We start from the raw sequence: 288358 nt of genomic DNA, 5'->3' as shown, positions 1-288358 counted from the left end.
TAGACAATTGTAAACATTTAACTAGTTTACAGGGAATCTGATATGGGTCTTTTTTTGCTTTCATAATTTCCAGTCAGTAAAATCACATTTCACTATATTAGTGATACCCACTTGAGCTGATTCAAAGACTACTTTCACACTGCTTCAAAAATGTTAAAAATAGTATATTCAATGCTCTTTTTATGGGCCACCAATAAGTGCAAGACACTGTGCATACTAGACAATGCAATCTACACAGCTCAGGAGTAGAGTGAAGCAGCACTCAAGTTATACCTGCCCTGACTCCAAAGAACCAGAACTGCATGTTAATGCACATGCTGTCTTTGAATCGCATATATCAAGGCTACTTTGAAAAACCAAAATCTATGACAGAGCCAATTATTAATAAGGTGAAAAAGAAAGATACACACCATCATGAACAAACAATGCAAGTCCAGTTTGATACAATGAGGCCATATATAAAATGTAGGATCCTGTATTTTGTGGATGCCAGATAACCATTGCAGCCAAGATTGATTTTCTTTGTTTAGCCAATTGAATTTTCCAGCATCTTATTTAAAAGTTTATTTATTAGTGTCACAAGTAGGCTTACATAACAGTGCAATGAAGTTACTGTGAAAATCCCCTAGTTGCCAGTTCGGGTACACTGAGGGAGAATTTAGCATGACTAATCCACCTAACCAGCACATCTTTGGACTGTGGGAGGAAACTGGAGCGCCCAGAGGAAACCCACGCAAGCACAGGGAGAGCGTGCAAATTCCACACAAGTTTTAGTTATGCTCAGATTATAAAGTCACTTCTATAAGTGGCCTGCAACATGAACTGAAACAGTTGAATTGTCAGATTAGCGCATACTCAATGTTAGAAATAGCATCACCTTTAGTACTGTTGTGCAATATACAAGCCACTGTGAAGGCAACCGTCCATGGATGGAACAGAAATCAGATAGAAAGTTTATAACAATACTAGCTTATTATCCTTCTACCTTCAGGGCAATATTAATCATTTGATACATAATTATTACACACATAGGCACACACCTATTAGTCAGTTTGATGTAAGACTGAAAATGGCAGAAACACTGCACTCAAAAAAAAAATAGCCAACTACAGCACACCATTTAACATACACTGCACACTCTTTCATACCCTTAACTGCCACAGTCACAACCTGTCCTTTCACCGACAGTGAGTGAGGTGGGGTACCTCTAGCTGAAGTGACACTAACTGAGGGTCGAGAGACAAGGATCTGCAATTGTTAGCAAAAAGGAAAAACCTGAACAAGAAATTAAGTTTTACAGAATCACAAGACTGTTACTACATGAAAGGAGGCTATTCAGATTGTCATGTAAAGAGCAACTCATTTAGACTCACACACATCCCTGCCTTATTCTCCCACAGCCCTGCATTTTTTCCTCTTCAGATAATCATGCAGTTTCCCTTTGAAAGCCATGATTAAATCTGCCTCCACAACATCCAGGCAGTGCTTTCCAGATCCTACCTATTCGCTGCGCAAGAAATTTTCACATGTGACCTGTGTTTCTTTTGCAATTCACCTCAAATAAATGTTCCTGGTTCTCAACCCTTCTCCCAAAGGAAACAGATTTTCTTTATTTATTCTGTCCAGACTCATTTTTAAAAACTCACTTAAATTGCCTTTAAATCTTCTATAAAGAGAACAATCCCAGCATCACCATCTACGTGTCTCTTGACACCGCACTCCAATGTCTTCACATCCTAAGAGTGTGGTGCAACCCCCAGAATTGGACACAATACCCTATACAACAATGGCTCAAAAGGTTCACCATAACTTCCTTGCTTTTGTATTCTTAAGCTCCTATTATAGAAGGCCGGGTTCCTATCTGCCTTATTAACTGCTTTCTCAACCTGCCATAACACTTTCAACAATTCGTGCATCTTTACTCAGATTCATCTGCTCCTGCACCCTTTCATTTGCCACTTGTCTGCTGATTTCACAAGCCTGGCCAGGTCCCCTTAAAATCTACTACTGCCCCCTTACAGTTCACAATTCTTCCACGTTTGTGTCATTTGGAAACTTCCTAATTGTGGCTTGTGCAGCCAAGTTTATGTGAAGGCCATTTGGCACAGCAAGTCCACACCGACCGCAATTCCACCCAGGCCCTGTCCCCATACGTTTACCCAACATAGTCCCCCTGACACTAAGGGACAATTAGCATGGCCAATCCACCTAATCTGCATATCTTTGGACTGTAGGAGGAAACCAGAGTACCCAGAGGAAATCCACGCAGACACAGGGAGAACGTGCAGACTCCACACAGACAGTGACCCAAGCTGGGGATCAAAGCCGGGTCCCTGGCGCCGTGAGGCAGCAGTGCTAACCACTGTGCCACCCTGTTGAATATAGCTGAAGAAAAGTAGTGATCCTAATAGCGATCCATGGAGAACTTCATTATTTGCATCATCCTCCAGCCCACAAAACAATCATTGACCAGTATTCTGTTCATAGCCACTCAGCCAACTGTGCATCTATGCTGCATTCCATGGGCTCCAACTCTGCTGATAAAATCTGTAATGTGGCAGTTTATCAAACACCTTTTGGAAGTCCATGCAGACCACATTGAAGATTAATTACCCCTCATTAATTAAATCAGTTAAATACAATCTGCCCTTAATTCACTTTTTTAAAAAATATAAAACTTTTTAAAGAGTGCACATCGCATTCAAAATGTACCTCATCAGGTTTTGTTTCACCATTTTCAGCAGGTGCAACTTCTTCCTTAGCTACTTTCTTCTCCTTCCCTCTCGGCTGTTTCTTGGGCTTTGGTGAAAGCTTCTACAATTTAAAGAGATCAAATGGTCCTGAAAGTCTGTTTTTCAAATAACATGAAACCAAGAATTTCACTGTATAGAGAATTTATTGGTTATGGACATCAAGTTACATATCACCCATGCACAAGTAGTTCAGGATATGCTGCAGTTTCTGATGCTTCCAACAGTTCAAGTTGCACATCACAGTATAATAGTAAATTTACTGACCAATATCACAATTGACTAGGTAGATATATTACACACCATACTGACACTGAAGTGAAAAGTGATGAGGCTAATGCAATAAATCTCAGAATCATGAGCCAAATGGTGTTAGGATGCCACACAGGAAAAGTATTTATTTGAGGATACTGTTTACAGGTTCCTTCTGCACAATATATGGCAGCAGTAAAGAAACTTAGGATCTGGAGTAGAATTATAAAATCACAGCATTCGTATTGAGCCTTACAGAGCATACTTTGCTCAAGGGCAACCAGTGTAAAATTTTGGCCAGGATATACAAAGACATCCTAGCCATGGAAAATATGCCCTGGGTCTCTTTAGTATAAGGGGAGACAAAATAAGCAGTTTATATACACTGATGAAAACCAATAGGGCATTGTCTGCCCAATGGCCTTTCTAGACTTGCAGGGGTGGACTGTATAAAAGGAAATAGAAAGCTCCAGAAGCATACAAGTTTATCAGTGACCTTTATTAAACTCCGTCACTGGGAAGGGAAAAAGGAAGTGCTTTGTATGTGGTATAAAATTGCTGGGTCAATGACAACAGGATTTCTGTTGTACTCTATACCCTAAACTCTTTTAAGATTTAAGTATTCTAAAATAAAACATGTTGATCAACTGGCTCTCTCACTTGACCCTCCAACTTTCTACACCTTTAGAATTAATATAGATTCTGGGGAAAAGGGCACAAATTTTGACACCAAAGAACCATCTTAGACAAAAAGTCCAATCTAGACTTTGCTTCTTTCAAAATGCAAGTGACAGATTTAAACACCACACACTATTTTTTTCCCCAATCAGCATGAGGTTTTCATCTTTAGGAGACACTACCAATTCATTTTGTACCATTTCCTCCATTGCACAGCAACAGAACTCAGCATGAATGAACTGGCATGTGTGTGAAAGTTGATAAGTTCTAAATATGAAGACAATTTTACCACCACGCCCGTCCCAGAATCGGAGGAGGCGCAGCTCGCAGAACCGAGTTCCCTGTTGGCCTCGGGTGGGATTTTACAAGCCTTGCCTCAGTAAGGTCGTAAAATGCCAGCCAATGTGTTACTCTGCAATGAAAGAACTTATGACAAGATTGAGTCAGGAACATTCATCGTCATATTACACTGCTGCACAGGTCACTTGAAAGATGAGGGTATAACTGCTTCTTTGATATGCTCCAGCTCTTCACTGACAATAATAATGGAGGGAAGCCTTCAATAGCATCCTGAATGCCAGAGAGATTATGATACCAGAACATACAATATTTATAGTTTAAGGGTTTATTGGCTAACTGCACTACCAGTATGTGTGGCCCATGACATGTAAAAGCAAAAGCTTCAAACTCAATACATGTTGGAGTCTCCCTCCCATTTAAGACAGATGAGGAAAATTTTATTTTGTCTTGAGGGTTAAGAGTTTGTGAAACTCAGGCAGGGTCATAAGGCAATTGATTCTCTTGTTAGTCCAGAATCTCAGGTTATCAGGGATAGATAGGATAATGGTGTTAGGGCTGCAACCACATTAGCCATGACCTTATTGAATAGTAGAGCAGGTTGAAGGGGCAGAATAGCCCATTCCTGTTCGTAGGGATCTGGGTGTGTAGGTCCACAGTTCCCTAAAAGTGGCAACAAGGTGATTATGAAGGCATATGGCATGCTTGCCTTCATAGCCGAGGCATTGAATACAAGAGTTGGGAATTCATGCTGCAGCTATACAAGACCCTGGTTAGGCTACATTTCGAGTAGTGTGTGTAGTTAAGTACACCACACTACCAGAAAGATGTGGAAGCTTTGGAGAGAGCGCAAAGAAAGTTTGCTAGGATGTTGCCTGGTCTCAAGGATGTTGGCTTTGAGGAGAGGGTGAGGTTAAATAAACTAGGATTGTTTTCACTGGAAAGACAGTGGCTGAGGGGAGGTCTGATAGAGGTCTACAAAATTATGAGAGGTTTTTCCCCCAAGGTGGAAGTGTCAATTACAAGGAAACGCAGGTTCAAGGTGAGAGGAGGAAAGTTTAAGGGAGACACGCGGGGAAAGTTTTTCATGTAGAGGATGGTGGGTGCCTGGAACATGTTGCCAGAGGAGGTGGTGGAAGCAGGCAGATTAGCAACATTTGAGAGGCATCTGGAAGGGCACATGAATAGGAAGGAAATAGAGGGATATGAACCAAGTAGGGCAAAAGGCTTTTTTAAAAACTTTAGTTAGGGCACCATGATTGGCACAGGCTTGAAGGGCCGAAGGTCCTGTTCCTGTGCTGTACTTTTCTTTGTTTTGTTCTAATTGGACACGTTAAGCACAGGATGCTAAAAATGCCCTCACACCTGAGGGTGGAAAAATAGAATGCAATAGATGCCTTTTCACTATTGGATGACCAGACAATGAGCTATGTTGCAAAGTATAAAGGAGGAGATAATCAAGGACAGAATCAGTTTCTGTTGTAACATCAACCCTGGCTAAACAAACCCAATATAATTACTGTTTAGGCTCACAAGACAAATAACCATACGAGAAAGGCACTAGAGATCAGTAGAATCATACATCAATGCATGTCAGGAGAGGATCGAGGATATGATTTTCTCCTTTAAAAATATTCATTGCATTAATTTGTAAGAGGATAATCATTAGTTGTCAAAGTGTTACAGCTTTTAAACAATATAGATTCTCACCCGGGCACGTTTCTGTGGTTTGGACTCTTCTTTCGCAGCCGCCGCGGCTGCAGCAGCAGCAGCATTCTACAACAAAAATTGCAAATAATTACAAAAATACAAAACATACATTCAATGGCTTAAATGTACTTTAGTAAATCTGGGGGAGGGAAGGATTCCTAACTCTCTATTCAAGAATTAGTCCAACTGTGGACATGAAAAGAAAAATGCTCTGATCAATAAATAATTTGATCAAGCCATTCACAATGTTTTATATTTCTACAGTTACATTTAACTTGGAAAAAATAAGCCTTTGCCCCTATGTTCCTTTTATCCCAGTTACCCAAACTGAACAGCCCCTTTACACCATACAAGAGGAAATTTAGCAACATAGGATGCAGTAGTTTGTACTGAATGAAAAGTCACTGAATAGTATAGATAAGCAAAAAAAAAAATTGCACTAGAGGTTTAAAAACATAATTCCTTTGAAATGCGGGTAGGCGAAGCTATATGAAAAGTTTGAGGTTTTATAAATAGGTGAAGAAATAATGATATTTTTCTCCAAGAATAACTGCAGGAGCACTTGAAGCAGACACTCAACATTAGGGATAAGACATCAGGTGGCAAATGGATTGAGGCACAAGAACATCAGGTGGAAAATTTTGAAACAGCCAATAAAAGGGGACCAAGAATATGAGGTGATAAGACACAAGGCAAGAGCAGCAAAGCAGGTAGCCAAAATGTATATGCAGTGCATGTAAAGAAACTGCTCTTGTATAAATGATATTATGCAAGTCTGTGAAATCAGTGACTGCGGTGTTGTTGTAGATTCTGTTCCAGATTTGCAAGTCACTCTCCATTTCTTCAATCCTGCGTATGGGAAACTTGGCCTGTTCTTGAAATGTTGCCCAAACAAAACTCATATCAATTCATACTTGGTTAGCCAAACATTCCATACATGTGAAGGAGACACTCTGGAATACATTGATACCTTCCCATATCGTGACAGCCATCTCCCTCAAAAACCTCCATGCACAATGAAATCCAACACAAGATTAGCTACACTAGCTCAGCCTTCTACAAACTAAGCAAATCTTTGACAACAAAGACTTCCGCCAAGTCAACAAAGTCCAAATGTACACAGCATTTGTAATGTGGAACTCGCTAACAGCACTGTGGGTATACCTAGACCACATGGAGTACAGCACTTCAAAACGGCAGCTCACCATCAGCTTCTCAAAAGACAATTAGGGATCAGCAATAAAAATACTGGCTGAGCCAGCAATGCCAACATCCCATGAATTTTTAAAACAAAAAAAAAAAATCACATTTTTGTACTAGAGATCTGGAGAATGCTAGAGAAATTCCAATGCAATGAACCCAGAAAATGCTAGTATCCTTTATGAAGTCAGCTCCACAAGCATTCAGGCAAGTCTGAAAAGTCACATTTGATGGATTGGTCACTGTGCCCAGGTGACCAAAGGTATCTCCCCTGACTGGTTTCCTGACTTCTCAGATGAGCAAGTTTCAGGGAAGGACAAAACAAAAATGCTTCACTGACACTCTGGAGTTCCCCTTAGACACCAACAACTGGAGGAGCTTACTACCAATTGTTCAAAAAAAAAGCAACAACTTATCCATCAAACTGTACCAGACTGAGTCCCAGATGTCTGACCAAAGAGGCAGAAGAGAATCAGAGAAGGAAGAAAACCCTGCACCCCAGATCACACTACTTTTTGGGACATCCTGCCCCATATGCCCAAAGATCAGTGGAGCAAGAATCCACCTGCAATTCAAGACAAATGCTAGAAACTCATGACCGAATGGATGCTAGCCTCAAATCAAAGGACAGCAATGACAGCAGTCATCACAATTTGCAAGTAACTTCACAGGCAGGAGAAGATCATTTTCCAGAAACACACCAGGAATTCTCACATGCCAGCATACACCTGATGAAATAACAGGACCTGCAATGTTACTCAAATAAAGCAAGTAAAGTCGCCATAGTCCCAGATGACCGTAGGATGCTCTCTCCTTTGAGGGCGAGAGCTGACTGCTGGTGATTTAACCTGATGCCCACCACACCTCAGGCAAGGGGCAAGGCTGAGAAGGAGAAACCTTCATGAATAACCTCAGCCAGTACAGAAATTGATGATGTTGGCATCGCTCTGCATCACAAACCTGCCACCCAGCCAACTGAGCTAACCAGCTCCCCAGTTACCCAGATATGCTGGTGCTGGGGAAGGTCCCTCACCAACATCCGGGTACCCAAACATTTTCTTTTAAATGCATCAAATGCAGGAGTGGTACCACAGGATGAGTCATGGGTGGAATTTACCAGTTGACACTGACAAACAAAATGGACTTGTCCATGATGCTCAAGAGGCTACTGCAACAAACATGAGCATTGAAGCATTTGTTCGACAGTTAAATTCCAAAATTAAGACAGAATGCACTTGGGATAGCCACCTGTATTGACACTGAAATGAGCAACATTTTAATCACCTCATTTACACACGTCGTATTTGGATTGTAAATCTACTTACTTTTTCCAATCTATCAGATCTTCTGAGCTGCAAAAGGAGGAGGATAATATTTATTTTTTTGGTGCATTGAACAGATTAACAAGATAATGCACTGCTGCCATTAAATATTCTTTTGAAGGTCCACAACTATTAAGTTAAAGACATTATCAAACAGCTATGAAAATGCAAGTGTAAATCTGGAAGAAAACCTAATAAAATTCTCACCGGCTTAGCCACTTTTGTATCAGATTTTTGATCACCTTCACTTTGGGCCTGGAAGGACAACATTGCAAATAATGTTAATTTGAAACCCGTCTAGCTGTAAATGGCAAATTAATTGAGTTCTAGGTGTTTTCTATCAAAGAAATACCACCCAGACAATACAACATAAACAAAGCGTGCACAAACCGATGACTCACATTTTCTTTGCCACTTAAAGTAACTCATTTTAAAAAATACAACCAATTTAAACTGCAAAGATGTTTATAGACGTGCAGACTTTAAATACCAGCTGTCCTCTCCCTTACATCTGGGCCTTGCCTCACCTCCCAGTCCCTAACAGAAGTGTTGCCCCCGCCTGCCCCCACTACTGTACACTTCCCATCTACTGACTGATAGCATTCCAGCCTACAGTAACAAGCGCTAGCAATAATTTCTGCTTTGATGGTTCCCTCATCTTCTCCACACTGTCCAGAAACTGACTGATTCTTTGCCTCTGCTTCCCATCCAGACCAAGCACACCAATGTTCTCGGTCCAAAACATTAAATAATCCCACCTCACATGAATTGAAAATTACTGAAGCTTTGATGGAGATAAAAATCACTGAGCCAACTGCTCCCTCGAGGTTCAGATTAATTCTTGCTCTATTAATCCACAAATCTCTCATCCCAGTTGGAGAATCGCAATTTTGAAGCTGAAAGATGCGCTGGTTAGGTGTATTAACCTGAACAGGTGCCAGTGTGTGGCAACTAGGGTAATTTTACAGTAACTTCATTGCAATGTTAATGTAAGCCTTATTCGCGACTAATAAATAAACTTTTAATTTTAGACTCCTTTTAATGCTTGCTGTTAGTCTAACTCCAGTTCTCATTCCATCCTGTGACAACTGGCCCATTTAAAACTCACTCTATTGCAAGTTAGCAAATATTATTAATAATCACACCCTTCCATTTAGTTAGCCTTTCAACAGCCATCCCTCATGCACCACATTTCTAAGACACTTAATTTCTCACTTCCCTCCCTCATGGGGTGGCACAGTAGTTAGCACTGCTGCCTCACAATGCCAGGGACCCAGGCTTGATTCCTGGCTTGGTTCACTGCGTGGAGTCTGCACATACTCCCTGTGTCTGCATGGGTTTCCTCCAGGTTTCCTCTCACAGTCCAAAAGACGTGCTGGTTAGGTGCATTGACAATGTTAAATTCTCCCTCAGTGTACCCAAACAGGTGGGGAGTGTGGTGACTAGGAGATTTTCACAGTAACTTCATTGTGGTATTAATGTAAACCTACTTGTGACACTAATAAATATAGTTAATAAACTTAAACATTACCTTGTTCCTACATTATTTACCCCCCTCCCTATTTCCCCTCAGCTTCCCCCAATATTAGCTGTCTCCCAACTTTAGCATTTTCCCAAAAATGGCTAAATTCCTGAAGTGTCATCAATCCCTGTCTTGTTACTTTTCTTCCACCTTCAAATGCTCACCTCCTTCCATTTAGGTGAGCCCTTGTATTACCCTCTATTCTCATTCCCCCCACCCCCCCATGCTCATTCCCGCCTCGGGCATCATCGGTGCTCGTGAGGCGGGATGCCGGGAGCGAGCACGCAGTCGGGCTGGGGAGCGAGCACGTAGGGCAGTGGGGACTGAGTGAGTGACAGGTACATACGGGCTCCGCTAAAAGCCCACAGGCGGAGATTAGTTTCAAACATGGCTTTAGCCTTCGAAAGAGGAGGAATAAAAAAAAAGGGACTCCACACATCAATGTCCTTTAAAAACATGCACGAAACACCGACACAGCAAAATTTATCATCCTCTCATTTGCATTCATGATATACACATTACAAGGGAGGGAAAACGAACAAAGCCACCTGGAAACATAGAAAGAAAAACAGGTTCAACATTTGAAATATTGAAGTGAAGAAAGACCCCATTTGTTCCAGCCATCATGGAGGGGAAAAGGACATCAAATCTTGTTGGAATTTTAACCACTTTCAGTTTCGTTACCTTAAAAGTTTGCCAGTAAATTAAAACTTTTTATTAAATAATAAAAAGGGCAATTTGGAAAACGAGTACAAAAGAATGTTGCAACGCATTTCTATTTACCTTTTCCAAAGAGAACGCGCCATACGCATCCGAGTTACCAGATTTTTAAAACATAAATGCAATTTAAACAAAAAATTGACCCTGCAACCCAAACTTACCGTCCTTTTAGGAGGCATGGTTGCAAGAAAAAGTGGATCGGGTTAGCCTGTAGCAATGCACAGCCGAACCTAACGTCGCCACACCGATGTTGCAAGTTTCAGACAGCGCAGTTCAATTTCTAAACACCTCGCTAATCAGATGATAATATCATGCTAATTACATGCAAGACTGATCCCGCCCTCAGCGCCTTAGTGGTGGAACCCTCCTTTAGCCCCGCCCCACTCTCCCCAATCCTGCCTTTCCATTGGCCAGAGAACAATGGGTGAGGAGCGTTGCCGAGGGAGCCAGGAGAGCGGCTCCAGGCATTGGCTCCCCCGCCTGTCAATCTGGAAGAAGCTGTATCTGAAATGTGAAATTGCTGCAATTTGGGGGCTGGAAATCTAGTACACCCACAAAAAAGAAACACTCCCCCCTCTTCTCCTGGGCAGTGTTATTTGAACCCAGAATCTATGCATGGAGCAATTATATTTGTACATCCAATCACGGCGCCACAGAGCCAATGCATTTGCCTGTTTGGATATTTTGAATTCAAAAGCAAACATCCCGAAGATTGGCAGCAGTTAAGCAGGGCTGCTGGAAACGTACAGAATCACTCAGCCTTTCCTGAGCTGAAAGATTGGCTAATGTTTCAGGCACAGCCATTGTTCATTAAGCATATTCGTAATATTTAAGTTGGAATAAACCTTTCAGGCTGAACGTGATGGGTAGACCCCCCTCACTCACCGCCCTCTCGCATTGGTAACCTGGCGTTGTTCCATGGACACATTCTGTCCCATGGACACAAATTTCAATAATACACGCAGCCACCGTTGATATAATGTAGCACGTTGCGATATAAAGAGTAATACTTTTTCACAGCAGGTCTAACAAAGTAACCTAATTTGATAGTGCTCCTCGCACAACGTGTTTTGCATTAATAAAAAAAAACAAAGCATCTTAGAGGTTTATGTGGACGCTGAGCAGAAATTTGAAAAAAAGAGTGGGAGGAATGTAGGCTTAGTTGAAGAGACGGACCTTCAGGAGATTTTGGAAAGTGGAAAGGCAAAGCGGGTCGGGGGATACAATTTTATCGAAGTTGCATAATAGTGGATAACATTTTACGTAAAAAGTAGACAGAAGTTGGGTGATGAATGAGTAACAGAACACATTCAGATGAGTCGTAGACAGGCTGAGAGATATGGCTGGTGCACATTGACCTGGGAGGATGGAGCGAGGCAATGGAACAGTTTGAAGATGAGGCAAAAGATGTTTCAAATACATTAATTGGGGCTGAATGAGGATGATGGATGTGCACGGTGGCACCAGGAGCGAACACAGATTGCAAAGTTATTTTGTTTATCTTTAGTGATGTTAGTTCTTGCCACATCTTTGAATTTCTTAGGGACTTCTTTTAATGTTAAAGGCCTAAAAAGTAAAAGGGCAATAGAGAAAGGATTGGACCCATGCGTGTAAGCATGGAAGCAAAGGGCTAGCTGATTACTTTGCATCTGCCTCAATGCTCCTGATAGAAGCTGCTGCCCCATTGATAGTGAAAGAGGAGGTCATTGATATACTGGACGGGATAAGGATTGATAAAGAGGTATGAGGAAGGCAGGCTGCACTCAAAGTTGTAAGTCACCAGGATTGGCTGGGATTCATCTGCCAACGCTGAGGGAAGAAAGGTTGGAAATTGTGGAAGTACACTGCAACTGGGAACCAACCAATATTTCAAAGAGGTATAACCTAGCTTCCAGACTTTGTGCACTCTGGCCGTGCTCATTCCCAAGGTCAGAAAATCCAGCCCAAGGTCAACGGACCTTTACATGGTCCATATCCTGCCCACCACAATTTCTGGGTGGGACGGTAAAATTCCACTCTCAGCCTCTATTTATAAACCCAGTATCCCTTATATTTTATTAATCTGTCACCCCAAGTTCATGTACCTCTTTTAAATTGTACAATTTAGCCAGCATTGTCTTTTCAGATTCTTCCCACCAACATTTTTCACCTCATATTTTTCTATATTAAAATTTATCTGCCATTTCTCTGCCTATTCCACCAGCCTGTACATCTTCCTGAAGCCTGTTACTACTTTAATAACTGTTTATTACAGATCTAAGTTTTGTGTCATCTGCAAACTTCAAATTTGCGCCCTTTACCCCCAAAGCTGTTATATTAATGTATATCAGAAACAGCTTACTGACCCTTACTGAACACTGTATAGTTCCCTCCAGCTCAAAAAACAACCATTCACCACAACACACTGTTTTCTATTTCTTAGGCAATTTTGTATCTATGTTGTTCTTTTTATCCTGCGGGTTTCAATTTTGCTAGCAGGCCTAATATTTGAAACTTTATCAAAGTCCTTTTGAAAGTCTATATACACAACAGCCACTACAGTGTCTTCATTCACCCTTTCTGCAGCCTCATCAAAAAACTCAACCAAACAAGTCAATCACAATTTGCCCTTAACACATCCATGCTGGCTCATTTTTATAAGTCCATGCTTGTATAAATAGCTGTTAATTTTCTCCCAGAGTATTTTTTCTACAAGAATCTTCGCCAGAAACATTAAACTGATAGACTTGTAGATGCCAGGTTAGTCCTCCCGCTTTTGAACGAGGGTATAAAATATTCAACTTTCAAGTCCTCTGACACCTCCTAGGGAGGATTGGAATATTGTGGCCAGAACCTCTGTAATTTTTACCGGTACTTCTCTCAGCAACCTACTATACATAAGAACATAAGAACATAAGAAATAGGAGCAGGAGTAGGCCATCTAGCCCTTCGAGCCTGCCCTGCCATTCAATAAGATCATGGCTGATCTGTTGTGGCTCAGTTCCACTTTCCCGCCCTCTCCCCATAACCCTTAATCCCCTCTCTTATCAAGAACCCATCAACCCGCTTCTTAAAAATATTTAGCGAGGCAGCCTCCACCACTTCAACGGGCAGAGAATTCCAGAGATTCACCACCCTTTGAGTGAGGAAGTTCCTCCTCAACTCCGTTCTAAACCGCCTCCCCTTTATCTTGAGGCTGTGCCCCCTAGTCCTACTGTCTTTTTTGAGCGGGAAGAGTCTCTCCACCTCTATCCTATCCATCCCATTCATCATCTTATATGTCTCAATGAGATCTCCCCTCATTCTTCTAAACTCTAACGAGTACAAGCCTAGTTTATTCAGCCTCTCCTCATAGCTCAATCCCCTGAACTCCGGTATCAGCCTAGTAAACCTCCTCTGCACTCCCTCCAGGGCCAAAATATCCTTGCGCAGGTGCGGCGCCCAAAACTGCACACAGTACTCCAGCTGCGGCCTCACCAATGCCCTATACAGCTGCAGCAAGACCTCCCTACTTTTATATTCAATCCCCCTCGCTATGAAGGCCAGCATCCCATTCGCCTTCCTGACCACCTGCTGCACCTGCAAGCTGGGTTTTTGCGACTCATGCACAAGGACCCCGAGGTCCCTCTGCACCGTCGCCTGCTGCAGTTTTTCGCCATGTAAGTAATAGTCCTTCCTACCATTCTTCCTACCAAAGTGGACCACCTCACACTTGCCAACATTAAATTCCATTTGCCATTTCCTGGCCCATTCGCCCAGCCTATCTAGATCCTTCTGCAGACTCTCCACACCCTCCGCACAATTTGCCTTTCCCCCAATCTTGGTGTCATCAGCAAATTTCGACACCCTGCACTCGGTTCCCTCCTCCAGATCATCTATATAAATGGTAAATAGCTGAGGCCCCAGCACCGACCCCTGGGGCACCCCACTAGTCACCAACCGCCAATCCGAATAGCACCCATTGACCCCCACTCTCTGCCTCCTATTTGACAACCAATCCTCTATCCACGCTAACACCCTACCCCCAACTCCATGTCCCCTCACCTTCTGCAATAACCTCTTGTGAGGTACCTTGTCAAACGCCTTCTGAAAATCAAGAAAGACCACATCCACCGGCTCTCCTCTATCCACTGCCCTAGACACATCCTCATAGAACTCCAGTAAATTTGTCAGACACGACTTCCCTTTAATGAAACCGTGTTGCGTCCGCCCTATCAAGCAATTCCCTTCAAGATGCCTCGCACATCTTGTGTGAACTCAGTGTCAACAGCCTTTTGACAACCGCTTCTTTATTTTTTAAAATCTCATCTATTATCCCAATAACCTCCTCATTTACATAGCTTTAGGAAAGTCCTTTTCCTAGTTAACACTAATCTAAAGGACTCACATGTCTTCTCTCTTCACCAATAGATGTCTATTTTGGCCTGCAACTGACCCTACTGCGCCTGTTTTGTTTAATGTTTACTGTTCATATGCCTAAAGAAAAGCTGAAAGTTAATAAATCCCCTAGCCCTAATGATCTACATCTCAAAGCGTTGAACAAGGTGGATGCAGAGATGGTGAATGCATTGGTGGTCACCTTCCAAAATTCTATAGACTCTGGAATGGTTCCTGTAGATTGGAAGGTTGAATATGTAACACTGCTCTTTAAGAAAGAAGGGAATGAAAATATGCAGAGCTACAGACCCATTAACCTGACATCGGTAATAGGGAAAATGCTAGCATTTATTATAAAGGATGTGATTGCTGGGCATTTAGAAAAGAATAATAGGATTGGACAGAATCAACATGGATTCATAAAAGAGAAATAATGCTTGACAAAACTGTTAGTGTTTTTTGAAGATGTAATTAGAGAATTGATAAAGAGTAACCAGCAAATGTGAGCTTGAATTCCACACCAAGTGTGAAATAACACAAATTGGCTTCCTGCCACCCCAACTTTTCAACTGTTTTATCCTGGGGAGGTGGGGAAGTGGGGGGTGGCAAGACTTTGGGCAGGTGCCCATCTTTGCCCCAATTGAGGCTATGAAATGGCCAGTTATTGACCACTTAAAGATCATTTTCCACTCAGCCTCAACTTTCAGTCTGAGGGGAGGATTTCCTGGGCATGGGGAAGCCTGGAAATAACCAGGTTTAAGCTTCGGGTGGGGATGGTTGGGTGGGGAGAGGGGGTCTCCATCAGAAGCCCCCTTCTAATAACCCTTTGGGGTCTGGTGGCTGCTTGATGTTCCATTCTACCCTGCCTCATCTCTCACATCCTAATTCCTTACTATCTACCCCCTCAGGCTTTTCCTTTTCTCCCCACCCCAAGGCCCAGAAAACTTACCTGCTGTCATTCTATGTATGATTCTATGAAATTCCAAGTAGAATTTTCAAAGGATTGTTGCTACCTTTCCTATTGGTTTATAACTCAAAGGGGAAATCCTGCCTATTGTTGGAATGCAATCAACAAAGCAAATAATCTTAGCCCTTGTATCTCTGGAGAGCAATCAGATGGACTAGAAATCTTAACTCTGTTTCTCTCTCCACAGGTGCTGCCAGAGCTGCTGAGTTTTTCCAGCATTTTCTATTTTATGTCAGGATGTCAAATTGGATTGATATAGTTTTGGTCTTGTGAGAGTGACAAAAGTAGAGACTTCCACTCTTTCATGTCACTGTGTGTCACATCAAGCATGGCACTACTCATTTAAACATTGCACACTACCATTCCCTTGCTTGTGCTTACTGATCCATTGTGCTAAAACTGTAAAGCGCATTTATCTTGTTAGTGGGGGTGGCAGAGTTGGGACAATAGAATGCCTAAACCCTCCTCTACTGTTAAGGGATTTCTCAATGAATCCAGCAGGCATAATTGGGTGGCACAGTGGTTAGGACTGCTGCCTCACAGCACCAAGGAGCCGGGTTCAATTCTGACCTCGGGTCACTATTGTGTGGAGTTTGCACATTCTCTCTGCGCCTGCATGGGTTTCCTCCAGGTGTTCCAGTTTCCTCCATAGTCCAAAGATGTGGGGGTTAGTTTAGTTGGCCATACTAAATTGACCCTAATGTCAGGGGGATTAGCAGATTAAATACTGCGGTTACAGAGATAGGGCCTGGGTGGGATTGTGGTTGGTGCAGACCCAATGGGCTGAATGGCCTCCTTCTGCACTGTCGGGATTCTATGAATTGCAGGAATAATCATAATAAGGGTTATGGTATTTATCTGATAATAAGTGGACTTTGACAATGCACAGTGAAGTTTTTGTAGTCAGGTATTCACTGATGAATTAATTGAGTGATTAATGTGGTTTGAGGTTCATGCGAGGTGTCCTGATTCCTACACGGATGCTGTCTTTGACATTTAGTGCCTGAAAACTTTACAGTTCAGCTCTGTCCAGCTAATGCCTTCTTTCCAGAGGAAACATGATAAAGGTGTTGTCCCTATGAAACGCAGTGTCCATCATTTGCTTGATGCATGTTGTGCACTATAGACTACGTAATCTGGCAGATTACCTCTGTGGTGACTTGAAAGGATGTGATTGTGTGACAGTTTTATAAGAACATAAGAAGATAAGAAATAGGAGCAGGAGTAGGCCATCTAGCCCTTTGAGCCTGCCCCACCATTCAATAAGATCATGGCTGATCTGTCGTGGCTCAGTTCCACATTCCCGCCCTCTCCCCATAACCCTTAATCCCCTCTCTTATCAAAAACCCATCAACCCGCGTCTTAAAAATATTTAGCGAGGTAGCCTCCACCACTTCAACGGGCAGAGAATTCCAGAGATTCACCACCCTTTGAGTGAAGAAGTTCCTCCTCAACTCCGTTCTAAACCGCCCCCCCTTTATCTTGAGGCTGTGCCCCCTAGTCCTACTGTCCTTTCTGAGCGGGAAGAGTCTCTCCACCTCTATCCTATCCATCCCATTCATCATCTTATATGTCTCAATGAGATCTCCCCTCATTCTTCTAAACTCTAACGAGTACAAGCCTAGTTTATTCAGCCTCTCCTCATAGCTCAACCCCCTCAACTCTGGTATCAGCCCAGTAAACCTCCTCTGCACTCCCTCCAAGGCCAAAATATCCTTGCGTAAGTACGGCGACCAAAACTGCACACAGTACTCCAGCTGTGGCCTCACCAATGCCCTATACAGCCGCAGCAAGACCTCCCTACTTTTATATTCAATCCCCCTCGCTATGAAGGCCAGCATCCCATTCGCCTTCCTGACCACCTGCCGCACCTGCAGGCTGGGTTTTTTGCGACTCATGCACAAGGACCCCGAGGTCCCTCTGCACCGTCGCCTGCTGCAGTTTTTCGCCATCTAAGTAATAATCCTTCCTACCATTATTCCTACCAAAGTGGACCACCTCACACTTGCCAACATTAAATTCCATTTGCCAGTTCCTGGCCCATTCGCCCAGCCTATCTAGATCCTTCTGCAGACTCTCTACACCCTCCGCACAATTTGCCGTTCCACCAATCTTGGTGTCATCAGCAAATTTCAACACCAAACACTCAGCTCCCTCCTCCAGATCATCTATATAAATGGTAAATAGCTGAGGCCCCAGCACCGACCCCTGGGGCACTCCACTAGTCACCAACCGCCAATCCAAATAGCACCCATTAACCCCCACTCTCTGCCTCCTATTTGACAACCAATCCTCTATCCACGCTAACACCCTACCCCCAACTCCATGCCCCCTTACCTTCTGCAATAACCTCTTGTGAGGTACCTTGTCAAACGCCTTCTGAAAATCAAGAAAGACCACATCCACCGGCCCTCCTCTATCCACCGCCCTAGACACATCCTCATAGAACTCCAATAAATTTGTCAGACACGACTTCCCCTTAACGAAACCATGCTGCGTCTGCTCTATCAAGCAATTCCCCTCAAGATGCCTCGCTATTTCCTCCTTGATGACGGATTCTAACATTTTACCTACAACAGACATTAAACTAATCGGCCTATAATTCCCTGCCTTTTGCCTGGCACCCTTCTTAAACAACGGTGTAACATTAGCCGTTTCCAATCTTCCGGCACTTCCCCGGAATCCAGCGACGTTTGGAAAATAACCACCAAGGCATCCACCACCACCTCCGCCATTTCTTTCAGAACCCTTGGATGCATTCCATCCGGTCCTGGGGACTTGTCCACAATCAGTCCCTCCAGTCTGCCGAGCACCGCCTCTCTAGTAACAATAATGTCATTGAGACCCTCCAGTCCTACCATCTTTCCATCACTAACACCCGGCAAATTATTCACGTCCTCCTCCGTGAAGACCGAAACAAAAAAGTTATTCAAGACCTCAGCCATTTCCCCATCCCCTACCACTAAGTCCCCCCTCTCATCCACTAAGGGTCCAACGTTCGCCCTAGCCAGCCTCTTCCTTTTTATATATTTATAAAAACTCTTGCTATCCTTTTTTATATTAAGTGCTAGCCCCGCTTCATAGTTTCTCCTACCCTTCTTTATCAACTTCTTTGTCAATCTTTGTTGACATTTAAACCTCTCCCAATCCTCTTCTCGCCCACTACTCTTAGCCACTCTAAACGCCTCCGCTTTTAATTTAACACTTTCCTTCACCTCCTTCGTTTTCCACGGCTTATTACCTCTCCTCCTACGGTCCTTATTAACCATCGGAATAAATTATGGTCTGGTAATGTTTACTTCTGTGAGAACAGACTTTCCTGTCCCAGTGTTGTCTACAAGTTATCTTACCACTGATGACATGTCTTGTTATATGAAATACTTTTTTCTCTAACATATCCAGGTATGAAGAACAAACAACTCACATTTATCTTAAAATAGAAGAACAACTCAAACTGATTCAAATAAAAAATAGGTCCCGGGATAATAATGGCTATGATAGCTCTGACTCCTGGAAGTGGCCATTTAATAATCCTCAAAAATTGCCCCCAGGGCCTGAGACCAATGTGTGTAGGTTCCTGAACTGCAATTCCCTCCAGATAGCAGGAGCAGGGTCTACACACGAAAATACAGCCTGAAGAACAGCAACTGGGTGATATTTTAGGGAGTTGTCCTGCATGTGGAACTTTACCCCAGTGCGACTCAGAATGAAGAGATGGGTAGAACCCTTCCCCACTTCAGAATTCCTGCATGCATCATGGATACTTACTGCTTGCATGCCCATCTAACAGACTTGTGCCCACAGATTAGCAGGAAAATGCCCTAAGCTGGTGGTGGAGGGAGGTGCAGTGAAAGCAATAGTCTTAATTAACAGTGCCTGTTTTGAGTCACATTCAAAATTACTTAGAATCATAGTATCTCTACAATTCAGAAGGAGGTCATTTAGCCCATTGAGTCTGCACCAACCACAATCTCACTCAGGCCCTATCCCCATAACCCCACTCATTTATCCTGCCAATTTCCCTGACACTGAGGGTCAATTTAGCATAGCCAATCAGCCTAACCCACCCATCTTTGGAGTGTGGGAGGAATGATGTGGAGGTGCTGGCGGTGGACTGGGGTAAACACAGTAAGAAGTCTCACAACACCAGGTTAAAGTCCAACAGGTTTATTTGGTAGCAAAAGCCACTAGCTTTTGGAACACTGCCCCTCCCACCTGAAGGAAGGGGCAGCACTCCAAAACCTAGTGGCTTTTGCTACCAAATAAACCTGTTGGACTTTAACCTGGTGTTGTGAGACTTCTTACTGTGTGGAAGGAAACCAGAGCACCTGGAAGAAACCATACCGACACAGGGAGAATGTATAAACTCCACACAGACATTGACCCAAGCCAAGAATTGAGCTCAGGTCCCTGGCACTATGAGGCAGCAGCGCCACCACTGTGCCACCATGACACCAACTTTTGGAGTTTGAGGTGTGTAATCAATGAATGGTTCCCAATGAATAGATCCCAATGAATGTGAAAAGCACTGAGAAAAGTCACAATCACTGGTTTTTAATGAAGCTCTTTGGATTTTTCCTGCATATAAATCAGATCCTCAGAAGTCCACCTTCCATCCTCCATAAAGAATAGTTTATCCACAACTCTGCTGTCATTAGCTGCTGGTGCATACATCATTTCTTGACCTCTCTCTCGGTGACTGTGTAACCATTTCCATTCCACACACTCGCTCCCTTTTTCTATTCTTTCATGAGATGTTGGTGACGCTGGCTGGGCCAGCACTTACTGCCCATCTGTAATTGCCCTTGAAGAGTCAAACACATTGCTGTGGATCTGGAGTCACACGTAGGCTGAATCGGGTAAGGATGACAGACTACCTTCCCTAAAGGGCATTAGCGAACCAGATGGGTTTTTACGACAATTGACAATGGTTTCATGGTCATCATTAGACTTTTAATTCCAGATTTTTATTGAAATCAAATTTCACCATCTGCCCATGATTTGAATCCATGTCCATGGAGTCCCCAGCTCTGATGAAGGGTCATCCAGACACAAAATGTTTGCTCCATTCTCTCTTCACAGATGCTATTAAGCCTGCTGAGATTTTCCAGAACTTTCTGTTTTCGTTTACAGAGCATTACCCTGGATCACGGGTTTGCCAGTCCAGTGATAATGCCACTATGCTACCGCTTCCCCTGAACTTTCCATTCCTCTAACGATGCCCCCCCAACTCCACTGCCCGCCCCCCTCCCCCCACCTCCCCTCACCCCACCTCCCTTCCTTCTCTCCACTATTGACAGCCATACTTTCAGCTGCCTAAACCTGTGCTCTGGAATTCTCTTCCTTTAAGATCTTCCTCAAAATTCATCTCTCACCAAGTTTTCAGTCACTGTTTCCTAATGTCTCCCTCTTTGGCTTCATTTGTTATCTGATTGCCTCTGTGAAATGCCTTGGGGGCTTTGCGATGTGAAATGTACAATACAAATTCCAATGGAGGTTGCCGTTGTATATTTGCCCTGAAATTCCATGCCATTTTTGCCAGCCATTATCATAAGTCTGGTGGGAGACGAATGAAACATTCAATACAATGCAGAAATCACGCATGATCAGTGCTATTATTTTTGAATCCTGTAACCCCCAATATTCATGACTTTTGTTGTTTCTTCCCACTCCTCAACAACAACTCTGGCTTAAAAATCAGCATCTACTGCTCTTTTATAGCATAACTTGGAAACTCACGTGCAGTATATGATATGTAATAAAATTTCATTGGCATCTTGCATCAATTCTAGGAGGCAATTGATACAAAGAAATGTTGCAACTTAGAATTGTAAACCATTCAGAAGTTTTTAAAACAGCTCATTCATGGGATGTGAGCACATTAGCAGCGTCAACGTTTGTTACCAGCCCCTAATTCCCCTTGAGAAGGTGGTGGCGAGCCACCTTCTTGAACCACTGCAGGCTACATGGTGTAGGCACACTCAATGTTGTTAGGAAGGATGTTCTAGGATTTTGACCCAGTGACAGTGAACAAACAATGATATAGCTCTAAGTCAGGATGGTGTATGACTTGAAGGGGCATCTTCTGCCCTTGTCCATGGTAATAGAGGTTGTGGATTTGGAAAGGGGTTGTTGAAGGAGCCTTGGTAAGTGCACAATGCATCAATGGTTGAGGGAGTAAATGCTTAAGGTGGTGGATGGGATGCCAGTCAAGGGGCTGCTTTGTTCTGGATGATGTCAAGCTTCTTGCGAGTTGTTGGAGATGCGCTCATCCAGGCAAGTATTCCTGGAGAGCATGCCATCACATGCCTAACTTGTGACCTGTGGATGGACCTTAAGGATTCAGAAGTGGGCGACTCACTGCAGAATTTCCAGCCTCTGACTTGTTCCATAGTGATTAAATGGCTGATCAAGTTACATTTCTGGTCAATGGTATCTACCAGGATGTTGATGAGGAGGGGCTTGTAATTGAATGTCAAGTTTGGATGGTTAAATTGTCTCTTGAAGAGATGGTTGTTACCTGGCATTTATGCATCTTAAATGTTTCTTGCCTCTTATCTGCCGAGGTGTAAATTTTATCGGGGTCTTGCTGCATGTGGACACAGACTGCGTCAGTATTTGAGGAGTTGGGAATGGTGCTGAATATTGCACAATCATCAACAAATATCCCCATTTCTGACCTGATGGTGGTGGGAAGGTCATTGATGAAGCAGCTGAAGACACTTGAGCATAGAACACTACGCTGAGGAAATCCTGCAACAATGTACTAGGCTGAGACGGTTTGCCTCCAACAACAACAACCTCCTTTTGTGCTAATTATGATGCCAACAAGTGGAGAGTTTGATTTCAATTTCCATTGATTTCAGTTTTGCTCGGGTACTTTGATGCTACTTTATTCAAATGCTGTCTTGATGTCAAGAGCAGTAACTCTCACATCACCTCTGGAATACAGCTTCTTTTCCATGTTTGATCAAGGCTGTAATAAGGTCTGATCTTTGGTGAGCAGCTTATTGCTAAACACAGAATTGCTTGATTATCAAGGACGCCTTCCATTACTTAACTGATGATTGAGAGTAAACTGATGGGGTGGGAATTCACTGGATTGGATTTGTCCTACTTCTTATGGGCAGCTTCTTATATTGTCAGAAAGATGTCAGTGTTGAAGCTCTGCTGAAGTAGCTTGGCTTAGGAAGCAGTTAATTTTGGAACACAAATCTTCAGTATTACAGGCCCATTGCCTTTGCTATCCAGTGCTATCAACCATTTCTTAGTATAACATGGAGTGAATTGAATTGGTTGAAGAATGGCATCTGTGATGTTGGCTACTTCATGAGAAGGCCAAAATTGGACATATGGCTGAAGAGGATTGTAAATCTGCTTGTTGCTTGACACTGCCATTATTGAAGATGAAGATGGAGCCTTCTTTTCTGAACACTTTTTCACATGAAAGGCTCTGGATCGCTGGAATTTTCTTCTGCATAAGGTTGTGGTTAATTGAACGGATTTAAGTGACAGATCAGCCATAATTTAACTGAAGAGTGGAACACGCTCAAGCGGCTGAATGGCCCACTCTGTTCCTGTGTCCCTAGAACCTTGTAGATCAAATTGCTTTAGTAATATTTTAACTGCACTGTCGGTACTTACAACATTGGGTGGAATTTTACGGCCTTGCTCATCCTGAAACCGTAAAATCCTGCCCAAGGTCAACAGACATTCCTATTCTCTGCCCCTCACCCGCTGCAATTCCCTTGGCAGACAGGGCCATAAAATTCCAGCCATTGTCTCACTCATTCATGACTTGACTCATTGTAATCCCTCTTATTCCACATGTTAGCTTTCCTTCTTACAGTGTTCAGTAGAACTTTAAGAACTATTGACTTATCCTCTATCCTCCTGTCATGTACAAAATTAGAAGAATGATTGCATGGTAGACCTAAATTTTCTGGAGTAAGGGTTATGGTGGGTGGGTGAGTAAGTGGAGTCCACAAAAAGATCAGCCAAGATCTTATTCAATGGTGGAACAGGCTCGAGGGGCCAGATGGCCTATTCCAGCCCTTAGTTCTTATTTCTTATGTTTGAAATTAGTACCGAGCAGCCCCACATAAGTCGCAAAGTAGACCTCACAAAGACTTTTCACCAACCATAACTGAATAATCATCACTGTTGTACAAAGAACAAAGAGAATTACAGCACAGGAACAGGCCCTTTGACCTCCAAGCCTGCACCGACCATGCTGCCTGACTGAACTAAAACCCCCTACGCTTCTGGGGACCATATCCCTCTATTCCCATCTCATTCATGTACTTGTCAAAATGCCCCTTAAAAGTCACTACCATATCAGCTTCCACTACCTCCCTCGGCAATGTGTTCTAGGCACCCACCACTCTCCCTGTAAAAAATCTGCCTCGTTCATCTCTTTTAAAACAACCCCCTCGCACCTTAAACCTATGCCCTCTGGTAATTGACTCTTCCACCCTGGGAAAAAGCTTCTGATTATCCATTCTGTCCATGCCTCTCATAATCTTATAGACTTCTATCAGGTCTCCCCTCAACCTCCGTCACTCCAGTGAGAACAAACCAAGCTTCTCCAACTTCTCCTCATAGCTAATGCCCTCCATACCAGGCAACATCTTGGCAAATCTTTTCTGTATCCTCTCCAAAGTCTCCACATCCTTCTGGTACTGTGGCGACCAGAATTGAACACTATATTCCAAGTGTGACCTCACTAAGGGTCTATAAAGCTGCAACATGACTTGCCAATTTTTAAACTCAATACCATGGCCGATGAAGGCAAGTTTGCTGTATGCCTTCTTGACTAGCTTCTCCACCTGCATTGCCACTTTCAGCTGTAATATAACTTCTTCCAACTTCTATATTAATCATTCTTATAGTCTTTCCAATTAAAATGGGCAATATACCATCAGTGTGATCCAAACCATGGAGAGTTCATGGCTACTGGAATCAGACCATTAAAGACTCCAGTCATTGAATTTTGTCTTACTGTGCCTCACAGCATCTACAGTCTGATATCTCAGCTCAGAAAAGTCAAGTATATAGTAGGCACCTTATAAAGTTAAATGATACGATAGACAATTTTTACTTTTCTTTCACGAGACTCAAGTGTTGCTGGCGAGGCCCACATTTGTTGTCAGTGCCTAATTGCTGCATATGCCTATAATGCTGCAGCTTTATAAGACCCTTGTCAGACCCCACTTGCAGTGCTGGCTGCCTCATTACAAGAAAGATGTGGAAGCTATTGAAAGGGTGCAGAGGAGATTTACAAGGATGTTGCCTGGATTGGGGGACATGCCTTATGAGGATAGGGTGAGGGAGCTCGGACTTTTCTCCCTGGAGAGACGAAGAATGAGAGGTGACCTGAGAGAGGTTTATAAGATGTTAAGACGTATAGATCGGGTGGATTCTCGGAGGCTATTTCCCAGGGCTGAAATGGTCACTACGAGAGGACACAGGTTTAATGAGATGGGAATAGAGGGATATGGTCCCCGGAAGCATAGAGGGTTTTAGTTCAGTCAGGCAGCATGGTCAGTGCAAGCTTGAAGGGTCGAAGGGCTGGTTTCTGTCTGTAATTTTCTTTGTTCTTTGTACGACAGTGATGATTATTCAGCTATGGGTGGTGAAAAGTCTTTGTGAAGTCTACTTTGCAACTTATGTGGGGCTGCTCAGTACGAATTTCAAACATAAGAATTAAGAACTAAGGGTACAGAGGAGATGTCAGGGGTAAGTTTTTCACTCAGAGGGTGGTGGGTGAATGGAATCGGCAGCCGTCGGTGGTGGCGGAGGCGAACTCATCGGGGTCTTTTAAGAGACTTCTGGATGAGTACATGGGATTTAATGGGATGGTGGCGGAGGCGAACTCATTGGGGTCTTTTAAGAGACTTCTGGATGAGTACATGGGATTTAATGGGATTAAGGGTTATAGATAGACCTTGTGGGCCAAAGGGCCTGTTTGTGCTGTAGTGTCCTATGTTCTAATTGCCCATGAGACTCAAGTTAGTGATGAATTGAACTGTCCAATATCAGTAATCTCCCCATAATATATTTCTTTATTTGCTATTTTAATAAAGCATTGGCTAGTTTATTTAAAAATAGATTTACGAATCATTTTAGTAGCAGATTTGAAAATAGTAAATTAAGGTTAAGTCACTACATACCACACATACCCTGGAATGTTCATATTAAAATTTCAGACCTTAACACAGGAATTCATAGTTGATGTAATAGAGTAAGTTTAATATTGTTAAACATGGGAGTGTTTAAATAGTAAGAATATATCATGTGGCTTTCAGGGCATGGTTTCAGAACAATTATGCATGAAAATACTATCTTATGGCAGTATCCTTACTGAGTGTTTCCTTTACCTTCGTTGAAATTTTATGTGGTGTGTAGTGATTTAACTTATTACTACTTTCAAATCCACTACTTAAATTAATTTGTAAATCTGTTTAAAATAAATGAGCCAATGCTTTAAACAAAATAGCAAATAAAGGAATGTACTACAGGAGAGTTACTAATATTGAACAACACAATTCAGATTAGCAAAAAGCAGGAAAATCCAAAGCAAGAAGAAAATCTTTATGAGGGCTTCAGATTTGAAGGCTTAAGTCTGTTCGACAAGAAAATCGGCAGCTCGACCCTTTCATCTGTTCAGAGCACAAGAGATTTCTAAACTGGGAAGCACACAATTTATTTCACAAATGGCCACACACTTCTGCATTGAACCCCTTTGTCCCTTTTCAATTGCCAACTTGTTTTTTTAGTAGGTAATTATCTTCCCCTGTATTAGCCATTTGTTCCACCTGCTTAGTTGGCTAAATGCTAGAAATTACACGCAAGACTAGAAAATTCCACTTATTGACTCTGTGTTCATTCAGATACTAACTAGGCTGTTGTGAGGCAAACCCTGCAGCCAACCAAAAAAAAACAAACACGATGCAGTCCAGGTGTTCTACGAGGATCTTCCATTCAAAATCAATAATCTAGTCTAGATGATGTCGAGCCCCAGCTAGCAGCACAGTGACGCGCAAATGGTGCCCACTTGATGTCATGAGTGCTGGACCTGTTCCAGCTTTTGAGGTCAAACTAATCAACATATTGTGTGTGAGTTCCAGCTAGTCATGTTGTTATGATCACAAATGTATTGCAATGGAATATGTGACGTTCACAAGCAACCAAATTGAAGCTTAATGCAAGTTGCTGATGGATGAGCCGAGTGACTTCTGGAAGGACTGCGTGAGCAGGTTCAATCAAAATGGGAATTAATAGTTAAAGGTACATACCCCAATGCCAGGACTTCAGAAAGGACCAGAAGTCCCTAGCAACACCAGAGCTGCAACTGAAACCTGTCCCTTTCAAACTTTAGCCCTACCGGAGATCACCAATAACCAGCATATCCAGAAATTTTCCATCTGCAATGCTGAAGTCAAGGAAGGGGGGAGGGGGGGTGGAATCTGGTGGGAGCAGCAAAATTGGTGAGAGATCATCCAAAACAGGCACTAAGAGCTGACAGCAGGCATTAATTCGTTTTCAGCGTTTGTACAACACATGAAAATTATAATCTCTTTTGAAATCTTTATAAAGTGTGTTCCTCTAGTAGGCACAGGCAATATGGTGGCACAGTGGTTAGCATTGTTGCCTCGCAGTGCCAAGAACCCAGGTTCAATTCTGGCCTCGGGTCACAGTCTGTGAGGTTTGCACATTCTCCCCGTGTCTGTGTGGGTTTCCTCCGAGTGTTCCGGTTTCCTCCCACAGTCCAAATATGTGTGGGTTAGGTTGATTGGCCATGCTAAGTTGACCCTAGTGTCAGGGGGATTAGCAGGATAAATAATGAGTGAGGTTACAGGAATAGAGCCTGGGTGGGATTGTTGTCAGTGCAGACTCAATGGGCCAAATGGTCTCCTTATATACTATAGGGATTCTACAATTCTATGAAAACTGTATGCAAGTGGTAGAAATTTGCAAGTTTATGGGGAAAGAGCAGGGGAGTGAGACTTATTGGTTAGCTCTTTCAAAGTTAACTCTTTTACATTGGGGCAAATGGTCTCTTTCAATGCTGCATCATTCTATGATTATAAACTGTACTGATTGAATGGGTCGGGAACAAGGTACAGCACTCTATTGTAGAACTTAAAGAACTAAAACATCTTAAAGGGCCACCAGGCATGATTAGACTTGCAATAAGTTTCATTACAGTAGAAAAAAAAATCTTTGGTCAACAATCCCCGACCAACACCTCTGAGTAAAAATATTACTCAGGAAGAAAGTCCCATTTGGAGCAGAGCAGCCTACCAGAGGGGAGCATTCAGCAGCAGTTGAAGAATTTGATCACAGCAACAAGTGCAAACTCCATCACCCATTCATGGCCACTCAGTTCCAAAGAAAGCTTAATGACCCTTACAGGTTAGAGGAGCCAGCCTCATTCTCCAAGAACTCACTATGCACTCACTATCTGCCAAATTGTCGTAAAAACCCATCTGGTCACTGTCATCCTTCAGGGAAGGACATTCAATTGAATCAATTTGCTCAATAAATGTGTGTACCTATACCACATGGATTGCAGTGGTTCAAGCAGGCAGCCCACAACCATCTTCTGAAGGGCAATTAGGCATAGGCAATAAATACTGGCCTAATCAGTGACATTCACATGTCAGGAATTATTATTAATAATAAGAATAAAATGAGCTATACCCACAATATGTTGACATGTTTAAATTACTAACCCTCAGAGCAGGGCAAATGTCTTTTGATGCCTTCACCCAGTCTGCATGTGTTCCGGCCTTCAGGCTTATCACGCTACTTTATTATGGTCTGTAATGAACTGTTGCATGCTCACTTTATCGCGCCCATTAGGGGCGGCATGCTGAGAATTGCATGTCATGGTAACCAAAAGTAACGTAGTTCTTTTAACTTTCTTTATTCACTGAGGGTGGGATTTTCTGGCCATTCTCACTCCAAAACTGGAAAATTCCATCCAAAGTCAACGGAACTTTGCATGGTTCACCGTTCCCCCCCAGCAACCCGTTATGATTCCCGAGGCAGGCGGATGGGAAAATTTCTCCCAAAGAAGACAGCGCATAATAACTAAGAGTGATTTCCAATCAATGGAGCCATCCCAAACCTCCAGCCTCACACCTTGATGAGGCAGAAAGCAATCAAACTCAATGCATCAGAGATGGGAAATGAGGGAGTCGTATTGCAGTTGTGGGTTTGTCTTGACATTGTGGTTAGAAATCATAGATCCCTACAGTACAGAAGGAGGCCATTCAGCCCATCAAGGCCGCACTGACAGCAATCCCACCCAGGCCCCATCCCCACAATCCCACATATTTACCTGCTTCAGTGCTAAGCCCTGGAATTGCCTACCTAAACCTCCATTTTTCTACCTCTCTTTCCTCCTTTCAGACACTCCTTAAAGCCGACCTCTTTGACTATAATTTGGGCATTTGTCCTAACATCCCAAGTGACTAATGTTGGTATATAACATTCTGATGAAGCACCTTGGGGTGTCTTATTATTGCTACGCAAATAAAAGTTGTTATTTTGTTTATCAGTGCCACAAGTAGGCTTACATTAATACTGCAATGAAGTTACTGTGAAAATCCCCCAGTCGCCACACTCCAGTGCCTGTTTGGGAGAATTTAGCATGGCCAATGTACTTAACCTGCACATCTTTTGGACTGTGGGAAGAAACCTGAGCACCCGGAGAAAAGCCACGCAGACACAGGAAATATACAGACTCCGCGCAGACAGTGACCCAAGCTGGGAATTGAACCTAAGTCCCTGGCGCCAAGAGGGAGCAGTGCTAACCATTGTGTTGCCATGCGCCCTGTATTGTAACTGTAATAGATGGATGTTAGTAGAGCATCAAGCAGTGTTCCTCACACCCATTTTAATTTTTTTTTAAACAAGAATTCAATGACTGGGACAACTCTTGGGGCTTTGGAGTAAACCAGGATGAATACCAAGACGTTGAAAAGTATTTTGGGAGTTGTGAGCCCATAAGAGTTAGGGAATAATGGCTGATGGGGATCTCTGGTGTTGATCCCATTGGGGTTGGTGGATTTTAGGAGATGTTACTCCACTTAGATACTTTGTGAAAGAAGACTGATTAAAGAACAACAATAACAAACATCTTGCATTTACACCAAGAATTAGCAAACAAAACTTGACATCACGCCTTGCAAAGAGCTATCAGGGCAAAGAGGTAGATTTTAAGGAGAGCCTTAAGGGAAGAGGAGAGAGATTTAGGGGAGGGATTCTGGAACATTATGTTTTTGTTACTGAGGGTACAGTTGCCAGTGGCTTCAGTACAAGAACCAAAAAAAGGTGAGGAGACAGAAAGGAAGGTGATAGCGACCTCTGGAGGTGAAAAGGAACCAATGGAAAAAAAGTTGATAAATAACTTTAGAATCTCTTAAGCCTTCGACTTCAGCCCCCAAAAGGCATTTTATAATCTAAAAGACTGATTCTTACTTCAAGCAGGAATCAGAGGTATGGGGACTGACACAGGAATTAAACCCTTTACTCTAATTGGTATGGTAAGCCTGGGAGATTTTACTCCCGATTACTGCGTAGGCCCTGACACCTGTCAGTGGCATCACCATCGGTGAGGGTGTCAATTTTGGTGGTGGAAGTAATGGTGTTGGTGTGGGGCAAGGGTGGAGGGGGTGGTGTGGGAGGGACGGCAGGCGGTTGGCAATAGTCAGACAATTGCTGAAATGTCCATGGAAAGAGTCCCTAGCAAGCTTAGTATGGGAGTGGAGTGGTGGGTGATAGGGTGCACGTGGCAGTGGGGGCTCCGAGATATCTTTCTAGGGCCAAGGATAGCACGTGCACTGGCCTGTATTTTTAAAATTCTTTCATGGGACGTGGGCGTCTCTGGCAAAGCAAGCTTAAGTTGCTCATCCCAAATTACCCTTGACCTGAGTGGACTATTTTAAAAAGTAGTTAAAAATTAACTACACTATTGTGGGACTGGAGTAGTGTGCAGGCTAAGGATGGCAGATTTCCTTCTTTAAAGGGGAAGGATGGCCTGGAGTGGTCAGCCCTCATATGCCAGAAGTCTGTGATGTAAAAATGATAGCGGGAGTGAAACCATATTGGAAATGTGATTTCAGATTCATCCTTCACCATCTAAATCATAGAATCATAGAATCCCTACAGTGCAGAAGGAGGCAATTCGGCCCATCGAGCCTGCACCAACAACAGTCCCACACAGCCCCAATCCCTGTAGCCCTAGTATTTACTCTGCTGGTCCCCTGACACTAAGGGGCAATAGGTTAATCAACCTAACCCACACATCTTTTGACCAGAAACTGGAGCACCTGGAGGAAACCCACATAGACACGAGGAGGATGCGCAAACTCCATACGGACGCTCGCTCAAGCCGGGAATCGAACCCGGGTCCCCAGCGCTGTGAGACAGCAATGCTAACTACTGTGCTTCCATGCTGCCCACCTTTCGCATCTTAACTCGGCCAGTCCTGAAATAGGACCTCTCTAGGATGCTCAGACTTGGGCCGAACAGATGCTGAGTTTAACCATCTCCTTCACCTTGAAAAAACTAAGGAACCGATTCAATGGGAGCATTAGTCAGACCATGGACCCTCTGGTCAATGAGAATGCGGAGCTGAAGCCTGATCATGGGAGTAGTTGTGCAACGAGAATGGAAGATGAGTTTTCCCACGGTTGATGAGAACCCTAGTCAAACCACGGGCCTGACTGTTGAATAGTTCAGTCACCATCTCTAGATTCCTAACAGGACTTCGGGAACAGCTCTTAACTTCAAGCTGATGGCCTCTCAGCTGCAGTGCTTGATGGGAAGCTGGAAGATTGATACAATATAAAAATGACAACCAAAATATTGGACAAAGTTCTGCAAGATGGGGCTTGATCTGATTTATTATTGTTACATATTGGGATACAGTGAAAAGTATTGTTTTTTGTGTGCTATACAGGCAAAACATACCACTCATAGAGTACATGGAGGGAAGGAAGGAGAGAGTGCAGAATATAGTGTTACAGTCATAGCTATCGTGTAGAGAAAGATCAAGATAGGTCCATTTACAAGTCTGATGACAGCAGGGAAAAAGCTGTTCTTGAGTCACTTGATGCATAATCTCAGACATTGGTATCATTTTCCTGATGGAAGAAAATGGAAGAGAGCATGTCCGGGTTGCATGGAATCCTCTATTATGCTGGCTGCTTTTCCAAGGCAGTGAGAACTGTAGACAATTCAATGGTTGGGTGGCTGGTTTGTGTGATGGACTGGGTTTTGTTCATGACCCTTTGTAGTTTCTTGCAGTCTTGGAGAGGGCAGGAGCCATACCAAGCCGTGATACAACTGGAAAGAATGCTTTCTATAGTGCTTGTTGGTGATCATGTGTCAACTGTGCATTAACAGTTGGGTAGCAAAAAAGGTAGCCTTTGTGTTTCATGCGGACGTGGGCTTGTTGGAAGGAGTCTGTATGAATGTGCAATTATTGAGGTCCTGGACTTGGGAAAGGCTGTAAGCTGTATTAACACCAAAGCCCCAGCCTATTGTTTCCAGATGCCTACAATGAATGTGATGAAACAAGGCATGATTCACATGCTTACTGCAAGTATGATCTGTAGACTGGCCTAATATTACAGAGTTCCTGGAAGGAGCTGGAACCACAGAAGCTGAAGGCTGCAACATCTTTAACTGCAACAGCCGGTGCTATGCCAACTGGCTACAGACCTCACTGCAGCAGACAACACAACTTTGACATCCACTCAAAAAAAAGCAGAGTCCTTTGCACTTCACTTGCCAGAACTGAATTGCCAGAAGGACGCCATGAAAGAAGTAATGTGCATTAATAGAAACCCCTTCCCAAGTTCATAATGTTCTACATCCAATAAAAATATTTTATAGGTTTGTTTTTAACAACTTAGAGAATTTCAATGTAATACAAGAAAAATGTTTGTTGAATCTTGCCAGAGTTTTACTTCCGAGTAGCTGAAGATGTCTTTAGGGACTGTCAGTTTAGGCACTCAATGTCTGGTAAAAAAAAGGATGGCACATTCATGGCACAAATCTGTATTTGAAGGATGCTATTCAGGGTCATTTTTTACTGCATTAGACTTTGGTGTGCCTATCATGTGAACTTTTGCCTGAAACAAATAAACTTAGGGATTAGAATCATAGAATTATAAAATTCCTACAGAGCAGAAAGAAGCCATTCAGCCCATCAATCCTGCACGACCAACAATCCTATTCAGGATGTATCACTGTAACCCCACATATTTACCCTACTAATCTCCTTGACACTAAGGGGCAATTGAGCATGGACAATCTATCTAACCTGCATATCTTTAGACTGTGGGAAGAAACCAGAGCACCCAGAGGAAAAATGCAGACACAGGGAGAACGTGCAAACTCCACACAGACTGGAATTGAACCCGGGTCCCTGGTACTATGCGGCAGCAGTGCTAACCACTGTGCCACCATGCCACCCATCGTTACATGTAACTATAATGTTGTAGCTGTCACAAAGATTTGGTTGAGAGAAGGACAAGGCTGGCAGCTTAACGTTCAGGGATTTAGATGTTTCAAGCATGATGGAGAGGAATGCAAAAGAGATGCAGTCACTGAGGTGCAGTTAGGGAGGGAGTTCCAGAATTGTGACCCAGCGACAGTGAAGAAACGGTGAGATATTTCTAAGTCAGGAGCTTTCAGGGGAACCTCCAGGTGGTGGTGTTCACATGTATCTGCCACTCTTGTACTTGGAGATGGAAGTGGTCGTGGGTTTGGAAGGTGCTGTCTAAAGAGCTTTGCTGAGTTGCTGCAATGCATCTTGTCCATGCTACACATTGTTGCCATGATGCGTTGGTGGTGGAGGGAGTGAATGTTTGAGGACAGGCTGCCAATCATGTGAGCTGCTTTGTCTTGAATGGTGTCAAGCTTTGTGAGTGTTGTTGGAGCTGCAGTCTTCTGGGCCAAGTGGAGAGTATCCCATAATGACATAAATCAAAAGGAGATCAAGTGGGAATTGTCTGAAAGGAATAGAGTTCCTTTTTCCACTTATGACCTGAGCTGTGCTTTCTAGAAACAAATAAACAAATAAACTTAGGGATTAGAATCATAGAATTCCTACAGAGCAGAAAGCTCACTGTAAAAGAATGAAAAAAACTTTGTGCATATAATAAAACAAATATTTGTCCTCTTTTTACAGATGTATGATTAAGTGAATGATTTTGTCACTATTTTTAATTCATTCACAAGACAGGGGTATCACTGGCTGGGCCAACATTTATTGCCCATCTCTAGTTGCCTTTGTTCAGGGGGCAGTTGAAAGTCAACCACATCGACAATGATTTCAATATCGCTATTGTCCCAATTGTAAGGCTGGAGCTGTCACATCTACTGGGGAACGTATCCTTGCTACAGTACACAGTCATCGACAAAGAGGAAATCACAAAGTCTGTCCTTGGAGAACTTAGTCTTTGCCTGGAGTCACCTCAGATTGAGCAGCTTCCCATTCACATGCTATCTGATTCTAATGCCAGGATCATCATCATGGGAGGCATCAGAGAGCATGGAAGAGAAAAATGAAGAGAGTTAGCAGTAGCATGAAGACCTAGGTAGAATTAGGGACCTTGTGGTGAAGGATCCTCTTGGGAAGAGTGATCATTGTATGGTGGAGTTTCTGATGCAGATGGAGGAGGAGAAAGTGGGTTCCTGGACCTGTGTCCTTTGTTTGAACAGAGGGGAGTACAATAAGATGAGAGAGGAATTGGCGAATGTAGATCGGGGGAGCAGATTGGGAGGTAGGTCTGCTGAGGAACAGTGGAGGATCTTTAAGGAGATCTTTCTTGGTGCTCAGCAGAAATTTATTCCGATGGTAAAGAAGGATCGTAGGAGGAGAGATAATCAGCCGTGGATAACAAAGGAGATAAAGGAGAGTATTAAATTAAAAGCTGATGCGTTTAGAGTGGCTAAGAGTAGTGGGCGAGAAGAGGATTGGGAGAGGTTTAAATACCAACAAAGAATGATGAAGAAGTTGATAAAGAAAGGAAGGATAAACTATGAAGCTGGGCTAGCGCTAAATATAAAAAAGGATAGTAAGAGTTTTTATAAATATATAAAAAGGAGAAGGCTGGCTAGGGTGAATGTTGGACCCTTGGAGGATGAGAGGGGGGACTTAGTGGTGGGGGATGAGGAAATGGCTGAGGTCTTGAATAACTTTTTTGCTTCGGTCTTCACGGAGGAGGACGTGAATAGTTTGCCGGGTGTTAACGATGGAAAGATGGTAGGAGTGGAGGGCCTGAATGACATTATTGTTACTAGAGAGGTAGTGCTTGACAGACTAGAGGGACTGACAGTGGACAAGTCCCCAGGACCGGATGGAATGCATCCAAGGGTTCTGAAGGAAATGGTGGAGGTGATAGTGGATGCCTTGGTGATTATTTTCCAAACCTCGCTGGATTCCAGGGAAGTGCCGGAAGATTGGAAAACGGGTAATGTTACACCGCTGTTTAAAAAGGGTAGCAGGCAAAAGGCAGGGAATTATAGGCTGGTTAGTTTAACGTCTGTTGTAGGTAAAATGTTAGAATCCGTAATCAAGGAGAAAATAGCGAGGCATCTTGAGAAGAATTGTTTGATAGAGCAGACGCAGCACGGTTTCGTTAAGGGGAAGTCCTGTCTGACAAATTTATTGGAATTCTATGAGGATGTGTCTAGTGCGGTGGATAGAGGGGAACCAGTGGATGTGGTGTTTCTCGATTTTCAGAAGGCATTTGATAAGGTGCTGCACAAAAGGTTGTTACAGAAGGTTAGGGGGCATGGAGTTGGGGGTAGGGTGTTAGCGTGGATAGGGGATTGGCTGTCAAATAGGAGGCAGAGAGTGGGGGTCAATGGGTGCTATTCGGATTGGCAGTTGGTGACTAGTGGAGTGCCCCAGGGATCGGTGCTGGGGCCTCAGCTATTCCATTTATATAGATGATCTGGAGGAGGGATCCGAGTGTAAGGTGTCGAAATTTGCTGATGACACAAAGATAACTGGAACAGCAAATTGTGCGGAGGGTGTGGAAAGTCTGCAGAGGGATCTAAATAGGCTGAGCGAGTGGGCGAGGACCTGCCAGATGGAATACAATGTTGGCAAGTGTGAGGTTATCCACTTTGGTAGGAATAATGGTAGGAAGGACTACGACTTACAGGGTGAAAAGCTGCAGCATGCTACGGTGCAGAGGGACCTGGGGGTCCTTGTGCATGAGTCGCAAAAACCCAGCCTACAGGTGCAGCAGGTGGTCAGGAAGGCCAATGGGATGCTGGCCTTCATAGCGAGGGGGATTGAATATAAAAGTAGGGAGGTCTTGCTGCAACTGTACAGGGCACTGGTGAGGCTGCAGCTGGAGTACTGTGTGCAGTTTTGGTCGCCGCACTTGCGCAAGGATATTTTGGCCTTGGAGGGAGCGCAGAGGAGGTTCACTAGGCTGATACCGGAGTTGAGGGGGTTGAGCTATGAGGAGAGGCTGAATAGACTGGGCTTGTACTTGTTAGAGTTTAGAAGGATGAGGAGATATATCATTGAGATGTATAAGATGATGAAAGGGATGGATAGGGTAGAGGTGGAGAGGTTCTTCCTGCTCAGAAAGGACAGTAGGACCAGGGGGCACAGCCTCAAGATAAAGGGGGAGCAGTTTAGAACGGAGTTGAGGAGGAACTTCTTCACTCAAAGGGTGGTGAATCTCTGGAATTCTCTGCCCGTTGAAGTGGTTGAGGCTACCTCGCTAAATATATTTAAGACACGGGTGGATAGGTTTTTGGTAGGTAAGGGGATTAAGGGTTATGGGGAGAAAGCGGGAAAGTGGAACTGAGCCACTTCAGATCAGCCATGATCTTGTTGAATGGTGGGGCAGGCTCAAAGGGCTAGATGGCCTACTCCTGCTTCTATTTCTTATGTTCTTATGTCTATTTAACCACTTTAGTGACTGGTAATGGGTCAGAAGGCTTATCATCATCCAGGACAGTCACTAGCATGTCTTCATGGAACTAGCGAGACATTGAGATGGATTTCTCAGAGCAGCTGAATCTCTCCATTACCTTCCAAAGGCCACCAGGACTGAGCATGTCAAAGCCCTTAGTCAGGTCAATAAATGTCATGTCGGAATTTGGGCTCTGTTCTTGGCATCTCTCTTGGAGTTGCCCAGCTGTAAACCCATACTGGAGATCCTGAACCCTTTCTGAAATTGCACTGACTCTAGAAGCAGTCCTGGTCGACACGTGCACTTCGCAGTTCAGGAGGATTCTGGCAAAGATTTTGTCAGCGAGGAAGAGGAATGAGGTTCCTCTATGATACTCACAAGATTGTTGAGTTCCTTACCACTGCTACATGTGGACAATAGGGGCTTCTTTGATTTCTTGCAGAATGGTTTCAAGAACCACATCAAAGGTTCTTGTGGAAGATAAACGCTCATAGTGTAGGGGGTAACATATTAGCATGGATAAAAGATTAGCATGTTGGCAAAAAACAGAGAGTATGCATAAATGGGTCTTTTTCTGAATAGCGAAATGTAACAAGTGGAATCCCGGAGGGGTCTGTGTTGGGGCCTCAACTTTTTATAATTTATATCAATGATCTAGATGAGGGGAGTAAGGGCATGGCAGCTAAATTTGCAGATGACACCAAGAAGGTTGGAAAGTATATTGTGAAGAGGACATAAAGAGGTTGCAAATGGTTAGAGATAGGTTGAGCAAGTGGACAAAAATCTGGCAGATAGAGTATAATTGGGATAATGTGAAGTTGTCCACTTCGGTAGCAAGAATAAAATAGCAGAATATTACTTAATCAGTGAATAATTGCAAAATTTTGAGGTATATGAGTCAGAAAAAGTTATGGTATAGTAAGTAACTGAGAAGGTTAATGGAATGCTGCCCCTTTATTATAAGAATTGAACCTAAAAGTTAGGATGTAATGCTTCAGTTATACAGGGCACTGGGGAGACATCAAAGTAACATTTGACCAAATGTGGCGTCATACATCAGGGTCATCTGAGTATTTTAGTACTATTTTGACATTCCTTCACTATTGTTGGGTCAACCTCCTTCCTAACAGCACTGTGGGTGTACCTTCAACACAGGGACTGCAGCAGTTCAAGAAGGCAGCTCACCACCACCTTCTCATGAGCAATTAAGGATGGGCAATAAATGCTGGGCTAGCCAGTGATGTCCACGTCCCATGAATGAAGAATTAAAAAAGAAACAAGCGTGACATTTCTCCTATGTTTCTGCACCCAGAAGACTGAAGAATACAATATGTATGAAAACATTCTAGTAGCCGAAATTATTGTTCAAAGGTGGTTGTGGCTGGGTTACTCAGGAGAATGACTCGTTGGTTCTGCATGGGGAAACAAGCAGCTTTTTCCTTCTCACACCTGAAAGACTAACTGTATTCCACAGTGAGGGGCAACAAAATGAGATGCAGTGGTATTATCGCTAGACTATTACTATAGAAACTGAGCTAATGCTCTGGGGATCTCGGTTTGACTCCCACCATGGCTGATGGTGGAATTTGAATTCAATAAAAAATATCTAGAATTAAGAATCTACTGATGACCATGAAATGATTGTCAGAAAAACCCATCTGATGCACTGATGTCCTTCAGGGAGGGAAATTTCTCATCTTTGCTTGGTTGACATGTGACTCCAGAGCCACAGCAATGTGGTTGACTTTCAACTGCCCCCCCGAACAAGACAACTAGGGATGGGCAATAAAGGTACAAGGCTGCTTCAGTAAGGCCTTATCTCAGGCCCAGGCTTGCATTCCATGAACAGAGCCTGTCAACAATGAGTATATTCACAAACATCAGCCTGGGAACAAAGAGGTACGAGCCTGCCTGGCAAACTGTAAGTCCATGGAGCAATATGCTGCCCACTCTGCCCTGTGTATATGGGATTTGGATTGTGTACCAATGTCAAGCCAAGAAGCTCAATCACTTTCACTGGAGCTGCCTTCAGAAGGCTTCTGAAGATCAGACAGCAGAATAATATACCAGATGCTAAGGTGCCCACCTGAGATGGCATGCCAAACACCTAGAATTCCTGATACTTCTTCCCAAATCGAATCTTCATGGACAGCCTGAGTTTGGGGTGGGGCTCTTATGTTTGTCAAAGGACATTCTGAAGACTTCATTTAGGAGTTCTGATATCGACTTGGAGTCCTGGGAGAAACTCACCCAAGTTCACTGTACCTGGTGCAACCAAATGAAAACTGTGTGGCCTCCTTCAAAAGAAAACACATATCAGAGCCAGAGGGAAAATACAAAGAGAGGAAATCCTAGTCTAGCAATTTGTCCAAAACCAAATCATCTGGGGGTATCCTGTCCAATTTTCAGCTGAACTTTCTGAATGTAGGTTAGGTTAGCAATCACCTCTGTGCCCATCAGAAGGAACCACACCAGAAATACCAGAGGATGGACAGTCATCCTCACCACCAAGGGCAAACAAGAGAATAGGTGATGCAATATTGCCATCTACTGGTCCAGCAACATATGACATGTAAGTATCCCAAGAGTGGCAGTCCAAGGATGATTGCCACTCCATGGAATATGATTCCGTCCATTTTCCTTCTGCAAAGAATAAACATTGAAATCTACAAGCAAAATACTGCAGATGTTGGAATCTGAAAGAAAAACAGAAAATGTGGAAAAACTCCCAACTGGCAGCATCTGTGGAGAAAGAAATTAGAGTTAATATTTCAAGCCTGTAAGTTTAAGTTTATTTATTAGTGTCACAAGTAGGTTTACATTAACACTGCAATGAAGTTACTGTGAAAATCCCCAAGTGCCACACTCCGGTGCCTGTTTGGGTGCACTGAGGGAGAATTTGGCATGTCCAAAGGCCAATGCATCTAACCTCCACAGCTTTCAGACTGTGGGAGGAAACCGGAGCACCCAGAGGACACCCACTCACACATGGGGAGAACGAGCAGACTACACACAGACAGTGATGCAAGCCAGGAAGTAAACCCAGGGTCCTGGCCCTGTGTGCCATGGTGAGTGAGTGGGGAGGGAGGGAGAGAGTGCAAGTCAGGGACAGAGAGAGAGAGAGAGCATGTTACAAATGTACACACATCAGATCACCCTAACTGCCTTTGTCCTGAGACCCAGGAACATCCTTTACATCAAATATATAAAATATAGAAACAGTCAAGACGATGTATGTTAAACGTCACGGACACTGTTAATGTAACTTCACTTAGACCAGAGATTCCTGCTTCCTCATTCCACCAAACAGTATTTTACAAAGATAGTTGAGCTATTACTCGTAACTCAGATATTTTGATACAGCACAGGAGACCATTTGGCCCATCATGCCTGTTCCAGCTATCCAATTAATCCCACTCTCCTGCTCTTTCCCCATAGACTTGTAAGTACTTTCCTTTTCAACTAGGTGTCCAATTCCTGTTTGAAAGTTGGATGACCCTGTATAACCCTTCTTCGGAGTTAAAGAGAGAGAAATGTGTTGGATTATATATTGTTTAAGAGGGGAGAGTCAATGAACGGGCAAGTTGATCTTCCTGGCTAGTGTAGATCAGGGTAGCCGATGAGATTAAACGTAAGGAGTCACCCGATGCAACTTCTCAAAGCATCTCAGCCTCTTGGTTAAGATGAAGCATTGGATCAACCCAGGACTGAGAGCAATGCCTCCTCCTGCTGGCTTAGGTCTTGTTTGTCTCTGTTGTGGGGACCCTGAATTGGATTGAATAAAAAATTGAAAAAAATTCTCAGTTTCAAAGCGAGACATCTGACGAGACAGTGGTGTAGGTTAGAAATTACTGATCAGATTAATTGAACTTTGAATGGAAAATAAATGATTTTAAGGAAAAGCTTTAGATTTACTACAACAACAAACTTCCCTTCTCTCAAAAACAGCTCCGTGCTGACACAACATAAAACTCAACCTTGGCGCATGATTAGTCTCACTGAGCGGTTCACAATCTCGGAGTCTCTGACTAGGCCTGATCCCTGACCCTGGCTGACAACGAGTTGGCCTCACATATCGCAGTCAAAGTTCTTTAATGAGATCTTATCGCTTCTCAAACCGGGCTCTGTGGATGTCTGGAGGTCAACACAAACTTTTCGTAGGGTCTGCGATGCACAGCCAGCCATTCAGGTGGTGACGTGGGCAAGGGAAAGTGAATGAATGACAGGCAGAGGTGTCCTCTGCCCCCCCACCAGGTATACCAACTCTCTCCCCGCTCCTGTACTGCTTTCCACATGCTCTGCACTCCCGGTATTATCGCTGAGGTTAGACAAGCAGTGTGCATTGAGAACATGGAGTGAAGCAATTCAAGAAGACAGTTCGCTACTACCTTCTCAAGGGCAACTAGGGTTGGGCAATAAACGCTGGCCAGTCAGTGACACCCATGTCCCACAAATGAGTGAAAAAAAAGAAACAGACGCTGGCTTTATGTATTTTTAAAAGCATTATAAAAATGCTCCTTATCTGCAGCCCTTTCACATTATAATTGTGATGGATGGATACATGACTTCAATCCATTGAAAAGAGGGTCCATCATGCAAAAAAGTTTCATAACCACTAAAGAATGTTAAAAATGTACCTGTCATGATCAGCCTTTCAGAGAATTGAAAACGATGCTCACACTATTTACAGCATCAATGAAACATATAATTCAGTCAGTTTTCTGGTCATGGAGTGGCACAATGGCGCAGTGGTTGGCACAGCTGCCTCACAGCACCAGGGACCCAGGATTAATTCCTGGCTTGAGTGACTGTGTGGAGTCTGCACATTCTCCCCATATCTGCGTGGGTTTTCTCTGGGTGCTCCGGTTTCCTCCCACAGTCCAAAAGACGTGCTGGTTAGGTGCATAGGCCATGCTAAATTCTCCCTCAGTGTACCCGAACAAGCACCGGAGTGTAGCGACTAGAGGATTTTCACTGTAACTTCATTGCAGTGTTAATGTAAGCCTACTTATGACGCTAACAAATAAATTTAAATGTACAGAATAGCTTGTAACCCTCCCACAACCCAGCCCCCAATCCCACTGCATCTACTCAATAGCAACATTTTGGAACTTAATGAACCAAATAAGCGAAATCTAAAATAAGAAGGTTTTACTACCCGCTGATCTGAGCTTCTTTAACGATGAACTCCAACAGAAAGGAGTTTCAGGCCATATGTATAACAGGTGACTAACCCAGATTGCACCAGTTTAACTTCTCACTGAATTTTAATGTTACCCTGTTATAATTTACATCTGTGTAACTCAATCCATCTGTTCCTTGAGCGACTGCGTGTTTCAAAGGTGTGTTGTTACAGTAAGGAATTTTACTATAAGTCAATGTGGGTTTTTAAACAGCATTCACCATTGCATAAAGGAAAATATTCAATTTTTATCATTCGGCCGCAGAGAGCAACCCGCTATCCGTTCAACATTGTCCCAAATTCACAACCTAACCTTTAAAAATCAGTCTAATATTTCAACTGCAGCCCTCACATTGGACTTGTTTGTGTGTATTTCTATGTATGCTTCTTTGTAACACAGGGTGAAATCGCCCCAAAATTGAGTGTCAGCTTTGGACCGAAAACCGGTGTGTATCTCTCCAGGTGCATGGCCAAATTTTCATTCCAGGTTTTCTGCTGCTAAATGCGCAGAGAATCTGGGGACGTGGTTTACACTGTCAGTCAGATGGGGCAGGCTCTGCAGAGATCGAGGCACCATCTTTAAAGGGTGCCTTGATCTGTATAAAAAAATGCTCCCCCCACAACCAAAGAACACGGAATGTGATGTATGGACTGTCCCTTTAAGAGTATGTCCCTTTAAGAGAGGTCAGGTGATCCTTGGGCAATTAGCTCTTCCCAGTGTGGAACCCTGTTGAGCAGTCTCAGACCTGGCTGTGAATGAGTGCACACCTCAAATAAAGAACCCTGGGTATTCATGTTACCAATCCTACCTCATGATTCCTTATGCATCCTTGATTTATGAAGTCATACATAACAACTGGCAACAAGGCTGCTTCATGCCCTATGCATTCAGCTGGCATTCTGTTCTGGCAGAGGGAGAGGAGATTGAACATCGCTCCAGACTTTGTATGAATGGTGTTGGATAGGAACTGTAGCGTGATAATCCTGCGAAGAAAGGAGTGTTGGGACTGCCATTTCTTTGTGTTGGACTGTCTGTTCAGGGGAAGGTAGGACTTGCCTGGGAGCCAGCTGAAAACATTCGGGAAACGGGCACTGAGGGGGCTCGGGTTGCCGGCGGCTATCGATGGCAGCAGAAGGAGATTTTGGGCCTAGACTCATATGAAAACTGGCACTGAGGGGACTTGGGCTGCAGTCGGAGATGGGAAAGGAGGGCTAACCACCGTCATTGTGGGAGTGCCACCCTCAATCCTACTTCCAAATGGTATTTAACATAAAGGAGTACTGACTCAGCTTAGACTCAGGCAGTTTTTCACAAGACCTCCTTAAGTCCAGAGGTGATGTTGAGGACTTCTGAAGCTATCATTTGCCAGAAATCATCAGCTTCACCCCAAACGGACAGGATGTTCAGTCTGAGCTCTTGTTTCTCTGGACTATCTGCTTCCATTTTGGTCCATTGTATGTAAATATTTCATTTTAATCCACCAAGAAAAATAGTCAACAATGATGAGGTAGGACTTACTATCGTGCTTGAATTGATCCATTCCCAAATGCTCCCATAGTCTGGTAGGGAGCTGGGTGGGGATAAGGGGCTCCCTCTAGTCTGGTTTGTGCGGAGTCCACAACTAGCAGTTTAAAATCATTTCTTCAATTACTCTTGATATTCCCAGCCAGGAGACTGCAGACTGGGCTCATGCTCTGCACTTTGTGATGTCCAAGTGGCCTAGATGGATTAATTCTCAGATCACTGGTCAGCATGAGACACTAGCAGATCATCAATGTGAAACAGTGTGTTTCTGCTGTTCAAAATACATTTTCATAACATTGCCACTTGGATGCAGCAGTGACCCATCTTGTAGGCAATACTGACAGCTGTAGACCCACTCTTCATCTCACACCTGCTCCTGGTGTATCTGTCAAAGATTGTTGGAGATTAGCAGCAGCAATGTTTTCAGGAAGTGAGACCATGTCTTAGCATTCCAAAATGTCAATCTGGGATCATTAATTTCTCCCAAGAAGCATTGTCAGACTTTGTCTTGCTGTTGCTTATGCATCACTTGTTTGGGATTCTCCATGCATTTCAAAATTTTTGGATTTATACATCTTCCCAAAGTGTCCCAGGTGGTTGCAGGGGAAGCATGGCTCAGTGATCACTGGACACGACCTGTACCTGTGAAGTCTTTGGCACCACAGCGGTGACATGTTCAGCCACCATCTTGTGTTTTATCGGGTTCTGCTTTCCTTGCCCTGGAGTGTCTTTGCCCTTTTATTGCTTAATGAGTAGGGGTATGGTCTGTCCCATATAAAATGGATTGGTTTTGCTGGTGACTTCCACCACCTGATGATTTTTTCCAAAAGTCAAAAGAGTATCATTGTCCACTCTCACAACTATTTGGTCTGTTATGAGCTCCGACCTAAGATCAACATAGTCACGGCCTTCAGTCAATCTGTAATACTAATTTATAAAATTAAATTCATTTATAAGATTAAAGTAGGTGGTAAAAATTTTCATGACCTCTTCAAAGTTATTGGAAGATTCATTTACTCCTCGTCTGTCACTTATGCCATTGGCTATTGGACCTACTGAATATAATGGCGTATTCACTTGTTCAATCTCTTGTTTCTCATTCAAACCAGATGCTCTCATATATTTTAAAACTCTTCTCCGTAATGCCCAATTTGATGCCTGGTTTGGCCCTTTCATTTGCCTTAATTATTCTGGCAGTGCCAATTTACTATCCGTGGCTGTCTTCAGCATGGGAAAATACAACGTTGTTTTTTAAAAATTACGCTGTAGGAATCAATTCTTTTCTCTTTCCGCACAGGTCAGGATTTGGTGAGCTTCGGTTGCAGTTACGGACTATGTTTTAATTCTGCAGAATTTGGTTCTGCAGAAAATCTTTTAAGCCAATCATGCTGACCAGCTAGTTGTTTTGGAAAATCGAATTGAAGCTGATTATTTGCTCTGACTTATCCGTGAATATTTTTTCTGTTTGTGCGCAGTTGTCAATTGTTATGGCACCAACCCTGGATCTGGGCTGTAGCGTTCCTAAAGCTACGATTGTTAAAACAAATGGTCTGCCAGTTCCGCCTGATTACTTGAAAGTTTAATTCAACCTTTTGTTTGCATTTCCTCACCTATTTGCGATTTGGCTAGATTCTTTGACTCTGCTTTTGGTTGGGTCTCAGTACGGACTGTATATGCTCATGTGGAGCCCTCATATGCTGCTCAATGGATCTTCTTCTATCCTTCAGCCTCCATGTCTATAATAGAGCTTCTTAGGCCATTTGCAGTTAGCTTTTCAAGGTCTTCAAAATTAGGTGCACTTCTCTCAGGTCAGACTGCAGATTCTTTACTTCTTCATTGTTAAGGATTTTAGGGTGCTTTACCTGCTGCCACCATGTTGTAAGGTTGAATGTTGTCGATGAAGAGGCCAAGAGGCTTGCATAGCTGAATAATAACTGTCTATTAATACGCACAACTACATATGTACAGGATACAATCCTGACCAACTACTATCTTCATGCCAGACTCCCTCTTTCACGACAATCTACTACTCCCATGTGAATCTCCACATCATATTGTGAGCAGTACTGTTTCTACAGTCCCACTTACAGTCCCAAACACCCTAATTAATATAACAGCTAAACCACGTAGACCACAGCACTTCAGAAAGTGGCTCATCGCCACCTTCTGAAGGGTAACTAGGGGTGGCCAACACATGCTGGCCTTGCATTATCCCATAAAACGAATAAAAGGTCCGCATGCCAGAAGTGGCTTCACTTGACAGCAGTGCACAAAAAAATAGAAGTGTGCGCTGTTCTAATTCACATCACTAGGGGGCAGGGTGTCACCAAAAGTTACTGCCATGAGGGCAGTACAATCCTACAATGACGCATTCAAAAAATCAATTTATGCAAACCTACACATTTGTAATTGAGATTTTACTTTAGAATCACAACAGCTTCATTGTCATAGGATTGTTTACAGTATGGTGATTCAGGGTAACAATAACACACTCTGGGGTAGGTGACAGCGATACCAAGGCATCTGCTCTGAATTTTTAAGACAAGATCCTGGACATCCTTGCACTTGGGTTAGTTTTAGATTTAACTATTGCAATGAATTGAGACTCTGACCTTCCCTGCGTGTAAACGTAAACTCACCCATGTTAAGAACAAAGAACAAAGAAAATTACAGCACAGGAATAGGCCCTTCAGCCCTCCATGCCTGCACCGAACATGCTGCCCGTCTGAACTAAAACCCTCTACCCTTTCGGGGACCATATCCCTCTATTCCCATTCTATTCATGCATTTGTCCAGACAGCCCTTAAGAGTCACCATTGTGTCTGCTTCCACGACATCCCCTGGCAGCGAGTTCCAAACACCCACCACCCTCTGTGTAAAAAAAAAACTTGCCTAGTACATCTCCTTTAAACCTTGCCCCTCGCAAGTTGTCCTAATTGGAACCAAACAATACTTTTCACTGTATGCGAATACATGTGATAATAATAAATCAAATCAAATCAAAAGTGCTGTTCATCTATAACAGATGAAAGTCTGCCATGTGTGACGCTAGGTAAGGGAAGAGAAACCATAGCGAATAACTGTTCATCTCTCACCCGGGCTTGTTGATCTACATTGGCTCCCTGTTGAGCAACATCTTGTCATCATTGTTTCCAAATCACCCTATGGCATTGTCACTTTTCCTTTCTTTATAACCTCCTCAGATCCTACAAACCCCCATATCTCTTTGATCCTCCAATTCTGTTATCTTGAACAAGCCCAATTTTAATTGATCCACCTATGGTAGCCGTGCTTGGAGCCTACGTTTTGGGGTTCCTTCCCTGGAATCTCACTGCCCCTCTGTACTCCTTTAAGATGCTTCTTAAAATTTACCTCTTATACTGCTCAGCGTCACGTTTTGTTTGACGACACTTTCTTAAAGTGCTTTGAGACGTTCTACTACATTAACAGTGCATTATAAATAAAAACTGCTTTTTGAGTTAAGGATGAAGAAGTTAGAGTCCAGAAATAACCTGTGGGGATAGAAGGATTTGGCTTTGGAACATTAGCTGGAAAGCTGATTGAGAGAGATGGTAAATTAAGGAATTCTGCAGAGGTTAAAGACCAACTTGGAATAGTTCTGTATTGCAAATTTCTATGAAATCTTCAATGGAAAATGACTCTGTTAGCCTAGCTTAATTACAGCACATTGGTTAGCCATGGGAAATGCGTAGGGTTATGGGGTAGGGATGGGAGTGTGGGCCTGGGATTGATGCTGTTCTAGAATACCTGTGCAGAATGCTCTCCTTCTGTTGATGTTAGGCTAATGGACCTGCAGTTCACTGCTTGCTCTCTCCCACTTTTCTCAACATTTGCAAAATTCCTATCTAATCAGACCCATCCTGAACACAAGGAATTTTGGAAAATCAAGCTAGCACATCCATGATCTCGGGAGATAACTCAAGTTTTTTTTATTCTTTCAGGGGAGGCGGACATTGTTGGCTAAGCGAGCATTTATTGTCCACCCCTAATTGCCCTCAAGAAGATGGTGTTGAGCTGCATTTTTGAACCTCTCCAGTCTATATGTTGTTGGAACACCCACAGTTCTGTTCAGAAGTTTGAGAATTTTGACACAATGGCAGTGAAGGAATGTCAATATAGTTTCAAAACAGGATGGTGTGTAACTTTCAGAGGAACTTGGAAGTTATGGTGTTCCCATGATTCTGCTGCCTTTGTTCTTCAGGGTAGTAGAGGTTATGGGTTTGGAAGGTACTCTCGAAGGAACCTTGGTGAGTTACTGCAGTGCAACTTGTAAATGCTAATAGTGTAAAGGTTTAAGGTAGTGGATTAGGTGCCAATCAAGCGGGCTGCATTGTCCTCTATGGTGTCAAGTTTCTTGAGTGTTATTGAAGTTGTACTCAGATTTTTTCCAGCAGGTGAACTGCCGGAACTAGGATGTGAAGTTCTCTTCATAGACCTAACAGGTCTTCCCTGCAGGCATTCCCAACTTTTACCAGGGTCTACTCAAAGTCTGGAACAAGATCCCCTCGTGCCACAACTCTCCCCCATCTGTGCTAGTGGCCGTCATCAGGGAGTCACTGCTCAGGAATCTGCACTTCCGCCACCATTTCAGCTGCCTGGCAGAGGTACAGGCTGTGGACGCCGGGGTGACCAGGGTTGGGGATGTGCTGGGTGGTAGAGGAGTGGACTGGATGACACATCATCATTGGCACATCACGTGGCGGTAAGGGGCCAGTCCACAACCAATACCACCCATGACCTCAAAATGATCATGCTCAGATCTGAAAGCACTCTTGATCTCAGGTCTGTCAGCAGTGCACTGTCTGAGTGCACCCCTGCTCAAAGGAAGTTCACATTGGCCACAAGCCCCAAACCCCCCCAGAGAGCTGGAGACCCACAGCCCGAGTCACCTTGTGGAAATGCCCTCAGTGCCCTATCATGCGGCACAGAGGGGTTTCCTGTATGGGCTGCTGCTGCACACCCTTCACTTCCTCACCCCCGTTCGTCGTTCAGAAATACCTTGGTGTGCCTTGTTGCTGTCTGGTGGCAGAGGTCCCCAGTGGAAGTCCCTTTACAGTGGAATCCTCTCACTTAACACTGGGGACCAGGGGTGGATGTTGCACTCAGCAGTTCTACAAAACCGTAGGATGCATCAATTCATTGACTCTCAAGATACCTGTCCCTTTTTGCACTCTTGTGGAGTCCATGCTTATGTAGGTTGTTTTAAAGTGTAATCTCTTTTCGGATAAAGAATATTTTGTTGCAGTTTTGTTTGCACCTCAGCCCCATGTCCTTGATCCACAAGCACCCGTTGTGAAAAGGGGTGGGGAAGGAGCAACACCTCCTTGTGAACTTGCTCCTACACCTGGTCAAACTTATTATCGACAAGCTCAGGCAATGGGTGACTTAGAGAGTCATAGAATCCCGACAGAGCAGAAGGAGGCTATTCAGCCCATCTAGCCTACACCGACCATATTCCCACCAAGGCCTTATCCCCATAATCCCACAAATTTACCCTGCTAATCCTCCTAACACTAAGGGGCAATTTAGCATGTCCAATTAATATAATCTACACATCTCTGGACTGTAGGAGGAAACCAGAGGACCCAGAGAAAGCCTATGCAGACATGGAGAGAACATACAAACTCTATGCAGTCACATGAGGCTGGAATTGAACCTGGGTCCCTGGTGCTGTGAGGCAGCTGTACTAAAGACTGTGTCACTGTGCCACCCATGTTTGACCCGACTATCTGGCCCTCTTCCAAGTGTACAATCTCAACTGGGTATCCCTGGAGAGGGAGAATGCAGTGTCCACAAGCAACCTTGAGGCTTTCCACGATCATTGGAAACCGCAGGGACTGGGGTGCGTTATTGACCCATTTGATCATCTTTTAGTTTAATAATTTAAGTTTCATTTGTGATTTGTTTAGAGAAATATCCCTTTAAGGAGCTTCCCCTTTTACTTTGTCCCTCACTTTGTTTAATTGTATTTCAACAAAAGTGGTTGGAACTGCACTCATCTGGCCAAATGGCATGCATTCCATCATACTCTTGACTCATGCCTTGTAGATGGTGGGCAGGCTTTGGGATATCAGGAGCTGAGTTATTCACTACAGGTTTCCAGGCAAAGGACCTGCTCACCACCATGATATTTATAGGCTGGTTCTGTTCAAATTCTGGTCAGTAGTAATGACTAGGATGTCGATAGTGGAGTATTCAGTGATGGTAATACTATTGAATGTTGGGGGTGGGCGGAGGTAGTTAGATTCTCTTTTGCTGAAGATGGATCATTAACTGTCATGTGTGGCACTTCTATTACTTGCCACATATCAGTCTAAATCTGGATAGTGTCCAAGCCTTGTTACACTTGGACACAAACCTCTCCAGTATCTTAGGAGTCACGAATGCTGCTGAACATTGTGCGATCTTCTGTGAACATCCATGTTTCTGATCTCATGATGGAGGAAAGATTGTTGATGAAGCAGCTGAGGATTGTTGGGTGTAGGACACTGCCTTGAGGAAACCCAGCAACAATGTCCCAGGACCAAGACTGCACCACAATTCAATATGATACAGAAGGCTGAGGTGGTGAGAAAAAGTGCCCATTAAAGATCAGAATGAGTGAATGGCAGAAAGAGATGCAGATTGTTAAAAGACTGAATGAGGAGTGTGGCAGTTCCCCTGAAAGGAAGGGGGGGGGGAAACGCGCAGGCAAGGAGGAGAGCTGGAATGGAAAGTGGAAAAATGGAGGTGAGAAATAAGGTTGATAAAATGGATGAATGGGATGAAACAATGAATAAAATAAATGGAAGAGGTGAAGGTGTACGAGAGAGTTCATGCTCTGAAGTGGTTGAACTACCTGCACCGACCACAATCCCAGGATTGATGGGCTGAATGGCCTCCTTCTGAACTATGTGGATTCCATAACTCAATGTTCAGTCCAGAAGGTTGTAAAGTGTCCAATTGGAAGATGAGGTGCTGTTCATCCAATTTGTGTTGGGGTTCGCTGGAACATTGCAAAAAGCAAAGGACAGGCATGTGGCCAGGAGAGCAGGGTGGTATGTTGAAGTGGCAAGCAACAGGAAGGTCTGGGTCCTACTTGAGGATGGACCAAAGGTGTTCAGCAAAACAATCACCCAGTCTACGTTTGGTCTCTCTGATGTAGAGTAGACCACATCTTGAACAACGAATGCACTACATCAGATTGGAGGAAGTACAATGGAGTCGTTTGTTAGACCACTGAGGGGCAGTTAAGAGTCAACCACATCTCTCTGGGACTGGAGTCACACATAGGCCAAACCAGGTAAAAATGGCAGATTTTCTTTTCCTAAAGAACATTAATGTATTTGTAAAAACCCATCTGGTTCACTAATGGTCAACATTAGATGAGTTTTTAATTCCTAATGTATTAATTGGATTTAAATTACACATGTTGCCATGGTAGGATTTGAATCCTTGTCCCCACAGCTTTAGCCTGCATCCTCAGGATGAGGAGTTCAGTGACATTACCATTATGCCTCCAACCTAAATGCTCTTGAACTGAACATTTTAGAGGACAGTTAGAAGTCAACCACATCGCTGTGGATCTGGACTCACATGTAGGCTAGACTGGGTAAAGACAGCAGATTTCCATCCCTAAAGGAAGGAAATATATGGGTCTTTAAAACAATTAAGATCATTTTATGGTCACCATTAATGAGATTGGCTTTATATTCCAGGTTAATTGAATCTAAATTCCACCAGCTGCCACATTGGGATTTGAATCTGATTTTTCAGAGCATTAGCTTACGCCTCTGGATTACTAGCCCAGTGACATTTCCATATGTTACCATCTCTCCATGTTACCATCAGGTCCCAGGAATTTGTTAGATTTTAGACCCTTACATCTTTTTTTGCTGATATTAATTTCCTCACTCTTTTGAGCTCCGAGGGTTACCATCTATTTCTGGTGTAACAGTAGTAACAGAAGTAACTGAGACAACCACAATGAATTTTGACTCTTGATCAACAGTGAAGGAAGAATGAATGGATTTTGCGTATGTTAAACCTTTCAGTATTGAACTTGCCAGCAACTTTCACCCAGGGAGATAGCAATTTTGTGCTTAGAACATGTTAAATTACAATAACTAATAAAGTCAACTAGAGCAATAAATCAGGCAAAACAAATTATATAGTGGATGCACAATTAAAATTTACTTTCAAAATCATATAACTTGTAGCATTATACTTAGGTAAGCAAGAATTAAATGATTTAAAATAGTATAAAAATACACTGTAGCAATAAATAAGCTTTTAAGACTACTTGACATTCTTTGGAAATTGTGCATCAATATACACAATAATTTAACAAGTTGTTTTTGAACTGTGTCTACTGTTAAGAGCTAATTGACAGTGCCTTAAGATAAAATGATTTAGCTGTTAAACAGACCAATTTTGCACTGTATTTTTCAACGATTACAAGAAAAAAATGAAATGAATATTTAATCTAATAGATTATCACATTTGCGAATAATTATTCTACAAAAATACCAGTTGCTAAAATAATAGAACTAACAAGTTCCCTCAAGACAATTATGGCTTGCTATGCTGTTGCCAACCTTGATGGCAAGTGCTACACAGCATGATTTAAAATTAACAGGTAAGTTAAAATCTTTTTCACTTTTACACATAAAATCTTTACTCGATGGCATATCACATGACAGATGCACATTAATTGCTCCAGAAAAGTTATTTTATCAAATGCATTAATCCAATCAAAAAACAAGTCAAATACTTTAAGGAGGTCAATGCATTTACACTGCAATTTGCTCTACTCTTGGCCTTTATTGTTTGTTTTGCGAGTTCAGTCCAAATAGCAATGATCTTTTTCTTCAATGCAATATTGGCATTAAGTATTTTCCCTAATGTTTAGTCATTTCAGAAGGCATACTGGGGTACATTTTTTATAGATCACCTGAGCATACCAGATAGTAACAAAATAGTTGGAGCACAGGCCTGTAAAATAACCCGCCTTTATTTTCCTTCTAAATGAATTAATAGTGCAATCCTGTTCAATTATACACAGAGTCAGGGAAAAAAACCCTATTGCATACTATACATAAGTAATTCAAATTTTTGAAATGGTCATTGAACTTCAGATATGCAACTGATTGGAGGTTAATTCCATTTTGAGAATTCACTGTCAAAACTATCCAGACATTTATATCTGAGACATGCAAGGTGCATTGGAGCAGTCTGCTTTGTCGATTGTTTCTACACAGTAACTGAAAATTTTAGACAAGACTTTTTTTTGTTGAACTCAGTCCCCAGTCCTAGTGTTGGAGACTTGCATTGGGAGCCAGACTTTGGGAAATGATCTGACTTATGCTCCCAATGCTGCATTCCCGACTTTTAAAAGTTGGAGTTTGGCCATAAGACTTTAGTCCCCAGGAGTTACAGTCAGGTAGGAGTCAACAATGCCAGTAATGATAGCGTGGAATTGGCGAGTCAGGTTTGTCAGAAGGCCCACTTTGTCACTGGGGCAAAGTTCCAGTTCTATATATATGGTTGTTAGGCCTCAGTCCTCAATCCACCTACCCAACCCCCATCACATCCTCTATGCCATCCCATCTCCCCTTCTAATATTCCTATGCATCCTCTATATGCACTCTTCCAGTATCCATTAGTTACACCCACTATGTGCGGAACTAACAAGGCACATCATTCCACTAGTAAATAACTGAAAAGCTCCAGAAACTGATAAAATAAGCAATCAGGCTTTGAAAATTTCATTTGACAATAAGTGCTCATCTTACAACCTTATAAAAGTGTCAACAAAGCACTGCCTACAGGGCTTAATGTATTAGTCAATCTTGGAGCTCAGCCAAGCATTCATCATAGATATGTTTTTCCAGATGGCCTCATTAAGGATGCTTGGCTGAGCCCCTAAACTGAGTATTACATTCAGCCCTGTAGGCAGTTCTTACACAGCTACAAAGGAGATTGACTGGTTGACACTTTTGAGGTTGTTTTTCTTTTTGAAGTGGTTTTTCAATGCCTGTTAGTTTATTTGGACAAGATTAGGAGATATTAGAAGGACCTGTGCTTTTTTCTATAAATGTGTGTTTGATTTTTATTTTTGAGGTCAAAAGAGGAACACTCATTTTGGAGGAACACGAAGATGTTGATAAGACCAACATTACATGTACTTATTTGACAGGTCAAACAGAAGAATTGGAGGATTTAGTTGGATCGCTATCAAATCCAACAGACCTCTGCTGGATTTGATATTGATCAAATAACAAATATAAAAAGGGAAGATTAGCACAAGTGTCACTCTTCCAGACAGGAAGAAGAAAATAATGTAGAAGCACTTATTTTTCAAATGAAGTTGGTGAGCAATTCATTAGTATGGAAGGGGGTAAAGGCAATGAAGACTCAAAAATGGAGAAATGCACCTTCAAGCAGCAAATATCTTATAAATCATTAATTTTAGAATTTGTAGATAAGAGACAAATACTTTGTATTGATAAAATGAATGTCTTACATTCCCACTTGTAACAAACATAGTGAAATGAATCAGTGAGGTTGCTCATATTTTGGGAAGATTTAAGTTACGTGAATTTGAACATTTTGATAATATCTTTCACGAGAATGCTCCAGTTCGTAAATTCATCTGTGTAACTTTTGTTTCACAATACTACCTCTTCTATTTCATCCTCGAGTGAATCAATTGCTTTTACTGCTGGCTTAATTGAGGTGTACTTGGAGCTGATGATGCCATCACTCAAGATGGAATCACCATTATCATTTTTCTTTATGGGTATGCTTGTTTTTTCCCAAGGAAAAGGATTGTTATCCCATTTAGATTTGTCTACAGCAGGAGATATTGCAAACTTCTCTTCCTTAGAGGCAAAGCCAGTTGCTGCTCCAGAACCGAACAACTGATCCATCAAATTAGACTTTCTGTCTTTAAATCGGAGGTCGTGATGGCCATTCATCTGTTCCTCTTTGCCATTGCCTTTTTGCTCGATTAATCCAGATCTCCCAATTCCTTTTCCAAAAGATGGTGCGTACGTACCAAAGCTCAGCTCATCACTGAAATCTGTGGTCCTGGTACTTCTGCGACCATAACCTTCTGTTGGTGTATTCTCAAGTGATTTGAGAAAGTCATTGGTCTTTTGCAATCTTTCTGGGGAATCACGGCTTTTCAACATTTCTGTAGAAAGTGGGGACAACATGTTGTCGTGCGGTGAGAACAAGGAACTTCCATTAGCCTCTTCGTCAATCTCTCGCATCTTTGCCAACAGGATATCTTTCTTGCGTCTCTCATCTACTTTTGCCACGTTTTGGTGCTCATCCTCTCCTGCACTGGTTTCTTTTTCTCTCCTGTCTTTCTCCTCTCTTTTTCTTTCCAGCCCTTCGTGTTCCCATTCTGCAAATGCATAAGACAGTTAAGCTGATTATATTAATTCCAGGATTCAGAAAAACAAACAACAGCAACTGTGATGTCAGTGTATCTTTAAGAGTTTTTAAAAATCATGTTCTCTGTAGCTCATAGCCTTAGCTGATGTCATTGTTGCTGACTGTCTACGAGAATCCTTTTATTGCTCCTTAAGTGGCTTAAATGGGGGCTGTTTATTTTTATTCTCAATTGTTTTATGGCCCTGCATGGTTGGGAAGGAGGACATGGGTTCAGGTCAGGCTTTTTTTCTACAGAATTCAATGTTTCATTTTCTGTTTTTGGCTGGTAGCAGCGTTTAGTTTAGAAGGTAGCGGACATCAGACTGAAAGCAGTGTCTCTCTCTTTCCCTGGGTTTTGGAAGTTCTGCTGAAGAAAGGCTTCTTGCCTACTTGCAGTAGAACATCTGTTGTTGGTGGTTTGACTGGAGTATACCTGGGATTCCAGGAAGCTGTTCTGACTGTAAACTGTTCTAAGTGTGTCAAGCAGACCATTAGAACGTGTAAGACTGAGAGTTTTCAGTTCTCCCAACTAAAGGACTCAATTCCAGTGCCACGTGAGCATTAGACTTTGCTATGTTGAACTTGTTTAAAGGATTTTACCTATGGAAGGTTTGATTTTGACTGGAGCATCTTAAGATATATTTGTAATGGTTATACATCATTGAGGTCGTTTTGTTTTTGTTTGTAATTGATAAAAGTTATTGCTCATTTTCTTTCCATACATGTTAACTAGATTCTAAATTAAACTCCGTTTGACAAAAGCTCCCTAGTGGGTTATTTGAATCAGATGAGATGAAACATGTCATGTTTATCCTAGCCAAATTCAAGATGCAAAATTTATGATCCATACAGGCTCCACAAAACACTTTGGAGTTTCTGAGGTAAACTATAATAGCAACCTTATTCATATAAATTATATTTGCAAAATTAAACAGAAGAAAATAAAGGCCAACACTTATAAAGGACCTTTTGTAACCCCAGGATGTCCCAAAGTTTCACAGTTAATAAAATATTTTTAAAGTATTTTTGCAATCACTGCTGTAATGTACGAAATGCAGCTGCTATTAGTGCACAGCAAGCTCTCTCAAACAACAATCAAATAACTAACCAGATTATCATCTTTTAGATGTTGAGGGAGAAATGTCAAATCAATGAAGCTCAGATGATCACAATTTGGCGACTGTGCTGTGACAATCCTTATAAAGAGCTCTGAAATTAGTTTCACTCTTCTGCACTTCTCTTAGAGCCCAGCAGTGTTTTTCCTTTTAAGTTTATACCCATCTTTTTTTCCAAAGTTACTATCCACCACCTTTCCAAAAGATGTATTTCTGATCATAACCATTTAATGCAAAAAATATTCACCTCCCCTTGTTTGTCAGTCACTTTAAATCCATACATTTCTTTTCAGTGAAAATAGTTTCAATAAACTGTATCCAAGTTCTTCATCATTTTGCTTCTGCTCTTAGTCTTCTCTGTTTTAAAGAGAACAATCTCTGCTTCACTAGTCCCTTCACATTACTGAATACCCTCAGACCCTGTATCAATCTAGTAAACCTCTTTGCACCCTTTCCAAGACCTTGGCATTTTCCTAAAGTGTGGTGCCCAGAATTGAATACAATACTCTAGTTGAAGTCTAAACAATATTTTGTAAAGGTTTACCTTAACTTTGCTGTTTTCATATTTAATGGCTCTTATTTATAAAGCCAAGAATCCTGTTGCATTTGTAAATAGCCAAGCTGCCAAGGTTTCTGTATGCGAACGTCCATGTACCTCTATTCCTGCAGTTCCTTTAAAAGTGTACCATTTTGTTCATATTGCCTCTTCTCATTTTTCCTTCCACTTCACATTGCTTTGCATTAAATATAATTTTATAAACATGTCTACTTATTTAACCAGTCTGTCTTCCTGAAATATGATACTACGCACCTCCTGTTTGCTACATTCCCAAATGTTGTGCCATCTGCTAGTTATGGCTAGTCCAAAACTGGCACTTGGGGACATTACTGTATTCTTTCCTTTGTGGAGATGCTGACGTTGGACTGGGGTGGGCATATTTGGAAGCCTCACAACACCAGGTTAAAGTCCAATAGGTTAATTTGGTATCACGAGCTTTTGGAGTGCTACTCCTTTATCAGGTGATGATCACCTGATGAAGGAACAGTGCTCTGAAAGCTCGTGATACCAAATAAACCTGTTGGACTTTAACCTGGTGTTGTGAGATGACTTCTTCCTTTTATTCACAGACTCTAATGTCTGTCCTTTTAGTCCAACATTTCAATATGACAAGTCTACTTTGTGCCATATTTTTCAGGTCTGGGCACGAGAAGAACTTTCTTGCTCTTCTTTGAATATTGCTCTAGGGTCTTTTACATTCACCTGAAAGGGCAAAGAGTGTTTTGGTTTAACGGCTTATCCTAAAGATGGCAAATCTGAGTTCAAAGCTCCTTCAGTACAGCACTGAAGTATCTGTTAGATTGTTACTCAAGTCTTTGGAAGAGGGCTTGAACCCACAATGTTCAGATTCAAAGGTGAGAGTGCTACTAACAGGGCTATCTTTCATTTATACAGTTTACTGCTTCAAACTTTATTTTAAAAATTTCTCTTTGTATCTTACTAAAAGGTCAGTCAAAAATGACAGATGCAATAAAATATAGTAATAGTAGAGAACAAAAACAAACTTGTATTTTAAACAATTACTTTAACAACACGGTAATCAATTTTCAATATTGTCACAATACCATTGTTTATACATTGGAAAAGATTAAAGCATAAAGTTACCATCTATCATGATCCAAATATTGGGCTATGAACATTATATGAGATAAAATAGTAGAACATTAGTTTATTTTCAATAAAGCAAGAACTTTTGACCTTCTCTGGATTAATTTTAACAGGAGACCAGCTCTGTCTGTCCCATGAGGTAAGAGAGACAAGAATGATAAGGAATTATTTCCATGTGTTTACCCATTTCCAGTTTTGGAATGGCACTGGCAGAGGCCTAGGCACAGATTACCTGTTGTGCTCTTGGGTTGGAGGAGTGTAAAAAGGGAGAGAAAAACTATCCTAGAAATATTGGAGAACAAGACAGTGCTGAGCGGCATGCTTTTATAAAAAATGATCCAAAAACTAGTGTGACAATAATGTTTAGCTTATAGTCCTCTTCTTATTAACTTAATTAAGTTTAAGGTTAAGTAAATTCTACAAACTTGGGCAGGTACACAATTCAATTTTTATTTCCACAGGGGTAAAGTTCTTCCATCCTGGACTGTGTTCCATGGTGGGAGCCTAGACAGGGAGAGCTTCCTGATGCGGAGGCTGACAAGACACTGTGCCAAATCCTGCAGCCCCACAGGATGCACCTGGGGTTTAGCGCCATATTTCGTGGCATACCTGCTTCCACATGTCACACTATCATATCTCAGTGCCATATTTAAAAGGCTCCCAATATCAATCACCACATTGAAGAAAGGAGGTGGACCTCCTCAATGATACTGAAAGTGGAAGATGCTCCAATTGATACTCTTCATCAACCACCCTTCCCCTCTGGCGGGTCTCCATCCCGAACTCCGGAGGAAGTCCTGAATTCTGCATTTCACATTACTACAAAAGTGTTCTGGGCCAGCATGTTTCCCTGCTGGCTGCAGAGTATCACAGTAAAAAGTCTGACAACACCAGGTTTTAGTCCAACCGATTTATTTGATAATAGACTCACAAGCTTTCGGGGTTAGTCCCTTTGTCAGGTGAATGGAGAGTTCTGGCCTCAGACAGAGCATATAAAGCACAGACAGTTTAGAGATTACTGATTAGAATGTGAATCCTTACACCTAACCTGCTGTTCTGCTTTCTTGCATCTCTGTAAAAACTTGATGTCTATGTCGATACGCGCAATGTTCTTGGAGATCCTCTCCACTTGGATCCGGCAGTTTGCGGTGTTGATAGTAGTCATGATGTGGGTATGCCGGCGTTGGACTGGCGTAAACACAGTAAAAAGTCTGACAACACCAGGTTTTAGTCCAACCGATTTATTTGATAATAGACTCACAGTGGAGAGGATCTCCTAGAAGATTGCGCATATCGACACAGACATCAAGTTTTTACAGAGATGCAAGAAAGCAGAACAGCAGATTAGGTGTAAGGATTCGCATTCTAATCAGTAATCTCTAAACTGTCTGTGCTTTATATGCTCTGTCTGAGGCCAGAACTCTCCATTCACCTGACGAAGGAACTAACCCCGAAAGCTTGAGAGTCTATTATCAAATAAATCGGTTGGACTAAAACCTGGTGTTGTCAGACTTTTTACTGTGTTTATGCCAGTCCAACACCGGCATACCCACATCATGACTACTATCGACACCGCAAACTGCCGGATCCAAGTGGAGAGGATCTCCAAGAAGATTGCGCATATCGACATAGACATCAAGTTTTTACAGAGATGCAAGAAAGCAGAACAGCAGGTTAGGTGTAAGGATTCACATTCTAATCAGTAATCTCTAAACTGTCTGTGCTTTATATGCTCTGTCTGAGGCCAGAACTCTCCATTTACCTGACGAAGGGACTAACCCCGAAAGCTTGTGAGTCTATTATCAAATAAATCGGTTGGACTAAAACCTGGTGTTGTCAGACTTTTTACTGTGTTTACGCCAGTCCAACGCCGGCATACCCACATCATGCAGAGTATCAGGCAGGGGTGGAGGTGGGGGCTATTCCGACAGTGCCTTCGTTCGCATCTAATTAGCAGGACGCAAATACATTTCATGCAAGCCACCAGCAGGTTTCCTGATCTGCCATGGAGGGCATCAGCAGAAGATGCTCTGGGAAATTCATGCCAGCATAACAGCAATTTTTGGGTCTCCCACTGAATTCTCCACCCCGTGCCCGACACTGAACCTGCTGGCAGGGGCCTGGGAGAATTCCACCCAGAACGTGTGTGAGGCTGACTAGGCCAGCATTTAGTGCCCACGGCTAATTTCCTTTTGAGGAGTTGTAGTCAGAGATGTGCAGCCCTGCTGCTTGTTTTGCAAAAACAGCAACGCTATATCTGGCTTCTCAGTCAAATGTATCAAACAGTGGGAAATTTCTGTGCTTGTACTGTAGATGGGAAGTAATCTCGCCCCGAACATTAAGTCAAATCATATCATGTCCAGTACCCTTTTAGGGTCATGATTAACTGCTAATTACTTCAAATCAACATTTCAGGACTGAAAAAGAACAAGCGTGGAGTCTCATTCCTGCAAGTATTGATTACTGATGGAGATTTAATTAAAAAAACCTTTTCATCGTCTCTTTTTTGCTCTCAGGTTACGGAGTAAGCCATTTAGGACTGGGATGAGGAGATTCACTCAGAAGGTGCTGAAACTGTGGAATTCTCTATCACAAAAGGCCATGGAGGCCACATCCCTAAATATATTTAAAAAGAAAATATAGATTTCTAGACTCTAAAGATGTCAAGGCCTGTGGGGAGAGGTTGGAGTAAGGTATTGAGATAGAGAATCAGTAATGATCACGCTGACTGGTGGAAATGAGCTCAAAGAACCAAATGGCTTGTATGTTTCCATCTTTTAAATCTTTCCTTTTGCTCTATATCTGATTCATCATTGAATTCAAGATCCTAACTTACATTTCCTTGATTCAGACTTTGTACTGTTCATTTCACAATACTTCAATTTGATTAGTTGCTCGCCCAGTTCACTTTCAGCACCCTGTAAAGGTTGTCCCGCATTGTTTTCATCTTTCACTACTAGCAACTTGCCATGTGAAATATCATGAAGAAATAAACAGGCAGCAAATCAAAGTAAGAGTGGGCCTGGGTAACTAGTCAAGTTTTGGCTTTGTAAGTCTTGTTCCATAGTGGCAACCATTCAAATTACATCATTTTTACTGGAAATAGTTATCTATAATTGAACGTCAGTTGTAACGACATGAAATAACCTATTGTTTGTATATTGAAATTCAAGAACATGATTTTGGCAACATTTGGACTACTTGCTAGCTAGCTTAAAACAACCAGTTACTTGTTTTGAAATTTATTATTCTGATTAAGGTCTGCAATGTCCATTCATAATCTCAATTTATCCGTTTACTTTGAGCTTTCAAAAGAAAAAGCCACAAACTAAAATCAGTAAATTCTTAATAGTGGAACTTATTTCTGGCAAGATTTCTACTGACAAAGACATGCCAACATGCAGAAAGATGCCAAACATTCTCGAAGTTTTTCTGTTGGGGGGGAATGGTAGGAGAAATACCAGCTTCTCAATCTTAACTAGAATTATACATTACGTAACTTAATTGTGGGTGGGAACGAAAGCTTTAGAATTTTTATTTTTGGAAAGGTTAAATTTGAAGTCTGATAAGCAAGTACACTTAATTCACTATGTGGGAGGAAAAAGCAGAGAATTTTAATGGCATATATGATGCACAGAAACATAAAAAATGTCTTCCTGTGCCTACTCATTTTTAAAAATATTTTTAAGACAAAAGATCTATTTGTAGAACAATGAAATAAATCCGAACAGAATTAGTGTTTTGATCTGCTTCATTTTATAGGATGAGTGGAGCTACACTGAGGAAACATGGGACATGCGAGCAGCTGACAAAAAATAGAGATTGGCAAACTTCCAGGATGTGTTCAGCTTTGTTTTCCTAAGAAAACTAGAATCCCTCCTGCTTCCAATGTGAGAACTCTGGAAATGCATCTTGAGGTAAATGTGACTGTTATAGACAGCAGCTGTCAGGTTTCCACAATTCAGATATGCAGCTAAATATGTATGTTTAATAATAGCACTATTTAACAATGTCAATTATTAGCATGTGGCATGATTGAATGTTGAGAATTAACTTGTTACTTCCTGGTCAGTCTTATTATTGAGAGGAGCAGATAACTATCACATTCTGGTGACTGTGTAAGTCATTATGGGCAAGTCATTTTTACACCTCTAGTTAGTTTAGTTTATTAGTCACAAGTAGGTTTATATTCACACTGCAATGGAGCTACTGTGAAAATCCCCTGGTCGCCACACTCCGGAGCCTTTTTGGGTACACAGAGGGAGAGTTTAGCATGGTCAATTCACCTAACCTGCACATCTTTGGACTGTGGGAGGAAATTGGAGTACCTAGAGGAAACCCATGCAGACACAAGGAGAACATGCAAACTCCACTCAGACAGTGATCCAAGCTGCTTGTTTTCTTTAAATAATGTTACGTCTTTATACAGAGATATCTGCCTCAGGAGTTTTGTACTGTCTACAGTTAATACAATATCCACAACACCTCCCCCAGTACAGTGCACATTTCTCAGCAGGCCCAGGTCGGAAGGTTTTTGGACAGAAACATGCAACTCCTGACTGCAAAAGAAGTGGCAGGCAATCTGATGGTGATTGCCATTAGTCAGAAGTTCTGGTCCAACTTGAAGGCTCAAATGGCTGAAAGGCCTTCTCCTGCAACTAAGTTGATTTATTAATAATAAGTCACACAGATATTGTACTAGTAATGAATATAGCATCAATGGCCAAAGAGATGTGAAAAGGGCTTAAGTAAATGGGCTGAGAATCCTCAAATATGAGAAAAATGAAATACCTTAGATTAATTGTTTTTGATAAGAGAGGGGATTAAGGGTTATGGGGAGAGGGCGGGAATTTGGAACTGAGCCACGACAGATCAGCCATGATCTTATTGAATGGCGGGGCAGGCTCGAAGGGCTAGTTGGCCTACTCATAGAACATAGAACATTACAGCGCAGAACAGGCCCTTCGGCCCACGATGTTGCGCCGACCAGTTACAAAAACAATGACCCACTAGCCTATACCAATCCCTTTTCGTCCATAAACCTATCCATAGATCTCTTAAACGCCCCCAAACTAGGCGTATTTACAACTGCAGCAGGCAGGGCATTCCAATCCCTCACCACCCGCTGGGTAAAGAACCTACCCCTGACATCCATCCTATAACTACCCCCCCTTAATTTAAAGCCATGCCCCCTCGTGCTAGCCTTTCTCCATCCGAGGAAAAAGGCTATCACTATCCACCCTATCTAAACCTCTAATCATCTTATATGTTTCAATAAGATCCCCTCTTAGCCGCCTTCTTTCCAACGAAAACAACCCTAAATCCCTCAGTCTCTCCTCATAGGACCTCCCCACCACACCAGGCAACATCCTAGTAAACCTCCTCTGCACCCTCTCCAAAGCCGCCACATCCTTCTTGTAATGTGGGGACCAGAACTGCACACAGTACTCCAAGTGCGGCCACACCAGAGTAGTGTACAGTTGCAACATGACGCTGCGACTCCTAAATTCAATCCCCCTACCAATAAACGCCAAGACACCATACGCCTTCTTAACAACCTTATCTACTTGATTCCCAACTTTCAGGGATCTATGTACACATACACCTAGATCCCTCTGTTCATCCACACTATTCAAAGTCCTCCCGTTAGCCCTATACACGACACATCTGTTGCTCCTACCAAAGAAAATTACCTCACACTTCTCCGCATTAAATTCCATCTGCCACCTCTCGGCCCAGCTCTGCAACCTAAGTCTCCCTGCAGACTATGACACCCTTCCTCACAATCTACCACACCTCCGACTTTGGTGTCATCAGCAAATTTACTAATCCACCCAACTATACCCTCATCCAGATCATTAATAAAGATTACAAACAACAGTGGCCCCAAAACAGATCCCTGAGGCACACCACTCGTAACCGAACTCCATGATGAATATTTACCATCAACCACCACCCTCTGTCTCCTATCTGATAGCCAATTCCTGATCCAACTTCCTAGATTACCCACAATCCCATACATCTGCATTTTCTGCAGAAGCCTACCATGGTGAACCTTATCGAACGCCTTACTAAAATCCATATATACCACGTCAACTGCCTTGCCCCCATCCACCTCTTTGGTCACCTTCTCAAAAAACTCAATAAGGTTAGTAAGGCACGACCTACCACTACAAAACCATGCTGACTATTTCTAATCAATTTATTACACTCCAAATAACTATAAATCCTATCCCTAATAATTTTTTCTAAAACCTTGCCCACAACAGAAGTAAGACTCACCGGTCTATAATTCCCGGCAAAGTCTCTGTTCCCCTTCTTAAACAATGGGACAACATTCGCTATCCTCCAATCCTCCGGGACTACACCAGAGACCAATGACGACCTGAAGATCAGAGCCAGAGGCTCTGCAATCACCTCTCTAGCCTCCCAGAGAATCCTAGGGTAGATCCCATCCGGACCAGGGGACTTATCTATTTTCAGCCCCTCAAGAATATCCAGCACATCCCCCTTATCAACCGTAATACTGTCTATTTTACACCCCTGCAACCCAGTGTCCTCCTTAGCTATATTCATGTCCCCCTGCGTGAACACCGAAGAGAAATATTGGTTCAATGCTTCTCCAATCTCCTCCGGTTCCACACACAACTTCCCTCTGCTGTCTGTAACTGGCCCTAATCTTGCCCTGACCAACCTTCTGTTCCTGACATACCTATAGAACGCTTTAGGATTCTCCTTAATCCTATCAGCCAAAGTCTTCTCATGTCCTCTTTTAGCCCTTCTTAACTCACTCTTCAACTCCCTCCTAGCCAATCTAAAGCTTTCTAGTGCACTACCTGAGCCCTCAAATCTCATCCGAACATAAGCCTCCTGCTCCTATTTCTTATGTTCTTAATAATTTACATTGGAAACTTGTAAAGAACATACTTTGGAGCATGCAAAACAAATACACATGAAAAACTATTATTAACAGACTAAAACAATTAAGATATTGAGATGAAATAAAGAAAATACCTATAAAGGGAAAAAAAAGAAGAAAAATACAAACCTTCAAATGAAGTATAAAAAGATAATGAAAGAAAAACTTAGAAATTAGAGCAACTGCAGATGGCGAATGCAACAAGAAATTCTACAAGTTCTGTAATAGGAGTAGGATCAGAGAAGAATTTAAAATGCTCTAAGGGTGCAAACGTGAAACAGACAATGAACTAAATGCTGGAAATACTCAGCAGGTTAGATTGCATCAGTGAAGGAATTATGGAGTTAATGTTTCAGATTAGTGGTGTTTTATCCAAATAACTTTTCATTTCAGATTTCTGACATTTAAGGTACTTTAAGTTTTGAATTAAACAATTAATTCATGGTCACTAGTAGGTTAAGATTTAGGGTTTTTTTTGTATTTTTTGGCTCAACATTGACAGCATTCCTGCCACTGAGTCAAAAGTTTATGTTTAACTTCAGTCTTAAGCAGGTGTAATGGGCTAATCATTCAGTCAAGTGCTGCACTGTCAGAGATGCCATCTTTTGGATGAGACATTAAACCAAGCTTTTGCCTGCATAATAAAATAATTAAATAAGTGGATAAAATAATTCCATGATACATGTGACTTGGTCAATATTCTTCCCTCAAAGACTACCAAAATTTTATCTGCTCATTTGCTGTTAATAGGATCCTGCCCTACACAAATTGGTTTCTGTGTTGCCTATGTAACAATAAAAAAGTTAGTTGCAAATTGCATTGAGCATCTTCCATCCATTGCCAGAAGCCAGAGGGCAGTTGGAGACAGTTGTTTTTCAAACTGGAGGCCTGTGACCAGCGGTGTGCCTCAGGGATCAGTGCTGAGTCACTGTTATTTGTCATTTATTTTAATGATTTGGATGAGAATATAGGAGACATGGTCAGTAAGTTTGCAGATGATACCAAGATTGGTGGCCTAGTGGACAGTGAAGAATGTTATCTCCAATTGCAACAGGATTTTGATCAATTGGGCCAGTGGGCAGATGAATAGCAGATAGTTTAACTTAGATAAATGCGAGGTGATGCATTTTGATAGACTGAACCAAGGCAGGACTTGCTCAGTTAATGGTAGGGTGTTGGGGAGATTTACAGAACAAAGAGATCTAAGGGTACATGTTCATAGCTCCTTGAAAGTGGAGTCACAGGTGGACAGAGTGGTGAAGAAGGCATTCAGCATGCTTGGTTTCATTGATCAGAATACTGAACACAGGAGTTGGGACATCTTGTTGAAATTGTAGAACACATTGTAAGGCTATACTTGGAATACTGTGTACAGTTCTGATCACCCTATTCTAGAAAAGATATTATTAAACTAGAAAGAGTGCCAAAAAGATTTACTAGGATGCTACTGAGACTTGATGGTTGGGTTATAAGGAGTGGATAGACTGGGACTTCTTTCTCTGGAGCGTAGGAGGCTGAGGGATGATCTTATAGAGGTCTATAAAATAATGAGGGGTACAGATTAGCGTGATAGTCAATATCTTTTCCCAAAGGTAGGGGAGTCTAAAACTAGAGGGTGCAAGTTTAAGATGAGAGGGGAGAGATACAAAAGTGTCCAGGGAGCAATTTTTTCACAGAGGGTGGTGAGCGTCTGGAACAAGCTGCCAAAGATAGTAGTAGAGGTGAGTACAATTTTGTCTTTTAAAAAGCATTTAGACAGTTACATGTATATGGTGGGTATAGAGGGATATGGGCCAAACGCGGGCTATTGGGATTAGCTTGGAGGTTTAAAAAAAGATGGTGGTATGGACAAGTTCGGCCGAAGGGCCTGTTTCCATGCTGTAAACCTCTATGACATTGGAAACACTACATAAATAGAACTTCTTTCTTTATCTAGAAATGGAAAAATGTAGCTCTACATGTAGATCAAATGCAGATTGGTGAACAAACCTACTGCAACCTTCTGTCACACACTGAAATTTAGTTCTAATATTCCTTTCTTAAACTTGTTTTCATTAAAATCTACAACTGACAGTAAAACATGTTCGTTCTTTATAGTTAAGAATAGACATACAAACTCAATAAGCTTAAGGCAAAGAGTGAAAAATTAGACATAGCGGAAATACTTTTATCTACAGAACAAAGACAATAGAAAACAGAATAAAGGCAATTAGTGTGAAATAAGCAATTGAGAATGAAGGCAAATAATTCCGAGAATTTGATGCATAGTGAGTTTTCTAGCAACAAAAGCAGACTCCATTGGTCAATGTTAGTGCTTGTAACTGCACAAGCCTTTTTCTACTCTTCTTCGTCTAACACTGTCAGCATATCCTATTTTTTGCTCCTTTGCCTTTATCTGGCTTTGCCTTCAATGCATCTGTGCGGTTCACTTCAACTGCTCATTGTGGTGAAGTTTCACCTTTACAACTATTTTTTGGAGGACTTTCTCTTAAATTTACTGATAGGTTTATTGATAACTATCTAATATTTATGGCTCGTACTGCTGGTCTCACGCACACCTGAGAACATCCCTATCTACTCTATTGAGTCCTTTCTTAATTTTAAAGGCCTCTATCAGGTGACCCTTCAGCTTCATCACTGCGAGAAGAAGCAAGTGCTTGAGTCTGTTAAAATCTTTCCAAATCTGTCAGTTTATACACAATTAGGAAGATACCTTTTAGTTATTTCTATCATCTGCTTAAGTGTCTTTTATGCTTCCCTTTCATAAGACGGTGGCATAGTAGTATTGTCGCTGGACTAGTAATCCAGAAACCCAGGATTACGGTCTGGGGAGCCGGGTTCAATTCCCATCATTTTCAATTTGAAGACGTGCTGATTAGGTGCATTGGCACCAGAGTGTGGCAACTGGGGGATTTTCACAGTAACTTGATTGCAGTGTTAATGTAAGCCTACTTGTGACACTACGTAAAATTAAAAAGTCAATAACGAATGTGGAATTAAGAAGTCTATTAGTAACAATGAAACCATTATCCATTGTTGTAACACCCCATTTGGTTCACTAATGTCAAAGAACAAAGAACAACACAGCACAGGAAACAGGCCCTTCGGCCCAATGAGCCCACGCCGCCATCTTAAAGCATTTTTCCCACCCCTCCCTTGACCCGTGTCTATGCTTATGGTACCCCCATTGGAAACCAGATTCAGGGGAGAATAATTTAGGGACAATTTGTTACACCAATCAGCCTAAGAGCACATCTTTGGGGTGTGGGAGGAAACCGGAGCACCCGGAGGAAACCCACACAACCACAGGGAGAATGCGCAAACTCCCACAGACACTGGCCCAAATCCATGTATCTGCACAGCTAGTGTTGTGGTGCCCATCTGCTGGTCCAGTTTTAAGCACACACAACGACACGAAGTACTACGCCACTTGCAAAACATCCAAGAGCAGCCCACGCACGACCCACCGTGTGCATGCCCCTTGTTAAGACAACAAGGTGGACTGACACACCTGCAGAGTAAAAGAGACAAAACATCAACACGTGTAGCATTAGATTTCCAGTAACGTCCCAAGGCTCTGACCCTTATTTAAAACGATCTCCTATAACCCTCCATCCCTGTTTCACTCATGTGTCTATCGAAGTAAACCTTAAACATTAAACCTTTAGGAAAGGGAAATCTGCTGCCCTTACCTGGCCTGCCTACATGTAGCTCCAGACACACATCAATGCCCTCTGAAATGGCCTAGCAAAACAGTCAGTTGTGTCAAATTGCTAAAAAGTCTTAAAGGAATGAAACCAATTGGACCACTCGGCATCAACCTTGGCCACTGCAAGATCCTACTTACTAATATCTGGGGGGCTTGTGCCAAAATTGGCAGACCTAATATCATAGACTAGTCAAGCAGCAGCCTAATGTAGTCATATTGACAGAATCATACTTTACAATGTCCCTGATACCACCATCACTATCCCTGGGTATGCCATATCCAACGGTGGAGGCACACTGGTATACAGTCAGGAGGGAGTTGAGAGTCCCTGGGAGTCCACATCATTGACTCCAGACACTTAAGTTTCATGGCATCAAGTCAAACATGGGCAAGGAAACATCCTGCTAAATACCATCTTCCCTCAGTAGATTAATCAGTATGCCTCTATGTTGAGCAACACTTGGATGAATCACTGAGGATGGTAAGGGTGCAGACTGTACCCTGGATAGGGAATTTCAATGTCCATCACCAAGAGTCGATCAGTAGCACGAGTACTGACTGAACTAGTCAAGTCCTAAATACCTAACTGCTAGACTAGGGCTGCAGCTAGTGGTGAGGGGGAACATACTTGACCTCCATCACCAACCTGGCTGCTGCAGACGCATCAGTCCATGATAGTATCCATAGCAGTGACCACCACACAGGGCTTTGTCTCCACAAGGACTATCTTCACATTGAGGATACCGTCCATTGTGGTGTGTGGCACTACCACCACACTAAATGGGAATGAATTTTGAAAAGATCCAGTAATTTAAGAAATGGGTATCCATGAGGTGTTGTGGGCCATCAGCAACAGTAGAATTGTACTCGACCATAATCTGTCATCTCTTGGCCCAGCATATTTCCCACTCTACCATCACCATTAAATCAGGAGATCAACTCTGGTTCAAAGAAGAGTGTAGGAGGGCATGTTAGGAGCAACACCAGATATATCTAAAATTGAGGTGTCAACTGAGTGAAGTTACAACACACAACTAGTTGCATGCCAAGTAACATGAGCAGCAAGTAATAGACAGAGCTATTGTCTATTACTTGCTCACCGATGAGTCACTAGAGGAGGAAATGCCACAAAATATCCCCATCCTCAATAATGGGGTGCCAAGCACATCAATACAAAAGATAAGGCAGAAGCATTTGCTATAATCCTTGGCTAGAAGCTGAGTGGATGATCCATCTCTGCCTCCTCTGGAAGTACCCAGCATGATGTGGAGATGCTGGCATTGGACTAGGATAAACACGGTAAGAAGTCTCACAACACCAAGTTAAAATCCAACAGGTTTATTTGATAGTAAACACCACTAGTTTTCGGAACGCTGTTCCTTCGTCAGGTGAGTGGAGAGTTCTGAGCAGAAACAGGGCATATAAAGGCACACAGTTTACAGAATACTGATTAGAATGAGAGTCTTTACAGCTAATCTGCTATTCCAGCATCACAGGATGAATTGAATTCCTGAAGACCGGCACCTATTTGATAAAGAAATATTCTGGAAATAGTACTGAAATCATATACTTTAAAACTTGCCATGCCCTTAGCGAAGCTGTTCCAGCACAGCTGCAACATTGGCATCCATGCTGCCATGTGGAAAATTGCCTAGGGATGTCCTGTACACAAATGCAGGCCAAATACAGTATGAAAGTAAGCCTACAGCAAACAAAGATTGACACTGAGTTTCTATAAATATGTGAAGAGAAAGGGAATGGAGAAGACAGATGCAAGTCCCCTACAGACAGAAACAGGAAATGTATAATAGGGGACAAAGAAATGGCCGAGCAACTGAATACATACTTTGATTCTATCTTTACAAAAGGGGACAAATCAGATGCCAGAAATGTTGGTGAATGCAAGATTTAGAACAGGGAAGAACTGAGGGAGATCAATGTTAGTAGAGAAATGGTACTGGGAAAGTTGATAGGATTGAAGGCGGATAAATCTCCAGGACCTGATACATCCCAGAGTACTTAAGGGCGTTGCTCTACAAATAGTGGATGCATCGGTGGTCATCTTCCAGGATTCTATAGACTCTGGAACAGTTGCTGCAGACTAGATGGTAGCGAATGTCACTCCAATATTCAGAAAGGGAGGTAGAGAGAAAACAGGGAATTGTAGACCAGTAAGCTTAACATCGGTAGTGGGAAAAATTCTTGAGTCCATTAGCAAGGAATTTATGGCAGAGCAATTAGAAAGCAATGGCAGGATCCGACAGTCAGCATGGATTTATGACGTGGAAATCATGCTTGACAGATCTATTGGAGTTCTTTGAAGATGTAACTAATAGAGTTGACGAGGGGGAACCAGTAAATGTGGTATATTTGGACTTTCAGAAAACGTTTGACAAAGTCCCACAAAAGAGATTATTGTGCAAGATTAAGTGCACGTGATTGGAGGAAGTATATTGAGATGGATAGAAAATGGTTGGCAGAGAGGAAACAAAGAGTAGAAATTAAAGGGTGCTTTTCAAATTGGCAGGCAGTAACTAGTGAGGTGCCACAGGGATCAGTGCTGCGGCCCCAGCTCTTCATAATATAAATGATTTGGATGAGGGAACAAAATGTAACATCTCAAAGTTTGCAGATGATACCAAGTTGGGTAGGAGAGTGAACTGTGATGAGGATACAGAGATCCTTCAGAATGATTTGGACAGGTTGGGTGAGCGGACTAGTCAATGGCAGATGCAGTATAATTTGGACAAGGAGGTTATTCACTTTAGAAACAAAAACAAGGCAGCAGATTACTACCTCAATGGCTGTAAATTGCAAGAGAAGTGTGTGCAGTGGGACCTGGGTGTCCTTGTGCACCACTGAAGGTAGGCATGCAGGTGCAGCAGGCAGTAAAGAAGGCAAATGGCATCTTGGCCTTCATTGCGCGAGGTTTCAAGTACAGGACCAGGGATGTGTTGTTGCAACTACACAGCACCTTGGTAGGGCCACAGAATATTGTGTGCCGTTCTGGTCTCTTTTTCTGAGAAAGGATGTTCTTGCTCTTGAGGGAGTGCAGTGAAGGTTTACCAGGCTGATTCTGGAGATAGCAGGACTGATGTATAAGGAGAGATTGACTAGGTTAGGATTGTTTTCGCTGGAGTTCAGGCAAATTTGGGGGGGGGGGGGGGGGAGCGGTATCTCATAGAGACATAAAATTCTAACAGATCTAGACAGGATAGATACAGGGAGGATGGTCCTGATGGTGGGGGTGTCACAATCTGAGGATTCAGGGCAGGCCATTTAGGATGGCGGTGAGGAGACATTTCTTCACCCAAAGAGTGGTAAGCCTGTAGAATTCATTACCACAGGAAGTAGTTGATGCCAAAACATTGAATGCATTTGAGAGGTGGCTAGATATAGCACTTGGGGCAAATGGGATCAAAGGTTATGGGGAAAAAAAGCAGGATTAGGTTACCCAGTTGGATGATTAGCCATGATTTTAATGAATGGCGCAACAGACACAAAGGGACAAATGGCTGCCTCCTGCTCCTATCTTCTACGCTTCTATGTAAATCCAACTCTGCCAATCACTTCCCTATCAATCTTTTCTTGATCATCAGTAAAAATGATGGAAGGGGTCATTAACAGTGCACTAAAGTGGCATTTGCTTAATAATCACCTGCTCACTGACATCAGCTTGGATTCTGTCAGGGCCACTTAGCTTCTGATCTCATTACAATTGTCGTTCAACCACGGACAAAAGAGCTGAACTCCAGAGGTGAGGTGAGAGTGACGGCCCTTGACATCAAGGTAGCATTTGACAGAGTGTGGCAGCAGGGCAATTTAGCAAAACTAGAGTCAATGGGGGCAGGAGGAGTGGGAGAACTCTGTTTATTGGAATCACAACTACCACAAAGGAAGATGGTTGTGGTTGTTGGAGGTCAGTCACCTCAGCTTCAGGACATCAAAGAATAGTGTTCTAGGCCCAGTCATCATTAGCTGCGTCATCAATGCCTTATTTCCAGCATAAGTCAGAAGTGGGATTTTTGGGCCAACTGCCAAACTCTCCCCCCACCTCCTGCCATTGAAGCCTCCAGCAGGGCATGGGAGAATTCCATTCTAAGTGTATAAATACTTGGTCTCTGATTAAATTTGCTTGGCAGTTTGTTTAAGAGCTGCAGTTCACTCTTCAATAAAAAGTTTATTTATTAATCACAAGTAAGGCTTACATTAACACTGCAATGAAGTTCTGTGAAATAAAGATTATGGTACTGTTTTTACTGGATTGATTAAAGAATCGTTTACAAAGAAAACGTATCATAGAAAAATAATCAAATACTGTCATTAGAATTACATCAGACATATAGTCCACCTTTTTGAATGGCTTCTGCATATATACATTTTATATAATTAAAATTGACACAATCATGACTATGCTAGCATTTAACTACCTAATGTAGTTACTCAAATGAAAATGTTAATCAACTGAATACATTTTAAGCACATATTATTGTACTCCTGGTGCTGAACATAGACCCTGGATAGAGTCATAAAGATTTACAGCATGGAAACAGGCTCTTTGGCCCAACTTGGCCATGCCATCCCATTTCTGTAACCACTAAGCTAGTCCCAGTTGCCCACATTTGGCCCATATCCCTCTATCCCCTTCTTAACCATGTAAATGCTTTTTAAAAGACAAAACAGTACCTGCCTCTACTACGACCTCTGGCAGCTTGTTCCGGACTCTCATCACCCTGTGTGTGAAAACTTGCCCCTCTAGATCCTTTTGTATCTCTCCCCTCTCATCTTAAACCAATGCCTCCTAATTTTAGACTCCTCTACCTTTGGGAAAAGATATTGACTATCTAGCTGATCTATGCCCCTCATTATTTATAGACCTCTATAAGATTACCTCTAAGCCTCCTGGGCTCCAGAGAAAAAAAGTCCTAGTCTATCCAGCCTTTCTTTATAACTCAAACAATCAAGTCATTGGGGTGATTGTAATTTATAGGTGAAATTAGATATGTTGGTCTCCTTTTATTAATAGTGTACAAAAGAAGTGGTTTGACATGGGGAAGGGAAGCAAGGCTGTATCTACAGTGAAAGCTCTGGTCAGATATGCCTCCTTCATTGGTAGTGAGTTTACTTATTACAGGTTGTGTTTTCAATGGCATCCTCACAAGACCCTCAATACCAGCACCAGGCCAGGCCTCCTCCTTGTCTAGCTTGTTCTACACCTTTCCTCTCTATCTCTTCTTCCAAGTCTTGCTTCTCCCCTTCTTTTGATGAGCTGTGCCCCTCCAAGGTTTCACCTTCTTCAAGGTTCACGCCTCCATGGAGGGCCATAGTGTGGAGAGCACAGCAGAATGCCAGAAGTGGCATTCTTGCAGGAGTATACTGTAGGCAGCCACCCGACTGGTCCAGTCACCAAAACCGTATCCATCAAAGCCCAATGGCTCACTCAATGATTGTAAAAGTGAGAATCAGCTTCAGTTTTCTTTACATCTCTCTCTCTCCTGAAGGGACATGTAGCCATCACTCCAAGTACTATCCCCGAGTTTCATGGAGCTTGGGTTGGATAGAAGAGCAGCTAGAGGATGAAGATGTCATGGCAACTGCCAGAAAACAAGCACATACATGGAGGAATCTGAGCTTTTGTTGGCTTTTAGTCCCTTAAGTTTCTCCAATGCTTTTTTTCTGCTAATTACCTTGAGTTATTTGCTCTTGTTAGCCCCTTATATGCCCGCTATATTTGGTACATAATGTATATCATTTGCTGTGAAGACAGAGACAAAATACTTATTCAATGCAAGAACAGCTTCTCTACTGCTGCTGTCAGAATTTTGACTAGGCTTACCTAAGGTGATCTTTCTCTACACCCTAGCTATGACTGTAACACTACATTCTATACTCTCTCGTTTCCCTCTCTATGAACGGTATGTTTTGTCTATATAGCGCACAAGAAACAATACTTTTCACTGTATACTAATGCACGTGACAATAATAAATCAAAAGCAAATCCTCAACTCCCATGATAATTTCTCCCATCCTTGCCTCTAAGGAAGTATTTCTTAACCAGTGTGCATGCTGTGAAGATCCCATAGTGTGCCATGAAAAAAAAATACAAAATGTATTATATTTGGCTTCAGTATTCCTGGGTTAAAGAAGGGAATAAAACTGTCAGTTAAGGTTCTCACTATTAGTCACTATTCAGCAAATGTTGTACATAGGCGTTTGAGGGGGCAAGATAAGGCTTAGTAGTGCTGACATTCACAATCAAGATTCAACCATGAATATCATCCACTTGGATATGACGTCAGAGAATGAGTGGTAACTATGGGACTGTACCCTAGCAATGCAACAATGCTTTTAGGAGAGGAGGTGGTGATGGTAAGTGGAAGAAAACAGCTGCAGCAGCAATAGAGAAAAAGGAAAGAGATTGCCTTTATTTGTGTGCAACTTTGTATGGTGAGACGTGATTAAAGTCATCATGATCAAGGAATGAACAAAATCACACTAACAATTTGAAAAGCCAGTCAAAACTGAAAGATATTATAATCTTAACTTGAATGAAGCAAGTTTGACTCATCTTCTAAATCACCTTATTTAAGAATGTATGGTTACTTAGTTTGTTTACTTCAAATTAATAAATAATTCAATCTTTCAAAATTAGGAATATACATTCATATATTTATATTTCATATTTAATTGAAGTGCAAATTCAAGGGAATGAAGAACAGGGGACTGTTAATAACACTCACTTTAACAAATGAAATAGTTCTCAAAATATACTGGACATAAACAAATTTACAGAACAAGCAAGTGGAGACTAAGCAAAAGTGGTAATTGGGTCAAAAATCAATATCAAGTAAGAATAGTTTATTCTTCAAAGCCTACAAGGAAAAGGAGTTTATTACAAAACAAATAAAAGTTGAGTCTGGACTGCTAGATTTAGCCTCAGTATCCCTGGGTTAGGGAAGCGAATGAGTCAGCCAAGGTTCTCACTTAAGGGTGAAATTTTAAGCTGGCAGGGTTTTACAGTCCTGCCAAAGTCGATGGAGTTTGAATGGCTCACCATATTAAACAGACCAATCCCTGCCCCAATGAGTGTGTAAAATTCCTCCCCTAATCACTGTTCAGCAGCAGATGCTTAAAGCATGCCAAGTGGCTGAAATGGAACAGAAATTGAAAATTGATCTTTTACTAACAATTATCCTTCTCAGTAATTGATAAGAAAGCAACATTTTGAAAAGGAAGGAGAGTATAGCGTACCATAGGCTGCCCCAATTATTTAGCCAGAAGTGCAAGAGAAGTGAGAGAAAAAAAATCTAAGTGAATTTGTAATACAAGAAGGGCTAGCAGGGTTATCCTACCTACAACTTAATAACCCAAGCAACTACATAAAAAAGGGCAATGCAGGTGGTATGTAATAATTGCTGTACTGGGAATTTGTGGAAAGCACTGCAATCCAAGTCAACCACATACACAGTAATACCTTGAAAAACTTTAGCTTAGAGTTGTTGAACTGGAGTCTGATGTGCAGACATTGGGAGGCCTTAGGAATGGGGAGAGTCACCTGCATGCTTGAACCAGGAGGAAAGGTTGTAGTAAGGCTGTCTTTATTTGCATTTCCTCACATTTAATCAAGATATACTGCTTCTCATGGTGTGGAACACAAAACTACTCAGTTTTCCAACTGTGGTTTTACTAATGTTTTGATGCAATTTGACTTTTCTATTTTATATTTCTCGTTGTAATGTTTAGCATTCCTCTATGGCTTTAAATTAAGGGGGGGTAGTTATAGGACGGATGTCAGGGGTAGGTTCTTTACCCAGAGGGTGGTGAGGGATTGGAATGCCCTGCCTGCTGCGGTTGTAAATGCGCCTAGTTTGGGGGTGTTTAAGAGATCTGTGGATAGGTTTATGGACGAAAAGGGATTGGTTTAGATTAGTGGGTCAGTGTTTTTTTTTAAAAAAACTGGTCGGCGCAACATCGTGGGCCGAAGGGCCTGTTCTGCGCTGTAATGTTCTATGTTCTAACTTCTTAATCCTGTTTTTAAAGATCTTGTAAACTTGCCCCTTGCACTTACACATATTCCAAATTTTTCCTCAAAAGTATAATTACTATGTTTTTAAAACCAAAATGTACCATTACTCATTTATTGGCACAGGGAAACTTCTGCCAATGATTTTTTTTTAAATATGCACACTCCTTATCAAAGATCCTTAAAAAAGTTCCTTTTGGTTCACAACATTATTTTGTGCCTCCTTTTTCAGTAATATCTACAAATTTAAACACCACATCCTCTCGCCCCATATCCAACTAACTGATAGAAACAGTAAACAGAATTTTTCCCTGTAGCGAACCCTGTTAGATGCTACTAACCACTTCTGGAACTGCATAAACCTGAGCTGTCCCCAATTTAGCAGGGAATTGGAACAGTCAAGAGCAGTCTGCTTGCCTTCACCCTAATTGAGACTCTTAAGTAGTCATTAATTGGTCACATAAGGGGTCACTTCAATTTTGAGGCTGACAGGAGGAATTCAAAGATCGGGCTGGTAGGTGGTTGCATGCTTGGTGGATTATCTTACTTGGGCCTCAGGCAGGGCTCCCCCATTACTGTCACTAAGGATGCACCCTTCCCACCTGCCTTTCAAAATTTTGTGCCAAATCTAACTTCCACAACTTTTTAAGCTGTAGTTGCTGGAAAACTTATTCTCTTGCCCATTTGTTGTTGAATGAACTTGATTTGATCTATCACGTATATTGGAATACAGTGAAAAGTACTGTTTCTTATGTGCTATATAGACAAAACATTTGGTTCACAGAGTACATAGGAGAGAAGGAAAGGATAGGGTGCAGAATATAGCGTTGCAATTACACAGCGCAAGGAGAAATATCAGCTTAATATGACAAGATTTTGTGTGGAAGCTTATGGTCTAAAGTACAGCTGGATAGTGTTTATCCTATTCTCCTCTGAAGCAGAGGACGATCAAGTGATATAACTGGTGGGAGTTTACTACTCAATTCATAATCTCCTACAAATTATCTAGACATTTTTAGGTAAAAGCACATTCCACTGCTTAGGAAGCAAGGGCTTGCTTATGGAGGTAGTCTCAGATATAAAGCATACAAAATTATTTTTAAGTAAAACTCCAAAAAATACATAGTTATGTTGAATAGCTTCAAGTCCTAGATATTTGCATTTATCCCTGCTTGTTATGGTATCCTCAATGTTACCTCAGGGATTCGTTAGTGGCATTTTCAATGGTCTTATCAATGGCTAGGTGAAGTTAATGATCTAAGGCAAGCCCTAAAAAACACCCATCTAGATGCATATTATTCATGGAAGCCAGAGGAAATTATGAACATGCCATCAGCTCATCCCTAAACAAAGAAGAAAATCTATGCAAGGCTCTATCTCCAAACAGAAGCAGTCATTATTTCCATTGCTCTTAATCAAACTGGCTTGCATAGCAGCCTGCAAAATTGTTTTTCAAGCAGTGCTCCCAAAAATGTACCTAATTGGAGATTGAACTCTATCAGGCTGATCCATCTGCTCCTCATATACCATGGATACATCCATTTAAAAGGTAGGGATGGCATTTGTTAGATGAGACAAATGCATTCAGTCCTTTTAACAGGCAGAATGGTATAACAACAAAATGGTTCAATGATAATACAGATTAGTGCAAATATGGAGACACCAAAACAATTGTAATCGAAAAAAGCTACCTTAAGAGTTCAGGTAACTGAAAGAAAACAGACCAACTGATCATTTAGTTTTCAATTCAAAGGGACAAGAAGATTTACAAAAACAAACATCCTTTTTGCTACTGTAAATGACCTCAGCTAACAATTTCTGATTTGTCACCAGAACTTGGAGACATGCCAGAAGATGTAGCCTCAGACCTTGAGCATTTTGAAAGCATAAAAGCGTACCTCCCTTCTCTCAACAACAAGTTTAATTTATATCATACCTTCAATGCAACAAAATGGCCCAAGGTGCTTCACAGGAGTATTACGGGAAAAGATTTATTACCAATCCACAAAAGGAAATATTAGGCCAGATGATCAACAGTTTAGTTGAACAGATAGGTTTTAAGGAGCATATTAAAGGAGGATAGAGGGGTGGAGATAGATATAGGGATTGAACTCAGCCTTAGTGCCTAGGCAGCTAACGGCTTGGCTACAAACGGTGGAGTACTCAGAAGGGCAAAAACTGCCGAAGTCCAGAAATCCTCTGGGGATGGGGCAGGGGGAGTTTTGTGAAGCTAAGGGAGATTGCAGAGAAAATAAGGGCAAGACCATGGAGGGATTTAAAAACAAAGATGAGAATTTTAATATTGAGGCGTTGCTTGATTGGGAATCCCCACCCAACCTAAATAAAAAATGGCTGCACCTACCCTGGCATTTCCCCCCCTCCAGTATCCGGCTTGATCTTTATCGCAGCAGCTTTCCAGCCACTTTCCTGGGTTGTCAGCCACTCCCAGTGTTATAAATGCAAAACTATAAAGCAAAACACCAACACTTGCACATGCATGCTGTGAATTTTGCAACATGGTTGTGCAAGCAGATTTTATTTTAATCATTACTTGTATATTTAGAATAGCAGCATAAGTGACAGCTCAGATAAATGGCTGGTGCAGAGCAACGGTCTCCTGTAAAAGATGAATAAATGTAACTTTTATGATGGGGCAATTTAATTAAAAAAAAACATGTTAGCAATGTTCTTAGATGGTGACATGTCTCTTCCTCTGACCAATTTGTAACAAAACGAAAGTCTGTTTTTGGATGCAATTTTATATTATTTGCATTGCTATATATTGTATAACAAGCAAACTGAAACACTGATACATCCATGCTATCAGAAACCAAACAAGTTGGTTATTTTATGACATTTTTCATTCTTTTTAAGTGGAAGAAATTTCATTGTTGACAAGGGAGACAAAAATACAAGCAAATCCCTCTTAAATTTTGCAGTATAAAGTTCAAGGGTTAAACTTGTGCCTAGCCATCAACCATATAAATTATTTTTAGATGTGAATGTTTTTGTCGAATGAAAATAATGATTTAGGCAAAAGATCACAAACAGTATTGTGCTCATTGTCATTGTAACTAAACAGCAAGACTATGAGCATGCAGGTATTATGTAGGTTAACATCAAATACCTGTAAAACAATAAAAAGGAAAAAAAAACAACCAGGAGTGCAAAATCCACAGACTGCATTCAGATCATTGCATTTTCACATCAAATTATTTGTTTTCTTTAAAATTTTGTATGAAACTAACAAGGGGACATAAGAAGCCCAATACCACAACTTGATCAGAAGCAGAGGGGTCAACTGGCATCCCTGTAAAGCACCTGAAAGTGTTTTGTTGTGTTGAAGGCACTATAAAAAATGCAATTTGTTGCCCTGCCTACCAGCCTTTTTCCCTTAAACCAAAGGTTCTCAACCTTTTTGCATCCAAGGTTCTTCTATCCATAGATCCCCTATAAAACATAGCAATATCCTTCCTCCGCCACTGCTGCCAACCACCCCGCCCCATCGCCACAGTATCAGCATCACCACATGTACCTGCTTGTATGGGAGTCTTAAAAGCACAATAATTGCTCTCCTTCCCCAATAAAGGAACTTCAGAGGAGCTGTAAAGTTATAAAATGATAAAACGAAGATACGTGTGATTCTCAAACATTAGGAGTGAATCACTCATGCTGATTTAAACATGCGACTTACTATAGATGCCACTGATGATTAAACACCCATGAGTCTTGCAAAGAATCACAATCTGTCTCACTCCAATGATAAACCTGACACCTACCGTTGTCCTGAAACATTTCTAATTACTTGTTCCCTCCCACAAGTGCAGATCAAAGCTCCAGATACTGGTTGCAAGCTTAAACTTGTCTTTACTTCACTAGCCTTACTGTTCCTCCTAGACCTGTTGTCAAGTTATAGCTAACACATTACCACACATGGTGTCTACATGTTAGAAATAAACTGAAATATCAGCCGTGCTGTAATCCTTATGTACATTACTTCATATGGGCAGTCAGATAAAGAAGATGGTGGCCAAATGTAGGCAAAAAAAAACCCATCAGGTGAACAGGTAGATTTACTAGTGTTGAATGGTGAAAGTGGCAGCATAGAAGTGTGGTCAAACATAAAAGCTCCATCAACTCCAATGCCTCAGTGTTTTTGTGTGTGTTCATGGTCAGAACTGGTCACAGTACTTAAGGTATGGTCTGATCTGAATAAAATGTAGTATGACTATGATTTATTTTGCTTTGTATTCTACTGTTTGAGCTACAAAGTTAAAGAGATGACTGGAGGTTGTATGCACTATGGACCAGTGATCTGAATGGAGCAGAGTGGAATTAACAACAGAGTAAGCAAGACTTGACAAAAAAACAGAAATGATCACCGATAAATAGAAACTGAGTGCATGAGGGAACAGAGCTCTGGGAAATCCTAATTAATATAGATACAATAAAAGGATGAGACATTAGGTACAGCACAAAGTAATGAAATAGGTAACTGGATAGCCTTGAAAATGACATTGCCAAAAGACCATGGAACTGCCTAGACCTAGACACTAAGATGTCCAAGGCAACGAAACATGATTTATGAAAATATTCAAGTCCAAACTCAAGAGGTAATTACTGTTGATCCTATAAGCAAAACAGTCATGCTAAAAACAATACTGACAAACATGGATTATAAATTCACAGAATCCGTATGGTGTAGGAGACCATTCGACCCATTAAGGCTTCACTGACAACAATCCCATCCATGCCCTATCCCTGTAATCCCATGTATTTACCCTGCTAATCCCCCTGACTAAGGGGCAATTTAGCATAGCTCATCCACACATCTTTGCAGTGTGGTAGGAAACTGGTGGACCCAGAGGAAACACATGCAGACATGGGAAGAATGGGCAAACTCCACAGTCATCAGCGGCTGGAATTGAACCTGGGTCCTTGACACTGAGGCAGCAGTGCTAACCATCATGCCACCCACCAGGTTAGAACTTTTTAAAATGGTCAATTTGAAGGCCATTTTTGCACACTCCGTAAACTTTAACAAGTCTAGATCAAAATACAAGTTGTTTTCAGTCAAAGGCAGATTGGATTACCTATCTTGGGAATAGGGTAGTCATTAACAAATTTCTAAAAAGACAGTGTGAACTGAAAGTGTGAAGAAAGGGCATAAGACAGGGATGAATTTAAATGCGCCTATTTTAAAGATGATACAAAGAAATGATACAAACAATCCAGCAAAGATAAAAACTTAATATTGGCTGCAATGGTACAATAGAACTAAGTAATGCAGGAGGTTCTTTACAAATACCACAATTAGAGTTAAGAACAGTTAGCCAAAAACATAAATTTTCCCTTTGGAAGCTAGCAACTGCACCATCAATGCAAAGGAGGAATGGAAAGGAAGATTCACATAAGTTACCAGACAACTTTGGGAAGAGAACAAGTTGAACAACTGTTGGAAAGTCAGAAAGCCAGGAATACTTGCTTATTTTGAATGAAGACAACTATTGGAACATTAAGATGGAGTTGCACTGTGAATACTATGAAATCATTTTAAAACTTTAGATGAAAAAAAAAACAGAAAATAGGACACTGCCTGAATGCTGATCTCCAGATAAACACTTTCTCGTCCATTAATGCTGTGGTTATAGCATCAATAAAATAACATTCATACTCTTACTTTCTTTCAGCCTTTGAGCTTTTAATTCCAATCTCTGCTGTTCATGCTCTCGTTTGAGCATTTCTTCACAAACTTTCTCATGTTCTTGTAGTTCCTTGTCTCGTCTTGGACGATCTGTCCATTCCAGAGTCTCACTCTCATAGTGCTCTTGTACCTGTAAGAAATTTGTTAGAACAAGCATTACTTATAGCATTAAAAATCCAGTAAATAGCACAATGCATTCATGGTCCAGACTTAAAACTGAGTTCAACAATTTTAAATTACAATTTCTTCCCTTTTTTTTCTTCGCAGATTTTGGTTTTCCTCTCATTTATTTCTTGTTTTTGATGATAATCGTATCTCCTTCTACCAATCATATCCCCTCAAGTCTCATTTTTAATTATCTCAAAATCTAAATATACCAATTTATCCTTTTTATGTTGTTTATAATCTTACATATCACTATAATAACATTATCTCAACAATAATGAAATTTTATTTATTTATAAATTACAAACATAGACCTCCTAACCCAACGACCAGTTTGTGTCTACTTATACGGGCAATAATGAATCCAAAGTGATTGCCCGCCTGCATACAATTAAACACAATTAATATTTAATTAAGAAATGAAGTACTGGATATCTGAGTCAATGGTTCACATGCTTTACCCCAAATTTTCTTTGGCATCCTGAGTTAAGTGGAATCAGCTCCAGCTGCACTACTAACATTTGAATACTTTTTTTTAAAATCAAGACGACTTTAGTGTTAACCTCTATTGTAAAGACAAAAAGGTGCCTACTAGTCCAAACATATTTAGATACACAACATTTCACAGGCACTGACAACAAGACAATGAATCACTTTCGATTGTGAAGATCAATACTGCAGTTGGAATTGTTTCTTTGCTGAAACTAAACAGCAATCTCCAAACCCTCTATAATTCAAGCTACATGCAGATTTAAAGTTCGTTTTTATTTTCTTTATTCAAATGATTACTATTACTGGATGCACTGATAATACAAAGTTTAGCTATCTACCAATTCCAAAGTTCTGGCACTTATTTAGGCTAATTTGAAATAGAAATAGCACAATAATGATTAAATGCTGAAGTAATCTAGTTGTTCTGGGGAAAATGTCAGAGAGAAAAAAGGCAGTGTGTCCTTAGCAATGCAACATAATTTATTAATGACAGGACTGGGTGGCATTTTTCCTGTGCAGGGAATTTTGTAATATTACAAAAAAAGTCAAGACAGTAAAAGCTTGTGTGCTGTATTGTCGTGAACTACAGACAGACACAACAGAAACAGGTAAATGAGCTGAAGTATTAAAGAAGATGTCCATGAAATAAGGTAAGAAAAGGTTATGATTTTGAAAATGACAAAATACAATTCTGGTCCTGAACAGCAATGCACATTATTTTCATACTGTTACTTGTTTTTTAATTCCTGACCAAAATCTAATTGGAGCTTCAGATTGGTCATGGTGGAAAGAAAGAAATACATTTTTAAAAAATTCAACAAGGTCAGTCTCATTCACAGGTGTAACAGAATCATCTCAATTTCGACAGAGAAATTCAGTTTTTCTTCTTGGCAGGGATCCCTATTTCTCATTATCCAGTGAGGGTACAAAATGAAAAAATGAGAAGTATGAGAAAGATTTGATTTTGGGCTACATTTCTGCACATCTAGAACCAAACAAAGGCTAAATGGATGAGAAATGATGGGGAAGGTATTTGTGTGGCATTGCATGCAGATTTGCATTGATTCACTGAGGCAGGCAGCATTAATAAAAAAAGTTAACATTAATAATTTTTCAAGATGAATGATGCCATGCATTTACCATTTATATTTACCAGCTATTTACCATTTATATAGATGATCTGGAGGAGGGAACCGAGTGCAGGGTGTCGAAATTTGCTGATGACACCAAGATTGGGGGAACGGCAAATTGTGCGGAGGGTGTGGAGAGTCTGCAGAAGGATCTAGATAGGCTGGGCGAATGGGCCAGGAAATGGCAAATGGAATTTAATGTTGGCAAGTGTGAGGTGGTCCACTTTGGTAGGAAGAATGGTAGGAAGGACTATTACTTACGTGGCGAAAAACTGCAGCAGGCGACGGTGCAGAGGGACCTCGGGGTCCTTGTGCATGAATCGCAAAAACCCAGCTTGCAGGTGCAGCAGGTGGTCAGGAAGGCGAATGGGATGCTGGCCTTCATAGCGAGGGGGATTGAATATAAAAGTAGGGAGGTCTTGCTGCAGCTGTATAGGGCATTGGTGAGGCCGCAGCTGGAGTACTGTGTGCAGTTCTGGGCGCCGCACCTGCGCAAGGATATTTTGGCCCTGGAGGGAGTGCAGAGGAGGTTTACTAGGCTGATACCGGAGTTGAGGGGATTGAGCTATGAGGAGAGGCTGAATAAACTAGGCTTGTACTCGTTAGAGTTTAGAAGAATGAGGGGAGATCTCATTGAGACGTATAAGATGATGAATGGGATGGATAGGATAGAGGTGGAGAGACTCTTCCCGCTCAAAAAAGACAGTAGGACTAGGGGGCACAGCCTCAAGATAAAGGGGAGGCGGTTTAGAACGGAGTTGAGGAGGAACTTCTTCACTCAAAGGGTGGTGAATCTCTGGAATTCTCTGCCCGTTGAAGTGGTGGAGGCTGCCTCGCTAAATATTTTTAAGAAGCGGGTTGATGGGTTTTTGATAAGAGAAGGGATTAAGGGTTATGGGGAGAGGGCGGGAAAGTGGAACTGAGCCACGACAGATCAGCCATGATCTTATTGAATGGCGGGGCAGGCTCGAAGGGCTAGATGGCCTACTCCTGCTCCTATTTCTTATGTTCTTATGTTCTTATGTTCTATGCATATCCAAAAAACATAGATTGCCTTTGCTATAGTTTGAACAAATTGATTGCCATCTAATGAACTGAAAATAGCAAATCTGCCTCTACTTCAACTGTACAATTCGGCTAAAAATACAAGTGTACCAAATCAGAGCTGAGTAGGTTGGGAATGTAATAAGCAAAAGTTTAAAAAGTAGCAGGAGAATTATGCTGATAAAAAAAATCCAGTGTTGAAATACTACTCAGGAAAATGTCACACAAAGAAAGGGAACCAATAAGTTTATTCACAATACTATCTGGAAATGTTTTGATCCACAATTCTTCTCCCTAAACAACCAATGACAAACATTAACACCAGGACTATAACTTGGTTAAAAACACAAATAACTCGCACTGATGTAACACCTTTAATATGACCAAACATCAAATATGATTAAACACTATAAGCTATAAATTCCTACTTTCAACAATGTTGACCTGACCAATTTGCAGGGACTGCAATTACTGCTGAGCTGAGGGCTGGGTTGGTTTGGTCTGGGCCAAATTTCTGATGGATATGTCCACTACCAGTTTCATTAGGCTGCAGGTTAAAGATAAATTCTGGATAAAGATAAACTCAGAAGTCTTTTATTTAATTAAGGAGTTAAGGAAAGTATTAAGTTGAAAGAAAAAACATTAAGCGGTAGAAGTCAATGATAGCCCTGAAGATGAAATAAGTTCTAAATCCAGTAAAGGAGGACTGAAAAGATAGAGAAAATAAACTGAGGGAAACTGTGTAGGAATATAAAAACTGACAATTAACAGCTTCTTTAAATACATCAAAAAGAGAGAGGGCAAAGTAAACATAGACCTCTTAGAAAATGAATCTGGGGAGATAGTTATGGGGAACAAGGAAAGGGGAGAAGAGTTAAACAGATATTTTGCATCAGTCTCTATGGTGAAATATAGTTTCAACGTCCTATTAATACAAAAGAATATGGGGGAGGAATTAAATACCATCATTGGAGTAGTATTAGATAAACCAATGGGCTAACAGCAGATAAGTCCCCTGGACCTGATGGCTTGCATTTGAGGATCATAAAAGAAGTCGCTACAGAGATGGTGAATGCATTGCTTAGAATTTTTCAGAGTCCTTGGGTTCTGGAGAATTGGAAAGCTGTCAATGTGATGACCCTATTTAAAAAGGGGAGGGAAGGAAAAGCAGGTAACTATAGGTGAGTTGGCTTAACATCTCCTGTTGGAAAAACGTTGGAATTAAGGAAGTAATAGCAGCACATTTGGAAAATCAGAATCTAATCAAGCAGAGTCAGAATGGCTTCATGAAACGGAAATCATGTCCGTCTAATTGAGTTTTTTGAGGAAATCTCAACCAGAGTGGATAGAGGGGAACCAGTAGATGTGTCGTTTTTGGACTTCCAGAAGGTATTCGGCAAAGTACCTCAAAAAAGGTTAAGTCATAAGATAACAGCCCAACATGTCGGAGGTAGTATATTAGCATGGATACAGAATTAGCAGAAAACAGCAAATGGGGATAAGGGGTTTTTTCCAGGTTGGCAAGAGGTAGGACTGCAACTGCTTACAATATGTCAATGACTTGAAGAAAGGAAGCAAATATATTATAGCCAAATTTGCAGCTGACACAAAAATAGGTGGAAAGTCAAGTTGTGAGAGGGATACAAACAGTTTACAAAGAGATATACTTAGGTTAAGCATGTAGGCAAAAACTTGGCAAATGGGGTAGAATGTGGGAAAGTCTTGCTGCAATTGTACAAGGTATTGGTGAGACCACACCTGAAGTACTGTGAGCAATTTTGGTCACCTTATTTAAGGAAAGATATTACTTCATTGGCAGCAGTTCAGAGAAGGTTTATTAGGATGTCCCCAGTACGGAGGAACGAGGAAAGATTAAACTGGCTGGGACAACTACTCATTTGAATTTTGAAGAATGACAGATGACGTCATTGAAGCATATAGGATTCTTAAGGAGCCTGACAGGGTTAATGCTGAGAGGATGTTTCCCCTCATGGGAGAGTCTAAGACCAGACAGCATAGTCTCAGAACGAAAGGGCATCAATTCAAGACTGAGATGAGAAGGAATTTCTTCTCACAGAGGATTAAGTGTCTTTGGAACTCCTTGCCACAGAAGAAAAATTGAAAGCAACTGTTAAGTTACCTGGATGTGCTTTTCTTGCAATTCTTGCTATCTTTTGTATATATTTATCTTTTGTATATATTTAAAGCAGGACAATTTTCAATTATGTTGCTCAGACCATGGCATTTACATTGATGATGCAAGATTATTAAATAGCAATTTGTGTAACAAACTGGAAGGTCAAGCACATCAGGATGAACAGGAAAAGAGTTATAACAGTGGATCAAACTTACAGGAATATCTCTCAACTGATTGCAGGGTCTGGCGAACAGCAATGTCGCATTTTGAGAAGAATGGTACTGAACTGAAGTGGCAAACGCTGAAAAACGGATAGCAACTTATCCAATGCACAGGAGTCTCAACTCTCACGGCTACCTTAACACTTGGCACAATCATTAGAACTGAAAACACGTTACACAGTAAGGTCCAAAGGAAACAAGCAAATCTGATGCTCATAACTAGAAACTTGGCTGAGATTCTCCCAAAAAAATTCTAAGTGCCAAATTTGCGTTAAAACTGGACTAACTTCAGCTGGTTTTTTAAGCGGGATTTTCAAAATGAATCTCCCACACTCTTGAGTACTGCAGAGTGCCACAGTATGAGTCACAATAACAATCCGGGGCAGGACCTATTCCCGCTGGAGAGGCATGAAGGCTAGTGCTGAGCAGACCACCATGCATGCGCTGGTCTGTCAGTGCCAAGATCGGTGCTTGCAGAGTAGCCTCGGACTGTCGGTCTCCCAATCGCTGGCCAGCCCTGTGGCCCAGCAATGCTGTCCCCCGATCCTCCCCAGTTGCTGGCCTCCCAAACGTTTCCAGGCTGCCCACCCTACCACACAGTTAACTCAACATTACAACAATTACACAACTCTTCAAAACTTCTCCCTGCCTGATTGATGTTGAAGCTCCGTGACTACAAAGATATTAAAAAAAATTTTAATTAAGAACTTCTATCTCACTGAGGTGGTTTCAGGCCAAAACAAACCCAACAACCTGCTCTGAAAACTCTGTTCACATTTTGACAGCTGTGACAAATATCACAACATTCCAAATCTCACAACATTTTAACTCTCACATCCTACAATATTCTTTAAAAATAAAGTCAATTGACCTAATCTCCCAATATTAGATCCTTTAAAAAACTCCAGGTTCCAGATACAGGTCCATGCCTTTGCCAAAATCTGATCAGTTCTTCCTCGGACCACAACCTTCCTTAAAATTGACCCATTCATTTTTGAGATCTATTGTTTACAAATAAAACAGTACCTCTGTCCACTTTCAGTGGTGAAAGTAAAAATATAGAAAATTAGAGCTTCTAGCAGTTAATTGTTTGTCCATTGGATATTTCATTGCATTTAGATGGGAGGCAAAAAATTGAGAACTTGTGTGCTCATTTATATAGGATTAAAATGAAAGAAATGTTGATGGTTAGTGACTATCATCAATAGGCAATGAGGTCACTGGAACATAGGAATTAGGAGCAAGACTAGGCAATTCAGCCTTTCGAACCTGCTCCACCATTTTATATGATCATTTCCGATCTCCATCTCATCCTAACTCTACATACCTGCTCTTTCCCTGTAGCCCTTTATCCTACTTTTGACCAAATATTTATCTATCATTTTCTTGAATCCATTGATTGGTTCTACATCCAGTGCACTCTCAGGCACTAAGTTCCATAGATTGACAACCCTCAGAGAACTAGCTTCTCCTTATCCAAGGGCAAAACGATGGTGCAGTGGTTAGCACTGCTGCCTCACAGCGCCAGGGACCAGGTTCAAATCCAGCCTCAGGTCACTGTCTGTGTAGAGTTTGCACTTTCTCCCCAGGTCTACATGGGTTTCCTCCATGTGCTCCCACAGTCCAAAGATGTGCGGGTTAGGCTGACTGGCCATGCTAAATTGACCCTAGTGCCAGAGGGATTAGCAGGGTAAATAAAGGTTATGGGAAAAGGGCCGGGATGGGCTTGTGGTCAGTACAGGCTCGATTAGCCAAGTAGCCTCCTTCTGAACTATAGGGATTCGATGATTCTGTCTTGAACCTCTCCCATTTTACTTTACAACTATTGGGGGTGGGGCCTGGATGTTCGGTGCAGACTTGATGGGCTGAAGGGCCTTTCTCTGCCCTTTAGGGTTCTATGATCTATGAACTATATCCTCTTGTCCTAGAGACTGTTCTAGGAAGGGGAAACATTTGGTTAACATTTACTTATCAACTGTTGAGTATTTTATATACCGCAATTAAATCCCGCATTATTCTTTTGTACTCCAGTTTCTTGTGTGGCACCTTTTCAAATGCCTTCTGGAAGTCCAGATGATGTGGCACTTTATCAAATGCCTTCTGGAAGTCCAGATAGATCACATCCATATGATCCCATTATCTACCTTGCTGGTTACATCCTCAAAGAAATCCAGCAGGTTTGTCAAACAAGACTTGTCCTTCACAAAACCATGCTGATACCAGTGAACTGAGCTTTGCTTTTCCAGGTGCTCAGTCACCTCCCCCTTAATGACTGACTTCAGCAACATCCCACCAAGGAGGTCAAGCTGGTTGGTTTATTGTTTCCCACTCTATGCCTCTCTCCCTTTTTGAATAAGGATGTCACATTAGCACGTTTCTAATCCACTGGTACATTTCCGGAAGTAGTCATGATGTGGATATGCCGGCGTTGGACCGGGGTAAACACAGTAAAAGTCTGACAACACCAGGTTTTAGTCCAACCGATTTATTTGACAGTAAACTCACTAGCTTTCGAGGGGATTCCCTCTTCTTCAGGTGAATGGAGAGTTCTGGCCTCAGACAGAGCATATAAAGCACAGACAGTTTAGAGATTACTGATTAGAATGCGAATCTTTACACCTAACCTGCTGTTCAAGTCCTAAAGTGGCTGACAATGTGTGTGGAAGGAGCACTGATCACAGGTTAAAGTGATGTGAATTGTCTCCAGACAGTGCAGTGAGGTTTTGCAAACCCAGGCAAGTCACGGGGGTTACAGGTAGTGTGACATGAACCCAAGATCCCTGTTGAGACCGTCCTCATGTGTGCAGAACTTGGCTATCAGTCTCTGCTCAGCGACTCTGCGCTGTCATGTGTCGCGAAGGCCGTCTTGGAGAACGCTTACCCGAAGGTCAGAGGCTGAATGCCCGTGACCACTGAAGTGTTCGCCAACAGGAAGGGAACAGTCTTGCCTGGTGATTGTCGAGCGATGTTCATTCATCCGTTGTCGTAGCGTGGATGCTAAGCGTACTCCAAGGCGGCCTTCACGACACACGACAGCGCAGAGTCGCTGAGCAGAGACTGATAGCCAAGTTCCGCACACGAGGACGGTCTCAACCAGGGATCTTGGGTTCATGTCGCACTATCTGTAACCCCCATGACTTGCCTGGGTTTGCAAAACCTCACTTACTGTACTGTCTGGAGACAATACACATCTCTAACCTGTGATCAGTGCTCCTTCCACACACATTGTCGGTCACTTTAGGACTTGAACAGCAAGTTAGGTGTAAAGATTCGCATTCTAATCAGTAATCTCTAAACTGTCTGTGCTTTATATGCTCTGTCTGAGGTCAGAACTCTCCATTCACCTGAAGAAGAGGGAATCCCCTTGAAAGCTTGTGAGTTTACTATCAAATAAATCGGTTGGACTAAAACCTGGTGTTGTCAGACTTTTTACTACATTTCCGGAATCCAGGAACTTTGGAATATCATAACTAATACATCCATTATCTCTGCTGTCCCCTCCTTTAACACCCAAGGGAATAGGCCATCAGGTCAGGGGACTTATCTACTTTTAAACCCTTCAGTTTACTGAGTACCTTCCTTCCTGGTTATAGTAATTTCACCAAGTTCCACAGCATTAACTGCAGTTTTTGAGACAGAATTATTTTCTACTGTGAAGAGAGAGAAAGATCTCCAGTGTTCTATCCTTCACTGCCTGGATATCTGCATTGTAATCAAATACAACCTGTTGGAATAATACATCATTGTCTTCAACCATTTTGTATACATTCGAAAAAACATACCGTTTGTGAAATTTCTCCTTTACTTTTTAGTTCCTCTTCAGCACTAAATACTAGGGGTGGAGTTGGTAGTTCTAAAGGCAAGAAGTATTCTTCAGTCTGTACTTCTTTCACAGTGTTGGGCACTGTAGCTAAAATAGACAAAAAAAAGTAGTAATAAACAAGATTAATTTTTTGTCATTTATTTATATGAAGCAATCTCTTCCAGTATTGCACGTTGGAGTAAAATATTTTAAATCCAGTTTAATCCAGGAAGTGCCTGGTTTTGTTGACTGTTTTCCCTCCATAATGGCCTTGCACTTTGGATACAGACACATTGGTTTATAAAGATGCTTAACTAGTAAATGAAATCTGAAAAACTGGTTACTTAATTAATTTGAAGCTTGCAGAGAATTGCTTAGCTTTTGGCCATTAAATAGGACAATTCTGCCTCATTGTAAGCTGGTACTGTTAGCAGTTAACTTCATATTTAAAGGTTACACACACAACAGGAGGGAAACTATCATACACAGAAAGCAACAAGAAAACAAGCCATTAAGATGTCCCATACGTGCAGTAGTCTTTTGTGCATTAATATATTCTTATAGCTATTTCAATGAAGTTATAATATTGTAAGTCTTTAAACTATTATTTATGTGATTACTTCATTCAGCAAGAAAGACAAATTCAATCCAGCCATTTACCACCTTGTCAGTCTACTCTCGACCATCAGTAAAGTGATAGAAGGGGATATCAACACAGCTATCAAGCAGCACTTACTCAGCAATAACCTGCTCACAAATGATCTGTTTGGTTCTGCCAGGGTCACTCAGCTCCTGACCTTGTTACAGCCTTGGTTCAAACATGGACAAAAGACTTGAATGCCAGAGGTGAGGTGACAGTGACTGCCCTGGTCATCAAGGCAGCATTTGACTGAGTGTGACATCAAGGGGCCCTAGCAAAATTGGAGTCATTGGGAATCGGGGAGGGGGGGGGGGGGGAGCCTCCATTAGTTGGAGTCATACCTGGCACAAAGGAAGTTGGTTGTGGTGATTGGAGTTCAATCATCTGAGGTCCAGGACATCCTCAGGTTAGTGTCCTTTGCCCAATCATCTTCAGCTGCTTTATCAGTGACCTTCCTTCCATAAAAAAAGTCAGAAGTGGGATGTTCACTGATGGCTGCATAATGTTCAGGACCATTTGCGACTCCTCTGATACTGAAGCTGTCCGTGTGCAGCTAGAACTGGACATTATTCAGGCTTGGGCTGACAACTGGCAATTAATATTTGTGCCACACGAGAATCAGCAATGACCATCTCCAACAAGAGCTGATGTAACCATTTCTCCTTGACATTCAAAGGCATTAACATTGCTGAATCCCTCACTGTCAACATCCTGTGGGTTGCTATTAACGAAAAACAAAACTGCAGCAGCCATATAAATACGGTGGCTACCAGTGAAAATCAAAGACAAGAGATCCTGCAGCAGGTAACTCACCTCCTGACTCCCCAAGCCTGTCTGCTATCTACAAGCCCAAGTCAGGAATGTAATAGTATACTCTCCGCTGGCCTGGATGAGCGCAGCTCCAATAACTCTCAAGAAGCTTGACACCATCCAAGACAAAGCAGTCAGCTAGATTGCTATTCCCTGCTCAAATATTCACTCCCTTTACCACTGATGAACAGTGGCAGTCATGTGAACCATCTATAAGATGCACTACAGGAATTCACTAATGTTCCAAAGGCAGCATTTTCCAAACCCACGACCACTACCACCTAGGAGGACAAAAGCAGCAGATATCTAAGAACTCCACCACCTGGAGGATTCCCTCCAAGTCACTCACCATTCACTCCGAAATATCGCTGTTGGTCAAAATTCTGGAAATCCCTTCCTAACAACACTGTGGGTGTACCTACACCCCAGGGACTTCTGCAGTTCAAGGCTGCAGCTCGTCACCACCTTCTGTAGGGCAACATAGATGGGCAATAAATGCTGGCCTATGCAGCAATATCCACATACCGTGAAAGAATTTTAAAAATCTGTCACATCAGCATATATGCAGAAATGCACTAATCATAACAGCGCCGAGTCTGGGCCTAGAAACAACAATAGACAATTTTATCTACCTAATATGTCTTCCAAACAAAATATTTACATGTACACAAGGCTCCTTCAACACCACATTCCAAACCTGCAACCTCTACAGATAAGGGCAGCAATGCATGGGAACACTACCACTTGCAAGTTTCCCTCCAAGCCACACAACATCCTGACTTTGAACTATATCATCAGTCCCTCACTATTGCTGGATCAAAATGCTGCAACTCCCTTTCTAACAGCATCATGGATGTACCTACTTTACATGGATTGCAGTGATTCAAGGCAGCAGCTAATCAACGCCTTCTCAAGGATAATTAAGGATTGGCAATAAATGCTGGCTTAGCCAATGGTCCCCACATTAATGAAAGAATAAAAAAAAAATCACCCAGTGTGTAAATTCAGTACATCTACATCTCCTAGTTCCCTCCATTGAGGAAAACCTCCAGGTTTCAATTCCCCTCTCCACGTTAAAATTTTTTTTCAAGTTCTACACCATCAGTGAGCAAAAACAAACCTTCAACTCCTCTCATACTACAGGCCTTCCAACAGCCCATGGGAAGGAGATTCTGGACAGGCGTAGAAAAAGTAGGGCTGTTGTAGTGGGAGACTTTAATTTCCCTTGTATAGACTGGAAATCGCTTAGGGCTGGGATCTGGATGGAGATGAATTTGCAAAGTGTGTCCAGGAAAGTTGTTTGGAACAATATGTTGATAGTCCAACTAGAGAGGAGGCTATACTGGACCTAGTACCGGGGAATGAGTTCGGTCAGGTCAAAGTTTCATTGGGGTAACACGTGGCGAACAGTGACCACAATTCTGTAAACTTTCGGATAGTCATGGAAAAGGATGAATGTTGCCCTATGGGTAAGGTGCTGAGTTGGGAGAAGGCTAACTACAGCCAGATTAGGTGGCTGTTTGGGAAAGGCTGTTCAAGGGTAAATCCACATCTGGCTTCTGGTAGTCTTTTAAGGAGCAGTTGATAGGAGTGTAGGACAGACATGTGTATAAAAAGGACAGAAAAGGTAGGATTTGAGAGCCGTGGATAACCAGAGAAATTGTGGGTCTAATCAAAGAGAATAAAGAGGCATACATAAGGTCCAGGCAGCTAAAAACAGATGAAGCACTGGAGGAATACAGAGAAAGTAGAAAAGAACTCAAGCAGGGAGTTAGAAGGGCAAAAAGGGGCCAAAAAATGTCCTTGGCAGTCAGGATTAAAGAGACTCCCAAGGCATTTTATACACATGTTAGGAACAAGAGGGTTGTCAGAGAAAGAGACAGACTTTTCAAGAACAAAGGAGGGGAATTATGCTTAGAACCCAAGGAAGTAGCTGAGATCCTAAATAAATACTTTGTATCAGTATTCACAAAGGAGAGGGACACGTTGATTGGTAGTATCTCAGAGGGATATGTAGATCCATTAGAACGAATCGCAATTACAAGGGAGGACGTGTTAGGTGTTATAGGAAGCATTAAGGTAGACAAATCACCAGAGCCATATGGCATCTGTCCTAGTACTGAGAGACAAGAGATGAAATTACCGGGCCTCTAATAGAAATCTTTTCATTTGACACAGGTAAGGTCCTGGAGGATTGCAAATATGGTCCCATTATTTATGAAGGGTAGCAAGGATTACCTGGGTAATTATAGGCCAGTGAGCTTGACGTCCGTGGTAGGGAAATTGTTGGAGAAGATTCTTAGAGATAGGATCTATACACATTTAGAACTGAATAGTCTCATTAGTGATAGACAACATGGTTTTGTAAGAGGGAGGTCATACCTCACAAATTTGGTTGAGTTTGTTGCGGAGGTAACAAAAATGATTGATGGGAGCGAAGGGCCGTGGATGTCGTCTACATGGATTTTAGTAAAGCATTTGACAAAGTCCCTCATGGCAGGCAAAAGGTTAAATTTCACGAGATCAAAGGTGAACTAGCCAGATGGGCACAGAACTGGCTTGGCCACAGAAGACGGAGAGTAGCAGTGGAGGGGTTTTTTTCTCATTGGAGGTCTGTTAGTGGTGTTCTGCAGGGCTCTGTACTGGGACATCTGCTGTTTGTGATATATATAAATGATTTGGAAGATGATGTAGCTGGTCTGATTAGTAAGTCTGCAGACAACATAAAGATTGCTGAGTCACAGATAGTGATGAACACTGTCAAAGATTACAGCAGGATATAGATAGGCTGAAAAATTGGGTGGAGAAATGGCAGATGGAATTTAATCCAGATAAATACGAAGTGATGCATTTTAGTAGATCTAATGCAGGGGGGAGCTATACAATAACTGGCAGAACTATCAGGAGTATAGACACACAGGGGGATCTGGGTGTGCAAGTCTACAGATCCTTAAAGGTGGCAGCATAGGTGGAAAAGGTGGTGAAGGCGGCATACGGCATGCTTGCCTTTATTGGATGGGGCATAGAGTATAAAAGTTGGCATATGATGTTGCAGTTATGTAGAACGTTGGTTAGGCCACATTTTGAATACTGCATCCAGTTCTGGTCACCACATTACCAGAAGGACATGGAAGCTTTGGAGAGAGTACAGAAAAGGTTTACCAAGATGTTGCCTGGTGTGGAGGGTATTAGCTATGAGGTGAGATTGAGTAAACTAGGGTTGTTCTCCCTGGAAAGACGGAGGTTGAGGAGCGACCTAATAGAAGTTTATAAAATTATGAAGGGCATAGATAGGGTTAACAGTTGGAAGCTTTTTCCCAGGTCAGAAATGACAAACACAAGGGGTCACAAGTTCAAGGTAAGGGGGGCAAGGTTCAATACAGATATGCAGGAGACATTTTATTTTTACAGAGGGTGGTGGGGGCCTGGAATGCACTACCAAGCAAGGTGGTTGAGACAGACACGCTAAGATTATTTAAGACTTATTTAGATAGCCACATGAACAGACTGGGAATAGAGGGATACAAACGGATGGTCTAGTTAGGAACACATGATTGGTGCAGGCTTGGAGGACCGAAGGGCCTGTTCCTGTGCTGTTTTATTCTTTGTTCAAATGGGAGCAGGTTTACAGCCCTCAATCTCCCCACTTCATGAATTGTCTCACTTCGCCCAGTGAACAAGATTTCAATCCTAGTCTCTTGATGAGTAAGATTTCTACCCCATTCATCACACCTTCATTACCCACCACTGCTTTGAAGTACCACCAACAATCTCAACCCCCAAACCCCTCCTTGTTGGTTGCTGTCTAATCAGCACTGCTGCCACATTTTCCCCTCTCCAATTCACCACGAGCTGCAAATACCTCTCGTAGGTTACTTCTACCCTACTATATAACACACTTGACAGTAATGCCCACTCTGATCCACAACACACCATAACATTTCATGTCCCACTGAACTTTCATAGTAATTATTTATTTTCATACATCATATTGAGGCCATTATGCATTCTATGCATTAGATTTTTGATTTTACAGATAAACAAATGCAAAATATTGAAGTGCTGAAATTCATATGACTTTACCTATCATGTCTGTGCTGACTATTCCACTTTCTAGCTCTTGGTCTGCAGCCTTGTAGATTGCCGCACTTCAAGTGTAATATGGTGGTTAAATCTGGACATAGTAATCTGGTTGTGGCCAAACTAATACTTATTCACCTGTCATGCTAACTTCAGGGATCTAGAAACATGCACTTCAACACCTCCCTGTTTTATTATCCTATCATTTTTTTAATATTCGTTCATGGGTTGTGCGCATTTATTCAGAGCATTTAAGAGTTAACATTGTTGTGGATCTGGAATCACATCTAGGCCAGACCAGATAAGGATGGTAGATTCCCTTTCCTAAAGGACATTAGTGAACCAGATGGGTGCTTGATTATGGTTTCAAGATCATCATTGGAATTTTAATTTCCAATTTTGTACTGAATTCAAATTTCACTACCCACCATGGGGGGGGGGGGGGGATTCAAATGCAGGACCCCACAGCATTATCCTGATCTTTGGATTATTAGTTCAGTGACAATGCCACTACACCAATACCTCCCCTTTATTAGATATTCCTTGCTTTGTTATACTTCTTCCAGTGCAATACCTCTCACTTACCAAATTGAATTCCATTTGCCACTTTTCCACCCACCTGACCAGTCCATTGATATCTCCTTGCAATCTACAACTTTCCTTATCACTGTCAATCATTCGGGCAGTTTTTTTTACAACTTTTGCCACAACGTTCTTAATCATGTCCCCTACATTCAAGTCCAAATCATTGAGATTACCAGAAAAAACAAGGGGCCTTGTGCAGAGTTCTGAAAACAGTTTTCCAGTCATAAAAATACCTGCGACCACTATCCTCTGCTTCCTGCCACGGAGCTGATTTTGATTCCAACTTGCCATTTCCTCTTGGTCCCCATGGACTCTTACCTTTCTGACCAGTTTGCTATGGAAGACCTTATCAAAACAATAGAGCACAAGAAATAGTAGTAGACCACAAGGTCCATCGAGTTAGTTCCACCATTCAACGATGACTGACAAAAATATTCCTTTTTTATTTGCTGCTCATGTCTAAATGAACAAAACAGTGTTAGGATTACTTAAAACTGTATATGAAAGATTATCTTTTAGAAAATGCACACAACGTTCATTGCTGATCTTAGACTTTAATTCCACTTTCCTGCCTGTTCTGCTGACACACCAAAAATCAACCTATCCCAGCCATAAATATTATCAACGATGCAACATCCACAACTCTCTGGGCATAGAGAATTCCAAAGATTCACTGCTCTGAGTGAATCATCTCAGTCTTGAATGATTGAGCATCACCCTGAGATTGTGCCCCTTTGTTTTAGATTCCTCAAACAGTAGAAACAACTTCTCAATATCTATCCTGTCCAACCCTTTCAATATTGTATGTTTCACTGGGATCAGTTCTCATTCTTCTAAACGCTAGAGAAGACAGGCCCAACTTACTGAAGCTCTCATCATTGGATAATCCACTCATCTCAGGGACCAATCTAGTGAACCTTCCAATCCTTCCTCAAATATGGAGACCAAAACTGCACAGTGTGGATTCACCAAACTCCTTTATAATTGTAGCAAAACTTACTTATCCAATCCCCTTGCAATAAAGGTCAACATGCCATATGCTTTGCTAATTTCTTGCTGTAACTGTATGATAAATTTGAATTCCTTGTAAGAGCACGCCCAAGTTCTTCTGAACTCCAAAATTTACAAGTTTCATGCCTTCTGAAACACATTTTGCTTTTCTATTCAAAGTGAATAACCTTACTCTCCCCCACTTTATGATCCATCTCCCATTTAGCTATTTAGTCACTTAACCTATCTTTGATTTGATTTATTATTTGAAAAATATTATTTCTTGCACGCTATACAGACAAAGCATAAAATTCACAGAGATGGAAACGAGAGAGTGCAGAACGTAGTGTTACAGCTATAGCTAGGGTATACAGAAAGATCAGCTTAATGCAAGATAGGTCCATTCAAAAGTCCGAAGGCAGCAAGGAAGAAGCTGTTCTTGAGTCGGCTGTAGTTTCTCCACGGCCTCCTCACAACTAACATTCCCATAAATAGTCTTGCTAAAATTCATGGAGGCGACATCAAACACGTCACCCACGATGATTCTTAATTGTTACCTCCTCAAAAAGTCAAATATATCCTTCCCTGAACAAATCATTGTCGATTGTTCTTAATTAATGTGACCAAAGAAACTTAGCTTTTTAAGTTAGCTTAAAGCAATGGCCTTGGTCAAAGGTCTGCAATCAGGGTCGTTTTTCAGGTTTTTTGTTGACAACTTTTTTTGAAATGTTTATTAAGGTTTTTTTTTGTTTTTAAGATCAGTTTGTTATTGAAGTTAGCCTTTATACAGCAGCATTTAGTCCCAATTCCAATGAATAAAGTTACAAGATAATACACAATAAATCTTTTAAAAAAAGATGCAGTGCTCTGATTTTAAGATTATATAAATATACTAAATTTCTCAAAATGGATGACTGACAAAAATATTCCTTTTTATTTGCTGCCCATGTCCAAATGAACAAAACAGCATTAGGATTACTTAAAACTGTATATGAAAGGTTACCTTTTATATAATGCATACAACTTTCATATTCAATTTAATATCGCCCTCAACAGGAATTTTAGCAACAAGGAAAAAAATACCTTTTTTCTTAGGTATGCTTTCAGTATCTTTCTTTGGTGATGCTTTGAGTATGCGGTTGGCATAAATATTCTTTATATCTAGCTCCTTTTCCTTCCCCTTTGAATAAAAATGAATAAAGTTACATTTTAGAAGAAACAGCCAAACACAAATAACATATACTTTTCGCTAGCCTGACAATTACATTGCTGCAGGCACCTTGACTAAGATCAGCTAATTTAGAACAGTTTGCAATCAAGCCTAGTTTTCTTCGGATGTACAACTAAATTTCACACAGAGCAGTCCGTTTACTAATTGAGCTACTGGAGAGCTTAGCTTTAATATTAAAAGTAAATCGCCTTTAAGTAATTAGATCAGTCCAGGCTACAGTTATCTTTCTATGTGTTAGCTTTTCCATACATTTTCTTCAGCAATCACTTTCTCTCGTCAGAGATGTATGTAATACAATGTTTGAAATGAAGAGTACTAAACACAGTGAAATCAAAAGAGAGCTTTGAGGGAAATAGAAGTTCTCAAAGAAAATCAATACATACTTCATGTCTTATCCATTCCATTAAAACTCATTTAAAATTACTGGGAGTTGTAAGTATCTGGATATATAACTGCCAATGGACTTTTTAAAATGTCCACATTCATCGAGGCAGCACAGTGGCATAGTAGTCAGAACTGCTGCCTCACAGCACCTGGGTTCGATTTGAGCCTTGGGTGACTGTGTGAAGTTTGCACGTTCTCCCTGTGTCTGCATGGGTTTCCTCCAGTTGCTCCCACACTCCGAAGATGTGTGGGTTAGGTTGATTGGTCATGCTAAATTGCCCCTTAATACCAGGGGATTAGCAGGATAAATAGATGGGGTTACAGAGATGGGCCTGGGTGGAATTATTGTCAGTACAGACTCAATGGGTCAAATGGCCTTCTCCTGTACTGTGGAGACTGTATTGTGTTTTCAGCTTTCACCTGGCCTGAGATTACAGTAATGTTACAAAGGCCTACAGTATATCTTGATCAGAAATATTTGCATATAATAATTAAAAGTTCAAATGGCAATTAGCAAAAACAAATTCACTAGAGTGAATGAATTATAATCGCATTTCTTCTCCAAACGCTACTACATTATGAAAATTAATTTGAAGCATGGTTGCCTTTCAGTGCAAAATTTTCATTAGACTAAACTTAATTTGTCTATATATTTTAACAATATATTAAATTTATTCTGATTGGGTAGCTAACAATTTCAGTGAATAAATTAAGGTTTTCCAGCATATTAACTACACACCAATACAACTTTTACTTATTCAAATAATGCCCATTATACATTGTTGCCAACTGGTGAGAAAAGAATTCTTCCATTTAACAAAGCCTTTATAATGCAAAGTACCTTTAGTTTATGATTAAGATGCTGGATTGTCTCCTGGAGATTTTGGATGTTTTCCTGAGCCACCTGCACCTTCTTCCGCTCAGAGGCCACTTGCCTAAGGAAGCTGTTGTTAGTCAACCCCAAGTTTTTCTCCAGCTCCTTAATTTGAGAGATAAATTTAAGAAAATTAACTAGATGTTTCATATTGTCTTCAACTTTACCATGCCCTTCAATATAAATCATTCTTAAACCTGCCTCGTTGCACTCAAGGTACAGGTTTCATTTGGGGCAGAACATAATTCTAATTATTATCAGATGTTCCACAAATTTACCACAGTTGATGCTATGAGCATGCAGAAGTTTGAAGAATTTGTGCTGGGCTTCCAGCTGGGAAGCCCAAGGCCTTCCTGTAATCCATTAGAAAAAGATTTCACCCACAGATTCAGCTGATTGTACAACTATCCGATATTGAAGAAATTGCCTTTGAACAAAGGTCAACTCAGAATTATGAGAGCTCAGGGCTTCTGTTGCTCAGCAGGAAAAATAATTTCCTTTGGGAATCTGGGAAACAGGTCTAATTCCAAGTAAGGAGCAGGAAGAGATTGCTGCTTTATGGACAGAATTTCATCCTCAGGATTTAGTTTACAACTAAATCCTGAGGATGAAATTCTTGCATTTAAGGGATCAGAAGTTTCTATTCTAAATCAGAAAACAATTACTATGTTAGGATTCACAAAAAATAAAAATAACTTAAGTTACATTTGGATAATTTGCTCAGGATCAATATTTATCTAACACCATCCTCCAAACTGAGGATATTGGGGACATTTCCAAGGAGGCAACTGAGGAGATTTTGAACTGAGGATTTTTTTAAAAAATAGTTTAATTTTTGCTGATGAAAATAGGCTGCAACATTTAATTTCCTGCTCAAATTGAACACCACTGGCTACAGCTGTGAACCATAACTTCCCCCATCAGGGTCAGGTCATTGATTGGCCTTACTAATCATCTTGACAACTTGCTGGGAATAAGGACAAATATTTGAAAGAAAGAGAGGGACAGAGTAAACTGAAAGAGAGAGGGGGAGAACAAGAGATGAGAAAGAATGGGGGTGGGGTGAGATAGAGGGGGTTGGGCAGTAACTGCAAGTAGAAGTGCATAGGGGAAGGAAGATGCAGGCGAAGAGAAGGATATGTAGTGGTGTGAGAGAGTCATGGCAGGGGAGAGGGTCAGGAAGCGTAAGTGGAGAGAAAGGAGTTGATAACCTTTTGCCAAAACTGGAACGCCTCAGAGGTTTTAAGTCAAGAATAAAAGAAAGGCCTGCTGGGAAAGAATGCAGGGGCGATTCATGCTTGTGAACTGAATAGAGATGTTCAGCAAAGCAATGATCCAGGTGATGAAAACACATGGATTGCATCACCTGTGCATACAAAGAAAGATACTATGGGATTGTGTATTGTGGGTGGTGCTGGCCAATGTACCATGGATAGATTAATAAAAAAGCCTTGGATTGCTGAAGCTGAACAGAAGAAAATTGGCATTATCCCAGAATTGGCATAAAATGATTCATTGAATATAGTGGCTGGGGTGGCACAGTGTTTACCACTGCTGCCTCACAGATTGGGTACTGTCTATGTGGAGTCTGCACATTCTCACTGTGTCTGTGTGAGTTTCCTCCAGCTGCTCCAATTTCCTCCCACAGTTCAAAAGATGTGCTGGTTAGGTACATTGGCCATGCTAAATTCTCCCTCAGTATACCTGAACAAGCACCGAAGTGTGGCAACTAGAGGACTGTTACAATAATTTCACTCCAGTGTTAATGTAAGCCTGCTCATCATGCAGATAAATAAACTTCAAACTAGGCGGTGAGGACAATCCCTTTTGTCAGCTAAGCCCTGCTGCCTTCCACATGAATATAGGTCTTCCCTTGAATTTGTCCTCTCCCCTGCACCTCTAACTTACTTGCCCCTGCATTTGCCTAAAACGTATTAAATCTGTAATATCTTCCAGACAAAAGGAGATTGATCTGAAATCTTAACTTTGCTTCTCTCTCCACAGATACTGCCTGACTTGTCGGCTATTCCCAGCATTTTCTGTCTCATTTCACAGGAATTACCATCTCATTGCAGGCATTCTTGAATCGCAATCCTGTCAATTTATTCTTTTGCAAACAGTGGTTCTAGTAGACTGGATCACAAGAATACAATGAGTGACATTGCACTAAGCAAATTTGACCAAAATGAATATCATGTAATTTGAATTGAAGTGATACTGGGACATGGATTTTCTGCTCCCATTCGCATTGGGTCGGTTTGATGACAGGAGCAGGAATATCTCAAAGTACACAGTTACCTTTTACGTTGGCATGAAAGATTGCGGCAATTGTTCCCTCCCCATTCAGCGGTGAGCCACATTTCCCACTATTGAACATCTGAAACATCATTTGAATAATATCATTCCCGGATTCTACCTCCACTTCTCCTGCCAGAAAAATCAATCTACTACGACGTGATGTCAGAACGGTACAAAGCACAGCAAGCTTCAAAAGTCATGCACCTGTTGAACAGCTCTCCAATGGGAGCTCAGGGATGAGAAAAGTGCTCCTGGAGAGGGTTACCAGGGTTTGACTCAGGGGACATCATGTTTGACTCTGCGGGTACTTGAATCACACTGGAGAGGAGGCCAAGTGATGACTCCAGCGTGAGCCCCGCATTTAACCCACAGTGCACTGACTTCCATTAGGAAAGGCCTCCTAATCCCTGGCTGTGTGCCGAGGTCCACATTGACATGTGCATCCCCACCCCACAACAGAGCAGCTTGGCTCACCAAAGGCAGGAGCAGAACCATGAAGACATTAGCACTAACCACTGCTGCCACCACTTCCCACGTTGGATTGGTGATCTTGCTGGCAGATTGACAGGTCTTTACCCAGAGCACAGGTATGCCACATTGTGATGGTGCTCCACATCATGTCTAGCAGGCAGCCTACAGCGGTGTGGATGAATTTCACGGCAGTATGTTTCTTCAGCTTTAGTAGCCACAAGTACACTAGCTGTGTGCAGGGACAGTTTTTAAATGTGGCGCCATGATCATTAAGGTGCTGAGGTGAAGGCAAATCAGAAATCGCCCACCAATAATATGATATGGAATTGGTGCATGAAAATTTTTGCCACATTAAGTGCTGCACTATATGGCATAAAAAAGCTGCCATTGCTGTTGATAGGTTAAATGCTGCTTTTCCCGATTTCAAAAAAAAAACCTTGCCCTGGGTTTTTCACCTCATTGCCTAATTAATATTCATTGTCAAATACAGAATAAATGTTTCAGTTCTTAATCAGGATAGGTACTTTTGTTAGTGGTGACTACTGGGATTGACGGAAGGAATGACTCAGCTTTCCTACGAATAATTTGTTCCCACCTTCTCAAGAGCAATAAATGCTGGCCTAGCCAGTAATGTGAAAAAATCAAATAAATTAATACACAAACTGCATCTGGGCTTTTGACAATCTAGGCATAGCTATTGTCTTCATTGAATCAAGCCTTAATTACATCACTAACATAACCACAAGTCCTGTTAGGAGTTTTTAAACATTAGAACCAATAAAAATATTAGGTCAATTTTACTTGTGACTGTTCAAAGCATTGTTCAGATGTGATCCAGAAGATGAGGGAAAAAGTTGCTAAACACTTTGTTATTCTTTTCTCTACATACACAGCATCAATAAATCCCTGTATGACATCAGGCTTTATATACATACAAAGGACAGAGTACAGCACAGGAACAGGCCCTTCAACCCTGTGCCGATACATGCTAAGCATCCAGATTCACCTCCCAACAAATGGAAAAATTCATATTGGCCCACTACCCCAAAATGTGTCAGATGAGGACGTCACGGTAGCACAGTGGTTAGCAGTGCTGCTTCACAGCTCCAGGTTCAATTCCTGGCTTGGGTCACTGTCTGTGTGGAATCTGCACATTCTCCTCATGTCTGCGTGGGTTTCCTCTGGGTACTCTGGTTTCCTCCCACAGTCCAAAGATGTGCGGGTTAGGTTGATTGGCCATGCTAAAAATTGCCCTTAGTGTCCTGAGATGCATTAGTTAGAGGATTAGTGGGTAAATATGTAGGGATATGGGGGTAGGGCCTGGGTGGGATTGTGGTCAGTGCAGACTCAATGGGCTGAATGGCCTCTTTCTGTACACAGAGATTCTAAGTCATTCTAAGTCTAAGATGAGGAGCAGAAAAGACAAACGTAACAGTCTTACAAAAGCATTACCTTCAATTTTCTTTCACTCTCTTCCATTTTGACTTCAGCTTTGGCAAGTTTCTGTGCCAGTTCATCTCGTTCCACCAGATGTTTGTCCTCTGAAAGTTTCTTTAATTTCTGCAGAGAGCTTCTGGTACGATAAAGTTCCTCCTCTGTGTCTTTCAATCGTTTTTCAACTGTTCTTTCTTTCTCCTGTGATTTCCGAAGTCGTTCTCGAAGTACCCTAACCTCATCATTGTGACGGGATATGAGCATCGCGATCTCATTTTCTGTGTCCTCAAACTTATTGAGGGCTCTCTCTTGTCTGTACTGGAGTCGCTTTAGAATTTTATTTTCCTTCTGCAAATCGTCCAGTTTAGCCTGTAATTCAGTAACCTCATTTCGTAGTTCATTAATTTTCAGCAGCCTCGCAGATAACATGCGCTTAGTCACCAAGTCCACCTCTTTGTGAACAGTTTCTTTGTTTAGGCTCTGGGTACGGGATCCCCATCGGCGACCACCACGGTTTGCTGCTTGCCTGGAACTAGATTTCCCGTTAGCTGCAAAGAATAATGAAGGCATGATTAAACTGAAACTTGATCAGATTAAGACAAAGACTTCATTAAAACAGGGACAACAGATCATTCAAATATCCACATTAACACAAACCCAAATTGTTATCCATATAAGTTGAAACACTGTGCAAACTCAAAAATTAAGAGCTAAGCAAAAAACCTGGCATCAACTGAAAAAAATTTACAGTTATAAGTGACAGACAATGCCAGAATTTCTGACATATTCTCAGCTAATTTCCTGTTAAATATGTTAAAGAAAACAATATAATTTGATGTTTAGTCAACATATTTCTGTAAAAAGTGTTCAACTTGTAAAAGTCCAGTGTGAAGTTGCAAACTGGAAAAAATATAGGAAGCAAAAGAGTGAGAATTAATACTTCAGTGTCTGGAAGGGGAAGCTTCAACAATATTTAGCAGCCTCATTCTTAATGCTAAAATGCATCCCAAGCAAAATAAAAATATCGAGCTCCTCATTTTACCAGACACTGTTTTGAGACATCTTACCAGACACTGAAGGTGCTGCAGCACGCTGCTGATGCGATACTTCGACAGTATTCACTGGATGTGCAACGCTATGAGAAAACTTGTAAAATGGCAGAATTTTAATTATTGAAGAACATGGGGTGTGGTAAACCAAGGCTGGATTTCATAAAAAGCAGCAAAAACATAAACTGAGCGTACTTCAGCTCTGGTAAAAACAAATGCACTTACATAAGCAAAATCAAATCTTCGCAAAAAACTGCTTTCATAGTCATGCTGCCTTTTCACTAAAGGGACTCCAACTGTATCTCTATGACAACACTGCTGAGATTCAGCACATCCGACATGACATGCCAACAAGAATACGTCTGGCATCGAATGCAAAATGAATGTGAGGTCCCTAAAATACTCTCCCATCAAACAATGTTGGAGGAGAGTAAAAAAATCTAGCTAAATAAAAATTGGTACTGGCCAGTTAAAAAGCCAATTTAAGATGGGTGGCAATAGTGATGCCAAAATTAATCCCAGCATTACTGGGTTGAAGGAGAGTGATTAAGAAATAGAAAAGAGATACAAGGAAACAAACAAGAGAAATTTCATCTTGTTGCTTTCTAGCGACCCCTACTGATATTCCAAGTACATCAGCACTGTTTACAGTCAGAAAATATTAGTGCACAGTATATTTCTGCATTGATTAAAAAGGGCCACTCAGATCAGCTGGCTTTGGCTACCTCATACCATGGAGCTCTGTTACGGCCCCCAGTGGAAAGTGAAAGAGATGGCAAGAAGAAGAAGAATCAAAGTTTATCATTAAAGCTGATGTACAGACAGCCCTCGGACTAAGGACAAAATTGGTTCCTAAAAACCAAGTCTTAAGTCGAGACGTTTATACGTCGGAGACAACTTTCCAATAAGAACAATGTTACAGTGGGGAATTGGTTCCTAAACTGAGGTCCCATACCCCATTTTCACCAAAATAACTCAGATTTTTATACTTTAATTAATTATAAAAAATATTATAAAACATATATTTTTAGAAAAAGTTTGGAAATAAAAAGATTCAGCAGGTAAAAACTGCAAAAAATGTCTTGAGTCAGGGAATCGGCTGGGCAGCACAGAATGTCAATGCACATGTACAAGTACTTGAACTTGTTCACTGTCGCGCGTCATAAAGTTAAACCCGGTGTTGTAAATTTGAAACAGGGTACAAATTTATAAATGCTGTGTCATTCATCGTTAACGCAAATGTCATAAACAAAGAACAAAGAGAACAAAGAACAGTATAGCATAGGAACAGGCCCTTTGGCCCACCAAGCCTCTGTCGACACATGACGCCTTTCTAAATTAAAGGCCTTTTGTCTCTACACAGGGTTCGTATCACTATTTTCCCTGCCTATTCATGTTGCTGTCAAGACGCCTCCGAAACATTGCTATTGTATCTGCTTTTACCACCTCCTCTGGAATCAAGTTCCAGGCTCTTGCCACCCTGAGTGTAAAAAAAACCTCTCATATCTCCTTTAAAAATTACTTATCCCCTTTTACCTTAAGCTTATGTAGAAATGGTCAAAAACGTCAGGTTTTTAGCTATACAGATCACCAACAACCTGTCCTGGTCCACCCCACGCCAACACTATAGTTAACAAAGCCTACCAATGCCTCTACTTTCTCAAAAGACTAAGGAAATTTGGCAGGTCAGCTATGACTCTCACCAACTTTTACAGACACACCATAAAAAGCATTCTTTTTGGCTGTATCACAGCTTGGTATGGCTCCTGTTCTGCCCAAGACTGCAAGAAACTACAAAAGGTCATGAACGTAACCCAATCCATCACACAAACCAGCCTTCCATCTATTTACTCTGTCTACACTTCCCGTCGCCTCGGCAAAAGAGTTATTGCAGACCCCACGAACCCTGGACATACTCTCCTTCCACCTTCTTCCACTGGGGGGAAAGGTAGAAAAGTCTGAGGTCATGCACCAGCTGACTCAAGAACAGCTTCTTCCCTGCTGCCATCAGACTTTTAAATGGGCCTACCTCTCGTTAAGTTGATCTTTCTCTACAATTTAGCTGTGACTAACACTACATTCTGCACTTTCTCATTTCCTCTATGAATGGTATGCTTTGTCTGTATAGCAGCAAGAAACAATACTTTTCACTGTATACTAATACATGCAGCAATATTAAATCAAATCTATGTCCCCTAGTAATTAATACTTCTACCCTAGGAAAAAGATTTGACTATCCAAGCCTGTCATAATTTTGTAATTTCTATCAGGATGCCCCTCAGCCTCCAACGTTCAAGTGAAAACAAACCAAGTTTGTCCAATCTCTCCTTATAGCTAATATCCTCCAAACCAGGCAACATCCTGGTAAACCTTTTCTGTACCCTCTTTAAAGTCTCCACAAACTTCTGGTAGTGCGGTGACCAGAACCGTACACAACGTCCCAAATGTGGCCTAACTAAAGTTCTATTCAGCTGCAACAGGGCTTGCCAATTTTTATTCTCTATGCCCCCACTGATGAAGGCAAGCAGCCTTCTTGGCCACCTTATCCACTTGTGTTGCCATTTTCAGGGCACTGTGGACCTGCACACCTAGGTCCCTCTGTATGTTAAGCTTCTAAGGGTTCTGCCATCTACTGTATACTTCCTTCTTGCTTTAGGCCTTCCAAAATGCATCACCTCGCATTTGTCTGGATTAGATTCCATTTGCCATTTCTCCGCTCAAGTCTCCAGCCTACATCCTCTGGCAATCCTCTTCAGGTCTGCAGCTCTCCCAATCTTTGTGTTGTCCACAAGCTTACTAATCTGACCACCTACATTTCATAAAAACACCGTTCCATTTAGTCCTAATGGAATGGAAGCTGGGATTTTTGTTTAGGTGCACAGGGTCACGTGATTCTGTGGATAATGGGAGGAGCTAGGTATGTAGCTGTTTTTCTCTGTTTGCTATTGGTTCAGATCCTGGCTGGGGTTGTTTCAAGTCAGACGTCTGCACTGAAAACCAAAACCTCTCCGAAAGCTTCAAGGCTGTTGACGCAAGTTATAGCAAGTATGCTTACTTTGCTAAATGTATTTAAAGTGGCATTTACATTGAAGAGGAAACGTTGCTTATTTGGAACTGAAATGAGAAGTGAGAAATTAGAGTTGTTTCCTTTTATTTTTCAACTATCCTTTAACTGGTAAAAGTTAAAGCTGCTTGACTTTGTTAAGAGTTATATTTAAACTGTGTTGCGAACAAAGCTTATTTTGATAAAAGATCCCTAATTTTGTCAGAAGAATTATTGCTGGAGCAAAGCATCCTATCCTCACATTTGTGCCAAAATAGAAAAATTGTTGGGGGTCTGGCTTCATAATATACCTAACAATATAGTTTCTGGTCAATGGTAACCCCCAGGACTTTGACAGTGGGGAATTCAGTGACGGTAATGCCATTGAATGTCATCAGAGAATTGTTATGGCGTAAGAAGTTACCATTTGGTCCATTTTGCCTGCACCAGCTTTCCAAACGAGCATCATGACTTGATCACGACCATTCTCTTTCTTTGCCCCGTACCATCTAATGCCAGTCATTGAATGTCTCGATTGAATTTGCTCTATCATACTTCTAGGCAACATAGTCCAGACCTAAACCAGTGTGTGAGAAAAGTTTTTTCTCACATCACATTTGCCTCTTTTACAAATCATTTTAAATCTGTGCCTCTCATTCTTGATTCTTTTATGAGGGGGAACAGTTTCTCCCAATCTCCTCTGTCCAGCCTCTTCTTAATTTTGAATGTCTCCATCAAATCTGCTTAGCCTTCTCCTCTCCAAGGAGAGCAGTCCGAAGCTCTCCAATCTATGCTCGTAACTGAAGTATCTCATCACTGGAACCATCCTGTAAATCTCTTCTGCGCTCTCTTCAATGAGTTCACATCCTTCCCATTGTATGGTTTCAGAACTGTACATAATATTCTAGCTAAGGTGTTCCTACTGTCTTGTATAAGTTCCGTGTTGTTGTATTTTATGCCCCTATGAACAAAGCCCAGAAGACTTTATTAACTGCTCTCTCCACCTTTCCTGCCGCCTTCAATGCACATATACCCTAAGTCCCTCTGTTCCTGCATTCTATTGAGAATTTTACCCCTTATTTTGTATTACCCTTTCATGTTCTTCCTATTAAAATGCAGCACCTCACACACCTTGTTTTTGGTAATACCTGCCTCCTTGATGATAGATACATAATATTCATTTAATATCTCAGCCATGCTCCAGCCTTCACAATGAACTTCACCTGCCAGCAATCTGACTAATCCACCAACTTGGTTATCACATTTTGAGGTTCTACACTCTTCTTCATAGTTTACAATATTTCCAAGTTTTGCGTCATCCAAAAACTTTGAAATTATCCCCTGCACGTCAAGATCTGGTTTATAACATACATCAGAAAAAGCAAGGATTCCCAATCTCAAAACCAGCGAAACACCACTACAAACCTCCCTCCAGCTGAAAAATATCCAATGACCATTTCTCCCTGCTTCCTATTATTCAAACAGTTTGGTATCCATTTTGTTACTGTGCCTTTTACTCCATGAGCTACAATCTTTCTCAAATCTGTTGCACAGCACTCTATCAAAGATCTTCTGAAAGTCCATGTATATACATCAGCAGTATTGCTCTCATCAACCCCGTTACCGCCTCAAAAAGCTGCAGCAAGTTAGACACGATTCCTATCAACCCACGTTTGCCCATATGACTACTAATTCTGTCTAGAATTTGCCCACTACTGACGTTGAACTGAGTGGCTCATAATTGCTGAGAATATCGTGGCAACCTGTTTTGAACAAAGGAGTAACATTTTCAATTTGCTAATCCTTTGGCACCTTCCCCAAGTCTAAGAATATCATGGCCTGCAATTTCTATCTTTAATCTCTTCAATATCCTTAGATGCATCTCATCCAGTCTCGACTTGCAGTACTAGCAGTCTATTTATTCAACACTTCCTCCTTATCAATTCTGAACTCTTCCAGGGACAGAGTGTTCACATCTGTTACCTTGTTTTTGGTAATACCTGCCTCCTTGATAAGATAGATACATAATATTCATTTAATACCTCAGCCATGCTCCAGCCTTCATGTATAAATTCTTTTGGGTCCTTAATAGGCCCTACACCTCCTTTAATCACCCTTTTACTATTTATAAGCCTATGGAAGACTTTAGGGCAATGGCAAGACTCTTTGTTTGAGATGGTCATTACCTGATACTTAAGTGACAATATTCATGCCACATATCAACCTAAGCCTAAATGTTGTCCAGGTCTTGCTGCTTTTGGACATGAATTGCTTCAGTATATCAGGAGTCACAACGGATAGTAAATACTATGTATTCATTAGCAAACATCTGCACTTCTGAACTTAAACGACAGAAGATCATTGATGAAGCAGCACTGATGGTTCAGAAGACTACACTGAGAAACTTCAGCAGTCATGTCCTGGAACTGAGCTGATAGACCTTCAACTACAACATCCTCCTTTATGCTCTGCATGACTCCAACCATTGGAGAACTTTCACCAATTCCCACTGCCTTTGTTAAGGCTCCTCAAAGCTATGTGTGGCCTTGATGTCAAAAGCATCCACGCCACCTCACCTCTGGAGCTCAGCTCTTTTGTCCATGCTCGAATCAAGGCTGTAATAAGGTCAGAAGCTGAGTGACCATGGTGGAACCCAAAATGAGTGTCAGTAAGCAGGTTATTGCTAAGCAAGTGCCACCTGAAAGCACTGTTGATGACCCCTTTCTATTGCTTTAATAATGATTGAGAGCAAACTGATGGGGCAGTATTGGCTGGGTTGAATTTGTACTGCTTTTTGTGGACAGACTGATTTTGTAGATTGGACATACATGGGTAATTTTCCACATTGCTGGGTAGATGCCCGTGTTGTGGCTGTACAGGAAGAGTTTGGGTACAGGTTCTACAAGTACTGGAGCACGTCTTCGGTACCATTGCCGGAAGATTGTCAGAGCCCATATACTTTGTTGTATCCAGTATATTCTGCCATTTCCTGATAACACATGGGGTGAATCAAATTAGCTGAAGACTGCCATTTCTGATGGTGGGGACCTCTGGAAGAGGCAGAGATGGATCATCCACATAGCACTTCTGGCTGAAGATTGTTGAAAATGTTATCTTTTGCACTGATGTGCTGGGCTCCCCCATCATTGAGGATGGGAATACTTGTGAAGTCTCCAGTTAATTGTTTAGTTGTCACCCACACTGTTCACAATTAGATTAGATCATTTAGTTCTGTCTATCGCTTGCTGCTTACTACACAAGTAGTCCAGTGTTGCATTTTCACCAGGTTGGCACCATATTTTTAAGTGTGCCTGGTGTGGCTCCTGGCATGCCCAATTGTGCTCTTCATTGAACCAAGATTGATCCCCTGGCTTAGTGGTAATAGCAGAGTGGAGGATATGCTGGATCATAAGGTTAGAGTGTGGTCAAGTACAATTCTGCCACTGCAGCCGATGACACACAATGCCTCATGGATGCCCAGTCTTAAATTCTGTTGGGAATCTATCCCATTTAGCACAGTGGGAGCGCGACACAAGATGATAGGGGGTATACTTAATATGAAGATGGGACACTTAATATGAAGATGGGACTTCGTCTTGGCAAGGACTAGGGCTACGGCCATTCCTACAGACATTGTCATGGGCAGATGTATCATAGGAATGGGGCAAAATGTTGATGAGTCTCTGGAGCTGATGATTTGCATCCTTAGGTCCAGTGCCTGCAATGGATGCATTGGCTGCAATCTTCCAAAAATCTCTCGATTCTGGTAAGGTCCCAGTAGATTAGAAAACCACAAATTTAGCACCTCTATGTGAGAAGAAGGGATGTATAGGTTAAGGGAACTAGTGGGATAAATATGTGGGGTTACAGGTATAGGGCTTCAATAAGATGTCTGTCAGAGAGTCAATGCAGACCTTATGGGCCAAATGACCTCCTTCTGCCCTGTAGGGATTCTATTATCCTTTGAAGCAATTAACAGCAGATGTAAACTGACACAAAAGTCAAAAAGTTTGCTTGTTTGTACCTTCACAATAGTGGGGAAGGATTGGCAGGCTGATTATCACCACCAGTTGTTCCCATGATGGCTACATTGTCAACAATTTTAAGCCACTGTTGAACTATATATATTGGTTATTATACTACAGGAGTAAAATTATTGATGGTGATTACTCTTAATAAAGGAAGAGATTAATGCAATTGCAGCAGTGCTCTGTATCATACTTGTTTTGATACTGGTAGGCCTTAACCCCAGACCCATTTTTATGTGTATGCATGCAAGGAGGTTGAAGGGTCAATTAGTATTGTCTGTGTTTGGCACTCCTGGCATCTGTCAGTGGCTACCCTAAAGTGGAGCCAACGAAGGTCAGCAAGTAGGGGGGGCTCAGGAGACTCGGGTGTAGAGGCTTTCAGCCTAGTTGAAGGGATGCCTCTTTTACCTAGAAAACAGTATTATAGAAACTAGAAGCAGGAGTAGGCCACTCAGCCGTTCAAGTCTGCTCCGCAATTCATCTTGATCATAGTTGATCATCAAATTCAATATTCTGACCCCACCCTTCCTCCCATATCCCTTGATCCCTTTAGCCCCAAGAGCTAATTTCTTCTTGAAATCCGACATTGGTGGGACAGAGATAAAGGAAGAGAAAAGGAAAGGAAAGGGGGATAAAATGGGGGCAAAGGGGGGGGGGCGGTGAAAGAAAAATAAAGACAATAAAGTAGTAAAAGATAGAGAACAGTTAAAAATCAAATTAAAACATAGGGGTAGGGGTGGGGTACAGCTAATCATCTGAAGTTGAATTCGATGCTGAGACTGGAAAGCTGTAATGTGCCTCTTTGGAAGATGAGCTGCTGTTCCCTCCGGTTGGTGTTGAGCTTCACAAGCCTTTTTCATTTACCTTCTTTACTGCTTGCTGTACCTGTATTCTTACTTCCAGTGACTGATGCACGAGGACTCCAAGATTTGTTGAGTGTCCACTTCTCTCAATTTACATCCATTCAAGTCGTAATCTGCCTTCCTATTATTGCTACCAAAGTGGATGACCTCACATTTATCCACATTATACTGCAGATGTCCACAAAGTAAAAAGTCTGACAACACCAGGTTTTAGTCCAACTAAAACCTGGTGTTGTCAGACTTTTTACTGTGTTTACGCCAGTCCAACGCCGGCATACCCACATGATGTCCACAAACTCAGCCTGTCCAAATCACCATGAAGCATCTCTGCATCTTCCTCATAGCTCACCTCCCACCCAACTTTGTATTATCTGCAAATTTAGAAAGAATACATTTAGTTCCTGCTTGCAAATCATTAATATGTAATGTGAACAGCTGGGATCCTTGCCCAGATCATTGTGGAATCCCAGTAGTTACTGACTGCCAATCAGAATAATACCCATTTATGCCAACTCCTTGCTTCCTATTTGCTAACCAACTTTCTATCTATCTCAATCCTATACGAGATCCCATCATCTAAAAAGGATGAAAGAAAAGCAGTGAGGAAAGAATTCCAAAGTTTAAAAGCTAGGCAACTGAGGGTACAACAGCTAGTGTTGGAAGATACCCATATCTTGCTCTGGGTCCAAAAGTACCACAACTTTAAAATTCTCATTCTTGTCTTCAACCCCCTTTGGAGTTTCAATCCTCCCTATCTCTACAACTTCCTTTAGCTGTCATCCAAGATCTATGCTCCTCCTTTTCTGGCCTCTTTTATGTGACCCCCAATCCTTGATTTTCAACACCACTAATTGCTGGCAGTCACTTTAATTCCCAAGATTTGGAAATCCCTGAGTGACAGGAAACAGAGTCGTGGTTAATGGATATTTGACCAAAATGGAGGAAGGCTTAAATTGGGGTTCCCCCAGGGGTCAGTGTTTTTGTTTTTTGTTATATATTAATGAACTAGATCTTGTCATATAAGGCACAATTTTGACATTTTTCATTTGGTACAAAACTGGGAAGTCTTTTGAGGAGGATGCTACAAAACTTCAAAAAGGACAGACGAATTGATGAAATGGGCAGACAAGCGGCAGATGAAGTTCAGTGTGGAGAAATGTGAAATGGAGAACATAGAAAGACAACATTGAGAGTGTTCAACTCTGAAAGGGGGGGGCAGGAGCAGAGGAACCTAGGTCCATTTGTGCAGGAATCAGTGAAGATGGTAGGACAGGTTGAGAAAATGATTAATAAAGCAAATAGTATCCTAGGCTTTATTAATAGGGGCATTGTGAACAAGAACAAGGAAGTTAGGCTAAACCTGTTCAAGTCCTAGTTCAGCCTCAGCTGGAGTACTGCATCCAAGCCTAGGACCAAACTACAGGGAAGATGTGAAGGCATTGGAAACAATGCAGAAAAAAAATCATGAGAATGGCTGCAAGGATGAGAAACATTAGTTACAAAGATAGATTGGAGAAGTTAAGAGTGTTTTCCTTCAAGAAAGCGGAAGGGAAATTTGACAAAGGTATTCAAAATCACGAAGGGTTTTCACAGAAAGGTAGGAGAAAGTATTCCCATTCATGAAACTGAGAATGAGAGGACAAAGATTTAAAACAATTGGAAAAAGCAGCAAAAATGAGAAAAAATATTTCAACACAGCAAACTGATGTGGGAGGAAACCAGAGCACCTTGAGGAAATCCACACAGACACAAGGAGAATGTGCAAACTCCACACAGACAGCGGCTCAAGCTGGGAACTGAACCTGGGTCCTGGCACTGTGAAGCAACAGCGCTAAGTATTGTGCCACCCCATGCCGTCCCAAATGACTAGATTTTTGCTGTCCCAAGAGCATTCAGGGATATGAAGCCAATGGAGATAAAGACACATTATCATTGAATGGCAGCACAGGCACAAAGTATTGACTGAGTTACTCCTGTCCCTACTTTAATGGGACTTTGTAACTTAAAGGATTTCACAGAAGTGTTATCAAACATTTGCCACCAAGCCACCAAAGATCACAGAATTGTTACTGCACAAGAGGCGATCTTGCCTGTCATATCTGCATTGGCTCTGCAATAGTGCCCTTCACCTGCCTTCTCCCTACAACTTTGTACATTCTTCCTTTTCAAAAAACAATTTAATTCCCTTTTGAATACCTCAAGTGAACTTGCTCCACCAGACACATAAGTTATGCATTACAGCTTGCTGATACAAAAGAAAAACCCATTTATCTCAATTCTGCTTTCTGTTAATCAACCAATCCTTCATTTGAGTTAATATGTTATCCCCTACGCCATGTGCTTTCTTCATGTTTAGTGACCTTTGGTGCCTTTTGGAAATCCAAGCACGCATTTACTGGTCCTTCTTTATCCACCGTGAATGTTACTGTCAAAGTAACTAATAGGTTAATTAAACTGGATTTCTCTTTCATGAAACCTTCCTGATCAAATTGTGATTATCCTGTTATAACCTCCTTAATAATGGATTCCAGCAGTTTCCATGTAACAGATGTTAGGTTAACTGGCATGTAGTTTTCTGCTTTCTACCTTCCTCCTATTTTAAATAAAGATGTTACATTGGCTATTTTCCAATCCAATGTAACCTTTCCAGAACGCAAGGAATTTTGGAAGATTATAACCAATGAATCTGCTATCTGTGCCACCACTTCTTTTAAGGTCTGAGGATACAGGCCATCTAGTCCCAAGGACTTGTCAGCCTTTAAATTAAATAGTTTTCCAAGCATCCGGGTGATGGTACATGTATTAATTTCATCCCCCCCCATCATCTCTTGATTTTCAAGAACATTAAGTTTTCCAAATCCTCTACCATGAGAGGACACAAAAATGCCTGTTCAACACCACTGCCGTTTCTTTTGTTTTCCATTCTACATCAATTGGAACAAAGTAGAAATGGCTGAAAGTTTCAAGTTTTTAGGTCTCCAGATCACCAAGAACCTGTCCTGGTCACCCCACACTGACACTATAGTTAACAAAACCCAACAATGCCTCTACTTTCTCAGAAGACTAAGGAAATTTGGTGTGTCATCTACCTCTCACCAACTTTTACAGGTGCACCATAGAAAGCATTCATTCTGGTTGTATCACAGCTTGGTATGGCTCCTGCTCTGCCCAAGACCGCAAGAAACAACAAAAGGTCATGAATGTAGCCCAATCCATCACATTAACCATCCTCCCCTTGGTTGACTCTGTCCACACTTCCCACTGCCTCAAAAAAGCAGTCAGCATAATTAAGGGCCCTACACACACAGAATATTCTCTCTTCCATCTTCTTCAGTCACGAAAAAGATACAAAAGTCTAAGGTCACGTCCCCAACGACTCAAGAACAGCTTCTTCCCTGCTGCCATCAGACTTTTGAATGGACCCACCTCGCATTAAGTTGATCTTTCTCTACAACCTAGCTATGACAGTAACACTACATTCTGCACTCTCTCGTTTCCTTCTCTATGAATGGTATGTTTTGTCTGTATAGCACGGAACATTATTTTTCACTGTATACTAATATATGTGACAATAATAAATCAACTCAAAAAATTATCAATTGCCCAGGCTCTCTCATGTGAACCAACACTAGCTTTAGTTACTCTTTTCCTGTTCAAATATTCGTAGAAACTTTTACTATTTGCTTGTATATCACTAGCTATCTTTCTCTTTGTCTCTTTTTAGAGATTCTCTTTAAACATCTGTCCAATCCTCTGACCTACCACTAATCTTTGTAGAGTTGTACAGTGTATCTTCAATTTAATACCATCCTGACTTCCTTTTTTAGCCACAGATAATGCATCCTTCTGAAACAGCCTCTCTTTATCACTAGGATAAAATGTTTGAGCATTATTAAGTATCTCTTTGAAAGTCTGCCACTGTGACTTGACTGTACTACCTTTCAACCTCATTGTTACCCAGGTCACCTTAGCCAACTTTGCCTTTGTACTCACCTTTATTTAGGTTTAAAACATTAGTCATGGACCCTTTACTTCTCCATTTCAAACTGAATACAAAATTCTATATTATTGTGATCACTGTCACCTAGAGGTTCCTTCCCATGAGATCACTGATTAATTCTGTCTCGTTGTACATTACCAAGTCTAGGTTAGAGCCTGCTCCCTTGTTGACTCTAGAATTACTGCTCTAAAGAAATTATCTAAAAAGAGATGAATTTATTTTCCAAGCTACCTTTGCCAATCTGATTCTCCCAAAATGCACGTAGACAATAGTCACGCATGATCATCAGAGTACCTTTCTTACACACCCCATTTATTTCTTCCTGTATGCTCCATCCTATAGTGTAACTACTGTTGGAGTCTATAAACTACTCCCACAAGTGAATTCTTGCCGTTCCTTGTTGCTGTCCCCACCATCTTTTCCTAACTTCCTGTTGTTTTGATACATCAAATACCCTTCAACAATCAGGTCCCAGTCTCAGGTATTAAGAAACATGGTTGAAAGGTGATCATGAGACCACACATATTTATCTCTATCTATGCTAACAATTCATCCCTTTTGTTACAAATGCTACATGGAATCAGACACAGGACCTTAAACTCTTTTTTTCCTACCATTTTCAGCTTCAGCTGCTGGTGCACTCTTACAATTAAATGTTCTGTGCCTTCTTGTCACACTCAAACTCGTTACCCAAATTCCTGCCCTGCTCCATTACATTTTTCTTTCCATTTACTTTACAATATATCTTCTCATATGATCCCTCCTCCCCTACTGTTTAAAGTTTTCTCTGCCAACCTAGTTATATGATTTTCTAGAACACTAGTCCCAGTTTGGTTTCAGTGTAGACTGTCTCAACGGTACAACTTCCACTTTCCCCAGCACTGGGGCCAATGGAATCGGAACCTATTTTTTCCACACCAAACTCTGAGCCACACATCCATTTCTCTCATTTTATCTACCCCACCACCTTGCTCGTGGCTCATACAATAATCCAAAGATTATTAACCTTGAGGTTCTGTTCTTCAATTTAGCCACTAGTTGTTAATAATCCCTCTCCAGCCCAGAGCAAATGTTCTTGATGCTGACACCAGGTAGGCAAAAGAGTTACCTGGACTCATGCTCTTGACTGCAAACAATTATATTTATCCTCTCTGACCGTACTGTCTCCTATTAATACATAGGAACTTAGGAATTAGGAGAAATAGGCAAATTTAGCCTCCTGAGCCTGCTCCACCGTTCAATCAGGTCATGGCTGATCTGTCTCTGGTCTCAAATCCACCTCCTCACCCATTCCCCATATCTCATAATCCCTTTTTTGTTAGAAATAAAATACCACATTCCTCTTCACTTCCTTCACTTGAATGGCATCCTTTACCGAGGTGCCACAGTCAGTCCCCTTATCCACTTTCTCCACATCCAAAAAACATCTCGTTCCTGTTCGACAAAGTCAGGGCTTAGGTTTCTCCATCACTAAATGCTGCTTTCCCTATGTGCCTGACTTGCAGCCACACCCTGCTCTCCTTGACCATTGGCCAACTTCAACATTCTGCTGAGCTGAAGAGGAGTGGTTGCCTCCTAGAACATAGTGTCCAGCTAACTTTTTCTCTCTCTCTCCATGATCTCCCGCCTGTCTGCAACTTCAAATTTCAGCTCAGCAACTCAGAACCGAAATTGGCCAAGCTATAGATACTTATTGCAAATATGGTTTTCCAGGATTGTAGTGCATTCCAGGTTTCCAAATGCTGCAGTCATGGCACACCGACAGCTCTGCCATTTCTGTCGAACATAATTTAATTAGTCAATAATTAACACAGATAAAGAAACAGAAAGTTGCACTCGCCTAGCTTGGAAACAAGGAAGGAAATTCACCAACCACTGGAAGCCGAAAAAAATAGAAGGAACACCTCTTTTGCAGTGTACCAGAAATTCCCACCTGAACCATATTCCCAACTCCTCATTCAATCTTCATTTCATCCAAACATGATCTGGTGTCTGTATGCCCCTTTCTGTGGGTAAGTTTAAATTGAGGTTTTAGTGAATCAGCAGGTAGCTCAGCTTTCTGCTACAGTAATTAACACCTATTGAAGGCAACTTTTAGCTGATTGACAGATAACTCTCACTGTTTAACTAGAATTATTCAACTAACAACTTTGAAAGTAAAAATCAAACTCTTAATCTAAATTTACAATCAAGAAAAGCTCACCAGAATTTCTCTCCAAACAATATTCCCAACTTCTCACTCAATCTACACCTCACTCAGGCATTGTCTCATGTCCACGTGCCCCTTTCTGCCTGTCCCTGAACCTGTGAGTGTCTTAACAAAATGGAAGCCCTTCTTTCCACGTATTCCCCTATCCAGTCTGTTTGTATCTATTTGTATTCCCCCTTTAGCCATGTATTCACTATCCAGTCTGTTTGTATCCAAGCAACTTCTTGTTGCAATATGATGTTTGCTGATTAGAACTGAATACTGTAGTCTGTTTCTGACTACTGAATTGTAAAATCTTTGTCTAACTTCCACAGAATGAACATGGTTAGAGAAATCTATGAAACTAACATTTTATTAGAATTTCTATTGCTTCATGGCATTGAATTGATATTGAAGTAACTAATCTACTGAATCAGAACCGCTTCTGATTATTATGTTGATTGTAGATAGAGAATATACTTTTCTGATCAATGTGTACAAATACATTTCTTAGTATTAATATTTGCCAAGTATCTTTACAATTGATAATAATGGATTGAAACTATTCTGCACACCTCAGATTCTCATGCTTTCCCTATTTCAAGGTGATCAGAATTGATAAATCAATATCAGTATTCATGTCACTAATGTAAACTACAAACAATAAAAGACCATGGAATTTAACACCTGTCAATGTAACATAATACTTGCAATTTTCAAATATATAAAGACTCAAAGTCAGCTGATTCAGCATTTATTAATGCACAGCAACAAAGCCAAGGTGCTTGGATGCAACTGTAAAAGTGATAGCTCTTTAAATGCGTATGTATATACAGGCACATATATCTGGGATGATTGGAAGACACATTTTAATCTGCCAATGAGTAAACAGTGAGGGATGTCTTCTACAATCCACAGAATGAAATAAGCACATCTCCTGAATACTCTTCTTTTCCATTTTTTGAACCAACTTCTTGTTAAGTCCAGAAATGATCCTTGATCCTTTTAAACTGTCTTTCAAGTCATGCTTTTCAGTCCAAAAGGGAGTAAAGGTAAGGAATTCCGCTATTACTCAATGGCATCCTTAAACCAGCTAAGGAGTTTCTTCAGGCTGAATCAAGTTCTCCTAAATTCACTTTTTAAAATTACAGGATATCATTAGTAATTTCTCTTAACATTCTGCCCAAAAATGATTTAAACTATAGTTACAAATAAAATGAACAAGCTTACCTTGATTATGGTTTAGATTGAGAGACTTTTGTTTTGCTTGTCCTTTTCTCTTAGGACTAGGTGTTCTGGATCTGGAGGTTTCTGAGTAATACTGATCAGATGTATATGATGAATTATCATAATCATCTGAATAATAGGAGTCACTATTTTTATCATAGTCCATGTCCTTTTTAGTCTTCACTGAATCTCTCATTGTGTTCCCACTACTTTGAAGTGATTTGATTTTCTTTTTTTTGTCACTGCATGAGCTATTACCACTTGGTACAAACTTTCTTCGTGAACTAGCTTTACCAGACTGCAGAATTCTTTCAGTTTCTGAATCTACTGTAGTGTCTTCATTAAAGTATCCATCTTGGGATTCCATGTTGGTCCAAGACAGTTCTCATCCACAACCTTTGGGCTTGAAAATAAAAATAAATCATTTTTCAGTGAGTGGAATGCAATCCTGTAAATTTTTTATCAAAGTAAGGCAATGCTGTGCTGGCAATTGGAACTTTTTTTGACTCGTATAGCTTATGAAGCAAAGACAGCACAGAACAACACTGTCCTTATTCCCCACCACACTCCCATGCACCCACACAAAAACAAAAAACCACATTCGATGCTCCCTAATTTAGCAGTGCGATTATTCCAATTTGCAGAACACCTATTCTACAGACAGCCTAATTAAGAGGACAGAAACTTTATTGCCACTTTGATGTCTATAATCCCTTTATTTAGGGCACTCAATAGCGATAAGTGAAAATTTTAATCTGTCTGCTAAAGATCAAACACAGGAAACACAAAACAAAATCTCACTAGGGATTGATGCTCAAATATACTGTTGAAGAAGTCAAGATTTGCTGACAGCCAATACCTGAATGCCTGAAGAATAAAAATAAAATCAGAGAGTCTAAATTTCAGAGGAGCAGGTTATACTCAAAGCGTATGAAAGCATGACCAATGCCACATTTGTTGATGAAATATTGTACATGTTGAATCATAAAATATCAAGTTTCTAACTACCTTGAAATAGTTTTGTCATACAGCTAGATCATCTGAGGAGACAGAAAAGCATACGTATTACCAACCTCACAAATAACAATTTTTCAACACTGTGCTATGCTTGTTAGTACAAATGTTGAATTAGTTAATCACTATCCTAAAAAGCTTTTTTGACACTGAACCACTGTCAAATCACTGTCAGTAACTAGCATAAAAACTGATAGCATGACTAACGTTTTTCTTTAAAATAAGATTATATTTAAAGAAGCTTGCTCAATACAGAATCAGAATTGTTCGCATGCAGGTGGCCATTTGGCCCGAGTCTGCACTGGCTCTCTGAAAGAGCATTCTATCTAATCCCATTCTTGTGCCTTATTCCCATAACCTTGCATATTCTTTCATTTCAGAGAGGAATCCTTTTGATACCTTGATCAACCTGCCTCCACCACCCTGTCAGGGAGTTTGTTCCAGAATCCAATCACTCTTATGTTCCTATGCTGAGGCTAACAAAGCTAAACTTACTTTCACTAGGAAAACAACTGAAGAGCGACATAATCCTCATCTTCCGAAAAGTGAAATGAATAGACTATAGTGATGACTTTTCCAGCTGCTAAACTAAAACACAAATTGAAATAAACAAGCCTCATGTACGACTTAAAAAAAACCATCTGGTGCTTTCTTCCCTCAGATTATATAAAAGCAGTAAATGTTTCTATTCAAAATGAATTTGAATAAATATTTAATTGGTGACAAGACTGAAGGTTTTAGAACAAAGAACAAAAACAGCCCGGGAAACAGGCCCTTCGGCCCAACGAGCCCGCGCTGCCATTTTAACATTACCAGTCCCCCCTCCACCCATGACCCTTATCTATTGTTTTATGGCAATCCACGTTGAGGGAAACTTATTTAGGGACAATTTATTACTTCCAATCAGCCTAATAGCACATCTTTGGGGTGTGGGAGAAAACCAGAGCACCCAGAGAAAACCCACACAAGCACAGGGAGAACGCGCAAACTCCCACAGACACTGGCCCAAATCTATGTGTCTGCACAGCAAACAGTGATAGTCACTGAGCTGTCGTGTTGCCCAGCATCTGGTCCAGTTTAAGCACACACTAACGACATGAAGCACTAGGCCAATCTCGAACATTCAAGAGCAGCCCAAGTACGACCCATCGCGTGTATGCCCCTTGTTGGGCAACAAGGCGGACCAAATTAAAACCTCTGAATTAGAAGAGACAAAACATTATTATCATACCATTTCCTTTTACATTACCAGGGGCATCCCAATGCTAATGAACCTTATTTAAAACAATCTCCTATATCCTCCCATCTCCAACCCACTCATGTGCCTGTCTAAGTTACTCAAACAACTCCAGCGTGCTTGCCTCCACCACCTTACTTTTGCAGGAGGTGATGCCAACGTTACAAAAGGATATGAAAGATCCTTTGCTCGTGGACTAAGGGATAAGGGCAACGCCATAAGGTACTCAGGTTTGGATGGTTGAGTTTAATGGATATTCTTTGGGTTGACTTAACATTGGTGATTAAGATGAAGTGTTAATCGTATACCCTCAAATAATTTGTTGGGCCATTATCAGTTATTTGGTAAATACAAGTAATCTGTAAAACACTGGACTGGTTCATATACACTTTGTTTTGAGTGACATTTTTTCTCTAGATACTGTCAACAATGAAAGAGCATGAAAAAATATTAATACAGCACACTTTTAAAAACTGAGGTTAAAAATTGCTGTAGATTAAAACTGCACATTTAATCAGAAGTTAGAAGAACATAAATGGGGATTCATTTTGAACCAACGTAAAAACAAAAAATTTGTCAACTGGACTTTGCTCACATCAAGCATCAGTTACCTGATGAAGGCCCAGATTATGAGTGAAATTTCACACATGGGAATACGTAAGACTGGAAAATATATTTTGGTTCATCCAGACAATCCAAAAATTCACAGATCGTAGGGTTAAGTACCATTGTTCTTTATCAGATGCCTATTTGATTCCCTATATGAAAAAAATTACTGCTCTCTGTAACACATTCTGTATTCAATCTTAAATAAACTACAATTTCCTCTAGTTAAACACTGGATAAGCTGAAGCCATCATCTTCAGAATGCACCACAAAAAATACCAAGACCACCACTGTTCAAGTTGAACCAATGTTTAGAATCTCAGCATTCTATTTAACCAACTTGAACAACTGCTAATGTACCCTCTCCATACTCTACCACAAACACTACCCTTCCATCCATCTAGCATTTCCTAGCTCTTCCAAAGCTCTCACGATCACTTGTAATACTTAGTTCATACAACTCCGCAATCTTCAGTTCATCTAATTCCCAACTGTCTGTCCTATGCTGCATACCATCATTCCTATTTGTTGTTGACCTACACTGATACCAATCTCCCAATGGTTCCAATTTAAAATTCTTGCCCTTGTTTGCAAATTTCTGGCTTTCTCGATACTACAGGCCACGACATTTGCTTGCCTTTTTGGTCTGTAATGCAATCCCATTTCTTTCACCTGAACGTGGTGCCTTTATCCACCTCAGCCCCATGCTCTAAAATCCTCTTCCTAAATCCCTCTGCTTCTTCATTTCCCTCACTTCTTATAAGATCTTCCTGAAAACACGCCTCTCTTGATAACACCGTATCATCATCATCATCATCATCTTGGTCCTGACATCTATTTTTATCAAATTAAAATACAATGATGTACTTTGAGGGGTATTTCCATATAAAAGGTGTTGTAAGTATACACTGTGACTTGAACATAGAACATAGAACATTACAGTGCAGAACAGGCCCTTCGGCCCACGATGTTGCGCCGACCAGTTAAAAAACAATGACCCACTAACCTAAACCAATCCCTTTTCGTCCATAAACCTATCCACGGATCTCTTAAACGCCCCCAAACTAGGCGCATTTACAACCGCAGCAGGCAGGGCATTCCAATCCCTCACCACCCTCTGGGTAAAGAACCTACCCCTGACATCCGTCCTGTAACTACCCCCCCTTAATTTAAAGCCATGCCCCCTCCTGCTAGCTTTCTCCATCCGAGGAAAAAGGCTATCACTGTCCACCCTATCTAAACCTCTAATCATCTTATATGTTTCAATAAGATCCCCTCTTAGCCGTCTTCTTTCCAGCGAAAACAACCCCAAATCCCTCAGTCTCTCCTCATAGGACCTCCCCTCCATACCAGGCAACATCCTGGTAAACCTCCTCTGCACCCTCTCCAAAGCCTCCACATCCTTCCTGTATTGTGGGGACCAGAACTGCACACAGTACTCCAAGTGCAGCCGCACCAGAGTTGTGTACAGTTGCAACATGACGCTGCGACTCCTAAATTCAATCCCCCTACCAATAAACGCCAAGACACCGTATGCCTTCTTAACAACCCTATCTGCTTGATTCCCAACTTTCAGGGATCTATGTACACATACACCTAGATCCCTCTGTTCATCCACACTATTCAAAGTCCTCCCGTTACTTTTTGGTGTGCTTTTTGGTGATAGTGACCACAATTCGGTTACGTTCACCTTAGTGATGGAAAGGGATAGGCATGAACCTCGGGTCAGTAGTTTTAGCTGGGGGAAGGGTAATTATGAGGCCATTAGGAGAGAATTAGGAAGCATTGGTTGGACTAGGAGATTACAGGGACTAGGAACGTCTGAAATGTGGAGTTTTTTCAAGGAGCAGCTACTGTGGGTCTGTGATAGGTATGTCCCTGTCAGGCAAGGAGGAATTGGTAGGGCTAGGGAACCATGGTGCACAAAAAAAGTTGATTTGTTGGTTAGGAAGAAGAAGGAGGCTTATGTTCGGATGAGGCTTGAGGGCTCGGGTAGTGCAGTAGAAAGCTTTAGATTGGCTAGGAGGGAGTTGAAGAGGGAGTTAAGAAGGGCTAGAAGAGGGCATGAGATGACTTTGGCTGATAGGATTAAGGAGAATCCTAAGGTGTTCTATAGGTATGTCAAGAACAGAAGGTTGGTCAGGGCAAGATTAGGGCCAGTTACAGACAGTAGGGGGAAGTTGTGTGTGGAACCGGAAGAGATTGGAGAGGCATTGAACCATTATTTCTCTTCGGTGTTCACGCAGGACGATATGAATGTAGCTGAGGAGGTCACTGGGGTGAAGGGGTGTAAAATAGAAAGTATTGTAGTTGATACAGAGGATGTGTTGGATATTCTAGATGGGTTGAAAATAGATAAGTCCCCTGGTCCAGACGGGATTTACCCTAGGATTCTATGGGAGGCAAGAGAGGTGATTGCAGAGCCACTGGCTCTGATCTTCAGGTCGTCGTTGGTCTCTGGTATAGTACCGGAAGATTGGAGGACAGCGAACGTTGTCCCATTGTTTAAGAAGGGGAGCAGAGACTTCCCTGGGAATTATAGACCAGTGAGTCTTACTTCTGTAGTGGGCAAGGTTTTAGAAAGAATTATTAGGGATAGGATTTATAGTTATTTGGAGAGTAATGAATTGATTAGAGATAGTCAGCATGGTTTTGTAGCAGGAAGGTCGTGCCTTACTAACCTTATTGAGTTCTTTGAGAAGGTGACCAAAGAGGTGGATAGGGGTAAGGCAGTAGATGTGGCATATATGGATTTTAGTAAGGCGTTTGATAAGGCTCACCATGGTATGCTTCTGCAGAAAATGCAGATGTATGGGATTGGTGGTAATTTAGGTACTTGGATCAGGAATTGGTTAGCAGATAGGAGACAGAGGGTGGTGGTTGATGGTAATTATTCATCATGGAGTTCGGTTACGAGTGGTGTGCCTCAGGGATCTGTTTTGGGGCCACTGCTGTTTGTAATCTTTATTAATGATCTGGATGAGGGTATAGTTGGGTGGATTAGTAAGTTTGCTGATGACACCAAAGTCGGAGGTGTGGTAGATTGTGAGGAAGGGTGTCGAAGTTTGCAGGGTGACTTGGACAGGTTGCAGAGCTGGGCCGCGAGGTGGCGGATGGAGTTTAATGCGGAGAAGTGTGAGGTAATCCATTTCGGTAGGAATAACAGATGTGTTGAGTATAGGGCTAACGGGAGGACTTTGAATAGAGTGGAGGAGCAGAGGGATCTAGGTGTATGTGTACATAGATCCCTGAAAGTTGGGAATCAAGTAGATAAGGTTGTTAAGAAGGCGTACGGTGTCTTGGCGTTTATTGGTAGGGGGATTGAATTTAGGAGTCGCAGCGTCATGTTGCAACTGTACACAACTCTGGTGCGGCCGCACTTGGAGTACTGTGTGCCGTTCTGGTCCCCACATTACAGGAAGGATGTGGAGGCTTTGGAGAGGGTGCAGAGGAGGTTTACCAGGATGTTGCCTGGTATGCAGGGGAGGTCCTATGAGGAGAGACTGAGGGATTTGGGGTTGTTTTCACTGGAAAGAAGGCGGCTAAGAGGGGATCTTATAGAAACATATAAGATGATTAGAGGTTTAGATAGGGTGGATGGTGATAGCCTGTTTCCTCGGATGGAGAAATCTAGCACGAGGGGGCATGGCTTTAAATTAAGGGGGGGTAGTTACAGGACGGATGTCAGGGGCAGGTTCTTTACCCAGAGGGTGGTGAGGGACTGGAATGCCCTGCCTGCTGCAGTTGTAAATGCGCCTAGTTTGGGGGCGTTTAAGAGATTGGTGGATAGGTTTATGGACGAAAAGGGATTGGTTTAGATTAGTGGGTCAATGTTTTTTTTTTAAAAATAAGACTGGTCGGCGCAACATTGTGGGCCGAAGGGCCTGTTCCGCGCTGTAATGTTCTATGTTCTATGTTAGCCCTATACTCAACGCATCTGTTATTCCTACCAAAGTGAATTACCTCACGCTTCTCCGCATTAAACTCCATCCGCCACCTCTCGGCCCAGCTCTGCAACCTGTCCAAGTCTTCCTGCAAACTATGACACCCTTCCTCACAATCTACCACACCTCCGACTTTGGTGTCATCAGCAAATTTACTAATCCACCCAACTATACCCTCATCCAGATCATTAATAAAAATTACAAACAGCAGTGGCCCCAAAACAGATCCCTGAGGCACACCACTCGTAACCGAACTCCATGACGAATATTTACCATCAACCACCACCCTCTGTCTCCTATCTGCTAGCCAATTCCTGATCCAATTTCCTAGATTACCCTCAATCCCATACATCTGCATTTTCTGCAGAAGCCTACCATGGTGAACCTTATCAAACGCCTTACTAAAATCCATATATACCACGTCAACTGCCTTACCTCCATCCACCTCTTTGGTCACTTTTTCAAAAAACTCAATAAGGTTAGTAAGGCACGACCTACCCGCTACAAAAGTTTCGAAGCTCTACAGGAAGGTGATATTCAGTTATAATCTGAACATTGGCCTTGTACATTTTGCAATTCTAGCATTCCCTGCAAAGAATCCACACTAGCAACACCAGTATTATTAAGGTCAGCTGTCACTGGCAGCTGGAACGCACCTGTTCAGAATGATGATTATTTAAATGACCACAGGCAGCACACTTCACAAAAAGAACATTCAGTGAACAACAGTACATAGTTCCTGAGGTTTGAATATACCACAAAAAAGAAATAGACAGAGCTGAAATATTTCAGAAGAATTCTTCTGCAATTGTTTGTAACTGGTAGAACAACAACACTGGGAAGTACAAGTAATCTACGAGTTTTCAGATTAACTGTACAAAGAAACGAAAAAAAGTGTATTTTTAAATAAAATGACAATGTTAGCCAACCTCTGCATCGGCATCCTTTCATCTACAAAAGCTGACGGACACATAGTAAACAAATCCATTTCAGATCGGGTGTCTTCATGTGTTGATAGCTAAAGAGGCCAATCTCGAGAAGCTGGTTCTGTCACACATGAAGTCACCAAGTCTTAGTGTTTTTGACATTGTTGCCAAACCGCTGTAGCCACTGGTCATCATGTAGTGCACACCAACCCACAGGTGATGTTGCCATTTTCTTTCTTGGTCAGCTAGTGACTCCCAAGTGTGATAATCAATATTTAGGGCCATCATGTCACGCTTGCAAGCATTCCTCAAGCAGAACATTTTGCATCCAGCTGGTCATCTGAAGGTAGCTCCTGCTGCCTCACCATGCAGACTCCTTGAGCATGCAACTGTCTTCCATCCTGTGGACATGCCCAAACCAAAGAAACCACCCTTTTGATGAACATTAACAAGCATGGGAGCTTTGCCTTTGAGATTGAAGCCACATTTATGATTCTGACTGCCAAGATATACTCAAAATACACCTAGACAATGAAGCTGGAAATTGCTGAGCTTCCTTTCTTAATAGCTGCAAGTCATCCATGTCAGAAGATGATGAAATACTCACCTGGCACTATGGGCCAGCACAGTGATTAGCACTGCAGCCTCACAGTGCAAGGGACCCAGGTTCGATTCTAGTCTTGGGTGACTGTGTGTGGAGTTTGCATGCTCTCCCCGTGTCTGCATGAGTTTGCTCCAGGTGCTCTGGTTTCTTCCCACAGTCCAAAGATTGGTAAGATTCATTGGCCATGCTAAGTTGTACCTTAGTGTCCCAACATGTGTAGGTTAGGGGAATTAGTGGGCTAAATATACTAGGTTATGGGGAAAGGGCCTGGATAAGATGCTCTGTTGGAGAGTCAGTGCAGATTCAAAGAGCCAAATGGCTTCCTTCTGCACTGTAGAGATTTTATGATCCCATGAAGTAAGGAGATGTCTCTCTGAACTGAATACTATCAGGAGCTGTTTTCTGCAAGGTAGTCATCTCCCAGTCCGCACTTGGTGCTTTCCTTCCTGTCATGAATGAGTTAGATGAAGAACCTTCATCACTCGAGTTTGAGAAAGCCATAAACTGCTTAGAAAATAGAAAGACACCCAGCAAAGTTGTAATTCCAACCGAATTGCAAAAATATGGAAAGTCCCATCTATTACCACATTTTTATAATCTTCTCCTTCTCTGCTTGAAGGTAGATTCCATTCCACAGGTGGTGCGGGATGCAAAAATCATTGTGTTGTCCGAAAACAAAGCCAACACAGACTGAACTAACTACAGGGTCATTTCACGCTTTAGTATCTCAGGGAAAGCCTTTGCTAGGATCATACGTAAAATATTCAATTTACTTGCACAATACAGTTTTTAAACAAGCAACTCTACTACGGACATGATCTTCTCCATATGCCAGCAATGAAGAAAGCAAACGAAATAGTTTATACCTCGCTACAGTACTTGGGTGAATCTCGCTAAGGCACTCAGTCAGCAGAGCACAGCTCTACAAGACTTTGCAAAAAAACTGTCCATAAAAGCTCCTCAGTTTCATCCGCTCCTTCCACGACAAGCAGCACTTCGTAAAAAATGTTTTCGTAGAACGTGGGCATCATTGTCTAGGCCACCATTTGTTGCTTATTCCCAACTGCCCTTGAGAAGATGGTGATGAGCCACCTTCTTGAACCATTCCAGTCCATATGGTCATAGGTACACAAATAGTGCTGTTAGGAAGGGAGTTTCAGAATTTTCTTCCAGGACATTGAAGGAACAGTGATATAGTTTCAATTCAGGAGTGTGCGTGGCTTGGAGGGTACATGCAGGCAATGCTGTTACCATGTATGTGCTGCCCTTGTCCTTTTAGTGCTAGAGTTTGCAAGCTTGGAGGGTACTGTCGAAGAAGCCTTACTGCAGTGGATCTTGTAGATGGCACTGCTGCAACTGTTCATCAGGCATGGAAGGAATATATCTTTAAGCTGGTGGATTGGGTGCCAATTAAGAGAACTGCTTCATCCTTGGATGGTGTTTTTGGACCCACACTCGCTACACTGTAGAGTTTAATGACTCTACTTTCAACGGTTTCACAGTAAAGAATGGAGTGAAACAGGGTTGTAGCCTAGTGCACGGATTGTTTGGCATCTTCTTCTGCATGCTCCTGACTTTTGCCTTCCCTGCAGATATGGAAGGAGTCAACTTGCACACTAGGTCAGATGGCAAGTTCTACAATCTATCAAGACTGAAAACAAGGGCAAAAATACACAGCATCCTAATCAAAGGACTCCTGAGTCTCAACAAAGAAATTAAACCAGACGGACAGCCTGGCATTGACCTAAGCACCGGAAAAAACGGCAAAAAAAAGTACTGTTGACCCTGCAAAGTCCTCCTTACTAACATCTGGGAGCTGGTGCCCAAATTGGGAGAGCTGTCTCACAGACTAGTCAAGCAACCGCCTGATGTAATTATATTCATGGAATCATACCTCACAGATAGGTATATAAGATACTGAAGGGAATAGATAGAGTTAATAGTGAGAGACTGCTCCCTAGACTGGGCACAAACACAAGAGGTCATGATTTAAGGGTGAGGGGGGAGAGGTATAATTTGGAAGTGAGAGGAAGGTTCTTTACGCAGAGAGTTGTGGGGGTGTGGAACGCGCTACCGAGTAGGGTGGTGGAGGCAGGAACGTTGGACTCGTTTAAGGTTCAGTTAGATAGACACGAGTGAAATGAGGATGGAGGGTTATGGTAGGGGCTATTAAATAAGGTTAGAACCTCGGGAGACACCAGAAAAGCAGGCTTGTAAGATTAACGTTTTTGTCTTTTTATTCCGCGGGTGGAGGTCCACCTTGTGTCAAACGAGGGGCATGCACACGGTGAGTCGTGCGTGGGCTGCTCTTGGAAGTTCCGGGAGTGGCCTAGTACTTCGTGTCGGTGTGTGTGCTTGATCCTGGACCGGTAGACGGGCGCCACAACAGCTCAGTGACTAGCACTGCTAGCTGTGCAGATACATGAATTTGGGCCTGTGTCTGTGGGAGTTTGCGCATTCTCCCTGTGGTTGCGTGGGTTTCCTCCGGGCGCTCCGGTTTCCTCCCACACCCCAAAGATGTGCTCTTAGGCTGATTGGTTTTACCAAATTGACACTATTCTCCCCTGAATCTGGCTAAGTTAGGGGTTCCATTCGTAGACATGCAGGGTAGAATAGGTGTAGGGTGATGCGGCAGCACGGGCGCATTGGGCCGAAGGGCCTGTTTCCCGTGCTGGGTTGTTCTTTGTTCTAGATAACACCTCAGACACCACTATTACCATCCCTGGATATGTCCCTCCAGCAGGACAGACCCAGCAGACGTTGCAGCACAGTGGTATACAGTCGGGAGGGAGTTGCTTGGAAGTCCTTAACATCGATTTGAGACCCCATGAGGTTTCATGGCTTCAGATTAAACATAGGCGAGGAAACTTCTGACTGGTTATCACGTATCATTCTCCTTCAGCTAATGAATCAGTATTCCTCCATGTTGAACAACACTTGGAGGAAGCACTGGGGCTGGTAAGGGGGCAAAATGTAGTCTGGGTAGGAGATTTCAAAGTCCATCATCAAGAGTGGTCTGGCAACAGCACTACTGATCAAGCTGGTGGGGTCCGAAAGGATATAACTGCTAGACTGGGTCTGCAGCAGGTGGTGAAGGAACCAACAAGAGGAAAATACATACTTGACTTCATCCTTGCCAGTCTGCCTGCTGTAGATGCATCTGTCCATGACGGTATCAGTAAGAGTGACACCACACAGTCTTTGTGGAGACGAAGCCCCCGTTCACATTGAGAATAACCTCCAACATATTGTGCAGCACTATCACTGTGCTAAATGGGACCAACGATGAACAGTTATAGCAATTCAAGACTGGGCATCATGAGGCGCTGTGGGTCCTCAACAGCAGTGAAACTGTACTCCAACACAATCTGCAACCCCATAGCCCGACATATTCCCCACTCAACATTACCATCAAGCCAGAGGATCAACCCTGGTTCAATGGAGATTGCAGGAAGGCATGCCAGGATCACCAGGCATACCTAAAAATGTCAACCTGGTGAAACTACCAAATAGGACCAAAACTGCATAAATAGCAAGTGATCCCAAAACCAACGATCAGATCTAAGCTCTACAATCCTGTCACATCCAGTCGTGAATGGGGTGGACAATTAAACATCTCACTGGAGGAGGGGGCTCCACAAATATCCCCAGAACATCAGTGCAAAAGATAAGGCTGAAGCATTCGCAGCAATTTTCAGTTAGAAATGCCAAGTGGATGATCCATCTTGGCCTCCTCCAGCCATCTTAGATGCCAGTCTCCAGCGAATTTGATTCACTCCACGTGATATCAAGAAACGGTTTGAGGCACTGGATACTGCAAAGGCAATGGGCCCTGATAACTGGTAATAGTACTGAAGACTTATGCTCCAGAACTTACGGCTCCCCTTGCCAAGCTCTACCCGATAATGTGGAAGATTGCCCAGGTGTATCCTATACATAAAAAGCAGGACAAATCCAACCTGGCCAATTATCACCCAGTCTACTCTCGATCATCAGTGAAGCGCCACCTCAGTAAAGCATCAACAGTGCTATCAAGGAACACCTGCTCAGCAATAACCTCAAAGACCCCAGTTTGGGTTTCGCCAGGGTCACTCAGCTCCTGACCTCATTACAGCCTTCGTTCAAACGTGGGTGAAAGAGCTGAATTCCAAAGATGAAATGAGAGTGACAGCCCTTGACATCAAGGTCGCATTCGACTGAGCGTGGCAGCAAGGAGCCCTAGTAAAACTGGAATCAATAGGTACCGGGGGCAAACTCTCTGCTGGTTGTAGTCATTCCTGGTACATAGGAAGATGGTTGAGATTGTGGAGGGTCAGAGATCACAGCTCCAGAACATCTCTGCAGGCATCTCTCAGGGTTCTGTGTTAGGCCCAACAATCTTCAGCTGCTTCATAGAACATAGAACACTACAGCACAAACAGGCCCTTCGGCCCACGAGTTGTGCCGATCACATCAACACCTACCAACCTACAGACCTATCTATAACCCTCAATCTCATTAAACCCCACATACTCATCCAGAAGTCTTTTAAAAGACCCCAGCGAGTTCGCCTCCACCACCACTGACGGCAGCCGATTCCATTCACTCACCACCCTCTGAGTGAAAAACTTACCCCTAACATCACTTCTGAACCTCCCTCCCCGCACCTTAAATCTGTGTCCTCTCGTAGCAACCATTTCAACCTGGGGAAATAGCCTCTGAGAGTCCACCCTATCTATTCCTCTCAACATTTTGTAAACTTCTATCAGGTCGCCTCTCAACCTTCGTCTCTCCAGGGAAAAGAGTCCCAGCTCCCTCAACCTAACTTCATAAGGCATGCCTCCCAGTCCAGGCAACATCCTTGTAAATCTCCTCTGTACCCTCTCAATAGCTTCTACATCTTTCCTATAGTGAGGCGACCAGAACTGCGCACAATACTCTAAATGAGGCCTGACAAGGGTCTTATAAAGTTGCAGCATTACCTCCCGACTCCTAAACTCAATCCCTCGATTAATGAAGGCCAGTACACCATACGCCTTCTTGACCACCTCCTCCACCTGCGAGGCCGATTTAAGAGTCCTGTGGACCCGGACCCCAAGATCCTTCTGCTCTTCAACACTACTCAGACTTCTTCATCAATGACCTTCCCTCCATCATAAGGCAGAAGTGGTGATATTTGCTGATGATTGCACAATGTTCAGCATCATTTACGACTCCTCAGATACTGAAGTAGTCATGTTCAAAATGCAACAAGATCTGGACAATATTCAGGCTTGAGCTGACAAGTGGCAAGTAACATTTACGCCACACAAATGCCAGGCAATAACCATCACCATAAGAGACACTCTAACCACCTTGACATTCAACGATGTTACCATCACTGAATCTCCCACTGTCAAAATCCTTGGGGTTACGACTGACCAGAAACTTAACTGGACTCATCACATAAACACAGTGGCTACAGCAGCAGATCAGGGGCTCAGAATACTGCAGCGAGTAACTCACCTTCTGACTCCCCAAAGCTTATCCACCATCTACAAGGCACAAATCAGAAGTGTGATGGAAAGCTTCTCACTTCAGCTCAAACATTCAAGAGGGGTTTTGGAGGAATTCAGAAGAATGAGAGGAGACCTTATAGAAACATACAAGATTATGGAGGGAATACACAAGATAGAAGCAGGGAAGTTCTTTCCACTGGCAGGTGAAACTAGAACTAGGGGCCATGGCCTCAAAATAAGAAGCAGGTTTAGGCCTGAGTTGAGGAGGAACTTCTTCACCCAAAGGGTTGTGAATCTGTGGAATTCCCTGCCCAGTGAAGTATTTGAGGCTACCTCATTGAATGTTTTTAAAGGCAAGGATAGGCAAATTTTTGAACAGTAAAAGAATATGGTAAGCTGGTGGGTAAGTGGAGCTGAATCCACAAAAAGATGAGCCATGATCTTATTGAATGGCAGAGCCAGATGACCTACTCCTGTTCCTAGTTCTTATGTTCTTATTGACACCATCCAAGACAAAGTAGCCCGTTTGAATGGCACCATATCGAACAAGCACCCACTCTCTCCATCACTGATACTCAGTAGAAGCAGTGTGTACTATCTACAAGATGCATTGCAGCAATTTATCAAATATCCTTACACAGACCACTTTCCAAACTCACGACTACTTTCATCCAGAAGGACAAGGGCAGCAGATACTTGGGAACACCACCAGCTGCAAGTTCTCTTCCAAGCCACTCACCATCCTGACTTGGAAATATATCACCATTCCTTCGCAGTCACTGGGTCAAAAATCCTGTAATTCCTTCCCTAATGGCATTGTGAGCAAACCCACAGAACATGGACTGCAGCAATTCAAGACAGCAGCTCAACACTGCCTTCAAGGGCAACTGGGGATGGGCAAGCTAGCAACGCCCATGTCCCACAATGAATAGAAAAATGCAGTGCAAATCACCCATATAGAAACTGTCAGTCCCGTTCATGTAACTTCTTCTCCCTGATTAGTATCAAGAAAATCAGTGGCACAGTAGTTAGCACTGTTGCCTCACAGCAGGGACCCATGTTCAATTCCAGCCACGGGAGACTGTGCAAACCTCATACACACATTCTCCCCATGTCTGCATGGGTTTCTTCTGGGTGCTCTCGTTTTCTCCCACAGTCCAAAGATGTGCGGGTTAGGTTGATTGGCTATGATAAATCGTCCCTTATTGTCGGTGGGATTAGGAGGGTAAATATGTGGGGCTACGGGGATACGACCTGGGTGGGATTGTCGTCGGTACAGACTCTATGATCCTACGAAAACCACAGTGAAAAGTTCTTTTAAAGTTTATTTATTAGCGTCACAAGTTGGCTTACATTAACGCTCCAATGAAATTACTGTGAAAATCCCCTATTCGCCACACTCCGGCCCCAGTTCAGGTGCACTGAGGGAGAATTTAGCATGGCCAACGCACCTAACCAGCACTTCTTTCGGACAAGGGATAATGTGTTGCATTTCAACCCTGACCATGACATGTCACTGGAAGCAGTCAGCTACCTTCAATCCACAGTGACAGAAAACGTCCTTTGATGCAGAACAGAAAAAGCAGCTTGACGAAACTTGCAAGGAATAACACTGAACTGACTCTTCGGATGAAGCTAACAATTTAGAAGGCCTGTGTTCATTGCATCTTGTTGTGTGGACTGTGAAACTAGGGGATGGCAATGGTATAAACCAGTTTCAGATTCGACAATGCTATTCACGGAAAATCTGCTCACAAAGTAACAACTTGACAACCTCCAGCAGTTAAGACAATAAGAACTGATAACTTTTAACAAACATACCAAGTCCACTGAGTAATCTAAAGCTTCAGAATCGAATAAAGATTTCAGATCTACCTTAAGAAGATCGAAGTAAAATCACAGTTGCTGGTTTCGGGGCAATCGATAAGAAGCCAGAACGGCGTTAGGGAAACAAAAATCAGCTGTCCCAGCAAGGAGGCAGATAATAAAGGCGGACAAGTTAGACCCGGAGTCAATAATAATAACAGCTCCAAAATAATCTGATGTGGACAGCCGGACACAAGGCCAGCAGCGCCAGCTCCTCACTCCCATGTAATCCTCCAGCCGAGGCTCAGGCTGCTTTGTCAGACCGCTGGAGCTCAGGGGAGAGGGCGGAGGGGCTCAGGCCCTTCTGCCGGGCCGGGAAACAAGCGACCCCGGGGGGGTGGGAGGAGAAACGGGGAGTCACACAAAATGAAACCGGCCTGGAAATAAATCCCTCACCTCGACCCTCCGCCGGAGCGGCCCGCTAAGGTGACAGCTGGGCCAGGGTGGCCAGGCGGTCCTGGCTGGCTTTGGAGCCGCTCTCCCAGCGCCTCGCTCTGTCTCCAGAGCCCTTCCCGAGCCGTTGCTATTCGATACCGCGAGCACGCTCGGCCGTTGCTATTGGAGACCCTCCCTCCGACGAGCGCGCTCCCCGCCGTTGCTATTGGAGACCCTCCCTCCGACGAGCGCGCTCCCCGCCGTTGCTATTGGAGACCCTCTCTCCAGCGAGCGAGCTTCCCACCATTGCAATTTGAGACCTTCCCTCCCCTCCCCTCCCGCGAGCACGTTCCGACGTTGCTATTGGAGACCCTACCTCCCACGAGCACGTTCCGCCATTGCTATTGGAGACCCTGCCTCCTGCAAGCGAGCTCCCCGCCGATGCTATTGGAGCCTCTCCTCTCCTCTCCGGCGGGCGAGCAAGCGAGCCCCCCACCGTTGCTATTGGAGACCCGCCCCTCCCCGCGACCACGTTCCACCGTTGCTTTTGGAGACCCGCCCCTTTCGCGAGCACGTTCCACAGTTACTATTGGAGACCTTCCCGTCTCGCGAGCACGTTCCACTGTTGCTATTGGAGACCTTCCCGTCTCGCGAGCACGTTCCGTCGTTGCTATTGGAGACCCTCCTTCCAGCGGCTGCGAGCTCACCCAGTGCTCTGTGCCGTGCTCCTACCGGGCAGTATTTACAGCGGCTGCTAGGGTAACGCCGAGCAAGCTGTCAGAGCCCAGCCCCATCCGCAACACCATCGCAACTGCATCAACAAACACAGAAATGCTGCAAAACTCTTAGGTCAGGCAGTTGGTGGATGGGGGAAACAGCATTAAGCCCAAATCTCATTAGAAATGATTTCCTACTGGTTGTGCCCCTCTGTGAAAAGGGGACTTTTGGGGATTAAGTTTGAAGAGACTGGACCAAATCCCTAGTGTCGAATTAGAGTCGCACTTTGTTTGTATGGTAAGAGGAGTAGAGTTAACGCTTTAGGTGGATGACCTTTCGTCAGAACTGTAACTGGAGCAGATTCCAAGTCAAAGAGGATACTTTTGCTAGATCTGCTGACTTCTGTGTCATAGGAGAAATGACCAGCCAGTCCATAAAGCCAGCCCTAGCTCCAATCATGCTGTGTAACTGCTCACTACTAGGAGATTCCACAATCTTCTGGAAGAGGCAAAGCAAACAAAAAAAAACACAGGCCCAAAAAGGGAAACTGGAAGATTCCTATCTACTAACCCCCTGAGGTTATAGCTTCTGAAGTCATGGAGTCCTTTTCTGTGTGAAGGCTGGGAACACACAGCTATGCCTTTCCAAGTGTTGCCAACTTTGATCCCACACTCCAGCCATTAGTCAGCATCCTTGTGATGTACAGCCTTCCTATCCAGTTGGAAAGCAAAAAGACTCATTACCCAGCTGGATGGTGCTTGACTGCGCAATCAGTGTGGATTGATCCAATTTCAAGAGAACCCACACCAACACTGAAGTGTTGGCACCCCTTGCCTTTCACAACTTCTCTTTTCCTCTCATCTACCTTCATGCTGTCAAAATCTTTGTCAGACATCCAATTTTGGATGAACTGTAACTTCTTTCATCAAAGCCTTCATCTTTATCAGTCACCACGAACTTTAGGTAGTCTCCCTGCTGACTAAATTATCTGCCCTGGCCATTGTCTTAGACTGGATTGGACTGTTATCAACCTGTTTGACTCCAAGATGAACCGCCATCCCCTTGAACCTCTTCATAACTTTGCCTGTTTCCATCCTTACCTCAGTTCAGTTATTCCTGAAATCTTTGTTTATTTGTTTATAACTTCCAGACTTGACAATTACAATGTTTTCTTGGCTACCCTCCCATCCGCCAGAAACTTCAGTATGCCCAAATCTCTGCTGCCCGCATTCTATCCCAAGCCACTTCTATTCTTGCTGATCTATGCTAGTGTCTGTTCCCCTAATTTTAAATTTATCATTTCTTTAAATTCTACCTCATAACAACAGAACAGTACATATTATAATAATGAATTATTTCTTAGCATTTTCCTCAAACCAATATCAAATATTTCTACTTTATCAGGTGACAATATTTTCTGTAACAATAGATGATGCACTTATGTTCTGTATGTAGGATAGAACAAAGAACAAAGAACAACACAGCACGGGAAACAGGCCCTTCGGCCCAACGAGCCCGCGCCGCCGTCCCACTGTCTCAGTGATCTATTTTGTCTTTTTTGATATAGTTTAATTCATACTCAAACTGAGGTTACGGGATAGAGCAGGGGTTGGGGGTGGGCCCGGGTAAGAGGCTCTTTTGGAGGAGCAGTGCAGACTCAATGAGCTGAATGGTCTCCTGCACTGTTGGGATTTTATCTGTGATTCTACAAAAAGCAATGAAATAGTTTTCCACTAGAGGGTGCTTCAAATTGGATCCAAAGGAAAATGTTCTAATCTCATAATGTGGCATTTTGAGTGTTATATTCTTTGTCATTTTAGATCATTTTAATAAAAAAACGTAAAGAACTTGATTCAAAATTTTAGAGAGGTGACATTTTCCATAAGTTACATTAACTTGGTAATGCTTATTTGTCATCTAGTTAATACCAACACGTAACTGTTTCAAATCTGTATTAGTCCATAACATAGAGCTGATTGTTTTGTCGACCAGTTTTTCTGAAAAGATTTGTCAATAAACCTGGATAAAGGCATGCTTTCATTGAAAAATGTTTTAATGTATTTATTTACTGGGTGAGTTTTAAAAGATTAGCAAAATTATGCAGCAAAATTTAATGTGACATCTTATTGAATACTTTTTGAAAATCTAAATACAGTTTCCTTTTATCTACCCCATTTGCCAAGCACAATTTTCTCATCATAAAATCATGTTGATTCTGCATATTCATTTTATGATTTTTGAAATGATGTGTTACACTTCCTTAATAATGGATTCCAACATATTCCTCACAAATGATATCAGATTAATTATTTGTTCTCTCTCACTCTCTCTTCCTCCTTTCATGAGCAAGAGTTATGATTTAAAATATAATTAAAACCCAGTTACACTTAAGTAAGAAAGTGTAACTTTTCAATGTTTTTAATAGCCATATTAAAGCATAAAAGGGAATCTTCTCATCAGATCACTGCTTTCTATTTATTTGTAGTCTGTAGGATTTCAACAGCATACACTGTGCAGAAGCATAGAACAATTGACAGTAACTTCTGAATCTCCACATTAAACCGTGCATGTGTCGGCTGCATAGAAGTGTACATGAGTGCTGGTGTACAGTAATACTACCACAAAATCTGGGTCAACAACATCTAAACTTGCAGTAAAACCTCTGAGATCTGCTGCTTGAACTTAAATACTGATAAAGAACCATCCAGAGGCTAGCATACAGAACTGCACAAAGTATCGACTACCAGATTAGCACTAGCTTTCGATCTATTATCTAACATGAAAATGCCCTATCACAGCACTGCCTACAGGCATTTAAAGATTAACACTTGTAAATTGGATTTGACACCACTTGAGCATGAGTTGGATTTTCAATGCATTTTGGAACAAAATGTTGCAGCCCACTCAGCATGATAATATAAAATTAATATACCTAATTTTAGTAAAGAGAAATGCAAAGGATACAATTTTGTACTAGTTGGTACAAAGTTGTTTAAAGAGAATGCAGGAAAAAAATCGGTGGAAGTATACCTTCACAAATCTTTGCAGATGACAAATTGAGAAGGCTTTAAAATTATGGGATCCTTAATATAGGAAGACAGAACAAAATAGGGATGTTAAGCCAAACTTTAATTAAACACTGGTTAGACCTCAGCTTGAGTACTATGTTTTAATTCTGGGCACCACACTTGAGAAAGGACCAATGTCAAGTCCAATGAAAAGGATGCAGAAGAGATTTATTAAAATTATACCAGGACTTTGGGGAGATAACGGCATATAATGTCACTGGACTAGTAATGCAGAGGCACAGGAAGATGTCCTGGGCACAAGGGTTCAAATCTCAGCTTGGCAGCTGGTGGAATTCAAATTCAATTGATAATCCTAAATTTAAAGCTAATGTCAATAATGGTGACCATGAAACCATTGTTGATTGTCATAAAAACCCATCAGGTTAACTCATCCTTGAGGGAGGGAAATCTGCTGCCTGCCCTACATGTGACTCCAGACACACAGCAGTGCTGTTGACTCAGAAATGGTGCAGCAAGCCACTCAGTTCAAGAGCAATTAGGAATGGGCAGCAAATGCTGTCCTTGTCAGAAAAGCCCACATCCCATTAAAGAATAAATTTTAAAAGGTTTTGTTGCGAAATTGGAGAAGCTGGAGTTGCCCTCCTTGAAGCAGAAAAAGTTAAGAAGTGGTCTGAAAGAGGTGTTCAAATAGAGTGAATAAGAAGAAACTATTTCCAGTGATTAGAGAGTTGCTAACTAGAAGACTCAGATTTAAGGCAATTGGGGGCTAATTTTCTTTTTCTGAGTCAGTAATCCATGATCAAGGATAACTTATTCCAAGTTGTTTCAATAGATTTTATGATGGCTGTTAAGCCCAATGTGCCATCTGCAGACCCTGCCACATGTGGGACAGATAGTTCTTGATGTGTTGAGTAGATGGGTTGTATGAAGGTCTGTGCGCACCCTTTGACACCTTGACGTTCCTGATAAAGTCTCTCCATGTGTTTGGTGCCTTCCTCTGTGAGCCTTCTCCATTTTGGTTGATCACAAGCCAGGTCTTCCTTGAGTCAATGGATATGCTTGACCTCTTCAAGGATGCTTTGAGGACAAAGAATCATAGAATCCCTACAGTGCAGAAGGAGAACATTCAATCCATCAAGTCTGCGCTGACAACAATCCCACTCAGGTCCTATCCCTTAATCCCACATATTTACCTTGATAAACCCCCTGACACTAAGGGCCAATCAATGTAACCTGCAAATCTTTGGACTGTGGGAGGAAACTAGAGCACCCAGAGGAAATCCAGGCAGACACAGGGAGAATGTGCAAACTCCGCACAGACTGATTCAAGCCGCAACTGAACCTGGGTCCTTGGCGCTGTGAGGCAGCAGTGCTAATCATTGTGTCACCATGCTGCCCATAAAACATTTCCACCCTCCTCCTGGAAATGTCCTGCTGCTACCGAATTCCAAATAGATCAGTTACTTTTGGGGGGGTGGGGCATCTGGTATCAGGCATATGAACAACATGTCCTAACCCATGCTGCCTGTAGCAAATCCTCGGCATTGGGTGGTAGGACCACATCTCCAACACAGAAGGTAGCTAACATTCCCAACATTTACGCCATACAGAGCCAGTGGCATTTGAGATAGCTTGGACATGTGAGCTGCATGGAGACTGGCAGGATCCCCAAAGACATATTCTACAGCCAGCTCACCATTGGCACTAGACTCACTTAGTACCCATCCCTTCACTTCAAAGGTGTCTGCAAACATGACATTAAGTCTTGTGACATGGACCACATACTTTTGGAACAAATTGCCGAGTTGGTGGACAGCAGTGAAGGAGGGAGTGAAAAGAGGTAAGAGAAGAGATGCAGCAGCTGGCAAGACAAGAGATGGTACCACAAAGAGACAATTAGATGCTGCCAAACCTATCAGTGACCTATTGGTGCAAACCCAAGGTCTCTTCAGACAGGGAGGCCTAGAAGATCCAGCTACAGCTGTTTTTGGGTGATTTGTGCCTCGATGTTGGGCAAGTTAGCTTGGGAGAGGATTCTACTTTCTTGCCACTAGATTTTGAGGATCTTGCAGCACTGATGGTACTCTGCTGGCGCTTTGAGATTCCTGCTGTAGGTCCAAGTCTACGAAGAGTACAGGAGTTTTGGGATTACTGCTACTTGGCAAACCATGACATTAGTCACTAGTTTGAGATCCTGGTACCCAAATATTATTTTCCTCAGTTGGCCAAAGGCTGAGTTGGCACATTGGAAGCAATGATGAATTTCATCCTCTGTGTTTGCCTTCATCAAGAGGAAAGATATAGAAAGTAATTCACATTTACTAGGATTTTGCTTTTGATCTTAATTGCTGGGGGATGGGTGGGGGGAGGGGATGTTTTACTGTCAGAGCTGGTTGATAGACGACCTTAGTTTTCTGACATGAAGTGAGATGAGGAAATGGTGATTTGTTGTGATCTGCCTGAATGTGCTGACTAGAAGGGTGGTAGAAGCTGATTCATTAATAACTATTAAAGGGAAGGAATAAGTACCTAAAGGAAATGAAATTGCAGGGCTGTTGGAAAGAGCAGGGAGGTGAGATTCATTGGGTGTCTTATCTGAAGAGCCAGCATAAGCGTGTTGGTCCAATAACAAGAAGTTCTCTCCAGTGTCCTTCCTTTCTGTATCATTCTATAATGTTAGAATAATCTTTTATCAATAGCTTTTGCATTCCTTTCTATGATCTGCGTCTCTTCTGCTTCAAATAATTAAAGATTATGGAGAATCCACCAGCAAATCTCCCCTCCCCCATACACACACACACACACACACACACACACACACACACACACACACACACACACACACACACACACACACACACACACACACACACACACACACCAGATTCATTCCAGATTTTGAGAATCGAGCCAGATGGAACTGTTTACAACTGATCTTAAAGAGAGACTCAGTATGTATAGACTGTAAGTAGTGTAACACTTATGCCTCAATTCAAAAGGTTGCCGTTTCAAATCCTCTTCTAGGGCATTGAGGACATAATGTAAGATGGCACTTCAGTGTAATACTGAGGCAATGTTGTGCTGTCAGGTGAGATGTTAAACCACTTGCTCTCTCAGGTGGATGTCAAAAAATCCAAAGGCACAATTGGAAGAGTAGGAAAGTTCTCTCTAATGTCCTTGTCAAAATGTATCTCTCAGCCAAAATCACTAAAACGTTATCTGGCCATCATCTCATCATTGTCTGTGATTTTGCTGTGCGCAAATTGTCTACTACATTTCCTATAATACGACAGTATCACGTTTCAAAAATACTTAATTGGTTGTGAAACACTTTGAGGCCACGAAAGATTTAAAATAAAGGCAATTCTTTTGTGTCTTTAATAAATGTATGTGTCTGTATTGGGCCAAAACGAAGTTCATCTACAATCCAGCCCAAGTCAAGGTGGTGAAAACCTAGCCTCTGCTCAATGGTTCCAATCAGAAAAATTACTTTGGTTTTTTTTGTAGGTTTATGACAGATCCTGCCAATAATTCCATTCAGACTAAAACTAAACTGATAATCTCAGATGTCTTCTACACGTAAGGAGTGATATATAAAGATGTTTGTTTGTCTCACTCTAAAAGGTCACAATAATGTGGGAAATGAAGAAATTAACACAACTTCAGGTTGCTCCCTTGAAGTTTGTTTTAAAGTACATTGTTTCTGCTGAGAATGAGAAGTTTCACTCTATACAATATTTGACTTAGTGGTGCTTGATGCTGTTCCTGGTTTTCTGAAACAAAGAAGTTTTCCAACAAAGTATCCTTCACCCAGGTTAGTATAAAGATTTTTGTGATTAAAAGTAGACACATATACAGAGAAAAACCCAATAACGTGATTTGTAATATGAAGGGTGTCATCATTACTGCCACTTTTGTTATTAAACTGTTACAACACTTTTAAAAGAATGAAAACATTTTTGCTATAACAAACATTTCATCTACTGAGGTGCAAACTCCCTACAGCAAAGCAATATGCTGATTGGTGTTGACCATTTTGAAATGTTCCAAGAGCTGGGCCTACTTGAAAACCTACTGTTCAGAGAGTGACACATCAAGAAGGCAAATGGTTGGTTGGCATTCATAGCAAGAAGATTAGAGTATAGGAATAGGGATGTTTTGCTGTAATTGTCTAGGGTATTGGTGAGGCCATACCGGAGTATTGTGCACAGTTTTGGTGTCCTTACCTTAGGAAGGATGTCCTTGCTATAGAGGAAGCACAGCAAAGGTTTACCAGGCTGATTCCTGGGATGGCAGGTCTATGATGTGAGGAGAGATGGTTGGTTAGGATTTTTAGAAGATTAAGAGGGAATCTCATAAAAAGTTATAAAATTCTAACAGGATTAGACAAGGTAGATTCAGACAGAATATTCCCACTGATGGGGGAGTTCAGAACTAGGGGTCATTGTTTGAGGATGAGGGGTAAACCTTTTAGGACTGAGGCAAGGAGAAATTTCTCATCCAGAGAGTGGTGCATCTGTGGAATTCACTTCCACAGGAAGTAGTTGAGGCCAAAACATGTGATTTCAAGAACAAATTAGATGTAGCTGTTGGGGGCTAAAGAGATCAAGAAGTTTGGGGGGGAAGGTGAGATCGGGATTTGAATTTGATGATCAGCCACGATCAAAATAAATGGTGAAGCAGGCTGAAAGGGATGAGTGGCCTATTCCTTCTACTTTCTAGGTATCTATGTTACTGTGGCTATCTACAATTATAGATCATCTAGATATCAATATATTGTCCATTAAAATATCTAAATGCATCGTGCACACCCTGTACATAACTGGCACATTTCTTGAATAGCTTTTGCTTTGGTAACATTTATGATGTATTAATAGCTTGCGGCATTGCCAACTATTGGAATACTTAAATACCACATTTCTTTAAATTAAAAAATACAAGCCTCCAAATACCAGGTGGGGGGTGCTTTCCCACTTGTCTGTTAACTCTTCTTCTTTTGTCTCCCTCCCTCCTGGGCTTGGGGGTGGAAGGTGCTTGGTTAGGTTTGTTTTGTGCATCCTGTACAGAGATGAATACTGAGTCTAAGCCTAGACAGCTCCACGAGGCTGTGTCCTCAGCCCCTTACTATACTGCTTATACACCTATAATTGTGCAGTCAAATTCCCCTTCAACCCGATTTTCAGGTTTGCTGATGACACCACTGTAGTGGGATCAGATCTCAAATAATGACGAGACAGAATACAGGAATGAGATAGAGAATCTGGTGAACTGGTGCGAATACAGGAATGAGACTGAGAATCTGGTAAACTGACAAAAATCTCTCCCTCAGTATCAGCAAAATGAAGGAGATTGTCATTGACTTCAGGAAGCATGGAGAACATGCCCCTGTCTACGTCAATGGGGACAAAATAGAAATAGTCAAGAGCTTCAAGTTTTAGCTGTCCAGATTGCCCGCAACCTGCTGACACGACAGTAAAGAAAGCCCACTAACACCTTCATTTTCTCAGAAGACTAAAGAAATTGGCATGTCAACAACAACTCTCATCAACTTTTACAGATGAACCATAAAAAAGCATTCTTTCTGGTTGTATCACAGCTTTGTATGGCTTGGGCCTGCTCTGGCCAAGACTACAAGAAACTACAAAAGGTCATGAATGGACCCTCCCATCCATTAACTCTGTCTACACTTCTTGCTACCTTGGAAAAGCAGCCAGCATAATTAAGGACCCCACACACCCCGGACATTCTCTCTTCAACCTTCTTCCACTGGGAAGAAGATACAAAAGTCTGAGGTCACATACCAACCGACTCAATGACAGCTTCTTCCTTGCTGCCATCAGACGTTTGAATAGAACTGCCTCACACTAAGTTGATCTTTCTCTATACACTAGCTATGTCTGTAACACTACATTCTGCACTGTCTCCTTTCCTTCTCTATGAATGGTATACTTTGTCTATATAGCGCACAAGAAACAATACTGATACACGTGACAATAATAAATCAAATCAAAATTAAGCAAATTACTCCATTTGGACACTTCTTGAGTGCCATTCTAATCAAGTGATGAGTTTTGTAAATGGTAGAAAGGTTTTTAAGGGCAAGGAGATGAATTCCTAACTTGTCTTGTAGCTATGATTTTGATATCCAGTCTCTCAACAGCCGTGGTCCTTCAAGATGTTGAGGTCATGGGAGAGACAGCAATGATGGTACCATTGAAGGTAAACAGGAGATGGCTGGGCTTTCCCTTTTTTGGAGAAAGTCACTTACGTGGCATGAACGTTACATGTCAATTTCATTTTGGATATTATCCAGGTCCTGCTATAGGCTTGCATGTGCTGCTTTATTATCGGATGAGCAATGAATGAAGCAGTGGATTCATCAGCTAATGGGGTGGGGGGTGAAATTATAGATTAAGTAACTAAGAACATTTTTGTAAGAATACTTTCCTTATAATTCCAGAAAGTAGTCTCACAACACCAAGTTAAAGTCCAACAGGTTTATTTAGTAGCATGAACTTTCGGAGCAATGCCCCTTCATCAGCTGAGTGAAGAGTTCAGTTCACAAACAGGGCATATATAGACACAAACTCAACTACAAGATAATGGTTGGAATGCAAGTTTTAACAGGTAACCAGATGCAGACAGTGTGAGTGGAGAGAGAATTTAGCACAGGTTAAAGAGGTGTGAGTTGTCTCCAGCCAGTGAGATTTTGCAAACCCAGGCAAGTCATGGGGTTACAGATAGTGTGACGTGAATCAAGATCCCAATTGAGACCATCCTCATCTGTGTGGAACTTGACAATTAGTTTCTGCATTGTTGTGTGTTGTGAAAGCTGTCTTGGAGGACTCTTACTCGAAGATCCGAGGCTGAATGCCCTTGGCTCCTGAAGTGTTCCCCAACAGAAAGAGAACACTCTTGCCTGGTGATTGTTGAGCAGTGTCCATTCATCTGTTGCATAGCCATGCATTTCATCCTTCAATTGTTGGAAAATCTGAATTGAATACAGACCGCTTAGCAGGTCTGGCAGCAGCTAGCCAATGCTCGGTGAATTTTATCCTGCTGAGGTGATAATTCTTATAATTCCAGCAGTGATATCTTGGCTGTGATGAATTGACATTCAACACCTACAACCATTTTCCTTCGAGTCAGATTTTCCCCCTGACCCCATTGCTCTGGCTCCTTGGCACCATATTTAGTCAAATGTCTTTATCAGTGCTCTCTGCCCTGGCAGTCAGCTTTTGCATTCTCTGTGTCAAAGCTGTGGTCAGATCAGAACTATAGCGCAAACATAGAGAATGCTAGAAAAACTCAGCAAGTCCAGCAGCATCTGTTCGGAGAGAAAACAGAGTTAGTGTTTGCTTCAGAACTAAAAGATTGGAAAATGTCCCAGATACTATGTTGTACAAGAGAGGGTGGAACAGTTATTAGTGAAAGCTGGGAGAGATTGCTACAAAGGCATAGCAAACTTTAAAAACTTTTAAACTTTATTTATTGATGTCACAAGTAGGCTTACATTAACACTGCAATGGAGTTACAAAACAAGAGATAGGTGGCCTGGAGGGGAAGAGGGGTGGTGGGGTAGGAGTGGGGAGGGAGGATTTTTGCATTGAGACAAAATACATATGGGATATAAAAAAAGGACTAAGAGGGAGGAAAAAAGTTACAGTCTAAAACTTTTGAACTCAATGTTGAGTCCTGAGGGTTGCCATGTCCCTAATTAGAAGATAAGATGCTGCTCCTCCAGCCTGTATTGGGCTTTACTGAAGCATTAGAACTGGCCAAGGACAGATGCATAGGCATGAGAGCAAAGTGCTGAGTTGAAATGGCAAGCAACAGGAAGGTTGAGATCACTTGCACCTTTTTCAGTTGTTCTACTGTACCTGCTGTTCCCAATGCAACAGGGAGTTTAGGGCCATGCTTGCAGGCTGAGCAAAGGTGTTCCACACTTGATTAAACTGCCATATTATGAGCTAGATGGCAAAATTATTGAATCATTGGGTGGCACGGTGGCACAGTGGTTGGCACTGCTGCTTTGCTGTGCCAGGGATCTGGGTTCAATTCCCAGCTTGGGCCACTGATTGAGCAAAGTTTGCACATTCTCCCCGTGTTTATGTGAGTTTCCTCCGGGTGCTCCAGTTTCCTCCAGCAGTCCAAAGATGTATGGGTTAAGTGGATTGGCCATGTTAAATTGCCCTTTAGTGTCAGGGGGGCTAGCTGGAGTAAAAGTATGGGATTATGGGAATTGGGTTCTGGGTAGGATTATTGTCCGTGCAGTCTCGATAGGCTGAATGGCCTCCTCCTGCACTGTAGGATTCTCTAATTCTCTATTATTCTATGGTCATTACTGCCAGCTCGAGCCACGAAACCCACAGATTCTGGCACAAGGAAATCAAAAAATCCAAAATTTAATTCTGTGATTTGTATTTCCTGAACGCCTTTCCTTTTCTATAGGGATGGCCAACCTGGCAGCGTCTGTGGAGAGGGAAACAGAGCGTTTCAAGTCTATGAACTTTCGTCAGAACCTCCAGATTTCCAACACCTTTGGTACTCGAGCTTTATAAACTTCTTGGTGGGAAGCAGAGAAAGACGGCTGAAATGTAATAGTCTCGACTATAGGTGGCTCTTAGCTGCCCGCGCATCTTCGTAAGGAATTATTGAATGGGGCTAATCCCCCCCTTGGATAGATTGAGCCGCTCAATCAATGTCAGGTGCAGCCAGCCCTCCTGGTGAGTGTGGGTACTACATACAGACGATGGCCCGAGGTGAGCAGTGTGCGCCGCGCTGCCCGCCGGGAGATGTAGTCCACCGCTCCCACCGCCCCCATTGTAAGGCGCAGGAGGAAAGACTACATTACCCAGCGTCCCCCGCGGGGGCCAAGCTCGATCGCAAGCAGCAGTGACTGGGCAAAGCGCTTGCAAATCCCAGGCGGGGTCCGCTTTTGGCAATGAGATTGGGGAATGAGCGTTTATTTATTTACTACCTACCAGCATCGTGCCATGCATTCGTAGGCAGCATCCGGATAGCTCAGGCTGTCGCTTAGGCTTCGGGCGGTATTTCATTCGCCTAATCCGCAGTTCTTTCTCCCCGGCATTTGAGAAGATGGTTATTCGTGTGTTCATCGCCTCCTCTTCTGCCTCTGTCGCGGTAAGTAGGAAAACAGCAGCAGCAGCAGGTTATAGCTGCGGGAGGTTACCATCATGCTCGTGCTACATACAGTAGGACTTCGTTCCAGCAACCAGAATAAATTCAATAACCTTCCTTTTGACAGAGATCTGCAGACACAATTTATTTTAATGGAACTAGGGCTCAAACTTCAAACAAATACAACGTTTTCACGTTATCTTCTAATGCAAACGTTCAGCTGCGTGTGCAAAATATATGGTGTGATATATAACATGACACATTTGACCCATTTCCTATAATAACCAACACAGATTTATGGACTTAGGATGAATTATTTTGTTTTTGCTGCTGTCACAGGTACAGTGGAGTTCTGATTTGTTTTTCCTACGTGACAAAACTTTGGAAATGCGTTGTCATCGGTGGCATAAGCTAAAATCTATTCGATTTGCAACTGTGTTCCGAGTAGGTTGAAGAGTTTTCTTACTGAACTGAATTATTTGCTTTTGTCTAAAGGTGTAGGGTGTGCTAATATAAAATGTTTTCACCCCCGTCTTTAGATGCTACCCCCGTTAGCTGCGAGGAGCTACACTGTGAGCACTGCACAGTTAACTCTGGCTTGCCACCGCAACCAGGGGACGCATTGCCTCTGTTTGATGCCTCCCAATAGAGTTGGTGAAAAGAGAGTCTGCTTTTCTCGACTCCACTCCATTCTATTTAACACAGGATGCAACTGAACCAATCCGTTATAATTTCACTCGAATCAAGCTAGGCTGAAGCAAAATTCTTATTCATGACTCAGATGATTTGTTCAACGTGCTTCTAGGATTTCAATATGTGCGGGTTATTGATGCAGCGTTTAACTTCATTTAGGGAGGGCAGTACTCTCCCTTGCCTGAATTTCAAGATTTTGGGTTTAAGTCCCACTCCCAGGGTTTAGCGCAAAAATCAAAGCTGACACTCCAGTCAATGAGTGCTGCACTGTTGGGCAGATGCCATCTGTTTGCTCGGGGTGAATGTGAAAGATCCCATGGCACTATTTTGTAGAAAAGCAGGATATTATCCCTGGTGTCCTGGCCAATTATGTCTCCCTCAATCAGTGTTACCAGAAATACAGTTTTACCTGGTCATTATCACTGTGGGAGTCTGCTGTGCACAAATTGGTTGCCATGTTTCCGAAATTACAACAAAGAGATAAAGGCAAAATACTGCGAATGTTGGAATCTGAAACAAAAACAGCAAATGCTGAAAAATCTGAGCGAGTCTGACCGCATCCGTGGGGCAAGAATAGAGTCAATGTTTGGAGTCAGAACTCTGATGAAGGGTCATTCAGACACGCAACGTTGGCTCTATTCTCTCTCCACAGATTTTGTCAGACCTGCTGAGATTTTCCAGCATGTTCTGTTATTACACCAGTGACCACACTTCAAAAGTATTTAATTGGTTGTAAAGGGCTTCGAGATGTCTGGTGGTCATGAAAAGCATTATATCATTGAAGGTCTTTTTTTAAGTGAATGAAGCCATTAACTGTTTATCTCCTGGATAATTTGTTTTTAACTTGAAATGAATTTATCACTTACTTGCATAATAAACTTTTTTTATTCATTCAGGGCATGGGTGTCGATTGCTGGCCAGCATTGATCGCCCACTTCTAGTAAACATAATACTTGTAAGAATAAGCTCTATTTTATTAAAAACCCTTCTGAACACTGCAAAAGTTAGACCTTAAAATATAAATATATACTTCCTTTCAATGCCCTCATCAAAATCAACAATATACTGTCACTTTAGGGTCACCCCAAATATGGTTGTATAAGTTGATGTGTGCTCAATAACTGCAGTTAGCTAACTCTGTGGGTTGAATGTTTTCTATAATCTCCTATTGCTTTTTGTGTGCAGTGGTGACTTTGCTTTCCTAGGGAAGTAACTTCATGCACTTGAGAGACAAATAATGGAACGTTTTCAAGTGCTGCCACCCTGCTTTATAATCTTGTTAAATTGCTACCTTTGTGTCAGATGCTTTCTGCATTTATTTTGTCACCCAGCTTTTTGGTCAAACTAGAAATACACTTTCTATAAATTAACATTGAAGATATTTATTTTAAAGAAAAATTGAAGTTTGCACCATTAATATCTGCTGTTATCAACAGTGCAAGGAAATCAGAGCACGCTTTCTCAAACTCATCAGGTGCCTTTGGACAGTATCTTGGTAAACGCACCCAATGCTTATCAAAGCAAAACAAAGATGTGCGGGTTAGGTTGATTGGCCATGGTAAATTGACCCTTCGTGTCGGGGGGAATTAGCAGAGTAAATACATGGGGCTATGGGGATAGGGGCTGGGTGGGATTGTGGTTGGTGAAGATTCAATTGGCTGAATGGCCTTCTTCTGCACTGTGGGAATTCTGTGATTTAGCGTGGCCTAATATAAGTGCTTTTCTTTGTTTTTATATAAATACTTAATGAGCTTTGGATATTTCTAGGGCCACTGCGTCCAACCCCTTACAATAGATTCATAGAATCCCTGCAGTGCAGAAGGAGGCCATTTGGCCCATCAAGTCTGCACCAACTCTCTGACAGAGTATACTCACTTCCACCACCCACCTATCACTTCACAAATTTACCATGGCTCATCCATCTCAACTACACACCTTGGAAAACTAAGAGGCAATTCAGCATGGCCAGTCCATCCAACCTGCACAACTTTGGACCATGGGAGGGAACTGGAACATCTGGAGGAAACCCATGCAGACATGGGGAGAACATACAACGTCCACAAACACTGTCACCTAAGGCTGTAATTAAACCCTGGTCCCTGGTGCTGTGAGGCTGAAGTGCTAACTGTGCTGCCCCCCAGATGTCCATAATCTAATTTTTACTGAGATCAGGAGAAGTCTTGTTTTTGTACCAGGTTCAAAGCTAACAATATGCATGTATTGCTCTGGAACCATAGAAGTTTGGTGAAGATAAGGAGGTATGATGTGGTATTTAGCTAAAGTAGAGCTTAGAAAGGCAGCTGAAAGACAATTGGCGAAGTTAGGTTTGGAGATGAGTATATGGATGAAGGTTTCAGCTTCAGTGAGGGTGAAATATGGATAAAGGTCAGTGGAGTTGGCTTTTTAATGAACCAGAAAACTGATCTTTCACCTTTTGACATGGTCTGCAATCAGAGAGAGACAGAATCTTATTCTTTGGTTTAAAATCATCTAAATTTAAATAATCTCTGGCTTGGGCTCAGTGTTTTCATGACCAAAGGCCAGCAGTGCAATACTGCCCCATAGCTTGACATCCATTGTAACTGTTTTGGCAATCTTATTCGCAATACACAAAGATCACTGCTAATATAATGGAACACTGGTTTTCAGACATTGGTTAAATTTAAGTTTGTCAAATAAAAAGGTATGATGTTTTCACTTCCTGCAAGAAAAGAAAATGATTAATTACTCAGTTAAATCATTGATTTGAGCACAAAATTTAGGTGCACATGTACAAAACAGAAAAAAAATGGTATAACTAATCTATAATTTGTCTTTGCTGGGTAGGCGGTGGGTATAGCTTTCTCTGTAGTTATAACTATGACTTCACGTCAACTTTACTGTTGCCATAGCATTCCTTTGATTAAAACAGCATGAACCTAACATGAAATTATTACCCGGAATACCATTCTTTTGTTTCAGATCTGTTTATTTTTTTGCTTTGATGTAAGCACAGCTCCCTTGGCAGCTATAAAACCAATCTGGAACTGAAATTGTAGTGTAAGTAATTACTGCAACAGCATACTCCTCTAATGTAGGTGCTTCACAGGAGTGTTACTGAACAAAGTTTGACACTGAACCACAAGGAGACATTAGGATGTGTGATCAGAAGACTGGCTAAAGGAGTGGCTTAAATGAGAAAAGAGGGGTGAAGTGGTTTAGAGAGGGAATGTCAGAGCAAAGGGCCCAAGCAACTGAAGGCTCAGATGCCATTAGTGGAGTGATTTAAAACCAGGGACTAAGCAGAAGAAGCAAGAATTGGAGGAGCACTGAGATTTTTGGCACTGAGATGGTTGTAAGGCTGAAAAAGTGGGTAGAGAATGACAAAGCCACGGTAGGATTGGAAAACTAGGGTGAGACTATTAATATCGCTGTTTTGTCAGACCAGCAGCCAGTGCAGGCCAGCGAGCATAATGAGTGAACTACCATACTTGGTGTGAGTTAGGATATGAGCGGCAGAGTTTTGGATGTCATGCCCATGGTGGGTAGAAGATAGGAGGTGGGCCAGGTCACAAGCAAACAAAAGCATAATTGAGGGCTTTAGCAGCAGATTGGAGATGTTGGGGTAAGTTTTTCACTCAGAGGGTGGTAGGTGTGTGGAATTGGCTGCCGGCGGTGGTAGTGGCGGTGGATTCAATAGGGTCTTTTAAGAGACTTCTGGATGAGTACATGGGACTTAATAAGATAGAGGGGTATAAGTAAGCCTAGTAGGTAGAGATATGTTTGGCGCAACTTGTGGGCCGAAGGGCCTGTCTGTGCTGTAGCTTTTCTATGTTCTATAAGGTGAGGCAGGGCAAAGACAGGCAATGTTACAGAGTTGGCAGTAAATGTTCTTGCTAATGGAGCAGATATATGGTCAGGAGTTTATTTTAATGTTCAAAAGGATGCCAACATTCCAAACAGTCTACTTAGCCTCAGACTGTGACAGTAAAAGGGATGGAGTTGGTGACTAAGAAATTGATTTTTGTGTTGAGAACTGAAGATAGTGGCTTTCATTTTCTCAATATTCAATTGGGGGACATTTTTGTTCATCCAGGACTCAATATTGGATATGTGGCATGACAGCAGAGGGTTTGAGAGATGGCAGTGAAGTTGAGTTGGGTGTCAATAGCATTTATGCACAACCTGAAGTGTTTTGGATGGTACTCAGCAATGGCATGTAGATGGGGTCATGATGTGGATATGCCAGCGTTGGACTGGGGTAAACCTGGTGTTGTCAGACTTTTTACTATGTAGATGGGGTTCAAGGGTTGACCCTTGGTGGGGGATCTGGAGCTAACTGTCCAAGAGAGACACGTGAGAACCATTGCAGTTGATTTCCTGGCACTGCCTTGGGAGGTGGTGAAAGCGGGCTGCCTCACATCCTTCAAAAAATACCCAGATGAGTATTTGGCATGCCATAACCTTCAAGGCCATGAGCCAAGTGCTGACATTAATTGGGCAGGTCGGGACCTTTCATGCATTGGTGCAGACCCAATGGGTCGAAGAGGCTCTTCTGCACTGAAGTATTCTGTAAAACTTGATAAATAATCAGATAATAGTCCCACCCAATGAGGAGGCATTGGAGAAGGATAGTCAACAATATCAATGGCTGTAGATAGATGGAGAAGGATAAGGAATTATAGTTTACTATAGTTGAAATAAGACAATTGTTTCAATTCTGTTGTGCCAAGGTCATAAACCTGATTGACGTTGTTCAAACATGGATTGCAGGAAAGATGGGCACGGATTTCAAAGGTTACAATATGCTATAAGGCTTTGCAGAGAAAAGGGAAATCGAAGGTGGGGCAGTTATTTGCGAGGATTGAGAGATCAGGGGTAGGCTTTTTTGGTAAGGGGGCAATGACATATTCGAGGGAGGTTGTACCTGAGGAGAAGAACATTGTCACCAGCTAACATGGCTTTCTAGGAGGGGAAGTTGGATGATCAGTAGTTTGGTAAAAAATCTATTCAGAGAACAAGATGTGTGTCTTGTGGGCATAATTAACTTCCTTTATTCTTTCATGTGATGTAGCTGTTGCGAGCAAGGCCAGCATTTGTTGCCCAACACTATTGTCCTTGAACTGAGGGCCTTGTTAGGCCATTTCAAAGGGCAGTCAGCCATGTTGCTGTGGGTCTGAAGTCATATGTAAGCCAGACCAGGTTAAGGTTGGCAGATTTCCTTCATAAAGGTGGTTTGTGAGTCAGCTATTTTCAACAATCGATGATAGTCGTCATTGTCACCATTAACAAGATTAGCTTTCAATTCCATATTTATTGATTGACTTTAAATTCTACAAGCTGTTATGATGAGTTGTAAACCCATGTCCCCAGAGCTCTAGCCTGGGCTTTTGGATTACTACTGCAGTGACATTACCACTACATACTATTTCTCTCAGAGAAGGCAAAAGGTGAGATTGGAAATAAACTAGAGAAAGATATGAGTTCAAGGATAGGAGAGAGGGGGAGCTTAAGTTTAATAAATTAGTGTAACAGCTCCTCAGTGTTTAGATTGATAGGTGTATGTAGACTTTTTGGTTTTTCATAATCACCATCATTTGTACCAGTGGAGCTGTGCAATTTAACTTGTCAGCCAGTCTTTATTACTCCACCAAGAAGAAAACTTGCCTTCCATTCTGAAACACAGTAAATTCACTAACCTTTTGTATTCTACTGATAATGTACTTTAAAGTATTGCCTTGTAACAAATTCAAATGTTTGCATTTGTTTTTGTTTACATTTCAGTTTTTGCCTCTGTCTATTTTATCAAAGCCCCTCATAATTTTGAACACCTTAATTAAATCTCACATTAAATCTCCTGCACTAAGAGTAACAATCCCACTTTATTTAATGATTTACATAACTGAAGTCCCTCATCCATGATGCCATTCCAGCAAATCTTTTCAGCAATCTCTCCTGGGCTACATAAACTTGTCATGTGCATATTCAAATTTTATTCACTTGCATGAAAAGGTACTTAATTTTGCGATCAGCTATGATTTTTGAAACAAAGGAATACCCTGGATACTGGCAATCTGAAATTTAAATATAAAATGCTGGCGATACTAAGAAGATCAAGTTGCATCTGTGGAGAGAGAAACCACATGATTTCTGAAGTTTATGACTCCTCTGTTGCTCCATTAAATGTGAGACTAAATGATTGTGTAAATTAAAATTCAGAGGGAGCTTTCCATGTACCATTTTATATGTCCCAGCTTTCATCCATAGGCAGAGATTGAGTGCATTATCTTACAATGGATCCATTTTAATATGTGGGAAGAGTGAATTACAGTAATTAAATTAAGATTCAGTTGCTTAATTTTTTAAATAATTAGTACCAGGAATGCATTAGCACTATGCTTAGTTATGTATAATGGTGAGCATATGAAATTATTATTATTCAATAAAGTGACTTTTTATGTCATATTTACTTGATCTATTGATGTACTGCAAAATGTTTTATCGCATATACTTGTTATCATCCTGAGCTCAAATTGCATTTGCAAAGAACGTTGTAGTTTAGAGTGCAACCGTGATGTATCAAATGCTAATATATTGACTATCATGATGGATTGAAACATTTCAAGTCTCTAGATGTGAAATTAATAAGCGTACCAGAATGAATTTTCAATACTCTAATATGTCTGTCATCAGCTCCAACCCTTGTTTCACACTATACAATTGTTATTTCTGTGTATTGGTCACATTGTTGGATGTGGAACTTTTAGGAGCGTGGGGTTTTTCAGTTAACAACAGCAGTGGACATGTTAGCATCAACCATTTCAAATTCCTCAGCCTGTAAGGTTTCATCCCATCAATCACAAGGTTCTCATTAGCATCTTATGGGAAATGTGGGATCATCTGAGCGTACAATATTGATGATAACTTCTTTTCTGGAATGGGACTCTTCAATTGGGCTGAACAATTTTGCCTTGGATTCTATTGAACAATAGATAATAAAGGAACATTGACACAGTGATGTCTTTAAGAATCTTTCTGCAGCACTGGAAACATTCAGGTTAGACAGCATTTCTGGAAGGAAACTTAATATTTCAGGTTGGTCATTGTCACTGAACTTCTCTATGTACCTTGATGCATTTCATTGTTTTTTTAACACCTAAATTGGAATATAGAATATACACTACATTAATTTATCAATTTTCTTGTACTTAATCTTAAAATAGTGCAAATTGGTGAACCACGGGCTTGTTAAGAAAGCAGTTCTATTTATATAGAATTTTTATGACTGTAGGATGCTCCACGGTTCTTCAAATCAATGCTCGTCAAAATGTGCATGAGATTTATTTTTACATCTTAATTATCTACCTAAAATTATGACTTGTATGTATGTAATACCTTTCACAACCTTAGGATCTGCTAAACACGCCACACTTTATTAGTACTTAAAGAGATATTATGATAAGACCATAAGATATAGGAGCAAAATTTGGCCATTCAGCCCACGCTCTGCCATTCAACCATGGCTGATAAGTTTCTCAAACCCATTCTCTTGCCTTTTCCCCATAACCATTGATCCTCTTGCCAATCCAGAACCTATGTATCTTTGTCTTAAATACGCTCAATAACCTGATCTCCACAGCCTTCCATGGCAATGAAGTCCATACATTCACCACCCTCTGGTTGAAGAAATTTCACCTCACCTTGGTTCGAAAGGGTCATCCTTTAACTCTGAGGCTGTGACCTAGGATCCCGGTCTTTCTTACTAACAGAAATATCTTCCCCCACATCCATTCTATCCAGGCCTTTCAGTATTCAGTAAATTTCAATGAGATTCCCCCCTCATCCTTCTAAATTCCATCGAGTACAGAGCCAGAGTTCTCAAATGCTCCTCATACGTCAAGCTTTTCATTTCTGGGATCACTCTCGCGAAGCCCCGCTTGATCCTCTCCACGGTCAGCACATCCTTCCTTAGATACAGGGCCCAAAATTGCTCACAATATTCCAGGTATGGTCTGACCAGAGCTTTATAAAGCCTCAGCTTTACTGTGATGTAGAAAACTCAACAGTTCAATAGCACTCAGCAAGGTCTCATAAACAAAACTGTGATGATGACATCTAATCTGTTTCAGTTAAGTTCAAAGGAGTGCTAATTATTACCAGTGCTCCAGGGAGAATCCCTCTGTACTACTTTGACGTAGCACAATGAAATCTTTTACTTCCAGCTGATGGCTAAGGAAAAGCCAAAAAACACTTGGGCAATTATGGGTATCAGTAAAACTTGTCCAAAATAGTCTTGTATACCTTAAAATTGAACTCCAGTGTTACTGATGCCAGAAATGCTGATTTTTATTGAGGTTTGAAAATATTAAACCGGGTTTCCTCCTGAGAGGATTTTCAACTTAATTTGGATATAGAATGACATAGGGTGGGATGTTCTGGTCCTGGCACAAGTCAATCGACATTTGACTGTCTCTCAATGTTCTGTCCCAATCGTAGTAGGATTCCACCAGAGACGGGACTGGAAAATCCTGGCAATAGGTATATCCTCAATTAATATCTCATCTGAAAGACTGACTGGAATTTTATAGTCCAGCCCATAGTGGGGGCGGGATTGGAAAATATGGTGAACCATTTAAAAGTCCATCTATTGATTGGGATTTTCTGCGCAATGCACCATGTGTTTCACTGTGGTGGAGATGGTCCATCCTTGGCCAGTGGAGGGGTATTATGGTCCCACTGTTGTCCACGGGGTTTCCCACTGAATGTACCTCATGCTGCTGAGAAACCCAAGGCAGCAGTGCATCGACAATGGGACTGGAAGATCCCACTGGCATGAACAAAGTTCCAGCCTATACATCTGAATATACCTGAATTTTCCCAACATTAAATTGCATTCAGATTTCCAGAATAGGGGTTGAACCTCTGACTTGCAGGTAGAAATGTTACTACTGAGCTGAGGCTGACATCATACCCTTTTGTAGTGGGGAAATTATTGCTTTTGTAGTAAAGGAAGAAACACGAGTACTGCAGCGACTTTATAAAATAATATATCCTTATGGGAAAGTGGAATTAGGAGGGAAATGATCACTAAGCAACAGTTAAAGAGGTTTAAGGATAAGATGATTGAAGAGAACGGAGACGATTCTCCCAAAAAAATTCTAAGTGTCAGATGTATGGGTAATTCGCTCTGGTTTTTTTCAGTGGGAGTTCACTCTAGAATCTCCCACACTCCGTGCATGCAGACGCTATCAGCGTGAATCTCATTAGATTTCAGGGCTGGGGCCTATTCCCAGCAGGCTAAAATCAGTGGGCCTCTGTGCATGCTCACTGACCCCAAACCACTGGCCAGCCCTGATTTGCTGACCTCCCTCTACTCTCATCAATCCCCATGCAGAGTGACAGCAGAACCCTTCCAGCCCCACTGATTGCCCCTAGGCTGTGCCCCCAATAGGTCTCACCTTTTGGTACTGCCCCATACTTGATGCACAGTGCCAAGGTGCACCCTGGGCAGGACACTTTGCCCCTTAGGCAATGCCAGGTCACAGGCTGGCATTGCCAGGGTGTCCATGCCCAGGCAGCACTCCCCCACTGCTTGACCTTCTGGGGGTCCCCAGTTGTCCCCCCTTCATTCCAGCTGTGGCATCCTGATAATTCCCCAGAAGTGGCAAGCTACTGTAAACCCCGCTAGAGTGAAACAGTGAGAGTGAGAGAAGCTAGCAGGCCTGGAAAATTCAGTTCCGGGCCCACTAATCACATTGAAATAACATTTAAAATTAGATGCAAATATTTTAACTGGTCTTCCTGCTGGTTTCCAGCGCGGATCTGACGGCACCAGAAATCTGGGGCTGGAAGATGTGAGCGCAGCGGGAACGCATGTCTGGGCGTGAGATTCTTCCACCATGCTGTGCTAGAAAACTAGCGCACTGTGGTGGGAGAATTGCCCCCAGTGATCTTGCAGTTATTTTGAAAGATGCAGAGATGCAGCAAGCAAAGTGGTTTAGCAAGAGTTCAAAACTCAGGGAAAACAACAGGATATTCAGGTTACTTTTCTGAGACATAATGGAGTTGGATGAGCACGAGGATATTGCACGGGATTGATTATGTTCAATTTTGGTTTTGCTGAACTTGATGAAGGACGGAGGTGAGGGAGCCAATGAATGAAATGAGGATGAATATTGCAGATCGAGGAAGAGGTGGGGTTAATAAGTAAGGAATGTTCTAGAGCTGGAAGGAAGTGATCTTGCTGATATATTGGATATTCTGTGCCTCCATGAGTTAAGCATTTGAACCAGTTGACCATGCCATGCTACTTGGATATCACTTAACTTGTCATCCAGCTCCTTGAGACTGCCCTTGTATAGTTTCATCCAATCTTTGTAAAATTATCCAGTGTAATCCAGTAACGATTTTTCCTGCCTCTCCCACAGAGTTACCTAAAGAATGCTTGAATGTCTCTGGATGGCTTGCTATTTGTCTCTAACTCTATGCCGACCTTCCTTGAAATTTCAAGCGTGCAGTCAGTTTCTACATATGTGCTGATTCCACAATCAACTTAAAGATTTGTTCTAAGTCCTACTCTCTCAAATGTTTTGCCATGTGCATGTCTATTATTTTCAGTGCAAGGAAAATCATCGGCTTGTCTCAAAAATTATGCTCTTGCCATTGATTCCCTTTGTCAACCACTTTCTCAGGCGAACCAGAATCTCCATTGTCTCAGCTTTCTGATTAACCTGAAGTTGAGTTTTAAACTCATCATTCAATCTTTTACCAAGGTCACTAACTCTGCAATATTGTCCACCTCCTGCCCCTACATTAGATGAATCCTTATCCATGCCTTTTTCACCTCAAACTCTCCTTGTCCCCATCCTCCAATGCTTCTCAAAGTGCATCTTGGACAAAATGTTACTTCCTGTGTTCTATCTTGCTTGTCCACCATTCCCAATCTCACTCTCACTGATCTACATTGGCTCCTGTTAATCCATTATCGCATAAAATCTATGAAAGATTTTCATTTGATGAAAGTAAATTCTGGTTTAAAAGGCAGAATTAGTACTTGACCATTAATAATCAGGCTAGATGCAAATTGTTTCTGAAGTTTTGGGATTTAGTGTATCAAAAATGCAATGAAAATCTTTAATGGCTGCTGCTGAGACCTCCATGAGTGGTTCTGTATCATGCAGAACTAAAACGTCCAAGTGTCTTGTCTCTACTGAATTGGAGTATTGGGGAAGCAACTGGTGGTCTCAGGTTCTTGAACAAGGAAGGGGAATGATCATTTCAGTGTTGTTGCTGCTGACTGCAAATGACGCTTAAGTTTGCTTGTGTGGATACTGATGAGGACAGCATCAGCTATGATGCTGACAGTGAATAACATATTATTACCTTCCTGTAAGTTCACACATGAAGAATGATCTCTTGGGTATGGTATTGGAAAGCTGACAGTGCTTGTGGAATATTCTCCAGTATGAGTCACTGGTGTGAAATTCACTCATACGTGCCTGTTTTCTGTGGGCTAGATGGCACAAAGGAAGTGTGTGCTCATTACAAGCCAGAAACCCATCACTCGATATTTGGCAAAGGCCAGAAAATTGTTCTGACATGAGCAAATAACAGGCCTATGTAGATACAAGGCACAGGAGCCTGCTTGAGACCCGCACTACAAGACTGGTTTATCCTGAGGCAGTAAGTACCCGTGGCTTCCAGAAAACATGCAGCCTTGAAAGGCCTATTCCACTCATTGGATTGCCATTGCTACCTCCCTCCCAGTCAATGACAATCCATCCTCACGTCCACCTACCCCATTCACGTATCTGTGGGTGTTGCCTGATCTTCAATCATACTTCACTGATCTCCTTATTACTACCTGCAGCTCACTAGCTTGATGAGAGGCCTGGACAGAGTGCCTATTGGAGAAAGTGGGGCTTCCATTAGTAGGAGAGACCTGGGTCCAAGTGTACAGCTTCAAAGCACCGAGATGAGTAGAAATTTCTTCAGCCAGAGGGTGGTGAAGCTGTGGAATTCATTGCCACAGAAGGCTATGGAGGCTAGGTCATTGAGTTTATTTAAGACAGAAATAGGCTGTTGAATGGTAAGTGGATCAATGGTTACGGGGAAAAGATGGGAGAATGGGGTTGAGAAACATTTCAACTATGATCAAATAGTGGATTAGACTCGATGGGCCAAATGATCAAATTCTACTCCTACCTCTGGTCTAAATGAAAGCCATTATCAACTTCATCAATGGAAGTGTTCCCTGCAAGTGAATTGCTAAGCCATAGTCTGCAGGAAAGCTGAAATAAGGAGAGCAGTCTGCATAACATAATTCACAATATTTCAAGATTATTTTCATTCTATTAAGGATTCATAAAGTTGAAGATATATTTATCTTTTTATTTCTACTCTGGCTGCAGTTCAGCCTTGTTAGGAAAATATGAATCAGTTGGCATTCGATTCTTTCACATTGTTTCTGCAAAGTGCACAGAGGTCAGGAGTACACTTCAGTGTAAAATGTAGACTGATGGAAAATTAATTGAACTCAAAACTAACTTGTTAAAATCTTCAGTTTTTTGCCCTGCTTCATAATTGAAGTCATGGTTTAGTCAGTCAGTTGTCTGCTGATTTCCATTATTTTGGGATTGTGCTAGCAAAGATGTCTTAATTTCATTTGGCTGCCCTTTTGGTTAATGGCATATATAGAAGACATATTGCTCCCTAAAATGAAAGTATCTTCTATTACCTCTTACTACCCTCCCATCCTTTGGCCCTGTTGCAAGATGAAAAATCACAGTTCAGTCATTGCCAGGAAATTAAGTGTAAAATTACATGCATGATGAGACTCATAACGAATGACAACTGTTAAGGATAAAGTACACATTTCTACCCTTTGGAATAGACGAGGTTTAAAGAATGTTTTATTGGCAGTATGGATGCTCTGATCCACTTTGTGAATATCATCCAAGCAATTGTGATTAAGCAGTGTCGTTAAAAAAATATTTTTCAAGAGAGTTGTGATATTTTTATTCTGACTATTAACTCTGAAATTCTTTCCATTCACTTCAAATATCCCAGCCATTGTCATGCAAAATGACCCGTGCACATGATTTTATCCAGTGAATATCTATGTCATACAAACCAGGAAGGAAGATTCCTCAAACTTCTACAAAGCTAGCTGATATTGGCCCATGTGGCAATGTTCAAACTTGCCTGAGGACTCTGAGTTCGGAAGGAAAAAGGTCAGTTGGTGCTCCTGTTCACTCACTGAAGGCATTTGCCAAACGGTCTGATTGTCCTGTTAAGGCTGATTCCAGGTAACTCCTTTATTAGTCATCCTCCAGGGCATGGCATGTCTCTGCGATCTTCATTCAGCAAAGAATTACCATTTCAGCAGAGGAGGAGAGAAACTGGAATGGAAAAAGATCTTATCAGCAACAAAAGAAGATAATAAAAGCAATCAGGCTGCAATAAACTGGATCATTTATACTATTCATATAATTAAACTAATCAGCTGCGATGTCCAAAACCAAGAGAAAAATAAACCTGTACGTGATCTCCGGAATCCTGAAATTGTTATAGAAAAAAAACCACAGAAAATTACAGCTCAAACAGGCCTTTTGTCCCTTCTTGTCTGTGCCGAACCTTTTTTTGGCCTAGTCCTACTGACCTGCACTTGGACCATATCCTTCCACACCCCTCTCATCCATGAACCCGTCCAAGTTTTTCTTTAAATGTTAAAAGTGACCCTGCATTTACCACTTTATCCGGCAGCTCATTCCCCACTTCCACCAGTCTCTGCATGAAGAAGCCCCCCCTAATATTCCCTTTTTAAACTTTTCTCCTTTCACCCTTAACCCATGCCTTCTGTTTTTTTTCTCCCCTAGCCTCAGTGGAAAAAGCCTACTTGCATTCACTCTATCTATACCCATCAAAATCTTATACACCTCTATCAAATCTTCCCTCATTCTTCTACGCTCCAGGGAATAAAGTCCTAACCTATTCAATCTCTCTCTGTAACTCAGCTTCTCATGTCCCTGCAACATCCTTGTGAACCTTCTCAGCACTCTTTCAACATTATTTCCATCCTTCCTGTAACTACGTGACCAAAACTGTACACAATACTCTAAATTTGGCCTCACCAATGCCTTATATAACCTTACCATAACACTCCAACTTTTATACTCGATACTTCAATTTATAAAGGCCAATGTACCAAAAGCACTCTTTACGACCCTATCCACCTGTGGCATCACTTTTAGTGAATTCTGTACCTCTATTCCCAATGTCGTTATGCCCTTACTTCAACTCACCAGTTATTGATGGTTGATTTGTATTTCACAAGGGTACTGTGGCTAATATCAGAAGATATCATAGAAACCCTACAGTACAGAAAGAGGCCATTTGGCCCATCAAGTCTGCATTGACCGCAATCCACCCAGGCCCTATCCCCATATATTTCCCCACTAATCCACACATCTCGGGACACTAAGGGGCAATTTTAGCATGGCCAATCAACCTAACCCGCACATCTTTGGACTGTGGGAGGAAACCGGAGCACCCAGAGGAAATCCACACAGACACGAGGAGAATGTGCAAACTCTACACAGATAGTGACCCGACCGGGAATCAAACTGAGGTCCCTGGAGCTGTGAAGCAGCAGTGCTAACCACTGTGCTACTGTGCCGCCCTAAGGCCTAAGTCTTTTAGAACGTAGAACATAGAATACTACGGCACAGTACAGGCCCTTTGGCCCTCAATGTTGTGTCGAGCTATGTCCAATCCCAAGATCAAGCTATCCCACTCCCTATATTTTTCAAGATTTATTTTTGATTGTGATTCCAACAATAAGCCAGTTATTTGAGTATTAGAATCAGAACATTAGGTATAAAGTGATGGGATGAGTGGTACAACAGCAGTTATGGTGGTACAAACGTTGCTGCCACTGTGAGCTGTTGATGGAAGAAATAGATGTTTAACATGGTGGAATAGGCAGGCTGTACTTTTCTGGATTGTGACAAGCTTTTTGAGTGTTGGATCTGTGCCAGTGGAGCATTCCCCTTGATTCTCATTGGGCTGAATTTTTCAGTTTTCAGTGTGGCCCCACCACAGAACTTTCCATCACTGCAGAACCACTCCCGCTACAGATTCTCCATTCTCCACCATCACAGAATATTCTCAGCCCCATCCCCCAACACCATAGACCCCAACCCCCTCCCTTTTACAGATCTGTGCATAAGCCCTGACAGCTCTGCCACAGACCACCATGGCATGGTCAGAGTTCTCCCCTTCACCCCCGCTCCAATGTTGTACTTAGTTGTGCGTCCCTGAAAGTTCACCAATTCCCTGTGTTTAAAAATCTTCAGTAAACCACGCGGGGATGGGTGTGACTTTTCTATGTAGGGGCTATTACAGCCAGGAGATCCACTAATTAAATTTAAATCTATTATAGTGTGGTTCCTGTTCCCCATTACATCACTGGCTGCGGAGTGGGCAGAAGCAATTGAGCAGGGAGACCCCACCAGCATTGAAGTCATTTGAGACCTCCATCACAGATCTCTTCCCTGCCCACTCACTGAAAATGGGCAGAAACCACCCTTCCCCTTGCAATTGTGTTCATTGAATTGGCTGATGAATGGCAGCTGTGATACTGGCAGGAGGCCAAGATGGAACTTATGACTGAAGATGGTTGCAAATGCTTAAGCCTTGTCCTTTGCATTAATTGCTGGACTTGATCATCATTGAGGATGAAGATGTTTGTGGACCCTCCTGCTCCCATTTGCTTTTTTAATTGTGCACCATCATTTGTAATTGGATTTGGGTGGAGTGCAGAGCTTTGATCTGATATTCTAGTTGAGGGGTCACTTAGTGCTGTTGCATGTTCCTTCCTCTGTTTAGCATGCATGTAGTCCTGTGTTGTAGCTTCACTAGTTCAGTACCTCATGTATGCCCGATGTTGCTCCTGACATGCTTTCCTGGATACCACATTAAGCCAGGGGTCAAAACCTGGTTCAATGGTAATAGTCGAGTGAGGAAATCCAGAATTTGACCACAAAAATCTACACTGACACTCGAATGCAGTATTTTGGGAAAGCTGCATTGTTGGACAAAACTCTCTTTCAAAAGAGACATCAAACCGGGACCTTATCTTCCCTCTAAGGTGGCAGTAAAAGATTGCATGACTCTATTTCAGAAAAGAGTAGAGGAGTTATCTTTAGCGTCTTAACGAATAATTTACCTCAATGGTCACAGAAACCAATTTATCTGATCATTTATCACAATGATGTTTACGGGAACTTGCTGTGAGATAATTGGTGCCATGTCTCCTACAGTACAGTAACTACAGAAGTATTTCATTGGCTATAAAGTTCTTTTGACATGCCGTATAGTTGTAAAAGGCACAATATGAATGCAAATCCATCCTTTCTTTAATTGTGCTGCTGTTGATGGCCCAGTTTTCAATTGTTTCCAGTTTTTGAGCTGATCCCATTTACCACGGTGGACCACATTGAAATGTTCTCATTGTGAAGATAGGACTTTGTCTCAACAGGGACGGTGTGATGGTCACTTCTATCAGAACTGTCATGAACAGATGCACATGTTAATCTGTGAGAACAAGGTCAAGTAGGTTTTTCCCTCTTATTGCTTCTCATCGGCAGCAGCAAGTCTACTCCTGTGGTGATGTCTTTCAGGATTCAATTAACTTTGGTGGTGATGCTGCCAAGCCACACTTGATATTAGACGTTGATGTTCTCCACCCAGAGTATAATCTTGATTTTATTTTGATTTATTATTGTCACATGTATTAGCATTCTGTAAAAATTATTGTTTCTTGCGTGCTACATAAAGCATGGCGCGTATAGAGAAGGAAACAAGAGAGTGCAGAATGTAATGTTACAATCGTAGCTAGGCTGTAGAGAAAGATCAACTTGATTTTATTTATTCGTCACAAGTAGGCTTACATTTTGTACTGCAGTGAAGGTACTGTGAAAATCCCCTAGTTGTCACACGCCAGTCCTGTTTGGGTGCAGTAAGGGAGAATTTAGTATGGCTAGCTCACCTAACCTGCACATCTTTGGACTGTGAAAGGAAACTGGAGCATAAGAAATAGGAGCAGGAGTAGGCCAACCAGCCCTTCGAGCCTGCCCCGCCATTCAATAAGATCATGGCTGATCTGTCGTGTCTCAGTTCCACATTCCCGCCCTCTCCCCATAACCCTTAATCCCCTGGCTTATCAAAAACCCATCAACCCGCGTCTTAAAAATATTTAGCGAGGCAGCCTCCACCACCTCAACAGGCAGAGAATTCCAGAGATTCACCACCCTTTGAGTGAAGAAGTTCCTCCTCAACTCCGTTCTAAACCCCCCCCCCCCCGCTTTATCTTGAGGCTGTGCCCCCTAGTCCTACTGTCCTTTCTGAGCAGGAAGAGTCTCTCCACCTCTATCCTATCCATCCCATTCATCATCTTATACGTCTCAATGAGATCTCCCCTCATTCTTCTTAACTCTAACGAGTACAAGCCTAGTTTATTCAGCCTCTCCTCATAGCTCAACCCCCTCAACTCTGGTATCAGCCTAGTAAACCTCCTCTGCACTCTCTCCAAGGCCAAAATATCCTTGCGTAAGTGCGGCGACCAAAACTGCACACAGTACTCCAGCTGCGGCCTCACCAATGCCCTATACAGCCGCAGCAAGACCTCCCTATTTTTATATTCAATCCCCCTCGCTATGAAGGCCAGCATCCCATTCGCCTTCCTGACCACCTGCTGCACCTGCAAGCTGGGTTTTTGCGACTCATGCACAAGGACCCCGAGGTCCCTCTGCACCGTCGCCTGCTGCAGTTTTTCGCCCCGTAAGTAATAGTCCTTCCTACCATTCTTCCTACCAAAGTGGACCACCTCGCACTTGCCAACATTAAATTCCATTTGCCATTTCCTGGCCCATTCGCCCAGCCTATCTAGATCCTTCTGCAGACTCTCCACACCTGGAGGAAACCCATGGAGTCATGTTGAGAATGTGCAAACTCCATACAGGCAGTGACCCAAGTTGGAAATCAAACCCAGGTCCCTGGTGCTGTCAGGCAGCAGTACTAATCACTGTGCCATATGAGGTGGGTCCATTCAAAAGTCTGATGGCAGCAAGGAAGAAGCTATGCTTGAGTTGTTTGATACATGACCTCAGACTCTGTGGCCTTGCTACTCTTGAGTGTCACTTTCAAATGATGTTAAACATGGAGTACTGATTTACCAACTGAGGATGGGGGTGTGAGAGGGCATGAGAAACTTAATCAGTCCCAGAGTCAATGCTGAAGACCATTCGTTCCAGTCTGCATATCAGTGTTATCACCTCTGGTCAAGCCCACCTAGTGGGACAGGACATACTCTGGAATGTGATGGAGGAATCTAGTGGAATAATAGGAAAGTAGCTGCTATGACCTCTGAATATTATTAAGGATATAACACTATTTTCACTTTTTTAAGATATTTACTTTTTGTCCTAAAGGCTGATTGTTTCTGTTTCTCAATTACATTGGAATTTCAACAGGCTGGTCCCAGTAAATTAAAACAAATGACTGAATAAACTAAACGTGCTTAGTTGTGTTTAGTTTCTAAGCATTTGTTGTGCTTAAAAAACTTAATAGAGTACATTTTATTGTATTTATTCAATAGGCAATTGGCACTGTCCATTGAACCTTGTGCCAAAACAATGTACTCTTGACCATTGATTTGGTAAATCTGGGTAAAGCTTTTTATATAGCACGATCTTGCTGTCCAACTTCCAATGGGATACTTTTGAATAACACTACTTAATATCAACATTTAAAACTGAAATTGCTGACATAAATGATGTAAATGCTGGCCGTGTGTAAACTCTTGAATGTCAAGCTGTAAGCTCTTCCCAGGCAAACTTTTCCTGCTCCAACTGTTCCCTTGTCCAGTGCCACCCTGCCTCAACTCTTCCTGTCCTAACTTTTGCCACTTCAATCTGACTCCCTTGCACCTCCTGTAACTATGATATTCACCCTACTCTCAGGTCTAGTTACAATCTTGCTTATGGTTTTAAAAAGAAAAGTAAGAAGAATAAGCGAGAACATTGTCCCATTTCTAAGCACATCAGTCTCCTGTTTAGAGAGCAGCCTTGTGTACAATTTATTTTCCATGCTCACTTCATGTTAAAATTACCCATCATACCCCCTTGATAATGATACACCTGTTATAATTATAAAATAGTACATCCTTCATCTTGCCATGACCAACCCCACAGAAGATTTGCTAGTTGTCTTTTTTTCCCATTACTTACCCCACTGGGGCATCCTTTTGATTTACTTTTGTTATATATTAGTATACAGTGAAAAGTATTTTTTTTGTGCACTATACAGATGCATACCATTCATAGAGAAGGAAACATGAGAGTGCAGAATGTAGTGTTACAGTCATAGCTAGGGTGTAGAGAAAGATCAACTTAATGCAAGGTCGGTCCATTCAAAAGTCTGACAGCAGCAGGGAAGAAGCTGTTCTTGAGTCAGTTGGTATGTGACCTAAGGTGGAAGAGAGAATGTCCGAGGCGCGTGGGATCCTTAATTATGCTGGCTGCTTTGCCGAGGCAGCCAGCATCTGGTGGCAAAGCGATAAAGAGGGTAAAGGGACATCTTGGTCAAACTTGTTCTGTCTCTACCATTCACTTCCCAGCAGGAATCAAGGAATAATAATTAGGAGAAGGAATTGTGGCTGACTTGCCTCCTCTCCTCTGTTCTGGATCATTGAGGTCAATCTGTAGCAGCACTGTGCAGCTGCTCTGACAGCACAAACCTGGAGGGCAGTTAATATCACCCAAGCGTCAAAGCCAGCAGGGTACTGTTTGTGAACAAATGTATGTCAAGTTCCAATTCTTTTATGTAAGCACAATTTCAATTTTAAATAAGCTTACTGAGTGAGAAGCAGCATAAGCTTCCTGGAAGGCCAATCCAACATGATGGGTGATCAGGGGAGGAAAGGTACATTTGCAAACTTAAAGTGCAGGAGTGCCCTTCTGAGTCCGTCAGGGAAAGCTGAAGCCTTCCCTGAAGCAATTTTGCTCCCCGCCTTCCCCTGCATTGAGGGACCCCTCTGTGGATGGCCCAGCAGCCAATCCCTCCATTTACTGACGGCTTACACTCATCTGAATAGCTGGGAAGTCACACAGCAAGATTTAACTTTTAAGATCAACCACGTCTAATACTGCATCTGTGACAGAGCATCCACCCACTAAGGCAATGGGATTAAGACAATATTGGATTGCTATCTTGTATAACTTTCTCTTCACAAGCCAAAGGGATTTATTTTTATGTAGCATTTCCAAGTAATTCCCCACTTTCTGTTCTCTCTCTCTCTCTGTCTACAGCTGCACTTCATTTTGAGCAAGGGGTGAGGCCAAGCTCCAGAATACTTTATTCAAAAATATTCTGAGTGCAGTATCGCAGCTTCTTTTGTCTGACATGCATTTTTGAGCAATAACATGACAAATTGTGTCATTTACTCACAACAATGTGCTCTCATCAATACTGGACCATATCATATCGGAGTTAATGACTCAATTTCCATTGCACTGATTAGATTTTCATCTGGGGAGTGAAACTAGCTGAAAGCTTCATCCTCCTTTGGGAAATGTTTAATTACCTTGTTTCACTTGCAGCAGCATCATTTTCATCATTTGTTCTATCTTGAAATTTTAAGAAAAGTTTTCATTGCTGATTTTCAGGAGCGACATAAAATTTCTTTCATGCCTGTTGAGATAGTTTGCAATCAAATTCATTCAAACCACTATTTATTTATTTTTTTAACTATGGGGTTTTGATAATTTTCAAGTTCCATTTCTAATTTTGCATTAGGTTTTTTAAAAAAAATCTGCTTGCCTGCCCTCCAACAAAATCTCGATGGATTTGATGGAAAGACAAGAAAGCAAGGATTAATAGATTGGATGATCACCCAACAGTTCTGGCTAAAGCACGAAGATAAAATCAGGGTGAAAAATATTAGTAAATCAGTTGAAAATGAAGTAGTGGTCACAAGATCAGATTAGGAGCTAGGAGTTCTGCAATAAGTAACTCACCTCCTGACTCCCCAAAGCCTATCCACTGTCTACAAGGCACAAATCATGGACGAGACAGACTACACTCCAATTGCCTGAATGAATGCAGCTCCAGGAATAGTCAAGAAGCTCAACACCATCCAAAGCAAAGCAATAGCTTTGATCGGCATCCCATCTAACACTTTAAATGTAGAATCATAGAATCCCTACAGTGCAGAAGGAGGCCATTCAGCCCATCGAGTCTGCACTGACAACAGTCCCACCCAGGCTCTATCCCCACAATCCTGCGTATTTACCCTGCTAGTCCACCTGACACTAAGCGGCAATTTAGCATGGCCACACATCTTAGATTGTGGGAAGAAACTGGATCACCTAGAGGAAACCCACACAGACACAAAAATTCTTTTCCTCCACCTCCAGTAGCAGCCATATCTACCATGCTCCTTCAACAGCACCTATCAGCTCTACAATCTCAACAAACTAGCACAAGGACAGCAGATACATGGGAACTCCATCATCTGCAAGCTTCCCTTGAATCACTCACCATCCTAACTTGGAACTACATTACCATTCCTTCATTGTCACTCTGTCAAAATCTTGATACTCCCTTCTGAAAAGCTTTGTGGTATGAAGGAATTAGTGTAAATAAACTGAGCCGCAATAAGATTAAATGAATCATATTCCTATGAATTTAAACTTTTTTTTGAAAAACAGGATGTGATACAGTCTACACTGCATATACTCCTGAAGGGACATGCCTTTACCATAAGGAAGAGGAAATTCACACTCCCAGTCATTATCTTTCAGTCAGTGAAGCTAGCACAACGCAATATTTGATAAGATGATTTTATGCTGATAGCTCTCAATCATAATCAGCAATTTTTTTTTGCGTAGCTAGCCCGATCCAAGATTACATAATAATCTTGAAACACCATAAGAAGAGTAATGAAAAAAAAATGACTATCATAAACCCTCACAATCTTCCTTGAAACCAGACTTTATTGAAGATTACTAGTTACATAATCCTTCCTATTTGAGACATAAAGAGACTCTATTACAATTGGCATACCATCGCTTTACATAAGAAATTAGTTAACTTCAAGAAACAAGATAAATATTGGAAGTGCACATTGGAATGTTATATTTGCTGAGTTTACAATGGCATCTCTCATGGTAAAGATATAAACATTAGAGATCAGTGAAGATAGTTCTCCTAATTAGAACAGAGTCATCTCACTAGCTCAGTAGTCTTCATTTGGGGAACTAAAATAACTGATCCTTGTCCTATGTAGATATTTTACTATGATAAATCTTGAATTTAAAATCTGGATTCTCCAACAAAAATAAGATTTTATTTTCTCAAAGTTGTAACATTGCAATTTAATGTCTCACCAAGCTATGAATTGCTTGGTACGATTCTTTAATAAACTTCTACAGTATGGGATGATATAAATTCAAACTTAGCTCTATATCACTAACCCATTAACCTGACTCTACACTTTTTGGAATGGAGATTAATTACTGAGGAAAGATTTCTGTATCCTCATAACATTCAAAATACTGTAATACTTTTGGCTGAAATGTGTTGTGTTAGAAAGTCTATCTGGAGGATTGTAATATTCTTAATAAAAGTAAATTACTGCAGATACTGGAATCTGAAATCAAAAGAGAGCATGCTAGAAAATCTCAGCAGGTCTGGCAGCATCTGTAAAGAGAGAAAAGAGCTGAAGTTTTGAGTTCAGATGACGCTTTATCAAAGCTAAAAGGCATAGAAAATAGGAGCTATTTATACTGTAGGGTGAGGGAATGAAAGATAAGTCATAACCACAGAAAGTTTCTTAACTTTGACAAAGGATCAAGTGGACTTGAAATGTCAGCTCCTTTCTCTCATTACATATGCTGCCAGACCTGCTGAGATTTTCCAGCACTTTCTCTTTTGGTTACGGTAATATTCTTAATGCCTTTCCTTTTGAGCACAGATAGATCAGTCTTTTAGACCTATTTGGCATCTTTCGCATATGTTTCTTTCAACCTAAAATTAAGGGGGATCAGATGCATGGGAACTCCACCATCTACAAGTTTCCCTCAAAGTCACTTACCATCCTAACTTGGAACTAAGAACATAACATAAGAAATAGGAGCAGGAGTAGGCCAACTAGCCCTTCGAGCCTGCCCCGCCATTCAATAAGATCATGGCTGATCTGTTGTGGCTCAGTTCCACATTCCCACCCTCTCCCCATAACCCTTAATCCCCTCTCTCATCAAAAACCCATCAACCCACGTCTTAAAAATATTTAGCGAGGCAGCCTCCACCACTTCAACGGGCAGAGAATTCCAGAGATTCACCACCCTTTGAGTGAAGAAGTTCCTCCTCAACTCTGTTCTAAACCGCCCCCCCTTTATCTTGAGGCTATGCCCCCTAGTCCTACTATCCTTTCTGAGCGGGAAGAGTCTCTCCACCTCTATCCTATCCATCCCATTCATCATCTTATACGTCTCAATGAGATCTCCCCTCATTCTTCTAAACTCTAATGAGTACAAGCCTAATCTATTCAGCCTCTCCTCATAGCTCAACCCCCTCAACTCTGGCATCAGCCTAGTAAACCTCCTCTGCACTCCCTCCAAGGCCAAAATATCCTTGCGTAAGTACGGCGCCCAAAACTGCACACAGTACTCCAGCTGCGGTCTCACCAATGCCCTATACAGCCGCAGCAAGACCTCCCTACTTTTATATTCAATCCCCCTCGCGATGAAGGCCAGCATCCCATTCGCCTTCCTGACCACCTGCTGCACCTGCAAGCTGGGTTTTTGCGACTCATGCACAAGGACCCCGAGGTCCCTCTGCACCGTCGCCTGCTGCAGTTTTTTTCCATGTAAGTAATAATCCTTCCTACCATTATTCCTACCAAAGTGGACCACCTCGCACTTGCCAACATTAAATTCCATTTGCCATTTCCTGGCCCATTCGCCCAGCCTATCTAGATCCTTCTGTAGACTCTCCCCACCCTCTGCACAATTTGCCTTTCCACCAATTTTGGTGTCATCAGCAAATTTCGACACCCTACACTCGGTTCCCTCCTCCAGATCATCTATATAAATGGTAAATAGCTGAGGCCCCAGCACCGACCCCTGAGGCACTCCACTAGTCACCATCCACCAATCCGAATAGCACCCATTGACCCCCACTCTCCGCCTCCTATTTGACAACCAGTCCTCTATCCACGCTAACACCCTACCCCCAACTCCATGCCCCCTGACCTTCTGTAATAACCTCTTGTGAGGTACCTTGTCAAACGCCTTCTGAAAATCCAGAAAGGCCACATCCACCGGCTCTCCTCTATCCACCGCCCTAGACACATCCTCATAGAACTCCAGTAAATTTGTCAGACACGACTTCCCTTTAAGGAAACCGTGCTGCGTCTGCTCTATCAAGCAGTTCCCTTCAAGATGCCTCGCTATTTCCTCCTTGATGACGGATTCTAACATTTTACCTACAACAGACGTTAAACTAACAGGCCTATAATTCCCCACTTTTTGCCTGGCACCCTTCTTAAACAACGGCATAACATTAGCCGTTTTCCAATCTTCCGGCACTTCCCCGGAATCCAGCGACGTCTGGAAAATAACCACCAAGGCATCCACTATCACCTCTGCCATTTCTTTCAGGACCCTTGGATGCATTCCATCCGGTCCTGGGGACTTGTCCACAATCAGCCCCTCCAGTCTGTCGAGCACCACCTCTCTAGTAACAGTAATGTCATCGAGACCCTCCAGTCCTACCACCTTTCCATCTCTAACATCCGGCAAATTATTCACGTCCTCCTCCGTGAAGACCGAAACAAAAAAGTTATTCAAGACCTCCGCCATATCCCCATCCCCTACCACTAAGTCCCCCTTCTCATCCTCTAAGGGACCAACGTTCACCCTAGCCAGCCTCTTCCTTTTTATATATTTATAAAAACTCTTGCTATCTTTTTTATATTAAGTGCTAGCCCAGCTTCATAGTTTCTCCTACCCTCCTTTATCAACCTCTTTGTCAATCTTTGTTGACATTGCCATTCCTTCATTTGTCACTATCTCAAAATCTTGATATTTCCTTGTAAAAACACCTGATGTGGAGGAACCTGTGTAAATAAACCCATATTTATTTGACTTTAAATCCAAATAAACCCAAGCCTGATCAGGGAGTGTCCTAAAAAGGACAAAGGATTATAATCCACCACATTAGATGCACCTACTCAAGTTGGCCTACAAAAGTTCAAGAAGGCAGCTCATTGCCACCTTCTCAAAGACAATTGGGGACAGGCAGCAAATACTGACTTTGCTAGCAGCATTCACATCCATAAAATAATTTTTTAAAAAAATCTAGTCCTCCCACTGTGAACATCCTTTTTTTTGAAATGGCTGAAATTGACAAACTTTTATTGAACTATTTAAGAGTTTTATTGATTTAAACTGTTTCTTAGTAAATAAATAACTTGTTTGAAAGAAGTGTCTCCTTCTGTCAGTGTACTGACGAAAATAAAAGCAATTTAAAGAGTCTTCTTGAACTGGTGGAATTTCACAATTTTGACCTGGAATTATAACTAGTTTTGTGTAGTTTGATGCAGGCAAATTAAATCCTGAACCAATTCATAAAACTTAGGTGAAAACAGAGGCATAAATGGTTTGGGGCATAGTTCACGTTTAAAATTCTCCAATCTTTTGTCAGTTCATCCATTTCTGCCCGGATTACTTTCACAGCAGAATCTCGACACTGGCTTTCCCTTCTGGAAGCGAACAATCCCAGTGATGTGCATTTTTTTTGCATCCGTAAGGCCTCAACACCACACAAAATGCGAATGCTACAGATCAGATGCTTCCACATCACTAAACCTGGCTTCAGGATGGAAAATAACTGGGGTTTTTGGATTTTTTTTTTAAAAGCAAATTTTGGGAAGAAGTAATTTTACCAATCCATGGCCTTCTCCCAGATATAATAGAAATTACAGTGGAAATCGGTACAAAAAATTTGAGTGACCCTTCTGTATAAACAGCCAGAAGCCTGATTTAATGGTTGGTGATATGACCACATAATTAAATTCTGTTGGATTGATTTGTTTTAGCTTATGGCATACAGATCCATATATAGCTATAATGTGAATTAAACCAGCTCATTGTATTACAGGAGTGTGACCATGTTATAAATTGTGCCTCATAACACTTTGATAGTTTTAATACTGGATTTCACAATTGAGTAACATAAAACAATTAGTGTGTGCACTCATTTGTTAGTTTGGTGATTTTGAACCTGATTCGCAGAGCTTCCTGGTTGTCCAGTGAGTGTCCAAGACATACAGGCTATGGGTGGACTTTTCCAGCCCTCTGCAGTGTGTTTTCTGGTGGTGGAGGCGACTTGTCATTAGTTGCTGGCAGGATCTTCTGGGCCTGCTGATGTCTACTGCATTTCACATGGTTTGCCCATTACTGGGGGACCCACTCCCACAGGAGGAATGGGATGGGTTCCCCCTGAAGTGGGACCAGAAGATCCCACTAACCAGCAGGATGGACTGGAAAATCCCACCCGTGCATATCTCTGTGAATCTCTTAACTGCACTGAGCTAGTTGATCTAGCTGTGGCAACAATAGATTGACTGCAATACTGGACTTGGTCAACAAGTCCAAGGGACTTGGAGATTTTGTTACTAAAATTGACACCATCCTTTTCAGCTGCCTGTGCTGATTCTCTTCTTTCCCCTTGTTCACTGGGCCAAACTTCCTCTAAGATTCCTGCCTTGTCTTAGCATTGAATTCACCTCTGTACTAGTTTCTTTCCTATCTCCCACTTGCACCCTTCTCCAAGCCTTTTTTGTCCATGTGAGCAATGTCATGCTCCTTTAGCCATGTACCTACCAAACTGCTGACTACACAACTTCTTGTGGCCCCCAAATCTGCTGCTGATCCAAAGATTGGTTGGAAAGCAAATTGTGAGCAGGACACAAGTGTGTGCAGAGGGGTCAAGTGAGAGGTCAAAAAATTGGCAAATAGACATACAATGCAAAAAAAGTCCCTTTGGCCCATTGAGTCTGCGCCAACAATAACTAAAATCATGCTAATCCCATTTTCCGCAACTTCTCCCATATCCTTGAATGTTATGATGTTTCACGTGCTCATCCAAATACTTTTTCGAGGTTATAAGATTCCTGACCTCCACCATCTTCCCAGGCATGACATTCCAGATTCCCACCACCCTCTGGGTACAAAATTGTTTTTTCAAATCCCCTCTGAACCTCTTAACCGTTGCAGTACCGTGTGGGAAAATGTAAGGTTATTTACTTTGGCAGGAAGAAAGAAGAGCAGAATGTAATTTAAATGGACAGAGACTGTAGAATGCTGCGTTGCAGAGGGATCTGGGTGTCCTTGTACATGAATCACAAAAAGTTAGCATGCAGGTACAGCAAGTAATTAAGAAGGCAAATGGAATGTTGATCTTTATTGAAAGGGGAATTGAGTATAAAAGCAAGAATGCCTTGCTGTGATTGCAAGGGATTGGCCAGGCCACACCAACAGTTTTGGTTTCCATACTTAATGAGGGATATATGTACATTGGAAGCAGTTCAGAGAAAGCTTACTAATCTGATTCCCAGGAAGAAGCGGTTATTTTAGGAGGAAAGATTTGGCTTGTAGTCATTGAAGTTTTGAAGAATGAGGCATAATCTCATTGAAATGCACACAATTATGAGGCCTTTGACAGGATAAATGCTGGAAGGATTTTCCCCTCAAGAAGGAAATCTAGAACTAGGTGGGACTATTTTAAAAATAAGGGATCTCCCATTTAAGGTAGAGATTAATTGGAATTTTTTTCTGAGGTCATTAATTTGGAATTTTCTTCTCCAGAGGCAGTGGTGGCCGTGTGGACTTGGACAGATTTTTGACCTACAAGGGTTATAGAGGGAGGTGGGGGCACAGTTAAGTGGAGTTAAGACCATATTCATGTCAGCCATGTCTATATTGAATGGCAGAGCATGCTTGAGGAGGCAAATGGCTTATTTATACTCTTTTTTTTCTTATGTGCACATGATTGGGTCTGCACCTAATTTGATTCCATGCTTATCTGTTCAAACATAACCAGAAAATCATCTGCTTCCTTCCCACTCTTACACCATAGTTCTGGATCGATTATTGCCCCTCCCATTCCTATTTCTAATCAATGTACTAAGTTCCTCATTCATGCTGATTACACTCTCAAAATTGTCCCATTACTTGTGTCCATCCATCCAGTAATACAGTCCCAACCACAAAATCTGTTCACTGGCCTTTGAGTTCATCCCTCTTCCTGGTAATGGTCTGAGGTTCAGCCAGATCTTTCACAACCTTGGAGTCATCAGTAACTGTGCTGATCCTGTATCTTTTGAAGATAATTCATTTTCCTGCCCCACCACATGAACATGGAGGAAATTTATCCTTGAGCAAAAAATCTCCATAGCTTTCCATTCTTTGACTCACCCTTGCAGTGAATGTGGGGGAGATTCCCTGTTTGTCATGATGTTTACAGGTTCGGACTTAGGGAACACGTCTTGACTGGGTAAAAGTGACAGGCATTGCTTTTATCTTCCAACTTTCAATCTTCATGTACCTTTTCTTGTGATGATAGTGGCATGTTGATCTCCTTAAACTAAACCTGTCCTCCAAACCTTCACTTCTGCTAATCTGAGAAGGGCCAAGGCCTTTACATTTCTTCCCTTATATCAGGAATACCTGACTGCTTCTCATCATTGCCCTTCCTCTTATTCCATTTCTTTTTCTGGAAGGTTCCTCAGTGAGGCTTGTTACTAATCATTTTATGAGTCAATTCATAATCATATGCCATTACCGAGGCTTCCATTATCTTACAAACTTTGACCCTCCAGGTGAGGGGCCTTTAGCCCAAAGGGACACTATTTTTGAATTTCTCCACTATCGTCATCTTCCTAAGATTATCAAACTTTTCGACTTCATTGACCTACACCACCTATGGAATGCCATTTCCATTTCCCTGGAAAACTGTGGCTCATTCTCAAATTTCTGCCTGGAGGCTTTTGGCATCAACTTTTAAGGATTGAGGACAGTGGTCCTCATCTTCTTACCCTTATAATGCTGTACTAAAAGAGATGAGTACACCACAGAAGCCTTCCATTAGCAACAGCAGAGCCCACTGTCCTTTTGGCCAATTCAGATTCGTGGTAGTTTTCTTGAAGGACTCCACAACTACCGTCTGTCTCCTATTGCCCAGCCAGTTCTCAATCCACCTAGCTACCTGACCTCGTATCCCATGCGCCTTAACCTTTTCTACCAGCCTACCATGAGGGACTTTGTCAAACACCTTACTGAAATCCATATAGATGACATCAACGGCTCTCCCATCGTCAAACGTTTTTGTCACCTCCTCAAAGAATTCCACCAGATTCGTAAGGCAAGACCTCCCTCTAACAAAGCCACGTTGCGTATCCCTAATCAGATCGCAACGCTCCAAATGCTCATACATCCTACCCCTAAGTATTTTTTCCATTAATTTCCCTACCACCGATGTCAAACTCACCGGTCTATAATTTCCAGGGTTGTCCCTACTACCTTTTTTAAACAGCGGTACCACATTTGCTACCCTCCAGTCTTCTGGGACCTCACCTGTGTCCAAAGAAGAGACAAAGATTTGTGCCAGAGGCCCAGCAATTTCATCTTTCACCTCCCTAAGCAGCCTGGGATAAATACCATCAGGCCCTGGAGCTTTATCCGTCCTTATGCTACCTAAAAGCCCGAGCACTTCCTCCCTCGTAATAGCTATTTCCTGCAACTGATCCTCAGGTCCCTCCAAGAGACCCCACGATTCCAACCCCCTCTCCCTCATGATTACCAACGCAAAGTATTCATTCAGGAGCTCCCCCATTCCCTCCGACTCAATACGTAACTCCCCACTTTTGTCACTAAGAGGACCAATTTTCCCTCTAACCACTCTCTTGCTCCTAATATAGGAATAAAATGCCTTTGGATTTTCCTTAATCCTACCAGCCAAAGCCATTTCATGCCCTCTCTTCGCCCTTCTAATTCCCCTTTTTAGCTCCCTCCTACTCTCTCTATATTCCTCCAGCGCACTCTCCGTACCCAGTTGTTTCGACCTAACATACGCCTCCCTCTTCTTCCTGACCAAGTCTTCAATACCCCCTGTAATCCACGGCTCTCTAATCCTACCTTTCCCATCCTTCCGCTTAACCGGAACATACCTCCCCTGCAACCATTTCATTTTGCCCTTAAAAGCCTCCCACTTGCCAACCGTGGACTTTCCAACTAACAGTCCCTCCCAATCAATGTCCTGCAGCTCCCTCCTAATCCTGCTATAGCTTGCCTTTCCCCAGTTCAGCACACTCCCGTTCGGCCAGCACTCGTCCCTTTCCATTTTTATCCTAAAGTAGACGGACTTGTGGTCACTGTTAGCCACATGTTCGCCTACCTCTACCTCTCCCACCTGCCCCGGCTCATTACCCAACACTAAATCCAGTATAGCCCCTCCCCTAGTTGGGCTAGTTACATACTGCTCTAGAGACCCTTCCAAAACACATTTCACAAACTCCTCTCCCTCCGTACCCCCAGCTCTAGGCCCCCTCCAATTCACTCCATGTAGATTAAAGTCACCCACTACAACCACCCTATTCTTCCTGCACCTATCCAAAATGCCCCTGCAAATGCCTTCCTCCACTGACCTCGGGCTGTTGGGTGGCCTATAGTATACCCCTAGCAACATAATCTCTCCCTTTTTATTCCTCAACTCCACCCACAGTGACTCAATCCCTATCTCTTTCATATTGTCCTCCCTCTGCACTACTGTGATGTTCTCCTTTACTAACAGTGCCACCCCTCCACCTCTCTTCAACCCTCCTCTGTCACACCTGAAACACTTGTACCCGGAACATTCAGCTGCCAGTCCTGCCCTTCCCGTAACCATGTCTCCGTTACAGCCACCACATCTAACTTCCTCACAAACATCAAGGTCCTAAGCTCATCCGTTTTCCCTGTCACACTCCTAGCATTGAAACAGACACAGTTCAACCCACGAGTGTCCCTCGAAACCACCTCCTCCCTGACAATTTTCCTTTCACCCGACTCTCTCCCAGCCACATCCCCACCCCCCCCTCCCTATTAGTTTAAACCATTCCTAAACAGCCCAGCTAACCTCCCTGCTAAGACACAAGTTCCCCTCCCATTCAAATTGTCCCCACCCCTCCTGTACAGTTGCCCTTCTCTCCTAAACACCTCCCAGTGATCCACAAAAGTAAAGCCCTCTACCCTACACCAATCCTTCAACCATGCATTCAGCTGCATGATCTCGTCATTCTTTGCCCTGCTGGTACGGGGCAGCAACCCAGAGAGTGCCACCCTGGAGGTCCTGCTCTTTAGTTTGGACCCCAACTCCCTTTGAGTCCTTTGGAGGGGACCTTTTCGGGCTGGAGGCCAGTGACCAGTGGTGTGCCGCAGGGCTCAGTACTGGGACCTCTCCTCTTTGTAGTATACATAAATGACTTGGAAGAGAGCGTAGGTGGTGTGATCAGCAAGTTTGCAGATGACACCAAGATGGCAGGGTTGGCGGGTACTGAAGTGGAATGTCAGGTGATACAACAGGATATAGATAGGTTGGTGCATTGGGCAGATAGGTGGCAGATGGAATTTAATCCTGACAAATGCGAGGTGATGCATTTTGGAAGGAATAATGCAGAGAGGAGCTATGTGATAAAAGGTAGACCGATTAGGAGTATAGACATACAGAGGGACCTGGGAGTGCAGGTTCACAAATCCATGAAGGTTGCAACACAAGTGGAGAAGGTTGTTAGGAAGGCTTATGGAATGCTAGCCTTTATAGGAAGGGGTATAGAGTATAAAAGCTGCCGTCTAATGCTTCAGTTGTATAGAACGTTGGTTAGACCGCATTTGGAGTACTGCGTCCAGTTCTGGTCACCTTACTACCGGAAGGACGTGGAGGCTCTGGAGAGGGTTCAGAGGAGGTTTACCAGGATATTGCCTGGTATGGAGGGGCTGGGTTACGAGGAAAGGTTGGAGAAACTGGGACTTTTCTCCTTGGAAAGACAGAGGTTGAGGGGGGACAAGATAGAGGTATATAAGATACTGAAGGGAATAGATAGAGTCGATAGTGAGAGACTGCTCCCTAGACTGGGTACAAATACGAGAGGTCATGATTTAAGGGTGAGGGGGGAGAGGTATAACTTGGATGTGAGAGGAAGGTTCTTTACGCAGAGAGTTGTGGGGGTATGGAACGCGCTACCGAGTAGGGTGGTGGAGGCAGGAATGTTGGACTCGTTTAAGGTTCAGTTAGATAGGCACATGAGTGAAACGAGGATGGAGGGTTATAGTAGGGGCTATTAAATAAGGTCAGAACCTCAGGAGACACCGGAAATGCAGACGTGTCAGATAACATTTTTGTCTTTTTATTCCGCAGGTGAAGGTCCACCTCGTTGTCAAACGAGGGGCATGCACACGGTGGGTCGTGCGTGGGCTGCTCTTGGAAGTTCTGGGAGTGGCCTAGTACTTTGTGTTGGTGTGCGTGCTTGATCCTGGACCGGTAGACGGGCGCCGCAACAGCTCAGTGACTATCACTGCTAGCTGTGCAGATACATGGATTTGGGCCTGTGTCTGTGGGAGTTTGTGCATTCTCCCTGTGGTTGCGTGGGTTTCCTCCGGGCGCTCCGGTTTCCTCCCACACCCCAAAGATGTGCTCTTAGGCTGATCGGTTTACCAAATTGACACTATTCTCCCCTGAATCTGGCTAAGTTAGGGGTTCCATTCGTAGACACGCAGGGTAGAATAGGTGTAGGGTGATGCGGTGGCGCGGGCTCATTGGGCCGAAGGGCCTGTTTCCCGTGCTGGGTTGTTCTTTGTTCTTTGTTTGTTTTTGACACATCCGTTCCCTCCACAATAGGCTTAGGCACTAAATAAAAATTCCTGACCAAGTTAAAATTAAGACAAATTCTCCTCCTTGACTCAAGTTCTCATAACGAGAACTCGTGTTCCATTTTGAGCTTTTTCACCTCCTTTATCTCTTCCCTCTCTCTCTATCTCTTTCCTTATCTCCTTCTCTTGCTATTTTCTCTCTTTCTACGTTGATCTTTCTTTGAGTACAGAATTTAAAAATAAATTAGAACAATCACTAATGGAATTGTCCTTTCATCCTTGAATCCCAGGTGCCTAGCCAATTCTTCAAGGAGACTGTCCCTCTTAGCTCCTGTACAGTGAAATACAGAGCATAGGATAACAGTCTTGCTTTACTTGAACTCAAACCTCTATCAGTAGATAAATGGTTTGATTAATAACTGTATGTGCCACTGAGACAGTGGCAGTCCAGATCTGAAGTACTTAGGCTGTAACTGGTTTCTTGCTGAGATTGTGTTCCATTGACATTAGCACATGTGATATGAAAAGATTCTCTGAAATTTTTGATCATCATTTCAGTCCAGTCAGTGACTTACGTATGAGGACCCCAAGGTCTTGTTGAAAAACACAAAACCATCTGTATTAAAATTTAGGAATAAAAGACCACAAGTAAGCATTTCACAAACAATTTAATGGCAAAATTTAAGAAGTACTGGTGATATGGTGAACACTATCCAGGTGTTACTTTTCATCATTGATAATGAGAAAATTTACAGCAGGCAATAAAGAAGGCAAATGGTGTGTTGGCCTTCATAAGCGAGAGGATGTGAATATAGGGATAGGGATGTTGTGCTGCAATTGTATAAGGTGTTGGTGAGGTCACACCTGTAGTATCGTGTGCAGCTCAGATGTCTTTATCTGAGGAAGCGTGTCCTTGCTATAAAGGGAGTATAGCAAAGGTTTACCAGGCTGATTCCTGGGATGGCAGGTCTGTCATATGAGGAGAGACTAAGCCGGTTAAGATTATACTCGTTGGAGTTTAGAAGAGTGAAGGGGCGGGGTCGGGGGGGGTGAAATCACATCAACCTCTCTCAAATTACATCCATTCAAGTAATAATCTGTCTTCCTATTATTGCTACCAAAGTGGGTAACCTCACATTGATCTACATTATACTACATCTGTCACGCAGATGCCCACACACTCAGTCAGTCCAAATCACACTGAAGCATATCTGCATCCTTCTCACAGCTCACCCTCCCACCCAACTTTTATATCATCTGCGAATTTGGAAATAACACATTCAGTTCTCTCTTCCAAATAGTTAATATATAATGTGAACAGCTGGGGTCCTAGTACAGAGGTCTCACTAGTCACTGACTGCCAATCGGAAAAAGACCCATTTATGCCAACTCTTTGCTTTCTATTTCCTCACCAGCTTTCTATCCATCTCAGGACATTACCTGTATTCCTGCTGAATGTCTAAATAAACCACATCCACTGGTTCTCCTTAGTCAACTCTACTAGTTACATCCTCAAAGATTTCCAATAGATTCATCAAGCATAATTTTCCTTTTGTAAATCCATGCTGACTTTGTCTGACGGTATCACTGCCTTCCAAATGCCGAATTATTTTGATAACAGACTCTAGCAACTTCCCCAGTCCACGTTAGGCTCACTGGTCTATAGTTCCCTGTTTTCTCTCTACCTCCCTTTTTGAATACAGGGCTTACATTAACTACCCCCCAATCACCTGTAGGAACTATTCCAGAGTCCAAAGAATTTTGCAAAATAACCACCAATAGATCTATTATTTTCCAGGGCCATTTCCTTAAGTACTTTGAGATGAAGATTATCAGGACCTGGAGATTTATCCACCATCAATACTGTCAACTCCCCCAAAACCATTTCTCTACTAATGCGGATTTCCTTCAGCTCCTCACTAAAATATGTTTCACTCAGCATTTCTGGTACATTATTCATGTCTTCCTTTGTGAAGACTGAAGCAAAGTATGAATTTAATACCTCAGCCATTTCTTTATTCCCTGTTATGAAGGTTTGTCTTCCTCTTTTCTTTAACCACACTGTTTAGAAAACACTTGAGATGCGTTAAACAGTGAAGGGAAACAAAAACAAACAAAGCTCCTGGCTCATGGGTAATTGATCCAACCTGCCAATTAAAGCACTTGAAAGGGACCAAACTCCAGATGCTACACTTTGCATGTGAAAAGGTAAATCCCCAGTGAAGCTCAATCCATGCTGTCAATCAAAGCACTTCAAAGGGGCCAGGGCAGGTACAACTCTTTCAATGTTAACAGAAGATCTCCCCAATGAATCTGACAGCCTTCAACGGGGTTTCAGAGCAGCTGAGCCTTATGAGAGAAAGCAAGGAGATCTCCCTGGTAAAAGTGACAGGTCCTTCCAATGAAAACACTTTCAAGAGGTAATTTAACACCTGGAGCTCCTAATATTTAATCAGGACCAATCCCTACTGTGGAATGGAGTGCTGTGGTGATTTTGAAGGCTTCCAGGTATTCGGGGGTAATGGTTTTTAACGAGACCAGGGCACTTCAGGAGTTTTAAAGAACAGAGACAATAACTTTACGAGAATGTCTGTCTGTTTGTCTGTCTGTCTGTCTGTCTGTCTCATCATCCTGAGAATGAAGATTTTTTTCAGGCAACAGGGACAAATGCAGCCATTAAACCACTATTCTGGGGGAGATCCTGAAGGTCCAGCCACATTTCCCTCCCCCACCCCCGCAACCCTTATGTCCCTTTTACCAACCATATCCCCTCCTCCAACCTGGCAGAAACAGGAACATGGGCACAGTTGGAGGCTGCAGTTCCCTCCTTATATCCCATAGGACTCCATGGCATCAGACCCACACTTCTATGGACCAGGAATAATTGGTGCCTTCTAAACCTCAGCTGGGGTAGGGGGGGGTGGGGGGAGTGAAAAGTGGGAGCCCATTGAATCAGGTTCCAAGTCCACTGATAAATTAAAATTAATTTAAATGACCTATGATCAGGTTCTTGCCTGTTTTGGGTGAGAACCTGACTTTTGGCGGTGGGGAGGGGATGGGGGTTGGTGGGGGAGAGATTCAGGACAGGATTGGCACCCAGCAGGAATCCCGATTTTTGTCGTCTTGGCTGTGGTGTATAGACCCAGACAATCCACAGTCTGCAATCAGATTGGAAGTTAATTGAATCAATGGGAGCGTTCATTCCTTGGCTGTTATCCTCGTTGTAAAAGCACTTGGAAAAGATTCCACATTGCTGAATGAGGTGTAACTGGAATTTTCACAGCTGAAAATTACTTCACAATTCCTGAGCACTTTCACTTGCCCTGAAAAGTTAATTTCATATTTGTGGGATGTGAAATTTTTCCTCATAAATCCAACATTTTAAAAAATTACATATATATATTTTCAAGTTTATGCTTATTTTGTGATCCAGTTGTAGTCATTTATTTTGCCAGCTGAAAAACTAAATTAGAAGTGAAGAATCTTGGGTGTGCTAATTTTCTGGATGGAGTGTGCATGAATATTTCATTCTGAATGGTTGCTTACCCAGCTGCTGTACGTCAAAACAATCTATTGACTTGATGCAAGATTTAAATTGCAGTCGAGAAAGGAAAAAACCCCACGCCATTGAGATCTCTAGCTCAGGGCCATTAAGCTGTCTGTCCTTTCTAGCAGAGTAAACATGTGGGGTTACAAGGATAGGGCCTGGGTGAGATTGTTGTTGGTGCAGGTTTGATGGGCCAAGTAGCCTGCTTCTGCACTGTAGGATTCAAAAAAATGGTGTTAAAGGTGAGCTTGTGTCCTGGCTAACATTTATTCCTCAAACATCACTGAAACAAATTGAATTAGCTATTCATTTCTTCATTGTTTATCAGACCTCGTATGGTAATTGGGTGCCATGTTTCTCAATATTACATTTCAAGGGTACATCAATGACATGAAGTGACTTTTGGGTATCTTGAGATGATGCAAGTGACACGCAAATGCAAGTCTATCTATGGATATGCTCATAGCTTTGTCTGTTATTTTATAAAGTCATTAGATTGGGGCGGCACAGTGGCACTGCTGCCTCACAGCACCAGGGATCCAGGTTCAATTCCCGGCTTGGGTCACTATCTGTGTGGAGTTTACACATTCTCCCCGTGTCTGCTTGGGGTTTTCTCCCACAGTCCAAAGATGTGCGGGTTAGGTGGATTGACCATGCTAAATTGCTCCTTCGGGTCAGGGGGACTGGCTAGGGTAGATGCATGGGGTTGTGGGGATAGGGCCTGGGTGGGATTGTGGCCAGTGCAGACTCGATGGGCCAAATGGCCTCCTTTTTGCACTGTTGGATTCTATAATTCTACATAAGGAACAAGAGGAAGCCATTTACTTATTGACCCTCTTCTGCTATTCAATAAAACCATGATCTGACAATGGCCTTAACCACACTTTCCTGTCTGCCACCACAATGCTTGATGCCCTTTTTAATCAAAAGTCTGTCTAATTCAGCCTTGAATGTATTCAATATCCCAGACTCCACTCTTTTTTTGTGGAAAAGAATTACCTTTTGAGAGAAGAAATTCCTCTTATCTCCAACTTAAATGGAATATCATTTTTCTTTAAACTATGTCCCTTAGTTATAGATTCACCCACAAGAGGGAACATCCCCTCAGCATCTAATCTGTCATGCCCTTCGGAATCTTAGCTGTTTCAATAAGATCACATTCTTCTAAATTCCAATGAATAATTTATTTATTAGTGGTACAAGTAGGCTTGTGTTAACACCATGAAGAATTTACTGTGAAAATCCCCAGTGCCACCCTGCAGCAGCTATTCAGGAGAATTTTAGTATGGCAAGTTTTTTGGACTGTGGGGGGAAACTGGAGCACCCGACAGAAACCCACACAGACACAGGGATAACATGCAGACTCCACACAACCAGTGACCCAAGCCGGAAATCAAACTCTGATCCCTGACACTGAGCCAGCGGTGCTAACCATTATGCCACAGTGACACCCACAAGCGGCCCAAGCTGCTCAACCTTTCCTCCTAAGACAGGAATCAACTCAGCAAACCTTCTCTGAACAGCTTTCAATGCAAATATCTTATGTAAAGGAGACTAAAACTATACACCGCATTTCAGATGTGGTCTCCTCTACAGTTGTAGCAATGCCCTGTATATTTCTAGCAAGACTTCCCTATTTTTCTCCTCCATTCCCCAATAAAGGCCCATACTTCATTTACCTTCCTAATTATTTGCTGTACCTGCATTCTGATTTCTTGTGATTCATATACAAGGACACCCAGTTTCTTCTGGAAGTAGCATTCTGCAATCCTTCTCAATTTAAATAATAGTTTGTTTTTCTGATCTTCCTGTCATAATGGATAAACTCATATTCACTCCAGCTGCCAAATTAACCTAATTGTATTCCTTCACAGATTTAGAGTCCTCATAATTTGCTTTCCTACCCATCTCTATCATCAGCAAATTTTGTCACAATATAGAGGGTCCCTTCATCCAAGTCATTAACATGGATCATAAACAGTTGATTTAAGAGCCGGCAGCTGTGTTTAAATTTAATTCTTTTATCACACGTATCAATCATTTATGTATTGAACAATAAAAGCAAGTAATTTGCACAACAGCTGTGTCACAATCATAAATCCTGAGAAGCCATCCTGCCAGCTTGAAGATTACTTTTTTCCCCAGGAATAGCCGTAATACATTTCAGCTACCTGTCATTCAGTTCATTTTTATTTATTCATGGGATGTGGCTATCGCTGCCAGGCCAGCGTTTATTACAGATTCCTAATTGCCTTTAAGAAGATGGTGCTGAGCAGCCTTCTTGAATATTAGTCAACGGCTAACTGGGCCGTTTTCAGAGAGCAAATAAGAGTAAAACACATTGCAGTGGGTCTGGATCAAACACGGATATGATAGGATTTGAACTCCTATCTCTGTATTAACAGTCAGTAACGTGACCTCTATGCTACCATACAACTGCGGAAATTGTGTTTTATTATATTGCTTATTGATTGTTGTTTCAAAGTATTGAATTGATTTCTCGTTGTGCATGTCTTTTTCGAGTATAAGCTTATGATGTTTATCTTTCATTTTGTAAACCAATAGCTTTGATGTAGGTTTTTAAGTTGAAAACATTCATGTATTATTCAGAACAAAATGTCAGCAGCAGCCAAGGTCAATATGTTGTTTTATTTAAGATAACTGCAGAATGAAGCAGATGTAAATAAAGATAAAAATAGCTGACTTTTTTAATCAAACGACCATTGAGCCTTTACTCCACTCCTCTTGATGTTTAGTGGGATCTGCTTCACTGCACCAATAGATAAGGACTGAAAGAATTTGGCTTCACAGCTGCATTGAGGGAGTAGCTAAAGTATTATTATAAAGTCTGTGTTGGGCACTGACATTTAAAAAAACTATGATTTTTAAAGAACAGCTGAGCTGTATGTTTTCGGTAAGCTAAATGAAACTGATATGGGGGTGGGGGTATGTATTTGGCAATATATGCTTTAATAAAGTAGTCGGTGTAGAATTTTATTCATGGGATTTGGGTATCACTGGCAGGGCTATCATTTGTTGCCCAATCCTGAATTGAGTGGTTTGCTAGGCCACTTCTGAGGGTAGTTCAGAATCAACCTCATTGATTTTGGGCAGGATTTTCTGGCTGTGAAACTGGAAAATCCTGCCCCAGGTCATTGGACCTTTCCATGGTCTGCCCCTCGCCCATTATGATTCCTGTGGCCAGCGGAATGGGAAAATTGACTCTGTGGATCTAGAGTCACTTATAGGCCAAACCAGGTAAGGTTAGCAGATTTCTGTCACTAAAAGTCATTAGTTGACCTGATGGGTTTTTACAGCAATGATTTTATAGTCCATGTTAGTGAGATTCAGGCCAAAAATTTCCCATCCTGCCTGCCGCGGCAATTGTAGCGGGCATGACAGAACATTCAGAGGGACTATTTAAGAGTCCGTTAAACTTGGGCAAGAATTTCCAGTCTTGGTGTTCCGCATCTGGAAAATCCCTCTCTAGATTTATATTCCAGATTTATTAATTGAATTCAAACTCCACCAGCTGCCATATGGGATTGAACCCATGGCTCCAAAGCATTAGTTTGGACCTCTGGATTACTAGTGCGGTGACGTATATACAGAGTTAACAAGAAAGAGTAGAATAATTGCCCAGAAAAGAGCTGCTGCTGTTCTTAAGTTTGAAAGAAGTGTTAACATGTGGTCCATGATTGCAGGGATCCCAAAAGAAAGTGTGCCCACCAAAGCTCCCAAAACACGAACTGCAAGGGACCTGTGGAGGTAAAGGAAAGAGATCACTGCTGTGGCTTTTCTCTTCATTTAAAAGGGCAAAGTTTAAAGGTTTTAAAATCTATTTTTTGTTTAGAAAAAGAAAATGGCCGATTGCTGAAGAGCACCCCAAAACCTGAGAGAGTGGGAAAATCAAGGCCACAAAACGGACAGCGCAGTGTGTGTGTGACTGTACTGACAGTCTCAAGAGGTCAACACTAAAAGCTGTGACTACAAGAAAAAACAAATGGCCATGGACACAAGGACCTCAAAGAGAGGGCAAGTCCTACTAAAACGCTCAGGGCAACAAAAGACCCCAGAGATGGGGCAGGGAGGGAATCAAGAGGACCCAGAGTGAGGGAGATAATATTTAAGCAAACCACAGGATGGTTGCCAATCATGCCAGTACAATGAAATGCGTGAGCCAAAATATTGCAGCGCACAAGAAAGAAATGGCTGAGTAACAACCAAAAATAGAGCTTCTTGAAAATGCTGATACAATACCCAAACTGCAATAGCAGATGGCTGTGAATGAAGGAAAGTTATCAAATGAAGCAAAATGTGCTCAAAGTAATTGTGTCATGGTACTTTAGTGTCATCAATATATTTCAGGCTTTATTTGGAACAAAAGGTATTTATTGATACGAGAAATTAGGTCCAGGCTGCCTGGAGTAGCAGCTCTAGGCCTACTACTTGGCTGCTCAACAATTTGGCCCAAGCGAAGACATCACCCTTTTGGCGTGATCATTCACTTTTGGACCCCATTGGTTCCTCAAATTGGGTGACTCTCTTCTGTTGTGCTGTCTTAAAGAGACAGACACCACATATGCTACAGTAATGATTTGATTAATTATTGTCATGTATTAACACAGTGAAAAATATTGTTTCTCGCACACTATACAGACAAAGCATTTCATAGAAGGAAACGAAAGAGTGCAGCTGGTCTACAGGAAAATGTCCATATCAGAGCTGCACTGGAAGATTTGAAGTGTAAGCTACAAGCTGAGTCAGTGAGATGAGGTGCCAAAACTTTGAAGTGATAAGAGGTCAACAAAATGAACAGTTGATTGTCATTCAAGATCAAATGCTCAGGGAATGCATGACCATTCAACAACACAAAATGTTTGAAGATAATTATTAGATGATTAAGCATGTGCAGAAAAGACAGAGGAATGGCATTAAGTCATAATGGTCATTTAGTGCATTAGTACAGACACAACGGGTCAAACAACTCCCTTCTGCACTGTAACAATTCTGTGATTTCCTGAAGTCATGACAACTGTCTTTAACAACAGAATAACAGTGCAGCAGAAGAAACTCCAGGAGACTTCGCTGAATTACAGGCAAACTCATAATGAAACAAGCAAGCTTCACAGTGAAAAGCAAAAGCCGGTGAAAAACCTTTGCATGCTACAAGAATCCTTCAGGTTCCATCGGGAAATTACAGGGAAAGCAAAATGAATTTAACATCATTGAAGAACCAGTTGACAGAGAAGATGTAGCAATGTTCAATATTCCAGGAGGAAACTGAAAGCTACAAGAAACTGAAGAGTTAAAAGAAGCAGTTGAATGAAAATGAGGAAGCACTGAAAGGAAAATCTGTAACACTTTCCAAGCTGCAAGCAGATAACAAAGCCATGAGTAGCACAATTACAGAACAGAAACAAGACTTCACTAGAGACTGTCCTGGCCAACAGGGAATCCAAAATGTGGGACAAGGACAAAGTTCTATTGCGGACAGAGAAAACATAAACAGGAATGAAATTGGAAAATGTAAATCCGGCACTTCAGCACAAGGAACTAGAAGAAGGAAAAGCAGAGCTGAACGATTAGGATTCATAAGCTTGCAAAATGATTTGAAAACAAAATCGCAAACAGGTGTTTGGCTGAAATTGTGAATCATGTAGAAACGAAGGTTTCATTTGTAAAATGTATATGCCCAGCAAGAACGTGGCGGACATCACAGAAAAAAAAATTGGAATCCACTTTAGGAATGCACGTTCCTCTCAGAATGGGATGAACCCCAGTGTCTGAAGAAAGAGGCAAGTTATTAAGAAAGAGAAATGCAATCCAAATGAGGCCAAAAATTGAATCAAATGGAGTCGACCAAGTACCAGAAACACCAAGTACTACTACCATTCCACCAAATATGATGGATCAAGATGTGGAAGCACTGTTGAGCCTCAAGACTGTCTGTCTGAATTCATAAAATCAGAATCTTGATGTGGAGAGAAGAGACAGCAGGCAAAGATTGTATTGTAATACTGTGTTGGAAGGAAGAAAAGTTTTCTATAGAGCAGAAATGTCACTATGTATTAAAAAGGTGCTCAGCTAGGAAGCATTAAGTGGGGCTGAAATAAAACCACTTGTTGTATGATATATAGAGCTACAAGATAAGAGACTCCGAGAGAGAACACTCTGGTATCCTAGCTGCATGGAGAAGCAGCTCCACACGTGCCAGTAACTGGAAACCTATGAATAGCTGAAGACTGACAAAACAGTTCATATTTACAAATACAAGTCTCACGATCTCATCATTGAGATATCTAAAGAGTCCATATTACAACAGCCATAACTTCATCCAAGGTAGAGATGTATTTTTATTTAAGATACATATTTCCCTTTTTATGCATTCAACAACTTGAGACAAGGGAATCGTGGATTCTGAATGCAACGTGATAAAATTTCCATGGGCTTTTCTTGATTTCTCATCATAACTTTGGGAGTCTGTAGAAAGGCTGGCCAGAATTTTACCGGCACACCCATCCCAATTCCGGGGATTGGCGAGGCTCACAGAACAGCATTCTCCATTGGCCCTGGGTGAACGAGCTGGTAAAATTCCACCCGCTGCTTCTGCAGGGATTCCTCTGATCTTCCACCAGTGTTGTAGTGTGAGATTTGAAGAAGCAACTTGGATATTCCAGCTGAAAGTGGATATAATCGGATCAAATTAATTCAGTTTCAGTCAGTCTTGTTTGGGTTGCTAATGGGGAAACTCCATAAAGCTGCAGCAGAACAAGGGTGGTTCTAACATTGAGGCTTTGAATTTCAAGTCGCATTTCTTTTCGCTCCCCTCTTCCATCTCACAAAGGCAGATGGTTGCAAACAAACCCTCTGTCACAGTTCAGGTGAGTTATTGGCAACATTTCATAATTGAAGACAAATGAGCCCATGCTTCGGTGAAGCTTTGATATAAATCTTGTTGATTTAGCTCATTACTGCGGTTCTGGACCGTCAGATGAACAAACTTTAAACAAGGAATGAAAACAAAAACTACACCAATGTATGAAAAATGTCAGAAAGGGGTCAATTGAATTCTTTTGACTGAGGTTTGATTTAATTGCAGATCAAGAAACGACAACAAGAGGTGGTGGGTTTCTTAGAGTCCAACAAGATTGAATTTGAAGAGATTGACATAACAATGTTGGAAGATCAGAGAAGGTGGATGTATCATAACATCCCACAGGAGAAGCAGCCTGCCCAAGGAAACCCCCTTCCACCCCAGATATTCAACAATGATGCATACTGTGGAGTAAGTTGACAGCTTTGCTCCTACCTCCTTGTCTTTCAGATAATACTACATAATCGCAGTTTTCAAAGATGCAGACTCAGTAGTATTTTGCCACAAATGTATTGGCGAGGGCTGGGGGTTCAGATTTGTCTTTCTCTCTTTTCACTTTTGCTCTCTTTTCATAAATGCTGCATGCTGTGGATTTGAATGAATTGGAAATGAGTTTACTGTCCCACAGTACACTCTAACCATATTGACATTTGCAGAAGTAATTAAGCCCACTACCCTTAATTTTCATTGTCAGAGCATTGAGCATTATGTTCCCTGGAGTACTGATTTGGAAATTTGCAACTTACTGTCCACAATTGTCTGTTCTAGGGTAGCACAGTGGCATAATGGTTAGCACTGTTGCCTCACAGAGCCAGCGACCTGGATTCAATTCCGGCCTCAGGTCATTGTCTGTGTGGAGTTTGCACATTCTCCTCGTGTCTGTGTGGGTTTCCTCTAGGTGCTCCAGTTTCCTCACACACTCCAAAGATGTGCGGGTTAGGTTGATTGGCTGTGCTAAAAATTGCCCTTAGTGTCCTGAGATGCATTGGTTAGAGGATTGCGCCTGTGTATTAGGCACATTGGCCACACTAATATTGCCCCTTTAGTGTCAGAGGGATTAGCAGGGTAAATGGGGTTACAGGGATAGGGCCTGTGTGGGATTGTTATTGATGCAGGCTTGATAGACTGAATGGCCTCCTTCTGCACTGTAGTAATTCTATCATTCTTTCAAGACTTATTTATTTATTATTAGTGCCACAAGTAGGCTTTATAGTTACAGTGAAAATCCCTAGTTAGTAGATGAAGAAGCTGAGTAACAATATCTGAAATTTGGGTGTTCCTAGTGTTTAAAAAAAGAACTTTACGCACAAAGATGCAAATACAGTAGTGGCAATTTACCAAAATTCAGTGGGTTGTGGGGTAGTTCTCGCAGATTTTAAAACAGCCAATGTGACACCAGACAAAAGACTGGTAACTATAGGCCGGTTAGCTTAACTTCTGTAGTAGGAAAAGTGCTTGAATCTATCATCAAGGAAGAAATAGCGAGACATCTGGATATAAATTGTCCCATTGGTAAGATGCAGCATGGGTTCATGAAGGGCAGGTCATGTTTGACTAATTTGGTGAAGTTCTTTGAGAACATTGCATGCTTAGTGGACAATGGGGAACCTGTGGATGTGGTGTATTTGGATTTTCAGAAGGTATTTGACAAGGTGCCGCACCATAAGATAAAGGTGCATGGTGTTACAAGTAATGTATTAGCATTAGTAGAGGATTGGTCATTTAACAGAAAGCAAAGAGTGAGGCTAAATGGGTGTTTTTCTGGTTGGCAATCAGTGACAACTGGTGTGCTCAGGGATCACTGTTGGGATCGCAATTGTTTGCAATTTTTACATAGATGATTTGGAGTTGGGGACCAAGTGTAGTGAGTCAAAATTTGCAAATGACACTAAGATGAGTGGCAGAGCAAAGTGTGCAGAGGATGCTGAAAGGGATATAGATAGCCTAAGTGAATGGGCAAGGGTCTGGCAGATGGAGTACAATGTTGGTAAATGTGAGGTCATCCATTTTGGTAGCAATAACAGCAAAATGGACTATTATTTAAGTGGTAAAAAAATTGCAGTAAGCTGCTGTGCAGAGGGACCTGAATCACAAGGAGTTGATTTGCAGGTGCAGCAGGTAATTAAGAACGCAAATGGAATTTTGTTCCTCATTGCTAGAGGGATGGAATTTTAAAAACAGCAAGAATATGTTGCAGATGTATAAGGTGCTGGTGAGGCCACACCTGGAGTATTGTGTACAATTTTGGTCTCCTTACTTGAGAAAGGATATACTGGCACTGGAGGAGGTGTAGAGGAGATTCACTAGGTTGATTCTGGAGTTGAGAGGGTTGGCTTATGAGGAGAGACTGAGTAGACTGGGGCTATATTCATTGGAATTCAAAAGAATGAGGGGAGATCTTTTAGAAACATGTAAGATAGAAGCAGGGAAGTTGTTTCCACTGGCAGGTGAAACTAGAACTGGGGGGCATAGCCTCAAAATAAGGGGGAACAGATTAAGGACTGAGTTGAGGAGGAACTTCTTTGCACAAAGGGTTGTGAATCTGTGGAATTCCCTGCCCAGTGAAGTAGTTAAACATAAGAAATAGGAGCAGGAGGAGGCCATCTAGCCCTTTGAGCCCGCCGTGCCATTCAGTAAGATCATGGCTGATCTGAAGTTGAGGCTACTTATTTCTTGTTTTCAAGACAAGGATAGATAAATTTTTGAACAGTAAAGGAATTAAGGGTTATGATGAGCAGGTGGGTAAGTGGAGCTGAGTCCACAAAAAGATCAGCCATAATCTTATTGAATGGTGGAGCAGGCTTGAGGGGCCAGATGGCCTACTCCTGCTCCTAGTTCGTATGCTGAAGACAAAATGCATGACAATGTGCCTGAATAAATGTATCTTTTAAAGAGTGTCTATTAATTGAGCTTCTTCTGCAGTATAAGGAAATACAATTATTAGCCCTGAATAAATGGTTATAGTATCTTGCTCATAAATTAACATAATCTTAAATTGGTATCCTGAAAAACTGATCAAGAGCCTTGTTGCAATTGTGGTAAATTTATGTTTGTTGCTGCACAGAAGTGAAATAATCAAAATTGATCTTTGGCTTGATGTAGACACTTCGCTAACTCCCACACTTTCCTCAAATGCAAAAAGCAGATAATGCCTTTTGATAAGCCATAGTTTGATTGTTGTGAATCTCCTTCTAATTCAATGTCCGTGACACTTGTCCAATTTTAGTGCTGGCTTCAGAGTTTAACTCCCTAACAGCAATAACACTTATTTGAATGAATACCATAAGTTCCCAATAGGGAAATGGCTAAAAGAAGACCCCATGATAAGAGTTTGTGACTGTCCTTTCCCTGAGGACTTTGAAGAGCGTATATCAAACTAAATTTTAATGGGTTGCATTTTAAAAGAAACTAAATCTGCAAATATTCTGCTGTCTTAAAGGCTCAGCCTTAGGACATGGTTTTTCTGCTGATTTCACACAGCTCCATACATGTAGCAAACTCTGGAAAGTGTGTGGAGTTGATGTCAGACAAAAAAATGTTACATTTCAGCAGATTTACACATGATAACTAATCCAGTCAGGGTAGCTCTACTAAGTGTTTTTCTTTTAAGGTTCAGTTAAAATGTAAATAAATACTCAATTTTCTTGACTACTGTAGATAAAATAGTTGTAGCAGGTTATCCTGCAATATTCTGAGGTTAGCCTCCAGGTCAACAATTGCCTATTTTGGAAAACAGAGAAAAAAAATTAAAAATAGTTCAGCTGACCAAGATATATCTATATACTTCCCTGTCACAAAATCCAAAAACGTGAACACCATATCTCGGAACTGGAAGAGCTGTTGGTGTCACCGAGGCACACTCGAAAGGTTGAGTGCTACTTGGGTAGCATGTTTCAAGAGATGGTCAACCCTCAGCTTAATAATGTGCAGCAGAGAGGGACTGGGTGGCTGCCAAACTGAAGAGAAAATCAAGGCAGGTAGTAAAGTTTATTTATTAGGGCTAGAACTACTTGAATGAGGGGCCCAGGCCTCAGAATAAGGAGGAGCAGATTTAGGATGAGTTGAGGAGGAACTTTTTTTCACCTAAAGCATTTTTGAATCTGTGGAATTCCCTGCCCAGTGAAGCAGCTGAGGCTACCTCGCTGAATGAGTTTAATGCAAGGATAGATATATTTTTGAACAATAAAGGAATTAAGGTTTATGGTGAGCGGGTGGATAAGTGGAACTGAGTCCATGAAAAGATCAGCCATAATCTTATTGAATGGCAGAGCAGAATCGCAGTGACCTACTCCTACTCCTAGTAGAGCCGGTGGATGTGGTCTTTCTGGATTTTCAGAAGGCGTTTGACAAGGTACCTCACAAGAGGTTATTGCAGAAGGTCAGGGGACATGGAGTTGGGGGTAGGGTGTTAGCGTGGATAGAGGATTGGTTGTCAAATAGGAGGCAGAGAGTGGGGGTCAATGGGTGCTATTCGGATTGGCGGTTGGTGACTAGTGGGGTGCCCCAGGGGTCGGTGCTGGGGCCTCAGCTATTTACCATTTACATAGATGATCTGGAGGAGGGAACCGAGTGCAGGGTGTCGAAATTTGCTGATGACACCAAGATTGGGGGAAAGGCAAATTGTGCGGAGGGTGTGGAGAGTCTGCAGAAGGATCTAGATAGGCTGGGCGAATGGGCCAGGAAATGGCAAATGGAATTTAATGTTGGCAAGTGTGAGGTGGTCCACTTTGGTAGGAAGAATGGTAGGAAGGACTATTACTTACGTGGCGAAAAACTGCAGCAGGCGACGGTGCAGAGGGACCTCGGGGTCCTTGTGCATGAGTCGCAAAAACCCAGCTTGCAGGTGCAGCAGGTGGTCAGGAAGGCGAATGGGATGCTGGCCTTCATAGCGAGGGGGATTGAATATAAAAGTAGGGAGGTCTTGCTGCAGCTGTATAGGGCATTGGTGAGGCCGCAGCTGGAGTACTGTGTGCAGTTTTGGGCGCCGCACCTGCGCAAGTATATTTTGGCCCTGGAGGGAGTGCAGAGGAGGTTTACTAGGCTGATACCGGAGTTGAGGGGATTGAGCTATGAGGAGAGGCTGAATAAACTAGGCTTGTACTCGTTAGAGTTTAGAAGAATGAGGGGAGATCTCATTGAGACGTATAAGATGATGAATGGGATGGATAGGATAGAGGTGGAGAGACTCTTCCCGCTCAAAAAAGACAGTAGGACTAGGGGGCACAGCCTCAAGATAAAGGGGAGGCGGTTTAGAACGGAGTTGAGGAGGAACTTCTTCACTCAAAGGGTGGTGAATCTCTGGAATTCTCTGCCCGTTGAAGTGGTGGAGGCTGCCTCGCTAAATATTTTTAAGAAGCGGGTTGATGGGTTCTTGATAAGAGAGGGGATTAAGGGTTATGGGGAGAGGGCGGGAAAGTGGAACTGAGCCACAACAGATCAGCCATGATCTTATTGAATGGCGGGGCAGGCTCGAAGGGCTAGATGGCCTACTCCTGCTCCTATTTCTTATGTTCTTATGTTCTTATGTTAGTGTCACAAGAAGGCTTGTATTAACACTGCAATGAAGTTACTGTGAAAATCCCCTCCTTGCCACACTCCAGCACCTGTTCAGGTACACTAAGGGAGAATTCTCTACTTGCTTCTGGAAGATTCTCTGTCATCCAGCCAACTATGTAATCAGAAACCAATCACGTGGCTCGAGCATCCAGTGAAATTACTTTTGAATGATGTTAATTCATTTGACATGTCCCATACACCAGCAGCCATATAAATCAGAGACCACAGTCTCGGTTAGTGTAAACAACTTCCCTTATCTGGAAAGCTCCCAGACCAGAGGAACTTTACATCTGGTTTTAATTTATAGGTTGACCAAAAATTCCAGCATACTTAGCTCTTAGCCAGAAAGCCATTTTAAAGCCACTATTGCCATTACTGTTGGTACATTATTGTTGCAGCCATTCTTTCTTTGTCCATAATACTCAACCAATTTGGCTGCATGAGGAAGGCACCTTCCTTGGCCATTAAGCTAATGGGGAGGAGTGTGAAATATTAGATATAATGGACAGGATTTTCCAGCCAGGCTCGCCTCAAAGCCAGAAAATCCCGCCTGAGGTCAACGGACCTTTGCGTGATCTATGCCCCAGCTGCTTCAATTCCTGTGGTGGCGGGATGCAAAAATTCCCCCCAGTAAGCATAACAAGAGAGGAAGTGCTGGAAGGACCGATATCCTTGAAGGTGGATAAATCACTCGGATGGATGGATTGGATCCCAGGCTGTTGAAGAATGGCAGGGATGAAATAGTGGATGCTCTGAGGGCCATTTTTCAATCTTCAGTAGTTACAGACATGGTACCAGAGGACTAGAAGTTTGTGGATATTGTGCCATTGTTTAAAAAGGGTGCGAGGAATAGGCAAACTACTTACAGACCAGTCAGTCTGAATTCGATGGGCAAAATATGCGAGTCAATTCTGAAAAACCAGGATAAATTGTCATTTAGACACAGATTGATCAGGGGTTGTCAGCACGGGAATGTCATGTCGTAGAATTTTTTGAGCAAGTAATAAGTAGGATTGATGAGGCTAGTGCAATGCATGTAACCTACATGGATTTCAATAAGGCATTTCACAAAGTGGTTAGCAAAGTGAGTTCTCACGGAATACAGGGGAAGATAGCAGGTTGGATCCAAAACTGACTCAGTGACAGGAAACAAAGAGTAATAGTCACTGGATGTTTTTGTGAATGGAAAGCAGTTTCCGGTGGCGTTCCACAGGGCTCAGTGTTGGGGCCTTTGCTGTTTGTTGTATATATTAATGATTTGGACTTAAATGTGGGTGACATGAGTGGGAAATTTGCAGATGATACAAAAATCAGCCGTGTAGATGATAGTGAAAAGGATATCTGCGGACTCCACGATGATATAAATGTTTTGGTTGAGTGGCAGATAAGAGGCAAATGGAATTCAATCTGGAAATGTGTGAGATTAGGCATTTTGGGAGGGCTGTACCTTTATCACCACTTGGTCAAAATCCTGGAACTCCCTCCCAGTGTGGATGTACACACATCACGTGCACTGCAGGAATTCAAGAAGGCCGCTAAGGAGAGTTAAGAATGGGCAATAAGTGCTGACCTTGCCTGCGATGCTCACATTCCATGAGTGAATAAATTAAAGTGACTTAACTGGGAATGGACTGTGGGGCCCTGTGGTCGGAGTGTCTTATGAGGTGCGGAATGGTATTTTTACCCAGTTGACTATCTGAGGAGCCAATATTTGTCTGTCCGTCTTATCTATTCAAATCACTGTTAATACTCTGGCTCATGCACACCTTGTGATCTTGGGTTTTTACTACATTTTTCTTAGCAGTGAAAACAGACCAGATTGACTTTCCTTATTGTTTTTATTCCCTTTGCGATACTGGAAGCTTTCCCATAACAGAGTCTAAAATTGAGAATTAATTGGTATGATAGTACCTTTGTTCACAGCTCCCCCACATATTAAGTGTGTTGTGCCACAGTGTAAACCAGTTTTCTCATTAATACATGCACGGTGAGACATCGTCTTTAAGAAATCTTTGCACCTCCTTGCTTCTCTCACATTAGCACACCCAGGATCTTGGCAAGTTCTGAAATGTGTTGCCACAAAATCACCAATTTTTGTTGCATTTGTTATCACATGTCATTTTGTCAATAGATTTAGTTTTGCAACTTTGGTAACGAACAAATTGATTTCCTTGTACTGTTAAAATTGAACATTCCGTTCAAAGAAGGTGGAGACATTCCTGACGCTACATTTTAACTACTTTTTCTATCTCCTATATGTTGTGAAATTCCCTGGCAAAGCCTGTAATGGATTCCTACCAGGATTAGCTGTGAACCAGTTAATAGTATTGTTTCAGGATAGCCCATGCATTATTACTAAAGCAATGCCACAAAGGTTAGCAGACTAATGAAGAAATATCTCCTCCCTTTTGCTATAGTCGGTAGATCACTCAGCTGATCAGCTAAGTAATTGAACTCCGTGTTGATGGATAAAATACTTGTTTCTTTCACATTGTCAATGTGATGTACCTCCCAGTCATGGTACAACCTGGTAGCGATGTTTTATGATGGGCCAATATTGTTGCTGATCATCAAAAATATCTGGAGATTCAGAAATGTATCCTGATTTTCTGATAGACACTTTTACTATCATTAACATTGCTGCCTCACTGCACCAGGGACCCAGGTTCAATTCTCGCTTGGGTGACTGTTTGTACGTTCTCTCTGCATCTGGGTGGATTTCCTCTGGGTGCTTCGGTTCCCTCCCACATTCCAAAGATGTGCAAGTTAGGTGGGTTGGCCATGCTGAAGTGTCCCAAGATTACAGACTAGGGGGATTAGTGGGGTAAATACGTGAGGTTACTGGAATAGGGTCTAGGCAAAAGTTCTGTTGGTGAGTCAGTGCAGACTCGATGGGCCAAATGACCTCCCTCTGCACTGAGTTCTATGATATCTGTAGTGATGTGAAATGGGTGACATCTGTGGTATAGTGAAGAAACAGACAGTATTTAGCTTCAAGTCTACTAATAGGGATTCTGCTTGCAGACCTTTATGAAGTGATCTGGATTTTAACAATGATAATTAGGGTAGGGAATCACCACTATAGAGTACTCCCTCAATTCAGAAAGATAATCCTTCTTTAGAATTTTAATTACGAGTCTCCACTGTAAGCTTGAAGGGAAATGTAGCCCTGCTTATCCACTCACCACTCCTATTCCGAGAGTATCCTAACCCAGCAGTCAAGGATGGAAGTTTCCTCTTAATTTGGTGATCTCCATGCGCACGCACCTTCCCGGCTGACAGATGACCCATGTTTAGGATGAGCAGATGATCTATCCCAACCTCTCAGAACTGGTGGTGAAGGTAGGAATTTGTGGTGTCTGAATCGCCAATGATTTCTCACTGGATCTGGTGGTGAGAGTTAGCAGCAAAACTTATGTAAATTTGAGGCAATTCTGTGCAGCTGCTTTAAAACAGCAGGTAGAAATTCTTAAATAAAAACAGAAAATGCTGGATAAACTCAGGAGGTCTGACAGCATCTATGGACAAAAGCAGAGTTAACATTTTGGACTAAATGATCCTTCCACAGAACTGAAATTCTGATTGGTTAAAGGTACTCATTCGCTATTCTTGCCTGTCCTGTTTTTTACCCACCTATTTGGTTAATATCTTCCCTGAATTCTTTTCTTTACTCGCAGCTTTGAGTTAACTGAATCTGTTATTGGAGTTGAGCAATTATGTGAAAAGGGAAACCAAAACAGGTCCCTACTTTTTTTTGAGGTCCATTGGTTTTGGGTTTTCATTTTCAGGTTTACATATGCTTTCTCTCCCATGTCCCATTTTGCTCTGTTCTCTGGTTCAAAAAGGAACCAAATTAAGCATTAAAACTGCTCATGTGTTAAAATACCTATGACCAGCTAATGTCACAAGAGATAGTCCAGGCTCTTGCAGAAAATAAATCACACCCCGAGATAAGAAATATTCTAAAGGCAAAATATTGTGGATGCTGGAATCTGAAACAAAACAGAACATGCTGGAAAATCTCAGCAGTTTGGGAGCCATGAGGGGCAGACCTCATATTGGTGATGTTTAATTGCATTTTGGATGAGATGGAAACCATATATCATCAGGATTATTTTCTGACAAGGATACAACATAAATGTAATTGCTAAGGAACGTCTGGCCGGTTTGCACCTTTCAGCAAAATTGCTGTGCCCTCTTGCCAAGGAAAATGGGTGACCGTGTTCATTGTTACCTGATTTTTAGTACGAAAATTTCAACTACTTGTTTCCACTCTGGATGATCCTTCGCCAGCTCCGAAAATAGAGTGGAAACGCTGGCTCTATTCTCTCTCTGTCAAACCTGCTGAAATTTTCCTGCTTTTTTTTTGTTTTTGATAAAACTATTGAGTTTATTTTGTGGTGCTGGCAAAGCTTACTACTTACAAAATTAATTTGATCTACCCGTGTCAAAAAGCCTAAGCGTACATTAGCTGAAATATAGTTAAACCGTGTAATGCTTGTGTTACGATGAAGTCACCATTTTTTTTTACTTTGGTAGGTATTCTTTTTCTGCACCTGGTGGCTGGTTTTTTTCTTTGTCATTTGTGAGTTTACCTAGCTGAAGGACATAACAAATTATTTTCCAGTCAGATGCTGTTGGACGTAAATTATAATTATTTGCTCTGGAAATAGAGAACCAGATACCATCCATTCAGAATTGATGATGATTCTGATTAAGAATCTCAACCCCTGTGGCCTCTGCCCCTGCCAGATGTATGGGGCAGACCTCGTACTGGTGGTGATTAATTGCATTTTGGATGAGATGGAGACCATGTATCATCAGGATTATTTTCTGTACAGGGATGCAACATAAATGCAATTGCTAAAGAACGCCTGGCTGGTTTGCACCTTTCAGCAAAATTGCTGCTCCCTCTTGCCAAGAAAAACAAGTCTTGTCTGTTTTTTTTATTTTGAAAATTTGAACTACTTTATTATTTGTGAAATCTTTTCATGACACGTGCAGTAAATTTATTTTACTTTGCCACCTTGGTATGCTTACATTTTGAGTCATCTTGTAAGCACCAATGGTCTATCATGTTTTATGCAACTTTTTTTCATCCAGAGCCTTTTATTGTTGAGACTGCTGTGAATTATGGGTGCCAACAAGTCAGAATACTTGTTAGGACACTGACCATTGATACAGCATTGCCTCAGTCTAATTCAAACAGGAGGTCAGGAAGGGAGGATCGCCAGCCCATAACGAAGCTCCACTCGCTTTTCCTTTCCTTTAGCCTTTGTATATTGCCCATGTTAAAAAGACCATTTGGGGGTTGAAATTCCATAGGGATTTTCCTGCTTGTCTACCAAACAATCAGTGGGGAAAAAATGCATGGAAACCTCAGGAAAACCATGTTCCTGCTGCTCTACAAATAATGAAAAGCAGTACAGCACAGGAACAGGTCTTTCAGCCCACCAAGCCTGTGCCGACACATGCTTTTCTAAACTAAAGACCTCTTGTCTCTACACAGGGTCCGTATCACTCTATTCCCTGCCTGTTCATATATCTGTCAAGATGCCTCTTAAATATTGCTATTGTATCTGCTTTTGCCACCACCTCTGAAAGTGCATTCCATGCATGTACCACCTTGTGTGTAAAACAAAAAAGAACTTGTCTCTCACATCTTTAAACTTTCTCCCTTTTACCTTTAAGCCTATATCCCCTAGTAATTGGTGTTTCTAACCTGGCAAAAAGTCTACAACTCGCCGTTCTATCATGTGTCTTGTAATTTTGTAAACTTCCATCAGTTACCCCTCAGCCTCAAATGAAAACAAACCAAATTTGTCCAATCTCTCCTCAGCTAATACCCTTTCTGTATTTTCTGCAGCTCTTCCCACAAACCTAATGGACAAGCAAGTGTTAGTTTGCAGAAATTCACCCCATCACATTGGTTTAAAAAAAATCAAAGCTCTTTTGTAGGTCCTACCTTAGTCTCTGGCACAGTTGACTGTCCAATGGAGCCAACCCCAACATGATCAAGGGAACCTCCAACAATGGTGGCTAACAGCAACACACAAGAGAGATAGAAGGAGGAAAGATTCTGAAGTGAGTCGGAAATAGCAGGACAGTTACAGCCAAATGGAGACAGATGCTATTACTCTTCTTTTTTTGTCTGCAAGTGAAATCTCCAGAGATTTATTGGAGTTGCACCAGTTGTTGTTTCCTCCGATTCCCTCTTTATTATGGTGCCCTAGAACTGCCAAAGGGTGAACATAGTCATTTCTTGCAGAGCTGTCTCTGATGTGACGATATAAATGAGAGCATTTTGCTATGGGCAACAATTTCCATTCATGTTTTGCTTTAAATGTGCTTTCAAAAAAAAAGAATCCCAAGGTGCCTCCGAGATCAGAGAAGGTCATAGGAATTGGCTGATGAGCCAGAAAGGAGAGTTTAGATAATACTGTCAGTTCATGGTGTCACAGCATGTCAGGATCTATGTCTAAGCAGCAGTTTCGAAGCATAGAAAGGGATAACTAAGATGTATTGATAATCTCTTGGATGTCTCTGGTGTATTGTATTGTAAAAGAACTCAATCATATCCGTTTTTCCTTTAAGTTAAGAGTAAACCTTATATGCACTGCGATTCTGTTGAAATTGCAGAAATTGAGGGGAACTGTTGGCAAGGAAGCACTTGGCTTCTCTGTGTCATTATCGGGCTTTTTTTTTAATGCAACTTGGATGATATTTTTAATTCCTAACTAGCACTATAAAATGATCTGGCAGATTCTGCAGCAGTGTCCACACAACATTAAGATAGGAGCGATTAGCTGCTTGAACATCTTTTCAAACACAGTGAATCTGGAATAATTTCAATGATTGAGCTTAAAGCTCACTATAAATCTGGCCCTAAATCTTTCACTCTGAATTAATTCAGATCCACAATAGGCTGATGCTAGCAGAGTAATTTTCCAAATTTGTGCATCTGGTGTGGATATTGCAAATGTCAGAATGTTGTACACGAGTTTCATAGAAACATAGAAGATCAGAGCAGGAGGAGGCTATTTGGCCCTTCGAGCCTGTTCCACCGCCATTCATTACAATCATGGCTGATCGTTCAACACAATAGCCTAATCCTGCTTTTTCCCTATAACCTTTGATCCCATTCACTGCAAGGGCTATATCCAGCCATCTCTTGAATACATTCAATGTTTTGGCATCAACTACTTCCTGTGGTAATGAATTCTACAGGCTCACCACTCTTTGGGTGAAGAAATGTCTCCTCACCTCCATCCTAAATGGTTTACTCTGAATCCTCAGACTGTGACTCCTGGCTCTGGACTTCCCCCACCAACGGGAACATTCTCCCTGCATCTATCCTATCTAGTCCTGTTAGAATTTTATAAGTGTCTATGAGATTCCCCCACTCATCTAATTTCCAGTGAAAACAATCCTAATCTAGTTGATCTCTCCTTGTACTTTAGTGCTGCCATCCCCAGAATCAGCCTGCACCCCTTGAGAGCAAGAACATCCTTCCTCAGGAAAGGAGACCAAAACTGCACACAATATTCTAGATGTGGCCTCAACAAAACCCTTATATTTTCAACAACACATCCCTGCTCCTGTACTCGCAACCTCTCGCAATGAAGGCCAACATACCGTTTGCCTTCTTTACTGCCTGCTGCACCTGCATGCTTACCTTCAATGACTGGTGCACAAGGACACCCAGGTCCCACTGCACACTCCCCTCTCCCAATTTACAGCCATTCAGGTAGTAATTTTCTGCCTTGTTTTTGCTTCCAAAGTGAATAACTTCACATTTATTCAAATTATACGGCATCTGCCATTGATTTGTCCGCTCATCCAACACATCCAGTTCATTCTGCATCCTCATCACAGTTCATCCTGCCACCCAACTTGGCATCATCTGCAAACTGGAGATGTTACATTTTGTCCCCTCATCTTAATCAATATATACTGTGAATAGCTGGGATCCCAGCACCAATTTCCGTGGCACCCCAGTAGTTACTACCTGCCAATTTGAAAAGCATCCATTAATTCCTATTCTTTGTTTCCACTCTGCCAACCAGTTTTCTATCCATTTCAATACACGTCCCCCAAACCCACGTGCTTTAATTTTGCACGATAATCTCTCATGCAGGACTTTGTCAAGTGCTTTCTGAAAGTCCAAATATACTACATTAACTGGCTCTCCATTGTCAACTCTACTAGTTATATCTTCAAAGAATTCCAGCAGATTTATCAAGCATGATTTCCCTTTCATAAATCCATGCTGTGTCTGATCTTGCCACTGCTTTCTCAATGCTCTGCTATAAAGTCCTTGATAATAGATTTGAGAATTTTCCCCACTACCAATGTTAAGCTTACTGGTGTATAATTCCCTGACTTCTCTCTACCTCCTTTTTGAATATTGGAGTGACATTAGCTATCCTCCAATCTGCAGGGACTGTTCCAAAGTCTATAGAATCCTGGAAGAGGCATGTCCTGAAGTACTCTGGGATATAGATTATCAGGCCCTGGGGTTTTATCCACCTTCAATCCCATCAATTTTTCCAGGACCATTTCCCTACAAACATTGATCTCCCTCAGTTTTTCCCTCTCACTAAATCTTGCATTCTCCAACATTTCAGGCATCTGATTTGTGTTTCTTTTATGCAGACAGAACCAAAGCATGTATTCAGTTGCTCAGCCATTCCTTTGCCCTGATGAAGGAGCAGCACTCTGAATGCTTGTGATTACAAATAAAAACGTGTTGGATTTTAACCTGGTTCATAGAGTTCCTACAGTGCAGAAGGAGGCATCAAGTCTGCACCAACACAATCCCACCCAAGCTCTATTCTGGTTACCCTGCTAATCCCCTGACACTAGGTCAATTTAACATGGCCAATCAACTTAACCTGCAAATCTTTGGACTGAGGGAGGAAACTGGAGCACCAGAAGGAAATACACGCAGACACGGAGAGAACATGCAAACTCCACACAGACAGTGACCCAAGGCTGGAATTGAATCTGGGTCCCTGGCACTGTGACCCAGGGAGGCATCAGTGCTAACCAGTGTTGTGAGATTTCTTACTGTGCCCACCTCAGTCCAATGCCAGCATCTCCACAAATTAGGTGGTACAATTGGATTTTGAGATAATCATCTTCAGTCCAAAGGCAGGTCCAGCTCACAAAAGCATGACCTCCATTATGGATAGGGCAAGGAGGCAGGTCCTGAATTCACACCAGCCAGAATGGAGTGATGGTGAATGGGGTGCCAATCAAGCAGCTGCTTCGTTCTGGATGGTGTTGAGCTTTTTGAGTATTATTGCAGTTCTATTGCTCCAGACAAGTGGTGAACATTCCATCACACTTGTGCCTTGTAAATGACGGACAGGCTTCAGGGCGGTGGAGGTGAGTTACTCATTGCACAATTCCCAGCCTCTGAGTTGCTCTTTTGGCCACCGTATGCATTTAACTGCTCCGGTTAAGTTTCTTGTCAATGGCAAGCATGATGGTGGGGGGATTGGATGATGGTAATGCCATTGAATGTCAAGAGGAGATGGATTCTCTCTTGTTAGAGATGGGCATTGCCTGGAACCTTTGTGGAGCAAATATTACATGCCACTTGTCAGCCGAAGCCGGAATATTTTCAGATCTTACTGCATGTGCGCTCAGACTGTTTCAGTGTCTTAAGGGTTATGAAACAGACTAAACATTATGCATTCATCAGCGAAGGTCCCCTCTTCTGGCCTTGTGATGAATGGAAGGTAATTGATTAGCAGATGAAAATAGTTGGGCTGACGACAGTTGCCTGAGTCCCGGTGATGTCCTGGCATGAAGGTGATTAACCTCAACAACCACAGACGTCTTTCCTTGTGCTAAGTATGAGTTAGAGATCCCACCCCACTAATTTCTATTGACTTCAATTTTGTTAGAACTCCTTGATGCTGTACTCAGTCAAATGTTGCCTTGATGTCAAGGACAGTCGGTCTTGTGTCACCTTACATCTGTAATGTTGCTAATATGTTGTGGAGCATATTAGTCAATTACATAATAGCCTAAGTTAATTGAAAAAAAGAATCATGATGTAGTTACTGCAATTCAGTCTTTTGAATACATCCTCTGCATTAAAGCAAACATTGTTCTCTGGATGTGGACAGCACCATCAAGGCCACATTCATTCCCCATTTTTAGTACCAAAAATGGTACTTTTTTTTTCTGATTGGGGCACTTCAGAGGGCATTGTGTCATTTACATAACTTAGGCTAGAGAAAATACATTACTGAACCAGTTTGGTTTTTAACAGCAGTTTGGCAGCTTTCATATGTGAAATCCAAACCCCCATTCCTGACACCAGTGCGTACTCAGGAGCGGCAGCAACACCAGTGCCACCTGAAAGTCGGCCGAGTCCCCCCGCTAAGTCCAAACCCTCCAGAGGATGCCCTCCAAGGGCACTGTCAGCTACAGGGCATGCAGAAGGCAGCAGGCCAACTCCATTGCTGATGTACATCTTCAGGAGTCACCAAGATGTAGCAGCTGGCTGCACAAGATTAAGAAGTTTTAGGAGCACAGAGAGGACATGGGTGAAGGTAGACACTGTCATTAAGAGATTTGATAATGTAGCATAGTAACAATTTGCCATATTAAAGAATTCCACATCTCAAAGCCACAGCACCTCCCTGTGGGATAGGGGTCAGTCTTCCCATCTGAACTCCTATGCTCCTTCAGGTCCTTCAAGCAATCCCAACAGTGACACTGTCTGTGACAGACATCCTGGAATGACTGCTTCATCATTCACTGAATCCTTGTGATCCCTTGACTTTGCCCTTTTTTTTCATTCATTCATTCATGGGACATGGGCGTCATTGGCTGGCCAGCATTTATTGTCCATCCATTGTTGCCCAAGAGCAGTTGAGAGTCAAACATATTGCTGTGGCTCTGGAGTCACATGTTGGCCAGACCAGGTAAGGATGGCAGATTTCCTTCCTTAAAGGATATTAGTGAACCAGATGGGTTTTTCTTACAATCGACAATGGTTTCAAGGTCATTAGTAGATTCTTAATTCCACATTTTTTTTTTTATTGAATTCAAATTCCACCATCTGCTGTGGTGGGATTCAAACCCAGGTCCCCAGAACATTAGCAGAGTCTCTGAATTAACAGTCTAGCGACAATACCTCTAGGTCTTGGCAGCCCCCTTGGAACAGTAGGACAAAGGAATGTTCCCCCAACCCTCAGTCAGACATGAACCTGGGAGTCAGTGTGCAATCAGGAGACAGATCGGAATCAGACATAAGCAGAAGCTGAGGGGCATCACAGTTTTCCTCACAATCAGTTAACATCACCCTCTTGTCTTGACAAGCGACCAACCCAGGTCCATCACGTTAGCACGATGTCAAAGAGACCTTCAGAGGGATTGGAGGTGTGGGGAGTGGTTAAAAGGTGAGGGAATGCTTGTGGAGCTGCCAGACACCAAGCCTCCCAATCCATGAATCTGAATGCTATCAGGTCCTTTCTGATCCTGGCCTGGCGCACCCGAGCCACTGTTTGTCCTCCATCCTTTTGGGTCCTCCTTAGGCTCATCCCCCATTCTCACTTAGCCCTCCTCTTCTTCCCCCTCTAGAATGTCACTCTGTTGCTGTACCAGATTGTGAAGGGCACAGCAAACGGCAACAATGTGGGACACGCTGTGGGGGCTGCACTGAAGAGCAGTGGTGGCGTGGTCAGCCTGGGCGAGGCCTTTGAAGACCCTGGGGATCTTGAGCTCCACAACATGTAGCTATCATGAATGCTTCCTGGGAGGCATGTACACATGATGTTCAGGCAGTGAGCACCCATGAGTTGCACATTCAAGGAGTGGAAGCCCTCTTGGTTGATGAAAGGTACTCACTGATTCCACGGTGCACTCGAGGCAACATGTGTTTTGTTGATGGCCTTCTGGGTCTGAGGCATCCCAGCAATGGAAACAAATTCTGCAGCCCAGCTACTTTGGTGGGCCTAGTCCAGGTCAAGTGGATGCACTCAGAGGCCTGGAGATGTGGAGCATCTGTCATTTCTCGGATGCACTTATGCACTGATGACTGAGAGGTGCCACGCAAGTCCTCAGTTGAGCCCCGGAATTACCTGGGTGCGTAAAAGTTCAGGGCTGTCTTGAGCTTCACAGTCACCAGGAGAGGGGGTCTTCACAGACTTTCTATCTAATTATGCTATCCAGTCTGATCTTGTGTCTGAGTATTTCTTTTCATATCCGGCTATAGCTTTTCCAGTTTGCTGTTTTATTTTCCTTTCTTTTTTTTTGCTGTATGTCCCATTGTTCCTTTTTATTCAAACCCCATGATTTTTAGCCCTTGAAGAAGCCAGCATCAGAAGTGGGAGGGTGCTAAAACTAGCCCTGCCAATGTGTGCTGGTTTCCTGGCTCAAACACAGCACAGTAAGAAGTCTCACAACACCCGGTTAAAGTCCATAGGTTTATTTGGTAGCGCAAGCTTTCCGAGTCTCAGGATCCTTCATCAGATGAGTGAAGAGCTATGTTCACAAACAGGGCATATATAGACACAATAGATTCAATTTACAAGATAATGGTTGGAATGTGAGTCTTTGCAGGTAATCGAGTCTTAAAGGTACAGACAATGTGAGTGGGAAGAGGGTTAAACACAGGTTAAAGGGATGTGTATTGTCTCCAGCCATGACAGTTAGTAAGATTTTGCAAGCCCAGGCAAGTCGTGGGGGCTTACAGATAGTGTGACATGAAATCAAGATCCCGGTTGAGGCTGCTGTCGTGTGCGGAATTTGGCTATCAGTTTCTGCTCAGCAATTCTGCATTGTTGTGTGTTGTGAAGGCCGCCTACCTGAAGATCAGAGGCTGAATGCCATGATTACTGAAGTGTTCCTGACTGGAAGGGAACACTCGTGCCAGGTGATTGTTGAGCTGTGTTCATTCATCCATTGTAGTGTCTGCATGGTCTCCCCAGTGTACCATGCCTTGGGACATTCCTTCTTGCAGTGTATCAGGTCGATAGCATTGGCCCTGTCGCAAGGTGTGTACCATGTACCTGATGGATGGTGTTCTCATATGAGATGATAGCATCTGTGTCGATGATCCAGCACGTCTTGCAGAGGTTGCTGTGGCAGGGTTGTGTGGTGTAGTGATCACTGTTCTCCTGAAGGATGGGTAGTTTGCTGCAGACAATGTTCTGTTTGAGGTTGTGCAGTCGTTTGAAGGCAAGAGAAAGGGGTGTGCGGATGGCCCTGGCAAGATGTTCGTCATCATCAATGACATGTTTAAGACTCCGGAGAAGATGTCGTAGCTTCTCCGTTCCAGGGGAATACTGGACAACAAAGGGTACTCTGTGTGCCGTGTCCCATGTTTGTCTTCTGAGGAGGTCGGTGCGGTTTTTCGTTGTGGCATGTCGGAACTGTTGATTTGGTGAGTCGAGCACCATACCCTGTTCTTATGAGGACGTCTTTCAGCATCTAGAGGTGTCTGTTACGATCCTCCTTACCTGAGCAGATCCTGTGTATACGGAGGGCTTGTCTTAGGGGATGGCTTCTTTTAACATGTTTAGGGTGGAAGCTGGAGAAGTGGAGCATCGTGAGGTTATTCGAGGGCTTGCGGTACAGTGAAGTGCTGAGGTGACCGTCCTAGATGGCGATGCGTGTGTCCAAGAGTGCAACTGATTCTGGTGAGTAGTCCATGATGAGTCTGATGATAGGATGGAACTTGTTGATGTCATCATATAGTTGTTTTAATGATTGTTTGCCATGAGTCCAAAGGAAGAAAGTGTCATTGCTGTATCTAGTGTATAGCATTGGTTAAAGGTCCTGTGCAGTGAAGAGGTCTTGTTCAAATCTGTGCATGAAGATGTTGGCATATTGAGGTGCGAATTTGGTCCCTGTGGATGTTCCGTGTGTCTGGATGAAGAGCTGGTTGTTGAAGGTGAAGACATTGTGGTCCAGGATAAAGCGGATGAGTTGTAAAATTGCATCTGGAGATTGGCAGTTGTCAGTACTGAAGCAGTTGCAGCAATGCCGTCATCATGCGGGATGCTGGTGTCAAGTGCTGAGACACCCATTGTGACGAAGAGTGCGTCTGGTCCAATTGCTCCATGTGTGCTGAGTTTCTGTAGGAAGTCCTCTCTCCACTCACATTGTACCTTTTTTTTTAAGCCTTGATTACCTGTAAAGACTCGCATTCCAACCATTATCTTGTAGATTGAGTTTGTGTCTGTATATGCCCTTTAGTGAACAGAGCTCTTCACCTGATGATGAAGGAGCCTGAGACTCAAGCTTGTGCTGCCAAATAAACTGTTGGACTTTAACCTGGTGTTGTGAGACTTCTTACTATACTTACCCCAGTCCAATGCCGGCATCTCCACATCATGGCTATCATCCAACACAGGTCCAGGCCTTTAATACAGAGGTGGGACTTGGCAGGGGAGGAGTTTCTAGTTGCCAGTAGATCTACCTACCCACATTCAGCAGGTAGCTGATGTAGCTCATTGAAGCCAATTGGAGAGTTCACCTGGACTTTTCCACTGGCCTCCTGGTAGCACCCCTCCCACCCTCTTGCATTCCTGTCAGTCATCAAAAGCAAAGAAAATTACAGCACAGGAACAGGCCCTTCAGCCCTCCAAACCTGTATCATCCGTGCTGCCCAACTAAACTAAAACCCCCTGCCCTTCCGGGGACCACATCCCTCTATTCCCATCCTCTGCATGTATTTGTCAAGACTCCCCTTAAAAGTCACTATCGTATCCGCTTTCACTACCTTCCCTGACAGTGAGTTCCAGGCACCCACCATCCTCAGTGTAAAAAAAGATTTGCCTCGTACAGCTCCTTTTGAACATGCTCCTCGACCTTAAACCTGTGCCCCCTAGTAATTGACTCTTCCATCCTGGGAGAAAGCTTCTGACTATCCACTTTGTTCATGCCTCTCATAATCTTGTAGACTTCTATCAGGTCGCCCCTCAAACTCCGTCGTTCCAGTGAGAACAAACCAAGTTTCTCCAATCTCTCCTCATACCAAATGCCCTCCATATCAGGCAGCATTCAGGTAAATCTTTTCTGCACCTTCTCCAAAGCCTCTACATCCTTCTGGTAGTGTGGCAACCAGAATTGAACATTATATTCCAAGTGCAGCCCTAAGTACAGTTCTATATAGCCATGACTTGCCAATTTGTAAACTCAATGCCCCAGTTGATGAAAACATTGTTGACTACCTTCTCCACCTGTGTTGCCACTTTGCGACCTGTGTACCTATACATCCAGGTCCCTCTGCCTATCTCTTAAGGGTTCTGCCATTTAATGTATATTTCCTATTTGAATGAGACCTTCCAATGCATTACCTCACATTTGTCTGGATTCAACTCCATCTGCCAAGTCTCGAAATAATGTATATCCTGCTGTATCCTTTGATGGTCCTCATCACTGTCGGCAAATCCACCAACCTTTGTGTCGTTCACAAACTTACTAATCAAACCAGTTACATTTTCCTTAAACATTTAAATATTTATTACAAAAGCAAAGGTATCAGTACTGATCCCTGAGGAACGCCACTTGTCACAGCTCTCCATTCAGAAATGCACCCTTCCACTGCTATTCTCTGTCTTCTTTGACCGAGCCAGTTTTGTATCCACCTTGGCAGCTCAGCTCTGATCCCATGTGACTTCATCTTCTTCACCAGTCTGCCATGAGGGACGTTGTCAAAGACTTTAGTGATGTCCATGTAGACAACATCCACTGCCCTACTCTCAGTCATCTTCATCACTTCCTTGAAAAACTCAATCATGTTAGTGAGGCATGACTTCCCTTTCACAAAAACATGTTGCCTCTCACTAATGCATCCACATATTTCCAAGCGGGAGCAAATCCTGTCTCAAAAAATCCTCTCCAATAATTTCCCTACCACTGACTGCATGTAATTACCTGGATTTTTTTTTTGCTACCTTTCTTAAACAAAGGAATAACATTGGCTATTCTCCAATCCTCTGGGAACTTCCCTGTAACCAGCGAGGATACAAAGATTTCTCTCAAGGCCCCAGCAATTTCCTCCCTTGCCTATCTCAGCATTCTGGTGTATATCCCATCAGGCCCTTAATGTTTCTCAAGAACCTCAATACCTCCTTTTTTGATCTCAACATGACTCAAACTATCTACACTCCCTCATCCTCATGCAACCAATTGCCTTCACCAATCGCAGTCGCCCTCATTTTCCAAGTCAGGGATAGGGGTTAAATCCTTAAGTGTCAAGGCTTGAAGGTTGGGTGCTGCACATCAGGAAAGCTAGACTAGCGACTGTCAGCGTTAACCACCTGACTGTACTGGGGATATACGCTGACATCTCCACATCCTGTACTGGGGGGTACAGGAGACCTCAAAGTTGACATGGATATCCATGTGCCCAAAGTGGTGACTGGCCTGTGATCTGTTTTAATTTATATGTTAAATAAAATGAAAGATGAATGTCTCCATTAGGAAGAGCTCTCTCCCTTACTTACCTTGCCCATTTCAAGCTAGAAGGACTCTGGCTCTTCAGTTTTGGAGGCCCACCCACCGATCTTAATCGGATGGTGGGCACATGCCCTTTGGCTATTAATTATCCCCCCTTCTGAAAATCAAGGCCTGTTTTTGCTGTCATACCTGCACTGACCTCTGGTTTCCTGCCCCAAGGGAAAATCCTTCCTTGTTTGTTTTGTTGCAAGCTCAAGAGTTTATCTGACAAACACTAGTTGTCAGTATTTGATTTTAATCCAGGTTAAAGCCTTTATCCTAATGAAAAAGCTGTCTGCACGCATGGCTGTGTGTATAATGTATACCCACAACTTCTCATTAATCTTTGACATACTTATTGCAACCATTAAAACATCTGCTTTTATTATAATCTGACCGTTGTTCACACATAGTTAATGTGTATAATTGTGTGACATCTTCTCACTATTGCAACAACAGTTGACACTGAGTTCTCAAATGACTTTCATTTGACGTATTGTTTTCTAAACGCTTAACATCGCTCTTGTGAAATAAAAGAAATGGTGACGTATTGGACGTTTTCTGCAATAACTAGATCTGCCTGAATTGAGGAATTTCACACCATTGTAGCAATGGCCTGAAAAGGGAAGTATAGAACACTGTGCAATATTCACAAACATTGGAAACTCAAAGAGGAATTAGCAAATGTGAAAATGGCCATGTTGCCAGAGGTGGGAAGCATTGAATTGCAGACTACGTAAAACAAAGAACAGCACAGTAACAGACACTTCGGCTCACCAAGCCTGCGCCCGTCTGTATCCCTGTATTCCCTGCCTGTTCATATATCTATCCAGAGAAGTTTTAAACGTCGCTAATGTGTCTGCCTCAACCACCTCATTTGGCAATGCATTCTAGGCCCCTACCACTTCTCTGCTGAACCTTTCCCCCCCGACCTTGAACTTGTGCCTCCCTGTAATTGTCATTTCTGCCCTGGGGAAAAAGCTTCCAACTGTTCACCTTATCTATACCCCTCATAATTTTATAAACATCTATCAGGTTGCCTGTCAGCCTCTGTCTTTCCAGGGAGAACAATCCCAGTTCATTTAGCCACTCTCCATACCCCAATATTAGTATCAAAGTCCAAAATTGGATAATCATAGACTGATCTTCCTCACAAGTCTAGAAATATGAGAGAGTGCTGCACTGTTAGAGGTGCCACCGCTCAAATGAATTGTTGAACCAAGGCCCTTTCTGCCCTCTGGATCTGTGGCACAATTTTGCAGAAGAGCAGGGGAGCTATCTGCGATGTCCTGTTCAAAATATTTTCCTCAATTCTGCAGCACTAGGGCAGGTCATCTGTTCCGTGGAGTTTGTTCTGAATTGATGGGCAGGCATGTCCCCGACATTGTAACAGTAAGCGCACTTCAGCAGTACTTAACAGTACAGGAATCTGGGTGTATAGGTACACAGGTCACTGAAAGTGGCAATGCAGGTGGAGAAGATAGTTAAGAAGGCATACCGCATGCTTGCCTTCAACGGCTGGGGCATTGATTTTAAAAACTGGCAAGTCATAAGGGGGATAAGGGGCATAAGTTGATAAGGGGGATGTGCTGGATATTCTAGAGGGTTTGAAAATAGATAAGTCCCCTGGTCCGGATGGGATTTACCCTAGGATTCTCTGGGAGGCAAGAGAGGCGATTGCAGAGCCTCTGGCTCTGATCTTCAGGTCGTCGTTGGTCTCTGGTATAGTACCGGAAGATTGGAGGATAGCGAATGTTGTCCCATTGTTTAAGAAGGGGAACAGAGACTTCCCCGGGAATTATAGACCGGTGAGTCTTACTTCTGTTGTGGGCAAGGTTTTAGAAAAAATTATTAGGGATAGGATTTATAGTTATTTGGAGAGTAATGAATTGATTGGAGATAGTCAGCATGGTTTTGTAGCGGGTAGGTCGTGCCTTACTAACCTTATTGAGTTTTTTGAGAAAGTGACCAAAGAGGTGGATGGGGGTAAGGCAGTTGACGTGGTATATATGGATTTTAGTAAGGCGTTTGATAAGGTTCACCATGGTAGGCTTCTGCAGAAAATGCAGATGTATGGGATTGAGGGTAGTCTAGGAAATTGGATCAGGAATTGGCTAGCAGATAGGAGACAGAGGGTGGTGGTTGATAGTAAATACTCGTCATGGAGTTCGGTTACGAGTGGTGTGCCTCAGGGATCTGTTTTGGGGCCACTGCTGTTTGTAATTTTTATTAATGATCTGGATGAGGGTATAGTTGGGTGGATTAGTAAATTTGCTGATGACACCAAAGTCGGAGGTGTGGTAGATTGTGAGGAAAGGTGTCATAGTTTGCAGGGAGACTTAGACAGGTTGCAGAGCTGGGCCGAGAGGTGGCGGACGGAGTTTAATGCGGAGAAGTGTGAGGTAATTCACTTTGGTAGGAATAACAGATGTGTTGAGTATAAGGCTAACGGGAGGACTTTGAATAGTGTGGATGAACAGAGGGATCTAGGTGTATGTGTACGTAGATCCCTGAAAGTTGGGAATCAAGTAGATAAGGTTGTTAAGAAGGCATACGGTGTCTTGGCGTTTATTGGTAGGGGGATTGAATTTAGGAGTCGCAGCGTCAAGTTGCAACTGTACACAACTCTGGTGCGGCCGCACTTGGAGTACTGTGTGCAGTTCTGGTCCCCACATTACAGGAAGGACGTGGAGGCTTTGGAGAGGGTGCAGAGGAGGTTTACCAGGATGTTGCCTGGTATGGAGGGGAGGTCCTATGAGGAGAGACTGAGGGATTTGGGGTTGTTTTCGCTAGAAAGAAGGCGGCTAAGAGGGGATCTTATTGAAACATATAAGATGATTAGAGGTTTAGATAGGGTGGATAGTGATAGCCTTTTTCCTCGGATGGAGAAAGCTAGCACGAGGGGGCATGGCTTTAAATTAAGGGGGGGTAGTTATAGGACGGATGTCAGAGGTAGGTTCTTTACCCAGAGGGTGGTGAGGGATTGGAATGCCCTGCCTGCTGCAGTTGTAAATGCGCCTAGTTTGGGGGCGTTTAAGAGATCCGTGGATAGGTTTATGGACGAAAAGGGATTGGTTTAGATTAGTGGGTCATTGTTTTTTAACTGGTCGGCGCAACATTGTGGGCCGAAGGGCCTGTTCTGCGCTGTAATGTTCTATGTTCTATGTCATGTTGCAGCTTTATAGAACCTTAGTTAGGCTGCACTTGGAATATAGTGTTCAATTCTGGTCACCACAATACCAGAAGGATTTGGAGAGGGTACAGAAAGGATTTACCAGGATGTTGCCTGGTATGGAGGGCATTAGCTATGAGGAGAGGTTGGAGAAACTTGGTTTGTTCTCACTGGAGCAACAGAAATTGAGGGGAGACCTGATAGAAGTCATAAGATAATGAGAGGCATGGACAGAGTGGATCATCAGAAGCTTTTTCCCAGGATGGAAGAGTCAATTAATAGAGGGCATAGGTTTAAGGTGCAAGGGGCAAGGTTTAAAGGAGATGTACAAGGCAGATTTTTTACAGAGTGGTGGGTGCCTGGAACTCATTGCCGTGGAAGCAGATATGGTAGTGAATTTTAAGGGATGTTTTGACAAATACATGAATAGGATGGGAATAGAGGGATATGGCCTCTGGAAGGATAGGGGGTTTTAGTTCAGTTGGGCAGCATGGTTGGTGGAGCCTTGGAGGGCCACATGGCCTGTTTCTGTGCTGTAATTTTTGTTTGTTCTTTGTTCTAATTGGCTGCAATGAGCTTTGAAATGCCCAGAGGTTGTGATGCACTCTACATAAATGCAAGTTTAGTTTTTTCTAACCCCTTAAGGGTAAACTTCCCCAGCAATTAGATCCACCTTCCCCACCAATCATCAACTCTTCCCCTCATCCCTGACCCAACATCATTCCCTCAAATCTCTTTATGAATGTCTGCAATCACAATCTCTGCCCCACCTCCTGAAAATGATCTTTACCCCAAGCACAGCTTGAAACGTATCTAGTCTTCAGCTGCAAACTCTTCTGAAACATTCCCCCCACTACCTGACAGGAAGCCAAGCCAGTCAACCAGGCTGGCTTCTGGGTGGAGAATCTGTTTTAAAATAAAAATGTGTAGGCTATAGGATTGAAACTGCACCAAGTTCAGAACAAGCCCTCTCCTGCTCCACACCCCAGGCTTGGAAATCCACTCCCAGTAAGTATCTGGAGCCTAGTGTCTGGAAAGGCTGTTGGGAACTGAAATGAGATATTAAGATGTTATGGCAAGAGACTGAGTCTGTGGGGAAGTAAAAGAACCATCGCAACACATGAGTAATTTTTTTGTGCGTAAACTGAAGATCTCGGGGGCTGCTTGATACTTCAGGGCACTTTCCCCAGAGGGCCGTCAGCAAGCTTTCTGAGAGGTGGCAGCTGTGCTCCTTTGCAGCAGTGGCATTGAAATGGCACATTCAGCTAAGTCTCTTATCTTTGGTAACTCTGAGGCTGGTGATGGTGAGGAACTTGGCAATGGTGATAAAGTTTAAGGTCAAGGGTTTGAATGCATCTGGCGGAGCACTTGCTGATGCTGCTTGTGCAGACATGCTGTAGATCGAGAGGCAAAACCTGAGGAAGGAGGTGACTTTGGCTGCTACTGACGATCTGTGTTATAATGTAAGTTGGCCATCGGTATCTTTTAGCAGATGGCAAAACTCTGTAACTGGCTCCTTGCTGCTCAGGAATCTGTGAAGGTTTTTGTCATTGATCATTGCCAGGTAGGTTTTAACTTGATCCTCATCATGTATCCGTCTACCTTTTGGCTATTGCGGTTTCTTTTAAATGTAATTTTCAGATTCTGAAATTTATAGAAGCAATTGTACGTCAGCTGGCTGCCTGCGATATCAGCTGCATCAAACCATAAAAGACATGGGAGCAGAAGTAAACCCAATGAGTCTGTTCTGCAATGCAATGAGATCATGATTGATCTGGTTAGATAATCTTCAACTCCACTTCCCCACTTCATTTCCATAACCCCCCTGATTCCCTTACTGATTAAAAATCTGTCTGCCTCAACCTTGAACATATTTAATGACTCAGCCTTTACAGCTTCTCTGCAGTAAAGAGTTCCACTGATTCACTACCCTCTGAAAGAAGAAATTCCTCATCGTCTTTGTCTTAAATGGGTGACCGCTTACTCTGAAATGATTCCTTCTGCTCACAGACTCTCCCACAAGGGGAAACAACCTCTCAGTATCTCAGCTGCAGTCTGCCATCGATACCAGATTTCTGGAGACAGAAAGCGCAACGACTGCCCGAAGACAGACAGGGGGCCTTTCATGAGGCTTCCAACCAGTCGCGAGTCCCTCAGGTTCATTTTTTCAGTGCAGTCGGCTCTGTGCCAGATTAGTGTGAAACGTCTATCATACGGAAATGTCATGCAAATTAATATTTCCATATGATTAGTGGGCCTAGCCGGTAGTCCCATGGTCCTCTAGCATCCCCACCCCCGTCGGGAATGGATCCCACCAATGGGGTTTAGAACTGCCCCCCCCCAATAACAGGGAATTGGCATCCTCACCCCGCTGGTGGGGACAGGGGCCACTGAGACACCCCTACTCCTCCTGGGAGGTCGGAGCAATGGGTGGTGTCCTTCGGGTACTGCCAGGTGGGTACCTTGGCACTGGGCACAAGGCAGTTGCAAGGGAACAGGGCCAGAGGGGCAGGGCGTACTGAGGGCAGGACTTATTTGGGAGGGCGATCAGAGAGAACTTCTGCTACTCTGCATTGGAGCCAGTGGGAGAAGGAAGGAGGAAGGCGATCGGGACTGATCATCGTGGGTTAGAGGGAATAGCGGGTAAATGTTGTAGGGACATGGGGGAGAGCCTGGGTGGGATTGTGATTGGTGCAGACTGGATGGGCCAAATGGCCTTTTTCTGCACTGTAGGGTTTCTATGATTCTATGATAATTAGTTACAAGATATTTGCACTTAACTTTATCACTTAGAATTATGTTCTTTTTGCATTTCATTCCAAATCCATTTGAGACACAACATTGCAAAGTGTTTTGTTTAATTAAAAACTATTTAGGAAGCATCTTTTCATGGAGCAATGCATATTCAATAGGCATAAATTTTAGACAGTACACATTACACCACCTGCCACCTTTTTCACCTCTCCCTCCATATGCTCTAGCCCATTAAAGATACCAGGCTATTATATTCATGTGTTTATTCTTTTGGTTCTAGGATTATGATGCTTTCTTTGAATCAAAGGAAAACAACACGGTCTCCACATTTTTTGGTTTAAAACCAAAATCAACATCACAGGTAAGTATAACCTTTTGTTTTATCGTCAGATGACTCTATTTTCTTTCATGGTGAGGTCTTGGTGTTTTATTTAGTGTTGGCATTGATAGTGCATCTCAGCAACTGATGAAGTGGAGTACGGTTCTAAACATTGGTGCATTGCAATGATAACTTATCAGCATATGGGGTGGCACAGTGGTTAGCATTGTTGCCTCACAGCACCAGGGACCTGGGTTTGATTCTTGGCTTTGGTCACTGTCTGTGTGGAGTTTGCACATTCTCCCCGTGTCTGAGTGGGTTTCTTCCTGGTGCTCCAGTCTCCTCCCACAGTCCAAAGATGTGCAAGTTAGGCGGATTGGCCACGCTCATTTGCCCCTTAGTTTCAGGGGGACTAGCTAGGGTAAATGTACAGGGTTATAGGAGTAGGGCCTGGCTGGGATTGTGGTTGGTGCAGACTTGATGAGCAAAATGGCTCCCTTCTGTACTGTAGAGATTCTATGATTCATACAGAATTGATGTGCAGGAACAAATGCCAGAGCATCCTTCCTAGACAGTTGAATAGCATTTGGAAAGTCATGGGCTAATAAATAAAAGTAAGCCCAGATTTGTTTACTAAGTTAATGGAAAAAGTCCTGAGGGATAGGATTTATGACCATTTGGGAAAACACAGCTTAATCCAGGATAGTCAGCACAGTTTTGTGAGGGGTAAGTCTTGCCTCACAAATTTGCTTGAATTCTTTGAGGAGGTAACTAAGTGTGTAGACAAAAGTAGAGCAGTTGATGTCGTATTCATGGATTTTAAGTAAGGCATTTGATAAGGTTCCCCATGGTAGGCTCATGAAGAAAGTAAGGAGGTGTGGGATAGAAGGAAATTTGGCCGATTGGATAAGTAACTGGCTGTCTCATAGAAGACAGAGGGTGGTGGTGGAGGGAAAATTTTCAGACTGGAGGCCAGTTACCAGCAGTGTACCACAGGGATCAGTGTTGGGACCTTCGCTATTTGTGATTTTTTTTTTATCAATGACTTGGAAGAGGGGGCTGAAAGGTGGGTTAGTAAATTTGCTGATGACACCAAGATATTGGTGGAGTAGTGGATAAGCTGGAGGGCTCTTGTAGGCTGCAAAGAGACATTGATAGGATGCAGAGGTGGACCAAAAAGTGGCGGATGGAGTTTAACCCTGATAAGTGTTAGGTGATTCATTTTGGTGGGACAAACTTGAACGTAGATTACAAAGTCAATGGCAGGGTTCTGAGGAATGTGGAGGAACAGAGAGATCTTGGGGTTCATATCCACAGATCTCTGAAGGTTGCTACTTAAGTGGATAGAGCCGTGAAGAGCTTTTCAGACTGGAAAGAAGTATACAATGGTTTTTGTTTATTAAGACCACAAGTATTTTAATAACCTGGACTTGGATATATAGCACATAATTTCAAAGTTGGCACCTGATATGATAATCTAGAACTTCAAAGGGACAGAGCCAAGTTGGAATGGACGGACAGGTGGCAGATGAAGTTCAATGCAAAGACGTGATTCATTTTGGTGGGAAGAACATGGAGAAACAATATCAAGTAAAGGATTCAACTCTAAAGGATGTGCAAGAATAGAGTGACCAGGGTGTGTATGTACATAAAACATTGAAGGTGGCTGGACAGGTTGCGATAGTAGTTAATAAAGCATATAGTATACTGGGCTTTACTTAAAGGGGCATAATTTACAAAAGCAAGAAGATTATGTTCAAGTCGTATAAGTCACTAATTTAGCTTCAGCTGGGATATTGCATCCGGTTCCAAACACCACACTTCAGGAAGGATGTGAAGGCATTCAAGAGGGTGCAGATTCACAAGAATCATTCCAGGGATGTGGAACTTCAGTTATGAAGATAGATCGGAGAAGTTAGGACTGTTCTCCTTCGAGAAAAGAAGGTTGAGAGAAATTTTGATAAGAGGTATTCAAAATCATGAAGGGGTTGGACAGAGTAGATAGGGAGAAACTGTTCCCATTCATGAAAGGATCAAGAGAACAGATTTAAGTAATTAGTATAAGACACAAACGTGATATGAGGAGAAACTTCTTTACATAGCAAGTGATTAAACTCTGGAATGCACTGCATGCGAGTGTGGTGGAGGCAGGTTCAATCAAAGTATTCAAAAGGGAATTAGACTGTTATCTGAAAAGGAAGAATGTGTAGGGTTGCAGGGAGAAAGAGGGAGAATGGCACTAAGTGAGTTGCTCATTCAGTGAGCCAGTGTAGACAAACGGCCTTTTGCTGTAACAATGCTATGGTTTGTTAAATTTTGGAATTCACTGCCTGGAAGAATGCAACAAAGAACAAAAAAAAACAAAGAAAATTACAGCACAGGAACAGGCCCTTTGGCCCTCCAACCCTGCACTGACCAAGGAATCAGATGGACTAGTAATGATAGATGAATACTTGCAAGGAAAATACAGAGGTACTGGGGGAAAAGCAAAGTTGAAGTTTGTTTATTAGTCTCAAGTAAGGCTTACATTAACACTGCAGTGAAGCCACCGTGAAGTTCCCCTAGTTGCCACATTTTGGCACCTGTTTGGGTCAGTGCACCTAACCAGCTTGACTTTCAGACTGTGGGAGGAAACCGGAGCGCCTGGAGGAAATCCACGCAGACACATGGAGAATGTGCAAACTCCACACAGACAGTGACCCAAGCTGGGAATGGAACCCGGGTCCCTGACGCTGTGAACACTAAGTCAATAGATGTACATACAAATATAGAAAATAGAGACAGGAGTAGGTCATTTGGTCTGTCGAGCCTGCCATTCAACGTGATCATGGCTGATCCTCTATCTCCTTACTCCCACTCTCTCCCCTTACCCCTTGAACCCTTTAGTGTCTTGATATCTATCTATTTTCACAAGGATATTGGGCCAGGAGGCCTTTTAAAAATTTATTCATGGGATGTGGGTATCACTTGCAAGGACAGCATTTGTTGCCCGCCTCGAATTCCCTTGAGACCAGTGAAGAGTAATAGAATCCCTACAATGCAAAAGAGACCGTTTGGCCATCGAGTCTGCGTCAATTTTCTGACAGAGTAAGTTACCCAGGAGGCCTGTTACCCAGGCCTCCAGCCTGTTCCTGTAACCCCACGTATTTTATCATGGCTAATCTTCCTGACCTACACATCTTAGGACATTAAGGGGCAATTTACCATGGCCAATCCACGCAACCTGCACACATTTGGACAGTGGGAGGAAACTGGAACACCCAGGGGAAACCCATGCAGACATGTGAAGAATGTGCAAACTCCACATAGACAGTCACCCAAGGCTGGAATTGAACATGTGTCGCTGGAGCTTGAGGCAGCATGCTGCCCCTATTGTACGTTAGGCCAGGAAAGGAAAGAAGATTTCCTTTCCTGAGGGGCTTTAATGAGCCAGATGGGTTTGTACAATTAATAGTTTGAGACTTAAATTTTGCCAGCTGCCATGGTGGGATTTGAACCCATGTTCTCTGAGCATTAGCCTGGGCCTCTAGATTACTAGATTATGCCCAATGACATTACCACGATGCCACCATTTCTCCATTCTATGGTATAAAGTCTATAATTCTATGATTCTATACCATTGGTTTAAATTCACGTCCTCTGACTCTGCCCAAGTAATCAAAATGGACCTGACTCATCAATAGGGATGCTATCTGCCTCTTTCATTATTTCACAGACCTGTATCAGGTCACCCATATATCTGTGCTACTCTAAAGCAAATAGACCAATGGTCTTAAGCCTGAGTCATTGAGTTCTATTGGATTTTCTCTATATCTTTTCTGGGGCTGCTATTGCGCCACCATGTGGAAGAACCAAACCAGTGCAAGACTCTAGATGCAGACTGACCAGCGACATGAATAGTGTCAAAATGATGTCCTTTGATACTGAATACTGATTCCATTAATATAGCTCAATACCTTTACTCTGGCTACAATTTCTCAACATTGGTAATGAACTTTATGATCTGTATACAGTAACAGCATGATCTTTTTGTCTTTCAACCTCTTTCAATATTGTTACCTGCAAGTGAAACATGTATTCTGGATTAATCTTATTGACATGCATAATAACACATCTATCCAAATTAAACACAGTTTTTCATTGTGTAGCTCATTCTCCTAATATATCTAAGTATTTTTAAATTTGACTGCTCTCCTCTACCATCTTAACCCTTGCATGGATTTTGGTATCATCTGTAAACTTGCATACTCTCAACACGACAGTTCAGCTGAACTAGGAGCAGGAGTAGGCCATCTGTCCCCTCGAGTCTGCTCTGCCATTCAATATGATCGTGGCTGATCTTTTCGTGGACTCGGCTCCACTTACCCGCCCGCTCACCATAACCCTTATTTCCTTTACTGTGCAAAAATAGTTTGACTCCAGAAATTGGGGCAGAGGTGTTAGGGGTAGATGAGATGTGGGGGATGAATCGGAGTGATGGAGAGGATGGGATGGATGAATAGAGGAGATGGGGAGAATTGTGGTGGATGGGATTGTGAGAGATTCTGAAGCCAATGTTGGTAACATGTTTCCTAGCTGGAGCACATCCCTATCCCTTAACTAAACTGAGTGCAAAAGTGGAGCAAAATCCTAATCCAATGTTTCAAATTATATTGATTTGTGAGGTATCTTACCAAAGATCTTTTGCAAGTACAGGTTGCTAAATGTCTGTAAGATTTCCCTCACCCAGGACCCTAAGTAACTTCCTCAAGAAAACCCCATCAAATACGTTAGATGCAAACTATTTGTACAGAGCCATGTTATGAATTTTTAACGATTTCCTTTTCAAGGCCATTGATCGTAAAGGGGCCTCTCTTTTGATCCCAATGATGTCAAGCTGACAGTTTTGGAATGATATTGCATGATTGCTGCTTTCTTAATTGAAATGCCAACAAACAGCTTGTTCTATTGCTATGTTCACATGTTCAAATCTCTGTTTTGCAAATCATAAATGCCCTTCAGTTCTTTCTGAAAGCAAAGTATCGAGAGCTCTGTGAGCCTTTGTGAGGGCCGTTATCAAAGCTAATGAATGCTGCTATTTGTATTGCTGTTCTAAATGTTCAATTTCCTGTTCTAATTCAATCCGTTTTAATTCATTTTTCTTTTTGGCACAAGCAAATGAAATGATGTAACTTTTCAAATGCTCAGTCCCATAGGGTCAGGGGTGAGGGATCGAATGCTGTGTTGAGTTCTACACATAGTCATAGAAGTTTACAGCATGGAAACAGGCCCTTCAGCCCAATTTGTCCATGCCATCCTCTTTTTAAAATCCCTAAGCTAGTCCCAATAGCCTGCATTTGGCCCATATCCCTCTACACCTATCTTACCTATGTAACTGTCTAAATGCTTTTTAAAAGACAAAATTGTACCCGCCTCTACTATTACCTGTGACAGCTTATTCCAGACACTCACCACCCTCTGTGTGAAAAAATTGCCCCTCTGGACACCTTTTTTGTATTTCTCACCTCACAGATTGTAATTCTTACCTCACAACAACCTCTTTATCATTTAAGAGAATTGTTTTCAAGTGCCACCTCTTTGAGGTGGATTTGTCTCGGGTACCTAGAGGCCCATGATCAGAGAGATATTGGTAGGAAGTCACTATTAATTATCTCTGACTTTATTGTAAAGAAATTGTCAATGTGGGAGTAACAGCAGTACCTGTTGGAACAAAATATAAACTTTTTGCTACTTGGATACTGGTGCCACCATATGTCTACTAGCTCAACCTGCATAACACAACTTTTCAATGGTTTGCCCATCTTAGAGTTAGGGTTTGATAAACTTTCTGCCATCTGGGATGTAAATAATTAAAATCCACCCACTAAGAGCAATCCTGTGCCCGTATCTAAGATAAGACTGAAGATCTTTTCAATAAATTGAGGGCCAACCTCATTGTGGGCATATCTTTTAACAATGAGACCTGTGTCCCATTAAGCAACATGAACCTGTCTTCATTGTCCTTTTGTGCGTGGATACTGATCTGTGGAACAAGATTGCTACACTCCCCCCTTTCTCTCTGTGATGCATGAGAGGAAAAGAATATCTGGTTTGCCCAAAATCTACCCATCTTACCATGTTCTATGTCTGGCAGTATGTTTCTTGTAGAAATGCAATTTTGCAGTTCAGATGTTTCAATTGACAGAGTATCTTTTTCCTCTCAATAGCGCCATGTAATCCTTTCAAATACAGGCAATTACCTGACACTCTGTTGCAATGATTTTTCAGAGACTGTGTATTTGCCAAAACTTCAGGTAATAGAAAGACTTGCAAAGTCAGTATCCTCGTTAAAGACATATCTTTATTTGACCAACGATAGCTGGGAGAGATAGCATTGGGAAGTCCAACAGCTCTTGGATAGGAAGGCCTTGAAGATTCCAATACCACTCTGAAGTTACAGTACATTAGACAGGACAATTATACATTTTCATGTTTGCTTTACCCACCTTCCTTTAGTTATGAACCAGTCATCATTAGTACAAATCAATCATTGTTAACAGTTGTCCTATACCTTAGCCAATTACATGCTACCCGTTGACATCAGAGGATTTCAGATTTCATAGAATCCAGATGCTTCTTCCCCCTGTTGCTTAGCAATGTCTGATACTGAATTATAGCGTTCAAAGGTACTATTCTCACCAACTCTCAATTATGTCAATGGTCGAGTCAGACAGTTGATAGTCCCATATCTGAGAAGCATTGTCTTATCACTACAAATTGAACAGTTCTATTCATACTGTGGTTTTGGGAATCCATATTTTCCGTAACTTATGCAGATAAGAATATACACATTCTATGGCTTAATTGCTCCAAATTGATTTTCTTTTATTTGATTTATCATTGTCACGTGTATTAGCACACAGTGAAAAGTATGCTTGGAACACTTGCTCTGCCCAAGACTGCAAGGAACTACAAAAGGTCGTTAATTTAGCCCAATCCATCACGCAAACCAGTCTCCCATCCATTGACTCTGTCTACATTTCATGTTGCCTCGGCAAAGCAGCCAGCATAATTAAGGGCTCCGTGTACCCCGGACATTCTCTCTTCCATTGGGAAAAAGATACAAAAGTCTGAGGTCGCGTATCAATTGACTCAAGGACAGCTTCTTCCCTGCTGCTGTCAGACTTTTGAATGGACTAGCCCTGTATTAAGTTGATCTTTCTCTACACCTTAGCTATGACTGTAACACTACATTCTGCGCTCTCTCGTTTCCTTTGATATGAACAGGATGTTTTGACTGTATAGCATGCAAGAAACAATACTTGTTTGCTATGTACATAGAACTGTATGCTAATACATGTGACAACAATTAAACAAATCAAATCAGTATTGTTTCTTGCATGCTATACAGATAAAGCATACCCTTGGCGATACTATGAGATAAAAACTATGTACAGGGGAGATTAGCTGCAAACTTGACCCACCTCCAGGTGGAGCTAGATTGAAGACAAAGTCGTTTGAAACAGCAAAACTGAGGTTTAACATTACACTACTCATTCTGTTAAAACTTTTGTATAATAACAAGGAATCTCCAGAGCAATCCTTCTGGTTCTCCAGCCTTCAGCTGTGTTGGTGTTATGGCAGCTGAGCGAACCCACCTGTCAACCTGTGCAGTACCCATTTGTGCTTGGTAACGGTCCCTAAGACTGCTCCTCACCCCCGCCAACTACCCCTACTTCACCCATTGCAGGAACTGGCTAAAATTTTCTTGAATTTCTGAATCATAGAATCCCCACAGTGCAGAAGGAGGCCACTGGCCTATCAAGATCGCACTGACCACAATCCCGCCCAGGCCTATCCCCATAACACCACTTATTTACCCTTCTAATCCCACTGACTGAGGTGAAATTTACTATGGCCAGTCCACCTAATCTGCACATCTTTGGGCGGAAACCCATGTGGACACAGGGAGAATGTGCAGACAGTGACCCGGGACCGGAATTGAACCTGGGTCCTGGCACTGTGAGGCAGCGGTGCTAATCACTGTGCCACCGTGCTATGAATTATTTTTCTTTTTCTTTCCTTTCACTGCCATCTCTCCTTTTTCCTTTTTTATCCACTTGCAAAATAATATCCCCAAAATAATATATTGGATTACATGAGTCTTTTTTCCCTCCTCCCTCTCCTTCTCAGTGCTCTCATCTTTGATGTTAGATTGTTGACTTGGTTGGGTACACCAGCCACGCCTATTGAATACAGATTATTATGGGTGTGTTAAAGGTAATTAGCTATAATGTGAAAGGGTTATGTAGCCGTATTAAGAAGATATCTATCAGAGGTGGAACCATGCTCAGGCAGGGGACGAGGCTAGCCCAACACACTAGGGGTGTCCTGGCGCCTGCGATCATGGTTTGCCTAAGTCAGGGTAAAGAGTCAGGGTGGTCAATGAGGTAAAACCAAGGCTTTACCTGCTGCAATTTTTCAAAACTATCTCAGCCTTTTGGCTAATATGAAGCATTATAGCAAGCCGGGGAGGAGCAGCCTTGAAACATTGGCTCGATTCTCTCTTCACAGATGCTGTCAAACCTGCTGAGATTTTCCAGCATTTTCAGTTTTTGTTTCAGATTCCAGCTTCTGCAGTGTTCTACTTTTATCTTGATGTCTATTCTGCAGAATCACTAGCTTTCCTAACATCGAGGACTGAAGAGCCTGTACTGCGCTGCAATGTTCTACGCTCTATGTACTGCACTCCTGGCACAATGCTACATTCTCTATTACCCAAGACTATATTTTCCTTAATCTCATTGTGAATATGGTCTATGACCAGTAGCTCAGCAATGTTCAAGTCAATGCTTGAATCCTGGGGAGGTTCCCAAAATGCCTTCAGTTTAGCATGACTATCTATGCCATTTTTATTGGGAGGGTAATGAAGTGTGCAGTCATGGCTTATGAAGATATCAAAATGAACCTGTGTGGCCTTGGTTCACGACACTTACTTGCCAACAATGGATAGAAGCATAGAACTTATTTTCTAATTCTGATTGTAGAGCTGATTACTGGAATCTTAAAGCAGACTTTCATATGTCTGAACAAACTGGGAGAGGCTTCTAGTACAACTTTCACTTTTTTCGGAATAATTGTTGTATGCTCCGTAAGTCTGTGATCAAAAAGGCAAGGAAATGCTAATAAGGAATTAGTGATGGTGTGGACAATACATTGAAAAAAATTTGAGTCAGGCACTAATGTCAAGGAGAGTGGCAGCAACCCCAGTTTTAATGTCTGCAAAGTGACAATGGCCAAATTGTCCTATTCCATACTTTACTCCTCGAATGCCATCTTATACTGAACCTCAGCAGGTCTGGCAGCATCTGTAAGGAGAGGAAAATGCTGACATTTCAAGTCCAGATGACCCTTTGTCAAAGCAGCTGGACTCAAAATGTCAGCTCTTTTCTCTCCTTACAGGTGCTTCCAGACCCACTCAGATTTTCCAGTATTTTATCTTTTGGTTTCAGATTCCAGTATCAGCAATAATTTGCTCTTATTCTGTTTATTTAGAATTGGTGGCAAAATAAATATTCAGCATAATACCACAAATAAGATAAATATGTAAGTAGTTTTCTTTTCATCAATAAGAGAAGATAAAATACAAATAACAAAGGAACATGTAGTTTAACTTCTCATGCTCAGCTTTGCTATAATTCGATGATAGGAAAGGTTGAGGTTACATGATGGATAACTCAATAGCAGGAATACATTGGGGAAAGAATTTTGGTCTCTGGCTCTGCAGATTGTTTCCTGAAACAATCCATATATGAAACCTTAAATGAATTAACCTATAATAATAGAACTTACAGCCTACTTAGCTAAGGAATTGATCTTGTAGCTTTGTTATTTTTCCATTAAATGAGCATTAGTGATGCAAGAAGATGGATTAAATTGTTTCAGAAATAGATCAGGAGAGGCTGATGGCTAACTGATGTTACGATCCCAGCTGATGTTAGAACTGAATGGGAAGATCCTAGAATGGAAGCCTGGCTCAAAACACTAACTTTTATTAAAGAAAAACACATGGGGGAAACAGAGTTACAAGACAGCTAATTAGCTTATCAATAAGAAAAAACATTTACTAAACATGAAAAAAATGGATTATAATACAATTCTCCTTTACTTCCCTTAACGAACATACACAACTTTTAAGATTAACATGGATTAACAAGTCTCGTTTAAAAACACAGATTGACTGTGGTCAAATACACAAACTCTGCTCTGAACCCAAGTTTGTGTCTGTGGGTTTTCTGCTCAGAATCCCCCCAAATGATTCTTATACCATAAACCACCTTGTCTCATTGAACTTTTGACTTCCACAAAAATTATTTCAAATTCCACTTTCAAAAATGGTTTCTTTCCATGGTTTTAAAAGGTCACACTTTCAAATCTTCTTTTAAATTATGCTTTCCCTCTACTGCTTCCATCAAGATTTCACTTTCAGATCTTACACCTCTCCCTTCAGATTTCCTTTGTCTTAAAGGCTTTTTCACAAACTACCAATTTCCTATTATTTCAAACAATGTCTCCCAAACTTTCTCACAAATCTTAGCACCACTATAGATATCATATTGGCCTCTCATGATCCAAATTTTTTTCAACTTTCTGTGACCAGTAATCTGTTCTGGTTCCCAGTTTTGTCTGTTCCATTAGTTCAAGACATTTTGGAAACTTCTCTTCATTTCTCTAGTTTCCTTAACCAGCAGGACTTTAGCATCTGCTTTCATAACCCTCACTCTGTTTTCTTCTAGCAAGGCTGAGAGAGATATTCCCTCCTTAACTTTCTAAAAACAACTGCTTCTGGCAGAGCTGTGGGATGGAGTTATCTTCTCTCACACAAATAATCTCCAAATACAATCAAATTAGTTAATCTAAAGTTTCTAAACTTCTCTAATTTATAAGGCTCCAGCTGCTAAGCAATCATGCCTGGTTTATTTATTCTTCACTCTGTAACCCCCTCTAAGCACAGTAAAATTACAGTTGAAATTGAAGCCAACCCCCACACATACAAACACCTTTGCCCAGCATGAATCTAACTACAGGTATTACCCTTCCAGGTACAGAAAAAATAAAATAAACCCACCTAAAATTACCCCTTATTTCTAATGTTTACCAATACAAATATAAATCCCTTAAAACTATCTTTATTTTCCTAACGCTGAATCACCTGATGACTGAAAGGAGATTAGTTGCTTCACTGCACGGTTACATTAGTCAGTCCTCTCCCAATGAATAGTAGCAGAATTCTTATCCTTAAGGGCTTAAATGTTAATTTATGCAATGATAGATTTAAGTACTAAAAATAGTCCATCTTTTACTTTTATATTTTATTGTTTCTCCCCTGTATTTTGTTTTCCAGAAAACAGTGAAATGTTTCTTGGCAAAGGCAAAATACTGTTGCTGCTGGAAATCTGAAATTAAAACTGAAAATACAGGAAATATTCAATAGGTTAGGTGGCCTCTGTGGAGGAAGAAACAGTTAACAATTCAGAATTACGTTCCGTCAGAATCTGTTGTAAATCCTGGGTTCTGATGAAAGGTCAGTGACCTGGAACTTTAATTGTGTTCCTCTCCACAGATGCTGACCTCCTCAGCATCTCCAGCACTTGTTACTTTTGTGCTTCTTGGGCTCTGTGGTGTTCGCATGGAAGATGCAGAACCTGTTAGGCTTTTAGTTAATGTGTGTGAGATGCAAGCAAGCACATGGTTAATTTAAGATTCAGGGACCGGAAGTCTCTGGTCTTCTACACCCCACTGCCACTGCCATTCAGAACAGTGAATTTGGTGCTCAGCCAAATCGCCGCTCACTGCTGTGGGACCAGAAAGTTCCAGCTGCAAGTGAGGTTGGAGAATACCGGCCAGGGTCTCTCTAATTCAGGGGTGCAGTTCTCCTAAAAGATTTCTCAGTATGGTCTCTGGTGGGAAATGCAGTGTGATTCCTGTCTGGTGGGTCAGCACAATGCCAATCACAATCTACATGCACTTAAATACACTTCAGCAAGGTCAGCTGTTCAGAGATTGAGCTGCTATTAAAAGGATCTCAGAATAACGCTCCAGTCCTCCCCTTCTCACCGACAAAGATGCCCATCTCCCAGTGACCAGCATCAGGCACTCTCAGACCACCCCTCCCCCCCAACAATAAACCACGGAGTTGTCAAAGGCCACACCCCTTCCGGCCTCCGCTTTAGAGCCTCCGGCATCCTCTCAGCTCTAGTCTCAGATTTTGAAGACCGTAGTAATTCCACCGGCTTCACATTGCATTGGTGAGGGGGAGATTTACAGGAGCCAGCGGAATTTGGCTTAAAACCAATTCTAAATATTTAAATTAGAATTTATATATGCTAATCCGGCTCGCGTCCAGCCCCATCCCCCCTCCTATCTCCCCAGTCTCCGAAACTGAAGTCACAATTAAAAGCCTGTCAATAAGTGAGATGTTTTTATAGTTAGGCTCATCCATTTTCCCCACAACTCCGATTCCTCAGGTTTGCAGCAAAGCAAGGCAGCTCCTCGTTAGTATATCCACCTGTCATGCGGGAGACCAGGGTTTGGTTCCCTGACGGCATGTCGATGTGGTGCCTTTGGGTGGCACAGTGGTTCGCACTGCTGCCTCACAGTGCCAGGGACCTGGATTCAAACCTGGCCTCCGTCTGTCTGTATGGAGTTTGCATGTTCTCCCCACGTCCCCATCGGTTTCTTCCGAGTGGTCCGGTTTTCTCCCACAGTCCAAAGATGTGTGGGTAAGGTTAATTGGACATATTAAATTGCCCCTTCGTGTCAGGTGATTAGCAGGGTAAATATGTGGGGTTAAGGGGTAGGGCCAGGTTGTGATTGTTGTTGGTGCAGACACAATGGGCCAAATGGCTGACTTCTGCACTGTAGGGATTCTAAGATTCTATCTATTTCCCCATTCTAGATTCACATTAGTGGTATTTAGAACATTTGTGGAATTCCCAGCTATTTGGATCCCCCATTGATATACTACTACAGTAACAGCAAGTCATTTTCGAGAAAGAGATGCAATTGCTCCCCAGTGCTTCAGACACGATCAGCTCCATTTTGGTAATTGAATAATTACAGGAAATTCTGAATTCAGAAAGTTAGAACAAACCGATATGAGATTTCCCTGAACAAATCAAGACTAATGCAATTTTGGCTCTGAGTTTAGTGCCTATTTCTAGAATTCTGGAATTCATAACAATGGCTCAAAATTAAAACACTTAAAGTTGAATTTAATGTGTAATTATTTTGTGCATTTGCAGCAATGGATAGTTCACTTTTTTTTAATCCCTGTTCTTAAATTTCCTTTTAGTCCAATGCTTGTTAAGGTGGAGACAAGATGAGAATCATTCTCTGTCTAATTAAGTTAGCAACATGACTCATCCTTGTTTTCCAAGCCTCAGTGACAACAAAAAGCCTTAAGATTCAGTAATATTTTGGTTGTCCTTTTTCTGAACCTTCTTCATGGCTTTGATGTTAAATGCCTTGTCAGTGGATCAAAAGTGACACGGAGAGGGGGAAATTACTGCAGCCTGCTCCCTGACACTCCCCACTGGCATGATCAGAGATGTATCATCAGGTGGTGCCGCTGCCATCTCACCTCCATTTGTTTAAGAAGTCCGGATCATGAAGGATTCTGGGCAGCCGGTCCACCGGATGATAATCGAGGTTCTTAAATGATCACTTAAGAGCCCCCTAAAGGCCTCATCCCACCACTGTGGGTGTCCCATCACCGGGACTGGGAGACTCGTGGTGAGACCATCCAGCAAGCATTGCTGGGTTTGGCACAGCATACCAGGTGGGAATTGTGCGGGGTGGGGGGTGTGGTGGAGGGGGGTCTCCCTTGGCCACAAGCATTCTGTGCTCGATTTGAGGAACCCAGCTTTGGGGAATTGGTAGGTGGTGTGTTAGTTTCCTTCCCGAGTCAATTGACACCCATTATCCCTGGGCCATTGCAACTTAACGGTGCCTCAGGGATTCAACAAGAGGCACACACTTTCCCCATACCCTCAGAAGGTTGCCTTCAGGGTGGAAGGCAGCCTTGTTATCACAGGTCCTGGCATCAGGAAAGGGAGGGACGTGCTGCTTAAGCCACACCCTCCTATACCCACCCCAACTCCCCGAACCCCCATCCCACCCTCACTCACCTTCGGTCCGGGCTCCTACATTATTCCTGCACTCTGGTGGGTACACTTGGCAATGACAAGAACTTTCCAGCCTTGGGCTGGCAGGTAGGTCTTGCACTGTTTCGGGACCTTAATCACAGGGAAAACCCTTCTGTAGTCACTTAAGTGCCTGAGGGACACTTGGTTCTGTTGGCCATCTGCACATAACTGATGGCGATGGTTCCCTGACATCAACCCCACAAACTCCAGCCCAGGAGTTCAAATCCCAGCATAGCAGCTGACTGTAATTAATTAATTAAATCTGGAATTAAAAAAATTCTGAGTAATGGTGACCATGAAACTACCAGATTGTCATTAAAAACACATCTAGTTCACCCGTTTATGTAAGGGAATCTTTACTTGACCTGGTCTATATTGCTGGACCAGAGTCACAGCAATATAGTTAACTGCTAACTGCTCTCTGAAATGGCCAGACAAGCCACTTCATGGTATACAAGAAGGTAGTTCACCACCGCCTCCTGAAGGTAGTTAGGCTTGGAAAATAAATGTTGGACTAGTTAGCAACCTCCACACCCTGTAACTCGGGCGTGTTAAAGATAGGCTGAGTAATGTTGCTATGCGGCCCACCAGCAAGTATGAGGTAATGCATTTTGGAAGGTGTAATATAGATGAGAAATATACAGTAAATGGCAGAACCCTCAAGAGTATTGATAGGCAGAGGGATCTAGGTATACAGGTACATAAGTCACTGAAAGTGGCAATGCATTTAGTCAAGAAGGCATATGATATGCTTGCCTTCATCGGCTAGGGCATTGAGTTTAAAAATTGGCAAGTCATGTTGTAGCTTTTTGGAACCTTAGTTAGGCCGCGCTTGGAATATAGTGTTTAATTCTGGTTGCCACACCACCAGATGGATGTGGAGGCTTTGGGAAGGGCACAGTAAAGACTTACCAGGATGTTGCAATGAAGAGAGCTTGGACAAACCTGATTTGTTCTCATTAGAACGACAGAGGTTGAGGGGTGACCTGATAGAAGTCTACAAGATTATGAGGGGCATGGACAGAGTGGATAGTCAGAAGCTTTTTCCTAGGTTGGAAGAGTTCCTTACTTGGGGGGGGAAAGTTTAAGGTGTGAGGGGCAAGGTTTAAAGGAGATGTATGAGGCAGATTTTTTACACAGAGATGGTGGGTGCCTGGAACTTGCTGCTGGAGGAGATAGCGGAAGTATGATACGATAGTGACTTTTAAGGGGCATCTTGACAAATACATGAAGATGATGGGAATGGAGGGATGTGGTCCCCAGAAGGGTAGGGGATTTTGGTTCAGATGGGCAGCATGGTTGGTGCAGGCTTGGAGGGCCAAAGGGCCTGTTCCTATGCTGTAATTTTCTTTGTTCAAACATTTCTAAAACTGCACCAAACTTTTCCATTAAAAAAATATAAAGATTGGGGAGAACTTAATGGTGGCAAGGCAATGTGTGGGACATTGACAAGTACACTAACTGCGTAGGTGCATATTACAGCTGCGCTGCAGTGCCACAACATATTGTGAACAGAAGCCAATAGTTTCTCTTGGGTGTGCAATTTAGGCCTACATCACTTCTAACTGGAAATTATTTAGTAAGTGCATTTGTGCACATGCTATTAACAGCAAAATTACTTGTAATTAAAAAAAACTTAACCATGTCTATGAAGAGAAAAGTGGATAAAGAATGCCGTGCATTTTTAAATAAATGGAAACATTCGTACGTTTTACCGAAGTGGAAAGCTTTTATGCTTAATTTGTTTGCAAATAGTATCTGTTGCCAGAGAATGCAACATTAAAAGACATGATGAGTCATGCCACGCTGTTGCTTACGGCAAGTAGACAGGCAATCTATGAGAGGATAAGTTGGCAGAATTGGAAGTCTGAAAAAGCAACAGTGTGCATCTACAAATGTGCCTAATATAAATGACAATGCATTAAAAGCAAGTTTTGTAATCACTCAAGAAATTGGAACTTTCTCAAAGCCATTTTCGGAGGGAAAGTTTGTTTTAAAAAAAACTGCATGATGTAAACTCCGAACGTTGTTGCTTATCTGGATGTACATGTTATCAACATATTAGACTTTTGAGAAACACAACTGCTGACAGAATTTACGAATCATCAGAAAGTTTGACAGGTCAACTCCAGGATAAGGTGAAAGCTTTCACAGCTTTTTCAGTGATTGGTGAGAGCACAGACACATGTGACATAGCACAGTTATTCATGGTGCTGATGGAAATATAAATGTGATGGACAGCTCCCTGGATTATTCCCAGCTTCTCCATCAGCCTCAGTGTGTGCTCCCCTCAACCCCCAACTCAACCATGTGAAGCTCCCTCAAGTGTCATTGCCAGGGGGGCATTGTCAGGCCACTTCCTGGCGATGTTGCTGTACCCCCAGTGTCTATACTGACCTTTGCAGCCCCGGAGAGACCCCCTTGCCTGGGTAAACCTGTTGATAACTTTGCCAACATGACATCAGACCGGCAAGCTATGAAAATCTTAGTTGATTTGATTTATTATTGTCACATAGTATTAACATACAGTGAAAAGTATTGTTTCTTGTGTGCTATATGGACAGACAAAGCATACCATTTATAGAGAAGGAAAGGGGAAAGTGCAGAAAGTAGTGTTACAGTCATAGCTAGGGTGTAGCGAAAGATCAACTTATTGCAAGGTAGGTCCATTCAAAAGTCTGATGGCAGCAGGGAAGAAGCTGCTCTTGAGTTGGTACGTGACCTCAGACTTTTGTATCCGATGGAGGAAAGTGGAAGAGAGAATGTCCGTGATGCTTGGGGTCCTTAATTATGCTGGCTGCTTTGGCAAGGCAGCGGGAAGTGTAGACAGAGCCAATGGATGGGTTTGCGTGATGGATATGTGGGGGCAACATCTAACAGGGGCATTGTTTAATTTTATTTAACTTTATTAAAATAAATCCTGTCCAAGGCTACTGGAGATTTCCACTCTTGAAACCTCGCCCACCCCAGTGTTGTGGCAAGTGAGATGGTAGAGTTTTGGCCTGAGGATCTGGTGCAGCCAGATCAACTTAATACGTCATATGTTACATTTATCATCGATTCTCTTTTTGATGATTAAATATTTCTTTAATTTTACTTGCCATTGAAATGCACAAGCACAGCCCTTTAAAGTCCTTATAATTGGAATATCTGGATCTTGTTAGATATGTCTTTAAGAATATATTTTTCGGAAAACAATACTGGTCTGGCCTGCCACTATTTTCAAATGGAGAAATTTGGCTTTTTGAAACATTTGAGTTTGACACCCTGGCTGCAACTGAATAAACAATGTGTACGCAACCTGCTGTGTTGCAGCCTGTTCTTCTTGTACTGAATGTAATGATGTGTTACTTTTCTAGTGCATTACTAATAGGAATTGAAGGTTGTTGAAGAACTCTGATTATAACATACCTTATCTTGCCGGAGACTAAGAGGGCGGGTGAACTTACCGTTGTGCCCTGCCAGCCAGTGGGTGGGGTTAGCCAGTAAGATTGTGCATGAGCCAAGAAATCATTCGCGTCTAATTTTACGCCTCTCATACCAGCACCGGTTATCTGGTGAGATCAGCCTCATGCCCATTTCTGGTGTGATGCTGAATGATTTATTGAAATCTGAATTTAATATAATTTAAATGAAATTAGTATGTCCGGGACATCATCGTCTGGGCTCACTTGCCTCTATGGCCTTGCCAGGAGAGGTTTTCTCTAGAAAAATCACAACTGGTCTCCAAGAAGAAACCAGACATGATGGCCTCACCGGTAGAATCAAAAGCCATGTGAGGCCCCCCTCCCACCCCCGGGAAATCACAGCAAGAGAAGATGCCCTGGCACCCTAGCATTGCCAGCCTGGCACCCTGACACTGCCACTGGGCACTGGCCATTGCCAAGGGGGCAGCAACTGAGGGGAAAGGGCCTACCGAGAACACAGGGCCAGACTGTAGTGGGTGGGGGTCAGTTGGTCCTGGGAGTTGCAGGGATTGATCAGTCCAGGTGGGTGGGAGAGGCTTGAAGGGGTTAATCGCTCTGGCTGGAATGGGAGGTCGTGATAGGCTGCGGCCCTCGCAGTAGCTTGGGGATGAGGCCTGCTTTGGGCCATGGAGGCCTGGTGAAAGCAGTAGAAGCTGCTCTCAGAGCCAACTGTGCTCTCTGCTGCTCTCTGTCAGTGTTCAGGTGGTTTAAGCCTCACCCCCTCCCCCACAAGCGAGAAACGGTTCTATGCTTTTGTGCACTGCCTGCATAAGATTGCCAATTTGGACTCATCCAAAAACTCTCCTGTTTTCACTCTAGTCTTAGACTTAGGGGGCGATCTTATATAAAAAAAATTCTAAAACATTCCTATCTTTGTGCCAAGAATAACCTGCATGGGGCTACTGTCTTTGCAGGGATATCTCAGTTACTTGTCCAGAGGCAGATGGACATTAGAACTTGATGCAGTAATCTTTTTCCTATGCCACTACTACAGTTGAATCTTTGCACTGACTACTGACTCACTCAAACACATTCACTGCATTGAGGTCTCCAAATCTTTATGCATTAGAATACCTCACCTATCTTCAGTTAATATTTTCAAGAGATATCGCAACTGTGCCCACCACCCTACTGAAACCACTCAAGCTAGTAATGTTTTGTTGCACTTGACAGTTTCGCAAGAATGCACAACTCTTTAGTGGAGCAGCTAACCTAGTTTGACCTTCGGTCTGTAACTGTGTAGATGACTCTAATGCAACCATTGGACCATGTGATGGTGAAGCAGTAAGCAAGATTGCCCGCTAAATTTTATTAAACAGCACACACTGAAAGCTAATGCCACTGGTCAGACTTCAGAAAGTCAGGGCTATTGTGCCTGGTTTAAAAGCAAATGTAATTTTGCACAGAAAGAAATACTCTGAAGACTGCATCAGTTCTTGGTTCACTTGGTCAATATTTAAAATCCAACAGGTATTGGCTTCGGAACATAGGACTTAGGAGCAGGAGTGGACGACCATTCTGCCATTCAAACCTGTCCTGCTATTCAATAAGATCATGGCTGATCTGGCATGCACTCAACTCAGTCCTTTGCTGGGCAAACAAACCCACCCTCCACCGGCAGCTTATGCAATTTCATAAGAAATGAATGAAGATCAGATTGGCTAAACACTGACACACGAGGTGATTAGTTGCACCTATTCAGTGTGTTGCAGGTAGCATATCAGCTTCGTTAACCTGCTGTTCATTGGCTGGCTGCATCAGCAATGGGGCTAGCACCACTTAAGGCTGAACTGCCTATATTTAGCCAACATCTCTTAAAGGGGAGGGGCACTGTGAATGAACAGGTGTTGCCAATTGTGCTGCAGGAGAATCTGTCCAAGGAAACAGTGAAACATGGCACACAAAGGTAGAGGGTACTCTCCAAGGTTTGCAGATGCTGCACTGCAGTAGAGGAGCAGTTGGAAAATAGGGAGGAATCCTGGCACATGTCCAAGATCCAGACACATGTTCAGAAGTTAGGGGGAGCAGATAGCCGTGAAGGTCAGTGCCAGAAGTCGAACCCTGAGCACAGACTCAGTGCTGCAGAAATGTACTGACCTCACAGGTAAATGCATCTTCAAATACCAGACCTGACCAATTCTACTACTACTAACCTCCTACACTGCTCAATTCACCATGCCCTCATCACTCACCTACTAACACTCTCTATTAATCAGGACTCAGTACTGACAATTATTTGTTTCATCGCACTCTCACACACTTAGCAATGCTGCAATCCTCATACCTAACCTTGCATACACTACCAGCTATTCAAACATGATAGCTACATCAGCCAAACAGATCTCACCCACACTCACTGACACACCTTCCTTTGACTTGCAGGGTATACAATAGGAACAGTAAGAAGTCTGACAACACCAGGTTTTAGTCCAATCGATTTATTTGATAATAGACTCACAAGCTTTCAGGGTTAGTCCCTTCGTCAGGTGAATGGAGAGTTCTGGCCTCAGACAGAGCATATAAAGCACAGACAGTTTAGAGATTACTGATTAGAATGCGAATCCTTACACCTAACCTGCTGTTCAAGACCTGAAGTGGCTGACAATGTGAGTGGAAGGAGCACTGATCACAGGTTAAAGAGATGTGTATTGTCTCCAGACAGTACAGTAAGTGAGGTTTTGCAAACCCAGGCAAGTCACGGGGGTTACAGATAGTGCGACATGAACCCAAGATCCCTGTTGAGACCGTCCTCATGTGTGCGGAACTTGGCTATCAGTCTCTGTTCAGCGACTCTGCGCTGTCGTGTGTCGTGAAGGCCGCCTTGGAGAATGCTTACCCGAAGGTCAGAGGCTGAATGCCCATGACCACTGAAGTGTTCACCAACAGGAAGGGAACGGTCTTGCCTGGTGATTGTCGAGCGATGTTCATTCATCCGTTGTCGTAGCGTCTGCATGGTTTGCAAAACCTCACTGACTGTACTGTCTGGAGACAATACACATCTCTTTAACCTGTGATCAGTGCTCCTTCCACTCACATTGTCAGCCACTTCAGGTCTTGAACAGCAGGTTAGGTGTAAGGATTCGCATTCTAATCAGTAATCTCTAAACTGTCTGTGCTTTATATGCTCTGTCTGAGGCCAGAACTCTCCATTCACCTGACGAAGGGACTAACCCCGAAAGCTTGTGAGTCTATTATCAAATAAATCGGTTGGACTAAAACCTGGTGTTGTCAGACTTTTTACTGTGTTTACGCCAGTCCAACGCCGGCATACCCACATCATATACAATAGGAAGCAGAAGGAGTTGACTGATGGGACAGGTGGGACCTGCATGTCCCAATCCCCATGGAGTGGATAGTACTGGCTGTTATTGAGGTGGGGGGTGGGGAGGGGGCTATGGGCATTACTGAAAGCATGATCAGCAGTGAGGCTAACAGCATCAAACATATTTTCCTTATTCTTAATCTCCCTCACATTGTCGCTCCCCCTCATTCCACACGCTGTTCTGATTTACACACTGCAGGTTTTGTAGGCATTCGTCCCTGATGTCACTGAACGCGTAAGCCACAAAGCTAGAGCAATGCTGTGAAATTCCAGGTTCAAATCCCAGGGAATTAAATGTTGCTCACTGGACAGAGAACCTCAGGGATTAAACATATGCAGCAATAGATGGCCATCTGCTAAATATATCACAAGTAGCTTCAGCTGCAACTTGGATCAAGGCAGAACATCACCACTGTCAACTTCACAGTCTCTGGTGAAGCCCTGAGATTGTCATTGTAGCTACAACTTTTCTGTGAGAATGTTTTAATTGAACTGCAAATGTCTCTCCAATTATGGGTATCACTATCACTGAGAACCCATCAGCCCCTCCTCATTATCCTGCTCAGTGTGGCCTCTGTTCATTTCCCAGGTTCAGTTGTATTCCAAGCAGAATGCCAGCTGATGTCATACAACTGATTCTGGCCAACTTTGCTTCAAGTTAGCAAAAGGTTTTTCAGTATCTGCGCCACCTAGTCTTTAGGTACTTTGGCAACTTTTAACAATTAGGTGATGGCCTAGTGGTATTATCGCTAGATTATTAATCCAAAAACTCACCTAATGTTCTGAGGATTTAATTTCAAATCCCACCACAGCAGAATTTGAATTCAATAAAAAATATTTGGAATTAGGAATCCACGGATGACCATGAAACCATTGCCGATTGTCAGAAAAGCCCATCTGATTCACTAATGCCCTTTATGGAAGGAAATCTGCTATCCTTGCCTGGTCTGGCCTACATGTGACTCCAGAGCCACAGCAATGTGGTTGGATCTCAACTGCACACGGGCAAACAAGATGGGCAATAAGTGCTGACTAGTCAGCAACACCCATGTCCCACAAATGAATTAAAAAGGAAGGAAATGAATGCTTCTCTGGACCCCATAGCAAAACTTTGCTCTTCCCTTAAAAGGAGTTGCATTATAAAATCATAGAATCCCTACAGTGCAGAAGGAGGCCATTTGACCCATTGAGTCTGCACCGACCATAATCCCATCTGTGCCCTATTCCTGTAACACCACATATTTACTCTGCAAATCCCGCTGACACTAGGGTCAGTTTAGCATAGCCAATCAACCTAACCCACACATCTTTGGATTGTGGGAGGAAACCAGAGTAACCCGGAGCAAACCCATGCAGACACGTGGAGAAGGTGCAGACTCCACATTGACAATGACCCAAGGCTGGAATTGAACCCAGATCCCTGGCACTGTGAGGGGCAGCAGTGCTAACCACTGTGCCACCGTGTCAGCCAGATTAGATACCTGCTGCCTCCCTGATTTGCTCACCTAACTGCTAGGAATGGTTTCTACATGCTATTGGCTGCTGTCTACAGCCTGCTGGCCATTCCTGCTGGAGATTAGATAGGGAAATGCACCTGTTTTGCTGGTATAATGAGAGTTATAGTGGCTCAGGGAAGTGAGTGGAGTATAGTTAGTATCACCATCCCACTCTGACCCCTCACCTCCAGCTACAATCATCATCAACGCTATTTTTTAATATTATATGTATTGATCCAGGCGCAATTTGGATCACAAAACTTCTGTTTTGCAAATAAAATTGTTTTGATTAAACCATTCAATATAATTTGCAGCTGAACTAGGCTTTTAGCTGAAGAAAAGCTTTGGGAACGCCAGCACTATTTTTATTTTATGGCTCCAATTTGAGGGAGAAAATTGAGGCGTTCCTGCCAAATTCACTAAAACATTTCAAAACATGTTGAATCTTGTAGTTTAGGTGAGACTCTTATCGACAGCAGCACTATGCCTGGAAATAAATGATGCATGGGACCAATATGTCTTAACACGCTCAAGTAAGCTCTTAGAGGAGCAGTTTTTTTTACAGAACCTGGAACATATGTGAAATTCAAACTTGGGGATTTTCCTTTGCAACAAAGTCACTGACTCTGCTGCAAAGTAACTAATGGACATCATCAGCATTATATTAGTTTGTTCAAAAAAAATGAAATGTAATTAGTTGAAGCTGTACTATGAAGTGTTGGCTTGTGTAAGGCTTTGAACATAGAACATAGAACACTACAGCACAAACAGGCCCTTCGGCCCACGAGTTGCGCCGATCACATCAACACCTATCTATAACCCCCAATCCCATAAAACCCCATATACTCATCCAGAAGTCTTTTAAAAGACCCCAGCGAGTTCGCCTCCACCACCACTGACGGCAGCCGATTCCATTCACTCACCACCCTCTGAGTGAAAAACTTACCCCTAACATCACTTCTGTACTTTCCTCCCCGCACCTTAAACCTTTGTTATGTGATAATTGGATATTGAAATACAGGAGCTTCCATTGTAATCAGTTTTTAAAGTTATTATTTAAGAAAAGCTATTGTTAACTGTTTGCTCTGTTTTCTTTCTCGTAGGACTCTGAACCATAGGTCCTTGAAGACCCATCCATAATCTGAACCATTTGCCTCGTGCGGAGCTGGCTCTAAGCTTGGCTGTTCGTTATTGAAAATCTTCGTAGATTCAGCACAATCAAAGCCTCTCGTTATGTCGCCAAACATTGCTTTATATCCTGGTTCAGCACAATAGATCATTTTTGCTGGGATGTATTGAAAGGAAAGTAATAATAGTCATATCAACTAGACTTAGAATAATCACACTTTGGGATCTCTGGGATGGTTCTTGTTTGCTGCTTGCCAGCTTGCCTTATTGTAGTGCAGTTCACTTGAATGGTGTTTTGCCTGTATGCTATCCTCGCTGACACTGGAAGTGCTACACTAATTAAATAAACATTCCCCAGTATCAATGCAACGCTGTGATATGAGGAAGTATAGCATGTGTACTTTGGTTGGATGTTACAGATACCTAGGTAAAAGTTGGACGGTTATAACCTGCTTGAAAAGTTGTGATGCTTAAAAAATAACATAAGCAGGCCACTATATGTGTAGGCAATAAGGTTTTGAGAATTTGCCTGTAATACTTCCATTCCCTATTTATAAAATTTGCGGAGTGATGCTAGTTAATGTCCACTGCAAACGTGTGATATTAAATCACAAGACTAGTACAAACGTATTACGGGGCTTATTTGGAACTTTTCTTTGAATTAAGATATAGATTTACCAATCATTTTCAATTCTTGTCCTTGCCCTTTGAAGGTCTGTATCATTTATAATTAATTGTGTTGCCCAGAATATTGTTAATTGCAGGTGGGAAAGAGTAGCACATCGAGAGATGTAATTATTTTTCATGAGCTACACCCATCCTGTCAGCTTGTTCGTTACTGTTTATTTGCTTGCAGTATTCACGTGGGACTCATAAATATTATTGACATAAGAACCAGGAAAGCACACTGGGGGCAGAATTTTCCATTCTGGAGACAAGATCCGGTGACAGGCAGGAATGTCAGCGTAGTTCCCGCTGGGCAGTGGGACAATAAACACGGGCCACCCTCCACTTTCCATTAATTCGGTGTCAGCGAGGAGCTTGGTGAATCTCCTGGTAGATTGGGCAGGAAGTTGCCCTTCCCGTGCTTACCTCTTGGAGTCAAATGTCTAAGCATCATTTTTAGAGGACACCCGGGCAGACCATTCGCTCGTTGCAGGCCAGAAGCTCTGACATTCCTGCTATGGAGAACTTGTGGTTACAGGTTGTACAGGAGAAGCTTGCAGATGTGAAAAGCCCACATCCCAGGATATGTAGAGGCACCTGCAGCATTACCTTTTGTCATTTCTGAATAGGAGTACAACTTCCGTCGCAGTGCTCCCTGTTTGGCAGCTTCTTGACCTTGTAGAGGCACCAATGTCTCTTGCTGTTCAGGCCCTGTGTCAACGAGCGATTGAGCCCTACATTTCCTCAACTGGATGACAGCCATCATGAGGCAGGATTGCCTACAGCCAGTATCATTGACACCTGTGGATGTGTGAATGATTGGAAAAATTGGATAAATTAAGTGAGCATGCCCTTTACAGGTTCCCTCGATCTCAAAGCCAGCAGGCCAGTGCTAAGCCCTTTACCTGACCTCCATTGAGACATGAAATCCCCATCCAACTCATGGAGGGTTAGACATGATGATCCTCCTGTTCATATATGAATGTGTATAGAGACATTGTTCTCTGACCAGGGTGATGAGAATCATGTGCAAAAAAAATCTCACATAGTTTTCTGATTGTCTCCACTGCCCTCAAAACTCTACGAAGAGACTGTTGCCTTGGTAGCACAGAAAGACCAACCACATGAGCACTTATCCATGGGGATGGAGGTTTTGAGTCATGAGTTGGTTGCCCTCCACCAGCCTCTCTCCCATTCCATATCTCTCCTGCCTCCGACTGCAGCTCATGGCACAGAATGAATTGCGTTTTGGGAGAATGGTGCACATCACCTCTAAACCTCACCCCACCACTTTCCACCTGCTCTATGTCACCCATCACCATAAGCCCAACCAATATCATCATTCCTCTTCCTTTGTCACTCTTGGACCTCCACCCATTACCCTGGACCCTATCATGATCCACCTCCACAAGCCTTTCTTTCCCTCTGAGTCGACACTCATTGCTGTTACAGTGCCCACCCTGACCCTGCCCTCTCCTTGTGTTACATTGGTTTCATGCTTGCTAATGGGACTCCTGTGAAGGAGAAAACAATGTCTACAGATTTCAAAGTTGTGGAAGAGGTGAATCTAGCCCAGAACACGCCACTGTGGTAAAACTGAATGTTCCAAATTCTCACTAGTGGGGAGCTGAATTAGAGGATGGACTTAATTCCAGCAAGGTGGCCTTTTAATGAGCATACACGAGATGTTAATACGTGCACAGAGCATTCCCCACATTGTTTGGCGGGGAGCTTGACCCTTTAATCCGCCTTGGAAACCAGGAGAACAGAATTCCAACAATCTATTCCACTGTTAGGGAAACAGATTTTTTTGCCTCTTATCAAATTAAGTTGCCCCACAATCCAGGTCACTGCCGGGTCAGGAAAATTCCACCTTTAGTCAAGCGATGATGTGGAACAGTTTTCTTTTAATAAACCTTATTACTAAACTCTCTACCTTCCTTGAAACATTTTCACAGAAATATACGGCTTGGACCATTAAAAACAGCTCATGTGTTAAGGAGACACAATGACTATTTTACAATGAACAAAACCAAGAGTTGGGGAGAATTATTGCATTTTGTCATAATGCCCATACTCTGAGCACGTAGGCAATAATCCCACCAAATAGGCATAAAATATGAAATGTGTTCATCAAGTGAAGACAAGGTAAATACTTCTCATTGTAAAATAGAGTAGTAATGAGAATAATCTACACCTTCACTGCACTACGGTCGCACAGTTAGCACTGCTGCTGCCTCACAGCGCCGGGGATACGGGTTCAATTCCCAAGTTGGGTCACTGTATGGAGTCTACACATTCTCCCCGTGTGGGCTTCTTCCAGGTGCTCTGGTTTCCTCTCACAGTCTGAAAGATGTGCTGGTTAGGTGCATTGACCATGCCAAATTCTCCCTCAGTGTACCCAAACAGGTGCCGGAGTGTGGCAACTAGGAGATTTTCACAGTAACTTTGCAGTGTTAATGTAAGCCTACTTGTGACAACAATAATAAACTTAAACTTCCATTAGTTATCTTGCCAACACGTAACAAATCCTATATTTGTTAGCAGAGTGTAGTGCAGCTAACCTGTGTTTGGCTTGTTTGCTGTTAAACCTTCTCACAGTGGCCCAGGAAAGAATTGGCCAACGGATAGCGTTCCACCTGAAACCATCATTACTTCCTTCACGAAAAGAAAGTTTCACCAATACTTAAATCAAAATAATGCTCAGAAGAAGAGTCACATGGACTCAAAACGTTAACTCTGTTTCTCTCTCCACAGATGCTGTCAATCCTGCTGAATTTATTCAGCATTTTCTGTTTTTATTTCATGAACACTTGTTTCTGAAATTCATGATGTAGTGCATTTAATCTCATCAAGCTCCATCACTGACACTCAATATAATTTGATGAAATAAGGCATTGTTTTCTCTCCTAATGCACAAAATAATGATTTTAAACAATTTTTCCTGAAGACATTGACTGATTAACTCCTGTACATCTATTCTGAAGCCTATGTGGAATTCACCCCGCCCCATTAGTATTATCTACACACTGCTTTTCTTTCTCATTTATCACTATTGAGTACTGATCTGTCCATATAAAGGACAAAGAAAATTAAAGCACAGGAACAGGCCCTTCAGCCCTCCAACCCCACACCAACCATGCTGCCCATGTGAACTAAAACCCCCTACCCTTCCAGGGATCATATCCCTCTATTCCCATCCTATTCATGTATTTGTCCAGAACTCTTGAAAGTCACTATCGTATCTGATTCCACTACCTCCCCTGGCAGTGAGTTCCAGGCACCCACCACCCTCTGTGTGAAAAAACTTGCCTTGTAAATTTTTAAACCTTGCCCCTCACACCTTAACCCACGCCTCCTAATAACTGATTCTTCCATCCCGGGAAAAAGCTTCTGACTATCCATTCTGTCCATGCCCCTCATAATCTTATAGACTTCTACCATGCTTTTCTAATCACTGCCTGTTGGTAGTTCAGCTGTCATAATTTATCTTGGATTACAAGAAAGAGATGTAGTTGCATTTGCTTTTATGCTGCAGTTTGAGTTGCAACATGTCCCATAATAAGCAATTCTCCATTGCATCCTATAACTCAAAGCTAGTGCAATTTATTTGTAAAATCCTAATGTCTATTAGCCTGACATTTCTACAGAGGTTCTCCAAATGTCCTGCTGTAGCTTTTATGGGAGATGAGCAGATTCCCTGGAGAAGTGGGGTAAATGACTGAAAGGTGGGTGTTTCGCTGACTTCTAACCAAAATAATGATGGGCTGCAGACTGCACTTCCTTGGCAATTTCAGGATCACTGTGTCTCAATGGATCTCAGTATGGGATATATGGCACCTGCTTCCGTTGTGAAAACTATGTTTTTACATTTCCATACCAAATGCAAAGAATGATACTTTATATGTAATCTAACCAATGTCTCATTAAATATTACTTTTAAGTTATATCAAATATAATTTTTAACATCTGTTGATCATTGTCTCCCCATGTCCATTGTCTCAATCTTGTGGCTGATTCAATCTCCTATGCAGTGGTTTCCTCAATATACAGTGGCTGTTGTACAAAAACCAAGGCTGGAATCTTATCCCTGTTCACGCGGGTGGGATTTTCCCATCCTGCTGCAGTGAACAGAAACTTGGCCGTCTGCCAAATTCTATGACCTCACTGCAGCAGGAGCGTGGTGCAAACGTAATTCTACCACCCGCCCGCCATGGAGTTGGAGCAGATGAGGGGCAGAAAGCGAGAAGTCTGAGCAGGAATTTCCAGTCTCGCTTGAGTGAGGCTGTAAAATCCCACCCAATATCTCTGAAGGCACAGTAGGCATGGAGGAGCCCAGTCACGCTCCATAACCATAACTGTGGTGGATCAGGATGTCTGTAATGCACTCTAGTGAAGTGCCTCATAGTTAGCAAAGCCAGTAGGGTCTCACAAAAGCAGAAAAGTTATGCTGTACTTCATTGAAAGCTCCATTTAGACCAGAGCTAGAATATTGTATCCATTTCTGGTCAACACACTTTTGGAAGAGGTGAAGCACATTATACCTTTACCATTTGTGCTTTGAGTGTATTCTAACGCATCACACACATGTCTGAGCACTAACATAGAAACTCTACAGTGCGGAAGAGGCCATTCGGCCTATTGAGTGTGCACCAACGCTCTGAGAGCGTCTTATCCATTTCCTCTACCCCGCCCTATCCCAGTAACCCAACACACATTTTCCCTGGCTAATCCACGTGACCTACGCATTTTGGAGCACTAAGGGGCAATTTATCATGGCCAGTCAATCTAAACTGCACACCTTTGCCCTCTAGGAGGTGACTGGAGCACCTGGAGGAAACCCATGCAGACACAGAGAGACTGTGCAAACTCCACATAGACAGTCACCTGAGGACAGCATTGAACCTGGGTTCTTGGCACTGTGAGGCAGCAATGCTAACCACCGTGCCCATGGATGTTTGAAAATTAAAGAAATGCGAGGGTTTAACTTTCCATTGAGGGTTCTCCTGCTTCTCTCTTTTGTATGCAGCAGAGGAGCTGAGGAAGGCTGAGGTATCTATTTTCAGGATTTCTGCAGTTCTTCCATTAAAGCTAGCAGCAAATGAGCCATAAAACCCCTCCCCCAGAAAATTCATCCTGTTGGAGTGCCTCGTTTGTATGAGAACGAATTTACTGTGATTTCATTTATCAGTCAAATGGTCTTGCTGCATGTTTAGGATAGTTCCGATGTGATGAAAGGCATTGGATGCTGGGATTGTTAGAACGGAGCTGATGCAGTACTATCATTCCTCATCATACACCCGGTACAGCAGGTCTCATTTTAGACGACGCTTCGGAATTTGGTTGCGAGTCCTGTGAAAATTGTAGTTAACCTCGCAGTAGACTTTCTGGTAGCTTTTGTAGTGTGTTTTATTGTGAGCTGTTTAGCTTTCTAGATGCTAAAGTCATCCACTTAATGTTACTTTGGTATATTTGACTTGTCATTCACAAATTAACTATTATTTGCACAGTATAAATTAATTGATTTGGTATTTCATATCAAATATGGTACATTTGGAAGATGAATTGTTTCATACTGATGTGTATTTTCACTTGAACAGTATAATTAGCAATTTAGAGCAGTTCATATAATTTGTGAGGCAAACGAATAGGGCACAGCCATTTTATAAACAAGGAAGCCTCCACTTCTCCCAAGACCCTCTACTCAGTGCAGCACGGTGGTTAGCACCACTGTTTCACAGTGCCAGGGACCTTATTCAGTTCCTGGCTTGGGCCACTGTCTGTGCAGAGCCTGCACATTCCCCCTGTGACTGTGTGGGTTTCTTCTGGGTGCTCTGGTTTCCTCCCATAGTCCGAAAGATGCGCTGGTTAAATGCATTGCCATGCTAAAATTCTCCCTCAGTGTACCTGAACAGGCACTGGAGTGTGGCAGCTAGGGGATTTTGCACAGTGACTTCATTGAAGTGTTAATGTAAGCCAACTTGTGACACTGTTAAATAAACTTACAACAAACCATCCACTGTTATTAAAGGAACTAGATATATATTTATTTCAGAATTCAAATCAAGATTCATAGAATAAGAACCACCTCAGGTGAACCTATTCTTTGGGAAACACATTGGTTTACGTATTGCTGAAGCCATGGACGAATCACTTATAGAATGCAACTAGTCAGAATTGCAAGAGGGCTGATATCCAGAATTTGTAGTTTATTTCATTCTATCTCAGAACTGCATGATCTTGTTTCATATTTGATCATCTGTGTTGTTAATGTTCACAGCTTTACATTTGTATTTAGAACTGCTTTCACTTTTTTAGTGGGTCCTTTAATGATAAACATTTCTCCTTATTTGAGGCTTTTACACAAACTCATGAACATTCACATTATACTTCACTTAGATATTTTGAAATTGTGATATATTTCCATGCACAATCATTCAAATTTATCCAGATAGCCATTGAAATAAGCAATGTTTTCCTGTTAAAGAAATGGCTGCATCTCTAGGGTTATGAAGACAGATCCTGCAGCGCTGGCCCTGAGTTGCAAGTCAAGTGGATCAGCATTAGGAAAGCTAAGTGGCTTTAGAATCTGTTCAAATAATCCAGGTGAACCACTTGCTCCAGTTTCACCTTCTGAAGCATTTGCCCTTTAGTGGATCAAGTATAGCTAATTTTTGGTTTAATGGTCTGAATAAATCATTCAGGCCATTAAATCATTGCTTACGGACACAAATTATCCAACTAAAGTGAACATTAACATTTGTTGCAAACAATTGGATCACTTTTATTCCAGATGGCAGAGAAGAGATGCTTTGTCCATCAGCAGCTTGTTACTTGGGGTGAAATCTGTTTCTACTGGGATTCCAGTGCAAGGAGCACTGGAAATTCAGGTAGAGAGATGGTAGGGTGGTTCCTTTGCAATTCATTAGCCCCTCACATCAGGGCATGTGGTGGAGGTGTTCTGATCCATTGCACCATTGTACAGCCCAGTGGAACACTGTCTTGTTGATTGTTGGCATGAGTTCTGTTGAAGGCCTCACTGAGACCCCAAAATTGTCCAGGGTAAAAGCAGTCAGCCCTGGAGAAAAGCAAGGTCCTGCTTGCTCCCTTGCAGACAAGACCATCAAACACAAGTAGTTAAGTGACTCCTATTTCCACAGTTCAGAACAGAATCTATGCAAGTCATGGACACTCAAAACCTATGGGTTTGATTTGAATCTTTTGCAAGTGGTCATCCCAAATGTTTTACTTCTGAGTTTAGACTGACACTTCATTATGATATCAAGTTGCACTATTAAAGCTATCAACCTTCAAATGAGATAGTGAAGCCAGGTCCTGTCTCACTACTCAGATGGCTATAAAAAAATCCCTCAAACTACATGTTAAACCTGATTATCTGTTTCCTGTTGCTGTTTGTTGTGCACAAACAGTCTGCATTACAACAATGATTACGTTTTAAAATTATTTTATTGGCAATGATGTGTGTTGGGACACTTTGGAAACTCTTGATGGAATGCTAATCAAGCTCATGCTTGATGTGTGGGTTAGGTTGATTGGCCATGCTAAATTGCCCCTTAGTCAAGGGGGTTACAGGGTGGGAGTGTTGTTGGTGTAGGCTCAATGGGTCAAATGGCCTCTTTCTGCACTGTAGGGTTTCTATGCTGTCAGGTGGATAATACAACCAAGAACTGGGCTTAATACAATTCTATGGACTTAGCCTAATAATTGAGCCCTTTAAACCCTAAGGCTAGTTAACTTTTTCTGAGGCTAATAAAGCTGTTTATGTGACTTCCCTGCAATTGTGATGGTGCAAGGGCTTTCTTCAAATTATCACCAGATTTTTCAGATACAGGAGGAAACAAGTCATATTTTGGTGTATTATTGTAATTTCTTTTGAGTGCTTCTTTAAAAAAAATCTGAAAGCATGTGACTTGGGTTCAAATCCCACCTTGGCAGATGGTGCAATTTGAATTCAGTAAATATCTATAATTAAAAGTCTAATGAACCCATTGTCAATTGTCATTAAAACATGTCTAGTCCCCCAATGTCCTTTAGGGAAGGAAATCTGCCATCCTTACCTGGCCTGGTTTACATGTGACTCAGACGCACAGCAATGTGGTTGACTCATTTGTCTTCTGAAAGTGAAAACAATCAGGGGCAATTAGGGATGGGTAACAAATGCCACTGATACCCACATCCCCTGAAAGAATTTTTAAAAATTATATGGCACCAATATCAGTAAAATGAAAAACCTGAAAAGCCTACCCGATTGCAGCTTCTGAAATGTACTTTGCTGACTAAACATGGATGATGACAATGAGTTAAATCTCTGTTTTCCATGCATAAAGAAAGAATATACAGTGTGGATTCAATGCCAGCTTTAGGTCATTAATGTTAATAAGGATGTCTGTGATTTACACCGATGTGTACCCATTCCAACGTCTGGGCTTCTGCAAATGAAATTGGCAGGAAATGTGAGTGTAATGTAACACTGGCAGAATGGGGAAGTGAATGGACAGGATTTCGGATGTGTCCCCTCAGGAATTCATAAACTAATCTGTGAGCATCCACTTACTTGATCTTTTGGCTACACCCCAAGATGTGCGGGTTAGGTTGATTGGCCAAGCTAAATTGACCCTAGTGTCAGGGGATTAATATAAACATTAACAGTAGCAGGGTTACGGGAATAGGACCTGGGTGAGTTTGTGGTCGGTACAGACGCAACGGGCCGAATGGCCTCCTTCTGCACTGTAGGAATTCTATGATCATGCCTCAGATCAAGCCCAAGATGGGGTGCAATGTCTTACCTTGTCAACTTGGAGCTTGGGATTTCGGTCTGCGCAGTTGACTCTGAACATTGGCTTTGTAACTTTATAAATGAAGTATAACTTTTTTTTAAAAATCCACTTTTGTTTTAAACCAAATTCAGAGTTTCTCCACTGTTTTCAGAGCTGTGCTCTAAATCAAAAAGAAACAGATGAAGAAAAAGCTGGAAAGAATGACTCTATTTGTGTGAAATTTATCTTGCTGAAACTGAGGCCTGAATTCTAAGGTCACGGAGGGGGGCAGTCGGTGCACCTGGGATTGACTCTGGATAGCGACAATGCATTGGCTGGCCAGCCTGAAACTGGCCCTCAGAGAGGCTCAGCAGTGTCGAGAGTGGGGCAGGGTGGGCGCTGGAATGAATGGAGCTGCGGCCAAGGTTTTAACAGAAGCTCCCTTAAGGCAACTTTGCTTTCAGGAGCTGCTTCTGAGATTTATAATTTTTGAAGGGGCAGACAGCTTTATTGATGTGTAACTGGCTTCCTCTCCCTTCTTGTCCTCCTCTCTTCTGAGGAGGTTCTCCTGCAGAATACACTGTACCTATATTAGACCTTAGGCATGCATAATGAGGAGACCTCCTTGCAGAAAAAGTCTGTAAAAGACTTGATTGGAGAATTGTCTAGATGAACAGTAATATTTCAGATGTAAACAATCACCCAAACACATACTCTCAACTCCCTTCAATAACCCTAATCCTTCACCTATTCAAAATGGTGAAATGGACTGTTATTTAAATGGTAAAACATTGCAGCATGCTGCTGTACAGAGGCACCTGGGCAAGGAATTGGTTTGCAGATGCAGCAGGTAATTAAGAAGGCAAATGGAATTTTGTCCTTTATTGCTAGAGGGATGGAGTTTAAAAACAGCAAGGTTATGTTGCAGCTATATGAGGTGCTGGTGAGGCCACACCTGGAGTACTGTGTACAGTTTTGGTCTCCTTACTTGGGAAAGAATATACTGGCACTGGAAGGGGCACAGAGGAGATTCACTAGGTTGGTTCCAGAGTTGAGAGGGTTGGTTTATGAAGAAAGACTGAGTAGACTGGGGCTATACTCATTCAAATTCAGAAGAATGAGGGGAGATCTTATAGAAACATTCAAGATTATAAAGGGAATAGATAAGATAAGAGCAGGGAAGTTATTTCCACTGGCAGGTGAAACTAGAACTAGGGGGCATAGCCTCAAAATAAGGGGAAGCAGATTTAGGACTGAGTTGAGGAGAAGCTTCTTCGCACAAAGACTTGAGAATCTGAGAATTCTATGCCCAGTAGGCAGTTGAGGCTACCTCATTGAATGTTTTTAAGGCAGGGATAGATAAATTTTTGAACAGTAGAGGAATTAAGGGTTATGGTATGCGGGCAGGTAAGGTGAGCTGAGTCCATGAAAATATCAGCCATGATCTTATTGAATGGTGGAACAGGCTCGAGGGGCCAGATGGTCTACTCTTGTGTTCTTATTTATCCAACATCTGCTGGACCTTCCATCCTGCCTTGGATGTAGAATGAATGAACAATGTGAAGGCCGTCTGGCCAATTGACCCCTAAGGTAAAAGTGTACGGGTCACTCAAAATCGCTGATCGAATGACCTTAATTGGTGGCGGGCATACTGCTGGCTTTTGCATGTGTCCACCAACTGAAATATCATGAGGTGTGTGAACGGCATGGTGGCAAAGTGGTTAGCACTGCTGCCTCACACCATCAGGGACCTAGGTTCGATTCCCAGCTTGGGTCACTGTCTGTGCAAAGTCTGCATGTTCTTCCCCATGTTTATATGGGTTTCCTCTGGGTGCTCAGGTTTCCTCCCACAGTCCAAAAGCTGTGCAGGTTAGGTGCATTGGCCATGCTAAATTCTTCCTCAGTGTACCTGAACAGGTGCTGGAATGTGGCAACTACGTGATTTTCGCAGTAACTTCATTGCAGTGTTAATGTAAAACTACTTCTGGCAATAATAAACTTTATTATTTTATTCATGAGGTAGGCAGTCCCTCAAAACATCATCGCACTCCATTTTGGGATGTGTTGGGACTGCCAAGCACCTGCCCAGCAGATACAAAATTCAGGCCTAAAATTCTGGTGCTACAAATTATGCTTGATTATTTCATATTTTTTGTCACTGAAGCTCTGGTAAAGTTACTAATCCACATTCCTGTTGAGACAAGGATACTGGAAATACATTATTCATATGTTAAGTGAGGTTCAAATCAGTTTCTGTTTGTGTGTTCAAGTGTCCTGCTGATGTGTTTGTGTAGTTTCTTGTTACAGATGTGAAATAGTTACATGTGATCTTTCCATTGTCTTTGCATTTCAATAACACTGCTCTGAGAACTAATACAATGTGATGATGAAACTATTGCCATAGTCCTTGTGTAACGTACTGTTAAAATAAACATATATTGCTCTGTAAAACATTAAATGCTTTGATGTATCTTCTAAGTGGGTCAGATGTTTGGGTGTGGCTTAGGAGTGGGAAATCAAAGCTGTACAAAATCAGTAATCAAACTGAAGTGCTCGAAATACTTTATCTGGAGTGCTTGTACCATCTGTAAGGAGTGCAAAATAGATGTTTTGAACCAAATATGACTCTCAGGCTGGGATTTTCCAGTCCCTCCTGTTAATGGGATCAACCAGTCTTCTAGTCCCATTCAATGCTGCCCCCTCTCATGGCAGGTTCCCCCAGTGCTGGGGTGGGTGAGCCACACAATGGCCAATAGCTCATCATATCTGCTGAGGTAAAACCCGCTGTGGAGTTGTGGGGCGGGGGGGGATGGAAAATCCCAACCTCAATGTTGGCGTTTGGTAAAATGTCCACTTTTGGGTGCCCAAGTGTGGAGAACAGTACTCCCTAGTCAGATATATCACCCAAAATTCCCTCACACTGCTGGAAAGTAACAGCCTCACTCAAATCTCAGTAGGGCAGCAGTCATGCTGCAATTCAAATATTTCCGCTTGTTGCAATAGCTGAGTGTGGTTTTAAATTTGGTGTTGAAATATGAACAGTTTTGAGCTGCAATCTTGTGCACATAAGAACAGGGTTCAAGTAATTTTGGCTCTTTCTGAACCAGATAGTGGGTAATTATGATGAACACACTCTACTCATTAGAAAAGCTTTGATCACCAGTCAATGAGTTAGTCACTTGTGTGTTACTTTCATATCGCTCCATTATTCCAGTTCAAGAGAGCATTTGCATGATGAGTATTCATTGTGGCTTTAGACCAGAGGGAGAGAAGAGAAATCCCAATCAACTCAACCCAGGACATTGGCCGCATTGGGAATACTGTGATGCATAATTTAATAATGATATTACCATGATACGAGCATCCCGGGCTAATATCCAAACATTGTCTGGCCCAGTCGGCCGAATGGTACCAGCAAGGGCATTGTCAGAGTGAACGATAGAAGAACAGGTGCGCTGTTCTTCTGAGAGAGGAATGCATGTGTCACTCTCATTGACGATTGTCCCCAACCACATAGATGTTACCCTGGGGCGTCTCAACATGAAACACAGCTTGTGGTGGTGTATTGTTTTTGGAAATGATGTGAGGAGTCTTATGAAACCTACAATGAAAAGCATCAGCTCAGGCCTCTGTATTGCACAGAATGCCATAAATTATCACCACTTACTTCACCAGAAAAACAGGCAGGAAAACTTAGCCACAGTTACAAATCCCAATGTAGTTTCACAGTCTTTCTGTCTTACAACTCTAGCTATGTTATTGTTTTTTTTCAATCATTATAGCCATGTTTTTGGGGCAATGTCCTTGATATTGACATCCTCAGCAATCTCTTCCCACCACTTCCAGAATAGAGGCCTGGAGGGCAGGGGATGGTCATCTCAGCTACTGCTTGAACCAAGGCCCCCAGTGCAGCATTTGAAAACCTTGGCGTGCCCCCTTCAGCCATTTCTTCCAGAACACATTGCACACTGTTTGCAGCCTTTAAGGTTGCCTCAATGTGATGACTGCACTCCCGATCATTATGCGTGCATGCATTGAATCGACAGCACAGGCGGTGCTGACTGCATGACCCTTGCAAGGAACACAAATATTGCACACTGCCTGCATTAATAGCAGCTGGCATAGGTCATTCACATCTTGCCTCTGGTTTCCATGCATGCTTTCCAGTCCAGTCCAATTTCAAAGGCCATGTTTCACTCTTGCCCATTGCAATCTGTTATTCAGTGACTCCCAAAGCACTGATTTTTAGAAGAGTGACTGATTTAAAATAGACAAAATGCTTCAATGCAAGGCAGAGGGCTTTCTTAAAACAAGTCACATAACTATGGTTGCTGCTACACTAAGCTTTCTCTAAAATTGAAGGGGGGCAGGCGGTGGCATGGTGGTATTGTCATTGGATCAGTAATCCAGAGACACAGGGTAATGCACTGGGAAGTTCAAATCCCATCATAGCATATGATGAAACTAGAATTCGATAAAAAGTTTGGAATTAGAAGTCTAATAAAGAACAAAGAAAACTACAGCACAGGAACAGGCCCTTTGGCCCTCCAAATCTGTACCGAAAACCATGACCATGAAACCATTATTGATTGTAGAAAAACCCATCTGGTTCACTAATGTCCTTTAGGGAAGGAAATCTGCTGTCCTTACCTGATCTAGCCTACGTGTGACTTGAGACCCACAGTAAAGTGTTGACTCTTAAATGTCCTCATTGTAAATAGTTGAGGCCCCTGAACTGAACTGATCTCTATGATACTCCACTCTTCACACCTCACCAAATCAAAAATGACCAATTTATGCCCTTTCTGTCATTGTGTCATTGAGGTATAAAAGCAAAGAAAAAGGCCCCTTGGCCCAACATGTCTGTGCCACCTAACTATTAATCCCATTTTCCAGTACTTGGCCCATAGACTTGTATAACTTGGCATCACACGTACACATCTAAGTACTTATATGTTATGAGGGTCTCTGACTTCATTACCCTTTCAGACAGTGAGTTCCAGACTCCCACCACCCTTACCTTAAAGCATATGCACAGCTGATGCAGCATAATGTGGATAAATGTGAGGTTATCCACCTTGGTAACGATAATAGGAAGATTATTATTTCAAAGAGTGTAAATTGAGAGAAGTGGATACTAAGTGAGACCTTAGTGTCCTTGTGCAACAGTTGCTGAAAGTAAGCGCAGAGGTACAGCAGGCAATAAAGAAGGCAAATGGTATAAAGGCAAAATATAAGAACATAAGAACATAAGAAATAGGAGCAGGAGTAGGCCATCTAGCCCTTCGAGCCTGCCCCGCCATTCAATAAGATCATGGCTGATCTGTTGTGGCTCATGTTGGAATATGAAACAAAAACACAAAATGCTGGAAAATCTCAGCAGGTCTGACAGTATCTGTGGAGAGAGAATAGAGCCAATGTTTTGAATCTGGATGAGCCTTCATCAGAACTGAAGAGATGGAAAATTGAGCAAGATTTATACTATGAAGGTGAGGGAACGAGGCGGGACTTGGGGTGACTGTTATTGATAATACTGACATAGATAAAAGGACAAAGGGAATGTAAATGGTGATGATAAAGGCTGAAAATGGTGCTAAGACCGTCCATTAAGAGATCGGAATATGTAAAGCAATAGTGGGCCATAGCTGTAAAATACTTACAGACACATTGAACTTTTAAGTAAGATATGTGGAGTGGAATTTTCCCAAAATTGCGCAGAGTGCTGGAGAAGGTGAGAGAAGCTGTGTGAAACTCATAGCAAACCTGGGATTCAGAGATTGGGGCGCCGTAATTAAAGGGTTCCCCGATCTCAAAATGAATTTGAAGGCTCCCCCCCACCTGCCCCACCCCCGCTGGGCATGAACCTGAACGCATCATCAGAGAAGGTCCAGGAACATCAAGCTTGGAAACCCCACCAGCACAAATTCCACTCGCAAGATTTTGCGGCTGTAATGGGATTATGTACATGCGAACAGGCCTGGAAAATCCTATTCATGTTTTTAAAAAGGTGATGCCAAAAACACAGGTTCAATTCCCTTACCAGCTGAGGTTATTCACGAAGGGTCCACCTTATCAATCTTGCCCCTTGTCTGAGGTGTGGTAATCCTCAGGTTAAATCATCAGCAGTCAGTGCCTATAGTCATCTGGAACTAATTTGATAAAAAAATCTAAAGCTCTCTATTACTAAATGTCTACTCTTAGCCGTTGGGTACATTGTAACTTTATAAGGTTTATTTGCCTTACCTGCCGAACAGGTTTTTCCAGAATCGTATGACAGTCAGTCTCTTTCCCACCCCACATCTAAACATTACATTTCTGGTGAGTGAAATATTTAAACAAATCAGTTCAGAAGCCTTTAAGAGCAAACAGTACATTTAAGTTAGAATACAGACTGAAGCTGACTGCATTGTGAATGAACGTGACACATTGCAATTGGTGCACTGGCACATGACAAAATGGCAACATGTTCATTGCACAGGAAGAATGCAGGGTTTTCACTTTAGAAAGTGAAATTTGTGTGGACCGTTTACACAGCTTCCCTTGAAGTTTCCACCTTTTTTATCCATTCTGCCATCTGCACACTGAGTCCCTGCTAGCCTTATTTGTAAATATTGGGATGGCATAGTGGCACAGCGGGTAGCACGGCTGCTTCACAGCACCAATGACCCAGATTCAATTCTAGCCTCAGGTCACTGTCTGTGGGGAGTTTGTTCATTCTCACCATGTCTGCCTGACTGCTCCAGTTTCCTCTCTCAGTCCAAAAGTGTGCTGGTTAGGTGGATTAGCCATACTAAATTGCCCCTTAGTGTCCAAAGATATGTAGGTTCGATGGATTATCTGTGGTAAATGTGTGGGGTTACGGGGATAGGGCAGGGAGAGGACCTGGATAAGGTACTCTGTCAGAACGTTGCTGCAGATTTGATGGGCCGAATGGCCTTTTCTGCACTGTAGGGATTCTATGATTAATTGTGAAGAGCGTAACCTTGATGTAACACCTCTGGATTTCCAGCATTTGCGTTGCTCCTGAACTTTAGCTAAGGTAAGACTGACAAAGGTCACCTGAGCAAAATGGAAGCGAGGTGTTTGTAAGCTAGACAAGTTTTAAAACATTGGAGAAATGGTTTCTGCAGTTGGGGAAATGGTTTCTCACTCTCTCCTCTTGCACATTTCTTTTTCCCTGTCAAGTCTACTGTTGATTCTGATTCCTCTCACACGGTGAGCCCACCAGAAAGATTTTTTATCACCATGTCCCCTCCCCACTCCAACCCCTCCTTCAGATGTCCCACACTTTACCTATAGCACCATTCTTTGCTGAGAAGGAGAAGAGGAGATTTCATGATGGAGGAAAGGCAAGTGCAACCCAGAACATATTAACACTCCAACTCTCACAAAGAGGATTAAGGTGCCACAGGTAATCTGAACAACCCCCGGAGGAGTTCAGAGAATGCACTTCATCAAAGATGTAAGGATTTTCAGCCTGTTTCCACCAGTGGGATTTTCCAGGGCGACGGGAAACCTCCACTGACAGTGGTGGGACTGGAAGATCCCGCCGTCAGTCAGTGATAGGCCAGCTCTGCTATCGTAAATCAGACCATGAGGAGGGATGGAAAACTTACTAGAAACAGCCATTCTCATCTGCCTTTCCTTCTCTGTTAATGGCTGCAAGGCCTCTCAGCTAAACTGGAAGGGATTCTGTGCCAGTTATCCCTGAAGTTTAGAAAATGATTCTGAGAGGGCTTGACAGGGTAGATGCTGAAAGGATGTTTCTCCTGGTTGGAGAATCTAGAACTTGGGTACATAGTCTCACGATAAAGGATTGGCTGTTGAAGACTGTTTTAGGGAGAAATGTCTTCACTCAAACCGTTGTCATTCTTCGGAATTTTCTACCTCAGAATTGGGGTAGAGAATTCAGTTGTTGAATATAATCCAGAGAGTAATAGATTTCACCTTCTGTATCAGCTTTCCATGAGGAACCTTATCGAAGACTTTACTAAAGTGCACGTATACAACATCCGCTGTCCTGTCCTGGTCAATGTTTCTTGTCACTTCCTCAAAGAACTCAATCAAGTTTGTGAGACACAACTTCCCCTTCAAGCAATCATGCTACCTATCGCCATTAGGCCTATTCTCTTCTGGATGTGAGTATATCCTGTTATATCCCTATGCATCCATTATATTCTGATGTATCTCTGCAGCCACCTAATTAAAATTCTAGTGTGTAACAGATCCAGGAGATTTGTTGGCTTTCAGTGTCATTAGCTTTCCAGTCCTTTGCCTCTTCTAATATTAGTTATTTAATATCCTCAGTTTTGTTAGTCTATTTGTTCCCTACTATTTCTGGTACGTTTGTGAGCCCTCTGTTGTGCAGAAAGATATAAGATATTTGTTTAACATCCTTATCGTTCCCTTATATCCTAACATAATTTTTCTTGTCTTCACATTCAAAGGATTGACATTTACTTTCACTATCTTCATTTTTAGAATCTGTTTTTATATCCCTTGATAGATTACATTCATTCTACATTCTTCCTCTTCATTTTTTGATTATCATAACAAGGGTTTACTTCTTGGCAATATCATAAGCCTCTTATTTCAATTTAATACTCTCCTGAATCTTTCAATTGTAGCCACTTTGCCAGGATAGTGGATTTGTCATGATGGACGAAACCATTGAGTGCACCCACATGGCTTTAGGGGTACCACATCTCAAAGGGGAGTTGGATAGAAGTCACAAGTGATACCACTCCCACAACATCAAGCCCCGAATACCCAAGATTCTGACAGAGGTCACAATGTTTTCACCCTACACCAATCTGCTGGTCCAGCCATCTTCAAGCCAACCTGTCACATCAGAGAGTGGCTGCCTGCCAATGAAGTCTATCCATTGAATATGTGGCTAATCATGCCCCACAACACATGGCCAGCATTCATGTGCAATAAGGTATGTGAAGGAGCAAATCCTCGGGATGTTGAAGCTAAGGTTCTGTTACTTGGACCTCCTGGAAGAGAACACAGGTACATAGAAATTAGAAGCAAAGATAGGCAAATTCAGCCCTTCAAGCCTTCTCTGCCATTCAATCAGATCATGGCTGATCTCTTCCTGTACTCACTGAAGCAGGTGTCCTGATTCACGATGGTCTGTTGTATCTTCCACAACTTGACCAGTATCAGGACGCAGCACTTGCCACCAGGGCTTCAGCGACCACCTCAGGAGAAGGAGGAGGAAGAAGGGAGGAGGCAGCTGACTCACCCACGTTCCAGGTGAGCTGTCCATGAGTGCATCTTCAGACTCTGGTTCTGCTGAATGAAACACAACGCTCAACACTCCCTCGCATTAACCAACCCTCTGTTATGGACCGCTACAGTTTCCTTTTGACTACAATCCTGAAATAAATGACACAACAAGACAACCATTCAATACCAACTTCATCTAGGAACATACCCAATGCTCCATATATTTAATCACCCTTAACCTAACCTGCTTTGTAGGTGTGTTTACCAATCCTAACGCTCCTCCAAAGTGTTATCGCAGTGGCAGTGAAGCACGGCTGGTGGAAGGCTCCTTTAAATGGGGGAGGCTGCAAGATGTGATGTTTTCTGTTCATTATTATCTCTTACCTCCACCCATAATTTTGCATAAATATTATTAAAATATTGGTAATACAGGCAGTAAAGTATCATAATGAAGTGAAAAATCCGAGCAACCCAGTTCCCACTCTGTAGTGTATGGTGCAGGCTGGGGTTATGCTTGGGAGGGCATTCCAGGATTTTGAACCAGGATTTACAGAGAAGGCACAATGCTTTATTTGCAAGTCGCAGTGGTGTCCAGCTTTGAGGGGCACTGGCACTCCCACGTGTCTGCTGCCTTTGTTTTTCTAAATGGTACAGGTCACTGGAATAGGAGGTAGTGCTGAAGAAAAAATTTGAAAAATTTCCAGTGCATCTTATAGATGGCACAGACTGCAGCCGGGGAATGGCAGTGGTGAGGGCAGAGAATGCTTAATATGGCGTATCAGGAGCCAATCTAATTGTTTGCTTTGTCCTGGATGATATTGAGCTGCTTGAACATTGTTGGAGCTGCATTCATCCAATCAATCCATAATAATATTCCATATTACACTGACTTGTCTTGTAAATGGTGAAAGGCTTTGGGGAGGCAGGAAGTGAGTTACTTGCCACAGAAAAGACAGTTTCTGACCTGTTCTTGTAGCCAAAACATTCATGTGGCTGGTCCAGTTAGGTTTCAGATCAGTTGTGCCCTAGATGTTGCTAGTGGACAATTCAGCAATGGTAATGCCATTGGAGGTGGTTAAATTCCTTCTCCTTGGAGATGGTCATTGTTTGGCACCAATGTGGCACAAATGTTACTTGCCACGTATCAACCCAAGCCTGGATTTTTTACCAAGTCTTTCTGCTTGTGGCCCATTTTGTTACCTGAAGAATTGAAAGTCATACAGAGCACTGTGCAATCATCAGTTAAAATCCTGACTTCTGACATTATAATGGAAGGAAGATAAATGATGAAACTGCTGTAAGTGGTTGGGTTGAGGATGCCCTATGGGTGGCACATTGGCACAATGGTTAGCACTGGTGTCTCACAGCTCCGGAGATCTGAGTTCAATTCCTGACTTGCGTCACAGCCTGTGTGGTGTTTGCACATTTTTCCCGTGTCTGAGTGGGTTTCCTCTCGCTCCGGTTTCCTCCCACAGTCCAAAGATGTGCAGGTTAGGTGCATTGGCCATGATAAATTGCCCCTTAGTGCTCAGGATACGTAGGTTAGAGGGAATAGCGGGATAAATATGTGGGGTTACAGGGATAAGGGAATAAGGTGGGACTGTTGCCAGTGCAGACTCGATAGGCTGAATGGCCTCCTTCTGCACTGTCGAATTTCTATGAATCCTGCAATGATTAATCTCCAACAACTACACCATCTTTCTGTGCACTAGGTATGGCTCCTGTCAATGGAGAGTTTTCCCCCTGGTTTCCATTGACTTCAGTTTTACCTGAGCTCCTTGATACGGTCAAAGGCTGCCTTAGAGATAGTCACTTTCACCTGACTTTTAGAATTCCACTCTTTTGTCGAAGTTTGGATCAACACTGTAACGAGATCAGGAGCTGAGTGACCCTGGCGGAACCCAAACTGAGCATCGATGAGCAGGTTATTGCTGAGTAAGTGCCACTGGATAGCAATGTCAGTGACACTTTCCATTGCTTTGCTAATGGTGGAGAGGATGCTGCGACATTATTGGCTGGATTGCTTTGGCCCTGCTTTTTGTGTACGGGTCACACCAGGGTAATTTTCCTCTTTAAAGAACAATACGGCACAGGAACCTTCGGCCCTCTAAGCCTGCACCAATCATGTGTTCCTAACTAGACTGTCACAGCTCCATTGTGTCACACCTTCATTGCGTTGATGGCACACAGAAACAGGCCTTATGGCCTGTCCGCCTCAGTCAGCCTCCCCATTCTGCCCTCCAGGACTGGTGGGCCCAACTTCTACTCCAGCCCATACTCCTCCCTTTGGGCTGAAACTTCTGAGCCTTTTCAGCTTCTAAGCCTTCTTTCTCCAGTTGGGTTTGTGGAGCCAGGGAATGTCCTGACTGCGCAGCTGACATGGGGGCAAAAACCCAGGAATTGGATTTGGAGGAGAAACACCAACATGGGGTTCCTGCATTATAATTTCTGTGTCATTTTTGTAATCCCATGTCATTGATTTTGATGCCCCCTGGGATGTTTTACTATATTAAAGGTGCTACATGAATGCAAGTTGTTGTTGAAAGTGGTGTTAAGCTGTCTGTGCGCACAGACCTTGCTTCCACAGTTTGCTGGAATCATCCCATGACAGCCTCACTATGTTCTCATTTTATTCTCCATAGAATCCCTACAGTGCAGAAGGAGGCCATTGGCCCATCAAGTCTGTACTGACCACAAATCCCACCCAGGCCCTACTCCCCTAATCCCACTCATTTACCCTGCTAATCCATCTGACACTAGGATCAACGTAGCATGGCCAATCTACCTAACTCTTTGGACTGTGGGAAGAAACCGGAGCACCTGGAGGTAACCCATGCAGACACAGAGAGAACATGCAAACTCCACATAGACAGTGACCCGAGACCAGAATTGAACGTGGAACCCTGGTGCTGTGAGGCAGCAGTGCTAACCCACTGTGCCACCGTGCTGCCCATTTTAATAAGTCTGTGCTGGCAACAATTAGATCATTAGAAAACTGCAAGACATGAAAACATTTATTAAAAATAAATTGTTACGCAGGCTCTAGAAATGCCTTTTGACTTGGAACAACGGAGCTTGCACAGCCAGTGGGTATAATTAGTTTATTATATACTGTCTAATTAACTGTTAATGTGAGGTGAGAACAGGAATTACCTCCCCTAGAACTCCGAGTGAATCAACAACTCAAACTGGACGTGCTCAGACACAGTGGAGCCTCACCCTTACAATCCCTCACTGCTGTGAGAAGACAGTTCAGTCTGCAAGTTGAGTGTTCACAGGGACAAGGATACAAAGCAAACATTCCAAATGCTGGGGGAAAAAATAATTGTCTGGAAATCCGATCACACCCAAAAAAACCGGCTGCAGCAGCAGGGTGTGGTGCATACCATAACAATTGATATCAGTGAAGGTAACACACAATATTCATGCCGCTTACTGATTGTAATCACCTAAATGAATAACCAACACTGGCTGTACCACTCACTTGCCTGCACCTCTACCTTTCAACATTCTGTGTTGTATTCCTGGACTTGCCACCCGAACACTAGCAACGTCTGCGTTAAATATTGCAGGGGTTCGAGGAGAAGGGCCTGTCTGACTTTGCTCCTGAAAATGAGCAGAGAAACAAGAGTGCTTCATTCCGGCTGAGGCCTGTAAACATATTGTCGGTGTGAGGGAAGCTGTGCCTTTGTGAATGCAGCACTTAGATACAGTTTCTGCCAACCCAAATGGTTCATAAACTGGTAATTTCTTCAAAGGCAAGAGATTTGGAATTAAATTTTAAAAAATTGTTATTTCTTTTAAAAATAAACCAATATAAAACAAAATTAAAACAGAAAGTGCTGGAAAATCTCAGCACGTCTGGCAGCATCTGTGGAGAGAGCAACAGAGTTAATGTTTCAAGTCTGTGCGACTTCTCCTCAACATTAAAGGGAGGCAAAAAATGCGATGGATTTTTTGTAATACTTATTAGCATCACGAGTAGGCTAATACTGCAATGAAGTTACTGTGAAAATCCCCCAGTTGCCACATTCCGGCGCCTGTTCGGGTCACTGGGGGAGAATTTAGCACGGCCAATGAAGATTTTACACTGTTTAAGAGAAGGTGAAGCTGGTGAAGCAAAGTGGAAGGTCAGAGATAGGTGGAAGCTAAGTGAGATCAGACAAATCTTTATGGGCACAGGACAAAGGGAGTGCTAATGGTAGTGTTAAAGGTTAAAGAAGGTACTTCTAGTGGCATAAAGGTTAGATAGCAAATTGGGTTAATAGCAGAACTGTTAACCTGACCTTCTACTTTGGTAATGCATTGGAGATAGCTTTATGTTCTTTTTGTTTTGCCATCACAGCTGCCCCAAAGGCTCCCTGATATGCTGTACAGCCATCTGGAAATGTATGGGTAATTAGCATGCTTTATTTAGTTTGAACTTTTTTAAGAGCATGAACTCTTTTCTCCACCTTCATCCCATTTCCATTTATTTTCTTTCAATTCTTCTTTTCATCTTATTCATCTATCTTTATTAGCTTATATTCTTATTTTTATTTTTCCACTTCTAAAATCTTGCTTCCAATCTTGCTTTACCACCCACCCCTCCTCCCACCGCACTAGGCCAATTGCCACAATCCTCAGGTTGTCCTTTCACACTCAGCATCTTTGTTCTGCCATTTACACATTCCAAGCTCTTAAAGGATGCTCTTAACATCATTCTTAGCCTTTATCATCACCATTTATGTGGTCAGGAAGGCGAATGGGATGCTGGCCTTCATAGCGAGGGGGATTGAATATAAAAGTAGGGAGGTCTTGCTGCAGCTGTATAGGGCATTGGTGAGGCCGCAGCTGGAGTATTGTGTGCAGTTTTGGGCGCCGTACTTACGCAAGGATATTTTGGCCTTGGAGGGAGTGCAGAGGAGGTTTACTAGGCTGATACTGGAGTTGAGGGGGTTGAGCCATGAGGAAAGGCTGAATAAACTAGGCTTGTACTCGCTAGAGTTTAGAAGAATGAGGGGAGATCTCATTGAGACGTATAAGATGATGAATGGGATGGATAGGATAGAGGTGGAGAGACTCTTCCGGCTCAAAAAAGACAGTAGGACTAGGGGGCACAGCCTCAAGATAAAAGGGGGGTGGTTTAGAACGGGGTTGAGGAGGAACTTCTTCACTCAAAGGGTGGTGAATCGCTGGAATTCTCTGCCCGTTGAAGTGGTGGAGGCTGCCTCGCTAAATATTTTTAAGACGCGGGTTGATGGGTTTTTGATAAGAGAGGGGATTAAGGTTATGGGGAGAGGGCGGGAATGTGGAACTGAGCCACGACAGATCAGCCATGATCTTATTGAATGGCGGGGCAGGCTCGAAGGGCTAGATGGCCTACTCCTGCTCCTATTTCTTATGTTCTTATGTTCTTATTTACAATTACAGTTCCCCCCCCTCACCGACCCAACCATTGTATAAATCTTGTCCTACTTTCGTTGTCTTCAGATGTCTTAAAGGGTCATCCAGACTTGAAACATTGGCTCTACTCTCTCTCCACAGATCTGTCAGACCTGCTGAGATTTTCCAGCATTTTCTGCCTTTGTTTCAGATTCCAGCATCCACAGCATTTTGCTTTTGCACTTTGTTTATTCCCAGATTGACATCATTTCTAGGCTACGCTGAACTGAACTTAAACAGAAAGAAACAAATCAAGACTAGGAACTATATGCTTAGCTCTCAGTCATGGACAACAAAAACCGTGATGCGGGTATTTCTCATTTGTCATAGAGTCATAGATAGAATTAATGGATGGGATTTTACGGCCTCACCTGACCCAAGACTGGATAATTCTACCTGAGGTCAACAGACATTTCCATTGCCCCCTCCTTGCCCACTCTGATTCTGTGGTGGGCGGGACGATAGAATTCCGGCAGTAGAGTTTTACTGCACAGAAAGAGGCCCTTTGGCCCATCGTGCCCATACTGGCAATCAAGCAGCTATCGATTCTAATCCCTTCCTCTTGGTCTGTAGCCTTGTACGCTATGGTATTTCAAGTGCTCATCTAAATGCTTCTTAAATGTTGTCTCACCTCTATCACTCTTTCAGGCAGTGAGTCCCAGATTCCCACCATCCTCTGGGTGAGAACATTTTCCTCACATCTCTTTTAAACCTCCTGTCCCTTAAATTTATGCCCCCTGATTATTGACCGCTCTGCTAAGGGGAAAAGTTCCTTCCTATCCACCCAATCAATGCCCCTCATAATGTTATACACCTCAATCAGGTCCCCCCTCAACCTTCTCTGCTCCAAGAAAACGGGAGGAAATGGGTGGCGTGGTTCCACAGTGTTAGCACTGCTGCTTCAAAGCTCCAGGGACCTGGGTTCAATTCCCGGCTTGGGTCACTGTCTGTGTGGAGTTTGCACATTTTCCTCGTGTCTGCGTGGATTTTCTCCGGGTGCTCCGGGTGGTTTCCTCCCACAGTCCAAAGATGTGCAGGTTAGGTTGATTGGCCATGCTAAAATTGTCCCTTAGTGTCCTGAGATGCATAGGTTAGAGGGATTAGTGGGTAAATATGTTGGCATATAAGGATAGGGCCTGGGTGGGATTGTGGTTGGTGCAGACTCGATGGGCCGAATGGTCTCTTTCTGTACTGTAGGGTTTCTATGATTTCTAACCCCAGCCTATCTAGCCTCTCTTGATAGCTGAAACGCTCCAGCCCAGGCAACATACTGATGAATCTCCTCTGTATCTTCTCTAGTGCAACCACTTCCTTCCTTTAGTGTGGCAACCAGAACAGTACTTTCCATAAAGAAAGCTGCTACCTCAGGATGTGGCTTTTATTAAACTGGTCAAAGATAAAGATTTACAAAGTTTTCTCTCGCTTTTTGGTAGCAAGGGAAAAGATACCCAATATATCAAATCCCCAACTTCAGAAAAATGTCTCCAGCTGCACCAGCGTAATCCTTTTCCTTTTTCACACGCCAGTTATCCTCTAGTGTAATAATCAAGTAATATTATAAATAAAATTGAGAAAAAGAGAAGACTGAAACAAAATTTATTTTCAGTTGGGTTTTATACATTAGTAAACTCTTCAAATGATGCATTTCTGCACAGTAAGGAATATTATCAGGAAACTTACAACAGAATAAACACAAATTTGAGCAGGATGATTTTACTTTTGATATGATTAGTTCCTCTGAAAAATTAGGCATTACTAAACAATAATAATCTTGGTTTAAAAAGCCTGCATGTGCAGGGATTAATACATTAGGTCTGCGTCCATCTTGCATTCTGTCGATTATTGCTTTTGCTGGCATTGTGCCTTGAAGAATTCTTCCACCTTCTCATATTCCATGGCATTGGCAAAGGCAGCATAATCCTGGAAATAATTTCAAAATGTCAACATTTTAACTGATGCTCACCATTTTCTTCCCCATATTCTTTCCTTTCCTTCTGCCTGGTGTCTGGCATCCTTCCTTACTTCACACGGATCTACAATATCCACATTGTCAGCACGTCCGGACATGTTACTGACTCACCCAAGAAATGCTGGGTGACTGAGGGCAGGAATATTACTCAAAGGGATAATCACAGTGCTGTCCTCACGCAACATTTCAGCTAGGGCTCAGTTGGAAGCACATCTGTCTTTGAGTCACAGGGTCCAGGATCCAAGATCCAGGGCTTGAACACAAAGATCAAACCTACAGTGCAGTCCTGGGGGAGCATTGTACAGATGTTAAACCAAGTCTCCACCTGCCTGCTTGTATAGATGGAAAAAAGTTCTATGGCACTAGTGTGAAAGAGAGCAGTTATTCCTCATGTCCAGGTCAATATTTATCCCTCAATAAACACCACAAATAAAATAACACGGGTTATCTGTTCATTACCCATTGCTGTTTGTGAACATTTACTAAATACAATTTTTAGAGTGCAATTTTCCAGCCCCGTTGTGGTGGCAGCGGGACTGGAAAATGCAGCGAGTCATTCAAAACATCCATTCACTTTGGCGAGAAGATTCTGGCTTTCACGACTCTATTTTGTACATTACAGCAGGGATTCAAAATGTATTTCATTGGCTGTAAAGTACTTTGACATGTCTGGTGGTCATGAATTATGCTTACTCAATGCATGCCTTTTCTTGTTCTCAAACATTTACTCAGCGGCATTCCAACACAGGGAGGACTTGATGGTCAAGGAAGGTATGTTCATAATGTAGCCAACAGGTTGACTGTCAACCTGTGAAATTGTTCCAACAAACACCAGTTGGAACACCAGGCAGTAACAGCGGGAGAGGTAAAAACAAATGACTGCGGATGCAGATGCTGAGCGGGATTCCTGATCAGCCATGCTTGATGTGAAGTGTTGGCCCTCAAGCTTTAGGATTCTGGCAACATTCCCATGATCTGTTCAAGGAAAGTCCTCGCTAAGGGAACAGATGAAAGTCTGACTTGTGCACCGTTAGGTGTAGGAAGAGAAGCAAACAACTCCAACAGGGGTCACTCCTTTTGATCAGCATTGCTGGCTAATTTCCATCTATAATATGTAGCATTCAAGTTTTCATAGAATCATTGAATCCTTACAGTGCAGAAGAGGCCATTTGCACCGACTTTCTGACAGAGTATCTTGTCCAGGTTCTCTCCCCAGCCCTATTCCCATTACTCCACACATCTACCATGGCTAATCCATCTAACTTACGCATATTGAGACACTAAGGGGCAATTTATAGAATATAGAACATTACAACACCGTACAGGCCCTTCGGCCCTCGATGTTGCGCTGACCTGTGAAACCAGTCTAAAGCCCATCTAGCCTATACTATTCCAATATCATCCATATGTTTATCCAATGACCATTTAAATGCCCTTAATGTTGGCGAGTCCACTACTGTTGCAGGCAGGGCATTCTTACTATTCTCTGAGTAAAGAACCTACCTCTGACACCTGACCTATATCTATCACTCCTCAATTTAAAGCTATGTTCCCTTGTGCTAGCCATCTCCACACGAGGAAAAAGGCTCTCACTGACCAACCTATCTAAACCTCTGATCATCTTATGTGCCTCTATTAAGTCATCTCTTAACCTTCTTCTTCTTCCTAACGAAAGCAGCCTCAAGTCCCTCAGCCTTTCCTCATAAGACCTTCCCACCATACCGGGCAACATCCTGGTAAATCTCCTCTGCACCCTTTCCAATGCTTCCACATCCTTCCGATAATGCGGCGACCACAGCAATACTCCAAGTGCGGCTGCACCAGAAATTTGTACAGCTGCAACATGACCTCATGGCTCAGAAACTCAATCCCTCTACCAATAAAAGCTAACACACCGTACGCCCGCTTAACAATCCTCTCAACCTAGTTGCCAACTTTGAGGGATCTATACACATGGACACCAAGATCTCTCTGCTCATCCACACTACCAAGTAACTTATCATTAGCCCAGTACTCTGTATTCCTGTTACTCCTTCCAAAGTAAATCACTTCACACTTCTCCACATTAAATTCCATTTGCCAACTCTCAGCCCAGCTCTGCAGCTTATCTATCTCCCCCTGTAACCTACAACATCCTTCTTCACTGTCCATAACCCCATCAACTTTAGTGTCATCTGCAAAGTTATTAACCCATCCTTCTATGCCATTATCCAGGTAATTTATAAAAATAACAAACAGCAGTGGCCCCAAAACAGATCCTTGCAGTACACCACTAGTAACTGAACTCCAGGATGAACATTTCCCATCAACCGTCACCTTCTGTCTTCTTACAGCTAGTCAATTTCTGTTCCAAACCACTAAATCACCCTCAATCCCATGCCTCTGTATCTTCTGCAATAGCTTACTGTAGGGAACTTTACAAACGCTTTACTGAAATCCATATACACCACATCAACTGCTTTATCCTCGTCCACGTCTTTGGTCACTTTCTCAAAGAACTCAATAAGATTTGTGAGGCATGACCTATCCTTCACAAAACCGTGCTGACTACCCCTAATCAAATTATAGATGATTATAAATCCTATCTCTTATGATCCTTTCCAAAACTTTGCCCACAGCAGGAGTAAGGCTCACTGGTCTATAATTACCAGGGTTGTCTCTACTCCCCTTCTTGAACAAGGGGACAACATTTGCTATCCTCCACTCTTCTGGTACTATTCCTGTAGACAATAATGACCTAAAGATCAAAGCCAAAGGCTCTACAATCTCCTCCCTAGCCTCCCAGAGAATCCTAGGGTAAATCCCATCCACCCCAGGGGACTTATCTATTTTTATACTTTCCAGAATTGTTAACACCTCCTCGTAATGAACCCCAATCCCATCTAGTCTAATAGCCTGTATCTCAGTATTCTCCTTGACAACATTGTCTTTTTCCTGTGAGAATAAACTGTTAAGTAAACAGGCAAGTATTGAGCCTGCTTCTTGATCCCTGATTTGCAATGTTGCTGGTTCTTTGAGTTTTTTTTAATTTCGCAGTGCAATTTCACCTAACTTGCACATCTTTGGATTATTGTGAGAGGAAAGCGGAGTACCCGGAGGAGTCATAGAATCCCTGAAGAAGAAGGCCATTTGGCCCATTGAGTCTGCACCAATCACAATCCCACTCAGGCCCTATTCCTGTAACCCCATACGTTTACCCTGCTAATCCCCTTCCTACACCTGGTGGTACACAAGGCAGACATTCATCTGTTCCCTTAGTGAGGATTTCCCTTGAACAGATCACGAGAATGTTGCCATGATCCCAATTTAGCATGGCCAGTCAACCTAACCGCACATCTTTAGATTGTGGGAGGAAACCAGAGCACCTGGAGGAAAGCCACACAGACATGGGGAGAACATGCAAACTCCACATAGACAATGACCCAAGGCCAAAATAAACCCAGGTCCGTGGAGCTGTGAGGCATCAGGGCTAATCACTGTGCCACTGTGCTGCCTCTGGTTCTCCAATGGTCCTTGAGGTAGCATTCTTTTTCATCTTTGGCTTGGCTAGTTTAGAAAGTTTAATTTTATACAATTAACAGGCATTTCCCCCATCAACATGCCTGCTAGCTGGTAGATTATCGAGCTTAAAAATTATGTCCAGCTTTGTCCTCCAAAGGGAAGAAGAATAGGAGTCACCTACTGTTGAATGATAAACAAAAACTGTTTCTGATGATAGATGACTGGCAACTCTGAAACAAAATACCCTTTTGATTGAGATGGATGTGTTGCGTATATTTAATCTGTCAAACAGCAGGATATTAAGAGAGAGATTGTTTCTTTAATTCATCTAAGTCAAAGTGAGTTCCAACTTACCCCACAATACTGGTCACCATAAAACACTTGTGGCGGCAATGCTTTGGGATTCCCAGTCTTCTTTCTCATTTCTCCTAACAAAGTTTCATCTTGAGATAGATCCATTAATTTGTGAGGTATTTTCAATGCCTCCAACATGTCCTTGATGCCGTTCTGCTGCCTTTCCAGCTATAACACATTTTTTAAAAAAATATATAATTACATAAACAATAATTGGTCACTTTAGAGGCAGAATTATAAAAGACTTCAGACCATCGTGACCATTTTGAATCCAGATTATCCACTATTTATTTACAACTTATATGACAGGAGAACCACACAAAGAAGAGCATTATTGTAAACATTGTAGATGAGAGTGATATCAATAGATTTAAATGCATTGGCAAAACTGTGGCAAATAGATTGTAACCAAATACGAGATCATCCAGAAAAGAACAGAAGAGAGTAATTTCGAAATGCTAGATACAGTGGAGGCTCAAAAAGGCTTGGGGCTCCACAAACAAAGATCATTCTGCTTCTTAGCTGAGGTCGAAATCGACTTTTGATGGATTCTGAGATGACTTGGTTTCCAGGTACATTTTTTTACTCATTCATGGATGTGGACCTCACTGGCTAGGCCAGCATTTATTGCACATAGCTATATGCCTTTGAGAAGGTGGTGTTGACCTGCCATCTTGAACCGCTACAGTCCTGATTATGTCAGTACACCTATAGTGCTGTTAGGGAAGGAATTCTAGAAATTTGGCCCAATGACAATGAAGCAACAGTGACATATTTCCAAGTCAGTGATGGTGAGTGAGTTGGAGGTCAACTTCCAGGTAGTACGGTCCCCATGTGCCTGCTGCCCTTGCCCTTCACAATCATGCTTTTCCAACACTCAGCCTACAGGCCACAACCTGAACCCCACCCCGCACCCCCCCAACCTGGCCAAGGCCTCTCTTTTTGGCCACTGGACCTGTGTTCAAAATATTGCTCAGTGACTTTGAAGATTATTCAAAGAACTGCTCCTCCAATCAATGGCCATTTCTCTGCTATGCTTGCTATTGTGAGCCAATCAGCAGCAAATGTGGGAAAGAACCAGTCTCTGATTGGAGGGGCAACTTTCTTCAGCCCAAGGCCTTTTGGTGTGATAGCAGTGGTGAATCTGTTGAGAATGGAGGGAGGTTTTCAGGGTGGGGAGAAAAGTCAAAGAGGTTGCCAGATGCGGGAGGGAGTGGGAGAGGCGGCTGACGAGGTGTGGTGGGGGGGCAAGAGGCTGCCAGGCCCAAGAACGTGGGAGGGTCGTGGGATTGCAAGGGGAGGGAAGATAGAGGCTGCCGAGTTGGGGGTGAAGAGACTGCTAGTATGTGTTCTGGTAAGAGGCTGCCGGGCCCGAGGGGGTGGGGGGAGGGGTGCAGGAGGATAGGGACCGCCAGGTTGGGAGGGTGTAACAGGCTGCCAGGAGGGGGATGGTTATGAGGCAGGTAAGAGCATGCTGGCTTGCCGACCATTTGTCCTGAATGGTGTCGTGCCTCTTGAATGTTGTTGGAGTTGCTCATCCAGGCAAAAGGAGAGTACTCCAATACACTTCTGTGATGCGCCTTGTGGATGATGGACAAGTTTTTGGGAGTCAGGAGGTGAGTTACATGCCACAGGATTCCTAGCCTTTGACCTGCTCTGGTAGCCACAGTATTTATATGGCTAATCCAGTTCAGCTTCTGGTCAATGGTATGTTGATAATGGGGATTCAGTGATAATAATGTCATTGGATGTCAAGGGGAGATGATTAGATCCTGTATGGCTGGAGATGGTCATTGCCTAACACTTGTATGGTGCAAATGTTACTTGCCACTCATCAGCCCAAGCCAGGATATTGTTGAGGTCTTATTGCAGTTATACACGGACTGCTTCTGTACCTGAGGAGTCCCAAATGGTGATAAACATTGTGCAGTCATCGGCGAACATCCCCACCTTTGACCTTATGGTGGAAGGGAGGTCATTGATGAAGATGGTTGGGCCTAAGACACCAACCTGAGGAACTCCAAGTAGTCATTATCCAGATTGAGGATTTCAATGCCACAGGTAAAGAAAATCAGCAGAAATTCTAATGGAATGTTAGCCTTTATATCTCGAGGGCCAGAAGACAAGGGGATAAAAGTTGTACTACAGATGTGCAAAGGCCATGATTAGACTGCAGCTGGGGTACTTTGTTCAGTTCCAGGCACCCCACCTTAGGAAGGACGTTTTGGACTTGGAAAGTGTACAGCACAGATTTAATAGAATAAGAACCTCAGCTAGAATTCCCTAATGTTGTACGCTGCCAGCGAGAATGGAGAATTTGGCATTTAGCCAAATCTCCATTCACTAGGGCAGAACCAGAGAATTCTAGCCCGTGTCTCCAAGAATTGAATAAAGGTGATGCAATTTATATACTGGGACAGTTATATACTGGACAGTTAAAAGGTAATTTGACCAAACTTTTCAAAATACTAAGTGAAACAGATGGGGGAGATGAAAACAATTTCTGACCCCTAGGACAAGGGAGCACCATCTAAACCTTAGAGCCAGGCATTTCAGGAGTAAGGTTTGGAAACATTTTTTACACACTTAAGAGTTGTAAAAGCTTGGAGTTCTCTTCTGCAAATGACAATTCATGCATTAGTTCATTTAAAATCTGAGATTGGAGGCTTTTTGTTAACCTAAAGGCATGGGCTGGAATTTTACCCCCCCACCTGCCATGGGAATCAGAGTGGGCGAGGGATGGACAACGAAAAGGTCCATTGACCTCAGCGAGATTTTACAGTTTCAGGACGGGCGAGGCCATAAAAACCCATTCATTGAGTCACAGATTAGCCATTGAATGGTAGAATCGGTTTGAAGAGCTACATTTCCCACCTACAGTCAAATTTATAGAATCCCTACAGTGTAGAAGGAGGCCATTCAGCCCATTGAATCTGCACCGACCACAAACTCACCCAGGTCCCATTTCCATAACTCTACATATTTACCCTGCTAATCCCCTGACACTAGGGCCAATTTAGTATGGCCAATCGACTTAATCCACACTTCTTTGGAGTGTAGGAGAAAACCGGAGCACTTGGAGGAAACCCACGCAAAGGGATAACGTGCAAACCCCCACAGACTGTGACCCAAGGCTGGAATTGGTCTCAAGTCCTTGGTGCTGTGAGGCAGCAGTGCTAACCACTGTGCCACGGTGTGGTGCAGTGCCAAGCAAATTCAATTGCCAAACTGATCAATCAATAAGTAATTGGCTTAATATCTCATTAACAAATAATTTTTGGGAGAAAATATACAATCAGTAATTAGTGTATGATAATTCCATTTCTTAAGGTTGCTTTAGTCCTCTTCATACATAACCACTTTATTGATGTCTCTTTTATTTTCCTCATGTTCATAAAATAGAATCATAGAATCCCTACAGTGCAGAAAGAGGCCATTCAGCCCATTAAATCTGCACCAACCACAATTCCACCCAGGCCCTATTCCCATAACTCCACATATTTATCCTGCTATTCCCTTGATACTAAGGGGCAATTTAGCTTGGCCAATCAACCTAATCCACACATCTTTGGTTTGTGGGAGGAAACCAACGCAGACACAGGGAGAATGTGCAAACTCAGACAGTGACCCGAGGCTGGAATTGAACCCGGGTCCCTGGAGCTGTGAGGCAGCAGCGTTAACCAATGTGCCACCGTACCACCCCGACTGTTCAGTTTACTGACTAAGGAAAGTGGTTTAACACAGGAAAATGTTCCAAGGCACTTGGCAGAAGCATAATCAGGCAGCATGCCAAAGACAGTTGCACATGTAACCAGAAGCTTGTCTAAAGAGGGAGGGTTTAAGGAAGTGAGAGAGACAGATCAAGAGACAGACATACTTAGCGAGGAAATTTAGGGACTAAGAAACTGAAAACAGACCGAATTCCTGCTGGCAGGTGAGGCCGGTGGGGAGGGAGGGCGGTACTGAGAAGGGAGTGTGGAGGGGAGAAAGTGGGAGAGGAAAGAGGACACTGAGAGGGACATTGAAACTGGGAAGGTTGTGACAGGGCAGTGAGAGGGGAAATGAGGTGTCGATGGGGAGGTGCAAGTGTGAAATTCCTTTCATGTGTAAAAAATTTGCTTATTGAGATTAATAATTGAATGCTTCGTGTTCTGGGCGTGCCAAAGATGATAATTGTTGCAATATTTTGACACTTGTGACTTTTATTGATGAGTTGAACTTCTATTTCTCATCTGCCAGGATTTTAAATCAGAACTACCAATTTTTTCACACAGAGGGTGGTGAGAGTCTGGAACAAGCTGCCAGAGGTAATGGTAGCGGCAGGTACAATTTTATCTTTTAAAAAGCATTTAGATAGTTACATGGGTACGAGGAGTAGAGAGGGATATGGGCCAAATGCGGATGATTGGGATTAGCTTAGGGATTTGAAATAAAAGGGTGGTATGGACAAGTTGGGCCGAAGGGTACGTTTCCATGCTGTAAACCCCTACGACTGTACGACCTAGGGCAGGATTCTCCGGTTTTGGGGCGAGCGCAGCCAGGAGAATCCGACACGATATTCCGCCCTGTTCTTCATTTCCCGCGAACCTGTTTTTCCCTTATCAAATAATTTGTGTCTTGTCAGTAATGAGAATGTTTCAGAAAGACACCGAACAAATGAACCCACACAATGACACAGATACATTGCAGTAAAAAAGTTATGCAAAGTAGTTAAATATACAATTCAATAAATACCTCAGCTGTCGCAGTGATGCTGGTGTAGTAAACAATGACACTCATGATAACGAACACAAATTAGTTCAACTGAAGCAGACCCAAGCGAGTGAAAAAGTTTGCTGCAGTTTATTGCCTCGTCACTTTGGCACAGTGCTGCAGCCTCGCCCTTCTTCCTGCTTTTAAACAACGTGAGCAAATCATTTGCATTGTTGAGAATAGAGGGAGGGGGTAACGAATACAGCGTAAAATTGACGCTGGTATTGAGCAAGCTTCAGTGAACCAAATCCTTGCGGAAGAATTCAGAATACAGATGCGTGGATTTTTAAAACTTTTTTTTTAAGAAAAGAAGCCAGATTCAGCTTTTATTCCAAGACCAGCATTCTCCAAATATAGTCTGGGGCTATAAATGTATCAGTTTTGTTGCACAATGCACATTGTCTCACGGCAAACTTTAAAACCAGCAACATTGCTTCTGTCTTCGTGCACTGACATCCTGGAAACAATAGCTCATTGAATGATTCCAGGAATAAATGCCCCACTGGCCCTTCGCAGTCCTCAATCTCATCGACTCGCCTCAACTTCACAGCCGCCTGCTTATTCAATGTCTGCCAGAAGGGAATGAACAGTTCGGTGCAGTTCAAGCCTGAACTAGTGTGGGACTAGCTGCATTTTACTGGAAGGGATCAATGAACTAGCAATTCTACTGGACTCATCGGAAATCGAATAGGGACTGTCCCAGTTTCTGAGCAGTCACCTCTAGGCACCAGCATTTCCCAGCCAATCTGACTTGGAACAGGATGGCAGCTGCTGATCTGGGGGGAGGGGGTTCACTCTAATCTCAATTTTCAGACTTTTTAAGATTAATTTATGGGATGTGAGTATCGCTGTGTAGGCCGGCATTTATTGCCCATTTCTTCAGAAGGTGGTGGTGAGCTGCCTTCTTGAACCGCTGCAGTGCATGTGGCATAGGTACATCCACAGTGCTGTTAGGGAGAGAATTCCAGGATTTTTTTTGTCCCCGGCAATATATTTCCAAGTCAGGGTGGTAATAGTTGTGGGTTTGGAAAGTGCTGCCGAAGGAACCTCAGTGAATTCCTGCAGAGCATTGTGGAGATGGTACACAAGGCTGTGGCTGTTTAAAAAGTGCCAGGAGCAGCATCAACCCCTGTTCATAGCCTTCTTCAATCTCACAAAGGCCTTTGACTCTGTTAACCATGAGGGATTGTGGAACATCCTCTTCAAGTTCATCATTACCATTCTCCGCCTGCTCCAGTATGACATCCAAGCTGTGATCTTCAGCAAGCGAACCACCACAGACACAATACAAATGCAAACTGGGGTCAAACACGGCTGCATGATCTCACCAAAGTTCTTCTTCATCCTCCTCACAGCAACACTCTGCCCTATCACCTTGAAGATCCCCACTGGAGAGGAGCTAACCTACCGGACAAGAGGGAAACTGTTCAGCCTCTGACTTCTCCAGGCCTGTACCATGACTCCCCCCACCCCCAACTTCAGTCGTTGAGCTGCTGACGAAGCCTGTGAGTGCACGCAGACTCAGAGTCCGAGCTATGAACAATCATTGACGTATTCACCAAGGCCTCAGACTAAATATCCAGAAAATAAGGGTTTTTTACCAGCCCACTTATGCCACACAAAACTGCCCACCCAAACATGAAGATCTATGGTGAGTCCCAGGACAATGTTGATAATTTCCTATACCTTGGAGCCTCCTCTCAATATGAACACGCATCGACTATGAAATCCAACGTCAACTCCAGTGCATCAGTGAAGTCTTTGGATGCCTGAGGAACAGAATGTTCGAGCACCAAGCCCATTGTCTACAGAGCAGCCATGGTCTCCATATGCACCGGAAACATGGACAACATACAGCAGACACCTCAAATCCCTAGAGAGATATCAGCAACATTGCCTCTACAAAATCCTGCAAATCCACTGGCAGGACAGGCGTGCCAACATGAGTGTCCTCTCTCAGGCCAATATCCCCAGCATTGAGCACTGGTCACACTTCACCAGCTGCAATGGGCAGGCCACATTGTCCACATGCCCGACACAAGAGCCCCAAAACAAGTGCTCTGCTCCGAGCTCTGCAATGGCAAGTGATCACTAGGAGGGCAGAGGAATTGCTACAAGGACACTCTAAACGCCTCCGAAATAAACGCAACATCCCCATCAACGCACATGCCCTCTTTTGTGAAGGCAGAACCAAAGTATGCATTTAGTTGGTTAGTTAGTTCGTTCCCCATTACAAATTCCCCTTTCCACAAGAAATAAAATTTGCCAAAACTACCACACAGATTAGAGGAACTGATTCCAAAAAAACACAAAATGCAGTAGAAATGTTACATATGTTGAAGTGACTGTTTATTTTTATACACTTTAAATTAAAAAGCTAGGACAATTTAAGACAGAGACCCACAATTTGAGATCCAAAGCTATTTTACTTCACACAATAGGGGCCTGATTTTATGGGCCCACCCACCATCGGGATGATCTGGTCCCACAGAAAGTCAAATGCTTTTAAGAGTAAAACCACATAATAAGTGTGGAAACATCCCAGAGCCTAATCTCTGCAGCAATTGCTTTGACATTTATATTAAAGGTGATTTCACATGTGTCTTGTAATCAAGCCACAAAGTATAACTGTGGGTATTGTAACTCCAACATTTGGCTTGTAGTCAAACAATTCTTGGTTCAGTAAAAGTGAACCAACAATAAAATGCAATCATATTTTGGTCTAAGACTACATGGCACACTTGACTTGCTAAGGACAAATGAACGTAAGGCCACCTGGGGTGGGATTTTCTGGCTGTGTTTGTCCCAAGGCAGAAATTCTTGCCTGAGGACAATGGACCTTTGCATAGTCCACCCCCCACCTGCTATAATTCCCATGGCAATGCAGGACAGGAAAATTCCAGCCTGGTGTGATACTGATTCCTTACGAATGAATTGATTACTGCAACTTTGATTCCTTGCTAATCGCACATTACCAACTAAAACTATCAAAACGATTGAACGTGGACTGACATACGCAATCACTTTTACTGAACCGAGACTGCCTCTCTCTCATTCCTCCCTGATTATGTTATGATTTCATTTTAATACCATAAATCTTCAGCTTTGGGTTTACCCACCGGCTGAGTTTCTCTGGGGTTGTACACAGTCTTGCCAACCAGCCGCAGCAATTTGCCTGCTCCCCCATACAAGAACTGGACATTACCTGTCCATCCCCGCAGTGTAGCAAAAACAGAAAATGCTGGAGAAACTCAGCACGTCTGACAGCATCCGTGGAGAGAGAATAGAGCCAACACTTGGAGTCCGGAGAACCCTTCAGCCCGATTCGAAATGCTTGGTCTGTTCTGTCTCCGCAGTGCTGTCAGACTTACGATCATAGGAAAGAGATGTATTCATTATGTATGAGTCTCTCCAGCATTTTCTGTTTTTGTTTCAGATTCCAGCATCCACAATATTTTGCCTTTATCCCACAACATAGCAACTGGCTCTGTTTCTCCCTTTCTGTCCCCTAGCTCCAGCTGCCTCTTCCCAGGGTCTGCAATACCCTGCGTCCCTGGATTATTCTGCATCCCTGGATTACTAGTCTAGTGACAATTCCACTGTGCAAATGCCTCCCCTGGGTGTTGATTGTCCCTTTCTCATTTTTTTACAGAGGCAAAATGGGAAAAATACATAATTTCAACTGAGATTTTCATGTGTGGACATATATTTGTGCAATAATGCCTCATTTATCTTTGTACAGTGATATGCAGATGGTGTACATGTGTGAAGTGATCTATTGTTGTTTTATTGGCATGATTCCATTACAAAGCCTATAAACAGATTACTTCATGACATCAAGCATTTAATTTGTTTTGTTTCATTATAATTCCTTGGGCTAGCATTCAGCCCTACACCCATTAGGTGTTTTGCGAATGTGGGGTTGACATCCTAATTAATACATTTCTTTCCTATGATTGTAAGTGTGAAACATTGGCTCCCAAATGACAGGACATCTGAGTCTTAATTCCAAAATATTGAATAGAGCAGAGGTCTAGTCCAGAGCCACGAGGTTTGGGAATTATGCAGCATGGTGTATACTACTGCAATCTATTATAATAGCCACTTTGAGATAAAGCTGTTACTACTCAAGGATTGGAGATCTATATTCCACCTTTGCCAAAAAAGTCAACCATTCTACAGATGTCATGGGCACCATCCTCTCACTCCTTTGGGCATCATATTGCACAACAGAACCTTGTAATTAATGGTGAACTTGCAAACTCTCCCATGATGACTGGCAGTTTTCTCAGAAGAGAAACCTATGCACCATTTGGGAGATAATTATCCTATCCCCTTTGAGTTGTTGATTCACCCACCATTTGAGCACATCAAAGGGGAAGCATGAATATGTCCATAAAAGGCCCCACAACTCTACGTTTTTATGGAAGATGGGTCAGCCAGTGCACATATGGCATGAGGTACAGAGCTTGTACCCTGCTGAAAAATGAAAACATCAGTGCATCACATTATCTTCGGGAGAATGTCTATGGCTCCAGCAGTTGAACAAGTAGTCATGAGTAGCTGTATATTGTTCAGTTGTGTATAGAATCATAAAACCCCTACAGTGCAGAAGGAGGCCATTCGGACCATCGAGTCTGCACTGACCACAATCCCACCTACATCCTATTCCTGTAACCCCATGTATTTACCCTGCTATTACCATGACACTAGAGTCAATTGAGCATGGCTAATCAAGCTAATCCATACATGTTTGGAGTATGGGAGGAAACCGGAGCACCCAGAGCAAACTCCACATAGACAATGACTGGAGGCCGGAATTGAACCTGGGTCCCTGGTGCTGTGAGGCAGCAGTACTAACCGCTGTGCCACCTACATAATAAACCAGTTATTATTTGAATGTTCCAATGTACCAGCATTCATTTCTCAGCTAGACCGGCTGATATACAACAATCATAACCTCTGCTTTCGTCTGTTTTTTTTTCTTTTTTAATTTGGTGTGTTGCTCCTAACATGTTTCTTTGCTTCACATTACATTCAGATGGTTGCTAAGTGGTCATTCACACCCTATCTGAACACAATTTCTGTGTCTGTGCTGTAGCTGTTGCCATTATTTTTGGCAGTTGCAACATGAAACCTTTTGTTACTTAATGTCTCCTGCCCTCCACTTCCTCTCAAAACTTCCCTTTTGCTTTCCTCTCTCACCCCTCTCCCCTCACCTCCCTAAATAAATCTCCTTTTTTGTCTCTAATGGGTTTTTTCCTCTTATTACTCTTTCATCATTTATATGCTGATAGAAAATATTTGGATTATTTTTTATATTTGTTGCCAATCTCTTTTCATGCTTTCTCTTTGCTTCTGTTATTTGATGTTTTCAATTACCCTCTGAACCTTCCATATTAAGCCAAGTTCTTGGTTTTTTTTAATCGACCTGACATTTATTATAAGTTTAGATCATAGAACCCATACAGCGCAGAAGGAGGCTATTGAACCCATCAAGCCTGTACTGAAAACAATCCCACCCAGGTCCTAAACCCATAACACTCTTTATTTACCCTGCTAATCTCCCATGCTAAGATAACTTAGCATGGCTAATCAAACATCTTTGGACTGTAGGAGGAAACCCACACAGACACGGGGAGAATGTCACGGTCAGTGACCTGAGGCTGGAATTGAACCTGGGCCTCTGGCACTGTGAGGGAGCAGTGCTAGCCATAATGCCATCATGCTGCCCCTTTCCCTCGTTCATCTTAATCTCTACCTCTTTTGTCATCCAAGCTCTAGACTTTTCAACATTTCCCTTCAGGGAAATACTCCATGATTGAGACAGAACTATTTCTTCTTCGAGGGCAGCCCATTGTTCAGTCACAGTTTTGTCTGCCAACCTTTGTATTCCAGTTTATTGAAGTCAGCTCCATTCTTATCCCATTGATGTTGCTTTTTTCCTGCTTAATTCTTCTTCCTCTGGACTAGTATTTGTCCTTTTCTAAACGTTATGATCACTCTCTCTAAATATTCTCCCATTGACACTCGATCCGCTTGGCCCACCTCATTCCCAAGAACCAGATCTAGCAGCACCTCATCTCTTGTTGGACTGAAACCATACTGCTGTTGAAGACCTCCCAGAACGTACTCGAAGAATTCTTGCCCCTCTCTGCCCTTTGCACTATTACTATCCCAGTCAATGTTCAGATAATTACAGTTCCCCATTATAACTACTCTTTAGTTTTTGCACCTCTCTGTAATTTCTTGCAAGTATGTTCACCTACATTTTCCCAATGCTTGGTGGCATGTAGACTGCACCGAGTTATGTCATTGATTCTTTTTTGTTGTCGTCGCATAGATTCTGTCTTTCATCCCTTTGAGACATCTTCTTTCTCCAGCCCTGTAACGTTCTCCTGCATCAATACTGATGCCAAACACATGCGCTCCATCGCCAGCCTCCTGCTTCCTGACATCCCAATGTTATCTATGAACCTCCCCCCAGTTGCCAACCTTCATGACCCCCAGCCCCTCGATTGCTGGCCGACCCAATCACACTCCCCAAGGCCAGTCCCGACCCCTCCAGAGCCAGTCCCAACCCCCCACTGATTTCCCCCTCCTCTGACCAGCCCTGATCGCCCCCTCCCTCCCTCCCTTCCTCCCTCACCGATTCCATTTCAGAGAGTGCAGTGCCCCTCCCCCCCAGTAGGCCTGCCCCCTCTAGCCTCACCCTTTTGCACTGCCCAATGCCAGGATGCCCAAAGGGCAGTGCCGGGGTGTGTGGCTGACATTTCCCAAGGATCACCACCCTGCTCCCAACCTCCCAGGTGGCCTCTGTCCCCATCAACAGGGTGAGCATACCTGTTCCCGTTGGTGGGGGGAGTTAAGAACCCCACTGGTGGAAACCTGTCCTAGCATGAGGGGAGACACCAGTGCAGCCAGAGATGACCATCCCAGGCCTGCTAATCATATGGAAATTGTGATTGAGATTAGTAATTAGCCCTGCTCTGATTTCTGAGTGCGTCAGAAAAATGGGCCTGGCAGACTCACGATCGGCTGGATGCCAGTCATGAGTCCCACTAAAGGTCCCCCACTGATGTTTCCAGCCCATTGCACTACCTGAGCTGCGCAGTGAACTGGGAGAATCCTGGCCCCTGTCTCTAGCTGGGACACTATGGAGATAATGGATGCATTGGTGAACATTTACAAAATTCTCTAAATTCCGGAATACTTCCAATGGATTGGAAGGTAATAAATGTCACCTCATATTTAATAAGAGAAAATGCTGGAATCTGTTAGAAAGGATGTGATAAATAGACACTTGGATCATAATAGTCTGATTGGGCATAGTCAACATGGATTTATGATTGGCAAATCAAAATCAATGAATATGTTGGAATTTTTTTGAGGATATTACGAACAGATTTGATAAAGGACAGTGTACATAGTGTACTTGGATTTTCAGAAGGTTTTTGCTAAGGATCCCCATGGGAGGTTGGTTAACAAAATTAATGCATATGGGATAGGAGGTAATACACTGGTATGGATTAAGAATTGGTTGACAGGAAGAAAACATTGAGTAGGAATAAATGGGACATTCTTGCGTTGACATGCTGTGACTAG

The 288358-nt window shown here is 42.4% G+C and overlaps 4 protein-coding genes across 8 annotated transcripts in view; 1 reads left to right on the top strand and 3 right to left on the bottom strand.

Moving 5' to 3' along the window:
• hmgn3 (high mobility group nucleosomal binding domain 3) overlaps positions 1-10758 on the bottom strand; it is a 15441-nt gene extending 4683 nt beyond the window's left edge. Inside the window, exons 1-6 of one of the 2 annotated variants that reach the window (XM_080192805.1) lie at positions 10613-10758; positions 8417-8464; positions 8213-8239; positions 5688-5753; positions 2713-2814; positions 1149-1248 (exon numbers count right to left, since the gene is read on the bottom strand). In XM_080192805.1, coding sequence (XP_080048931.1) covers positions 1149-1248; positions 2713-2814; positions 5688-5753; positions 8213-8239; positions 8417-8464; positions 10613-10630 — 361 coding nt within the window. In that variant the 5' untranslated portion in view covers positions 10631-10758. The remainder of the gene's footprint in view (positions 1-1148; positions 1249-2712; positions 2815-5687; positions 5754-8212; positions 8240-8416; positions 8465-10612) is intronic. The other variant, XM_080192806.1, reaches the window with a different exon arrangement.
• A 40852-nt stretch (positions 10759-51610) lies between these two features.
• Positions 51611-137722, bottom strand: lca5 (lebercilin LCA5). 4 transcript variants are annotated; one of them, XM_080192803.1, is made up of 9 exons: positions 137634-137694; positions 122217-122248; positions 121212-121611; positions 104829-105358; positions 100575-100712; positions 99202-99298; positions 90994-91121; positions 81999-82152; positions 51611-54857 (listed from the first exon to the last, which is right to left on the bottom strand). In XM_080192803.1, the coding sequence occupies exons 3-9, from the start codon at positions 121573-121575 to the stop codon at positions 54115-54117; spliced, it is 2154 nt and encodes a 717-aa protein (XP_080048929.1). In that variant the 5' UTR covers positions 121576-121611; positions 122217-122248; positions 137634-137694; the 3' UTR covers positions 51611-54114. The 4 variants fall into 4 exon arrangements, with proteins under 4 accessions (XP_080048929.1, XP_080048927.1, XP_080048926.1 ...); XM_080192801.1 differs by lacking the exon at positions 122217-122248 and having other exon boundaries at positions 137634-137722; XM_080192800.1 differs by lacking the exons at positions 122217-122248; positions 137634-137694 and adding an exon at positions 137279-137488.
• A 12206-nt stretch (positions 137723-149928) lies between these two features.
• Positions 149929-257930, top strand: sh3bgrl2 (SH3 domain binding glutamate-rich protein like 2). The gene is made up of 4 exons (XM_080192804.1): positions 149929-150147; positions 194435-194620; positions 222439-222519; positions 246052-257930. The coding sequence occupies exons 1-4, from the start codon at positions 150103-150105 to the stop codon at positions 246064-246066; spliced, it is 327 nt and encodes a 108-aa protein (XP_080048930.1). The 5' UTR covers positions 149929-150102; the 3' UTR covers positions 246067-257930.
• Positions 257931-271756: 13826 nt separating this feature from the next.
• On the bottom strand, positions 271757-280888 carry LOC145345539 (SH3 domain-binding glutamic acid-rich-like protein 3). The gene is made up of 3 exons (XM_080193374.1): positions 280736-280888; positions 276002-276169; positions 271757-272097 (listed from the first exon to the last, which is right to left on the bottom strand). The coding sequence occupies exons 1-3, from the start codon at positions 280778-280780 to the stop codon at positions 272017-272019; spliced, it is 294 nt and encodes a 97-aa protein (XP_080049500.1). The 5' UTR covers positions 280781-280888; the 3' UTR covers positions 271757-272016.
• Between the last annotated feature and the right edge of the window lie 7470 nt (positions 280889-288358).

The sequence above is a fragment of the Carcharhinus amblyrhynchos genome, chromosome 7 (genome assembly GCF_965287045.1).
Source record: "Carcharhinus amblyrhynchos chromosome 7, sCarAmb.v2.hapA, whole genome shotgun sequence".
In the NCBI taxonomy this organism is placed as follows: domain Eukaryota; kingdom Metazoa; phylum Chordata; class Chondrichthyes; order Carcharhiniformes; family Carcharhinidae; genus Carcharhinus; species Carcharhinus amblyrhynchos.
Note: the sequence above shows the minus strand (reverse complement) of the source record. Positions and strands in the feature narration are given on the sequence as shown.

Bases quoted from the DNA above. Each gene is read 5' to 3' on its own strand.
- sh3bgrl2 (XM_080192804.1), top strand. From the start codon at position 150,103: ATGGTTATTCGTGTGTTCATCGCCTCCTCTTCTGCCTCTGTCGCG. The intron at 150,148-194,434 runs GTAAGTAGGAAA...ATTTAATTGCAG, and splicing joins CCTCTTCTGCCTCTGTCGCG to ATCAAGAAACGACAACAAGA. The intron at 194,621-222,438 runs GTAAGTTGACAG...TTTTGGTTCTAG, and splicing joins ACAATGATGCATACTGTGGA to GATTATGATGCTTTCTTTGA.
- LOC145345539 (XM_080193374.1), bottom strand. From the start codon at position 280,780: ATGAGTGTCATTGTTTACTACACCAGCATCACTGCGACAGCTGAG. The intron at 276,170-280,735 runs GTATTTATTGAA...AATGTGTTATAG, and splicing joins GCATCACTGCGACAGCTGAG to CTGGAAAGGCAGCAGAACGG. The intron at 272,098-276,001 runs GTAAGTTGGAAC...AATTATTTCCAG, and splicing joins ATGGTGACCAGTATTGTGGG to GATTATGCTGCCTTTGCCAA.
- lca5 (XM_080192801.1), bottom strand. From the start codon at position 121,575: ATGGAATCCCAAGATGGATACTTTAATGAAGACACTACAGTAGATTCA. The intron at 105,359-121,211 runs GTAAGCTTGTTC...TATTCTTTGCAG, and splicing joins CAATCTAAACCATAATCAAG to CTAACGGGAAATCTAGTTCC. The intron at 54,858-81,998 runs GTAAGAGTATGA...ATGCATTTGCAG, and splicing joins AGCTCAAAGGCTGAAAGAAA to AATGGGAACACGAAGGGCTG.